Below are 288,358 nucleotides of genomic sequence, written 5' to 3' on the forward strand. Positions count from 1 at the left end.
CTGGTGACGTTACGGCATGGGATTCCACATTCTACTACACTGCGGAGCATGAAATGAAGAATATGGCATATTATACTCGTATTTTTATCTGGTTGACAGGAACGTGGCCAATACGATGCGACATCGTTTCAAATCACAAGTAGAAAATAGGAGTCGCCATATTGTATAGCGTTAAACATCGTATTTGGAGGATTTTTCTTTCTGATACAGTACATGACACGAATATAAGCTGTTTCAAGACATCGACAAATAGAGGACCTCTCGACAACGCGTTGTTTTAGTTACGATTTGCTGTAATAAAATCACAGGATACTACGTATTGGTAGGTAACGGCTTCCTGTAGTTGATGTTTTTAGTGTTATACCTCGTTTACTACGAAAGTATGCCGTTTCAATGCTACCGCCTAATCATGATATATCAAAAACGAGTCGTTATGGTGCAGTTTTAGTATTAAATAAACATTAATGACGTTTGTAGATAGAGTATTTAGGCAGTGTATATCATACATGGATACCTGGAATTTATGTCGAAACTATAGCGCGGTTGATGACCCCTTGAGCTGCGAGCCGTGGACTGAATGGTGGCGGACTCGTATCCACCTCATTCGAAAATATTTTTCCCTTTTGTTTTCAAAAATATCCTTCCTTATTCATTTAATAGAAGCATTATCTCAAAAGCCGATGTTACTTATTATAAATAATGTATTTGCTGCAAGTCTTGTTGCAAAAGCGAACGATTGGAAACGACTGGTATGGTGCCCCATGGGCCATAAATCTTAACGTGATTGCTAATCTGTGTTAAAATATAATCATAATTTACACAATGGAAGATTTTGGTGTTATATATATATAAACACTGGCCCATGTTTGTATCTTGCCAGTAAATATCTTTTTTGTCACGGTAAGCAGCCTCGGAAAAAATCTCCTCTTCCATTCGAATGAAATTACGAAACGAATCTTGATCTTGAAATCTATGTGTATTTCAGAATGTTAATGCAGCATCGAGTATAGGGATATTATACGTGCGCAAAATGACATTAGACATTATACCTTAACTACATTCAATTTAAAATCGGAAACTGGATGAAAATGCAGTTGAGTTAACGAATAGCTTCTACCAGTATGTACCTCAGATCGTTGTACAGCGTAATGAAATGTTCATATTCCAACAATTCGCTGTTAAAGCTACCTACAAGTACATAATGTTCTTCGCAATTTTCTCCGCTCTTTCTTAGACAGTCTCTAACAGAGCCGATGCAGCTGTTTTGCTCGTGTCCATTTTCGTAATGAAACTGTGTGGTTTGCGAGCCAAATAAAGCAGACAACAGCCACTCGGGTGTGCTGAGAGCGTATAAATCACGTTAACCAGCTCGCCCCGTGTGCCGATGGTGCTTTCTCACGTGAGGTACCTTCGAGTTACACGACGGCGTTAGCTGCCTCGTCCCATGGTAGGACGGCTTATAGTAGTTCACATTCGTCATGAATCATTGTTTTATCGTAACTAATCATCTGCCGTGCGCAATACTGCAATTTCGCTCATGGGGCGTCGGTACAGTGCAGGAGACGAAATATTGAGGATGCTGTTGCAACCGATTGCAACATTTTCCATACACCAAATGGAACAAAATATTCAATATTCTGTATTTTTCAATAGCTAACAGCAGTGTAAATTCAGCCTGACATTTATCACAGTGTTAGAGAAGCGAAAAATAGCTAATAATGCAGAACGTCAAGGCATAATGAAGCAGTTACTCCTTGTCAGGTACCTAAGTGTCAACTAACCATTTGTTAAGCAGTTTAATGAGTTATGTACTTTCTCCGTAAACAGGGAAAATATTTCTCTGCAAATTTATAATAACTTATGAAATAATTTAATTTTCATTAACAATGCTTCATATTAAACGATGTCATTTCATTTTATTTATTGCTTTTGCCAATAAGGGAATAGCAATGTGGTACGTATGCGACGTGCGAAGATTGTCAATTATAAATGAGTGTAGAAAGTGTGAGAACTTGTATTTGTATCGTAAGTGTGACTCATATACAATGGAGTAATAAATAATTTAATAATATGCCTGTTAACGGTATTGGAGAAACGTAAAACGTACTAAAGTAGTTCAGTTTGCAAAGAAGAGATTAATTTGCTATTACTAGTTTTTCCGAAACTAATTTTTTAATAAATCGAGATAAAGGAATGCAGACTGCAATGATGGGTCCCAGCCAATCAGAAGAGAGTCCCTTCAAGAACATATTGTACGGGGAGAGGTACTGCACTCTGGAGGCTGAGGATTCAGGGCTCAGGTACCGTGGCGGTCAGATGTGTTCAGCAAGAAGCTCAGAAAAGATGTTGTCGATATGAAAGTATTTAGGGACGAACGGTAAGGACGAATGTGAAAATTTAAGGCTCTCTGTACTGCAAAAATCGTGACCAGAAACTGATAGTTAACAGTGACCACTTTGTAATATTTTAGGCGGACATTCGATCCACAGACAAAGTGCTAGCATATCATGCAATTGCTTGTTTGTAAATGTCGTATTTTGAGCTCCATAATAGCACGGACTTCGTGTAAGAAATGTATTTAAAGAGTGATATTACATCAGAAAATTCATTCGACGACTTCCTCTCATTAGCAGTTAACCAGAATTGAAATTAAAAACGTTTTATGCACCCTGTCGTTACGCTTAGTGCGGTGACTTTATGCTACAGATTCTCTAGGCGAGTAGCTCTACCAGCAGCTTCAGGGAATATCAACCAAACTTCTTGTGCAAGGAACAGGTCGCACCGCCTCATTATATCACTGAAGCCCTACTCGAGGGCTTTTTCAATACCACAGAAAATCTAATTCGGTAATTACACTACTGGTCATTAAAATTGCTACACCAAGAAGAAAAGCAGATGATAAACGGGTATTCATTGGACAAATATATTATACTAGAACTGACACGTGATTACATTATCACGCAATTTGGGTGCATAGATCCACAGAAATCAGTACCCAGAACAACCACCTCTGGCCGTAATAACGTCCTTGATACGCCTGGGCATTGAGTCAAACAGAGCTAGGATGGCGTGTACAGGCATAGCTGCCTAAGCAGCATCAACACGATACCACAGTTCATCAAGAGTAGTGACTGGCGTATTGTGTAGAGCCAGTTGCTCGGCCACCATTGACCAGATGTTTTCAATTGGTGAGAGATCTGGAGAATGTGCTGGCCAGGGCAGCAGTCGAACATTTTCTGTATCCAGAAAGGCCCGTACAGGACCTGCAACATGCTGTCGTGCATTATCCTGCTGAAATGTAGGGTTTCGCAGGGATCGAATGAAGGGTAGAGCCACGAGTCGTAACACATCTCAAATGTAACGTCCACTGTTCAAAGTGCCGTCAATGCGAACAAGAGGTGACCGAGACGTGTAACCAATGGCACCCCATACCATCACGCCGGGTGATACGCCAGTATAGCGATGACGAATACACACTTCCAATGTGCGTTCACCGCGATGTCGCCAAACACGGATGCGACCATCATGACGCTGTAAACAGAACCTGGATTCATCTGAAAAAATTACGTTTTGCCATTCGTGCATCCAGGTTCGTCGTTGAGTACACCATCGCAGGCGCTCCTGTCTGTGATGCAGCGTCAAGGGTAACCGCAGCCATGGTCTCCGAGCTGATAGTCGATGCTGCTGCAAACGTCGTCGAACTGTTCGTGCAGATGGTTGTTGTCTTGCAAACGTCCCCATCTGTTGACTCAGGGATCGAGACGTGGCTGCACGATCCGTTACAGCCACGAGGATAAGATGCCTGTCATCTAGACTGCTAGTCATACGAGGCCATTTGGATCCAGCACGACGTTCCGTATTACCCTCCTGAACCCACCGACTCCATATTCTGCTAACAGTCATTGGCTCTTGATCATCGCGAGCAGCAATGTCACGATACTATAAACCGCAATCGCCATAGGTTACAATCCGACCTTTATCAAAGTCGGAAACGTGATGGTACCCATGTCTCCTCCTTACACGAGGCATCACAACAACGTTTCACCAGGGAACACCGGTCAACTGCTGTTTGTGTATGAGAAATCGGTTGGAAACTTTCCTCATGTCAGCACGTTGTAGGTGTCGCCACCGGCGCCAACCTTGTGTGAATGCTCTGAAAAGCTAATCATTTGCATATCACAGCTTCATCTTGTTGTTGGTGAAATTTCACGTCTGTAGCACGTCATCTTCGTGGTGTAGCAATTTTAATGGGCAGTAGTGTATAAACTTGAAAAGTTTCTTACGGATGTCACAATTCTTCAAGCGGTCCCAGACAATTTAGCGGAAACTGAATCTTGATATAGTGGGTGTTTCAAAAAGAATATACGGATTACAAAGTATTATGAAACTGTCGATCTCTGCGCCACCGATCGGATATTGGAGGAACTAATACTTTCGCTAGTTTGTTTTTATTGGTGAAAGAAGTCAGTTGTCTTCTGTTAGCTTGGTTACCGTCATTCTGCAGCAGAACTCATTTTGTGTTCTCGAGTTGGCAGTGCAAAGACGCATCAGGTTGACGTACCAAACTGGTCCTTTGAATGGACGGAATATTCGCAGTTGGTATCGACCGCTTGTGGATACAGGATCTCAATATAAAGGACAGAGTCTTGGCAGCCTTCTCGTTTCTGAGCAAAACGTCACACGAATTCAGCTTTCCGGCGAAGTCCTATAAAATCCACTCGTCATGCCTGTGAGAATTTACAACTGCCTACAACAACAGTTTGACTGGTTTTGAGACGTCGGTTAGTTGTAAAGCCATACAAGTTACAGCTGTTACAGGCTCTGGGTCATGACTTCAAACGCAATCATGTGGCATTTTTGACGAGCTTCAGATTGTTACTGACGGTGATAATACTTTCGCACAACGCATCGTGTTGAGTGATGAAGCGACTTCCCACTGCAGTGGAAAGTAAACAAGCACAATGTTCTAACTTGGGACCTACAGACCCAAGTGTACACAATGACCCACGTGCGAGATTCACCGAACGTAAATGTGTTTTGTGTGATATCCCACTCATCTGTTTACGACCAATTTCTCTTTGAGGGAAACACGGTTAATGTATAGCAGTATCTTCCTATGTTGCAGAACTGATTGTTTCCAAAACTTCACTTTTGAACAAGACAAGGCATTACCTCACTGGAGTCGCCAGGGCGTGAATATCAGAACGGAACTCTACCGAGTCGTTCAATCAGCACTTCTCAGCTGGCCTTCGCTGTCACCAGATTCGACATCCTGTGACTGCTTTCTACCAGAACATTGAAACGTACCTACAACAAATTAAGCCTATGTTCGTATGTGAAAATGGACTCGATAAGCAACCAGTAATCGGAATCTAACCTGCATAGTACTGTGTGCGTGGTGTATGAGTGTCAGTTTGACTGTCATTTAAGCCCTCAACAGATCGTTACATGAATAACTTAAAACTAACATTTGGGTAAGCTATATGACTGCTTATTTGAATAAGAATTTGCAAGTGATACAGCCGGTCGCGGTGGTCGTGCGGTTCTAGGCGATGCAGTCCGGAACCGCGGGACTGCTACGGTCGCAGGTTCGAATCATGCCTCGGGCATGGATGTGTGTGATGTCTTTAGGTTAGTTAGGTTTAAGTAGTTCTAAGTTCTAGGGGACTGATGACCTAAGATGTTAAGTCCCATAGTGCTCAGAGCCATTTGAACCATTTTTTGCAAGTGATACAGAATCTGGCTTGTGCAATGGAATTCACTGGATTAGAGTACATGACATGCTGTGGTGCGTCAATGTCACTATTTTGGCCCTAAGTTTTCCACTCTTCTCTTTAGATGACTGCCTTTTTCGAAGTGGTTTACAGCAATCCGCAGCAGCATGCAGCGGCAGCGGCTAAATCTTTTTGTTGCTAAGAATGACTTTAATAAAAAGGAGTTTCTTTGGGTTCTGTTAACTACTAAATAACTTGTAAGAAGGGATTCCATAAATTAAATCTATTTAAAAACTTCATAAATTATCATGACCAATAATAATCTGACAAGTATTAATAATGGCGAAATGCCTGACAATGACCTTATAAGTATCAATAATGGCTGAGTACAATTTTAACAAATTATTTCAATTTCAAAGTTACATTAGCATTTAATAACCATAGAATACTTATGAATTAGATGTGGAGAATAATTATTATTATTTGGAGGATAAGGGGGCTTCCTTAACTGATAAGTAAAACATGGGATTATTGCAAACTCGGACTAACGATAACAAGCCTAACCCAGAAAATGGGCTCCACGCTACGATTGCAAGTTTTACCTTGAATTCCATCTTCAAGCGTAGTTAAGCCATCTAAATTTCTCCTGGCTATATAAATGAAATCAGTCTTGAGTGTGGTAAGATCTGCCATCGTTAGCGTTACACGTCTTCTGTCTCCGAGCTCTCGACCAACACTACTGAAATTTTACTCTCGCAGACCAACCTCGTCTCACAACAGTGCTTAGAATCGCGCTCCCCTGTTTCGCCCTCTGATTGTTACTATCGATATCTGAGCCGTAAGTTGGCTATATTATTTTCGATACTCAATGTAATGCAGAATTCTGACACACTCCTTACGACATAGAAGAGTTGAGGAACCCGACGTCATACTAAACATCTGTAATCTAAGCTTGAGAGTAACGTAAAGATGAGTCCCAATGTTCATAGTTTTCTGCCTTTCAGTTTAACAAATATATGTTTGACATACGTACACTCTAAGAGAACGGAGAAATACAATTTCAAAAAAATTGGATGATTTGTTCAAGAGAAAGAGCCTCAAAACTTGAGCGAGCGAATAATGTGATGGTCCACCTCTGGCCCTTATGAAAGAAGTTACTTGGCTTGGCATAGATATAGTTGTTGGATGTCCTCCTGAGGGATTTCGTGTCAAATTCTGTCCAATTATTTCGTCAAAATCCGAGATGGCTGGAGGACGCCGCCCACAATGCTCCAAACCAGTGGTCGTCAAACTGCGGGCCGAGGGCCGCATGCGACGCGAATCAAAAATTTGTGCGGCTCACAGTTCTCAGCCGTATTTCATGATAATACGCTTGTAACAGAATCAAACCAACAGCCGAATCAAGAGACGTCAGGGAACGTTAAGAGCTTCCCAAGAGGGTATTCCTATTGCTCAGTAACAAACAAAAGTACTGAGAGGAAGTAATATTGTAAGATGTGCTCAATTTTAAATGAAGCTATGAAGCTGATGAATTCGGTCCTTACCTAGACAAAGTCTGCCCCTTACGTCAGGAGCAGAGTGGTATGCAGAGGAGCATATACAGGGTTAATAGAAATGAAGGCCAGTGCTTAGAATCGCGCTCCCCTGTTTCGCTCTCAGATTGTTACTATCGATATCTGAGCTTCCAATGCTGACAACTGAGGAGCGTACGCAGTTAGCACCGATCAGCTGCTATGGTATAAATGTTAGGCATGGATTCGTCAATGTGCATTATAAAAATGGTCATCTCTAAATGTGGTACATGTCTGTTGCAGGTAATACCAAATCAAATTAAGGCTTTTGTAAAACAGTGAGTAAAAGAAAAATGACATCCAAAACATTTAGTGTACATTTGTGATCGTGCCTTAAACTGCAGTTACTATTATTAATTATAATAGCATGCAAATTTAAGTAGGTTTTCAAGTAATAGTAAGAACGGCAGCGGAAGGTGTGGTAAAGTGCCGAGGACCGAGGACGGGAAAAGTGACCATTACATATTTTTGGGCTAAACAGAGCTGTTGCTGGCCGAGAAGTTATCATATTAGTTCTAATGTACATCGGCGTTGCTGTAAGACTGACAAAGGAAACTTGTTCCGTTACATTTTAATAAGACCTTTTTTCTGTTTTTGAGCGTTCTTATGTAAAATAAGTCATTTATATTATTACTGTTCCCTCACGTATATGTACAGTAGTAATTCTTTGTAATATCCATGTTTAAACAACGTTTCTTGGATTGCAAATGTAGCTCCTTCTAATTTTCTCCACTTTGATAGTTTCCTCTGTCAAAAATGGTTCAAATGGCTCTGAGCACTATGGGACTCAACTGCTGTGGTCATAAGTCCCCTAGAACTTAGAACTACTTAAACCTAACTAACCTAAGGACAGCACACAACACCCAGCCATCACGAGGCAGAGAAAATCCCTGACCCCGCCGGGAATCGAACCCGGGAACCCGAGCGTGGGAAGCGAGGGCGCTACCGCACGACCACGAGATGCGGGCAATTTCCTCTGTCGATGACTAATGACGGTATGGCGTCCGAACGTGAAAAGTGGCCACACTCTTCGTCGGGAAAAGCAGTCAGCGAGTTTACCCTAATAAGAGCTACTTACTTACAAAGACACGCATAACACAATAGATAAAACTAACTTCAATCCCTTTCACGTACAAAGCTATCAGCCATCATTCTATCCCTTTGTGACAATTTTGAACTAATTAACTTACATAATTCATAAGCGTCTCTATCCTGTTACATAGATTCCGTTTTTGAACTGTCTGCTGCATCCACTTATTACCCTTTCGGATACTAGGGCGTGAAGATGTCAAGAAAATGTGCCTGGAAATCTGAAAAACAAACATGTAATCCTATTGCGATGGCACCGACTATATTAGCACCTAACGTTGACAAAAGTGGAGACTACGCAAGCCTTCAGAAAAAGGCACTTAGTTCCAACATATTATTTTAAGTTTCACTTAAAATATTTTATGCATTGCCTTATAATTAAAGATGTAAAATGTGTAAGTTGTAAACTCCTATCAGTAACCGTAGTTTTGCTGAAAACTTAGTACCTGTTTGATTGGTCACTTACCCCACCACACTCCCTGCCTCCCTTCCCCTCATCTATATGGCCCGAGGTGTTGCTTTACTACGTCAATATTGTCTCTTAAGCAAAAAAGTTTGGCGACCACTGCTCCAAGCGTTCTCGGCTCGGGAGACATCCAGCGATCTTGCTGGCCAAGGTAGGGTTTTGCAAGCACAAATACTAGCTGTGGAAACACTCGCAATTTGCGGATGGGCGCTATCTTAGGAAAGTCCAGGGTGGCTTGCCATGAAGGGAAACAAACGAGGCGTAGAACATCATTGATGTATACAGTGCTGTAACGGTACCACGAATGACAACTGAAAATAGCCTGCTATGAAATGAAGCGGCATCCCACACCATTACTCCTGGTCTTAGGGCCGTATGGACGGTCGGATGGCGACAGATTGGTTTACCACTGGTGTCCGGGGCGTCTCAGGACACGTCCTCGCTGGTTATCAGGGCTCCGTTCGAAGCGGAACTCATCAATAAAGACAATTCTACTCCATTCAGTGAGATTCCGTGCCAAAGACATCTGGAGAGGTCCCAAATAGCGGTTGCATACCAGTCTCACTGTCACTCCCCATACTGGTGAGTGGTAGTTTGGGGTGTGATTTCATTTCATAGTAGGACACCTTTCATAGTCATCCACGGCACCCTTACAGCGCAGCAGTACGTTGGCAATATTCTACCCATTGTTTTGTTAACTACTATGGCAAGCCATCCTGGGCTAACATGTCAGCAAGGTTATGATCACCCGCAAATGTCGAGTGTTTCCACAGCTAGCCTTTAAGGAAGATAATGCCAGTTCGCATAGGGCGAGAGTTTCTACTGCTAATCTTCATGCGTGCGAAACCCTGCCTCGGCTAGAAATGTCGCTGAATCTCTCCACTATTGAGAAGGTCTGGAGGATTGTGGACAGAGCCCTTAAACCATCTCGCATTTTGACGATACAACGAGCAAGCTGGACGGAATTGGGCCCGATATATCTCAGGAAACATCCAACAGGTTTATCATTAAGTGCTTAGTTGAGTAACATCTTCTACAATGGCCTAAGTTAGACCAACACGTTATTGACGTGCTGAATTTTCTCTTGAGTAAATCATGCATTCTTTCTGAAATTTTAATCGTTTGTTTCTCTGTAAAGGTATTTCATATTCACCTTTTTCCGTCCCATTCGGCTAATTCCTTCGTAGTGCCTCTTTTTTTCCTTTTTTTATTTTTGTTTTTTCTTAGCACATATATTTTTTAAACACTGTGTACATACTCGTTCGTGTTATATTTTTTGTGGCTTGTCTCACATATCCCATTCTCTATTCTTCCTCCACTACATTTGACTGTAGATTCGCCCTCTCAAAATGTATTTGCTTCGTTTGCAACTTCTCTGAAATCTCAAAAACAAAACAAGAATCGCCATCAAAACAGACATGAATATATATGAAACGTGAGTCAATACGCCTCGTTTTAAATTTTGTGTGCGACATTCCTGTGAAAGGAAACGTTTTCGCATTCAGGATGAAATGTAGGTGTCGTCGTAACTGCCGTCTGCTTCACGTCTGCTGTGCAGCGAGCTACCTCAATTTAAGTATTAACTGTATTTTTCTTACTTGTCACTTCTTCTTGCGTGTGTTTTTGCTTTTAGGAAGCTTTAATTGTCGAGTGCTATTAATAGTTCCATAGATTTCGTGTTTGTTTTGAATACAGTCAGAGAGAGTCCCTTTAGTCAACCATAGTGCCAGTAGTGCTAGTGTTTGTTTTCAATACAGTCCAGAGACAGGTAGTGCTATTTTCATTGTTTTCTACAAGAAGTGGCTAGCAACCACAGTTTAGTCAATAAACAGCCGCCTTTAGTGATTTAGCAGTCTAGTTAAAGGTTGATTAACTCTCTTCAGTAAATTTATTCCTTAGGATGGATAGGATGTGTGACTGCTGTGTACGGACGCAGGAGGAGCTGGCCACTGTTCGCGAACAGCTGAGCGTGTTGATGGCCGCGGTCAGCCGTCTTCAGGCTGCTGCCTCGGAGTGTAGGTGCAGTGGGGAGTCTGGTGCGTCGCAAGGTACACCTCAGGTGTTACATGCTTCACCCACTGTCCCTGCTGTCGGGACATCCTCGCGGGTAGCGGGCGCGGTTGGGCCACCCTCCCCCCAAGGGGAGTGGCGGGTTCAGCGGCGTTCGCGGCGCACGAGGCGGAGGGTTAATGTGGAGGCTGGCCATGTGGCATCGCCCGCTCTGCCTGTGAGTGGACATGTGGCTGCTCCTTCAGCAAGGTCCGAGCAGGCACACGGGGGGAGGGGTTTATTAGTTATTGGGAGCTCCAACGTTAGGCGGCTGATGGAGCCCCTTAGGGAAATAGCGGGAAGGTCGGGGAAGAAGGCCAGTGTTCACTCTGTCTGCTTGCCGGGGGGTCTCATCCGAGATGTGGAGGAGGCCCTAGCGGCGGCGATAGAGAGCACTGGGTGCACCCGACTGCAAATTGTTGCTCATGTCGGCACCTATGACTCCTGCCGTCTGGGTTCAGAGGTCATCCTCAGTTCGTACAGGCGGTTGGCGGAATTGGTGAAGGCGGAAAGCCTCGCTCACGGGGTGGGATCATAGCTCACTATTTGTAGTATCGTTCCCAGAACCGATCGCGGTCCTCTGGTTTGGAGCGGAGTGGAAGGCTTAAACCAGAGGCTCAGACGAATCGGCGTAGATCTGGGGTGCAAATTTCTCGACCTCCGCTATCGGGTGGAGAAATGCAGGGTCCCCCTGAATAGGTCAGGCGTGCACTACACGCCGGAAGCGGCTACAAGAGTAGCGGAGTACGTGTGGAGTGCACATGGGGTTTTTTTAGGTTAGAGATTACCCTCCCTAGGCCCGACAAGACGCCTCCTGAGACGCGGCAAGGTAGAAGTAGGCAAAATGCAACAGGGAATGACAATATTAATGTGCTAATAGTAAACTGAAGGAGCGTCTATAGAAAGGTCCCAGAACTGCTCTCATTAATAAACGGTCACAACGCCCATATAGTACTAGGGACAGAAAGTTGGCTGAAACCAGACGTAAACAGTAATGAAATCCTAAACTCAGATTGGAATGTATACCGCAGAGACAGGCTGGACAGTGAAGGGGGAGGCGTGTTTATAGCGATAAGAAGTGCAATAGTATCGAAGGAAATTGACGGAGATCCGAAATGTGAAATGATTTGGGTGAAGGTCACGGTTAAAGCAGGCTCAGACATGGTAATTGGATGTCTCTATAGGCCCCCTGGCTCAGCAGCTGTTGTGGCTGAGCACCTGAAGGATAATTTGGAAAATATTTCGAGTAGATTTCCCCACCATGTTATAGTTCTGGGTGGAGATTTTAATTTGCCGGATATAGACTGGGAGACTCCAACGTTCATATCGGGTGGCAGGGACAAAGAACCCAGTGAAATTTTTTTAAGTGCTTTATCTGAAAACTACCTTGAGCAGTTAAACAGAAAAACGACTCGTGGCGATAACATATTAGACCTTCTGGTGACAAACAGACCCGAACTATTTGAAAAAGTTAACGCAGAACAGGGAATCAGCGATCATAAAGCGGTTACGGCATCGATAAATAGAAATATTAAAAAGGGTAGGAAGATTTTTCTGTTTAGAAAAAGTGACAAAAAGCAGATTTCAGAGTACCTGTTGGCTCAACACAAAAGTTTTGTCTCAAGTACAGATAGTGTTGAGGATCAGTGGACAAAGTTCAAAACCTTCGTACATTATGCGTTAGATGAGTATGTGCCAAGCAAGATCGTAAGAGATGGAAAAGAGCCACCGTGGTACAACAACCGAGTTAGAAAACTGATGCGGAAGCAAAGGGAACTTCACAGCAAACATAAACATAGCCAAAGCCTTGCAGACAAACAAAAATTACGCGAAGCGAAATGTAGTTTGAGGAGGGCTGTGCGAGAGGCGTTCAATGAATTCGAAAGTAAAGTTCTAGGTACTGACTTGGCAGAAAATCCTAAGAAATTTCGGTGTTATGTCAAAGCGGTAGGTGGATCAAAACAAAATGTCCAGACACTCTGTGACCAAAATGGTACTGAAACAGAGGATGACAGACTAAAGGCCGAAATACTAAATGTCTTTTTCCAAAGTTGTTTCACAGAGGAAGACTGCACTGTAGTTCCTTCTCTAGATTGTCGCACAGATGACAAAATGGTAGATATCGAAATAGACGAAAGAGGGATAGAGAAACGACTAAAATCGCTCAAAAGAGGAAAGGCCTCTGGACCTGATGGGATACCAGTTCGATTTTACTCAGAGTACGCGAAGGAACTTGCCCCCCTTCTTGCAGCGGTGTACCGTAGGTCTCTAGAAGAGCATAGCGTTTCAAAGGATTGGAAAAGGGCACAGGTCATCCCCGTTTTCAAGAAGGGACGTCGAACAGATGTGCAGAACTATAGACCTATATCTCTAACGTCGATCAGTTGTAGAATTTTGGAACACGTATTGTGTTCGAGTACAATGACTTTTCTGGAGACTAGAAATCTACTCTGTAGGAATCAGCATGGGTTTCGAAAAAGACCGTCATGTGAAACCCAGCTTGCGCTATTCGTCCACGAGACACAGAGGGCCATAGACACGGGTTCACAGGTAGATGCCGTGTTTCTTGACTTCCGCAAGGCGTTCGATTCAGTTCCCCACAGTCGTTTAATGAACAAAGTAAGAGCATATGGACTATCAGACCAATTGTGTTGATTGGATTGAGGAGTTCCTAGATAACAGAACGCAGCATGTCACTCTCAATGGAGAGAAGTCTTCCGAAGTAAGAGTGATTTCAGGTGTGCCGCAGGGGAGTGTCATAGGACCGTTGCTACTCACAATATACATAAATGACCTCGTGGATGACATCGGATGTTCACTGAAGCTTTTTGCAGATGATGCTGTGGTGTATCGAGAGGTTGTAACAATGGAAAATTGTACTGAAATGCAGGAGGATCTGCAGCGAATTGACGCATGGTGCAGGGAATGGCAATTGAATCTCAATGTAGACAAGTGTAATGTGCTGCGAATACTTAGAAAGATAGATCCTTTATCATTTAGCTACAAAATAGCAGGTCAGCAACTGGAAGCTGTTAATACCATAAATTATCTGGGAGTACGCATTAGGAGTGATTTAAAATGGAATGATCATATAATGTTGATCGTCGGTAAAACAGATGCCAGACTGAGATTCATTGGAAGAATCCTAAGGAAATGCAATCCGAAAAGAAAGAAAGTAGGTTACAGTACGCTTGTTCGCAACTGCTTGAATACTGCTCAGCAGTGTGGGATCCGTACCAGATAGGGTTGATAGATGATATAGAGAAGATCCAACGAAGAGCAGCGCGCTTCGTTACAGGATCATTTAGTAATCGCGAAAGCGTTACGGAGATGATAGATAAACTCCAGTGGAAGACTCTGCAGGAGAGACGCTCAGTACGGGCTTTTGTCAAAGTTTCGAGAACATACCTTCACCGAAGAGTCAAGCAGTATATTGCTCCCTCCTACGTATATCTCGCGAAGAGACCATGAGGATAAAATCAGAGAGATTAGAGCTCACACAGAGGCATACCGACAATCCTTCTTTCCACGAACAATACGAGACTGGAATAGAAGGGAGAACCGATAGAGGTACTCAAGGTACCCTCCGCCACACACCGCCAGGTGGCTTGCGGGGTATGGATGTAGATGTAGATGTAGGTGCAGGAGCCAACTTGTAAAAAATATCCTTTGAAAACAAGGAATTTAAAGAAATGAGAACGGCATGTAAGACAATTCTGATATCAACACTTGCCAATTCCTGACAGTTGGTCAGTGTAAAGCTGGTCTTGTTCTCTGTAATAAGTTTTTCAAGTTCACCGAGTAAAGTTTTGGTCTGTCATGTTAACAGAAATGATACGTCACCGAATTCTACCCCTAAATGGATGGGCGTTTCTGCTTATAGCTGATGTTCAAATGACCATCTCTGGCGCCATAACAACATCAGAAGTAAGTATTAGCTTCAACCGAAAGAACACATCACACAAAGATATTAACCAACTCAGTTTCAAAATGACAAAACAAATAAGAAAAACAAAGTGAAAAAAATTGTTCATATGCGTCTGAGCACTGTGGGACTTAAGATCTGAGGTCATCAGTCCCCTAGAACTTAGAACTACTTAAACCTAACTAACCTAAGGACACATCCGTGCCCGAGGCAGGATTCGAACCTGCGACCGTAGCGGTCGCGCGGTTCCGGACTGAAGCGCCTAGAACCGCTCGGCCACCACGGCCGGCAACAATGTAAAACTTCAACCGTTTTATCACAGGTGCATTTCTAAATGTAACATTAGCGCAACAGAAATCGACTTGCATTAACAATGAACAATTATTCAGCCAGAAAAGAATCTGTTCTTCCCTGAAGTTCAATGAGCAGACAGAGATAACGTCTATTGACTTATTCGTTCGATTTATTTTATTGTGTACGCAAGATGACATTTAAGAGACCAGAGACCCTATAATATGTAAGAAAAACCATAATCTGCATCAGACTACAGAGTTTCGTAACGAGAAACTACAGTGAAAAAGTTTCCCAGCGGAAATTTCAGTATATTATGTTCTTGTTTCAGACGGATACGTGAATCAAGCACGTCATTCTTGAAAAGAAGTTTCAGAAGCGATCCTATGGTCTCATCGTTTGCATAATAAATACAGACTGAAGACGTGACCTTCCAGTTTAAAATGGAAAAAGTTTCTAGGCACATGAATACATTGCTTCGGAGAAGTGCAAGTTCGCTGCTTCGTAAAAAAAGAAAGAAAGAAAGAAATAGAGAAAGAGAAAGAAACTTCTCCGCAAATACTCCTTTCTCCTATACAACTCTCTGCGCCCTCATTTACATTATCTGAATTCAGTAACAAAAAACATGCGCTGATTAAAGAGCGTTGTGGAAACGTTGATTATTTGGAGAGTTTTTGGGAAACTGTGAAATAGCTGGCAGTAGCTGAGCACAACAGGTATGTCCTGGAATGTAAATTTTCGTAATTCACTATGCACCAAAAACTATATTTCCCACAATTGCCCACAGAATGTGATGCAAATGGTTGAAGAATCAACGAGTAAATGGTGTTTATAAAAATCAGTGAAACGTTTAAAAATATTTGTGGATGATATAGCTACGCCTGAAATTTTATAGTTAACACAAAATTGTAAATGGTAGGCCCTGCGGAAGAGGCGTTGTGTACGATGTACAATCAGTCCTCTCCGAGTCAGAGCTCATGGCGACATTGTTTGAGCAGCCGTGAAGACAAAAACTGAGTTGAAACGAGATGAAGCAAGAAATCAAACACCGTGTGAGGGTGCAAGTGCGATGTATAGGAAGTATACAATACGTGATAGAGGGCACTCCTCGGAAACGAAACCTGCTGGGCATCATATATTGGATACCGTTGTTTCCGAGAAATTTCAATTACATACTACCTACTGTTTTTACAATGTTTCGATTGTCAGCAACTGTGTTACTTCGGAGCACCTTGGAAAGAAAGAGAAGCGGTTTAGGTCATAGAGGTCGCCTGTATTTCAGTACGAAAAACAGTCGAAATGTGTCTCGTATATCGTCAGAGGGAACACATTCTTACATTCCTGCAAAAAGAAAAAAGGAAAAATGAGAGAGAGAGAGAGAGACGAACAAGGGGCTAGAATTAAAAAGAAATCTCCCTCCACTACGAGTGAAACTGAAGAAGCATGCAGCAAAAGACACGAATTCGATCAAAACAGACTCTCTGCTATACAGTTTCATCTGGTCGAGTATGCTTGGAAAACCGTTGAATAGGAAAACAGAAATAAGGCGTACCAGCATTTGTATCAAAATGCAGTGAGCTTCACTACAGAGAATACACGCATGAAAGAGCATCTGTCCCTGGGTAATAGCTTCAGATACGACAATAAGCAGTAGTTTGTGGGTACCTTGTTTTAGAGGCAAGGAATTCTACTAACTGGACAAAGTCATGTAGTGATATACAGAAAATAGGGATCAAATAGACATACTTGAGAATATTACATGCTTGTCGCCTTGTAACATACAGCATGACCCATTTATTTTGGTCACCTAAAATAACTTTTACTGATGAGTAAAATGAAAAATGGTTTCAACCAATGTTTTTTAACATCATTTGGTAGTTCATGCTGAAGCTAGACGTTTCATGTATCCCCACAGACGTAGGAAATACTGGGAAGCGGTTAAATATTTTAAATGAAACTATGTAAATTTAATTGAAGAATTCACTTACCCTCTCCAAGAGCTGTTCAAAAACGTATTACTCTGTATCACTTTTGTCAATAGAACGTAGATGCGCAAACGATAAAGAGAACACAGGTTGCGAAGAACCCGAGCTGTTTGCTGCCTCGATTGTACATATTACGTATCCAGTATGATGTTGTAGTGGAGGTTTAGGTTTTATTTATGATCTCCGACTCATGTAAACACAGGTACTCCTCTTCCACTGCGCATCTCGTTTGTTGTTGCCTAAGCGTAGTTGTCGTGCATCAGAATAACTTAATAACTCCATGGCAGTAGCACACATTGTGAATATAATTTTTGTTGTGTAAAGTTGTATGATGTACACGCATGACGATGAAGTACAAATGCTGCTGACCTACGGAGAAAGTACGTTACAGGAAATAATTTGATAACTTGCATTTTTATGTTCGGTATTGTTGCAGAACATTATGATTATTATTTTATTACGTCTCTCTTGTACTCTGTTTCGCATACCTGTAGTGTAATATACCGTAGGCTGGCGAAATTCCATTCAGGCACAGCTACTGTACGGCAGACGGTTTTTTTTTCTGTGGGGAAAAGTCAAGAATGATTTTACCAAAATGTTCCAACAACACCACAGGACATGCAGTAGTGCACTATTGATGCCTCTACAGTCATCAAAGAGCAAGCAGTAGCACAATGCAAGACCTCTTTCATCCACAGAGTCACCCTCTGTATCAATGCCAATGGTTACCATTTTGACCGTTTCATGTAAACGCCCTGTTTTTCATGTAGTGGTAATATAACAGTAAAAGCTACTACAGAGGGCAGTGTTACTTCCACGTAGTCATATAAGTGCTGTATTATGGTACGGTACAATACCAGGACCCAGTTACTGTACAGTGCAGTACTATTGAATTACGTATTTATTGGTAATTTGTAAAATGTTCAAACGCGCCTTGAAGACATTAAATGATTTAGTCAGCGAAATCTACTGGAGTGGTATTTAAATCAGGGATGTTACGTATTATTTCTCATTTCCATAGCTATAAATTTCGTGGATAAAATAGTAGTGTGATATATTTTTAATTGCTGTAGGAGAGGGTGAGTGTATTCTTGAATACAATTTACATGGTTCCTTTCTTAAAAAATAATCTCTACCGCGTATCACCTACATCCGTGGGGATGCATAAAGAGTAATAAGTACCCAATTATGTTAAACATTGGTTGAAACAGTTTTTCATTTGACGCATCAAAAGAAGTTGTTTGGGTGAGCAACGTAAATGGGACACCCTGCATATCAGACTTTCTCGTTTCTTTCTATCATGTTGAGAGAGTGGCACATCCTAAGGGGAGCCAATATTTCTATTACTAGAGGCAGTCAAGCGACTACACTTTCACCAGTGTCACTTTTCAAGAACTGTCGGAAGACTGAGGGATCTGCTGCGGAGAACTTCCTTGCGTCGCAAGGAATCTCCCCAACTAAACGAAGTGTACGTCGTTAAATATATTTATATCACTGAAAAAAGCTGCAACCAGCTACACTTCGTTTGATCTCCTTGTAACTAGTGTCGAACCTAGAACCATGATCAAACAGCAACGACGAATGGGGCTTCAGAAAATACAGTATGTCGGTGCTTCCCAACCTGGGGGGAATTACCCCTGAGGGGTAAAACGAAATTTGCTGAGGAGTAAAAGCTTAAAGATTGGATCTTGTTTCAGTCAAGAAAATAGATTATTTTAAAAGATCATTACTATAACACAATTTCATAACACTTCAATATTGATTATGAAAGTTATCAATAAATACTTTTCCCAATTAGCAGCACTAATGCAGTGGGGGTTACAGGTTCCTCAAATGGTTCACCTGTTTTTGTTGTGGTCTTCAGTCCAGAGATTTGTTTGATGCAGCTCTCCATGTTACTCTAACCTGTGCAAGCTGCTTCATCTCCCAGTGCCTACTGCAACCTACATCCTTCTGAATCTGTTTAGTGTATTCATCTCTTGGTCTCCCCCTACGATTTTTACCCTCCACGCTGCCCTCCAATACTAAATTGGTGATCCCTTGATGCCTCAGAACATGTCCTACCAACCGATCCCATCTTCTGGTTAAGTTGTGCCACAAACTTCTCCCCAATCCTATTCAATACTTCCTCATTAGTTATGTGATCTACCCATCTAATATTCAGCATTCTTCTGTAGCACCACATTTCGAAAGCTTCTACTGTCTTCTTGCCTAAACTATTTATCGCCACGTTTCAGTTTCATACATGGCTACACTCCATACAAATACTTTCAGAAACTACTTCCTGACACTTAAATTTATATTCTATGTAAACAAATTTCTCTTCTTCAGAAACGCTTTCCTTGCCATTGCCAGTCTGCATTTTATGTCCTCTCTACTTCGATCATCATCAGTTATTTTGTTCCTCAAATAGCAAAATTCATGTACTACTTTAAGCTTCTCATTTCCTAATCTAATACCCTCAACATCACCCGACTTAATTCGACTACATTTCATTATCCTCGTCTTTGCTTTTGTTGATGTTCATCTTATTTCTTCCTTTCAAGACACTGTCCATTCCGTTGAACTGCTCTTCCAAGTCCTTTTACAATGTCATCGGCGAACCTCAAAGTTTTTATTTCTTCTCCAGGGTTTTTAATTCCTACTTTGAATTGTTCTTTTGTTTAGTTTACTACTTGCTCAGTATACAGATTGAATAACATCGGGGATAGGCTACAACCCTTCCCAACCACTGCTTTCCTTTCATGTCCTACGACTCTTATAACAGCCATCTGGTTTCTGTACAAATTGTAAATAGCCCTTCGCTCCCTGTATTTTACCCCTGCCACCTTCAGAATGTAAGAGTGTTCCACTCGACATTGTCAAAAACTTTCTCTAAGTCTACAAATGCTAGAAACATACTTTTGCCTTTCCTTAATCTATTTTGTAAGATACGTCGTAGGGTCAGTATTGCCTCGGGTGTTCCAACATTTCTACGGAATCCAAACTGATCTTCTCCGAGGTTGGCTTCTACCAGTTTTTTCCATTCGTCTGTAAAGAATTCGTGTTAGTATTTTGCAGCCGTGGCTTATTAAACTGATAGTTACGTAATTTTCACATCTGTCAACACCTGGTTTCTTTGGGATGGGAATTATTATATTCTTCTTGAAGTCTAAGGGTATTTCGCCTGTCTCACACATCTTTCTCACTGGATGATAGAGTTTTGTTAGGCCTGACTGTCCCTAGTCTGTCAGTATTTCTAATGGAATGCTGTCTACTCCCGGGGCCTTGTTTCGACTTAGCTCTTTCAGTGTTCTGTCAAACTCTTCACGCGGTATCATATCTCCTATTTCATCTTCATCTACATAATCTTCCATTTCCATAATATTGTCCACAAGAACATCGCCCTTGTATAGACTCTCTATATACTCCTTCCACCTTTCTGTTTTCCGTTCTTTGCTTAGAACTGGGTTTCCATTTGAGCTCTTGATGTTCATACAAGTGGTTCTCTTTTCGCCATAGGTCTCTTTAATTTTCCTGTAGGCAGTATCTATCTTACCCCTAGTGATATGCGCCTGTACATTCTTACATTTATCCTATAGCCATCCCTGCTTAGCCATTTTACACTTCCTGTCGATCTCATTTTTGAGACTTTTGTATTCCTTTTTGCCTGCTTCATTAACTGCATTTTTATATTTTCGCCTTTCATCAATTAAATTCAATATCTCTTCTGTTGCCTAAGGATTTCAACTAGCCCTCGTCTTTTTATCTACTTGATCCTCTGCTGCCTTCACCATTTCATCTCTAAAAGCTACCCATTCTTCTTCTACTTTATTTCTTTCCCCCATTCTTCTCGGTCGTTCCCTAATGCTCTCTCTGAAGCTCTCTACAACCTCTGGTTCTCTCCGTTTATCCAGGTCCCATCTCAAATTCCAACCTTTTGCAGTTTCTTCAGTTTTAATCTACAGTTCATAACCAATAGATTGTGGTGAGAGTCCACACCTGCCCCTGGAAATGTCTTATAATTTAAAACCTGGTTCCTGAATTTCTGTCTTACCATTATATAATCTATCTGAGACCTTCCAGTATCTCCAGGATTCTTCCATGTATACAGCCTTCTTTAATGATTCTTCAACCAAGTGTTCGCTATGATTAAGTTATTCTCTGTGCCAAATTCTACCAGGCGGCTTCCTCTGTCATTCATTACTCCCATTCCATATTCACCTACTACGTTTCCGTCTCTTCCTTTTCCTACTATCGTGTTCCAGTCACCCATGACTATTAAATTTTCGTCTCCCTTCACTATCTAAATAATTTCTTTTATCTCGTCATACATTTCATCAATCTCTTCGTGATCTGCGGAGGTAATTGGCATATAAACTTCTACTACTGTTGTAGGTGTGGGCTTCGTATCTATCTTGGCCACAACATTGCGTTCACTATGCTGTTTGTGGTAGCTTACCCACATTCCTATTTTCCTATTCATTTTAAACCTACTCCAGCATTACCCCTCTTTGATTTTGTATTTATACCCTGCATTCACGTGACCAGAAGTCTTGTTCCTCCTGCCACCGAACTTCACTAATTCCCACTATATCTAACTTTAACATACCCATTTCCCTTTTTAAATTTTCTAACCTACCTGCCCGATTAAGGGATCTGACATTCCACGCTCCGATCCGTAGAACGCCATTTTTCTTTCTCCTGATAACAACGTCCTCCTGAGTAGTCCCAACCCGGAGATCCGAATGGGGGACTATTTTACCGTCGGACTATTTTACCCAAGAGGACGCCATCGTCATTTAACCATACAGTAAAGCTGTATGCCCTCGGGAAAAATTACGGCTGTAGTTGCCCCTTGCTTTCAGCCGTTCGCAAAACTAGCACAGCAAGGCCATTTTGGTTAGGAGTACGAGGCCAGATCTGTCAGTCATTCAGACTGTTGCCCCCGCAACTACTGAAAAGTCTGCTGCTCCTCTTCAGGAACCACACGTTTGTCTGGCCTCTTAACTGATACCCCACCGTTGTGGTTGCACCTACGGTACAGTTATATGCGTCGCTGAGGCATGCAAGCCTCCCCACCAACGGGAAGGACCATGGTTCAGGGGGGGGGGGGATAGTCCACCTACAATACACATATGTTGTGCTTTGCCCCATACACAGCTGATGATAAGTTAGACATATACGAGACAAATGGTAAATGCCTGAAGGAAATGTCATCTCCAAGTTGTAGATGATGAGTTAATTGTCAGCACAACCACCAGTAACTACACAAGGGCTGCTACAGTGCCGCACACAGTATTATTATTATTGTTGTTGTTGTTGTGGTCATCAGTCCTGAGACTGGTTTGATGCAGCTCTCCATGCTACTCTATCCTGTGCAAGCTTCTTCATCTCCCAGTACCTACTGCAACCTATATCCTTCTGAATCTGTTTAGTGTATTCATCTCTTGGTCTCCCCCTACGATTTTTACCCTCCGCGCTGCCCTCCAATACTAAATTGGTGATCCCTTGATGCCTCAGAACATCTCCTACCAACCGATCCCTTCTTCTGGTCAAGTTGTGCCACAAACTTCTCTTCTCCCCAATCCTATTCAGTACCTCCTCATTAGTTATGTGATCTACCCAACTAATCTTCAGCATTCTTCTGTAGCACCACATTTCGAAAGCTTCTATTCTCTTCTTGTCCAAACTATTTACCGTCCATGTTTCACTTCCATACATGGCTACACTCCATACAAATACTTTCAGAAATGACTTCCTGACACTTAAATCTATACTCGATGTTAACAAATTTCTCTTCTTCAGAAACGCTTTCCTTGCCATTGCCAGTCTACATTTTATATCCTCTCTACTTCGACCATCATCAGTTATTGTGCTCCCCAAATAGCTAAACTCATTTACTACTTTAAGTGTCTCATTTCCTAATCTAATACCCTCAACATCACCCGACTTAATTCGACTACATTCCATTATCCTCGTTTTGTTTTTGTTGATGTTCATCTTATATCCTCCCTTCAAGACACCATCCATTCCGTTTAACTGCTCTTCCAAGTCCATTGCTGTCTCTGACAGAATTACAATGTCATCGGCGAACCTCAAAGTTTTTATTTCTTCTCCATGGATTTTTATACCTACTCCGAATTTTTCTTTTGTTTCCTTTACTGCTTGCTCAATATACAGATTGAATAACATTGGGGAGAGGCTACAACCCTGTCTTATTCCCTTCCCAACCAATGCTTCCCTTTCATGTCCCTCGACTCTTATAACTGCCATCTAGTTTCTGCACAAATTGTAAATAGCCTTTCGATCCCTGTATTTTACCCCTGCCACCTTTAGAATTTGAAAGAGAGTATTCCAGTCAACATTGTCAAAAGCTTTCTCTAAGTCTGCAAATGCTAGAAACGTAGGTTTGCATTTCCTTAATCTTTCTTCTAAGATAAGTCGTAAGGTCATTATTGCCTCACGTGTTCCAGTATTTCTACGGAATCCAAACTGATCTTCCCCGAGGTCGGCTTCTACTAGTTTTTCCATTCGTCTGTAAAGAATTCGTGTTAGTATTTTGCAGCTGTGGCTTATTAAACTGATTGTTCGGTAATTTTCACATCTGTCAACACCTGCTTTCTTTGGGATTGGAATTATTAAATTCTTCTTGAAGTCTGAGGGTATTTCGCCTCTTTCATACATCTTGCTCACCAGATGGTAGAGTTTAGTCATGACTGGCTCTCCCAAGGGCGTCAGTAGTTCCAATGGAATGTTGTCTACTCCGGGGGCCTTGTTTCGACTCAGGTCTTTCAGTGCTCTGTCAAACTCTTCACGCGGTATCGTATCTCCCATTTCATCTTCATCTACATCCTCTTCCATTTCGATAATATTGTCCTCAAGTGCATCGCCCTTGTATAGACCCTCTATATACTCCTTCCACCTTTCTGCTTTCCCTTCTTTGCTTAGAACTGGGTTTCCATCTGAGCTCTTGATGTTCATACAATTGGTTCTCTTATCTCCAAAGGTCTCTTTAATTTTTCTGTAGGCAGTATCTATCTTACCCCTCGTGAGATACGCCTCTACATCCTTACATTTGTCCTCTAGCCATTATTATTATTATTATTATTATTATTATTATTACATCGATTAGACACAAAACATTAACATCCTGAAGTAGTTCAATTTCTGACAGTTCAGAAGCAAGAAGATCAGCTATCAAGTGATTTGCAAACAGTAGGTTTAGAGCATACATCTCAGTCTCTTTCATTTTAAAGGGGGCTGTAGTCTGCATGTCAAGCAAGTGCCACGATCGAGGAAGCAATGCAACGGAAGTATGTCTATATGTCTACCCTCACTGTGGATAATTAGCTTGCTTATCTGAGCAGGACTTAGGGGTAGCTTTTGCGATGCACCACGGAATCCTTCGCGTGCGCACACACACAGCACACATACACACCTCCACATTTAACTACTCACAGCCTTCTGTATACCCACCCCATGGCCCATAGTGCTTTCCTCCAAGTTCCGAAAGCATCTCACTACATGCTAGCGCTAGATAGATATGAGACGCAGTTGTCCCGACACTCAGATCTATTACTTTAGTAGACACATGTATCCCATCAACCACGAAACGGTTAACCGTTTAATACTGAAGACAACTGAAGTTTGGGAAACATGTGTGGAACGTTTAGAAAATCGTTAGTTATATGTCATATCTGAATATGTTTAATGAGAGATAGTAGAATATACAGTAGAATCGTCGGAAATAATATATTTGTGTAATTCGAAGGGAGATGAAATTAGAAATGATGTTATCCAGAGCCAACATAACGTCTATGAACGGGCTGAGAAACTAAGCAATTACCAATACACAATATCAAAAGCAGCGCATCTTATTCAGTGAGGACCGAAAGAAACTGGTATACCTGCATAACATCGTGTAGAACCCCGCGAGCACGCAGAAGTGCCACAGCACAACGTGGCACGGACTCGACTGATGTCTGAAGTAGTGCTGGTGAAAACTGATATCATAAATCCTACAGGGCTGTCCATAAATCGGTAATAGTACGAAGGGCTGGAGATCTCTTCCGAACAGCACGATGCAAGGCGTCCCAGACATGCTCAAAAATGCTCATGTCTGAAGAGTCTGGTGGCAGCGGAAGTGCTTAATCTCAGAAAAGCATTCCCCTTGAGCCACTCTGTAGCAATTCTGGGCGTGTGGGTTGTCGCATTGTCCTGCTGGAATTGCCTAAGTCCGTCAGAATGCATAATGGACATGAATGGATGCAGGTGATCAGAGAGAATTGCTTACGGATGTGTCACCTGTCACAGTAGTATCTAAACGTATCAGGAGGCCTATATCACTCAAAATGCACACGTCCCATAACATTACAAAGTCTCCACCAGCTTGAACAGTCCCCTGCTGTCATGGTTGTTCCATTGATTCATCAGGTTAGCTTCATACCCGTAGACGTCCATCCGCTCGATACGATTTGAAACGAAATTCGACCGACCAAGCAACATGCTATCAGTCATCAAAAGTCCAATGTCGAAGTTGACGGGGCCAGGCGAGGTGTAAAGCTTTGTGTAGTGCAGTCCTCAAGGGTACACGAGTGGGCCTCCGGCTCCGAAGGCCCATATCGATTATGTTTGACACTTGTTGATGGGTCAGCACTCTGCAGCAATTTGAGGCAGGGTTGCACTTCTGTGATGTTGAACAATTCTCTTCAGTCGTCCTTGGTCGAGTTGTTTCCGAATCTTTTTCGGGCCACAGTGATATCGAAGACCTGATGTTTTACCGGATTTCTGACACTCACGGTACACTCGTGAATTGGCTGACGGGAAACTCCTCAATTCATCGCTACGTCGGACTTTCTACATCCCATCAGTCGTGCGCTGACTATAATAACACTTTCAAACTCACGTAAATCCTGATAACGTTCTATTGTAGCAGCAATAACCGATCTAACAACTGCACCAAACACTTGTTGTCTTATATAGGCGTTACCGACCGCAGCAGCGCTGTATTCTACCTGTTTACATATCACTGTATTTGAATATACATACATCAAAAAAAGTTTTGCATCACTCCAGTTCCCAGAACTCCTGAAGATAGACGTTGACTGTGGATATTGTATCACAGACACAATCGCTTTGACTGTTCAGAGATGTCACTAAGCCCTCCCAAAGATGTAAACAACCATGCATGAGCAGTGCCTATTAGACGGAGGGGGTCCGACAGCCGATCAGTTCTAGTCATTACACCAGGAAGGAGGTGTACGGCTAGTGTTGTCTCTAGTTCGACCATGCCTAGACGATCAATACCGCGGTTCGATCATTTCCGCATTGTTACTTTGTCCCAGGAAGGGCTCTTAACAAGGGAAGTGTCCAGGCATATCGGAGTGAATCAATACGATGGTGTTCGGACGTGGAGGAGATATAGAGGGACAGGAACTGTCGATGACATGCCTCACTGAGGCCACCCGAGGCCACTACTGCAGTGGATGACCGCTACCTACGGGTTATGACTCGGAGGAACCCTGACAGCAACGCCACCATGTTGAATAATGCAGCAACAGGACGATGTGTTACGCCTCAAACTGTGCGCAATAGGCTGCGTGATTCGCAACTTCAGTGGTGGTGGTGGTGGTTAGTGTTTAACGTCCCGTCGACAACGAGGTCATTAGAGACGGAGCGCAAGCTCGGCTTAGGGAAGGATTGGGAAGGAAATCGGCCGTGCCCTTTCAAAGGAACCATCCCGGCATTTGCCTGAAACGATTTAGGGAAATCACGGAAAACCTAAATCAGAATGGCCGGAGACGGGATTGAACCCTCGTCCTCCCGAATGCGAGTCCAGTGTGCTAACCACTGCGCCACCTCGCTCGGTCCGCAACTTCAGTCCCGACGTCCATGGCGAGGTCCATCTTTACAACCACGACACCATGCAGCGAGGTACAGATGGGCCCAACAACATGCCGAATAGACCGCTCAGGACTGGCATCACGTTCTCTTCACCGATGAGTGCCACATGTGCCTCCTACCAGACAATCGTCGGATACTTGTTTGGAGGCAACCTGGTCAGGCTGAACGCCTTAGACACAATGTCCAGCGAGTGCACAGAGGTGAAGGTTCCCTGCTGTTTTGGGATGGCATTAGGTGGGGCCGACGTATGCCGCTGGTGGTCATGAAGGGCGCCGTAACGGCTGTACGATAAGTGAATTCCGTCCTCCAACCGACAGTGCAACCATATTGGCAGCATACTGACTAGGCATTCGTCTTCTTGGACGACAGTTCGCGCCCCCATCGTGCACATCTTGTGAATGACTTCCTTCAGGATAACGATATCGCTCGACTAGAGTGGCCAGCATGTTCTCCAGACATGAACCGTATCGAACATTCCTCGGATAGATTGAAAAGGGCTGTTTATAGACAACGTGACCGACTAACCATTCTAAGGGATCTACGCTGAATCGCCGATGAGGAGTCGGACAATCTGGACCAACAGTACCCTTAATGAACTTGTGCGCCAAGAAGAAAACAGGCATGCATCAATGCAAGAGGACGTGCTAGTGTGAATTAGAGGTACTACTGTACTCTTATAAACAAATTGTAAATAGCCTTTCGCTCCCTGTATTTTACCCCTGTATTTTTTGTTGGCATAACGTTTAAAAAATGTCTACTAAACATACTTCTTACACCACACGTCTTCTGGATTTTGCTGTGCGGTGTGAGATACGTGTGTCATAGAATTGACGAAGGTCATCGAAATAGTTCAAAGAAAGGCAGCTCGTTTAGTATTATTGTGAAATAAGGCAGAGAGTGCTACGGATATAATACGCGAACTGTGGTGCTGGTCATTGAAACAAAAGAGTTTTTCGCTGTGGTGCGACCTTCTTATGAAACTTCAGTAACCAACAGTCTCCTTAGAGTGTGAAGATGTTCCGTTAGCACTTATTAACATAGGGAGAAGTGATCATCATAATAAGAAAAATTGCACTCACGCGCGAAGATTTAGGTGTTCCTTTTTCCCGTACACTGTTCGAGGGTAAAATGATGGAGAAGTAGCTCAAAGGTGGTTCGATGAACTCTCTGCCAGATGCCTAATTGTGAATTGCAGAGTAATCAACTAGATGTAGATTTAAATAATCGTCAAGTGGGAAGCGAAGGGACATCATGTTTAATGTGGGTTTAGAACTACCGTGCAACCCTAGAGTGTTCAACTGCCTTTACCAAGAGTGGAGAGACCCTGTTTGTGCGTGTTAAAAATGGTTGCCTGAAATGTGAAACGAATCCGCTACTTAAGCATATGTGGCTAGAATCACTTCAAGACTACTGAACTGCGAATGTAACTGGCTTATACATTTGTCGTTCTGGGGCATTCAGCGCAGTTGCTGAGAAATCTGACTCCATGCAGGTAGACTACACCTATTCAATACACAAATTTCCTTGTTCGACCACATTGCCATTCACCAGCTGCCTCAACTACCATATGAATACTTTCGACACGGTTTTGTAATCACTGGAATGACATTACGTAACGACTACCTACATGAACCTGCAACAGAGTAGGAAGTGGAATTCTTTATAGTAAGTGCTGTCTTCCGTTCGAGGTCTGCTGGTGCTGTATCTGCTCGTGATCCAGTGGTAAAAATTGGATAACGTAAAGTCATATTCAGCAACATGAATACTATTTCCTTTATTGCTTCTCTCTACTAAAAGAATCACTTTGGTGGAAGTAAACTAATAATTTACTTCGTTCTCCAAATGATCAGTTTGTCCATATGGCAATAATTCCTGCACGAGAATTTCTTCTGCATGCCAGCGTCTGCCAAGGTGATGACGATGCTCCACAAAGGCAGCGGAGGCAGCTCAAAATATTCGTGTCATGTGGGACGAGTGCCATCGAAGAAATTACCTCATAAAATGGTTTCCTCAGTTCCAATAGGGTAGACTTGATTTATCATTCAGAATGACAACTAGTATTAACGAAGGACGTCTTTATAGTTACCACCATGGTCGACATCAGTGTTTGCAACACCTGCCAAATGTGATGACTGTGATCATTTAAGTTTTATGTGAAATTTACATTCAGTGGACAACGTTAAAATGTTTGGTACAGGGGTACTACATGATTTAATTCAAAGAAAGGAAAAATTGTGTTATTCGTTGCATCGCAACTCAATCTCGTTTCGCTGTCATGAGCTGGCTTACCTCGGATGACGCAAAATAATATTCGCTGGATACGGCTCGTCAAGAATAATGGACTGTCAATTTTAAATACTAAATAAGTCAAAATTTTCAATTTCAGTTTCTCCACTGAATATTACACTTAAGTCTGCGCTCATAAGCTTGGCGCTGAAATGAAATATATCAGGGTCCCAGAAGTAGAAGAAATGGGGTAGCGCTTTACTGCTGTTCGTTGTTGAAATCAAATAGGTCCCTATTATTTCGTTCGGGTTTGATCTATCGAACGTACCGCGGTTAATATTATCGCTGTATCGCGGAGGAAAGAGAGAAGTGGCGCCCCCTCGTGGGGGAAGTCGGCGAGGCACCTGTGACAGTCGAGCTGTTGGATTTTGGAGGGCGAGCAGAAACAGTGAGATAGGCAGTAGTGCTCGAAGCGTGAAGCCGTGTCTGCCGACGCCGTGTGTGGTGGCAAGAGGGAAGTTTGCCACGTTACCTGATCGTGTTCGGACGTTTGCGGCGGTCTTGGTTGGTAGAGGCGCCGATGCTGTCGGGAACATGCTGCTTCCTTGTTTATGATGGATTTACCGTTTGCTTCTAGTTACTACATTCTCGTCTCTATGGCTCTGTGACTGATGTGATGCCATTGGGAGCACAGTTGGTTTGGATATAAGTAGCATTTTGTTCTCAGTGTCCATCGTTCTGGTAATTACTGAGTGTGCTTGCCGTTGTGGTGTATTTATTGAGTAGTGTGCTTTTGACGCTTGACCTTACTACAGGTATTAGGAGTCCGTTGCGTAAGGCGGCGTTTATCCTGTGAGGACTTGTGTTCTGCATTTAAAAACTTAGTTGTTCTCAGTAACTGAATTGCTCAAATGCATTCATACTTCTCTGCTTAAGTGCTATTGTTTTACGCCCCTCTGAATGGGAAAATGATAAAGGACCTTACTATTACTGACCTTCGTCTGTGCCACTGACTTAGTTGTGTTTTCCAGCTACGTAATTTGTGCGTTTATTGTAACGAACCGATGTCTGTTTCTAATTAATGTTTCCCTGTGACATTGAGTGTTAATCTTGTAATAAACAGTTTTAGATATTTTAATCAGTGTTGCAAGATGTACCCTATTTGTGCATCACAAGTGGAGAGCGGAGGCGGTTTATTGGCCATGATGATGTGTTGGTAGATCCATTTCACGAGTCCAGGCCAGTCACCCGGGGATTTAGAAGTTGTATGTTGTGTTAAGTTAATACTCCTTATTTTAAGCGTAGTGCGCTCATGCGGGAGGTTTATGTGGTTTTGCGCAGATTGCGCGGTATGTTTAGATGACTCTGAATTCAGTGTGTTAAGTGGTGTCCTCTGGGGTGCTGGAAGTAGTGGATAGACAGCTGTTTTGGACACGTTGTATACGCAAATAATTTATGTTCTTATTACGTTGGTGAGTTGCTTGTCATTTGTGTCACAGGTGGTGCTAATTTCATTAATTTCGCCACCGGTCTTCGCAGAGGCTGGGGAGGAACCGACCCACTGTGGCAAGCAGTTACGTAGTCGCGTCCGCCCACCGTAGCGGGCGTTGTTTACTAGCTCGACGCCTTCCTGTACTTGGTGGCGGGAGCGTGTTAACTGGTTTCTTACGGCTTGCTGTCTGGGAAACCGTGCCTTTGGTGTACACGTGGAAGACTTATGTTTTGCTTCCAGTACCTGGGGGTGGCTCTATGTGGGTAATGAGAACGACTTATGTTGTTGGTGGCTCAGGCTGAAAGTGGTTAATTTGCTAAACAGAATGTGTTTATGCATTTCTTTCCCATAATTCTGTAAACATGTTTAGGTGGTTGTGTTTTTTTTAAGTCAGTTGAATTGTTGTCCAGAGGTTACTATGTATGGCCATTAACTTATGCAGACATTTAATAGCAAGCAACTGTACTGAATTCTGGTTTCAAGTTGTGTTGATAATGTGGGGAAATTGCTTTGAACAGACATTTAATTAATTAGTAAACAACTGAATACTATTTGTGAGTTGAAGTTTATTGTGTTCCTAAACATATTAACGATTATTTTTAGTAGTTCACTTATGCAGTTAGGCGATTTACAAGGCCTGTTGTGTTGTTTCCTTTTAAAAGTATTATCAATGTTATTAATGAAGAAGTGTGTTGTAAAAAAATTAACAGTGAATGAAGAACCTGAAATCCCTTGGTCCACACCTTCAGTCATTCACCCTTGGGTGGTATTAACAAACCGTGAAAGCCCATTTCAGTTTCAACATGCGTTGGAAACTGTTTGATTGGAATACTATACATTCTTGATAAACTTACCTCTTCCTTTCTTGTGACACTAACAGTCAATGTTAGTGTTCACCGTCTTTCAGTGGAAGAGCACTTAAAATATTATATAAATCATGCGCTGTCACGTTGGAAGTCAGATCTGGAAGCCGGAGAGATCTGAAAAGATGGAATAAGAGTCCCTTATCGTTCTTTCCACCAACCTCTAGACTTCTAGAGTTGTGACTCCAGCGCAGAAGACACTTCGCCGGTCATGGGATCTTCTTCGGCGGAGGCTGTTATGCTTTCATCTCGAACTTGAACCTATGTTTGTACTTTTCTGTGGGATGCCACTTAACCAGGTTAGCCTCTGTATATACAGAGGGAAGGATCTGTAGTACTGACAATGATGGTAGGCGACACCTCTCATTAATGTATCCAATTTGTTTATATTTTAAAATATTACATTTTACACTGTCTTCTACAACACTCGACTTTGCTTCCTAAACAGTACGCTAACTTTTCTAACAACTCCCGATACAGAATACGACATGTCCGTCCGAAACCGAGATACACGTCCGGCTCTGAAGAATACCCGAATCAGAGTGCCTTCGTCTCTCAGACGCGCCAAAGCGACCCGAAGGTGTCCGAAACAGTTCGGTTGTAATATCATTACTCTTATGTTTCTCAAAACTAGTGAAATTTAATGAACAAAAATGGTAGACTGGTACGGTAACCATAAGAGATTGTCATACTGAAAACTGTGTTAAATACAGTAAAAAGTATATAAATAATTAATAAGAGAAGTTAGGCGTTTTGGCGCCTAACACCTGAATGTACCGACCAATCAGAAGCAAGTTCTGTACAATTGGCGGACTATCTCACGGGAATGGTACATACTGCACCATCTGCTGCTTGTACCTCAATCCACTTTTGTACAATATGCTACTTCATGTGTATCAAGCTGCATCAAGGCGCGCTTCTAGCAAGACAAAATACTGGCGGCCGCAGTCAGGAATATCGCACATCCCCTCCTTCCTTTGATTTCCAAAATTAGCCTGTTCTCAAACACAACTATCAGGTTTGGAAATGAGAATATTTTGCTCCAAATTTTAGAAAATATGAAGTTTCCAGTCTCTCAGTAGCTCGTCTACTCTCTCATTCATGGAAATTTTTTCTAAAAAACTAGTTGTTGTTCCTAAAATATCATCCCAATTACCCAAAACATTGACTTACTAATTCTAAGCATATACTTTCTCATCTTAATTCTATCAGAAGACCTTAACTAAAAACACTTCTCTTACTACAAAATATCATTTATGATTTGTAGCACATAGCTGTCTCCGTAGTCTTGTTATTCAACAGTAAAAATCGGCACCTGGGCCATTAAATCTCCTCATAAACACTCACTATCCTTATTGATGTTTATATATGCTACGAAATAAACAATACATGTTGTCAGCGCAATGCCGTCCATCTTCATACAACACACATTTTTCATCCAATACCAGCGAAGTGCCGTCCACTTTCACCTAATACCACTCACATTTTTTCATCTAATGTAGGCACAGTGCCGTCCACTTTTATCTAATAAGACCTACATATTTTTCATCTAACATCAGCGCAGTGCCGTCTGCTTTTACCTAATAACACTCACTTCTTTTTTCCTTATGCCTGCATTAGGCCGTCCATGTACATTGTTTACTATCACATAATTCATAAATACTCTAAATTATATCAGCATATAAGTGTTCTTACATAAAATTCATACATAGATGTTTCATAGTTTTACAATATACACAATGTTGCATTGAACATAATGCAATAATACAAAGTCTTTGTCATTGCTGCGGTGAATACAGGGCTTTCACCTGAATTGCCTCCTCATGTGGCTAATGTTTTTAACCTTGATTCATTGGTCAGTGCACTCTCGCACCACATGTTAATATTTTGCTGTTACGCATCAGGTTTGACTCATCGCAGACCGCTTTTACTTTCTTTCAAGTTAGCAACGGCGCTTGGCGCACAACTATCTTACGTCTACGTACTGAAAATGGAAATGATATGAGAATAGCTCCCATTTTATACTTCAGATTTTATTTTCATTTCATTCGATAACTTAACTAGGCATTCAAACAAGATTCACAGGTCTTTTGAGAGAACTGAAGATACCCTAGATCGTTATAACAGAAAATTAGCGAAACAAGTCCTGTTGCTTTAATTAGCTTGCAGCTCATTATGGACTTTGCTGCTAAAACAAGTAAACCCTATGAATATAACAAACATTTCTCAAGTGCTTTATGCATCTGTATCTCAGTACTTGTTATTGTCTGTGTCCTATGTGATATTTGTTTTTTGTTCATTAACTGTGTTGGTAACATTTCTGCGTCGTCATACAATTAATAATAATGTTTCGGCGGAAATACCTCGCCTAATAATCTCCAAATGTGTGGCCAACTCTCACGTCACCTATTACCTTCCTACTCCCTGTCATCATATATGAGTGGTCGACTTCTGTGGTCGATACAAAACTATTTCATCATCATTTTAACTGTGGCTGTACTCATCCTACCCTAAATATATATGTATTCCAGCGGAGACATTATCACAGCTTGTAACCTGTCGCACACCATTCATCAATTGTTGCCAATAAAGTATGGGAACGAAGTTTCTCACGACGGCACTTATGTATAAAATATTCTCTGTATTCTTGCCGCGTCAGTTCTAGATAAAATCTCGAGCTTTCGACGATTACCTCCATCGTCATCGTCAGGAGCTGACTGTCTCCACTGCTGCTATGGTAGCCTCTATATAGCCCGATGACGGCTTCTGATTGGTCGGCTTATGAGTGGTTGGCGATTACGTGCTGCTTACAGTTTAATCTAATCGTTTCAGGACCATTGCGCACTGTGTGTCCACGTACTTGGTTTGGGGCCGTCCTCTTCCTCTTCGTCAGCTGTAAGCTAGCTAGATAAAGAAATATAAAAGATTGTTATCTCTGTATATATGACTATGTAGTTTCTTTTTGTTTATAACATGTATGAAAAGTTCCTGTACGTAGTTTATAGGATGTTCTGCTGCCTGTACAGATGGTAATATTTTATGTCTTATAGCCTAGGTTCTGTACTTGTTTTGCAAACTTTATACTGCATGTTATCTTTTTTGATAGATAAGTATAGTCTGTGATCTATTGCCTTACTATTCAATAAGTACCTCTTTTGTTTCAATTGAACCCTTTTTGCCTCTTTCTTTATCTTTTGAGTAGAGGAGAAGGATAGATGACAGATTTTAGTTCAGAATGATGAAGATGGAAGACGTAACAGCGTGAAACGAAAGGAAGTAAACTGTTAGCTAACTCGGGTACCTGGGAGACGTCAGCTACCTAGCAATGCAGAGAGTACTATTGCCCCCTGAGGTTTCTCGACATGCTATTCCTGTATGAGTCATAGTGGATGCGGCGGACTGCACACGATCTGTTTTTACACTAGCATACCGGCACTTGTTTTTTGACAGAAAGCGCTTCGAGCCGTTCTAATAAACATGGGAGGTTGTTAACCTCACTCTTGCTGACATGATTTAGTTTCTCCTGTACAGGCATTGGGAACTTATGGACTATTATTTCTACTAAGTCACATTAATGTAAAGGATCAGTTAAAGACCAGTTCTTTACCCAGTAGTACTGAAAGAACTCATAACTATTGCAGCCACTGTTTTAAAAGCTCTTAGCTCCAAATATTTCTGTTTTTATACTGTTTTGTAAACTTGTGGACCAGTATTGGGTTAGGAATGCTGTAATTAATTCTGGGTATGTCTTACATGTGTTACTGACTCCTGTTCCCGATGATATTGCGTCCGCTTCAAAACGACTGGCTGAAAATTTGATTTTCTGCTGTTCTGTCATGTTGTGAGGTATGATGCCCTCAAACTGACGAATGAAAACAACAGGACGTATACTACCTTTGCTAGAAAAGTTATGAAATTTGTTAGCATTGCCATTACTGGCTACTTCATTAACATGAGCAACATCCTTACTTTTTTCCCGTTCGGTCCACCTTTAGAGTTCCTGTTTCAACGCAACTTCCAAAAAAATGTTCAAATGTGTTTGAAATCTTATGGGACTTAACTGCTAAGGTCATCAGTCCCTAAGCTTACAGTCCACAGGTCGTGGTCGTGCGGTAGCGTTCTCGCTTCCCGCGCCCGGGTTCCCGGGTTCGATTCCCGGCGGGGTCAGGGATTATCGCTGCCTCGTGACGACTGGGTGTTATGTGCTGTCCTTAGGTTAGTTAGGTTTAAGTAGTTCTAAGTTCTAGGGGACTGATGACCATAGATGTTAAGTCCCATAGTGCTCAGAGCCATTTCAATAACAAAGAGGGGATACTTTACATCCACCTCTTAAAAATATTGTAATCATCTCAGTTAATCTACATTTTAAAATTTTCAAAAAATGTTTATTACTTTAATGAACTGTTTCGTCAGACTCGATATATATTTTAAATTTTTCAATTATACTTCTCCGAAATATTTAAGTCTCTGTAGTAGATGTCACTTGCCACTGTGAAAGTTGTTAGCAATGTTTCGCATTTCAGGGCCTTACTTACACATAAATACCGTTTTAAGAACTATCTTAAGAGTAAAAGTCAACAACAATGAAATAAATTTGCAGATTTTAAAAATTTTTTGTAGTGGGCATTGAGTCGCTACTATAAGTTATTGAAAGTTAACTGATGTTGCTGAGAGTGTGATAAAAGGTATTTTCAAGCTCTGGATCCTACTTACACATCAGTAGCTCTTTAAAAAAATATGCTGTTAATATGATTAAACAATTAATGAATGTTTTTTAATTTTTTTTTGATGGGTATAAAGTATCTTTCACCCTTGGTGGGGTGGCAGGGTATTTCAAGGATTAACCGTTTCATTTCATTATCATGCTAATTGCTAATTTTATCCACTGTTTTTATTATAAATTTAGTTTCATTGCATTAGCTTCTCATGGCTCATACAGAATGTTGCGGAATTCCATTTTCATGTAGTACTAATCAGCGTTCTGTCCTGTTTAATATGCTAAACACATTGACAAAGTCGACAAAAGCTATTTGTGCTACACTTTTAAGTACTCTTGTTTTATGTCAATAAATATGTTCAAAGTGAATATATTATGCATTGTTGTTTATCGGATTCTAAATCTAATCTGGTCTTTAGTTAAAATTGTTTTGACTGTCGGTCAAATATTTTACATCCATCTTTTAACCGTTTCCACACGAACCCACTCGATCGTGTGGGTTTATTTTTTATTTTATTACGACAAACTGAATCTCTTACCTTGCTTCCAACCGACCTGCAACGATCGTGCAGGTTGTGTGCTACGCGTTTCTCATGTTGATGTTGCCATTCGGCGCCAACAGATTGCAGCACATCTTGTTTAAATTGATCGAGAAGTGAGCATTATGCCAGCGCCTGGTTAGTAGCTCATCATTAGGTTAAATTGAAATGTTTCGGCGATTTGCTGTATCTCATTATTTGTAATAGTGTGTACAATGTTGTGATATTGATAATTATTAGTAACTTCATATCTTTGCACAGTAATTGTGCGATAAATTTTTACTAGCACGATTGTGCGGGTTAGGTGTTGACTGTGTAACTTCATCCTCGAGTGGGTGTTGTTGATTGTGTCATTGGCCTCCCTATACTGCTGCTTTTCATACTGTTTTGAATGGGAAAGTTTTTATGCACATCCCCGTTATTGTATGCAGGTTTATCAGACAATCAGATCGGTTCTCTATTAGAGGATTCGGATTTGAATGGCATTTCGTCACATGAAGACGACGAGTTTGTTCCTTCAAATATTCAGCCGGCAGACGACTTGTCTGATGATGATTTGAGTGCCGAACAGTTCCTGAAGTTCCTAAAGAGCGCAGGAGTTCACACAGTGTCAGAAGGTGTCAGACCACTGCCTTTTCGGATATAAAATTTTGTTCAGAAGTTTCATCCACCAAACATTAGTCAGTGATAAAGAGGTGCGATCTGAGGTACCTATTTCGTGTATCATTCCCATTTTCTTACTAAAATATCTTCTTTTTAATTCTAGAGTCCTTCGCCAATTGGAACTCCTGCTGAATATTTCAGTGACAATTTTTTTGAAGAGGCAGCGAAATATACAAATTTGTATAGTGTTGCAAAGACAGGGAAATCCCTAGGGTTCAAAAGGTTCAAATGGCTCTAAGCACTATGGGACTTAACTTCTGAGCTCATCAGTCCCTAGAACCTAGAACTACTTAAACCTAACCAACCTAAGGACATCAAACACATCCACGCCCGAGGCAGGATTAGAACCTGCGACCATAGCGGTCGCGCGGCTCCAGACTGTAGCGCCTAGAACCGTTCGGCCACTCCGGCCGGCCGAAATCCTTAGGGACTACAGCTCATGAACTCAAGATGTTTTTTGGGATAAATTTAATGATAGGGTGCATAAGGTATCGTAGGCTACCCATGTACTGCAAGAAATCTATTTCTTTGTCAGCTACTAGTCTAGAGACAGGTTCCTTGCACTCAGGAGTAATGTGCACATTGTTGATACCATAAAACCACCTGAAGAGGCTAAAACTAATAGACTGTGGAAAGTTAAGCCTGTGATCGACACAGTAAGAAGAAGATGCCACAGTTTGCCTCGTAGCTTTAAATACTACTGTATTGATGAGCAAATGATCCCTTGTACTGGGCGTTACAAACTGAAGCAATATGTTAAAGGAAAACCAAGGCCTGTAGGTCTTAGAAACTTTATCATGACCTCAGCATCAGGTATAATGTTTGATTTTGTAATTTATCAGGGGGCTACTACACCTTTGGGTGATGAGTCGTTAGGATTAGGCCCTTCTGTTATTTTACAACAAACACAGACTCTCCCACAAGGAAGTTTTGTTTATTTTGATAGGTACTTTACCACAATTCCTTTCTTAGCAAAGCTTAAGGAGAAAGGAATTGAGGCTACTGGCACATTAATGGTAAACAGATTAAGAATGTTAATTTGAAAGAGGGAAGAATGAAAAGAGAAGGGTGTTATTCGTATGGTTCAAATGGCTCTGAGCACTATGGGACTGAACTTCTGAGGTCATTAGTCCCCTAGAACTTAGAACTAGTTAAACCTAACTAACCTAAGGACATCACACACATCCATGCCCGAGGCAGGATTCGAACCTGCGACCATAGCGGTCTCGCGGTTCCAGACTGCAGTGCCCAGAACCGCATGGCCACTTCGGCCGGCTGTTATTCGTATGTTAGAGCAGATGAAGCTGTAGTAATTACTGAGTGGCAAGACAGTCAGATGGTCGTGATGGCATCCCCTTGTGCTGGCATTGAGCCAATGTAATGCAACTGACAGTCAAGGAGAAAGTATTTTAAATACAAAGGGACAACAACTAGGTTTGTAACTTTTAATAATTTAAAGATTAGTAACACTTTAATTTTTAAATTGGTATGCACCAGGTAGTTATTATTGTCGACTCAAGGCAAAAGGTCACGAATTGATTAGAAAATAAGTAACAAAAAAGATCATCACTGATAACCAACATAAGATTATATCAGAGAAGTGACACCTATTCCAATCATTACTTAGTAATTTCATCTAACAGTGTTTCAAACTCTTCAGCTCTCCTCTTTCTGTCTGCACATGACAGAAGAGCCTCAGCTAGAGACATTCTAAATTTCAACAGATCCATAATGTTCTTTTTGGCAGTCTAGTTTTCACGACAGTGCTCTCTGTAGAGAAACCAGCAGTTGACCACTGAAAGGTATATGAAATGCAGCAAGCTCTTTTATCTTGTAATAAGTGTACTTTGAGTGTTTTTTTATTTCTTTGTATGTTATTTCTCATGCTCCGCCTTGTTAATATTTTCGGCTTAGAAATTACTAAGTAATGATTGGAATAGGTGTCACATCTTTGATACACTCTTATATTGGTTATCAGTGATGGTCGTTTTTCTTACTTATTTTCTATCAATTCGTGACTTATTGCCTTGAGCTGACAATAATAACTGGTGCATACCAATTTTTTCTTAAAAATGTGTTACTAATCTGCAGATTATTAAAAGTTACAAACCTGGTTGTTGTCCCTTTGTATTTAAAATACTTTCTCCCTCACTATCAGTTGCATTACATTGATTCCCCACTATTACAATAAAATCTGCAACTAATATGAGTGTCATCTTTGTTTTGCTTGTATATTTAATTTTTGCAAAATAGAATAAAAGTATTTCGTTTTCTCTCTCTTTCCTTCTTTTGTTACTTATATTGTCACTACCGTCAAGCAATTTCTGCTGTATTTTAATCTTACAGTTGTAAAACTATGAGTCTATTACATTACAGTTGATTTTACCTAACACTAGACTAGCTATTTGCCTCTTTCACTCTGATTTAGTCACTTCTCCAGCAACTAATATTTCTCATTGTCATGCTGCTACATTATTTCTGCTCATGTTCTGTAGGTAATTACACTATAGTCCTAGGCTTGAAGCTCGTTGAATCGCTGCTTCATAAGAAATGATTTTTCTCCCGTTCCTAATACAACTGAAAACTATCACAATGACTTACATGAACGACTTGTTTGTGCTGCATTTGTTGTAGAGTAAATTAGCAGCATGTCAGCATTATAATCCTACTGCTAGTGTCACAACGGCTAGTAATTGTTACAGTATTTGTATTTTAATTCGTTCACATGAACATATCTGTCGCTCATGATGGTGCTGGAATCATGGAAGCATTAAATGTTCGCCACTCAAAATACACGATTACAGCATGGAGTGTTAGGATCTAGTGAGATGTAAGTGAGATGGAAGTAGTGATCAATTACGATAATAATTGGGACCATAGAGACTTGCCAGTTTTGTATGTGGTGCACGTGACTTTAAGGTGGGCATCTACTGGTACTAACAGCTGACTGATAACTGTCGTTTTCAACGTGGACTGTGTGGAGACTTAGAAGAAGCTGGTGTTATTAGACGAAGGCAATGTTATCGAGAAAATAGACAGTAGTAGGAGCCCTGTTGTCAAATAAGTAGAGTTGCTGAGGCTTATTACAATTAATCCATAATGTTTCCTATGGAAATGAAGTTTCTTCGATTTCTATTACTTTCGAAGTAACTTTTCTCTTTCTTTCTGACTAGCCCCCGGGAACTATATCATAGTTGAGCTTCACTTTGAAAGTGAAGATTTCAAATAATTACGGATTATATGGAGACTGACAGCAGTGAATATTGCAGTTCAGTGGCACTAATATGAAACTTATCTGGAGATAATACCAATGAGATGAGGCTTGATGGTATAGTTGCGTCTCATTGTTAGCCGGGAAGTTGGATCAGCTGTTACTGCGATGACAACACTAGCGCGTGGGGGACACTTTCCACCGTGATCTCATGTTACCAAAATACCTGATTGAGCTGATTCGAAGAGACCTTCAGTGACATATATTTGGCGGTTTTTCGTAGTTCAGGAGTAATTTCACCACGGGAATTTTTAGAGAAAAACTCATTCCTGTTTGATTCCAAAATTTCTAATTTATTTCATCGTCTTCATGTAATCTGAACCAGTATTCGACTTGTTAACGAGCTTTTCAAATTATTCCACTGTCATGCAAAGAGTGAGACTTTTTGTCTCCTTGTCTATCTGTCGTTTTGGTTTGCTCTGTTTACGTGACCCACAGTTTCCATAATAATCGAGAGATGATAGTATCGGGAGACAAGTTTATGTCTGCAGGAGATGTCTTGAAAGTGTTAATAAGCTTTTCCAATTGTCTTCTTAAGAAAATGAAATTATAATCAGCTTTTTCCACTGTGCCGCATTCGGAAGCAATTACGTTAGTCTTCAAAGTAGCAGTCCGTTATAAAAATTACATCTCGATAATTCTCATATGAATGCTCTGATGGCACAGAGTTGTTGTTAAAGAGAGTAAACTGGAGTCCAAATTATTTACAAAATGCACAAATTCAAGGAGATGCACAACAGTTCCGTCCTTCGGTGTCCAGGATAAGCTCATCATGTTTCATTGATATCTGACTGTCTTAAACGCTCTGATAATAGAAAATCTTATACGTAAGTCTCTTTTCCCTTTTATCGACAAAGCATCAACAATAGTTAGACCGTAATTATAACGAGTAGATGATGCCGCTTTCAGTTTTTTTAGACTGAATGATAGGTTTTGACTAAGGATGGCACATTCGAGGTATTACTGGCAGCGTTTTGTATCCCTTGTTTCACATTCCAATCACAGCTGCTTCTCCTTTCATGTTTCCAGTAGCTGGAATTGCACTTGCACTGCACTCATTCACCTGTTTAATTTCCTTCAAGACTTCCTTGGTCTGGATTCTCCATCAATGCGCAGGATTTCCTCCAACAAAATGCTTTTCTGTTCTGAAATTTTATGTTATTTACAGTTTTTAAATTCATTTCATGATCTTCCTATTATTTAATCAGTGTTTGTTACCTTCTCAATTTTGTTATTATATGTTTGACATAGTGCTACTGATAGCTTTTCTAAAGAAAATGGTTTTTAATTCCGTAATTTTTAAACGATGTAATTTAATTGTAATGTTAATGGTGGCTGGTGACTCTCAAAGAGATGACTCAGTTCCAGTGAATGAATTTCAACTCTTAGCATTCTTAGAACACAAAACGTGGAAATACCTATGACTGCTGCTGAGGAGGAGGCCCACCCATATAGTTACCATTGCTCCTTATTTACGATGTTGCCGTAGTACTCAGTGCATCTGGATACTTCTTGTAACTATGCTTTAGAACCATATCACACCTAAAGAGGTGTGGATAAAACTTCTTGGCGCGCACTTTCAAGTCAGTGAACTGGAAGCCAGTGTAACCGTGTCCCGAAAGCATGAGCGTCTCAAGTGCAAAACATTTCAAGAAACACATTGGCTGCCTTCCTACCACTAGCATAATGGAGAATTGACAGTATTTTAGAATACTTTTGGCGAATATGTTTTCATCTGCTTACTTCCTGGAGTGGCTCAGAATTATCCTGCTAAATTCAGTTTACATATTCTTGTCATTTCGATTAAATAATCTGAATGATTCTCACTTAAGGTGTAACAATGTGTTATCAGTCTAATGAGTTAGTTCTACGAAGGTCATTCCACATAGAACATACATCTAATTTCATATTTTTCCTAGCCAGTTATCTGTGCTGTAACTCACTACAGTAATGAGAGTGTACTATACGGAGCACTGGCTCACTGAGAACGTGATAAAATTACCGTTTCGTGAAGCAGAAACGTTAACTCTTGGTTTCCATCTTGCTAGAGACCTGGGCACCCTGTCAGAGTTTTACCTCTTATCTTACCGAGCTGTAAGTTTCCAGGTAAAATACCAGTAAAGAAATCATATTTTCCCACTCTTAAGTCTTCTTGCAATCTAGTTTCAGTATGCCCCCTCCCCCATCAGGTCTAAAAGTGAAAAATGTAAGAATTTGTCACATTGTACCCTTGTGAAAACTTACATAGTGCAGCTTGTACATATGTAATTTTATGTATTTTCCCCTACTGGAGGTTATTGAGCACTGTGACTATTCCTTTAAAGGATAATGTTGAATGAAGTGCGCCATTAGCTCCACTTGAAGGTGGTTTATTTAAATCACTACCGTTTTTGAGTTTATGTCCACCTTCACTTGATTGTACACTGACTTTCTTGTCTCCACATTTAATTTTGCAGTTGACAATTCATCCTAAAAGGCAAGTATGTAATGAAAATGGAGACATAAGTTAAACCACTGAGAAAATGATAAGAATTGATTGTATCTAGATTAGACGGAGTATCCAAAACAAAAATGCACATTTACACCGAAGTAACTTTTTGAACCACCGTATTCTGACTTTAAAAGCATATGGCCAATGTTACCGCAAATAAAGTATTTATTATCTTTTATGTGACAGTTTCATGTAGTTCTATATGTGACAGACAGGAGGGGCCTTTACTAAAAGGTATTAGTAAAAGATGTATAATTTTCGGTGTAAAAACGTTGATTAATCCACGCTTGCAACACATCTGAATGAAAATGTCCAGCCGCACAGAGTGGCCGCGCTGTTTGAGGTGCCATGTCATGGACTGCGTGGCCTCACCCGCTGGAGGTTCGAGTCCTCCCACGGGGATGGGTGTGTGTGTTGTTCTTAGCATAAGTTAGTTTAAATTACTTTAAGCAGTCTACAAGGCTAGGGACCGATGACCTCAGCCGTTTGGTCACTTAGGAATCCACACAAATTTTGAAAATGGTCGCTCAGCTACAGGGATTAAACTCAACATTCAGATTGTGCATATTAGCATTAAAGGAAAGACAAAGAATCTCCTTCAAGAACTTAGAATTTACTTTCACAGTTGAATTACATTCAGTTCTCAGTGAACGAGCATATGTAGCAAATAAGTCACTTATACACTTCTTTCATGAATTAATTCGAAACATAAACTGTAACATATTGTCTTCTCCAAACCACCAGTCATAAAGTATTGTATTTTTAACACCTTAACACATAGAGGGATTTCATCTAAGGTATTTGATTTGTTTAAATATTGTGGCTGTCGTAACTTGTAAATATTTATTACTTTACACTCACTGCCCAATGTAGGTATACGTTCTTCATTTGCTTAATAAAGTATATTATGTAGCAAGCAATGTTCCCACTACATTAAAACAAAACAGTAACTACTTTTGTGCACCGCTGTTAGTAATAAGTAACTAACAGTAGTACCGCAAAATAGGTCACATATTATTATATGAGAATGATGGTGCAACATATTACTGTGTGGAGTAGTTATTTCCACATTATAATCTGACAGTTTGGTTGTATAGCTAAGTAATAATTTTTATACTTCAGTAATATCTTATGTGCTTCCAATTTGCAACATCTGTGTACCTCATAGTTCCAATGACTTTGACGATAAAGTAATTATTAATAAATTATGTATTCAAATGTAAACACATTAGATGCTATGAGTTCACATTTCATCTACAGCTAATAACCATTTAAGCGGTTTTAACGTGTGAAACTTGGTATTCGGTGGTTCAAATGATTACTTTGGTGCCAAATGTGCAATCATTTTTTCCTCGCGTGTGCGTCTGGATTATAGACGTTCCGAAGGGGAAGCCTCGGCTCCGAGGGATTCTAGTGCAGAGATTTTACTCGTATATAAAGTGGATAACTATCAGTTCTGCAGGATATTATAAGCTCTCCCTGTAGACTTGGCGACTGTTACTGTGTGACGATTTCTATTGGCCCATGAGAGAATACGGCAGAAGAGCAGCTCGAGTCGACGACGAAATTTCCTGCTCAAACTTCCGCTTCCTATAGTGTTGCCACTTTTCGCAGGTGACGATTATAAGATTTTATTTCATTGACTACAGAATCAAGTCGAAAATAACATTCAGTACTTGTGGCATCTGGTGAATGACGAGGCAGTCGAACAAAGAAATGAGTGTAATGAACAGGCTGTAATCGACCTGCTTGTAGTCACATTCTCATCCAACGACGCATCCTCCGTTACTACAAAATTATGAGTCATACATGTGTGGCGTTCGATGTTCTATTGCAGTGATTCTAGCTTAGTATGCTTACCATCTTGGTTCCATTCACACTTCTGTAATTTCTAACAGGCTTATACAGATACTTTTCACCTCTTCTAATACTAACAGGGTTGTACTGCGATTCCAAATCCACATTAAACGTGTTGTCCCATTGCTACCATGGAAAGAGGTTCATGTAGGATGATCCATGACAGAGACACATGTCGCGGCATGTAGAAACTCTGCCACCAGTAAGCTTCCTTAGACCAGAAATAATATTTTATTTAATGAATCAATCTTTATTTAAGGTCGCAGGGCATTTGCTTTTTATGCATGAGGACATCTTGAAACTGTTGGTGTTGGACTGGAATTCTAACTCATATCTTTAGTATCACTGGATTTGATCTCTTTTGGACAATAGAGTTCCTTCTTTCGTTGTTTCCCCATAATTCTAAACGCCTGAAATTATCCATGAAAAGCGGGAGACTAGGTTCGAATCGTGGTCTGCCACAGAAATATCCATCATGTCATTTTAAGCTGTAATATTCCCACATCCAATTATTGTTGAAAAATATGATTTTCACATCTATTCGTGCATTGTCAACATTAGCGATAGGTGCTTATTTAGACATCATGTCATACACAAAACTTTTTATCACATCATTTCAGTTTTAGTCATGCCACTCCTAGCTACTAATGAAAAGTAGTAGTTCAGAAGATAATTAATGTCTCTCGTAAATAATATATGACAATATGAGATTCGTGTCCTATGATATTTCATTATTATTTCTAGTTCAGACACGCACACATTTCGTTATTGACAGTAGCCATATGGAGCAATATTCTCTATTGGTGACTAATGGTAACGATTCTGTATAGTCAAACGAAAGAAGACTGGAAGTCCTCCATGAATATTGCAGAGATCTTTCCCCAGAAGAAGAAGTTACCAAGGACGGGGCTTACAATAAGGGAAGATCTGACACACGAACGGGTAAAAGATTTTAAACAGTGCCATATCCCATTTTGGTCTTCAGAATGTGTGGACTCACGATGGCAAAGTAATCATTAAGACAGCGGCTGGAAAGAAGACAGTCACAAACATGACAGAACTGAATAGTATTAAGTGAAGCTACTCGAGCCAAAAGTGCAAACTTAACACCATTTACAAATTGTAACAGCCCTATACTCAGATATAGTCTTGTAATTGTATTAACTTTTTAATTATACCCATATTTGTACCATCAACTAATTGTTTTTGTAACTGTATTAACTTTTCACTATTTTTTGTGTCTGTAGCTCTAACCATTACTTAATTTTAGTTACTGCTAATACTTTTTTATTTTCTCAGTTCATTCTCTTCCATTCTGTAATAGTTCTATTGCAATTATTAGTCTCTACTTTAGTTCATTAATCACCCATCTCTTTGGTTTAAATTGTTCATAACAAAAATCACCATCAGTATCACTTTAGCAAATTTCAATCTAATTGTAGCTTCCTACGATAATCACTACCAGTATCACTTAAGTAAATTTCAATTTAATTCTAGCTTCCTACGATAATCTATTAATTATTAAGCTTACTTCTCTCTGCTGGCAGCATCAGCGTCTTAAATAACTCCCCTTTCCCTTATTTCCATGCTAACCTGTTGCAAATACGCTAATTACATTTCTCATCTTACGACATAGGATACACAGTGACACACAGCCGTCACTATTTTCTCCTTGCACCGAATACCACTAATCCATTTTCTATACTCCCGCAACCTCAGGAAATCTCTTGCAGTCGCCTTTCTTTCGGCACTCGCGGAGTCACAAACAGGGCGCGCAAAATCTCGGACACCCCTGTGTTATGTCACTTGGGGGAAGTACCGGCCAGTGTCCCTCGTGGCAGGTAGTGCCTAACAAAGGGACAAAGCAGTCTGCCACCCTACTCCAGGCTGCTCAGCGGAACGCGTCAGAGCTTTTAGCAGCTCACTGCAACATCCAGTCTTTACCTGCACATTACGAAGAACTTAGCCTCCTCTTCAACCAACTAAACTACCACTTAATCCTCTTATCCGAAACGTTGTTGAAACCACACATATCCTCTGCATCTATTCATCTCCCAGGGTACACATTTCTTAGGGCAGACAGATCAAAAAAGCGAGGTGGCGGGGTCAGCGCGTATATACGAACAGATCTCAAAGCGAAAGTCTTACGTACGTCAAATCCTGCTGAAGAGGCTGAATTCATGTTCATTGAAATAAATATACAAAGTCGGAAATTCTTGACTGGCGTTGTGTACAAGCCGTCAAAAATAAACTCAATGAGTTCCTTCCAGTCGGAATTACATTCACTTCAGTGTCAATACGAACATGTCATCGTAGTGGGTGACTTGAACGTAGACCTGCTAAGAGACACTCTCTCCGCAATAAACCTAAGAAGACTGTTTAGTTGCAATAGCATGAACATTCTTCCATTACAACCTACACACCACACGGAGCACAGTCATACTCTTATAGACGTAATCGCAACGAAACAGACTGACAAAATAAGAGATGTTGGTCAAACATCGGCCCCTGGCCTCTCAGCACATGATGTAATATTCCTGGCCTACTCTGTGCAGCCCCCAAAGCTCAAATCGCGTTACATAACTTGTAGGAACATGAAACGTATTGACCTTGACGCTCTAACAGCCGTTTGCTTAGAAATCTCATGGCATCATATAATCAGAGAACCTACAATCGACGGCGAAATTAATGAACTTGGTGATAAACTCACTGCCCTGTATGACAAACATGCACCTGTGTGCACAGTCCGTGTAAGAAAATTTCCTGCTCCCTGGCTGACAGCTGAATTACGTCAAATGATGACTAATAGGGATGCTGCCCACAGGCGTTTCAAGGCAGATCCGAAACCCGAGCGTTTCGAAGAATATAGAAAGCTATGGAACAGAGTGAAACAATGCTAAAATCAGGCACGCTCGCTCCCTTGTATGCAGCGATCTGACGTCCACGACTCTATGGAAGAATCTCCGTAGCTTGGGGGTTGGAAAGGCAAAATCGGAAACTACTTTTCATGTGTCAGCTAACGAATTAAATGAATTCTTCTCTGAATACCAGCACGGCTGATAATTACCGTCCACAAGAATCCCCAAACAGGATAACTAACAACGATACCTTCCATCTAAAACATGTAACAACAAATACGGCAAGAAAAGCAATAATGAGAATCTCTTCTGATGCAATAGGCAACGACAGTATCGCTATAACCATGATTAAGAATGTTGCCGATATCTTATTACCTGTCTTAACTGACATATTTAATTTTTCCCTCGTGAACGGAATATACCCCACTGCATGGAAAAGAGGCATAATTCGACCCATCCCTAAGATCGAAACTGCCTAGTGATTACCGACCAATTAGCATACTGCATGCTGTTTCCAAAGCACTTGAATATATTGTTCATGACCAAATCACTGAACACTTGCATGAATTCAGCATATATGACAAATTTCAGTCCGGTTTCCATAAACAACACAGCGCAAACACTGCTCTAATTAAAGTAACTGATGACCTGAAATATGTCATCGACAATCGAAAGGCAACAGTACTGACGCTACTGGACTTCAGCAAAGCTTTTGACACTGTTAACTTTGACATATTGCTCAGAAAAATGCAACAGCTTAATTTCTTTGATAGTGCAATGAGATGGTTTGAAAGCTACTTAAAAGACAGACAGCAATGTGTTGTCTGCGTAAATGAAAAATCTTCCTGGAAACATGTTTCCTCAGGAGTGCCACAAGGATCAGTCTTAGGACCACTTTTGTTTTCTTTATATGTCAACGATATTTCGTCGGTTCTGTCCTCCTGTAAATATCATTTCTATGCCGACGACCTCCAGCTCTACCTAAGCGTCAGACCTGAAGATGTAAACACTGCAATCGCTCAGATGAATGATGATCTGTCTTCAGTAGTGACATGAGCGAAAAACCTGGGGCTTAAACTAAATACAAAAGAGACGCAAGTAATCTTAATAGCCCATCAGAAATTAATAAGTTCAGATTTCCGCAAACGGCTACCTCCTATTCTGCTCGACGGTACTCCAATACCATATCAGAAAACAGTGAAGAACTTGGGTGTAACTTTGGATGAGCATCTCAACTGGGCGGAGAATACAGTCGCAGTGTGCCGAAAGGCGTCTGCTTGTCTCTATGCTCTCAAAAAGTTTCGGAACATATTTCCACAGGACTTGAAACGCCAGCTCGTGCAAGCACTCGTTCTACCGAACCTCCACTATTGTGATGTGATTCAACAAGGCACGAGTAGTGAAAACAAAAGACGGCTAGAGCTAACCATGAATGCCTGTGTGCGTTACACCTGCAACATTCGCCGATATGATCATGTTAGTGCTTCATACTCCGAGCTAGGGTGGCTGCGGCCGGACAAATTGCGTGACTACCACACTCTATGTCTACTACACCGACTCCTCGTCGCGCAAGCACCCCAGTACCTTGCTTCAGAGATTAAAAACCTGTCATGCCATCATAATCGAAACACGAGGTCACTCTTATTTGGTATCCTAACTGTGCCCACTCACAAAACAAAAACTTTTGCAAACTCCTTCTCAGTTGCCGCTGTCCGCCTCTGGAACAAACTGCCCCTTACGTTGCGCAAAATTCAATCTCCTGGTGCTTTCAAGAAAAAGTTGAAGCACTTCCTAATATCATCCTCATAAAGTTTTCCACAAAATTAATGTACCAGGCCAATCCTCTCATCTGTCAAATAGCAACTCTAGCGTCTCCTACCTTGCTCCTAAGATGCCTTCCTCTTCATCTATCTCTATTAGCCACGCAATCTTCTCTTCCTTTATATTTTCTTAATTGTGTTTCATCATGTCTCTCTATTCTTCTCCTCCCTTCACCATGAGTCTCCCTCATACTCACTGCTGCCAGCACTCCTATCTAAAATTTGTCTCTTCAATAATGTCTAATTATAACAGTACTTATGATCTACGAATATAAACTCTATATGTATTTATTTTTCCAGGTGTACCTTTCTAATTGTTTATTTCACTTTTTGTACTAGATGTCTACTAAAACATATGAATGTAAAATAAGTAGAATGCCTGGTTAGATGTAAGAGAGGGCCTAATGGCCCTAGTCTTGCCAGGTTAAATAAATAAATAATGTAGGCTGCAAACGACTCAGGCTGAACGGAAGTAAGGTCGTCCAGATACTTTTGAGGAAGATAATACATTTTCACAAATTTCTTTCTCAAACTAAAGCTTTGCCTATGCTTGTCAGCTGTTTACGTCCACTTTGCTACACCTGTCACCTGGAAAGAGTGCGAGGGATGGTGATGAAGACGAGGGTTCCCTGTGGACACACTGTTGACAGTTCAGCACGACTTTTGTTGACTCCTCAGTACATGACACAGTGAGGTAGGCACACCTCTCCCCATTGCCCTTGGTTGGTGCCGATGGACGGGTGGCGTCTTTCGCCCGTAGCAGCTGCGTCGGTGCCCTGCACTGAGGCCGGCAGCCTTTGGATGTCATGGCCGTTGACGTCGACGTGGCGCTGCGTGTTGTTCTGCCGGCTTTTCGGCTCCGCACGAGTCCCTGGTGACAGTGTACGGAGTCTGCTGTGCGTGGGATTCAACCCGCTGTTCTCGGACAAGAGTCGGATGGCGGAGGCGCTGTGGCGCCGAGTACCCCCAAGAAACTCAGCATCGGCCGCGGCAGGCGTGGACAGCATGCCGGTGGGGGGCTGTGGCACCATGTCCCGAGCAGGTCTTAAAGCCTGTGGCAGGCACAGTCCGGCCTCGAAGTTATGACTGCTGCTGGTGGTGTCCAGTAATCTCGTTATATGGAATAGCTCTGGTGTGATGGTGCTGCTGGTTTCTGGTGGCTAGAAGTGCTCCCTGCCTCAAAATGCCAATTTATTTGCATCCCTCTGGCGCATGTCCCTTTGGCGCACATTTGTTTCACTAAAACTCGGCTCCTAGTCACGTCACTCATAAGAACAGGTGACAGGTGGCGTGGTGACAGGGGCCCCATGGGCTACACGGTTACTGCTGGGCGCTGCAATTTACTGCTATGCTCGGCTGTCCTGGCACCGCAATTTCACTTGCGTGTCTGTTATTGCGACTCACACGTTACCACACAAGCGGCTACGTTTCGTGGCCGTTAACGCAACGCTCTACATTAGATTCCACACTACGTCTCGTTACTTTTTTTAAAGTCTTATAATTTTAACTAAAAATTTAGATTGTGGCACTACACAGCTATTTTGCTTCCAAGGGAGCACAATTTGTGCACTCCGTCTACTTTGTGGTTTATAATTTCCGTGATGAATTTGTAGCTAATGTTATTTCTGTTGTGCCTCATTACTTCGAATCACAACTTATTGCGTGTGCGCATTAGAGTGTTCACTCCACCTTCATTGAGGATACAAACTGCATCAGCGATTCACGTCATTTATATCCTGTCACACTGAATTTTAAACTCAGTCCTTTCTTTAATTTCGGTCTTTGCTTGTTGGAAATAGAAACTGAACTGTGGGGACAGAAGAATGCAACCCTGTCTTCTACTTTTTCTAATCCTTGCTCTTCGTTCCTGGGCTTGCTTTCTCCATTTGGCTCTTGTACATTTTGTATTATACATCAGTCACGCTTCCCTATGACTTAAACCTATTTTCCTGAAAATTTAGAACATCTCAGACAGTTTCAGATTGTCGAATACCTTTTTAGATCGAAAGGCATATGAACGTGTCTTGTGTAATATTCCTGCCTGTGGCCACCAGAAGTTGCTAGAAGTTCCCCTTGATGCAGCTTGATACACGTGAAATAGCATATGGTCCAAAGGTGGGGTGAGATACAAGCGACAGATGGTACAGTATGTACCAGTCCCGTGGGAGAGTCTGCCAATTGTACTGAACGTGCTTCTGATTGGTCGGCACGTTCAGGTGCTGGGCGCAAAAACGCCTCACTTCTCTTATTAATTATTTATATACTTCTGTCAGCCTCCGTAGCGTTCCCACCTTCTCCGCAGGGGGGCCGAGTTCGATTCCCGGCAGGGGACACGGTGTTGTGTCTCTTTCATCATCATTGAACAGCAAGTCGCCGAAGTGGCGTCAACTAAAAAGGACTTGGAATACCGCGGCCGAACTCCCCCGAATGGAGCTTCCCGGCCAACAATGCCATACGATCATTTTTCATTTTATATACTTTTGATTGTATTTAACTCAGTTTTTAGTATAACAATCTCTCACTGTTACTCTGAGTCTGTCCTTTTTTTTAATTAAAGTTCGCTAGTTTTAAGAAACATAAGAAATGGTTCAAATGGCTCTGAGCACTATGGGGCTTAACGTCTGAGGTCAGCAGTCCCCTACGAAGTTAGAACTAAATAAACTTAACTAACCTAAGGAAATCACATACATCCATACCCGAGGCCGGATTCGAACCTGCGACCGTAGCAGTCGCGCGGTTCCAGACTGTACCGCCTAGAATCGCTCGGCCACTATGACCGGCGAAACATAAAAGTAACGATCTTACAACCAAAATGCTTCAGACACTTTCGGGTCGCTTTGGCGCACCTGGGAGACGAAGTACACACATCAAAAAAGGTTTGCATCACTCCGGTTCCCAGACCCCCTGAAGATAGACGTTTACTGTGGATATTGTATCACAGACACAGTCTCTTTGACTGTTCTGAGATGTCACTAAACCCGCCCAAAATGTAAACAACCATGCATAAGCAGTGCCTATTAGACAGAGGGGGTCCGACGGCCAATCAGTTCCAGTCATTCCACCAGGAAGGAGGTACACGACTCGTGTAGTCTACAGTTCAACCATGCCTAGACGGTCAATACCGCGGTTCGATCGCGTCCGCATTGTTACTTTGTGTCAGGAAGGGCTCTCAAAAAAGGGAAGTGTCCAGGCGTCTCGGAGTGAACCAAAGCGATGTTGTTCGGATATGAAGGAGATACAGACAGATAGGATCTGCATATTCATGCCTCACTTAGGCCGTCCAAGTGCACTGCAGTGGATGACCACTACCCATGTATTATGGCTAGGAGGAACGCTGACAGCAACGCCACCATGTTGAATAATGCTTTTCATGCAGCCAGAGGACGTCGTGTTAAGACTCAAACTGTGCGCAATAGGCTGCATGATGCGCAGCTTCACTCCCAACGTCCATGGCGAGGTCCATGTTTGCAACCACGACACCGTGCAACGCGGCGCAGATGGGCCCAACAACATGCCGAATGAACCGTTCAGGATTGCATCACCTTCTCTTCACCGATGAGCGTCGCATATGTCCTCAACCAGACAATCGTCGGATACGTGTTTGGAGGTAACCCAGTCAGGCCAAATGCCTTAGACGCACTGTCCAGCAAGTTCAACAAGGTGGAGGTTCTCTGCTGTTTTGGGGTGTCATTATGTGGGGCCGACTTATGCCGCTGCTGGTCATGGAAGGCGCCGTAACGGTTGTACGATACGCGAATGCTATTCTCCGACCGACAGAGCAACCTTATCGGCATCGTATTGGCCAGGCATTCGTCTTCATGGACGACAATTTGCGCCCCCATCTTGCACATCCTGTGAATCACTTCCTCCAGGATAACGATATCGCTCGACTAGAGTGACCAGCATGTTCTCTAAACATGGACCGTATCGAACATGCCTGGCATTTATTGAAAGGGCTGTTTATGGACGACGTGACCCACCAACCACTGTGAGGGATCTAGGCCGAATCGCCTTTGAGGAGTGAGACAATCTGGACCAACAGTGCCTTATGAACGTGTGGATAGTACGCTATCACGAATACAGGCACGCATCAATGCAAGCGGACTTGCTAATGATTATTAGGGGTACTGGTGTGTACAGCAATGTGGACCACCACCTCTGAAGGTCTCGCTGTGTAGTGGCGCAAAGTGCAATGTTTGGTATCTAGGAGGAATGAAAACGGCGGAAATGATGTTTATGGCGATCTCTATTTGAATTTTCTGTACAGGTTCCGAAACTCTCGGAACCGAGGTTCCGGAACTCTCGGAACCGAGGTGATGCAAAACTTTTCTTGATATGTGTAGTTCGACTGTGCTAGTTATTACTCTTTCGGACGTTGTGGAGGGCCGGAAACGTATGATATGACGTAAATATGTAATACTCACTCTGTCCAGTGTGTACGGGAGAGCCGGACATGTGTATCATATTTCAGAAATTGGATGGAAAGGTTACCATAAAATTAAGAAAGCTGTGTCGAGTGTTGTAAAAGACAGTGTAAATGTGTGAATATTTGAATAATAACCAAACAGGATACATTAATGAGAAGTGTTGCCTACCATCATTGTCAGTACTACAGATCTTGCCCTCTGTAGATAGAGAGACTAACCTGGGCTAGTGGCATTCAGCAAAAAGCACAATCACAGTTTCGAAATGACTGTACAGCAGTCTCCGCCGAAGGAGATCCTACGACCGACGAGCTGTCTTCTGCGCTGAGGACACAACTTTATAAGACGACAGGTTGATGGGAAGAACGGTCAGAGACTCTTATTCAATCTGTCCAGATCTCTCCAGCTTCTAGGTCTGACTTCCAAACCGACACATAATTTATACTTGATTTACATTAAGTTTGGCTTTATCATGCAGAATGTCAACACAACATCTCTGGTATCTTTATCTTTTCTAAGGCCAAACTGGTCGTCTAACATCCTCTATTATCATTTCCATTCTTCTTAATAATATTGTTGTCAGCAGCCGGTATGCATGCACTGGTAAACAGGTTTTGAGAGAGGACTCGATCTTATCTATCCTATCCTTGATAGTTATACACAACCATAAATAGATGCTGTTGCAGTGAATGGTCTATGACGTAGGTGAGAAGCCGACGGAGGCAGTGAGAGAACGAAAAGAATGGCGCGACGATAACCTTTGACATTGTTGGACGTACCCTCACATTGTGAGAGGTGTGAACACATAATGCACCTAGGAACGTTGTTGTGACACGATCGTCATTGCGGTAAAGGTGCTATGATGGCGGAAGGCGTAGCGTAGCATTGGCGTGCTGGCCTCTAAATCTTTCATCACGGTACACTCACTGGTCTAGTTATTGTGGCCTATACTCTTTCCCCATGTGCATCTTTTTCAGCCCTGACTTCATTTTTATGGATGACAATGCGCAACCGCATCGAACAGCACCGATGGAGGATCTCGTTGGAGGAGCGGATATTCAGTGAATGGACTGGCCTGTGACTTCTCCTGACTTACATCACATTGAGTCGGTCCGGGATGCTCTGGGGAGATGCACCTGCAGCGCGCCCACATGCACCAACAACCACGCGTGAGTTGTCAACCTTGCCGATAGAGGAGTGGAACGCCCTACCGTAGGAAATCTTTCCAACACTGCGGTCGGCAAGGAAGTATATCGCAGAGCATGCATTGTCATCCTTGGTGATTGCACACCTTATTAATAAACATGTCCCGCCTTTCGTAATGTCCAGGGCACCACCATGAATCGCTGTGACTTCAGTGTAATTCTTTGAATGAAAGTATCATATATCTTCGTCTCATCGTCTATTGTGCTCCGTTTCCTTCCTAAATACATTGCAGCAGTTCTATCTTCTATGGTCCATGTTTCATCAAGGTATGTTACTTGACAGTGATACATCACGTGGAAGCTACTTCCGCCCTCAACTATGGTACACAAGTGTGGCTCCGGACGACAGCAGCAATAACGGCGTGTTGTCAGTCGCGACTCTGGTCGCCTCCGCTGTGACCAGAGGCGCTCGCCTCCGCGACAGATATTCTCAAATAAAACCGTACATGCTCTTCCTCTGGAATTGTATTTGGGATACCGAACGACCAACGCCCGGAAGACCAAGCCAACGCACCACCTGCAAGCAGCCGTATTAACACTTCCGGTACCAGTGTCTGTGGGAGGGGGGGGGGGGGGAGGGGGGCCTAGGAGACGGGGTGGGGAGTGTACTTCATGCCCGCCTTTTAAAATCTAGTCACTTAAATTATAGTTTAAAATTTTGAAAAATAAAATATTTACTGTCTCTGATCGATTCTTCCACCAGACTCCATAAATATTTTATAATTTTCGGGCACACTTAAACCAACGATTTAAGTCCTCAGTGGTATATGCTACTTCCCCCAATTAACGTCATATTCAATATTTTCAGGTACAAGACCTTACCTACACACCAATATCTCTTTAAACAGTATGTTGTTAGTAAAAGACAACAACACTTGCCGAAACCCGCATTTTTAATTTTGAGAGTGGTCACAGAGTAACCACCACTCGCTAGTACGTGTTATTGAATTTATGTTGATGTTGCTCAGATTGCGCAAAAAGATATTTTCACATTTAGGACACTATTAACACATCTGTACGTCTTTAGAAAGCTTTCTTAAATATAAGTCAACGATCGTTAATGAATCTTATTTTTTTCCAATATTTTTAGAGTGTGTATAGAGCAGAATTCTCTTGGTAATGCATATTACAGTAAATGTGTTGGTTTTGCTAGGTTAAGGACCCGACCTCTCGCTGCCAGGCGAAGCAACACTGCGATTTTGACCTCACGGAGCTTTGGTGCCAAGACTCAGATAGTCACTGGCCTGTTACTGAGTTAGTGCTATTGGTCAGCCGTTCGAGAAACTATGGTCATCCCAGACATATGATTTTTGCCTGTGTATCATTCTGTGAACTTGTTTGGCTAAGGGAAGTCAATACACTCTTTTCTCAGGCAACGAAACAAGTAGACAAGAGAAAGTTATTGTTCCAACAGATGCTGTGGTAACCTTTTCCGGTGACTAAACTTTCTGCTGTACTATGACGTGTCTGTGGTTGCTTTTTTCCTATTCTTTGTCTGCCTGAGAGTAAGTTTCTGCTTACTGATCCCTAGTCCGGACACAACAGTGTTGATGTACAGTTCTGGACCTCCATTGTTTCCAGTGTCGTATGTACACCTGCGGTTTTCCGGACTACTAAATTAATGTTTACGATACCAACTTGTTTAACGCAGTATAGGAAATTTGACATAGATTGAGTTCGTTACTGTCAGCAAGAGACCGTCTGAACAGACCCATTTCGGTAATTCAGCTTTTGTACATAAGTAATGACAGTATTATCTTCTTGTTATCACTGTTTCTTGTATCTACTATTCACTACCATGTCAAGTGATGACAATTACTCTGGTTCTTTTATATTCTGCATAACTGTTCTCATCTACTTATTACTGCTAACAACAGACGACATAATAAATGTAATGGTGTAATTCAGTTGCTTTATATACAAAATGATGACATAATTTTTTGTAATCACCAGCACGTGCTTGCGACTTCGTAATCGTTATTTACGAAAACAATGAACATCTCGGCTGTCAGAGTTACATATTCTATATTATGTGCATGTTTCAATAGTTTTTAGCATAATCTACGTCTTTTTGAACTGGAGGTTACCTGAGGATAATCTTAGAGCCGGAGATCAGCTGTGGCTTAATCAGTGCACATTCAGTGTCACTTCAGTGACACCGGTGGTAATTTGCTTATCATCCATTGCGATCAGCTGCGGAAACACAGTCCAGCAATATCTGGTTTAATTATTTGTTGGTTGACTCAAGGTGGCTTTAGTTTCGGTTTTCCACTTAATTACCATTGCAGGCCTCCACTACTTCTAGTGCTGTTTGCTGTGAAGTAATCTTTGCTTCTGTTTTACTGCCAACAGTTAAATATTCTAGCATCACCTTTGACTGTTCTTAATTGCACATGATATTCTCGTCATAATCAGTAAGTCGTCTACAATCGGAATACATTTCCCCTGCAAAAAAAAAAGCGGTGAAAGTATGTCACCGAGACAACCTAAGTCTACGTGTAAATCGCAGAATGCATGACCAAATAATTGAAACAAGATTTAATTTTTTCTGCAACGAAGTTTACTGGAGGGCATGTAAAATTTATAAAGCACCTTCGTTCTCCCACAGTCGTCTACATACATCGGACTGCGAAAAAACAGCGCTTCTGGTTTCCGCTGAGGTCATCTTTACTTGATGGAAGCGTTTTGGCTAAATTCGGCTACGTACTAATTATAAATGTGTTATATGTATGAATACTAGTAACAGATCGTACACAGTCACAGAAAATTAAAATTCGAGAATCATCAACCCAGCAAAATTTCCTGTTTCTGACATAATGTAAATACTACGTGTTAACCGGCCTGAGGAGGACCACAGTACGTCGGTCGAAACAGTTAGTTGCGTCAGTGTTTTAAACACTGACAGGGCCTCCTATCCAAAATTATTTTGTTTAAATGGCTCTGAGCACTATGGGACTTAACTTCTAAGGTCATCAGTCCCCTAGAACTTAGAACTACTTAAACCTCACTAACCTAAGGACATCACAAACATCCATGCCCGAGGCAGGATTCGAACCTGCTACCGTAGCCGTTGCGCGGTTCCAGACTGTAGCGCCTAGAACCACTCGACCACTCCGGCCGGCATTTGTTTAAAAATTACTACATGCTGTCCATCCTACTAGAGATACCATTATCATTCAAGATATAAAGTTGCTATTTGGGGAGCAAAATAACTGATGATGGTCGAAGTAGAGAGGATATAAAATGTAGACTGGCAATGGCAAGGAAAGCGTTTCTGAAGAAGAGAAATTTGTTAACATCGAGTATAGATTTAAGTGTCAGGAAATCATTTCTGAAAGTATTTGTATGGAGTGTAGCCATCTATGGAAGTGAAACATGGACGGTAAATAGTTTGGACAAGAAGAGAATAGAAGTTTTCGAAATGTGGTGCTACAGAAGAATGCTGAAGATTAGATGGGTAGATCACATAACTAATGAGGAAGTATTGAATAGGATTGGGGAGAAGAGAAGTTTGTGGCACAACTTGACCAGAAGAAGGGATCGGTTGGTAGGACATATTCTGAGGCATCAAGGGATCACCAATTTAGTATTGGAGGGCAGCGTGGAGGGTAAAAATCGTAGGGGGGAGACGAAGAGATGAATACACTAAGCAGAGTCAGAAGCATGTAGGTTGCAGTAGGTACCGGGATATGAAGAAGCTTGCACAGGATAGAGTAGCATGAAGAGCTGCATTAAACCAGTCACAGGACTGAAGACCACAACAACAACAACATAAGGTTATGGAATGCAGACCTGCAAAGATGCTGTAATTTAATTATTAATGAAGTTAGCCCGTGTTTCCCACCAAGTGCAGCGTGTTTTCATATTGTTCTTGTTTATTATTTACAGTTCCTCTCCTCTTTGGATTTCTACACAACTCGCTGGCGTCCCCGGATGCTCGCCACGTCTGAATTGCCACCGGTGGAGACGGTGTTCGGTCGCCGCTCGGCTGGTCGCCTCTCGTGGCGTGAATGGACAGGTGGCGCCCCTGCCCGCCCCAGTGAGCGCGTCAGCTGCGCCAAATTAACACGTACCGCTCTGCGGCGCGCAGTCACGCGTAACGCACGCAGCGCCGGCCGCGGGCTGCCGTCGATATTACGCTGCAGCCAGCTGGCCCTCGGCTGCATGCGCGATCCTCATCTCTCTCTAGCGCGTCCTGCCATCGTACCTCATGGATCTGAAAGGTACCTTTGGGTGTCAACGAATACAGTGGCACATGTTGTTGGTTTTTGTACCACAGGTTACCAACAAGTTGCTTACCAATCTCTACACCACAATTATACCCTGCTGGTTATTAGAACTGCAATATCAAAAAGGTGGCATACAATAAACGTCAAATTGGTAAGAGGTGTACGAAACTCTGGGATGCGCAAATGACCGGCATTTCAGTGCAGCCACACTAAATAGCTAAGAATAACCACATTTGTACCGGGAGGCTTTACTGAAAGTGCAACTACTCACAGAGTTCCAGTGTGGGCTATAATTATCGCATGACAGCGAACCTTGGCAGATATACTAATGCGTTATTACGAAACCCATTTACGTAGGAAAAAAAATTGTTTCCAGTTATGGCCGGCCACCTGATGCGAACCTGGCGCTGTGAATGTAAGAAAGACATGCAGAAATATTTCCATATTTAATGGACGGGGCTCAGGACACGGGCAGAAAAAGTCAAACAAGTGAGAAAGACATACTGTCAGCTTTATTATTGCCCACAATTTACACTACTTGTTCAATACGTTCAGTATGTAAGTTCGCCCCGATAGCTGAGTGGTCAGTGCAGAGGGGCGTGGGTTCGATTCTCGGCTGGGTCGGAGATTTTCTCCGCTCAGGGACTGGGTGCTGTATCGTTATCATTATCATTTCATCATCAGCAGTGGAAGGCAACGAGAAACCACCACTAGAATCACTTCCCTAGACGCTCATGCGGTGGACCTCTCTGACGAGGCTTTCCCCATGACAAGACCTGCCGTAAGGCAGAACACCAAGTTTTTGCAGTATGTAAAGTGAGAGAGATATTAAATTTGTATGTTCTAAAGGACGAAGGAATAACCAAAAAGCCTGAAGAAGAGTTACGAGACAAGTGGAAAATTAGAGAAAAGACAGAGGGCATAAATGAACAGTGGAACCAGTTCAGAGACGCCCTGAAAGCAATCAGTAAAGATGTTGTTGGTCTGGTGAAGTGCAAGCGGAGAAGGAAACCATGGGTTACCAGTGATATGATCTTGAAGATGGCAGAAAGGAGAAAATGGAGAAACGCAAAAACTAATGAAGGAGAAAGGCAATACAGAAGACTGAACAATGAGCTGAAAAGAGAAACTGATCAGTTCAGGAAAAAATTGACGAGACAAATCTGCTCAGAAATTGAGACACTGGAGAAAGAGGGCAAGTACGAAAAGATGTATCAAGCAGTACATGTATTTAGAGTTAACTGTCACTTTTCGCACCATTCAGATATTTTTTCTACATCGTTTTGCAGTTTGTTTTGATCTTCTGATGATTTTATTAGTCGATAAACGACAGCGTCATCTGCAAACAACCGAAGACGGCTGCTCAGGTTGTGTCCAGATTCGTTTATATAGATAACGAACAGCAAAGGGCGTATAACACTACCTTGGGGAACGCCAGAAATCACTTTTGTTTTACTCGATGACTTTCCGTGAATTACCACGAACTGTGACCTCTCTGACAGGAAATCACAAATCCATTCACATAACTGAGACGATATTCCATAAGCACACAATTTCACTACGAGCCGCTTGTGTGGTACTCTGTCAAATGCCTTCCGGAAATCAAGACTTACGGAATCGATCTGAAATCCCTTGTCAACACTTCATGTGAGGACGACGGTTCAATCCTGCGTCCGGCCATCCTGATTTAGGTTTTCCCTGATTTCCCTAAATCACTCCAGGCAAATGCCGGGATGGTTCCTTTGAAAGGGCACGGCCGACTTCCTTCCCCGTCCTTCCCTAATCCGATGAGACCGATGGCCTCGCAGTTTGGTCTCTTCCCCCTAAACAACCAACCAACTTCATGTGAATAAAGAGCTAGTTTTGTTTCACAGGAACGATGCTTTCTAAACCCATGTTGACTGTGTGTCAATAGACCGTTTTCTTCGAGGTAATTCATAATGTTCGAACACAATATATGTTCTAGAATCCTGCTGCATATCGACGTTAACGATATGGGCCTGTAATTTAGTGGATTACTCCTACTACCTTTCTTGAATATCGGTGTGACCTGTGCAACTTTCCAGTCTTTGGGTACGGATCTATCGGCGAGCGAACGGTTGTATATGATTGTTAAGTATGGGGCTACTGCATCAGCATACTCCGAAAGGAACCTAATTGGTATACAGTCTGGACCACAAACTTGCTTTTATTATGTGATTTAAGTTGCTTCACTACTCCGAGGATATTTACTTTTACATTGCACATGTTGGCAGCTGTTCTCGATTCGAGTTCTAGAATATTTACTTCGTCTTCTTTTGTGAAGGCATTTCGGAAGGCTGTGTTTCGTAACTCAGCTTTGGCAGCACTGTCTTCGATAGTATCTCCATTGCTATCGCGCAGAGAAGGCATTGGTTGTTTCTTGCCGCTAACATACTTCACAGACGACCAGAATCTCTTTGGATTTTCTGCCAGGTTTCGAGACAAAGCTTCGTTGTGGAAAATGTTATAGGCATCTCGCATTGAAGTCCGCGCTAAATTTCGAGCTTCTGTAAAAGATCGCCAATCTTGGGGATTTTGCGTCTATTTAAATTTGGCATGTTTGTTTCGTTGTTTCAGGTACAGTGTTCTAACTCGTTTTGTGTACCAAGGAGGATCGGCTCCGTCGTTTGTTAATTTATTTGGTATAAATCTCTCAATTGCTGCCGATACTATTTCTTTGAATATAAGCCACATCTGGTCTACACTTATATTATTAATTTGAAATGAGTTGAGATTGTCTCTTAGGAAGGCTTCAAGTGAATTTTTATCTGCTTTTTGGATAGGTATATATTTTGCTTATTTTTCGAGGATTTGGGGATTGCAATGTCCAATATCGCTACGACAACTCTGTGTTCACTAATCCCTGAATCAGTTTTAATGCTCGTTGTTAACTCAGGATTATTTGTTGGTAAGAGGTCAAGTCTGTCTTCACAATCGTTTACTATTCGCGTGGGCTCATGAACTAACTGCTCGGATCTTTTCTCGGGAACATTATCGTATGCCTTCACCGAGTAATTAAATGCCATTACCAGATCTTTTCCATACACCTAATGCCTTTCCATCAACTGTCTCATACTAAATATTAGATTAATAGATGATCTGTCATGTCGAAACATACACAACTACTCTTGTCGACTGCCACTTTTTGCCTGAATTTTCTTTCCATTATCCTCTCCATTATTTGTGCTACTTGTTTCATGTGTGCGATCCATCGATAATTAACTCATATTTTTCTATCTTTCCTGTTCAGCAGTGGAGTTAATGTTTCCGTTATCCATTCTTCAGGTAAACATTTCACAGTCCGTATGTATCTTACCACTTTGTATGACCTTTACAGCACAGTAAGTCTAGCAACTCGTGTTATCTCCACATTTATTTCATGTATCCCAACTGATTTTTCTGGTTTCATTCGAACTGCTGGTTCCACTTATAATATTGTAATATCTGTCACTTTTTCCAAGTCCAGATCCCCCCTCTGTACTTCTTTCCCCTTTTCATTACTACTTATCACACTTAATAGTTTCTCAAGCACTTCACTTTCGTCGTTCACCAGTTTTGTGTAAGCACCCTGTACATCCCAAAATTAAGAACAAATTTCGGCATTTATTCTGACTGCTGTACTATATATGCACGTAAGTTAAATTTCCTTACTTGCTAATATTCCTAGTAATAAAATTTCTATGGCCAGCAGTGAGACTATATTGTGTTCTAGTCATGATGTCTGAATTCGGCGTTCACCCAAATGCACTCTTCTATCGCATCCGGAAACCACAACACAAAATACACCACCTGCTGCCCCACACGTTTATTCGGAAACGTTGTTTAGCAAAAATCAGTGTAAGAGTCTCTGGCCATTCGTCATCTGGTATGAGACATCTGACGGGTGTAAGAGGCACCTTATGCAAATAGATGTTGGTAGGCCATCATTTTGATGACGAAATGGGAGACTAAGGAATCTAGTACACCCCTATTCTTGAACCGTTGTTGCTCTGAAATTTACATACCACTTATCGTTGAGGCATTGTACTGTTTTCCCACCTTCGCAGTCAGTGGCCCACATCAAGAATACTATTTTTACTATTACACTTTTTAATACGTTTATGCACCACTCAGTCTCGCTAATGTAACCACCTATCAAAAACCTGAATAACCACCTTTTGCAGCGCGGACCGCTGCGAAACGTGCGGGAAGATAGTGAATGTGTTCTATAAGGTATCGACAGGAATGTAGAACCATATGCATTTGGCCAGTTGTGCTAGGTTTCTCGGTTGAAGATCCATGGTGCAGACTCCGCCGGATCGAGCTATTACTACAGATTCTCCATAGGGTTTAAATTTGTGGAATTTGGCGGTCGGGTAAGTATGCCAACCTCATCCGAGAGCTCTTCGAACTACACACGTACCGTACACTGTAAGCTGCGTGACTTGTTGCATTGTCGTGCTGGTAGATTCCAATCTTCTGAGGAAAAGAAAACTGCATGTATGGGTGGACATGATCCTCAAGGTATGTTGATCCACTGTGTTTTCCAGTGTGACGGTATTACCCGTGTAAAGCCACGAAAATATCCCCTTGACCGTATCGCTCCGTCCTCCGGCCTGGATCCCTCTGACCATTGTGGCAGGGTATTTGCTTTCAGACGTTTCACGCCGTACGCGAATGTTCAAATGTGTGTGAATTCCTAAGGGACCAACTGCTGAGCTCAGCGGTCCATAGACTTACAAACTGCATAAACTAACTTATGCTGAGCACAACACACGCCCCCATTGCCGAGGGAGGATTCGAAACTCCGGCGGGGGAGGCCGCGCAATCCGGACATGACGCCTCAAACTTCTCGGGCACGCCGTACACTCCAACGCCCATATGATGGAGAATAAAACGTGATTCATTTTCATAGGTTGCCTGTAGCCACTCAGTGGACGTTCGGTTGTGATTTTGGCGTACAGATTCCACCTTGATCGCCGATGAACAGCAGTCAGTATGAGTAGATACACCAGGAGCCTGCTCGGAGGCCCACCGCAACTGCTGGACTGTCGTAGGTAGCCCTTGGTCTGAAAGTCAATGACCGTGATGTTTGGTTTATGGTGCGCTCAACTGAACGGTAAATGGAAATGCCGGGTAGCTAGGGCCTGTCGTCGGGTAGACCGTTCGCCTGGTGCCAGTCTTTCGAGTTGACGCCACTTCGACGAGTTGCGTGTCGATGGGGATGAAATGACGATGATAAGGACAACACAACACACAGTCCCTGAGCGGAGAAAATCTCCGATCCAGCCGGGAATCGAACCCGGGCAGTTAAGTATGACATTCCGTGGCGCTAACCACTCAGCTGCCAGGGGCGGACAACTGCACGATTATTAGCGCCTGTACAAAGTCCCAATTTTTACACAGTCCGTTTTTTTCACAATCGAATGTGTCACTGTCACAAATGATGATGAAGATGATGAAATGGTGAGAACAACACAAACACTCAGTCCCCGGGTAGATAAAATCCCCAATCCGGCCGGGAATCGATCGTGGGACCCCGTGATCCAGAGGTAGCAACGCTAGTCACTAGAACACGAGCTGTGGACGCCAATAACCGTGTCGTTTTGGACGCCAGGAAATAGCAACGTTTTCTGTATTTCGACTACGCTGTTTCTCACGTCCCCTCGAAAAACTTAATTACCCTCGATCACTGCTAGTACTGCCACTCGCCGTCTTTTGGTGGTTATTGCACGCTGACGTCGAACATGGGTGATGGTCACATTAATGAGTCTGTTCAGTATAGGAATCTTGGCATGAGTGCCTTCGTCGTAATCTTATTTGTTCAGAACTATGAATCTAGGTGTATTTGTTAAATTATCCTAATTATTTGTAAAACGTTTTGTTATGGTTTTGCAAACTTTGTGAATGCAGAAAAAATATTTTTCCTATTAACAGGACCTATCGTTGACATTCGTGAGGTTCATACACTACTGCCATTAAAATTGCTACACCACAGAGATGACGTGCTACAGACGCAAAATTTAACCAATAGGAAGAAGATGCTGTGATATGCAAATGATTAGCTTTTCAGAGCAATCACACAAGGTTGGCACCGGTGGCGACACCTACAACGTGCTGACGTGAGGAAAGTTTCCAACCGATTTCTCACACACAAACAGCAGTTGACCGGCGTTGCCTGGTGAAATGTTGTTGTGATGCCTCGTGTAAGGAGGAGAAATGCGTACCATCACTTTTCCGACTTTGATAAAGGTCGGATTGTAGCCTATCGCGATTGCGATTTATCGTATCGCGACATTGCTGCTCGCGTTGGCCGAGATCCAATGACTGTTAGCAGAATATTGAATCGGTGGGTTCAGGAGGGTAATACGGAAAGCCGTGATGGATCCCAATGATCTCGTACCACTAGCAGTCGAGATGACAGGCATCTTATCCGCATGGATGTAACGAATCGCGCAGCCACGTCTCGATCCATGACTCAAGAGATGGGGACGTTTGCATGACAACAACCATCTGCACGAACAGTTCGACGACGTTTGCAGCAGCATGGACTATCAGCTCGGAGACCATGCCTGCGGTTAACCTTGACGCTGCATCACAGACAGGAGCGCCTGCGATGGTGTACTGGGTGCACGAATGGCAAAACTTCATTTTTTCGGATGAATCCAGGTTCTGTTTACAGCATCATGATGGTCGCATCCGTGTTTGGTGACATCGCGTTGAACACACATTGGAAGCGTGTAATCGTCATCGCCATACTGGCGTATCACCCGGCGTGATGGTATGGGACGCCGTTGGTTACACGTCTCGGTCACGTCTTGTTCGCACTGACGGCACTTTGAACAGTAGACGTTACATTTTAGATGTGTTACGACCCGTGGCTTTACCCTTCATTCGATCCCTGCGATACTCTACATTTCAGCAGGATAATGCACGACCGCATGTTGCAGGTCCTGTACGCGCCTTTCTGGATACAGAAAATGTTCGACTGCTGCCCTGGCCAGCACATTCTCCAGATCTATCACCAATTGAAAACGTCTGGTCGATGGTGGCCGAGCAACTCGTCACAATACGCCAGTCACTACAGTGATGAATTGTGGTATCGTGTTGAAGCTGCATGGCCAGCTGTAGCTGTACACGCCATCCAATCTCTGCTTGACTCAATGCCCAGGCGTATCAAGGCCGTTATTACGGTCAGACGTTGTTGTTCTGGGTACTGATTTCTCAGGATCTATGCACACAAAATGCGTGAGAATGTAATCACATGTCAGTTCTAGTATAACATATTTGTCCAATGAATACCCGTTTATCATCTGCATTTCTTCTTGCTGTGCAATCGTAATGCGCAGTAGTATAAATTGTTTAATTGTGGTCCTCAATTTATGTGTTTGTTCTTCTGTTACAGCGTTAATCTCTAGTATTCCTTCCTTCCTCGTTTGTATCCACTTATTCCACCCAGAGTCGTGAAATGACAGAGACTGGTCATTCTGTTGTCATCTCTTCAGCAGCGTAGTCGGCGAGCTGTGAGAGCCACTGTTCCCATGCGGCATCTTAGTTAACGAGGAGTTCGGCGTCCGCGGATAACTTTATCCATTAATCCCCTCTTCGCGCTGCTCCGAGCCGCACGCTGTAATATATGTGATTAATGGTGCTAATGCGTTGCAATCAGGTGCTGCTATAGGCGAAGGTCAAATGTGATTCACCTTCCGAGAAGCACCAGAATTTAGGTATCTCACCAGACACTAGAATAGTGGTTGATAAATTACGATGCTATCTACTTGAAGAAACGTGCCGCTTGAGATGAGGTGAATAACACCAGTACAACTCTACCGCATAACTATAGGACGCCTATTAAATTAGATCAATTTTATAAGACTCATGAGAGTCATTTACAAATCAGTTCTATAGATATAACAAAAAAAATTCGTTTGGGGGCAGAGATATTCTTTCCGTCACTAAGACTGAAATATCGACATTCATACTCGTTCAATACAACAGTAACAGACTGATTGGAAGGTTTCGCCCAAGTAATTACTCAGTTCTCAACATTGCAACAATACACAACCGACTATACAATCCTTCTATACTGATGTAGAACTAGCCGCGCGGGATTAGTCGAGCGGTCTGGGGCTCTACAGTCATGGACTGTGCGGCTCCTCCCTCGGGCATGGGTGTGTGTATTTGTCCTTAGGGTAATTTAGGTAAAGTAGTGTGTAAGCTTAGGGACTGATGACCTTCGCAGTTAAGTCACATAAGATTTCACACACATTTGAACATTTTTTTTGATGTAGAACTACATTAAACGTAAATAGATCCACAAACATGGAACTGTAAGTACACTAAAATTTTATTTATTAACTATATACAGGGTGATTATAATTAAAGTTAAACTTTCAAACCGCTGTAGAAATAACATCACTGGTCAAACCACGTCAAATTGCAACGGAATATTATAGGAGAAGGGGGAAAAACCTATGGCAGAAAAAAATAAATAGTTACAAAATGAACAATAGATCTTCTCAGAATGAATTCCAACAGATGAACTAAACTAATCTTTGACTTTTACCGTAACCGCAAAACGAAACCCAACTGGTTTAAAGAAACTGAGAAAGACCTAGTAGAATTAAAGATTTCAGAAAATTCACTTACTGATCGAACAGCAAAATTAATTACTAATGATGAAAACATAAGGTTCCAAGACAAATCTACACAAAAGTCCAAACCCTTCATCTCGGAAGAAGAGAGGAAAGAAGATCAGAAAGAATGAGGAAATACTGGGCCCTAAGAAAAGAACACCGCACAAAGAAATGATTGGTCCAGCGTACTCCAAAGAGGGTGAAACGAAAGAAGAAGAAGAAGAATGTAGAGCGCTATAACCATTATAATTTAATAGTGGTCGGGTACAAATGTCAGATGAAGCATACAGCAATGCCTAAGGTGTCCGTTTTACGTTAAACAAACTGTACTACTCAATGTGCATGGGCGTACAGGTGTGACGCTGTTAGGTACGTAAGCCCATCCACCACGGTAATGTCATATCACGTCGGACGAGAAAAATCAGTTTTTAATTGTCCTGAGGCCAAAAATCACATAAAAAAGCATCAGTCCAAAACTAATCGGATTATTAATTCCCGTGTGACTGGCGCAAAACATGTTCAATATGCTGTCAACCGTTTTCTGCAACAAGTTGAAATAGCGTAACAGCATGTTCCACAACTGATGGAAGTGTTTTCGGGCTCACGTTCAGAATGTGTTGCGCAATGTCTGTCTTCAAATGCAGCTAAGTTTGCAATCGGAACACTGAACGCCACATCTTTCAGACAGTCCCACAGCCAGAAGTCACACGGATTATGATCAGGTGATCAGGGCAACCAGGCTGTAGGGAAACGGCGGCTGATAATTCTAGCATTTCCGAATTGGCGTTTCAGCAGTTGCTCAACTGGATTTTCAATGTACGGAGGTGCACCATCTTGCATAAAAATAATCCCATTAACACGTCCACGCTGTTGGAGAGCTGGAATGACGTGGTTGCGCGAAAGACACTCATAGCGTTTACCAGTGACGGTACAGGTAACAGGACCGGAAACGCCTGTCTCTTAGAAAAAAATATGGCCCTATGATATATGATGCCGTAAACGCGCACCAAGCAGTGAAATTTTCAGGATGAAATGGTACTGACTGATGTTCGTGTGGATTTTCCGTAGCCCATATCCGACAATTCTGTGTGTTGACATATCCAGTCAGATGGCAGTGGGCTTCGTCTGTCCACAAAATCTTCCACGGCCAATTGTTGGCCACTTCCAAGCGAGCAAGAAAGCAGCGGTGTGGTTCTAGGCGCTTCAGTCCGGAACCGCTGGACTGCTACGGTCGCAGGTTCGAATCCAGCCTCGGGCATGGATGTGTGTGATGTCCTTAGGTTAGTTCGGTTTAAGTAGTTCTAAGTTCTAGGGGACTGATGACCTAAGATGTTAAGTTCCATAGTGCTCAGAGCCATTTGAACCATTTGGACTATAAAGCAAAGGTCTCTTTTGCTGGCAGGTCAACAGGAAACAACTAGTGCGCATGCGTAATTTTCAATGGATAGAAAAGGATGTTTTGTAGGATTTTACCAAAGTGCTTACGGGTGTGTCCATTGTTCGGGAAATTCTCCGTGCACTACACGTTTGCACACCACCACTTGTCTCCCCCTGTACTTCTGTGACCACTGCTTCCACTGACGTCGAATCAATTCGTTTCCTCCCGCTACCAGATTTCACTCCAAAAGAACCCGTCTTTTCGAATTTCCGATCATTTTCTCCATACACACCAATCATCGGACTAACGCCTTTTTTCAAACCCTTCAGTGTCCTGAACTTCTGCAGAGCGAGGTGTGCACAGTAATCATCGAACGTCGCAGACGCGAAGGAAGGAAAAGCCTTGTACCCGGCGTGTGTGTACCATCTTCAGTGGGTTGTGCGTATGATACCTGTTTTCATCTACGTATTCTGACACATACAGTGACATCTATCAATTTTCACACTTTTTTTTTTCTTCTGCCATATTTATCCCCCTTCTTCGATAATGATCCGTTGCAATTTGAAGTCCTTCTGAGCAGTGGTGTTTTTTCGACAGCTTTTTAAAAGTTTAACTTTAATTATAATCACTCTGTACATCTATCATTTATGCTGCGAACCCACAGTCACAGTGGTAGTCACAGTAGGTAATAGGAAGTTTTATCTCCTGACGATGTCAGATACAGGGCACCATCAGCTAGAAAATGGGAAGTTTTTTAACATCTATAATGAATTTAATGTTAGGACGCTTATTCGGAAGGTATTTGTCAGGAGAGGAGTCTTGCATGGAATTAAAAGGGGGACTATCAACGTTTCCGACAAGTAAAGGATAGTAGCAACTGAGATGTGGTCACACAGAAGAATGCTAAATATCAGATGGATAAATCGAATATGTAATGAGGATGTGATACAATGAATAGGGAAAGAAAGAAATTAGGGGCACAATCTGAATAAAAGAAGGAATCAGTTGAAAGAATATATCATGAAGCATCAAGCAATCGTCAATGTGGTAATGGAAGGACTTGTAGGGGATAAAAATTGCCGCGCGGTATTAGCCGAGCGGTCTAGCGCTGCAGTCATGGACTGTGCGGCTTATCCCGGCGGAAGTTGGAGTCCTTCCTCGGGCATGGGTGTGTGTGTTTGCCCTTACGATAATTAGGTTACGTAGTGTGTAAGCTTAGGGACTGATGACCTTAGCAGTTAAGTCCCATAAGATGTCAAACACATTTGAACATTTTTTTCATTTGGGATAAGAATTGTAGAGGACGACCAGGACTCGGCCACAGTACCAAGTTTCAAATGACTGCAGGTTGTAGGAGCTATGCAGAGATGAAAAGAACTAGCACATGAGAGACTTCGAGGAGACTGCTCCAGCCAGCGTTCGAATTGAACACTACAACAATTGTAACAACAACAAGATCAACAGCAGCATAATCGAATTGTGGCTCATATCTAAATCAGTTATTACATGAACCTACCTGGCAGTTTAGAACTGTGTGCCGGACTGAGACTCAAAATCGGGACCTTAGCCATTCGCGGGTAAGTGCTCTACTGGCAGAACTGAAGCTGTGAGGAGAGGTTGTGACTCGTGCTTGTTTAGCTCAGTTGGTAGAACGCATGCTTTCATGTCCATTAAAGTAATAATTTTTCGATATGGTATATTTTACTGTTTTTACATGTAATCTGCACTTCATTTACCATTTTTGCTGCAGATCTGAAGGAGGACTTTGCTTACGGAAACCGGTAGCCTATGGGTCAGACGTCTTGCGTTCATTGACGGATGTAAAAAGAATTTTATCTAAATTTCCCGGACACTGTTTTAATGCTGTACCATGATGCAGGCTGTAAAATAAATTGTATCTTTGTGTCGAGACTATCTCTTTGCGTATTATTTTTACAGAGGAGCGCTTGAAAATGGGGCTGCTGCTCCGAAACTAGAGACAGAAGCGTGCCAGGAAGTTTCATATCAGCGCACACTCCGCTGCAGAGTGAAATTCTCATTCTGCAGTTACTACATGTTAGTGACTGCAAAGATCAATCATGCATGTGAGTTTACAGCATAATCACCCGGATCGTGCTAAAGGGGTTAAATATTCACGCTGGTTGAGAAGATTGTGAGGTCATTGTAGGTAGATGATTCACGAACCTGGAAGCTCTTCTCCGCCGCAATACAATGTACATGTTGATTAACAACGGTTTTTTTTAAATTTTACAACAAGTGATTTCTTAAGTTATTTAACTGTCAAGATATGGGTATGTGATATCCTCTTAGCCACCAGGCCGATTTCAATTATTGTAGTCCTCGACGGATTACTGATCACCGTTAAAATCTAATTTTACTCTATTACTCGCTATTTTAATAAGGGTAAAACATTATTTCAGAACATTTTATCAAAATTTTTCATACTCCTATACTTTTACATTGTTTTCCACTTTCTATTTCGTTTTTAGCAGCCACTATCGGGATCACAGCAGCATACGTCCATGACATGCTCTCTGAACAAAGAATTATTCCAGTTATTTCGTTTACAGTGTTTATTCTTTCTCGGCAGTTTCATTACATTACCTATTTTATCCCTATGACGAAATAAAGCTGTTTTCATACAGATTAAGTACTTACTCTACCCTAAATCTTTATTGAGAATGGCACAAATTCATAGTGAGGTAACGCTACTATATGTATCGTCGCACATACTTAAAATATAGTGTAAACTAGGCCATAGTGCCGGCGGAGTCCTACTGCGAAAGCGCTACTGTTCATAACAAACTGAAGTACACTAGTTACAATATTTATTTGCGCCGTGAGCTCGTTAGGTGACACTACTGTAACTCAACACATATTTGATAATTATAAAATTGTACAGAATGCAATAAATGAAGAGTACAATTAAGTCCGTAGTGGGCTTGACAAACGTATAGGTTTGTAATAGTGATAAAATGTAATAATTGAAACCACGAATAAATATAAATTTAAAGTTGTTAAAAAGAAAACGAGTATACGGTACAAACAAACATTATGCCCACTATACTGCAGTTTGTTATGGACAATAGCGCTATTGACAGGGTGACTCGGCAGGCACTGTGACCTAGTTTACACTACATTTTTAAGTATGTGCGACGACACTAAGCTGGTTTCGTGTATATTTTGTGACGATGCCACTGTGACTTTCTTATACTACGACATGTGATAAAACAGGTATGTCACGTCACATTTGAAAGGTATGTTTCCATATTCATGAAAGTAATAATTTTTCGTTACGGTGTATTTTACTGTTTTAACACGTAATCTTTCCACTAGTTGCACTTCGTTCCGCATTTTTGCTGAAGATTTGAGTGAGGTCATTGGTGACGGAAAGCTGTAGTCTAAGGATCAAACGTCTTGTGATAACTGACTGAAATAAAAGAAATGTATTCTAAACTTCCCGGAGCACTGTTTTAATTCGCAGGTTGTGGAAAAATTTATATCTTTCTGATGAGACTAACTCTTTATGTACCATTTATATAGAGAGCGCTGCAGAATGGGGCTGATACTCCGAAGCTAGTCACAAGAAATTAAAAACATGCATACGAAACCAAAACACCCTAAGGAGATACTCATATTACAAAACAACTTTACTACAAACTGATGCGACAGGTCTGCATCATGATGTTAAAAAAGCTTGATGCGTGATAACAATCTGCAATGTCGATGGTTTGATACCAACCTCTGTCTAACGGACACTCATACAACTTCTCACTTGCACAAAAAGAGGTATCCAGAATGAAACTGCAGTAAATTCACTTCTCTCCAAAACGAGTTGTCACCATTTTGTTCTCCATGCTGCAGTCTACTTATTACGCTTTTAAAACACTATCAAAAGAATTTTTGACTACCCTATAACATACCTGAACACCAGCCTAAAATAGCAAAAATCGGTGTATCCACTTCTCGTTGCAAGCAGAACTGTGTGAATCCACTGCATGGTGAAGTAGCACTTGGTTTCTCTCAGCAAGTGAAATTATGGAAGAAGTTTGAAGACGCAAAACTTGCTTTGTACAAGTTAGTTTTCATCTTATGCAGGGTAGTTCCATGAATTTGTTCCAAGTTCTGGCGACCGTGAAACAAAAAGCAGTAGTACGCCGGCTGTAACCTAGCGGTATTGGTACGTTTTTCTTGACTCCGCTTGCCTGTGAGTGTCTGGAGAACATTTATGGTGTTTTTTTTTGTTGTTGTTGGAAGTAATATCCGACTGCTTTATCATTTTGTCCATAATCATGAATGTTAATGATAGAATACCGTGTGTAATCAGATCCAAAATTGAATGGCTGTAAAAGATCGGCAGATACTTCTGACTGGAGGTGCAACAAGACGGATGAGGTAAGATTCAAGGGTCATTGCTCCTATTTAGTTCTATTTTTCTGCATGCAAATAATAATAATTTTACTATCAGCGTATATATAAAAAGGAATCTACGCCGTGATGTTTTAGGTTCTTCAAGAGTTGTGCGGCCCGACTGATGCCTGGGCGTGTGGGCGCGGTTGTCTGACGGGACGGTCGGCTTTCTTCATGAGTGGGACACTGCGTTGGAGGGCTACCACGGCCTTAAAAACTGGGAGCCGCCACAGTTCTTGCACTTGTGGGGCATGTAGGGGTGGGGGTGGGGGTGGGGTGGAGGAGGGCGGAGGTGATACGTTCTGGGTACCAGGAATCTAGAGCTCGCGTGTTCGTCTGCAGTAGGCGTTCTACGTTGAGTGTCAGCCACCATATCCACTGAAACGAGCTTCTTGTTCTCCTCGTTGTTGGTGGTGATCAACAGGAGTGAAGGTGATTCTCTCTGCGTCTGGGTGGATTTGATGCGTATCACTACGTGCACACCAAATCCGAAGTCCTCCAGGGCTTCTTTTAGGACGTCAGGGTCTGAGCATTTCGGAAACCTTTGAAGACCGCCTCTATGGGACTGTCCGGGACAACAGCATAAGTTGGGAAAGCAAGAGAGAACTCTGGCTGCCTCGCTTGTGACTTTCCTCAGGTCTTCGATATTTGAGAATTGGACTCACACATTGACGCCTCCTGCATCCCTCACAGTGAAGATGGCTGTCGTCCACTGTTTGAACCATTTCATGATGAGGGGCCGCTTGGCGGGGGTGCCGGACGGAAGCCGGCCAAGTCATCTGTGATTCTGTGGGTTGCTTCTCGGCCGTTCGCACAACCTTCCTCTGTTCTGCCGTCAGTAGTGGATACCGGTTGGCGACTGGGGTGGTGGTGGCAGCTTCTGTGGCAAGAAATTTTGGCCGAACAGAAAAGGATCTCAGGTGTAAAGTTACGGTTACCGCACTGAGTAAGTACAATTAAAAGTTGAATGATCATTAAATAGTTTTCCAGTTAGGGATAGATGTTGACAATTGTTCTTGGAAGGCATGCAGTAGCTGAAGTCATTAAGCCACCTAGGCAGTGGCACTTCAGATTTGCTCCTGTAAAATGGGCTGTTTTTTCCAAAAGTAGACGTGGAAACGTACTACTAAGAGATGAAGAGCCTACGGAATGGACTCTGCTGAAGGAAGAGGGATATGTAGACGAAGCAAAGCCCATTCGTCCATGGAACCAAATGTTATCCAAACTGAAAGTGCCGTATAGAAGCAGAAGGGAGGGACATTGGTTTCCTGTTCAAAAGTCAAATAATAAATGCTGCAAACAATGCAGAGAACTCTGACATTGAAATTCGTTTAGAGGATAATCAGTTGCCAGTGTAATTTAGTTGGGGCACGAGACGGTTTCTAGGCTTGGGACTTTGTAACTGCTCTTAAGCTGCGTACTTTGTAATCACAGTCAACTGTAGTCATTAAGTTGTTTTTCTTTCCTTCTTTGTGTATTGTATTAAGGTGTCTTTTTACTGTTAAGTCAAGATAACAGATGGACATCCTTCTCTACAAAGCAAAACTCTGTAGACGCGTAGGAACAAAAGCAAAAATTGATATATCGATGATATTTTAGGCTGTAAATAATGAAATAAAAGCCGAATATTTCAGCGGTTTTCAGAAACATAGTTCTTATGTAAACATAAATCTACGATTAAAAGGAATTTTGAATATCAGCCATACGAAGGAAATAATATGTTCTTTGCGTTTCCTGGAAAAAAATCTTATGGAGCACTCACTGCATTTTGCTTCTGGGCACCTCAAATTACCTCCTAGGTTCAGTATTTGTTCCTCTTGCGGTGGTTTCCAGCCCACAGCCTGGTATGATGCAAAAGCACCCCACTGTAGTCTGTTCCGAGCACGCTTCTTCATACATGCTTAACTGGTACAATCTGTACCCATTTGAACCTGCTTACCATATTCAAGACCTGGTCTCCTGCTACAATTTTTACCTCCCACACTTCCTTCCAACGCTAAATTTGTGATCTTTTGATGTCCCAGAACGTGCCCTATCAACCGATCCACTCCTTTAGTCAAGTTGTGCTGTAACGCCGGAAATGCATATCCTCCTATTTCCATCTATTGTACTATTTTTTTTCCTTGCTTTGTTACCTCAAAATATGACATTTCTGTCTCTTTGTATATTGTAATTGTTTTACTATTTGTATATTTATGCATTTATGTCGATGTATAATTGGTTTGTTTCGTAAATATTATTTGTATTTTTACGCTGGGTCTTGCCTAGGGAAAACTGCTATCGAACGATTACGTCGATAGGTCGTGTGAAGAATCAAAGTGTGTAGGATCTTTGGTAGTGTTAACTCTGCCGCGTGGAGCGCGGGCTGAGAGAAGGTGTGTGGCGGGAGTAGCGAGTGGAGTAGGTGTGTTGTGTGACGCTCCCGCGAGTTGCCGCGCTTTCGGGGTTTGGCAGCATGTAATTGCGCTCGACTTGCGATGATAGTTTCTGACATGGTGTCGCGGACGGGAAACATTAACTAGCGCACATCAAGAGCCCCTTTCGTCTGGTGACCGTGTCGAGAAGAAGGCGCGCCAACATCCAGTTTCTGCAACAGCGACGGCCGACAATGAGTGACTGTCGCCACCTCCTCGACCACGGCTTCAAACCTTCAATCAACCGACAAGGAAGACTGGACGCACGTAAAGTTTTAGAGCTGTATGGCAGACCTCAGCTTTTAATCTTGTTCCATTTTCGTCACTATAATTACAGCAACTTAGCATGAACGTTTGTTGCTCATTGTCCCAATTGCATTACCAAGCAGAGTCCCTTCCTTTTCCGAAATGAACCCGAGTGTCGTTGAAATTTAAACGCCAGCACTAAAGTAATATAGCTAATTCTATTTCACTGCTTTAATTTCAAAGTTCAGTTAGCTGGCTACGATATTCAGATTACACAAGCACAAATTAAGAGTGCGAGTTTTGTTACCATATTTTACCTTACCTGTGACTGCAGCTCAGCTTGGTACGTACTAAATTTTACTGTTGTTAATTGTTCAGAATCATTTAATTCAGGCTCAAAGTTAAATCTCTTCTTTCTAAATTGCGTAGATTCAAGTAGCTTTTGAAATGATTGTTGAGGTAGTCCAAGACTAACCGTATTTTACTGAATTTCGATGTGCTTCAGAAAGAAAGCTCACTATTAACTTCAGTCACTAAATTAACTTTCGATTTTCCGGTTTTATTAATTCTTTTGCTAAATTAAGTCAGGGTGTAGCGAAATTTATTACTTCTGACAAACTTTCAGTTTTCACACTACGCGTGTCAACCTTCAGTTGCCACGCTTCTAGTGCTAATTATATGTGTAATAACCTTTCTTTTTCATTTACTATAGGAATTGTCCTTAGGACTGGCGACCGTGATTTCCCCCAAATCTCAAATACCTAATTACCGCTAGTTAATTGTTAACGTAACGGCTGCACATTTACTTTGTTTATTAACTTTACCCCTTTTCAAAATTAATTTCCACCAGTTTCATTAGCACATTTCCTTTCATTTAGATGTAACCCTTTCCTCCCTCTTTACCGACCGGTTAACTTCGGTGACGACTGCTTTTCCAAAACTCCCATTAGGTACACGCGGTTTCATTTTTCACTGTCATTAAGGTCGGTAAGTGAGGGGGAGGTTACAGTGCCATAAATTTCTTTTCTCCTGAATTCCTTTGAGTGTCTCCTCATCCCACTTACCTTCATCATACTTTCGTAGTACCACTATGTGAAAGCTGATATTCACTTTCAAGCTGAAATGTTTATCGTCCACGTTTAACTCTGTACGTTGTCGTATTCAGCTGGGTGTCAAGAAGCTTTGTATGATGACTGTTCAACCAAACAGGTGCATAACACTCATCACTTGAGTACACCAAACCCGGAGCTGAAGATCGCAGGGTGGTTGCTGAAGATCCCCATAATATCTGGTGCAATCACATCTACTCTACTTTATTGGCTTCCACTGTTAAACGGTATAATGCCTGCTGATCTACGCAGATGTACTGCCCTTGTAAGAGAATTCCACGAGACCTCCAGGAAATCTAACATACCCGTGCATAGCGACCTGACACTTATAAATCGTAAGAGACTGAAATCGCGCCATCCAAGTCTGTGCGATGCTGCTGACATGGTTGCTAAGGATTTCAAACCTCTCGAAGAATGGGAAGGTCGGTGGGAAGTAGGGATAGATGTGTGCCTGCATAATCTTCTCAGGTGCTAAATTTCCAAGTGGATTCGACCTACCACCCAAGACCTGGACTACTCTTAACAGCATTCGTACCAGCCATGGCCGATCTAGGGATGCTCTCTTTAAGTGGAAGAAGCTGCCTAATCCATCCTGAGATTGCAGGGCTCCATACCAGACTGTTCACCACATTGTCAGTGAATGCAGGATTCGAGCCTATCACGGCGCTGGAAAGGACTTCCTGCTACCAACTCCAGATGCAGTGCGCTGGATTGAAGGAATGGATATTCAGTTGTAAAGACAAAGTTTCTTCTGTATCAATATGTACACATGTATAAGTAATTTAATTTTATGGTAGGTCTGTATTAGCCATACGCTAAATAAACAAATAAAATAAAAAAAAGTGTGTACAAGACTGAACCAAGACAAATATCACCAGAAAGGACTTTTTTACCATTAAATTCATATTCGATGATAACGAATTTTAATTTTTCCGCAACGCTTTTCCTGCAATTGTCGCTCTATTTTAGCAGTCGTGTCATTTTCCTGCCCAAATAGTAAAGCTCATGTATTTCTTTTAGTGTCTTGTTTCCTAATATAATTCGCTAACCATTGCCTGATTTATTTCGATTAAATTCGATTACACTTGTTTTACCGTTGTTGACTGAAAACTATACATTCAGTTTAACTGCAGTTTCATAATTGTTACCGTCTCTAAAAGAAATCAAATGTCATGCCAAAGATTTTACTTTTTCTCCATGAATTTTAACTCCTAAATTTCTCCTTTGTTTCTTTCATTCCTTTCTCAATGTACAGGTTGAATAACATCGTAGATATGCTACCACTCTGCCTCACTCCGTTCTCGCAACTGTCCTTTGATGTCACACTTTTATAACTGCAGTCTGGTTTCTGTAGAAGTTGTTGCCAACCATTCGCTGTTTTTATCCAAACTACCTTCGGAAGCTTGTAAACACTATATTACAAGGAAGTCGTTCTCCAGAATGACATATGCTTTCGTAGATTACCGTGTAAATACAAAAGTTACATTAGTAAATTTGTCGAGACTTCCTTTCCTCTAGGCAGACATTGTCGCAACACAGAATTGTAATTAAGGACTGCTTTATTTTTATTTCGAGTCATCAGTCTTCTGACTGGTCTGATATGGTCCGCCATAAATTCCTCTCCTGTGTCAACCTCTTCATCTCAAAGTTGCACTTGTAAACTACATTTTCAATTACTTACTGGATTCATTCTAATCGCTGTCTTCCTCTACAGGTTTTACCCTCTACACCTCCCTCTGATAACATGGAGGTTATTCCATGATGTCTTAACTGATGTTCTATCTACAGTTGAACAAGGCCAATGTCACCCCAGTCTGCATTGTTGCCAGATGTATTCAAAATGGCGGATCCAAGATGGCGGCGATAGATATGGCGACATCGTAATGACATCATGGCGAGAAGTTAAAATTTTCTCGGAAAAATACGTCAATTGGGCTACCTCCACTAAAGTAACCCCCATCCCCTCCCCCCTCCCTTCCCGCATAAAATGGCAAGAAGTTCAATGCACCTCACCACGTCTACCTCCACTAACCTAAGAAAATGGTGGGAAAACAGATCACTAACGTCTTCCTCTTCCTAGGAATTGGCAGGTAAAGGATTCAGCCTGTGCTGGATGGGATGGACGTTTTCATTTAAACAATCTTTATTCAAACAATTCGAGGCAGTAGCTCCATCCAATGTGTTCACCATGAGGTTCGTAGTCCTACTGATCGAGTGCACAGTACTGTCACCAGAGGATTAGGGACGGATTTCTCGTAGTTTATTTATTACACTGATACAAAACACGCTCCCTGACATACTTGGGGTCACGCTACACAGCATACAGACCTGCAGACTGCTGGTAAATTACCGAAATAGTGCATTACACAGCATACAGTCCTGCAAACTACTAGTAAATTACCGAAATAATGCTGTATAATGCTCTTCCAACACTCTCACAATGCTTAAAAAGCCGAAAATAGTATAGTATACAAACACTCTGTATAATGCTCTGCCAACAGGCTCACAACGCTTAAAAAGCCGAAAATAATGTAGTATACAAACACTCAGTCCATATGAGAAAACGTTTTTGAGCTAGCGTCACCCACAATGTATCAGAGGCTCCAAGATGCGCACATGCCACTGTGAGCCAGGGTCAGACCCAAGCCAGCGCCAGGACGCGAGCTATTGCTCTCGTCCGCTGCCGATGGCAGCCAGCAGGTGAAAGTCACTTCTATAGTTAGTTCTTCGAGTGTTATACTGACATCACATGTCTATGTAAATAAGAGTCAAGTCACCCTCTGGACACACAAGTGTTCACCGTTGCTGGCACGATACCTCCCTACCTACGGATACTGACGTCACAGGTTGGGCTATAGAAGTCTGTTCCAATGCTTCCCAGAATAGCACAGGGTGCATTGTACCTGTCGATCCTTACGGAACACGTGAGCTGTGTCCAGCCATGTACACGTGTATACCTGCCCAGTGTGACTGACGGATCGCCATAAAATGTTCGAGTAGTGACTTACCATCGCAAGCACATCTGCAAGGTTCTCAGTGTTATACTGATGTCACATGGCTATGTAAATAAGAGCCAAGTCAACTTTTCGGAAATTGTGTAGTGTCCCAGAAATAGTAAATAGTCGCTTTTGTGATGTCTCAGCTTGTCTGCATGTAAATTCTTGTCGTAACAGAACCTGTTTAGGAAAATAACCCAGGATAACATCGAATTCATTCCTCCTGATGGTCTTAATGTGGCCCTGTCCATCACATATTACCATTCCTGGAAATCGTAATTCCTGCTTCCAACAAACATCTCTGAAATGCAAACGTTCTCACCACTATGTACAGACTCCTATGCCGTAGCGCAAAGGATGTCTTGTGAATGAATGGAGCATTAAGATTGGCACTTGCTAAATTTACCCTCCATATTACGGATGCCAATGTTGTGTAAGCACTGTTCCCCTTTTTTACTTTCTACAGACAATACTTTCAGCGGCAAAAAACTACTTTGTACTGCTCGTCATATTCCACTGACGATTAAACCTAGCAAAGTGGCCTACAGATCGTCAAATACAGATAGACTCTTACTCAATTACATGGCTCTGCCACAGAGGACGGAAGATTGAATATTAGAGCATGAAACCGATCTCCAACGTGACTATATATAACTGTGTACCTTGACGATGCAGTAAACACACAAATCGTATCCTGCGCCATACAAAATCACCCCTTTTGCTTCATGCATATAGCTATCGACCGCCAGACATTCGTACATATACCACGAAGACAAACAGCGTAAGCACATGCACTGCAGGTACACTCCTCGCTGCACAGGATATTTCCCACGAGGTTGAGTGGTCATCTACTCCTGACATGCGACTAGAGTGCCCTCAGCTGGCCAAAGTACAAAGCTGGGATCGGTTCCTTTCGGCACAAAGGTGTTACTGTTTCTGGCCCTGACCTGCTTGCTTCCTTGATTGTTTTCTACACCAATCTCCAGACTCTGGGATTACAAGAACACACGTATTTTCACATGGTTTGCCCAAATATTATACCATTTACCCAATACTTCTCGATATCAAGCTCATAACAATATCGCTTGCATAGCAGTATCACTCGCACAACGTAATTCTGAAGAGGAAACTGATATTTGTACTTGCGAATACTGATGTCGGTGATGTAGCAAATTCCAAATCATCATTATAATTATGAAGTCAACTAATGTATTTCTCATATATAGAGAACCAGCAAACATGTCTTCCACCTCTCTTTCACCTGCTAGATACACACACCACAATCGATGCTCCCTTTAACTAAAGATAGGCGCGAAATGTGCAGAAGCAGTCAACCAGACAATTTACATGGGTGGCAATAATGGTCCAGCACAAACACACAGCCACACTGAATCTTCTCAAATTTCCACGCTATCACGAAAGCTATCCAAACCATAAAACATATTTGATTGCTTTACTTACAGTTAAATGTTACAATCGTGGTCTCAAGTGGATGACATTCTACAATGAGCGAAGTATTGGAAATACACCCTGCTGATGGCTGTGGCTCTGAGAATAGAAATATCTGTACCATTTCTATTACTTGATATACTTTCCGCTTTGCTATCACAGTATTCCGCATTAAATCCATACCTTCCTTACAACTGGACATAGTCATTTCCTTTGCACATTTTGGAACACGCACGCATACTTTATAAGCCTGATGCTCAAGGCGAACTTACCATGCATCCCGTACTACGAGGTATGATACTCTGCCAATAATGGATTGCTGGCGATACATGACACGACCATATTACTATACAGTATAGCTATTACAATCGGTCTTGGTTCTACAGGTGTACATAAGTATTCATGTTAATAGCTATATCCGCTTTGTAAATCAACTTATGGCGTTACCTCTGAATAAATTGGTCTTTCCAGTCAAATACCGCGACGCTCAATATAAACAGTGATCACTGGAGTGTATATTATCAGACCAACACAGCAGTTACACGTAACCATGATGGAATCTCCTGATAAAATCACGGACTTTGAAAGTGATTCAGCTAAGGAACGTGGTATGAAACTGGTATTTGCAACTCCCTCATGCCGCAGCTAGAAATTGCTCCAATATTTGTTATGTGTTTTGTCTCGATGCCATGTCAGAGGTTTTGCAATATATCTCATCGGCGAAGGTTGATTGAGAAGGATCACAAACTATAGAAATGTATACAGGCTTTTCAGATCTCTAGTGTTACTCACCAGTAGAAATGTTCTCTGGGTTTAGGAATCAAGTGTTTCCATTCAACTGCAACCCTGCATTGGATCCTATGGAGAAGTCCTTTAATGATTACTGTCACTAGTGAATCATGTTTCTGGCACTCTCATATCTCAAAACGAGTCACCTTTTTCGAACCTATCAGCTAAAGTAAAATTTTAGATAGTCCCTATGCCTCCTACAACTGCTGCCATTTCTGCAGCTTTGCGAATATGATAGTTCCAGTAAGTCAGAACTGAGCACAAGTCGGAGAAAGCTATATCTACCACTTTCTGCAACTGATGTAGAAACAGAATGACCTGAGTTAGTGCAACAGGACCATACTTTGACCATTCAGTTGAAATGGGAACATGTTGTCGTAGCTCTGTAGCTCTGCCAATTGTGTACGATGTGTAAGGTCATCACCAAACGAAGCCTGCTTCTGCAACATGAGGTAGTATAAAAGACAGTACAGGAACTGGGCAAAGGACGAGGATTTTGCTACTGTATGGTGGTGCTCCCCCGAACTACATACCAGTACTGCTGTCCAAAACAGATCTGCGTCACTAAAGGCCCATTAATGTCTATCAGCCCAACATGCAATCTTCGTTATTCTGTAGCATCCAACAGAGAAAAATTAGGAACTATAAAAGCTCGACTAACTTCATCTGATAGAGAACTTGATAAGATTTTTAACGCATCTCCCTCCTCCCTTATATCCAAAACAAATACCAGACCCTCCCTGTGAACCTGTGTCATTGTTTGAAACATTGTTTTCTTTTTTCAGCTGTAACACGCTTTGTACACTGCCATATCTTTTAGTTTCTCCGCCACGACTTTGGGATCTGTGTCAGGTCCTAAACTGACATTAACGCGTTCTGATCCATTGCTTCTCACAGAAAACTAGACGTCGCACGGTGTAAGTCAGGTTGTTACTGCTGCGAAGATAACACACCACACACAATGGATGATTCTAAATAAAATATAGTTACCATGTAAGGAAACTGGAAGGGTTTGGCGGCGTTGTGCAGAGTTTCCAAGCTGCTGTCCGAAGGTGATTGATTACCTCTACATTTAAACTCATCTTTCACAATGATGGAATAGCCAATGGCTTTGATTTCTGTTTCGACTGATTCCTCATATTGCAGTCATGAACGTGATCACTGTTTCGGTGCTAGCCATCCCCAGAAGGTGTTGCATCTCCACCAAAACTTTTTCTCCAACTCAAACAAGTGATGTGAGTTAATCCTTATGTGGTAGCGAACAGTGTACCAATGTGCAGCTGAAATGGAAAAGACACCATCCATGTATTGTAATAATAAGCATAACAGTTGATGTTGGGAACAATTTCAGCAATTTTACAGTAATGATGCGACAGCATGTTTCCCAATTTCAGCATCATAGATGAACCACCCCTTCTCTAATTTGCGAGTATCATTGTGAATATAGATAGATGACTGTACAGTATGTCCATCCGTTATTAAATCTCAAATACATACATCATCAAAGTATACCAGACAGTGCTCTACATATTTGTAGCACTTCGAGCATAGTGCTTAATTTACGATCTCTCTCTATACAGATGGAAGTCACAGAGCATTCTCACAGTCTTCGGATAAAATCAGAGACTGAACGGGCCCCTTACACTGTCTTGGACCAACCTGGCCTGCAGCATCATTACCGATTTCATCTGCAGCCGATCAGAAGTAGACCACTACAGTCCATGTCTCGTGAAAGAGTGGAGCTTGTCGTGTCCTCGCCCATCCAGGTGCACAAGATTTCTCCAGATGCACCCATGTCGAGGAGGTTAGCACTCCTCATCGATGTATAGTAACAGATTTGAAAGTATTTTAATAGCAGACAGTTAAGAAGAACAGCAAATGGGTGATTTTTACGTATGATGGAGCTCCAGACGGATGGAGTTCGAAGCATTTTATTTGAATCAACTATGCTATCAATTTTGAAATATTGTTCTAGTGTCTGGGATCAGTACCAGGAGGGTACTGGTAAGAGAGAACATAAACACATGCACTGCTAAGGCTACACGGTTCTGCACTTAAAACGCGCTGTAATGTCAGATCCCTTGAGTTTGCGACCTATCCGTCATGTGGAATGCAGCGCTGTTAATATTCCAATGTAAGAAATATATTTCCAGCACATGTCGTATATCCTTCTTGCAGGTTTCTCTACGATAAACTATGGTAACAAACTGTAAAACGAAAAAACTACTTCCTTAAAACAACAGCTCTGTGTGATACATGCACAATATAACTCTCCAGAGATGTGTAGCATTCCAGTTCAGAAATTATACTATTCCCACACCAGTCCCATATAAAATGATCATTAGAAAAGGAGAATATTTCTTACAAGGAAACAGATAAACGTATAGCAGCAGTGTCCGACATGTGAAATTACAAGTCACGCCGCCACTAACTCTGTAAACAGCACACCTGTCAAGCATATGTATACATGGGAATTGCATCGTCTCACAAACACCTATCGCTAACTTAGTCATGAAACTGAAGTATTAATTTTACACCCAAGTTGCGACAGGAAAATGGAGTACATCGCATAAAACTTCGTTTAGAGGAATATGTCACATTTAATCACACACGAAATGGAAGTCCTCTGATGACTGAGAGGTTTACTGATAACATTAGCTAATAGACACTGCTCTAAGACCCACTCAGACCACACATCCTGACAGAACATCAGGAAAAAATGGTCAAATGACCTGCAACAACTTCTCCCCCCCTCTCTCTTGAATGCATCATCAGTCTAGCATTAAGTCATATCTTGTTACAACTCCATCTCAACCGACCATTCCATGCTTTAACGCAGATGCAAGTAAGATTAGAGGCAGATGGTCCTTAGTCTTTCTGAAAAGCGTCAGATACAGTAGTCAACCCGCATGTATCACTGACTTACAGACATATAGAAATACAATATACTGTTGCCTTGACGGAAAAAAAGTGTTTGCCTGGTTTCCTTCGCTTCCATGTCGACGTTTCCTCGATAGCATACTTGTTCCCATGTACACATTGTTCTGCGCCAACCATAAGACACGCAAGTACTTCCTCAGTATCCCTGCATTTCGATGTATATTCCCTCAATTTATACGTATTTTTCGCTATTCTATCGATTTTATGTCAGTTCTACCCTTGCGATTATGACATAACCGTTCGTTCCGTGTTCTTAAATCGCTTTTAAATGTAGTACACCTGGCAACACCTAGTGCAAATGCACTGTTCGGGAGGCATAGTGTAGCACTGTACTCCAGTCGCCTCCACCCCACATATTCCACATTTGCAGAGCGTCTCCTCTGTTTTCTATATGTCTGTGTATGTGCATGTGTCGCAGATGGCTCTCAGGACCCACAGTAGACCCGAGCTACGCTTCAAGTGTGGATTCACTGCGTGATATATCTGGAGCGTTGTTGAGATGCAGATCCACAGTGTTGCACGTCCAGGATAGCGTCTGAAGCTGGATCTGCCATGCACAATGTACGAAGTGATGTTTGGATGCTGAGCCACCATGTACCACATCCGAGTTGAGATTAGAGTGTGGATCTGCTGCGCACTATATATCCAGACCGATGTTCAGAGTTGGATTCACCACAAATCACATCTGCGATAGGGCCAGAAGGTGGACCAACCACGCATTACATCTGAAGATGTGTTCTATGTTGGAAGTTTGGTCCACCAACTGGAGTACTTGGTCCTGGGAGCCATCTGCAACACATGCACGTACACAGAGGGACAGGGAGGGGGGACAGGAGGGGGTTAGGTTAGGGAGGTAGCCCAGTTGACCTATTTTCCCGCAAAAATTGAACTTCCCGCCTTGATATCATTGCGAAATCCCCATATTTACCGCTGCCAACTTGGATCCACAATCTTGAATACATTTGGCAACAATGCAGAGTGGGATGACGCCGGCATTGTTCCATTACTGCTGTCATCCTGTGTTTTCCATATATTTCATTCCTCCTTCATTCTTTTCAGAACTGCATTATCCCTAACCTTATCAGTATACCTAATTTTCAATAGTCTTCTGTAGCATCACATCTCAAAAGCTTCGATTTCCTTCTGTGCCGGTTTTCCCACAGTCCATGTTTGACTACCATACGATGCTGTGCTCCAAAAGGTCATTCTCAGAAACTTCTTCCTCAAATTATGGCCTATGTTATGTACTAATAGAGTTCTCTTGGCCAGAAATAGCCTTTTTGCCAGTGCTAATCTTCTTTTGATGTGCTCCTTGGTTGGTCTGTCGTGGGTTCCATGCAGCTACAGAATCATCGTACAACGTTGATACAATGGCTTACGATGGACAGCTCGTGACCTAATACAGTCAGATTGTAACTGGTCGGTTCCAGTCGTGAGTCTATCGAATGTTATTATGGACGCTATCTTGTGTCCAAACACACCAGTCATAATTTTTATGGTGTGTCGTTAACTCACAGTCTGCCAGCACTGAAGAACGACGATGGGCTGTTTAATCTCTTGGCTTCGTGTTGCCATATCTACATCTACATCTACATTTATACTCCGCAAGCCACCCAACGGTGTGTGGCGGAGGGCACTTTACGTGCCACTGTCATTACCTCCCTTTCCTGTTCCAGTCGCGTATGGTTCGCGGGAAGAACGACTGTCTGAAAGCCTCTGTGCGCGCTCTAATCTCTCTAATTTTACATTCGTGATCTCCTCGGTAGGTATAAGTAGGGGGAAGTAATATATTCGATACCTCATCCAGAAACGCACCCTCTCGAAACCTGGCGAGCAAGCTACACCGCGATGCAGAGCGCCTCTCTTGCAGAGTCCGCCACTTGAGTTTGTTAAACATCTCCGTAACGCTATCACGGTTACCAAATAACCCTGTGACGAAACGCGCCGCTCTTCTTTGAATCTTCTCTATCTCCTCCGTCAATCCGATCTGGTACGGATCCCACACTGATGAGCAATACTCAAGTATAGGTCGAACGAGTGTTTTGTAAGCCACCTCCTTTGTTGAAGGACTACATTTTCTAAGGACTCTCCCAATGAATCTCAACCTGGTACCCGTCTTACCAACAATTAATTTTATATGATCATTCCACTTCAAATCGTTCCGCACGCATACTCCCAGATATTTTACAGAAGTAACTGCTACCAGTGTTTGTTCCGTTATCATATAATCATACAATAAAGGATCCTTCTTTCTATGTATTCGCAATACATTACATTTGTCTATGTTAAGGGTCAGTTGCCACTCCCTGCACCAAGTGCCTATCCGCTGCAGATCTTCCTGCATTTCGCTACAATTTTCTAATGCTGCAACTTCTCTGTATACTACAGCATCATCCGCGAAAAGCCGCATGGAACTTCCGACACTATCTACTAGGTCATTTATATATATTGTGAAAAGCAATGGTCCCATAATACTCCCCTGTGGTACACCAGAGGTTACTTTAACGTCTGTAGACGTCTCTCCGTTGATAACAACATGCTGTGTTCTGTTTGCTAAAAACTCTTCAATCCAGCCACACAGCTGGTCTGATATTCCGTAGGCTCTTACTTTGTTTATCAGGCGACAGTGCGGAAATGTATCGAACGCCTTCCGGAAGTCAAGAAAAATAGCATCTACCTGGGAGCCTGTATCTAATATTTTCTGGGTCTCATGAAGAAATAAAGCGAGTTGGGTCTCACACGATCACTGTTTCCGGAATCCATGTTGATTCCTACATAGTAGATTCTGAGTTTCCATAAACGACATGATATTCGAGCAAGAAACATGTTCTAAAATTCTACAACAGATCGACGTCAGAGATATAGGTCTATAGTTTTGCGCATCTGCTCGACGACCCTTCTTGAAGACTGGGACTACCTGTGCTCTTTTCCAATCATTTGGAACCTTCCGTTCCTCTAGAGACTTGCGGTACACAGCTGTTAGAAGGGGGGCAAGTTCTTTCGCGTACTCTGTGTAGAATCGAATTGAAATCCTGTCAGGTCCAGTGGACTTTCCTCTGTTGAGTGATTCCAGTTGCTTTTCTATTCCTTGGACACTTATTTCGATGTCTGCCATTTTTTCGTTTGTGCGAGGATTTAGAGAAGGAACTGCAGTGCGGTCTTCCTCTGTGAAACAGCTTTGGAAAAAGGTGTTTAGTATTTCAGCTTTACGCTTGTCATCCTCTGTTTCAATGCCATCATCATCCCGGAGTGTCTGGATATGCTGTTTCGAGCCACTTACTGATTTAACGTAAGCCCAGAACTTCCTAGGATTTTCTGTCAAGTCGGTACATAGAATTTTACTTTCGAATTCACTGAACGCTTCACGCATAGCCCTCCTTACGCTAACTTTGACATCGTTTAGCTTCTGTTTGTCTGAGAGGTTTTGGCTGCGTTTAAACTTGCAGTGAAGCTCTCTTTGCTTTCGCAGTAGTTTCCTAACTTTGTTGATGTACCACGGTGGGTTTTTCCCGTCCCTCACAGTTTTACTCGGCACGTACCTGTCTAAAACGCATTTTACGATTGCCTTGAACTTTTTCCATAAACACTCAACATTGTCAGTGTCGGAACAGAAATTTTCGTTTTGATCTGTTAGGTAGTCTGAAATCTGCCTTCTATTACTCTTGCTAAACAGATAAACCTTCCGCCCTTTTTTTATATTCCTATTAACTTCCAAATTCAGGGATGCTGCAACGGCCTTATGATCACTGATTCCCTGTTCTGCACTTACAGAGTCGAAAAGTTCGGGTCTGTTTGTTACCAGTAGGTCCAAGATGTTATCTCCACGAGTCGGTTCTCTGTTTAATTGCTCGAGGTAATTTTCGGATAGTGCACTCAGTATAATGTCACTCCATGCTCTGTCCCTACCACCCGTCCTAAACATCTGAGTGTCCCAGTCTATATCTGGTAAATTGAAATCTCCACCTAAGACTATAACATGCTGAGAAAATTTATGTGAAATGTATTCCAAATTTTCTCTTAGTTGTTCTGCCACTAATGCTGCTGAGTCGGGGGGTCGGTAAAAGGAGCCAATTATTAACCTAGCTCGGTTGTTGAGTGTAACCTCCCCCCATAATAATTCACAGGAACTAACCACTTCTACTTCACTATAGGATAAACTACTACTAACAGCGACGAACACTCCACCACCGGTTGCATGCAATCTATCCTTTCTAAACACCGTCTGTACCTTTGTAAAAATTTCGGCAGAATTTATCTCTGGCTTCAGCCAGCTTTCTGTACCTATAACGATAATGTTATGTATTGCCATTTTATCGTAGCCATTGGCTCTATAAGCAGACTGCAGTTTTTTCAGTTTTGTCTTCGGCGTCTAACGTCGCTATTCGGGTTTTCCCCCCATTGTTAAAGTATGCTGGGCGAGACTCTTCTGTTATGGTTGATAACGGGAAGTGAGGAGCATGTCTAGGCATACAAATTATTCATACCAATAAATGTAGAATTTTTAAAAATTTTAACCATCTGAGATCGCTTATAGGAGACCAGAAAACTATTTTCAACCGTTTCCAGTATTCTTTAGTTCATAATATAAAGAGCGGTGTTGAAGATAAGAGGACAATTCGTCAAATGGCTTTCAACAACACAAGGGAATATCAGCAACGAACTATCTTGCATTGTTAATAACCTACTGATGACGTGTCCCCGTATCTTATACACTGATTTTATACCATGATCTCAAATGAGTGGAAACGATCGAAACTAGTTATCTTACCTCTTACATGCAATATTCGTTTACAAAGATTTTACAAAAATGAATATTCACAGGAATAGCAAATCGCCATTTTTATATTGCTGACTTGCATTCATGCTTGTATAGTTTAATCGTTTTTTAGACGGTACTATGATAATCTAAGTGAATAATTAATACTAGCTCACTAAGAAATACATAATGTAAAACCTACTTCTAGGCGTGCAGTCCGGAACCGTGGGACTGCTACGGTCGCAGGTCCGAATCCTGCCTCGGGCATGGATGTGTGTGATGTCCTTAGGTTAGTTGGGTTTAAGTAGTTCTAAGTTCTAGGAGACTGATGACCACAGATGTTAAGTCCCATAGTGCTCAGAGCCATTTGAACCAAAACCTACTTTATCCGATGGTCAGCCAAATTTAGAAGCATTGGGATATCTTCCAAATGTTGGTGGGCAGAGTACTCTGACATATATCTTTGCAATGTCTAGAGACTCCAGCACAAGCTCTCTGATCAATTTCTATGAGAGAATATTGCTGGAACAAGAGTGTTTGATGTCTGCATGACATGACTGTTACACACGGTAAGTTTTTGTAACAACAACTAAAACATGTGAAGAATAATGTTTTTATAAGGCACAGTCATGGGAGACCGGAATGAAGTTACAGGGGAAGGAGTAGAAGAAAAGGTTACAGGAGAATATGGGCTTGGGACAAGGATTGAGAGAGGAAGAAGACTAATGGAGTTCTGTAAAAAGTTTCAGCTAGTAATAGCGAATAGTCAAGAGGGAGGTATACTTGGATAAGGCCAGGTTATATGGGAAGATTTCAGATTACATCATGGTCAGACTGAGATTCCGAAATCACATACCGAATTGAGAGGCTTACCCAGGAGCATTATAGACTCAGATCACAATACAGTAGTGATGAACAGTAGGCTGAAGTTTAATACATTACTCAGGAAGAATCAATACGCAAAGAAGTGGGATACAGAAGCGCTAAGGAATGATGAGATACCCTTGAAGTTCTCTAAGGCTATAGATACAGAAATATGGAATAGCTCAGTAGCAGTACAGTTGAAGAGGAATGGTGATCTCTAAAACGGCCATCCCAGCAGTTGGAAAGACAAACATAGGTACAAAGAATGTAACTGTGAACAATCCTTGGGTAACAGAAGAAATACTTGATTTGATTTATGGAAGGAGGAAGTATAAAAGTGTTCCGGGAAACTTGGGAATACAGAAATACAATTCTCTGAGGAATAAAATAAATAGGAAGTACAGAGAAGCTAAGACGAAATGGCTGCATGAAAAATGTGAAGAAATCGAAAAATAAATGAATGTCGGAAGCATACCGGCAAGTCAAAACAACTTTGCGTGACATTAAAAGCAAGGGGGGTAACATTAAGGGTGCAATGGGGATTCCACTGTTAAATGCAGAGCAGAGAGCGGATAGGTGGCTAGAGTACATTGAAAGCCTCTAAGAGAGGGAAGAGTTGCATAATATGATAGAAGAGGAAACAGGAGTCGATTGAGAAGAGATAGAGGATCCAGTATTAGAATCAGAATTTAAAAAAAGCTTAGGAAGACTTAAGATCAAATAACACAAAAGGGGTGGATAATAGAATTTCTAAAATCACTGGGGACAGTGGTAACAAAACGACTATTCACGTTGGTGTGTAGAATGTATGAGTCAGGCGACATAACATCTGACTTTCGGAAAAATATCGTCCACACAATTCCGAAGACTGCAAGAGCTGACAAGTGCGAAAATTACCACACAGTCAGCTTAATAGATCAAGCATTCAAGTTGCTGACAAGAATAATATACAGAAGAATTGAAAAGAAAATTCAGGATGTGCCAGATGACGATCGGTTTGGCTTCAGATAAGGTAACGGCACGAGAGAGGCAATTCTGAAGTTGCAGTTCATAATGGAAGCAAGACTAAAGAAAATCGAGGCACGTTCGTAGGATTTGTCGACCTGGAAAAAAGCATTCGACAATGTAATGTATTGCAACACGTTCGGAATTCTGAGAAAATTTAGGGGTGAGCTACAGAGAGAGACAGGTAATATTTTCAGGTGTGGAATTAAAATTCATGGTGAAAGGATATCAATGATATGATTCGCTGATGACATTGCTATCCAGAGTGAAAGTGAACAATAATTACATGATCTGCTGCATGGAATGAACAATCTAAAGAATACAGAATATGAATTGAAAGTTAATCCGAGAAGGACAAAGGTAATGAGAAGTAGCAGCAATGAGAACAGCGAGAAACTTAGCATTAGGGTTGATGGTCACGAAGTAGATGAAGGAATTCAGCTGCCTAGGCAGTAAAATAACCAATGACGGACGGAGCAAGGAGGATATCAAAAGCGAATAGCAATGCAAAATGGCCATTCTCCTTCTAATATCTCTCCGCATCCTGTTTCCGAAACATGAAAGGCTCCAGCTTCGCTGCTCTCGTTAAAAGGATATGGCATAAATACACAAATGAGTGAACTATTGTCTCTTGAATGATGAATGGGTGGCATATGATGAATCCTTTTATGAGAAATAATTAATTAAAAATAGCTTATCCGCGGAGTATCAAACATCGATGGCCCAATCAAACACAGAAACTGTAAGTCGCAAGAATGGTAATCACTTCAAGAATGGCAATCACTTCACCTTCATTGTCCCACAATTGTACGTTCATACCATTACACTGGCGTGACAGAAGTCATGCGATATCTCGTAGTTTCGTATGAACCTCCTTTTGCCTAGGATAGTGCACCAACTCGACGTGGCATGGACTCTACAAGTCGTTGCGAGTCCTCTCCAGAAATACTGACCCATGTTGACTCTGTATCCATAATTGCGAAAATGTTACCGCTTTTTTGCACGAACCGACCCCTCGATCATGACTCATAAATGTTCGATGGGATTCATGTCAAGTGAAGTAGGTCGCCAGATCATTCGCTCGAGTTGTACAAAATGTTCTTCAAATCAATCACGAACAACAAGAGGCACGCATAAAAATTACATCGTGGTGTGGGAACATGAAGTCCATGAGTGGCTGCAATTGGTGGCTGCAGGTAGCCAAACATAACCATCGTTTCTCATGGACTAGAGGACCCAGTCCATTCCGAGTAAACACAGCACATACTGTTAATGAGCCACCACCTGATTACCGACTGTTGCACTGTTGACAACTTGCGTCCATTGCTTTTTGGCATGTGCGACATACTCGCACCCTACCATCAGTTCATATGAACTGAAATCCGAACTCGTCTGACCAGCCCATGGCTCTCCTGTCGTCTATGAGACAAGAAGTGGGATATGGGAGTACTAAGGAATGAAGAGATTTGCTTGAAGTTCTCTAATGCTATAGATACCGCAAAAAGGAATAGCTCAGTAGGCAGTACAGCAGAAGAGGATTTGATATCTCTAAAAAGGGCCATCACAGAAGTTAAAAAGAACAACATAGATACAAATAATGTATCTGTGCAGAAACTAAAAGAAGAAATACTTCATGTTATAGATGAAAGAAGGAAATATAAAAATGTCTAGTGAAATTCGGGAATACATAATACAAGCCATTAAGGAATGAAATACGTCGGACGTGTAGGGAAGGTAAGACGTAATGGCTGCATCAAAAATGTGAAGAAATCAAAAAAATTTCTGATTTCTGATGGACTGACTCAGCATATAGGAAAGTCAAATCAACATTCGGTGAAATTAAAAGGAGGGATGGTAGCATTAAGAGCACAACGAGAATTCCAAAGTTAAATGCAGAGGAGAAAGAGCAGATAGGTGGAAACAATACGTTGGAGGCCTCCGTGAGGGAACAGATTGGTCTGATGTCATAGAAGAAGATGTAGGGCTCGATTTAGAAGAGTGTCCAGTATTAGAATGAGCATGTAAAAGAGCGTTGAGAGACTTAACAAGAAATATGGCAGAAAGGATAGATAAAATTTCATCAGAATATCTCAAATCATTAATATCTAAAACCATTCTGAGTAGTGGGAACAAAACAATTATTCACATTCGTGTACAGAACGTGTGAGATTGGCGATACCATCTATCTTTCGGAGACATATAATCCGCAAGATTCCGACGACTGCAAGAGCTGACAAGCATGTGAATTACCACATGATAAGCTTAACAGGTCATGCATCCATGTTATTGACAAGAATAATATACAATAAAAAAGAAAGAAAATTGGGGATACGTTACATAATTATCAGTTTGGCTTGAGGAAAGATAATGCACCACAGACGCCATTCTGACAATGAAAGCAAGAGTAAAGAAAACTCAAGAGACATTCATATGATTTGTCGACCTGGGAAAAGCATTCGACAGTGTCAAATGGCAGAAGACGTTCGAAATTCTCGGGAAAATAGAGGTAAGCTAAAGCGAGAGACGCGTAAATCACAACGGCACATGACCCAAGAGGGAACAACAAGAGTGGAAGACCAAGAACGAAGTGCTAGGAATAAAAAAGGGTATAAGACAGGATGTAGTGTGGTTCTCGTACTGTTCATTCAGTATATCGAAGAAGCGTTGAGGAAATAAAATAAATATTCAGGAGTTGAAGTAAAATTCAAGGTGAAAGGATATCAAGATACCTTCCAGTGGACACACCATCGTTAAATGTAATATTGAGGTTACAAATAAAACAATTTTGATTCGTGAGCTATTTTCAACTTACCCCAGTCATGCCAACCTAAAGTCATGAAAGTATAAAACCCCTTCTACAGTGAAGAGCCAAAGAAACGTGAACATACTTAATTACGTGTAGAACACTGCGAGCACGCAGAAGTGCCGCAAAACGACGTGGCATGGACTCGACTAATATCTGAAGTAGCGCTGGAAGGAACTGACACCATGAAACCTGCACGGCTGTCCATAAATCCGTAAGAGACCGAGGGGGTGGTGATCTCTTCTGAGCACCAAGTTACAAGGCATCTCAGATATGCTCAATAATATTCGTGTGTAGGGAGTTTGGTGGCCAGCGAAAGTGTTTGGAGTGTTCCTGGAGCCAATCTGTAGCAATTCTGGACGTATGGGATGTCGTCTTGTCATGCTGGAACTGATATGAATGGATGCAGGTGATCAGACAGCAAGCTTACATACGCCTCTGAACAAAGTTCATTGATCCTGTATTACTTTCTGAAAGTTATACACGTTATAAAATCGTTTCTCGAACGGTTTCACAGTGTTGTTATAGTTATATGAACCACGAATAATTTTTATAAGTGCACTGAACAGTTAAAAATCGCTCCTTGACGAGCGATATCCTGTCCGGCCAGTCGAAGTTTCTAACCCCTCACTTTAAAGCCACATTCATGACATTGTGTGTTACAGATGAACACATAGCGAAAGCAGTTGCAGCAAGTGTTGTCATAGTTCACAGCGTTATCAGTGTTATGGTTGGCAAGAGAGCCAACACCGTTTTACTAAAGGAGGCCGAAATGCAGGCGTTTTAGCTCACGCAGGCTGGCGTGAGGTCTAGAACAGGACAAGGAAATTAGAATTTAGAAAAACGGACGTAGCTGGTGAAATACTTAACTTTAATCCATTAATGATGAAAGTCGCTCTTGATGGTACATGATTCACAATATCAATAGTAACTGAATATGGCGCCTTGCTATGTCGTAGCAAAATGACGTAGCTGAAGGCTATGCTAAACTATCGTCTCGGCAAATGAGAGCGTAAGTAGGCAGTGAACCATAGCTAGCAAAGTCTGCTGTACAACTGGGGCGAGTGCTAGGAAGTCTCTCTAGACCTGCCGTGTGGCGGCGCTCGGTCTGCAATCACTGATAGTAGCGACACGCGGTCCGACGTATACTAACGGACCGCGGCCGATTTAAAGGCAACCACCTAGCAAGTGTGGTGTCTGGCGGTGACACCACAATCAGTAACAAGTTCAAGTTTAAAAAACAAGTGCAAGATGGGCACCAAAGTAGTTAACCCAAAAACATAAGGAAACAAGACTCAAAGTTTGTACGTGCTTGACACAACGTGTAACGTTACGAGTATATGGGAGAGTTATGTCCACCAAGGCCTGGTGTTAAGGAGAAATGAATTTTTAGCACGGATGAACGTTACCAGGCCCAGGGCACATGGCACGCCACGTCCAGCCTGGTTTATTGACGGTTTCTGGCCAGCCACGTGCAGAGATGAGCAATATCACCAGACACGGGTATCCCAACGCTGGGAGGTTGGTCGGCTGTCACTTGCATAGTCTCTGTGCAGCAGATAATGCTCCAGGAAATGTCGGAGTGTCAGAGAATCTTAAGGATGGCTAGATTACAGCTGTCTAAACTTCGAAATTAAGTCATAGTTACATATCAAAAACAATATGAATACATCTGCGATCCCAGTTAAATGAGGCACATCAAATGCACAACAACATTTCAATATGTTTGAAATTAAGGAAGTTAATATTTCACACCAAATAAACATTTAAACAATGAACCTCTGAATTAAGAGCTTTTAATCGGTTTATGCGACTAGAAAACGGTATCTCAAATGATAGCATTACTCTATATGTATCATCCCTGACAGCTATGTATCTGTCACTGTTTTATTTATTGATTTACAACGACTTTTACATATTTTTCACTATGCAGCTGTTCGTCCGGACATCGTATTCACTACATTTACATAGTAAATGAACACAGCGTCAATAGCTCATATTTTGTAATACTTGTGCTTTATTTAGTGAACAGTTTACTATTTTGTCAGTAACTTTATATAAGCGGTGATAGCAAGTGCTATTTTAATAGTGTCCAGTCGTGTGAGGTAACGTACGCCACAACCCAAAAGAGAACCAAAAGACACTCCTGTGAAGAAGGCATACGCCTTTGTTTAAATAATATTTAATGACCATGCGTTGTCATTTAACACGAGCGCACTTGGGAAAGAATACTAGCTTATTTATTAACGAACAATCCTTTATTTGTAATTATTGTGAATGTTCGAGGTGTGATCGATCATTTATAACATTACTTTTGTTTATTTATTGCTGTAATATATAAGTTTAGTGCGGGGAAGTGGTCAAGATGAGTCAGTCCTGTCTGTAGTATGTGAGAACGATGTATTTTGGTGGCGATGGCTTTCAGGTAGTGAAAAAGCATACAGCAGTGGAACACTACAGGAGTCAAGCGGAGAATAGGACTATTCTAGTGAAGAGATCAAGGGAGCGATTCCAGACTTTATGTGGAGGTCTTGAAGCAGGCTGACCTGCCTGCAGTATCTTGTATGAACAGCTTCTATCATACTTCTGAAGGGACTTTCTAATTGGAGAGGTCTGAATGTGCTCCGGAGTAATACTCTTTTTCCGCTTGTAATACGGATCCGTGCATAGACAGAGTATGAGTTACTGGTCTTTGTATCGTGTGTGTTAATTTGTGAGTCATAATGTTGAGCTCTCAAGCATTTTGAGCTGGTGAATAGTTTGTGTACTGTGATCACGGAAGGAACTCAGTTTTCGCATATCTTTGGTGACTATTTAGTTTGCAGATTTTTCTGCCCTTCTTGTAACGCTCTCAACGTAACTTCACCACATTTGATCAGGGTATTTTCTGTCTGTATTTTAACTGAATTTTGTAGGACCACTTCCCATGTATTTGAGATGCCCTACATTACTCAACATAATTCTCTGTTGTCTAAATCAGTTACAGACTTTAGAACTGAACCCTTGCTATTACGTTAATTATGTATCTTTCATTTTATATTAATGTGCAACTTATTAATCATTATAATAAACTTGATATTTTAAAATTCCTACACAGAAAGAGTTAGTGGACTTTTTAAAATTATTTTAACGAAATGTTTGTTGGCTTTTATTATTGTAATAAACAGATGTTGTCTTAAATGAATGTCACACCCACTTCATCCTAACCCTTACACTCACTGAAACTATATCACATTGGAAGCAATTAGCGTGGTGTGGCTTTAGTGATGCGAGTTTGATATTATTACTATTTTTTGACTTACATATGTACGCTCAGTTCAGCAGCTATGACTTGTTGTGGTTCTGTTTCAGCATGGCTGCCAGGTAGGTGTTCGGGGTGCCGAAACTGCGAAAGGCAGATTAGATTATGAATCAAATATTCGTTGGGCCCATACATCGGGCCGAGTGGCCGAGTTAGCATAGAGTCTGCAAGAGGTTGCCGTTCGTTCAGTGGCCCCGCTGGACTAGAAGGAAGCACAGGTGAGTGACGCCGTTTCCAGATTTAAACTTGCGTTAGCAAAATTTGAATCAATAGTTTCCTTTTCTGAGGTTAGCGAAACGTCTCGCTCACAAGTGTTACGCGTTATGTTGGGAGAGCGCAGGACCTGTTTAGCGTGAAACCCTCCGGTTCGGTGTGGAAACCATGGTATGACCAAATGAATGAATTGGCAGTTCAGACCCAGGATGTTTTAGCCCGTGTGCGGGAGGCTGCGGGAGGGGAGCTGTGGAAACGAACGGGAGAGCAAAGCACTCACTTCTGTGGTGATATATGACTTGTATGTTAAGTCACCCAGTCTGTTAGAGGAATTCTTTCGGAGAGCTGGGGCATTGTCATTAAATTTCAGCGATGAGATACCGTGACCATTAAAGCTCATCTTCGAAATGCTACAGAGAGTACAATGTTTTGGATTAAGTACGGAACAAAGTTACAAGTTACTGAGTCCTATAGTTAGTGGGCGATTGGAGCAGGCATTGATAGACAGAACGCGCCGTAGACTGTCGTTCTTTGCATTGCGTAAGTTAATCTGTCGTTATTGTTTGAGAACCAGTACTCGACAGGAGCTTGTCGGCAAAGATTATTTCGCGGTGCAGCATTCTGATGAACCATTAGAGAGATACGTCAGCAGGTTAAAAGACAGTGCTAGAAGCTTGTGTTTGAATAATAACGAAGGAGAAATAGTTGAAAACCTTTTGCAAGGAATGTGACCCAGTGATCGCTCTACTGTTTTGTGGACGGCCACAGAATTTTTCACCAATTAGAAGAGTTGAACTTCAAATAATTTACGGGTTTGCTGCCGGGTGACGTCGTTGACCACCGCCAGTATTTCGGCAGGAGCACACCCTGCCATTCACAAGGCACAACTGCAAGGAGGAAGCAATGTGCAAGGGAATTTAATACCTCGGTTCACAGAGGAGGAAGATACCACACACAGAACAAGTAACCGCAAAGTCAACACACAACCAAAGATAACCAACATCAGCAATATCGATAGTGACTATTAATCAACAGGTGAGGTAGCCCTAATTCTGTCCCTCTGTTTTTGATGAGAGACAGAGCCGAATTCCAAGCAGCATTTAGACAAAATCCACCATCTCTGTTTATAAGGTTGTTTGATAGTTTGATTTCAACAGCTTCCTTAATGACACTATTCCAATAGCTGGACGTGCAAGCCAGAAGCTCCGTGTTGTTGTATTCCATAGGATGACCGGTGTCAAGGCAATGTTCTGCAATAGCGGATTCGCTCGGCTGTTGTAAGCGTGTGTGATGCTTATGTTCAATACACCGGTCTTCCACAGTCCTGATTGTCTGACTAATGCCACAACTGTAAGGAATTCGATGGACGCCACCCTTACGCTAACCGAGATCATCTTTTACGGACGCCAACAGGGCCTTAATCTTAGAAGGTGGTTGAAAAACCCATTTCACATCATATTTCTGCAAAATACGGCCAATCCTGTTAGAAATGCTTCCTGCGTAAGGCAAAAAGGCTGTAGACTTAGGTGCCACTTCGTTGCTATCGTCACCCACCGGTTGCACAGAAGGCTGATAGCGCAACGCACGTTTGATCTGACTCTCACTATAACCATTCTGACGAAAGGTGACTTCGAGATGAGATAGCTCGGCTGCCAAACTTTCAGGGTCTGAGATAACGTGGGCCCTGTGAACCAAGTTACGAAGCACTCCTTCACGCTGAGCTGGATGATGACAACTATCAGCTCGCAGATATAAGTCAGTGTGGGTAGGCTTCCTATTAACAGAATGTCCCAATGTACCATCAGTCTTCCTTCTGACCAACACATCAAGGAAGGGAAGGCGTCCATTCTTTTCCGCCTCCATAGTGAGCGAATATTTGGGTAGATTGAATTCAGGTGTTCCAAAAACCGATTTAAATTCTACCATGAGGCCAGACAACAAAAGAATCGTCTACATGTCTGAAAAAACACGCAGGTTTCAAGGTCGCTGACTCCAATGCACGTTCCTCAAAGTCCTCCATAAACAAATTGGCCACAATAGGGAGAACGGGCTTCCTATTCAAACTCCATTAGTCTGTTCGTAGCCCTGACAATTGAATAAAAAGTAAGTGGAAGTCAGCACATGTCGAAACAAATTTGTTAAATCGACACCAAACCTAACCTCAATTAGCTGCAACGAATCAGAGAGAGGAACGCGAGTGAAAAGAGAAACCACATCAAAACTGACTAAAATATCAGTCTCTCAAACGCATTTCCTGCAATCGACGTAAGAAATCTGCAGCGTTCTTAACGAGGTGTTCACACCTACCTACTAGTGGGCCCAACAAACTAACTAGATCTTTAGTTACACGATATGTCTGTCGTTGCACCAATATTACAAACAATAGGCCTCAACGGGACAGCCTATTTATGGACCTTAGGGAGGCCATATAATCTAGTTGGTACAGCACAGTAAGAACTAAGACTCTTGAAAGTCTCCTTTTCGCGGGGAAAAGTTAAGAAGAAGAGATGAACTGTGTGAAAGCTGTAGCCTACGCTGAGAAGGGGCGGCAAATGAGATTTACCCATGGGTAAGTTGATTTAAGTGCAAGAAGAACTGTATAAGGCAGTCAAGCTTTAAAGACTGCTGACCGTGTCTTAGGTGGGGATCAAAAAGAAGGGCCTTTTGTAGAAGAATTAAGGTGAGCCCCGGGGTCGAGCTCCTTTTGTGTGTATGTCTATAAACAAGGAGCCTATTAATGCACTTCTCGTTGCTGGTACCTCTGTCTCCCTAATTAAAGATGACAGGGTGTTAACTCATCGAGAGCACTGCAAGTTACCCGAATTGCCTCGTGGAAATTAGTCCTGTCAGCTATCCAATTCCAAACAATAATGGGGTCAATTAAGTTTAAGATTCGCACTGGTAATTGTAATGGAAATTCGTCGTCAGGGTGGCCCGTAATCAATCTATGTCGGCTACACTGGGTGCAGAATTTGTCTGTAAGGTTGGGTTAGTTCCCCAGTGGAGAAAGAGAAAGTCTTATTTTGACTCTGCCCGCCGGAAAGTTTTAAAGTTTTCTAAGCTTATACTAACTGGCAGTCTAGACCGCCGGAAGCATATAATTAACTCATAGACACTAATTTCACCATCTGTGATTTCACGCATTTACCGTCTGAACAGGGGGGTCGGGGGGGGGGTGGGGGGGGGGGGGTGGGAGATTGTCAAGTTATATCAAGAATTTAGTGATGTACTTACTGACAGCTTAGGCGAGATTAAGGAAACCGAGTATTAAACTGAGTAAACGGATAACGGCCCTGTAAGGCGTCCACCATACAAGACGTCACCACCTCATGAAAGCGCTACGTCCCACTATTGATGAAATGCTGAGGGAGAGATTTGTTAGGTCATCCAAATCACCGTACTCCTCTCCATACTTCTGATGTCCCCACAGGGGGGGGGGGGGGGGGAGTGCGCCCTGTTGTTGATCACCAGGTCCTTAACAAAATAGCAGTTCTTCAATTCATACATCTTCCAGATTTGCATTCATACTTCCCATGTTCCAAATGGCACAGGTTTTTGCGACATTCGGTCTGAGAGCCTATTACCTCTCTTGCTGAGAGATCCAAGCCCATCGCGGCGTTTGCTACTGACTAGGCACTTTATGAGTATGATAACTCTCGGACTGTCGACAGGGATAGCAGTGGTATCCGGTATCGTGGATAGGATGTTCTCTGATCTTAAATTTGAGTGTATGTATCATTATCTTAATGATTTAGTCATTTTAGTGAAAATTTCCTAGAGCACGTCGGCCACGTTAGGGAGGTGCTCCAACGATTGCGAAGGGCATCTTTAACCGTTAAATCATCGAAAGTGAACTCTGCTCAGCGTGAAATTCCCTTTTTAGATGACATTCTTTCATCGATCAGAACCGCACTGAGGCGATTCATTAGAGTCCCACTCCTAAGAAAGTTAAATCAGTGGCTCGTTTTACTGGACTCGTACATTAATTCCAAAAGCCCAGTTAACAGTGCCACTAAATGATCTTCGGAAAAAAGAAAAAAATGAGAGGGGTTCCTTCACAGCAACGTTTTTTGAGGCCTCAAAGAAGGTTTTGGCCACTGCCCCTGCTTTGGCTGTGGCTGATTTCGGTAACGAGTTTAGCCAGACAGACGAATCCATGTCAGGTACTGCGGCGGTCCTTTTGCAGGAAGGAGAGTCAGGAAGACAGCTATCGCTTATGTTTAGCATTGCCTTTCGCCATTGGAAGCCAGTTATTCTGTATACCTGCTGGATGCCTTGGCAGTCGTGTCTACTTATGAAAATTTTAAGTTGTATTTCGAATACCAACTCTTTTTGTCAGAGATCGAAAATCAGGCTCTGTTGAGCGTTGGCGGGATCAAAGAAGGTGGGGTTAATTGCTAGACGGGCCGTAATTGTTTCAGATTTTCAGTTTAGGGTCATATAGATCCGTGGTCAAGAAAATGTGGCTGATGGCCTGAGCCAAATGTTTGATCGGGCTCGGAGGAACAGCTGGATTATGAACCCTCATGGGTGACTGCTCCGGCGTTGTTAGCCTTTCAGAGTAGTGCCATTCGTAGTCGGTTCCCGCATTTCTTTCACGATATTGCGGTCAACAGGATTGAAACCCTGTGTTAAGTAGTATTAAGGAAAGGATAAAGAAAGGAGAGAGAGTCGGTCCTCATTGCTTAAAGGAAAACGTAATGTGTTTCAATGGGGCCCGCATCTCGTGGTCGTGCGGTAGCGTTCTCGCTTCCCACGCCCGGATTCCCGGGTTCGATTCCCGGCGGGGTCAGGGATTTTCTCTGCCTCGTGATGGCTGGGTGTTGTGTGCTGTCCTTAGGTTAGTTAGGTTTAAGTAGTTCTAAGTTCTAGGGGACTTATGACCACAGCAGTTGAGTCCCGTAGTGCTCAGAGCCATTTTGTTTCAATGGGCATGGGAAATGAGGCGAGAAAGAGGTGCTGCCGGGAGACCTGGTTCTCCTCGTGTTCAAGTATTATCACGAAGCCGTGGTCGTAGGGTTCAAAATGCGCATAAAATTAAAGAAATTTTTTGTTGAATGGCATAGATAAACAAATCAAGATGGTACTAGGTTGGAAAATTTGCGGGATCGGTAGATCCGCATTGAATACGCGACAAGGATTTTTATCTTCCGATCGTTGCAGCTGAATCTATGCAAGCTGATTATGTGGGACCGCTCCCACGACCAAGAGAGGGTAACCGGTGTGTTCAAATGGTTCAAATGGCTCTGAGCACTATGGGACTTAACTACTGAGGTCATCAGTCCCCTAGAACTTAGAACTACTTAAACCTAACTAACCTAAGGACATCACACACATCCATGCCCGAGGCAGGATTCGAACCTGCGACCGTAGCGGTCACGCGGTTCCAAACTGACGCGCTTAGAACCGCACGGCCACACCGGCCGGCTAACCGGTGTGTCTACGTTTATGTAGATGCGTTCACGCGCTTCTGCTAGTTACTTCCTACCCGTAACATTACCACTCAAACATATGTCAGGTGTCTGCAGGGAATATTCAGTACCTTTGGACATTGCGTGTGTTGTGTCCAATAATGACACATCCTTTAAATCGGGAGCATTACGTAATTTCTGCTCATAGTACTCCCACGGCCCATTACCCGAACCCTACCACTGAGGAAAGCGTCAACCGTAATTGAAGGGTAGCCTTGATCGCTTTCCATCATAGCGATCATATTCTGTTGAATAGTTTTGGATAGGGTTCGCTTTCAGTGCGGTCATGGACGAAGCTCACGAGGCTACATAAGCTAGCGTGAACTTTGCATTTCATTCTAACTTACCACTCACGAATTTGTAGTCACTTACTGATTTGCATCCAGAGGAGGTGGACGCTGCTAAAAATCTGCGCTAATTGGGGACGTGCCAGTAATAACTTAAAGGAAGCCCATGAAAAAAATTAAAAAAAAAACGTTATACAGCTGGAAGACAGTCGATCTCGCTGAGGCAAGGGATAAAGTTTGGGTAAAAAACTTTTGCACCGCAAATCGTGGGGCACATAAAATTACGGGAGAACTTTTGCCCAGGTTTGTGTGACGTGCCTTTCATCCCCGTCACCTTGTTGGTGAGGAACCCCCAAAACGGAAAGACTTTAAGGACACATACATCTCAAGTTAAACTTATGTATAAGTGGATGCACCCAAATAAGAATGTACAGTTGAATTAATGGACCTTGCCATATGAACTATATGGTGTTATTTGCCGTCGGTGTCGTAACTGATGATGTGTCCATATGTTCAGCTCACAATTATTTTCTTTCTAGAGTTGAACTGTTGTTCTCTAAAGAGTGATGTATGGAACTGTGATATTACTACCTTTTACTGTAAGTAAAGTGGTGATTTGTGACTAATGCGCAAGTGCGAATTTTCAGACACAGTCCGCTCCCCTTGGGCTGGAGTTTGGCGGGGGAGGATGTACCAGATGTAGTCGTCACCAGTTGCAGCGACTTCAATTCGCGCTCCCGCCCCTTCTGGACACGCCGTAGTGCGGCGCCGCGAGCTGCACCGAGCCTGTGGTCGTCGTCCAGTTACAGCCGCGGCTTACAGGGCACATCGCGGGAGCTGCTGTCTGGGTGGTGTCAGCAACCTGGAAGAGTCAACTGCGCCTCGCTGTCCCTGCAGCGCGCCGTTCGCCACGCCGACGCAGCTGGTCGACTTGGCCGGTATCAGTGGCGGTAGCGCTCTACATCAAACTTGTCACTGATGTAAAACTTGGTGCCTACGATCAAGAAAGTTTGTTACTGAGTTTTAAATTCGTTTGGTGCCGCTAAAGACGTGGCTGATATGTCTGTGCGGTCGCCGTGCTGGTTATGGCACGTAAAGAGAGGCCGATGTTACCATGATGCACATAATGTTGCCTGGGTCGTAGATACCAGAAGTTATTGCAAAAGAACAAATTTTGGTAACTATGAATTGTGTTGAGTTAGCAGGCCGTGGTGGCCGAGCGGTTCTAGGCGCTACAGTCTGGAACCACGCGACAGCTACGGTCGCAGGTTCGAATCCTGCCTCGGGCATGGATGTGTGTGATGTCCTTAGGTTAGCTAGGTTTAAGTAGTTCTAAGTTCTAGGGGACTGATGACCTCAGATGTTAAGTCCCATAGTGCTCAGAGCCATTTGAACCATTTGTGTCGAGTTGTTTTCTCATTTAGTAAATTAGACAGGTAGTGTTACCTGTTGCCTTATAGAATCGGCAATGGAGGGTGAAGCTTTGACAATGCCAGCCACTCGTGCTGGCGAAACGTCAGTAGAATCATTAGATGAACGTCGGCCGAAGAACCCCACACAGAAGCCTATAGGCAGTTTGTCATGTATGTTATGTGCTAGCCTTCAACATAACTCATAAATTTATGCAGGGTTTCGTTTGGTTGGAAGTAATTGTTTGTAATTCTGCTTTGTTATAATTGGGTGAGAAAGTATTGGTAATTTAAGCATGCTGAAACTCTACCTTGTTATTGATATTATTGTGTCAGAAATTGTCTGTAGTATCTTCCAATTCATTATTACTGTCATTACTATTCTTATTGCTTAGTTCTAGGGGACTGCCTAAGATGTTAAGTCCCATAGTGCTCAGAGCTATTTGAGCCAAACTGTAACATTTCTCCATTCTCATTCCTACCACCAAGCCCATATTCTCCCGTAACTTTTTCATCTACGCCTTCCCCTACCACCGCATTCCAGTCCCTCATGACTATTAGACATTCATCTTCTGCAGTACAATCATATACTTTCTTTATCTCTTTATCTTCTGTTTGCAATATCAGAATATATTCCTGAACTATTGTCGTCGATTTTGGTTTTTTGTCGAATTCGATGAGAATTGCTCTGTCATTGAAGTGTTCACGGTACGCCGGCCGAAGTGGCCGCGCGGTTCTGGCGCTGCAGTCTGGAACCGCGAGACCGCTACGGTCTCAGGTTTGAATCCTGCCTCGGGCATGGATGTGTGTGATGTCCTTGGGTTAGGTAGGTTTAACTAGTTCTAAGTTCTAGGGGACTAATGACCTCAGTAGTTGAGTCCCATAGTGCTCAGAGCTATTTGAACCATTTTTTTGTTCACGGTACCTCACTATCTGTCCTACGTTCCTATTCATAACGACTCCTACTCCTGTTATGCCATTTTCAGGTGCTATTGTCACTCCATATTCATTTGATCAGATATCCGACTTCTTTCCATTTTATTACTTATTACTTAACATTGTGTTTTCCCGGAAGTCAAGAGTGATGTTTCATTCACTTGTATATCGTTCCCATTAATACACTACTGGCCATTAAAATTGCTACACCACGAAGATGACGTGCTACAGACGAAAAATTTAACCGACAGGAAGAAGATGCTGTGATATGCAAATGCTTTTCAGAGCATTCACACAAGATTAGTGCCGGTGGCAACACCTACAACATTCTGACATGTGGTTCTGACATGTGGAAAGTTTCCAACCGATTTCTCATACACAAACAGCAATTGACCAGCGTTGCCTGGTGAAACGTTGTTGTGATGCCTCGTGTAAGGAGGGGATATGCGTACCATCACGTTTCCCACTTTGATAATGGTCGGATTGTAGTCTATCGCGATTGCGGTTTATCGTATCACGACATTGCTGCTCGCGTTGGTCGAGATCCAATGACTGTTAGCAGAATATGAAATCGGTGGGTTCAGGAGGGAATACGGAACGCCGTACTGGATCCCAACGGCCTTGTATCACTAGCAGTCGAGATGACAGGCATCTTATCCGCATGGCTGTAACGGATCGTGCAGCCACGTCTCGATCCCTGAGTCAAGAGATGGGGACGTTTGCAAGACAACAACCATCTGCACGAACAGCTCGACGACGTTTGCAGGAGCATGGACTATCAGCTCGGAGACCATGGATGCGGTTACACTTGACGCTGCATCATAGACAGGAGCGCCTGCGGTGGTGTACTCAACGACGAACCTGGGTGCACTAATGGCAAAACGTCATTTTGTCGGATGAATCCAGGTTCTGTTCACAGCATCATGATGGTCGCATCCGTGTTTGGCGACATCGTGGTGAACGCACATTGGAAGCGTGTATTCGTCATCGCCACACTGGCGTATCACCCAGCGTGATGGTATGTCGTGCCATTAGTTACTCGTCTCGGCCACCTCTTGTTCACACTGACAGCACTTTGAACAGTGGACGTTACATTTCATATGTGTTACGACCCGTGGCTCTACTCTTCATTCGATCCCTGCGAAACCCCACATTTCAGTAGGATAATGCACGACCGCATGTTGCAGGTCCTGTAGGGGCTTTTCTGGATACAGAAAATGTTCGACTGCTGCTCTGACCAGCACATTCTCCAGATCTCTCACCAATTGAAAGCGTCTGGTCAATGGTGGCCGAGCAGTTGGCTCGTCACTACTCTCAATGAACTGTGGTATCGTGTTGAAGCTCCATTGGCAGCTGTACCTGTACACACCATCGAAGCTCCGTTTGACTCAATGTTCAAAACGTTCAAATGTGTGTGAAATCTTATGGGATTTAACTGCTAAGGTCATCAGTCCCTAAGCTTACACACTACTTAACCTAAATTATCTTAAGGACAAACACACACACTCATGCCCGAGGGAGGCCTCGAACCTCCGCCGAGACCAGCCGCTTGACTCAGTGCCCAGACACTGGGTACTGATTTCTCAGGATCTATGGACCCAAATTGCGTGACATTGTAATCACATGTCAGTTCTAGTATAATATATTAGTCCAATGAATACCCGTTCATCATCTGCATTTCTTCTTGGTGTAGCAATTTTAATGGCCCTTATTGTATATCCTCTAGAAAATTACCAATCATCCTGTGGCAAGTGGACAAAATCGAAAATAAATTATTACGGAAATTACACTGTAAAATGTCCCATGTCTAATGGTAAGTGTGTTTTGTAAATAACTCATGAACGTGTTGTAGACATTCAAATCACTTTTCTTACTTCCTCGATAACACTGTGTAACCGAACTTCTCAATCATTTTGTCATGCATGTACAATGTAAGAATTTGATTGTTTCGAGTTGCTTACACAACCTACGTTTGTATACTGGAACAGTGACGTCATGAAGCACTGAGTAACAAAGTGTTTAACAACCGACATTGCGCTATTGGTGGCCACACCATTACGCGGGTAATCCGTCGTAAGCGATAAGCGACAGAGACAGCGATAGACCTTGCACCGAGTGTGTCTTGATCGATCGTAGGATAACAGTAAATCCGCTATAAGGTCTGTGGAATCGCAGGATGCAGTAAAACTTAACGAGCCAGCCCATGCCGATCTTTTACAGTCCTGTTGGAAAGGCGTAAAGACAGCTACATTTACGAAGCAGCAGAAATTGAGTCAATTTCGCTCCGTTACTGTTGTGCCATTCCTTTCTGTAAGTACCCGTGACACCATTAATGTTTTGATGATAAATACATTTCCCTCTAAATATGAAATAATTAATTAATGCTTGCATATATCCTGAACTGGATGTTAAGGACGTCAGAGAAGACGATAAAGTGCAGTTTAGTGGCTCAGAGGCAGTCAGCACTGTCTAAGACATGTAAATTAGTAAGTCCTGACAGAGAAAATAATTGTGTAACTAAAAATAGCGAAACCAAAATCACAGCACAAATGCTTGTCAGCGACGCGAGGTGCTCTCTGTGAGCTGGTTTACGTGCTTAACTGACAGTCTATCGTATTCCTGTGACAGAGCCGTTGGGAGGCATTGACAGATGTGTTTTCAACAGTCCGTAATGTAAATTACATCCCCACTGCGAGTACATGTCAGAAAGCGTCACGTCTCTTTTTTTTCCCGAAACCTTATTACTTCCATAACGAGATTTTCACTCTGTAGCGGAGTGTGCGCTGATATGAAACTTCCTGGCAGATTAAAACTGTGTACCGGACCGAGACTCGAACTTGGGACCTTTGCCTTTCGCGGGCAAGTACTCAGCACTTATTACTTGTTGCGCGCGAGACAGTGAAACCGTGTGATATTATCCGCCTGAAAACTGGTATTTATCGAAGGGATGGGATGATTCTCGACAGCGTAAACTGCGACAGAGTCAACCTTTCTTGTTTGCTCCTTCTCTGAGCCTGATATGCACTCCTTCAAGTTTCGGGCCAGTCGGCGATTAGACATTGAAAATTTCACGTGAATGAAGTTCTTGGCTGTACACAAGAGGTTCCACTGCATATTTCATTGCATGGTTCCAAAATTGACATAGCTGACTGGACTACCAGTGGCAACCTGATTTCGTCTTTTTATTTCTTCTTCTAACACAGCATGAGGCCGTAGGTGATTGAAGCAGCCGATGTACGCTAAGCACACCAACATATTACCTCGCCCAAACTACCGGCTCACCACTTTCGTGCTCCGTTTTCCTCCACATAAATGGAAGTGTGAAACAGCCATCTCGTGAATCAGACTCGCACAACTGTTTCGCAATGCAAGTCTAACATGGTGCTCGTTAATAAGACTGAATCACCAGGAACGTAGCAAATAACGAAATTTTACTTGTTGTTCGTATTCATTATATTATAAATAATACAGTATTACATTTGTAGGTGATTTGGGGGTATACATGGTAAGAAAATTAACAGACAGGTGTGTTTCCTATGACAGCAACAACGGCTCTGATAACACTGGGTGTCAAGTCGAACGGAGTTTGGTTGGGAAATATACACGGATCAGTCATACTAATGTGACCACCGCTAGTGTTCGACGCCTACGTGCAGGCAGCCTTGCAGACTGCAGCTGGCAGCACTTGAAGTGGAGGGATAAAGAGCGTCGGGGAAGCGTGGAAAACCGTGCAGTCGTTGCCATCATGGAGAAAAGTAGCGATTTACCTGACGTCCAAAAGGCTTTGGGGCCAAGGGTGGAAGCATTTTCGAAACGGCTAAGTTTGTAAACTGTACTCTTGGTTAAGACTATTACGCATGGCTAAACGATGCTATCGAAAACAGCGCCGAGGCAACTGCGATGCACCACAAGCCATAGATGTCAGGGGTGAACGACGGGTGCGGAGGTGGGTAGGTAGGTTTGCCATATCTGGCTGGCACCTCATCGAGACTTTGAGATAGGGGGTGTAGAAGTGAATTTAAAAATCTCTTTAATGTAACTAATTTTCATTTAAAAGACAATTACATGGATCTTGTTGGAGCAGAAGTAGTTGGCACACCATATTTTTCTGTAGATTTCAACTTTTCCAGCAAGTCTTTTCCCCTTTGGTGTATTTATAAGACTCCATGCAAGTTAAGTCGTAGCTAAACTGCTACTGTAAGTTTGATTCCAGAGTCCCTGAAAACAGTCAGTTTCTTTCATCAGTCCACTGGAACTACATCAGCGACAATATTCTTTGTACAGTGGCGTTGCATGCAGGAATAGAAAGCAAATACATAATTTTAGCAGTTGGCATTTGCGTTCAGGATTTTCGGATTCCTTAATAAAGTAAATCCACCTTCCTTCCATGAAGTGTTTAGATTTCTATTCTTCCGAGTCACGCTAAGTTTCCAGAAAGGTCTTCATAAGGATACGAACATGCGGCGCCATCTTGAGTTGACATTGTCAACATAAACTTGTAGGCATAAATAAACTAACTGAGGGTGAATTTGCATATTGCGCTAACAGATGGCGTTACTTCAGTATTTGAGATAAGATAGTATCAGCATCTTGTAAAATCGGACAAAATTGGGACTTGTCGGGAGGTCGGGACAAGAAGGTCCATAACGGTGACGGTCCCGATATATCTGGATGGATGGCCACCCTACGTGTACGCGCGAATACACTGGAAACTGTTGAGCAGCTGATTACCCAAATGAGACAAGGAGCTACCAACAGTGTCTCCTCAACCGCCGTTCAGGAAACACTGCAGCCTGTGGGTCTTCGTAGCAGGTATCTGATTCAAATGTTCAAATGTGTGTGAAATCTTAAGGGACTTAACTGCTAAGATCATCAGTCCCTAAGCTTACAGACTACTTAACCTAAATCATCCTAAGGACCAATACATACACACATGCCCGAGGGAGGACTCGAACCTCCGCCGGGACCAGCCGCACTGTCCATGACTGCAGCGCCCTAGACCGCTCGGCTGATCCCGCGCGGCCTGTTATCTGGTTCAAGCACCATTGTTCATGTGTTCAACACCGAGAAAGGCTGAAATTTTCTCCGCACGTCCACTGAGTGGGGAAAAGTGGGCTTTTGAGAAAGTGTGTCTTTTCGTTATCCGTCGCACAGATGGCAGTTGGTGTGTAAGGAGTGAATCGTCTGAAAGGAACCGCTCTACAACAGTCGTAGGAGGAGTCCAGAGTGCAGAAGGAAGGGAGCGTTATGGTCTCGGGATGTTCTCGTCGTTCTGGAAGGCACAGTGGATCAACAGAAGTATGCATCTATCCTTTCGGACCACGTCCACCCCTATACTTACTTTGCCTCCCCTCGATATGATGGGATCCACTACCAGGGTGATGCAAAGTGTCACACAGCTCGCAGTGTACGTGCGTGGTTCGAAGAGCACCAGAACGAGTTTATCGTACTCCTATGGTCACCAAACTCCTCCGATTTAAACCCGGTCGAGAATCAGTGGAGCCATCTCAGTCGGGCTGTTCGCGAAACAGATTCTCAGCCGAGAAACTGCCGCAGGTGTCCATGGCATTGGAGTCGTCATTACTCCATATCCCACAGCAGTCCGTGCTCAAAAGGGCGTTAATCAAGCTTTTGGCAGGTGGTTACATTATCCCCTACAGATTCGATAGATAAGTTTTATCTTTGACAAACGACAGTTCCGTAGTTGAGTTTTATTTCTGACAAAGATTATTTCTAACAATCTTTCCACGCATCTCTTTTCGGGGTACTGTCACTCTCCGCCGTCTGACCAGTCAGTCAGCAAAACTCAGTGAGACGAGGAAGATGTGCTTCGAAAAGGTAGGGAAGAAAGATTGCTATTCACTCCGATTGGCAAGAAGGCAGATAACTGGATTACTCTTACGAAGTAAATGTGCGCTCTACAGCGTCCTCAAAGAGACAATAAGATATTACGCACTGGGAGAAGAATCGTCCTGTTACTTGAGGATTTGTTAGGACAGAAACAGTTACATACTCTGAAGAACGCTGCGTCACAGAAAATTGGGAGGAATAGAGATGAAGATTATGTGAAGGTAGGACATTTAACAATAATGACAAGGATTCTGGTCGGTAATTATACACTTCTGCAGACTTCATTCACCGTAACACAATGGTACACGTCGTGATGATGGGGAGGGGGAGGTGTATTCGGGGTATGAGCTCCAGCTAGCTGACGCGGTATTTCGACATACCAACATCTTCCTCGATAAGTATCCTGTTCTCCGAATCACATGTCAGTTCTAGTATAATATATTTGTCCAATGGCCGGGCGGAGTGGCCGAGCGGTTCTAGGCGCTACAGTCTGGAACCGCGCTACAACTACGGTCGCAAGTTCGAATCCTGCCTCGAGCATGGATGTGTGTGATGTCCTTAGGTTAGTTAGACTTAAGTAGATCTAAGTTCTAGGTGACTGATGACCTCAGCAGTTAAGTCCCATAGTGTTCAGAGCCATTTTTGAACCATTTGTCCAATGAATACCCGTATATCATCTGCATTTCTTCTTGGTGTAGCAATTTTAATGGCTAGTAGCGTATTATGCAACCGAAGTTTCAATCACGTCACCTTCAGGCCTGTTGGACGAATGACACTAAGTATCACTTGTGCGTGCATAAGACAAGGCTACAATACTCGTATGTGGTATCGTAGATATCCGAACTTCATCAGGATGTGTCTCTTCATACATATGAACAATCATATGTATGAAGAGACACATCCTGATGATACTCTTTCCATCAAACTGGTCTCTTTTCTGTTGTTGACAGTGGAACTGCGTTCACTCTCTGTCTATTGTTGGCTTCTCTTTCAAATTCTTAAAGCTATTTTGACTTTTCTCGCATTGGGGAGATATCGGTCTCGATTTATTGACATATTTCCTGCAGCCATTTACATTAACTTCCTTGAAATACCTACCATTTCAAGTGGTTCAAATGGCTCTGTGAACTACGAGACTTAATATCAGAGGTCATCAGTCCCCTACAACTTAGAACTACTTAAACGTAACTAACCTAAGGACATCACACATAGCCATGCCCGATGCTGGATTCGAACTTGCGACCATAGTGGTAGCGCGGTTCCAGACTGTAGCGCCTAGAACCGCTCGGCCACCCCGGCCGGCGCAGCCTCTGTCTATGGAACAATACATGCTGCAAAAACAGGCAGAATGTCCTGCAATTGTTTTGTGAACCGATTCATATTATTTTTATGAAATCTACGCTTTGTATATATGTGTGTGGTCTTTGGATTCGAGGGTGGTGCATGGCGGTACCACGGAACAAGGTGAATCAGTATTATCAAAAATGTCACCGACACGGATATTTGCCGCAAATATCGCTTCCTGCCACAAAACAAGCATACGAAATTTTCCTATGAGCTGCATTTGAGCCGTAATACTAAAGACAATATCTCTATATGCCTCCAGTTGGTTCGTGGTAATTGTCTTCTATTTATTGGCTATTGTCCATGTTGTCAAGGGTATAAGTGACTGTACTATAATCTAATCTTATGAGCCTTGCGAGAGATATGCGATGGTACGGGTATTATGATCTCACAGACTTCTTCGAAAATATGTTCACGAAACTATGTCGCACATCGACATGGATGTTATACCCGCATCTAAATTGTCTGTATTATTTTGCGAAAAACTCGTCTTATTTCAGCGAAACCCATATCAGAGTTATACACACACTGTAGTAACTCCATGCTGAGGTAAAAGAAAAATTCGCTTGGAGTACAAACCATTTGTTGCCTTCTGCTGATAATGCTCTTGCACAGTGAAGACTACTTGACAGTTCGCCACATTATACCAAACTGAAGAAAAACGTCCCATACAGTCTCAGTTACTAAATCACAAATAGTATTCCCGGTTACAGATAAGCATCGAACAAAATTGTAACACATTTCTCCACACACCATATTACAACAAAATTATAGTACAATAGCATACATTATGAGGCCCTGATGCTACGATATGTTTCAAAGTAAGCAGTTATTTGGCATTTTCTACTTGGCAGTTCTGTACTGTTGCTTGGGTGGAACGTAATGTCCCCTTCGGAGTGACACCTGGCATATAAAAAGATGCATACTGCTAATTGATATATTAGAGAGGATTTTTTCCATGGTATCCATCACGTCGAGCCTGCTCCCTCACGTAGTTTTATCACTGATGTTATGTTAGTGGAGTGTGATTAGTCAGGTACAAATTGGCTCCTCAGGTATGCTTCGATTAGGTTCTGAATACTGTAGTATTCCTTTATCCATATCAGCGAAATTCCACTAATTGGTATTTGGAATATCTCACATCACGAGGCACTTGTTTGGAGATAATATTTAACTGTGTGCTGCTACCTTGACGCCATAAATCTGCAGGGAATGAAAATGCAGAAGTATCATGTTTTTTAACCTTGTGAAAATCTGTCTACATCTATAAATTGTCGAAAATCAGTGGTACTGTCTTGACGTTTGTCATTTGTCTGACAATTCTCATACGTTTGCCAGTAATATCTTGGTTCTAAAATCATAGGATTTTATTGTAGAATACTGTAACATTGGGAAATTACGGTTGTGTCATTGTACGTTGAAAGGAAACTAAACAGCAATGGTAACTGCAAGATTTTTTTAAAAAATAAGTCATTATCACCTCCTTCCTTATAAATGAAGTCATCACTATTTTACAAGCGAAGGAATTAGTGCAATATGGCAACGGTACATTAATAATACGTAATGTTGGAGTGGTTGACTTCGACTATTGTAATTACTTTTTTAAATGTGATACCCTCTATAACACGGATTTGTGACCCAAAACTGGACACAGCCCACGTTTTGGAATGACTACATCATCCGGAGGTACTTACTACTGACAGCAGTCAACGATTTCTGTACAGAATAGATTCGTTTTGTATCACTATCATTAAATGTGAAATTGCTAATCATTAACCGTGGTTCTCGTATTATTATCGGCATTCGTTTCTCAGTTATTCAGCCTCTGTATTTATATCGACTGAATGTTGATGAGCGCATGTGTGCTGTGTTTATTGAACTGTGATTGGAAATCTTCTATGACTGTTGACTTTGTAGATAGTTTTAGCACTTTATTTTCTCTTTGAGTTAGTGGCTTACATAATCAGTGAAAGGTTGAGGCCGAGACAGTTTTACATCTAATGGAATGGTACTGCCGCATCGTGACTGGATTACAAGAAAATCATTAAGGATATTACATTACACTTCTTCGAAACAAAACACTTGAGAGGTACAGAACATCATTTAGAATCTAACTTCGACATGCCGGTTCAGTGAAATATCCACTACACTATGTTCTAGCCACAAGATGTTAAAATGAACTAAGCGAACGAATTACAACAAATGTTATCGATACTACGTATAAAAAGACTGTATCGTGTAAAAATCACGATAATTATTTCATTATTTCTGTAATAATTTAATTTCCATGTGAATTAAAACAATTATCAGAGAACTACATTCATGGACAACGACAGTTATAATCTTTTTTCGTTATCTGTGATAATTGTGGTTCAGTTGTTCTTCCTGTGCTAACCGATGAACTAACTGTTCGGACGTGAGACGTGTGAGGTCTGTAAAGAGAAAACCCCTAATTATATATATATATATATATATATATATATATATATATATATATATATATATATATTATTTGAAAAATAGAGTCGCTATTGTCTAGACGCGGATTCGTATTTATTTCAATTGTTATCCAATCTAATTAATGTTTTTAAGTGTTAATTTTCAGCCAATTCGGAGTGCAGCCGTTAGCGTTAGTAACTTACAGCGGAGTTCACTAGTAGCGCGTATAAAAAATATGTCAGTATTTAACATTGAAAGTGATTTTAAATGCTAAAGAATAGAGATAAAAGGCTTAAAGAGTTTTACCTAAATATATTACCTTCATAACATAAATGGAGAATAACAATAGACAAATCAACTATCGTCTGTCTGCCGCCATCTCAGCAAAAATATCTCCGCGGCAATTTTTAATCGAGAATTTTAACAAACATAAATGTTGCTAGAAATAAATGAATGGAAATAAACGTGCACCGGTGGTCCCGAATCTACTTTAAAAGACAGAATTCAACTCAGATTGAATATTTATAAATAGTACTCACAGCACGTTACGTAATATCAATTTCTTATTTGCTGATGTATGAAGCCTAGGTATTTCTGACGTTTTACATGAAGTATTTTAATACGAGACATACGTCAGTGTTGTGCGTGGGTAGTATTTTGTGATTAACTGTTCCTTTTGCTAGAGAAAAGTGTTTCCATGTTAAGTAATAGTTGTGTACAATCTGGTAAATGATATGCAATTTAATGCTACTCACACGACTTTACTACCAACATTTCTACACAACGCCAAGTGGAGATTACTTTAGCAGAGTGACAAATATTAACCGGGATAATCATTTTTGAGATCAAACGAATTTTTACGCTGACAATAGGTAACTGGTTTTATATTTCCAGAATGAGATTTTCACTCTGCAGCGGAGTGTGCGCTGATATGAAACTTCCTGGCAGATTAAAACTGTGTGCCCGATCGAGACTCGAACTCGGGACCTTTGCCTTCCGCGAGCAAGTGCTCTACCATCTGAGCTACCGAAGCGCGACTCACGCCCGGTCCTCACAGCTTTAGTTCGAGTCTCGGTCGGGCACACAGTTTTAATCTGCCAGGAAGTTTCAAGTTTCATGGTTTTATATTTGTTTGATCTACCTGAAATATCCTTTATAAGTAATTAAAGTCACGAAATACTATAAACCGGTTCCACCACACCAGGATTTACATATGTGGGCGTCACAAAACCTTCAAACCAACGCTCATGCTGACCTTTGTACCAGAAAAAAAACTGTCACATATCTTTTGTGCACGTCATCTTTTTGTCGCAAAACATGACACGCTTGATGTTAAGCTACCTGAGCTAGTAAATGGGGCTGGAAAGAAATCGAGCATATACGATTTGCCAGGTATTTGCATCTTCTCAGCTCCATGTCTGGCAGTTGCCTTGATTTTAGAAGTAATTGTACAACCATGAAACTTTAGTTTCTGCAGTATCTCTTTTCAGTAAGTTACCACATGACTGTTGGATGATACTAAGTAATGTGTAGTGTGTAATTATTGCTAACTTAGACGAGGAAGTTACTATACACTCACCGTTGATGACAAGACAATCTCTTATATGAACAGAAGGTTCCTGTGATACCATCTGTCGGTGTCAGCTGATGGAAACAATAAAAGTTCTAACATTATTATAGCTAAAATGTCTGCCCATATTTGTTAAAACAAAAAGAAAAAAAGAGGTTAATCTGATGCTGTGAGAATTCTATTTTTAATACCTAAGCTTTTGTGGCAACTACTATAGACCGTACTGTATTCGTATAAAGTGTAGACACTAAATCCTTCGTTTGATGTGTTTGGCGGCATGTGTAAGTGTGCAGTGCAACTGTCTGAAGTTAGTCCCTCCATACAGTGGTCGAGCCAGATGCTGCGTCGTAACGATGGCGCGATGGATCACAGACACTATCTGTTCCTTCACTAGCCAGTGTATGCCGTGAGCAGTACACTACAGCAAAACTGCATAAAAACCCTTTAATAAATCCTCCTACGAGTGCTGTTGTGACTGTAAGAACTCCTGCGAACTGTAGTGTCTGTGGTGTCTCGATAATCAATACTGATACACACATAGCCTTAAAAGGTGCAATGGGTTACAAACGTTCCTGAATGTATAAACAAGTAGTCTATGCTATATGTAACTGTTTAAAAAAAAGCTCTCTCACTTTTATTTCCCACCATTTTTACATTGGCGTGACGTAATGACCGACTTTTGCAACAGTTCAATGAGGTAACCATCCTGGGCAGCCATCTTTGATTGTGACCTCATGGAGACAGCCATCTTGACCTTGAGAGAACCAGTAGGATAGCTGCCCTTGAATAGGGTAGAGGGGTCTGGAAGGGGGAAGGAGGAGGGGCAGCAGGGGGGGGGGCGGGCTCTTAAATCAGTGATAACGGTAATTGGTTAGGAACTTAGGGGTGACAGGTCATAACCCAAACTGTGATTATATGTCTGAAACAATAGGATAGGTGTTCTTGAACTTCATTTCAATAGGAAAGCTGGCCTAAGCGGTTCGAGAGGAGGAAGGGGAGGGTAGAGTGTATCCTCTGACACATGGATGGTCAAATCTCTGCTTATATGCTAAAATCACCATACCTGCTCTTTCCAACCCTTTCTACTGAAAACGAATCTTAATGAGACTATTGATATTACTGGCTATGCGTATTTATGTGTTTACTTTTCACTTCAGTAATCCCTAAATTATCTAGTTTCAATCTTTTCATTTTTCTTCTAAGGTTTTACAGCTTTTCGATCAGATCCAGACTGATGATATTCACATAGAATGTAACTTTAACGGATTCTCAATTTTTTCAACGATTTCCATAGCTCATGGATGTTGATAATCATGGCAGACTTAGGTGGTAATACTGCCTAAATTAACCACCACAAATGTATGATTAAGAGCTACCCACATACATTTATTTGTCTCGCAATGAATGCATTGATATATCCCATAACTGATTATTACGTTAAGTATTTCCTTGCGGTAGTACTTTAAAATCACTTTACAGTTCTCGAGAAATCTTGACATACTTACAGCTCCATGTGTCATAAAAATGGTCGAGTATGTGTATCTGTGCGTGTGGAGTTTCTTTTGGGGTGTGTATACGGCTTTGAGTGTGGATTGCTTTGCACTTACCCACAGGAGTAATTTCTTGAATGGTGAAACTTATTTAAAAATTTGTCGAAGGTCTTCTAATATGGACAAGGAAGTGAGCCGATTTTGAAAGTCATTTCATGATACTGTATTAAAGAAAGAATGAATCTTTCACTTTGCAGTGGAGTACACTGCTCTGAAACTTCATGACGGATCAAAAGTGTGTGTTGGATACGGGTAAGAGCGAATCGTGGATCATGGTTAGGTACACAAAGACTTCACACACAGTTGCAAGATTCGTATTTGGCGTCTGGAGTACATAAAACAAACAAGACACAGTAATTCATAGGTTTCTATGTAACGAGATGGAACTAAATATGGAAATGAGGCTGCAAAAATACTGTTTTGATGTCCATAAGAGCAGAAAATTCTGATAAAGCCGGAAGAAAAATACTGTTCTGAGAAGAAAAAAGAACACTTATACCATGTGGTTGATGGGGAAATGCTTATCCGATATTGTCAATAAAAAGCGTGTGATGGCCCAAATTATTTTATTATATACACGGTTAGCCAGTACACGACAACTACAAGAAAAACACGTACAAAACAACCACAAAGAAGCATGTTATACACAACTTCTCAGAAACAGGAATTAGTAGGAAGGGATAAAGGGCTGGGGCACTGCATGAAGGAAATGTACTCCGAAAAGACACCTCTCATAGAAATTGAACCTTGAATCTTAAGCTGTAGGCCTAAGAAGACATGATATTAGTTAGTTCGAATAAACCGTTTCAAAAGAAAGATTTAGGTTTAATTTTCTTTAAAAATATATGTATATTAAGAAGAGGAAAGGTAACACGCTAGTTCAGTAGTTCTTTTTTGTGTTTGATTCACTACACTATTAAATTATTCATTAAGTTTTATGTCGTTCATTAAGGCGTATGAGTGACAACATGAACAGGTCACACTAATTCAGAGCTACAACCGAGGGTCCTTAGAGAAGAGACATATGAAGGTGAGAAGAAAATGAGGAAAAGTTATAGCAAAGAAATGATGAAGAAACACCAACCAGAGAGAGCAAAACTGGCAAGACACTTAGGGCTATAAGGAACGAAGTATAACACTCCGTCTTCAGGCCACAAGTGGCCCATCGGGACCATCCGACCGCCGTGTCATCCTCAGTTGAGGATGTGGGTAGGAGGGGTGTGTGGTCAGCACACCGCTCTCCTGGTCGTTATGGCGGTTTTCTGTGACCGGAGCCGCTACTATTCGATCGAGTAGTTCCTCAATTGGCATCACGAGGCTGAGTGCACCCAGGCTGAGTGCACCCCGAGAAATGGAAACAGCACGTGGCGGCCCGGATGGTCACCCATCCAAGTGCTGGCCACGCCCGACAGCGCTTACCTTCGGTGATCTCACGGAAACCGGTGTATCCACTGCGGCAAGGTCGTTGCCATATGGAACGAAGGAGGCCATTAAAAACAGATTAGTCAGGAAGAGAGTAGCCTACGGATGCACCGTTCCACCTTTGCGTCCTGATCTGGCACACAATTTCGCGCTACCGGTTACAAACAATTATCATTGAACAAAATTGTTCTATCATTTGTATCGTGCAAATGGATAGGTGTTTGAAAAATATTTCGTCGGCAGATGTCTTGAACATAAAGGGATGTAGGATGATGTTCGTGTGGGAAAGGACCCCAGACGATACAAAGATGGACATTCATGAACGTCTTGGTATGGCAAAACCATTTTTTATTATTAACTGATTTATTGGAAGTTCTCCGAGAACAAATTTAATAAACATCACTCTGTATTCACATAAGGTTATTTCCTCTTTGGCAGCAAAGTATCACTGAAGTCTCATTCCACTAGCGACCACAATACAAAGTGTTCCGGAAGTACCTCACTTCCTGGCGTGTGACGGCTGCGGGTAAGGAGGTGTCCTGCCAGACAGAGAGTAGAGGCTGGGGGACGGCGCCTAGCGGTGCATCACCAGCGAGGTGGGGGCGACGGAGGCGAGCGTGGTGGTGGCCGTGGCGGAGGAGGGGGTGGCCCAGGTGACGCGCAGGCGGCCGGGGGCGGCGCAGCAGGAGGAGCGCTCGGCGGCCGCCCGGTGCGCGGGTCAGGGCCCGGGGCCGCGCCGGTACAGCGAGCGCATCTCGTGGCCGGCAGATGACGCGGCGCCGCCGCCCCCAGGCCTCTGGCGCGCGCCGCCGTGGCGGGCCACCATAGCAGCCGAGGGAGCCGCGCCGGGCGCCGGCGAGTAGCGGTTGCTGCCGTACGCGCACGTCCAGAACAGCCGCCGGAACTCTGCGCGGAACTTCCCTGCCGGCACAAGACGTCGCCATTTCTCTTGTATACAAACTCCTCTCTAAAACTCAAAGGCGAGTCAGACAAAGCAACATAACTAGAGTTCCTAGACTACCGTAGGCTACCGAAGATCATCATAATTAAGCGTACGCTTCGGTTGATTTCCTAGTAGCCTTGATCAGTTAAGTTCGCATCCATGTTAATCGTACTTTAGAAGTGTTGTGCATCTGTCGGGTGCTACCTCATTTCGATTGCCTTCTTTTTGTGTGCGACCAGTGTCTTAGCATATTCTTCCAGGACCGGTAAGCGGTGTCCCTTCTGTGTAACGTAGTAAGTGTGTATGAGGGGCCACGTAACATGAGGATCATTTTTGTTCTACAGAGTTATACCCCTGTCTGTTACTATAAAATACACAGTATTTACAATAAAATACAAATTAACGGTGTTTAATTCTGTTTATTCGCACGTTATCATATACTGAAGCCCCAAAGAAACTTATACAGCCATGTGCATACAAAGGTAGAGACATGAAAACAGGCAGAATACGTCGCTGCGGTCGGCAACGTCTGTCTAAAACAACTGTGTGGCACAGTTATTACATTTGTTACTGCTGCTACAGTGGCAGGTTATCAAGATTTTTGGAAAATTTGGAAATTTGTGGTAAGGTTCTATGGGACCAAACTGCTGAGGTCATCGGTCCTTAGGCTTACACACTAATTAATCTAACTGAAACTGTCATAAGCTAAGGATAACACACACACCCATGCCCGAAGGAGGATTCGCACCTACGACGGGGGGAGCCACGGCAAGGCACCTTAAACCGCGCGGCTACCCCACAATGCTATCAAGATTTACGTGAGTTTGAACGTGGTGTTATAGTCGGCGCACGAGCAATGCCACAGGGCATCTTCGAGGTAGCGATGAAGTGGGGATTTTACCGCACCACCTATTCACGAGTGTACCGTAAACATCAGGAATCCGGAGAAAAACATCAAATCTCGAGATCGCTGCTGCGGGAAAAGATACTGGAAGAACTGGACCAACGATGACTGAAGAGAATCGTTCAAAGTGACAGAAGTGCAGCCCTTCTAAATATTGCTGCAGATTTCGACGCTAGGCTATCACCAAGTCCCAGCGTGCGAACCATTCAACGAAACATCATCGATATGGGCTTTCGGACCCGAAGTGTGCACTTAGATGATGTGGGACCCTGATACGTCTAGATACGTCTCTGACAGGTGACACGTACGTAAGCATCCTGTATGATCTCCTGAACCCATTCATGTCCATTGTGGATTCCGACGGACTTGGGCAATTCCAGCAGGACACGCCACATGTCCAGAATTGCTACAGAGCGTCTCCAGGAACACTATTCTGTATTAAAACACTTCAGCTGGTCAAGAAACTCCCCAGACTTTAACATTATTGAGCATATCTGGGATGCCTTGCAACGAACTGTTCAGGAGAGATCTCCACCCCCTCGTACTCTTACGGATTTATGGACAGCCCTAAGGATTCATGATGTCAGTTCCTTCCAGCACTATTTCAGACATTACGAGGTGCATTCAAGTTCTAAGGCCTCTGATTTTTTTTCTCCAGACTGGAAAGAGATAGGAACATGCGCATTGTTTTAAAATGAGGCCGCATTCATTGTCAATATGTCCCAGAGATGGCAGCACCGTACGACAGATGGAATTTTACCGCCAGCGGTGAGAATGAGAACTGTTTTAAATACTTAAAATGGCGACGTTTTCCTTACTTGAACAGCGTGCAATCATTCGTTTTCTGAATTTTCGTGGTGTGAAACCAATTGAAATTCATCGACAGTTGAAGGAGACATGTGGTGATGGAGTTATGGATGTGTCGAAAGTGCGTTCGTGGGTGCGACAGTTTAATGAATGCAGAACATCGTGTGACAACAAACCGAAACAACCTCGGCCTCGCACAAGCCGGTCTGACGACATGATCGAGAAAGTGGAGAGAATTGTTTTGGGGGATCGCCGAATGACTGTTGAACAGATCGCCTCCAGAGTTGGCATTGCTGTGGGTTCTGTGCACACAATATTGCATGACGACCTGAAAATGCGAAAAGTGTCATCCAGGTGGGTGCCACGAATGCTGACGGTCGACCACATGGCTGCCCGTGTGGCATGTTGCCAAGCAATGTTGACGCGCAACGACAGCATGAATGGGACTTTCTTTTCGTCGGTTGTGACAATGGATGTGACGTGGATGCCATTTTTCAATCCAGAAACAAAGCGTTAGTCAGCTCAATGGAAGCACACAGATTCACCGCCACCAAAAAAATTTCGGGTAACCGCCAGTGCTGCAAAAATGATGGTGTCCATGTTCTGGGACAGCTAGGGCGTAATCCTTATCCATTGCGTTCCAAAAGGCACTACGGTAACAGGTGCATCCAACGAAAATGTTATGAAGAACAAATTCCTTCCTGCACTGCAACAAAAACGTCTGGGAAGGGCTGCGCGTGTTCTGTTTCACCAAGACAACGCACTCGTACATCGAGCTAACGTTACGCAACACTTTCTTCGTGATAACAACTTTGAAGCGATTCATCGTGCTCCCTACTCACCTGACCTGGCTCCTAGTGACTTTTGGCTTTTTCCAACAATGAACGACACTCTCCGTGGCCGCACATTCACCAGCCGTGCTGTTATTGCCTCAGCGATTTTCCAGTGGTCAAAACAGACTCCTAAAGGAGCCTTCGCCGCTGCCATGGAATCATGGCGTCAGCGTTGTGAAAAATGTGTACGTCTGCAGGGCGATTACGTCGAGAAGTAACGCCAGTTTCATCGATTTCGGGTGAGTAGTTAACTATAAAAAAATTCGAAGGCCTTAGAACTGAATGCACCTCTTAGTCGGGTCCGTGCCACGTCGTGTTGCCGCACATGCGCGAGCTCGCGTGAGGCCTGCACGATACTAGGCAGGTATACTAGTTTCTGTGGCTCTCCAATGTATAACGTTAGTGAACGCGATTTGCGCAGAAAAGTTTATAACAAAAATCTCAAAACAAAGGAATAACAAACATTTAGAAATATTTCGCAGATGAACTTCCGGATGTCACTTCTCAACAGGCAGAATATTTCGGCAAACGACCAGGCTCCTGATGATGGTAACGTGGTCGTTTGTCACAATATTGTTCCAGTTGGACACTGACATCTCGCAGCTCAGCCGTAAACTTCTTCGGCATGACGTACGCCAGGAGAAGAATCACATATCAAACATTGCTTCAATAGTTCATTTTCACTCATAAGTAACAACATCAAAGCCTGTGGTCATGATGAAGAACGTACTATTCAGTACAAAATAACAACAATAATAGCATAGGGTTTTATTGTTTTTGCAAGTAAACTATACTTGCATGAAAAGTAATTGTTGTGGCTTCGCGAAAGCGCAGAAGATACGCGATCAACTAGTTTTTATTACTTATAAAATTGAATTTATATTTTGTATCGATATAAAGTACACACTGGACTAAAACTGAAGTATGTGTGGTTCTAATTATGTGCCGGCCTGTGTGGCCGAGCGGTTCTAGGCGCTTCAGTCTGGAACCGCGTGACCGCTACGGTCGCAGGTTCGAATCCTGCCTCGGGCATGGATGTGTGTGATGTCCTTAGTTTAGTTAGGTTTAAGTAGTTCTAAGTTCTAGGGGACTGACGACCACAGATGTTAAGTCACATAGTGCTCAGAGCCATTTGAACCATGTTTCTAATTATGTGCGTAACAAACAAACAAAGAAAAGTTTTTGGCTCCCAGTTTCTCTCTCACATTGTCATTTAGGTTTCTTTAACTATCAATGCTGCCGGTATTGCCGATAACCCCGCCATTTACTACGCCATTTACGTCTGTACCAAAACTGCCGGACAGTATCTCTGGTAGAGCTTAACTCTAAACAAAACGCATTAACTACTCGATGGAGATGAATCAAACTGGGGGAGCATGTCAGATTTCTCCCAGTTCTGCAGAGAAAGTTGCACGTCACATGGCATGAGCTCAACTTGGCTAAAACACAAAATTTGGCTGGCCGCTCACCACGAGGCAATTGAAGAAACGAGGTAGTACCATGTGTATCAATCAGCGAGCAGTTACGTTGTACTACGGTGGTGTTCTTCATTACCGCGTAGCCCGTAGATAACGTTTGAATGAATAAACTGGTTGTTTGAGCCACTTCACACCCGGAGCAATCATCGAGTAAGTGCTTCATGCGCTTGTAGTGCGATCCGAAAGTACAGGCACTGCTGCCAAGTGGAGAGGAGAAGAGGTGGTCGACCACTGTCAACTATAATATGACCGCTACATTGTGCCACGGGCAAGAAGATATCCACGTCAAACAGCTGGTGCAATTGCTATCACTATTAACAAGACTGAAAGGCTCCCTATCTCACGCTCCACAGTGACACGGTGACTGCATTGGGACGGCCTCCTTGCCCAGGATCCCGTACTTCGTGTTCTGTTAACACCCGCACATCGACAGCAGCATTTGTGATTGTGGCAACAGCATAGGGATTGCACCACCAGTGAGTGCTCTTCTCGGGTGAGAGCAGATTCAGTTTGTGAGTCTGGGAGTATCGTAATATGGTGAGAAGTGGGGGACGCGTAATGCACCTAGGAAAGCTGTCGAACATAATCGTTCTGCTGGTCCAGGTGTTGTAGTGTGGGAAGGCATAATGTTGCATTGATGCACTGAGCTCCGAATCTTAAAAACGTTTCAGTCACCGGTCAACGTTATTGTAACGCTCTGCTCCCTCCTCATATGCGTCTTTTCAGGGGTGCATTCGCTTCTGAATTCATTTTTATGGATGACAGTGTGCGACAGAATGGAACTGTGCAAGTGGAGTAGCTCCTTGAAAGACAGGCTTTTGCCCCGTGGACTGGCCTGCCCGTACCGCCGACTTAAATCCCATCGAGTATGTGTGAGACACAATGGGGACTCGTGTTGTATCACGTCCACATGCCCCAACGACCATCCACGAGTTGCCACTCGAGCCGGTGGAGGAATAGAACTTCTTACCAGAAGAGATCTTCTACAATCTACATCCATACTCCGCAAGCCACCTGACGGTGTGTGGCGGAGGGTACCTTGAGTACCTCTATCGGTTCTCCCTTCTATTCCAGTCTCGTATTGTTCGTGGAAAGAAGGATTGTCGGTATGCTTCTGTGTGGGCTCTGATCTCTCTGATTTTATCCTCATGGTCTCTTCGCGAGATATAGTGGGAGGGAGCAATATACTGCTTGAGAAAAGCCCGTACTGAGCTACTGAGCGTCTCTCCTGGAGAGTCTTCCACTGGAGTTTATCTATCATCTCCGTAACGCTTTCGCGATTACTAAATGATCCTGTAACGAAGCGCGCTGCTCTCCTTTGGATCTTCTCTATCTCATCTATGAGCCCTATCTGGTACGGATCCCACACTGCTGAGCAGCATTCAAGCAGTGGGCGAAAAAGCGTACTGTAACCTACTTCCTTTGTTTTGGGATTGCATTTCCTTAGGATTCTTCCAATGAATCTCAGTCTGGCATCTGCTTTACCAACGATCAACTTTATATGATCATTCCATTTTAAATCGCTCATAATTCGCACTCCCAGATAATTTAAGGAATTAACTGCTTCCAGTTGCTGACCTGCTATTTTGTAGCTAAATGATAAGGGATCTATCTTTATATGTATTCGCAGCACATTACACTCGTCTACATTGAGATTCAATTGCTATTTCCTGCACCATGCGTCAATTCGTTGCAGATCCTCCTGCATTTCAGTACAATTTTCCGTTGTTACAACCTCTCGATATACCACAGCATCATCCGCAAAATCTTTATCAACCTTGTGGCCAGCTTTGGAGCATGTTGCAGAGCAAGTGTTGCTGTCCGTGGTGATTGATGATGATGAGTCCCATACTTCCTTACAGAGCGTAGGAGAGCGATGCGGGAGACCCGCGCCGCCTTACTATGAATGACGATGATGAAGACGACACAACAACACCCAGTCATCTCGAGGCTGGGAAAATCCCTGACCCCGCCGGGAATCGAACCCGGGACCCCGTGCTTGGGAAGCGAGAAAGCTACCGCGAGACCAAGAGCTGCGGACCCGTGGTGATTACACACCCTATTAATAACTATGTCTCGCCTTTTGTATGGTCCAGGGTACCATCGCAGATAGCCGTGACTTCAATGTAATTATTGTTTCGAATAAAAACATCATTTCAGTTCGTCTCATTGCATGTTTCTTTCAATTACGTTCTGTACTATGCTGTAGCATTTTGCCGCCTATGGTCCAAGTTCCATTGAGCTATGTTAATTGACAGTGACATCATACGTAAGTAGCTTTCGACCTTGAGTTCTGCATACAAGATTATATTAAGAACGTAAAGGGGAGATGATAATCTAATAATCTTGGAGTACTGAAAGGATTATACAGGGTAAGGAATAAAAATAGGAGGTACAGCGAGATGTTAGGAATGACAGAGGAGAAGGATTTAGTTCTACAGTAATTTGAGGCTGGGCCCAGAGACACAGAAAGATTCCAGCATAATTACATCATGGTGAGGTAGAAATTTCGAAATCAAACATTGGATTACAAGGCGTACCGCGGACCAGACGAGGACTATTAGGAAAGTAAGTTGCGATCGGTCGGGAAGCGGAAACCACTGTTAAAACCAAAAATGTTTTATTTGCAACATTTAGCTGTACCTTCCTGCCACCTCTTTACATAGTCACCTCATTTTTCGTAGCTTTGTAGCACTTTCCAGACAGTCGCCATAGCACGCAGCCGCCTGTTCCTTCCACCAATTATCTATGCTGATCTACAGCATGTTGTCTGTTCCAAAACGTTTATTCACGACTAGACGTTCGTGTGAGGAGAGATGGGACTCAGCGAGAGCCAGTTACGGGCTCTACTGTGGGTGATAAAACGCTTCCAATCTTCATTACCACTGCAGAGTACGACCGTGAGTTTTCACGAAGAAGTAACCGTATGACATTTATGTTACGTGGGCTGCTTGACATCAGGCGAAATCTCTCACAATACCCCTACACTTGACGGGCGGCGTTATTTTCTAGGCCTCTTTACTAGCTCACCGAGTGCTCAGAACTGAAAAGAGCAACGTTAGGTGATCGCAGAGCATACCAGAGACTCTGTCCAACACATGTGAGCAAAGCTTCATCGGATTTGCGCAGTGGTTTCCATTTCGTGGAAACAAGCGGGATACTGACGTGTTGATGAGATGCGTTTGAGTTTCTCCAGCACTGTAGATAATGCTTTCCAGATTCCCAAAGTAGGCGGTTCAGTTTGAGAGGAATATACACAAATAAAACGGGAAACCACACAGGCAGATAAGTCAAACATACAAACAAAGAAAGTAACTGTGAAGAACGTTGGGTAACTGAAGATATGCATCACAAGATCGATGAATCGACGAAAGAAGGAATTACTACACAGCTTAGGGAAATTTAGGAATAAAGAAATAAGTAACTTAGGAATGACATAAATGGGAAGTACACAGAGGCTAAGTCGAATCGACTTCAGGAAAAATGTTAACAAATCGAAAAAGAATGGTCGTTGGAAGGAGTAATTCACCAGTCAAAAAGGTCGAAACAGCAATTGATGAAATTAAAACCTAGGGCGGCTACATTAGGAATAGAGTAGGATGCACTGTTAGAAGCGGAGGAAAGAGTGGATAGCAGGAAAAAATCGCTGAAGACTTCCACGGAGGAGAGGACTGCGTGACGACTTCATAGAGAAAGTGGAATGTAATAGGCAATACAAAGGCTTCTGATGTAAGAGTCAGTGTTTAAGAAAGGTTTTGAAAACTTGTGATAAAACAATGAAAAAGGGGTGGATAACGTTCCCTCCGAATTTCTGAAATCATGTGCGAGAACAAGAGAGAAGAATACGAGTGGGAGCTGAGAAAGAAGTGCTCAGATTAAAAAGGGTGTAAGGCAGCCATCTGATCATACTGTTAAATCCTTACGTCAGATTCGCATTCGAGAGGACGACCGTCCAAACCTGCTTCCGGCCATCCTGATCTAGCTTTTCCGTGATCTCCCTATATCACTTCAAACAAATGCCGGAATGGCTTCTTTGGAAGGGCATGGCCGACTTCCTTTCCATTCTTCCCCTAATCGGAATGGACCGAAGACCTCACTCATTGGTCCCCTCCCCCAAATCAATCAACCAACTTTACATCGGAGAAGCAATGGCGCAAATAAATGAAAGGTTTAAGAGTAGAACTGATATTCAGGGTGAAAGATTTAACGATAGGATTAGTTGATGACATTAATGTGCTCAGTAAAAGTTAAGATTTACAGGACCCGCTGAACGAAAAAATGTTAAAATGTGTGTGAATTCCTAAGGGACCAAACTACTGAGGTCATCGGTCCCTAGACTTACACACTAGTTAAATTACTTTATGCTAAGAACAACACACACATCCACGCTCGAGGGAGGCCTCGAGCCTTTGGCGGGAGAGGACCCGCAATCCGTGACATGACGCCTCAAACCGCTCGGCCATGCTGAATGAGTACAGGATATGGATTGAGAGTAAGACGAATGTAACATAGAGTAGCAGAAATGAGAGAAAGAATAAACTTAACACCAAAATTGGTGACCAATATGTACACGAAGTTTAGGAGTCCTGCTGCCTTGTATCTGACGAACGAAGCAAAAAGGATATAATAATTAGGTTATCTCACGCAGAGAGGGCATTCGTGGTCAACATCAGTCTGCTAGTATCAAATATATGGCTTACTTGAAAAAGAAATTTCTGAGAATGTACGTCGTTTCGGGCACAGGATTAATGGCAGTGAATAATCGACAGTGGGAAAATCGGAGAAGATGAGAATCGAAGTGTTTGTAATGTGGGGATATAGAAGGATGTAGAAAATGTGGTGGACTGATAAGATAATGAGTGAAGAGTTTCGCAGCAGAATTGGTGAAGAAATGAACATGTGGAGAACACAGACAAGAAGACGGGCAGTATGATGGGACATTTATTAACACATCATGGAATAATTGCCATGGTGTAACTTTGCCAGGTTGACGACAATTACTGAGCCGTCATTTTTCCAGCACGCAAGCAAGTACCATTTTGATTTACGTCCTTTGGAGGTTTTTGGGTGCCGTATTGAGCATGCCCGAAAGATACTTTCAGTTGTCGGCTATTCACAAACGCCATAGCGATGTCTTTCGCTCGTATGAACGTTTATTTAAAAGAATTTAAAACAAGTCAGCTGACTGAAAATACAAACGATTACGAAATACGCGATGTTCTTCATTTTATAACTGCAAGAGACAAGGAAGCTGAAGTAATTAATCGGCAGATTATGTGTGTGGAGAAAACGCTTGGCGCACTGTAATAGTAAGAATATTTTTGAAAACTGGCCACCAAAATCTGCAGGACGAGGAACGAACCTGGCGATCGTTTGTCATAGCTGGTGACCTCTCGCAGAAAGTGCACGAAAATATTTGAGAAGACAGACGCAACATGATTTGATCATTATCTCATGTCTTTCCTCACAAGAAATATTTTGTATTAAATTCCTGTAGAACGAATACAGTATCTGAAGTTGTGCGCAGGCTGGATTCCAGCAATTCTGACTGACTTGTGCAAAACGAATCTTTTAGACTGTGCAGTGACTTTTCCCCAGATCCACCGTGTCGAAAGCCACGAATTCTTAAGCCAAATTGTCAATGGGGACGGATCATGGGTAGCTCACGTTACAACAGAAAAACTTGGAATGCAAATATTCAGTATCCCCATGAAACTGAAGTTTCAGCTCGTACAGTCGCTGTAGACGGTTGTGAGATCCAAAACTCCGCAGAGCAGTCGAAAACAAAAAGCATGACGTGCTAGGAGAGGCATCATTTTGCTTCTCGATGCCTGTCCCAATGTGGCTTGTCGCACTTGAAATCTCACCGCATCCTATGGTTGGGAACAATTTGATAATGCTCCATGTAACCGTGATCTAGCACCTAGTGACCATCATTTGTTCCTGCACTTAATGATACACTTTACTATTCATAGCTGCCGTGAAGATTAAGTTATCAAAACGTCAATGCAGGACTGGTTAAAAAGTCTGTCGGCAGATTTTTAGGAGGATAGGTTTCAGAGGACGGTTATACCGGATATTATGCGAGTTAATGTAGGTGAGAGATTATGGTGGGCCGGCCGCGGTGGTCTAGCGGTTCTAGGCGCTCAGTTCGGAACCGCGCGACTGCTACGGTCGCAGGTTCGAATCCTGCCTCGGGCATGGATGTGTGTGATGTCCTTAGGTTAGTTAGGTTTAAGTAGTTCTAAGTTCTAGGGGACTGACGACCACAGATGGTAAGTCCCATAGTGCTCAGAGCCATTTGAACCAGATTATGGTGGAAAGAAGATTAAAGCCTGGGCTTTCCTTTAAAAACAAAGTTGTAATATCGTCTCTGCTCTTTATTTTATTTTAAAACGATGCTTATTTCCAAAACGCTATTTATATTACAATTTAAAAATATATTTCGTTATAGAGTATTCAACCCATTAACTAGGGAATAAAATGGGCACTAAGTTACAACACAATAGTCAAGTTGTAACTTTCTACTGTATTGCTTGATGCTTATCTAAAGCGAATAAAGTTGAAACTGAGAACGCCCTATTCTTCCAATAATCTCTCCATCCTCTCGTGAATAAAGTTGAACTTGAGAGCGCCCTACGCTTCCCATAATCTCTCCGTCGTTTTGTATCACCTCCTGCCGTGGGTGCCACATCTAGGTTTAACACGTGATCAACATTTTTAGACGGATTTATGTACAAAGCTTCAACTGATGCGTAAAAGAGAGAACATTTATTCTACATAACTTCATAAACTGATACTTAGGCATATGAATAATAAAGCCCAGAGCTCTCAAGTAGGGGAGTGCATTACGTTTCCTGTCACGCATGAATGATGGAACTGGTGCTACTGCTACCGGAACTGGTGCTACTGCTACCGAATGGATCTTTTGTGCAACTACGGCTCAGCAATCAATCATTGTTATACGTGCATTCGGCTGAGATCTGCCGCTGGCTTCTGGCGTGTGGCCATTAAGCACCGGAGACGGCTGTCTGCTGATCCTGATGTCACACACCCCAGGCGGCTCCCTCTGCCTAAGCTGAAAGACTCGTCCACTACGCGACTTATCGTATAATCTCGTAAAATCTCACTTTCCCTGTACGTTAAAGACCTTCGTTTCTCATTCCATTCTTTAATGGATTAAGATCGCCATGACAGCTGAGTTAACGGTTTCTGCCCACTAACTCCAGCCATTCTAGCGAGAGCATCTCGCCTTCCCCTTTCTCTTTTTTTCCATTGCCAATTTTATTCTTGGTTTTCTATATAAGCTCCCAGTTTCATTGGCTGTATTACTTAGCAGTGGCACATCATACAAAAGTCACTTTCATTCTTACGTTTTTCACAACCGTGTATAATTTTGTTATTCTAGCTACAATTTGATATGTAAAAGCAGAGATCAGGGGAAACCCTGACAATTATCTTCATTACCTCTTGTTGGGTCGTCTTCAGTCTGGTTTGACGTGGCCCGCCACTACAGACTCTCCTATGCCTACCTTGAACTATTTTTAGGATTTTTCCAGTCTGTGCTTTCCTCTAGATGTTTTGCTCTCTACAGCTCCTCTACTAACATAAAAGTTATTTCCTAAATTCTTAATACATATTACATCATTATGTTCCTTCATCTAGTCAGTTATTTCCGCATATTCATTTCCTCAGTAATACCGTGAAGTAGCTCGTAACTTCTTATCTATCAGTTTACTTAATTCTAAGCACTCATATGTGACGCTACATTTCAAACGTTTAGATTCTCTTCTTTTCTGGTTACCCCACAGTTCATTACTCACTTCCATACAATTCTGTGCTTTAGAGGTTCATTATCAACCACATATTCCCCAAATTGATGCTTATGTTTCATAAAGGCGTCCTTCTTTTAGGGATGAATGCCCTCTTTGTTTGTTCTAGTCTGGCTCGTATATCTTCCTTGTTTCGTCAATCACGCATTACTTTGTTACTTTGCTTCAGTTCAGTTATTACGAGGCCCCATTTTGATGTTATTTTTAGTTCTTGCATCTTTTCTGCTTTTAGTCTATATTCTCTACTTATTAGGCTGTTCATTAACAAACTCACGTTAGTACAGATTACAAGAATCATGCAGCCGACCTGGAAGAACGGTCCACCGGAAAACTGCACAAACACAAAGTACCTAGGCGTCATGTAAGGAACACATCGTATGAACATTACACAGGGGGTTGCAGCATGATGAAATATTAACCACGTGCTAGCAGGAACTACATGAAGTGCACAACTCTAGGTAGTAGCAACTACAGTTATCCTATACAGGAGTAGTTGGTGGTAGCTAGTTCTCCATTAAGCGCCTCGCCTAGTGATGGATATAGGAGTGCCTCCCAAACATCGGTGGTATGGAGAAAATCAGGTACTCGTAGTGGGCCAAAATTAATTATAGAAGGGCAGATTGAACTCCAAGGGCTAGGAAGACAGTCAGTCTAAAGGAAGAAATTTCTGAAAATTTCATCTGCCCCTCTTGAAAGTGGTGTTGGAGTGATGGGCCTGCACACTAGACTCCGGAAATAAATGTGCTTGCATTCAGTCTCGAACACGGAAAATAACGATGGAGAGTGTGAAAGTAGCGCTGTCTAAAGCAAAAGTAAGTAAAGCCCCAGCCCCAGCAAATAAACTAATGGAACTTCTAAGGTATGTAGAAGTGATGAGATATGTACAGAAAAGTTTTGTGAAAATGGTGGCGGGAGGACATTCAACCTTTGGAACTGAATTTGTCACACATTTGTCGATATAGAAAAAGGTATGAAAAGCCTACACAGATTATAGGGAAATGTTGTTGTTGTTGTGGTTTTCAGTCCTGAGACTGGTTTGATGGAGCTCTCCATAGAGGAATAAGTCCAATAATGTCACAGCAGCTGGTAGATTTTCCTCCACAGAGGAAGGAGAAATAAAATCCAGCAGAAGCTACAGATGTCTGGGAACAATGGTACATAACTCCTGTACATGCGTCAAGGATATTTGTTGCAGCATAGCAAAGGGGAAGCTTTGCATGGGAAAGTATGGAATAATAACATTCGACAAGACACCAACAAAAGAATATTTTAACAATGTGGTGGAGAGTAAAGTTCAATATGGAGCCGCAAATAAGGAAAGTTAAGGTAAAAGTTAGAACAGTGGAACTGGAGCATATGAGATGTCCGTGGTTACGTGGTTACGAAGCAATGTAGGATACGAAATGAGGATGTTTGGAGGCAAATGAGGACAACATGATACTTAACAAAAGTTTTGGAGAACAGAGCGCTTTATTAGTTCGGGAACATGCAGAGAATGTCCGAATATAGTTCCCAAGGAAGATTTTAAAATGGGAGCCCCTGGAAGAGGAAGGAGAGCAAGGCCAGAGCTAAGATGGAGAAAATACATACAGGAAGAAATGGAAGACAGAAATACCGGGCTGATGGCTGGAATGAAAGAGAGCCGTGGAGGTCGAAAACGGCTACTCCTTTGGTGAAACGCCAACTACCTAGAGAAGAAGGGGGAACATTTTGTTGTCCGATATTAATGACACATATGTAGATTAAAACTGAAGAAACTGCAAAAAGGTGGGAATTTAAGGAGATGGGACCTGGATAAACTGAAAGAACCAGAGGTTGCACAGAGTTTCAGGGGGAGCATAAGGGAACAATTGACAGGAATGGGGGAAAGAAATACAGTAGAAGAGGAATGGGTAGCTTTGAGGGATGAGGTAGTGAAGGCAGCAGACGATCAAGTAGGTAAAAAGACGAGGGCTAGTAGAAATCCTTGGGTAACAGAAGAAATATTGAATTTAATTGATGAAAGGAGAAAATATAAAAATGCAATAAATGAAGCAGGCAAAAAGGAATACAAACGTCTCAAAAATGAGATCGACAGGAAGTGCAAAATGGCTAAGCAGGGATGGCTAGAGGACAAATGTAAGGATGTAGAGGCTTATCTCACTAGGGGTAAGATAGATACTGCCTAGAGGAAAATTAAAGAGACCTTTGGAGATAAGAGAACCACTTGTTTGAACATCAAGAGCTCAGATGGAAACTCAGTTGTAAGCAAAGAAGGGAAAGCAGAAAGGTGGAAGGAGTATATAGAGGGTCTATACAAGGGCGATGTACTTGAGGACAATATTATGGAAATGGAAGAGGATGTAGACGAAGATGAAATGGGAGATACGATACTGCGTGAAGAGTTTGACAGAGCACTGAAAGACCTGAGTCGAAACAAGGCCCCCGGAGTAGACAACATACCTTTGGAACTACTGACGGCTTTGGGAGAGCCAGTCCTGACAAAACTCTACCATCTGGTGAGCAAGATGTATGAGACAGGTGAAATACCCTCAGACTTCAAGAAGAATATAATAATTCCAATCCCAAAGAAAGCAGGTGTTGTCAGATGTGAAAATTACCGAACAATCAGTTTAATAAGCCACAGCTGCAAAATACTAACACGAATTCTTTACAGACGAATGGAAAAACTAGTAGAAGCCAATCTCGGGGAAGATCAGTTTGGATTCCGTAGAAATACTGGAACACGTTAGGCAATACTGATCTTACGACTTATCTTAGAAGAAAGATTAAGGAAAGGCAAACCTACGTTTCTAGCATTTGTAGACTTAGAGAAAGCTTTTGACAATGTTGACTGGAATACTCTCTTTCAAATTCTGAAGTTGGCAGGGGTAAAATACAGGGAGCGAAAGGCTATTTACAATTTGTACAGAAAGCAGAAACCAGATGGCTGTTATAAGAGTCGAGGGACATGAAGAGGAAGCAGCGGTGGGGAAGGGAGTAAGACAGGGTTGTAGCCTCTCCCCGATGTTATTCAATCTGTATATTGAGCAAGCAGTAAAGGAAACAAAAGAAAATTTCGGATTAGGTATTAAAATCCATGGAGAAGAAATAAAAACTTTGAGGTTCGCCGATGACATTGTAATTCTGTCAGAGACAGCAAAGGACTTGGAAGAGCAGTTGAACGGAATGGATGGTATCTTGAAGGGAGGATATAAGATGAACATCAACAAAAGCAAAACGAGGATAATGGAATGTAGTGGAATTAAGTCGGGTGATGCTGAGGGAATTAGATTAGGAAATGAGACACTTAAAGTAGTAAAGGAGTTTTGCTATTTGGGGAGCAAAATAACTGATGATGGTCGAAGTAGAGAGGATATAAAATGTAGACTGTTAATGGCAAGGAAAGCGTTTCTGAAGAAGAGAAATTTGTTAACATCGAGTATAGATTTAAGTGTCAGGAAGTCATTTTTGAAAGTATTTGTATGGAGTGTAGCCATGTATGGAAGTGAAACATGGACGGTAAATAGTTTGGACAAGAAGAGAATAGAAGCTTTCGAAATGTGGTGCTACAGAAGAATGCTGAAGATTAGATGGGTAGATCACATAACTAATGAGGAAGTATTGAATAGGATTGGGGAGAAAAGAAGTTCGTGGCACAACTTGACCAGAAGAAGGGATCGGTTGGTAGGACATGTTCTGAGGCATCAAGGTATCACCAATTTAGTATTGGAGAGCAGCGTGGAGGGTAAAAATCGTAGGGGGAGACCAAGAGATGAATACACTAAGCAGATTCTGAAGGATGTAGGTTGCAGAAGGTACTGGGAGATGAAGAAGCTTGCACAGGATAGAGTAGCATGGAGAGCTGCATCAAACCAGTCTCTGGACTGAAGACCACAAAAACAACATGAAGGGTTTATTTCAGTAGTGGTACTAGTACTTTTTGGTTCATTCTGAGATACAGAGTCCTAAAGTTAAATGAGCGCTGAAAATTCTGCAATTGAGATACCAGGAATATTCAAGTATATATACTTTCAGAAATATTGTATAATACGCATTCGAAACAAATACGTGTTACGGAAAGTTGCGAGGAATGGGAAAGACTTGTCTATGTTCGATATCCGTGTTTGGAAGGTACTTCGAAAACCAAGAGATAATCAGTGCAAATTTAAACGTAGCCAAAGCCTCGCAAAGGAAACCATGAAACTACCGACTTGACACAAAACCCATAGGAAGATTTATTTACGTTAATTCAGTAATAAACAGATCGAAGACATATACTCTGTCACCTTCATGTCATCGACACGAAGGATGACAGAGAGAAGGCCTAAATACCAAACGACTTTTTTTCATTCAGGAAGAGCGTAGCGTGATTCCACTTGTGAATTGTTGTACGAACTTCAAAATGACAGCTATCGAAATAGGCACTCATGGTATAGAAAAGCACGGGAACTGATTGGATTTCAGTACGATTCTTCATAATGTGAAAGAACTCACTACTTTTCCACCAGTAGTGAACCGTAGGTCACTGGAGGATGGTAGCGCTCCTATTGATAGGAAAAGAGCACAAGTTACTCCTGCATTCAAGAATGGTCGTCAAACAGACAGAACTATACGCCTGCATCTGTGACCTGGGTGGTATCAACGTGGACTTCGAAAACAATGACCGTGTGGAAAACAGCTCGAACTATTGGTCAACATGATCCACAAACCAGTAGATACAATTCAGCATTGCTGCCTAATGAACTAAATAAGAATGTATGGAATATCAAGCCAACTATGTCACTGGACTGAGGAGATTCTGATAAATGGCACATGAGAGAAGTTCGCGGCAGGCCGCATCGAACCAGTCAGAAGACTGATGACTAAAAAAGAAATGCTAATACACAAATATGGCAAATAAATATCAAAGTTAATACCCCAGCAACAAGCCAATGACACCAGCTCAAAGCTGACAAACTTCTAGCCCAAAATAATAAATAACACTTGTGGTAGTGACGGATGAAGGATATATGTAAAAATGTGAACGATTTATTTTTGATACCACAGTTATTTTAGCGTATTGTAATATGAGTATCGGCCGGTAAAGAGTGTGTGATATTAATATAATAAAGGGAGCACTTTCCGATGTTCTGTGATATTATATTTATTTGAACACGAACCTGCTTTCGGCCATCTTCAGGTGATAAATGAATGTCGGGACAGAGATGATATGTGTTTGATTACATGAATATTATTGACACAGAAGATACGAAAATCTATGAATTTCTTTGACATCAATGTTGATATTAGCACAAAGAGATATTTATTTATCGTTAACAGATGAACCACAGCTACAGATACAGTAAACCCTGAAAGCTCCTAGAAGCACTCTCACAGACACAACAATGCAGCATTCCATTCAATGGTACATCGCCTCTTTTCTGTTCCATTATCTGAGCCCGCTTTTCAAACAGACCGTCAAACATATCACTTCGAGTAATGGCTAAAGTTATGCCCTGATTCATAATATACTACGAAAAAAGAAAGTGCATGAAATTACACCACTTCTGCATGCAGGGCTCAGGAATGAGCCAGTAGACACAAAAATTGGTGCATCATTCAATTTACTGCCAAAATTTCAGATAACCTCAGTAAAAATTGACGTCTCACAACTGCAGATCTGCATTTTTAATACCAACCGCATATCAAAAATTTTATTCAGCAGTAAAGACAAACTGCAAACTGGGCACTGAGTGGCGTATGAGGTGTGGATATATAAATACATTGCTATTACTGTAAAACATTTTAGTTCAAAAACATACAATTTAGTTGTTGCCACCCTCAATATACTCTCCTCCTCTGTCCCTACAACGCTCCACGCGAATTTTCCGTTCATAGAAGCACTAGTGGAAATCTTTCTCTGTGAACTCCTTGATGACGCGTGCCGATATCTCTGTCACTCTTTCGATGACTAAAATCTTGTTTCTTTTAATACAGAGTTGATTTTGGGAATACATAAAACTCACACGGTTGTAGGTCATGCGAATGCTGTGGGTGTCTAACACTGGGATGCTGTATTTCACTATATATCTCTGAACATATAATGCGGTATGAGCCGCTGTATTGATGTAGAACCCATGACTTGTTCTTCCATAATTCACATCTTGTTTTCTTTAATTAATTTGTCACGGTGGTGAGGAAGAACCTCAAGCTTTCTAATGTTGATTAATAGCTTGACCTTCAGAAACATTACATGAATATCGGAAGAAACGATCATCATTGCTTTGAATTTCGATTTGCTCACTCGAGCTCTTTCGCTCTTGGTGGACCTGGACCGTCGCAGTGCATGGATTGGCGCTTGGTTTGTGGTTAATAATTGAAAAACCATGATTCGTCACATGTTATCGATCTTTTCAAAAAATCAGGCGCATTGTTACGTGCCGCTACAAACATTTTCACATTCTCCTTCGTGTTCGATAGTGAGAATTTTCGACTCCAGTTTCGCACATACTTTCCTCATGTTAAAATGATAAGTAAAATTTGCCTTGCACAATATTTGTGAATTCCTAAAGTTTCAGCAGACGCTAGAATACTCAACCGAAGAGTAGATCGAATCACATTACTTACTTTTTAAATATTTTCATTTGTTATTTTTGATGTTGAAAGACGACCCGGGCGTGATATCTTCAACGTCTTCACGGCCTCTCTCTCCTGAATCGCTCAAAAAGTCGTGTAGATAATAAACAGCTTTCGCCATACGCTTCTTTTAGTGAAATGTAGGTTTCAGTAGCAATTTTTCTAAGTTTAATGTGACACGTTATGACAGTTATCCCCCTGTTATTACGCTTATCATTTTTCCGCCAAAACAAAATAACTGCTCTTACACAAATGAAGGCTACGGCCACAGTGATTTGCCTACAGACACCTGAGATGAGACATACGACTGAGAAGACTTCGCACTTCACAGCTATTGGTCGTTCATCTTCGGCGCATGCATACTTACTCTCTAACAGCGTCAGTTCCATTATTTTATAACCAAAACTCGTATGTAAAATCACATACAAGCACTGTGAGGAAGCACACATTCCTCAGTCAGGCAGAGCTGTGATAATTAGGTTATCTGAATGTGTAAGAAGATGGATATTAAGAAGGAAAGATTCAAATTTTGCTGATCATTTTTTAACAGAAAACCACTCATATGATGTGGAATGGGAATTTTTAATTGTGTAACGAAAGGTAGACTCTGTCGAAAATATTAGAAATCAGCAAACATTTGACACAGAATGGCCCCTTGCCTGAACTGAATGATCAGATTTTATTTCCTTTTTCCCCTCTTTAAAATTAAGTTTTAGTTACAAACAATAGATTTAAATTGTAAATTCAGAACTGTTTTTACTCGACTGTCGAAAGTTCAAATGGTTCAAATGGCTCTGAACACTATGGGACTTATCGTCTGAGGTCATCAGTCCCCTAGAACTTAGAACTACTTAAACCTAACTAACCTAAGGACATCACACACATCCATGCCCGAGGCAGGATTCGAACCTGCGACCGTAACGGTAGTGCGGTTCCAGACTGTCGTGCCTAGAACTGCTCGGCCACCCGGGCCGAGTACTGTTGAAAGTACCTCCGCAAAAACTTTGTTTCCCTGTACAGTTCACGTAATCATTTCTGCATAATAAATAATGCAATCCCCTTCTATGTAAACGCTGTACAAGTCATAATTTTTATATCGTTTGTGTAAATGGTATCTGCATAAGTCACACGTCATTGTATCATTGTTTGCGACAGTCAGTTGTCACCTGAAGATGGTATAGGAAGGAAAATGCCAGTTTGTGACCAAACAAATATAATAATTGTGTTCTCCCAAACACCGATGAAAAATTCATCTAATGTTGTGTGATACGCGTAGATTTACAGTTGTATTAAAAATATGTCCAGTTAAAGTATTTTTGGGACTTGTACAATGTTATACTAACGGGTATAGACGGTCATTCAGAATTCGTATTACACTTTGATACTGTAAGTGATGAAAAGATGTCTCAGGACAGCAATATTAAGTAATAACACCATGTCTGGAAATGTGAATTTAGGTAGATTGAACGTTGGAAGGCAATACTCGTTGGCATAGTTCGTTACTTATTTATTTATTTACAACATGCTCCGTTACATTATGTGTATGTGTGTGTGTGTGTGTGTGTGTGTGTGAAGTAGGGTAATGTTGATGTTGCGTGGTGATGATGGTGATGATGATGATGATGATGATGATGATGATGATGATGGCGATGATGACGCTGATGATGAGAGAAGGGAAAGGGTGAAAATCGCTGCCAGTACATAGCCTACTCCTGCGAATAGCGCCAGGAAGGCCTTCAAGTTCAGAGTCCCCATACGACGGACGGATCACCAGCAACGGTATTACATGCCCTCGCTTCATGAGACACTGCGAAGAGATTTGTTACTTAAAACAGGGCATTGAAGCAAAGTCTAGGCGATCAGGAACTTCATGCCACCAATTTCCCTCCCACGCCAGCCGGATACGGTTAGTGAAAATTTTTTGGAGCATCAGCATTTGAACCGACTTAGCCAAGGGTCGAGCGCCACTGCACAAGCGTGCATTAGTGACCTATTTTTTCTTAAAAAATGGGTGTCATTAATTAATTATCTGAATGAGAGCGAGAAGTAACTCAAGGTCAGGACAGGCTAAGAATAAGCAGATAGTCGATATGGAGAAAATTATCTGGTAATTATGTCTGTTCTTTCGGATATGAATGTTCGAATGAGCAGACGTAATTCATTTGATCAGCAGCTGTATTCAGTACGTGATGAACAAAATCTCAGACATTTAGCTGCAGTGAGCACTGAACGAACTATGGCACAGATGAAAGTCTGAACCAGACCGAGAGCTGAACCCAGCATTCCCGCTTTATGCTAGGGGTCACCAAAGGCTTGTCAAGGATAAAAATCCGAGGCCTGACCACGATGCCTCCCACTTCTTGTCCCTGAACCGCATTCCTCCATTTTTTTTGGAGGAGGGTGGGCTGGGGAACAGGAATCAGATTAAAGAAAACATCTTTATTTGTACAAGCATAAATATAAAGTCTGTCCTTTTAGTGGAACTAACATTAGACATTACGCTCGAAGAAGGCATGCAAAAATCGTCATTTTGAAAAGATAAACACTGAAAGTAAGCTAAGAGGTGTGATGTCTCCTCAGCAGATGGGGCGTGGGGCTCATGGGGCTGAGGTCAAATTGTAAGGCCTGGCCACGGTGTTCCAGAGAAGCTCGCGAAAAGAGGATGGAAGCCAAGGAGGTGGGGACAGTAGATTTAGTGAAATAACCACCTTGGTCTGGTACAGTGCATAAAAGAAAAGGGAGCATGTCCATGCAGTGACCCCATTGTAGAGTACGAGATAGAAATATAGTGCAGGGAGTCTCAGACGTGGGAAAGGGAGGAGGGTGGGGAGAGCAGGAGTATCGTCCACTTGTGGCACCATTCAGCTGAGCGGGTGTGACGTGAAGATTGCTCGAAAGTCATTGGAGAAGAAGGTGGGGTGGTGCTCGATTTCGTTGAGGGCAGCTTGTAAATACTGCCATAACTAAAGATGTGACTGATCGCCATAAGTGTAAAAATAAGTGATCGTCCATTCCTTGACCCATACAATCGCATGATGTTTGGTAGTGTGGAAATGATTACCCTCAGGATAGACAAAAGAACATGGGTCAATGGAGTCTGTTAGCAAGCATCGAACTGTCAACCAAATGACCAGACACATTTCAGATGAGGGAAACCCAAATGCTATACGTCCCCTTGGATGTCAGTATCGTTTCGGTATTAATATATGGGCTGATATTACTCATGGTCATCTGATTGGTCCGTGTACACTACTACCCTGTCTAATGGGGCACAGCTACTTGCCCTTCATGCAATACGCACTGGTGCAGCATTTCCAGCAAGTGCCACTGTATATCCGTCAATGTTGTACCAGCATGATGATGCACTGGCCCATTTTCCATGCGGCATCCGTCAGAACCATCACCAAGTATTCGCAGACAATATAAAATGCATGACACATAAATGACGGTTTCGATCGAAAACCACGTTCGCGGTCGTAGAACAATTAAATCAGAGACACGTGGATATGTCGCAATGTGGGGGAGGAGACGAGACAGCGAGGTCATCGGTCTCATCGGATTAGGGAAGGACGGGAAAGCAAGTCGGCCGTGCCCGTTCAAAGGAACCACACCGGCATTTGCCTGGAGCGATTTAGGGAAATCACGGAAAATCTGAATCAGGATGGTCGGACGCGGGATTGAACCATTATCCTCTCGTATGCGAGTCCACACTGCCTTGGGTCAGTCTGTTGTATGCGGTGGAAGAAGTAAGAGGAGTAATACAGTGGCATCATGCAGGTGTACAACGTTCAGTAGCTTCTAACAGTGTTCAAAATTTACGTGCACCAGCTCTAGGAACTCAAATCCTGAACTGTCTTGTGGTGTTGAAAACTTAATTCTTCCATAGTGAGAATAATGAATATTTGGTTATTTCATGGAACACTATGAGTGGAAAGAACAATGGGTTATTTTCGAGATGTATTGCTCATGTATCTCGAAGGATGTACTGTAGATAAAACGGGAAGCAAAACAATCACTTGTTGCCATCATAACGGTTATGAACGTGTGAAATATTAAATGTAATAAATATAGCAATTCATTTGTAGAACTGTAGGCAAACTGTTTTAAGGATATTTACTTTCCACCAGTCATATCGTGCCGGCAGTTTAATCAAATTCCAAAAAACGGGCTATGCGACCAGTGTGGGGACAGTCCACCGGCGCAACCGAAGGCCATGAACTTATATACAACGTTGAATGTTTTATTATTATACAGTTGCAACCTAAATTAATGCCGTACTTACACTTTTCTTTCATTTACTTCACTGTTAATACGATTCACTTCTTGAAGACTGAACCAATTTGGATTATTCAGACAGGGGTTTTTTCGGGAAATTATTTCCTGAGTTCTATTTTTGCTTTATTATATCCTGAACTTGTTACACAATTACAATAAAAGTTTAGACTTTTTTTACTGTACTACTGTAGACAACTCACCGCTCATGAAGTTGTAGATGACTGGGTTGACGGCGGAATTGGCGTAGCACAACCAGTGCGACAGCATCGAGATGGCGCTCGTGGTGTCATTCTGCGGGATGTCGACGGTATACCTGTTGGAGAGGCAAGAAAAATGCTTACACGGTAAGGTTTGCTTCCACTTGCACCAAAGTTGCTGTGTCCTAATGATTGATGACGTGTCAGAAGCAGCCAGGGGAACAATTACACTGTCATAATTTGAAATTCAATTTACATCCGTTTATTTACATGGCTTCTACAGTGTTGTGTCGTTTACCGTGACGGTCCCCAAGGACTTATTGGACCACATTAGACTCTTGCAATGTGAGGCTCTACTGGAATAGAAATAGTAATATGCATATTCATACACAGCTGTGGATTGACGTCTACAATTCGGTTTATTTCACATGTGGCATGCATTGACGCGCTATAGCTACCAACAGAATACGGGGTGGTTATAATCAAACTTTCTCTACTTGAGCCAATACAGAACGAAAAACTATTTGCTGTACAGGTAACCAACTTAACAGGAATGATGTTCAGACTATGCGCTGCAGGATTTGCATCGTTAGTAGTGTTAGTGCCATGACTCACCACGGTCTGTACTGATATGGTGAATACGGTGATATAAGTGGTGGGACATTTACATATACATCTATATAGATACTCCGCAAGCCACCGTACGGTGCGTGGTCGAGGGTACCGTGTACCACTACTTGTCATTTACTATCATGTTCCACTCGCAAATCGAGCGAAGGAAAAACGACTATCTGTATACCTCCATATGTGCCCTAATTCTCGTATCTTCGTGCTCCTTACGCGCAATGTAAGTTGGTGGCAGTAGAACCCTTCATCAGTCAACTTCAAATGGCGGTTCTCTACATTTTCTCAGTAGTCGAAATATCCACGGGTGCACTGCCGGTCTACAGTGTCCAACGGGCACTGGTACAGACGTCGAGACACTGGGACAGCGTTGTTAGAGAGGCCATCGAAATTCGCACCAATGACGACATCATAAACCGTGACTGTGGCTATAATCTTAGCAAGGCTTGGGAACCAGCGATTGGTTTAATCAAGAGGAAATCGAGCAAACGTATAGTTGTGACGACCACGGCGGACGGAGCCATCACTCCGACGTCATCTCAGACGCCGTCGCAATCTGTTCCACCGCGCGACCGTGGCGCGGGACGCGGACAGCGGAGGGAGCGCGCCGCGGGCGGAGGGTATTTAAATCGGCCGCCGCCGCGTCCGAATCCAGTTCCCTCTGAGCAGTCATAGCGTACGGATCTCCGTGCCGGCACGTTCACAGGAGCTCAGTCCGTCAGTTCACCTGATGATGGCGACTCCAGAATTTCTCAGTAGTGTTTCTCAAAAAGAATGTCGCCTCCTCTCAAGGGATTCCCATTTGAGTTCCCGAAGCATCTCCGTAACACTCGAGTGTTGTTCGCCCACCTTCTCTGACCATGCGTGTGTATATGTGTGTGTGTGTGTGTGTGTGTGTTTCTGTGTGTGTGTGTGTGTGTGTGTGTGTGTGTGTGTGTGTGTGTGCGTGAGAGAGAGAGAGAGAGAGAGAGAGAGAGAGAGAGAGAGAGAGAGAGAGAAGAGAGAGAGAGTGTTTACTGTACAGCTAGAAGACTGAGTGCAATAGTCCACAACACATCCACCAGAGGGTGCTCAAAACTGTCCGCCAAAAAATCTCCCCGGGAGAGAGTGGCGCTACGGTCGCAGGCTCGAATCCTGCCTCGGGCATGGATGTGTGTGGTATCCTTAGGTTAGTTAGCTTTAAGTAGTTCTAAGTTCTAGGGGACTGATGACCTCAAATGTTAAGTCCCATAGCGCTCAGAGCCATTTGAAACATTTGAGAGAGTGGCAGCAGTTGTGCGGATACTGACTGACCAGCTTAGAACCAGTCTTAACTCCTAACCTGCCCCCGCCCCCTCTGTGTCTCCTCCTCCCACGTGTAGGCATACCGATTTTCCAGACCTGTTCTACCCTGTAGGTGATGGTATGTAAAGAGATTTGGGTGACTTTTTTTATAAATACTTAAGGCTTGATTACACAAGCACTCTCGTCCACTTGCTGCACCAACTATGCGATCGCAGCAACTGTGACATCAAAAATGGTAGGAAATAGTCCATTCACTTAATGTGGCCAATATTTCTGGCCATCTCTAAGAATGTGAACCATATTCACGGTCTGGCAACACTGTAGGATGCAGAGGTGTATGGAGGAAGTTGTGTCAGTCTTCTCAAGCTGTCAAGCTGTTCTGGAGACGTATCGGCTCGTGATCTGGAGGTAAGCTTCATGTTTTATTAACAATCATTTTCTTATTTGGAGTTCCCTTATTTAGCTCGCAGTAACGATTTGGATTTTGCATACCTAAAACTTATGCACGTTGTTCAAGTGTGATAAAATACAGCCTCAAGTGGAAAAAGGTATAACATTTCCGACATATTGTCCGCTTTGGGTTTATCAGAGGTGTGAATATAGCAGAGGCCATTCTCGACCTTTGTACTATGTGTGTGGGTAGTGCCTTTGGACAAAACACGTCTGGAAAAGATGTGTTGCTTCGAAAAAGATCGTTCAGGCACAAGTGATCTTGCACATTCGGGAAGCCCTGAAGTATGTGAAACAAGTGTGACCATTTAAGTGTCGTGCGACATTTGCATTCAACAAACAAGTTTCAGAAGTTGGGAGCAATACTACCGGATGCACTATTAAAAAAAACAATAACCAAAAGGGTGATTATTAATGCATTTTTGTTTGATCATAAGCAGTTGGCTCGATGAGAATTACAACGCAGTGTCGTATTGTTATGGCACAGAATAGTAAGGGGTTGAAAATCAGAAAATACTGTTAAGACTCATTCACATTACTACGAGCAAAGTGCCATCACGCCAGAGGCACAGACAGAACCAGGAAATAAACGGTACGTCGCAAGTGGCTCAGGCCTTACATTACAACACCGCGCCGAAGAGAGAGAGGACTAGCTCAGCAGAAAATAGAATGGGACAGAAAACTAACGTAAACGTGACATGCATATTCATTAGCTCTTAGGTTATGTAGAAAGAAACTGTACCTATTTCATAAGAACCAGTATCACGGAACCTACACAGCAGTTACAAGCCTGTTGCGCGAATATAGAAGAATAAGGACACATGCGGTCTTTACAATCCGAGCATCGTGTCATAGCCTCTTTTTACCTCTTTCAGATCATTGGGATCAATGGCGTTCACAAAAATAACACTCACTTACATGATTACGAAGCCGGCCGCGGTGGCCGTGCGGTTCTAGGCGCTTCAGTCCGGAACCGTGGGACTGCTGCGGTCGCAGGTTCGAATCCTGCCTCGGGCATGGATGTGTGTGATGTCCTTAGGTTAGTTAGGTTTAAGTAGTTCTAAGTTCTAGGGGACTGATGACCTAAGATGTTAAGTCCCATAGTGCCCAGAGCCATTTGAACCATGATTACGATACTGTAGCGAATCTACGTCTTATGTACTCCAGAAAGGTCTATAACCAAACCAGATGTACCTGACCAGACGATCTTCGCCTGATGAACTTCATATTGTTCGCCGTCTACCACTGCTGACGGAGAAGTTGACTGTCTTCCGACAACGCCACATCGCGGCGTGCTCGCAGCACCGAACTTCAGCGAGGAAACCGGCAGCTGGACCATATGGGCTCCACGTTCCTGCTGGAACTGGCGCTTTTGGGTGCCGAAACCTTCCTGGCCAGTAGGAGGGAGATCGACTGGCCACACGTCCCCACAACACCTCATCGCGGATGATTAATGGAGGCTCAACATAGAATTTGCAGGGGGATCGAGCATACTCCAGCAGCTAGTACGAGACATTCGTGCTAGATCACAGTCGCGCCGGCAGCGTACTGTTTCGCGAGGTCACTCACTCTTTGCCCGGGGCCTGTGGACGAGGAGCTGACACGGCAGCCGTCAGCGATAATCCAACACGCAGCTACAGGACGGTGTGGAACAAGGCACCTGTAAAAATGGTTAATAAGTAATTGAACTTTTATAATGTTTTACTAGAGTGAGACTCATTCCCACTGGTCTCCAACTGCTATCCTGACTTCATGCAGAATATCTCCGTTTGGTCCCAATGTAAATTGTTCCATCAGCGGGAACAGCAATATGCTGAGCAAAAAAAAAAAAAAAAAAAAAACTTTCTTTGCGATATGGCAGAATTTAGGCGTATTGATGGATGTTTTATGTCAAAAGTATTTTAAGCAACTGAGCCTGCTGATTTATCAGACTTCAGAGGCAATTGTAAAGGAACTTATTCGGTACCTGCAATTTACCTGGCTATAGTGAACCGTGCACTAAATTTGCACCGGTAGTTTGTTCTACTTGTAAACGTTATGGTCATGCAGCACAGGTCTGCACTGAGTGTCACTGGGCGATAATCAGGCAAAAGAAGTAACAGAGTCGCGTTTCGTGCTTTTTCTCGCCGGTATATGTAGGCACAGATATTTTTGGTATAGATATAACATAGTGGTAAACTGCACAGATATTCTAGGCATAAGGTGAGTTACTACCAGTGATAAAATAGCACCTTTAACGGATCAAGTGTTACCGTAGCATTCATTAATGAAGTATTGGCTACTCTCAGAATCTGTAATTGGTCACTTGAAATTGCTCTGCGAATGGCCAGTTCACGCCTTATGGGTGAAGCCAAGACATACGTGATGTATCATGAGATACTGAGGAAGGAAAATATATTGGAGCAGTTAACGAAATGTTTGCGTCAGAGATACCATAAGCAAAATAGTGCGCAATTTTTAGGGAAAAGTTGTGAGGTTGACATAGAAGCAGTAATTTTATTCTAATCACCACAAGTAGATCTTAGTGACAACTGTATGATCTGAATGGTATGGACAGTCAGAGAATGTGGTGGTGGTACGCGGTCCATCTATTTTGAATGCCATTAGTGGCTCTGCACTTAATCTAACGCTGCCTACCTAAGTATAGATGGTGGGTTGCTTCTTATGACCAACTCTGATTAAGTTCTACCTATATCATCCTGCTCCGCAAGTTAGCACACACTGTGCACTGATGTGTGACGAAGAACATCTACCCTGATATGTCGCTTCATACTACTCTCAAGGAGAAGCAATTAATGAAAGCCAAATCTGCTAACAAGCAACTGGAATGACAGCCACTTCACAGATTCTGTTTGTTTTAGTTAATTTGTCAGCTTGCTGTAATGTTGCTTCTGTTGTTCTAAAATATACTGACCATTATTAACATGGATAAATAGGAGCTTAGCCGTGGTAAAAATTGCTGTTTTGAAGAGCGCGCCGCAGCGCGTAGTGTGAAGCAGTTGCTCTCCGTTTCTGGCGGTGGCGCCGCTGTGGCAATCGCAGCTTTGGCGTCTCCTTCTGGTGGGAAACGGGAAAGATAGCCTGTTCACGTGCATTTAAGGGGCGCTATGAGCTCGCCAGTCGACCAATTGGAGTCAGTCTGAGCGGGGTCAGTCTGGAGTCAGTCTAGGGCCAGTCTCTCGTCCCCAGCTTGCTCGTCTGTCAGTCGTCCGCATTTGTTAGGCAGTTTGTGTCTGTCTGTCGTTCGGAGCTGCCTCTGTCATGTTTGTCGGTTTTAGTGTGTTAACGAATTTACTGCTTGGAGTGTAACAGCCTAATTCCTGAAATATGTTTTGATCTTGCCTATCATCTTGAGAGGCGGTATCGGTGTACTGTAGAGCATCTTAACTTGTTTGTCCAACATTGTACAATTTTATATAAGATTGCATTTTTTGGGCTATTATTTAAACGATCATTTTAGTATAGAGAGTTGCCACGCTTTCATCGTAAGACTTTTCTTAGAAGTTAAAATCAAGTTGCACCTTCGGTAGCAAAGTTAATATTTTAATTTTTAGTGTTTTGTACCATTTCGATCCCGCCTACGGGGGTGCATAGTTTGTGTGCTTGTGTTAAAACTTTTAGTTTAAAGTAATCTGGTGTGTGTTGCAGATTTGCACCAGTGTAGGCTTTCTGAGGCTGTTGTGAGCGGTCGTAACTAAAGCTGTGTCAAAAGGGAGCGGCAAGGTTCTCTGCCCGAAAGCTCATACAGTCAAAACCTGTTTCTTTCTGCCTCTGAATAAATTGTAACTTGATATTTAGAGGGTGCTTCCTGATTATAATTTTAAATCTGTTTCTTTTAAAAAATGCTTTTAGGCACTTTAAAGTGAGTAAAATTACCATTTGTTAAAAAGGAATTTGCTCATGATTTCATCAGTTACTCCCTGGCAACTACTTCCACGCTCACATAGTGTGATTAAATGTGTTAATGTTCTTGATGAATCGCTAGTAAATTAATTCTTACGAATATTTTTTTAAAATAAGTCACGGTTCAGGCGCTATAACCTCGATCACACATATTGAACATTTTTAGCGCCATTACAAAACAGTGACTAAGAAACGGATGCCGTTACAGCCTCATTACAAAGACGGCAAAACAAATGTTCACAAATAATTTGTGTTTTCTCAGAAAACAGTTGCATATAAAATCCCATTGGAGAAATATTTGGCCACTCAGTGAAGGTCAACGGACTTTCAGGACTGGTACTAAATTATACTAATCAGTTCACTAAATATTTACTTGTAATTTTGATGAGATTTTCTGAACAATTCGTGCGCAATATATAACATGGGTGGAAACTTTAAGTTTTGGACTGAAAGGAGGTTATTTAAGTGGAAAATTACAATGTCTGTCGTAAGTTACTTTGTGGGAAACCTGATTCTTTCTTCATTAACTTCTGCCACACTTAGTAAGTTTAGGAACCAGGATTCTGTGGAATAATTATGTAATGTTCAAATACAGTTCCTCTAGAGTTCCAAAAAAGCAAATAAAGTTTTGTAAATCTAAATCGTAAGTGAACATCTGTAGTGGACTGACAAGACAGCCAGTCCACAGTGACGGGTAACCGAAAGGCACGCGTTTACACACGCCGGCTGGCGTTATGTCTGAAACAGGATACGTAATGAATGCTATAAAGAAAAGTAGGTAGCTGCTAGAATACTTAACTTTAATCCATCATTTGTATACAGCATTCTTGATGATACAAGTGAGACTCTCTCTAGAAATGGTTAATGGCGCCTTGCTAGGCCGTAGCCATGGACTTAGCTGAAGGCTATCTCTCGGCAACTGAGAGAAAGGCTTCGTCAGTGTAGTCGCTAGCAAAGTCGTCGTAAAACTGGGGCGAGTGCTAGTACGTCTCTCTAGACCTGCCGTGTGGTGGCGCTCGGTCTGCAATTACTGACAGTGGCGACACGCGGGTCCGACATGTACTAATGGACCGCGGCCGATTTAAAGCTACCACCTAGCAAGTGTGGTGTCTGGCGGTGACACCACAACATCTGACATATGAAAAATGGATCACACGATACCGCAGCACGATAACTGTTGCAAAACTATGAGGGTCGTTCAATAAGTAGTTCCCCACATTTTTTTTAAAAAGCCGGTAACATACATACACAGACGTCCTTCTTGGTGCATCACGTTTGATGTTTGTCCTGTGCGCCGGTGAAGTTTCGAACCGTTCTGGCAGATAGCAGAGCCGTAGTACAGCGTCAAAATGGCGTCTTCATACGACTCACGTTAGAAGCAGCGTGCTGCTATTGAATTGTTGTGTGTAGAAAAAGAAACCGTGGTGAACACCCACAAACGTTTGTGTGCAGTATATGGCGATGCTGCAGTTGATACGAGTATAGTTGGGCGATGGGCAAAGAAAGTTACAGCCTCAGGAAATGCAGAAACAGAGCTCCATGGTCAACCACGCTCGGGACGACCTGTCACAGCCACTGCTCCAGACATTCTGAGTCTTCCCAGACCTGGCACCCCCGGACTTCCATCTCTTTGGGCCACTTAAAGATTCTCTACGGGGTACGCACTTTGAAGATAACGGGATTGTCAGTCATGCAGTCAAAACATGGCTACTCCTACAGGACAAGAGCTTTTACCAGCAGGGAAAACATGCTCTTCCACAACGTTGACGTACAGCCAAAGGACGTAATGGAGACTACGTAGAGAAATAGGACATGGGCAAGATATGTTGATGTATTTTGTCACCAAATTCTCCTTTGGTAACAGCTCAATAAGTAATGCCCCACATTTTTTCTCAGACTATATTTACTGTTAAGAGTCAGAATTTGGTGGCGAAATACAACATATCTTGTCCATGTCCTATTATTCCACGTAGTCTCTATCAAGTCAGCTCTTTAGTTTCAGTAACCTTAAGACAGAAGAAAAAAATAACTGTGAGAGTTAATGATTTGAGTTGTTCAGTTTGCAGTCGGAGCATCTGACAATTATTACTGACGCCCTGCAGGTCCTAAACTCAATACGGAAAATCAATAAGGCCCATTGATACATTGGGTACTTCGGTGCTCGGCACCTCGTCTTTGGGGCACGATCTGTTGTCACTTCCTAGACCGCTCAAGGCTGGAATTCTTCCTGCTAGATGTATAACTGAACCTTGTCCGCAACATAGAATATGTTGCATAGGATATAACGCAGCATGTGAAGGTTGCTGTGTGTGGACGGGTTACTCCTGTAACCGAAACTGAAGATCGGAAGATGGTTCTAGAGGAACCGAAACCGGTCATGTGAATAAACATTTTTGCAATCAAGGCGGATTATAACTAACATTGGTAATATTCTGGTGATGAGAATATCTTCCTTTATTCTATTTGAAACGAAACATCGGAAGGAGTGATTAGTTATAAAAATACAGTGTGCCTATAAACAGAAAGATCGCGGGATCGAATCCGAGGCGAACTGCTAACATTAGTCAGATCGAAAGTCAATAGGGAAACTCAATTTATTTTATTTGTGAAATTCGTTTTGACACACAATGATAAACAGCAGAAAGAAATTAATCAACAACAGTATTTTCTCTCGCATTATCTAAACCAGTCAGACAATTCTCAGGCATTATACCTATTCCACGCCTGCAGGGACCTATTTTTTCTTAGTTAAAGGTATCGTCAAATCAGGTTTGAAGTGCATTTTTGTTTAGAGAGGAATTTTCTTTACTGTTTTTCGATAAGGAGATTGAAATATAAATATTCGAGGGCATAAGAGCGGAAGAAGAAGTGCGTGAGGAATGACTTTCGAAACTGCTGGATAGACTTGTTCATGAAATTAGCAGAGTGAATTATCGTGTAGTATCAACATGTGATGAATTTTTGTAGGTTGTTTTACTTACATTGCAACTGCTACATGTCTTAGTCGATTGTAAAAGTTAACTGTTGCGGTATACTCCCCATTGGGAGGTCTTCGTAATGCACAACACCCTTTTCAAGCCAGCAGAGGTAAAATATTATGTTAGCACTGCCATTTGCATGAGTTTATGTCTTTTATTCCGGCTCGGCCAATAGTTTTTCTTACGAAGTTAATTTAGTTAATTTAAAGACATGATAACTAGTTATCAGTTGAAATGATGCATTGTAATTCTCAGTGAGACAGCTGAGGACGATCGAGCAAAAATGAATTGATAGTCACCCCTTTGATTTTTGTTGATTTAAGTTAGGGTATTCCCTATTACCGCTTCCGACTTCTGAACCTTGTATATTGAATGCAAATTTCGCACGATGCTTCAGTGGGCACAATTCATCACATATTTCAGTTATCGAGGTTTCTTCAATGTCAAAAATTGATCATGCAACAACGATATTTCTCGATGGTAAGAAATCTTTTTCTGACATGTTTTGCCCAAAAGCATTCGCTCCACACACAATACCAAGGTTCAGAGCTACCTCTGCCAGATTAACCCCTCTACTAAACCGAACAATATGTCGCAAATGTCAGATCTTTTTCTATCTGTGACTATACGTTATCACACTTGAACATCATGCCTAAGTTTCAGGCGTGCAAAATCCAAATTGTAACTGGGAGCTAAATACAAGAAATGCAAATAGGAAAATGACTGTTGATAAAGCACGAAGCTTACCTTGAGATCACAAGCAGATACTTCTCCAGAACAGCTCGAGAAGACTGACAGAACTTCCTTCATACACTTCCTCATCCTACATTGTTGCCAGATAGTGCATATGGCTTCACATTCTGTGCGGTGGTAAGAAATATTGGCCGCCTTAAGAGAACGACTCGGAACATCATTGCTGTGGCCAGTTGTCGGCCAGATCTTACGTCTAATACCGTACTTTCTTGTCGTATCTATAAAATATTTAAAATGGCTTTCATCCAAGATATGACATTAAGTAAAATGTGTTGTTTGAACTCAGTTTTGACATTTGTCACCTAAACTATGATTGCTCTCCAATGTCACGTTCTGAGTAATTTACATTGGGTTCAGATGGTTCAAATGGCTCTGAGCACTATGGGACTTAACATCTGAGGTCATCAGTCCCCTAGAACTTAGAACTACTTAAACCTAGCTAACCTAAGGACATCACACACATCCATGCCCGAGGCAGGATTCGAACCTGCGACCGTAGCGGTCGCGCGGTTTCAGACTGTAGCGCCTACAACCGCTCAGCCACCTCGGGCGGCAATTTACATTGGGAAACATGAACGTAATGAAAAAAGGTATAGTGAAGTATTGCCGTATTGGTTTAGCGGTAATATGCCCGATTTCCAATGCGCTGGTTGGTGTGAAAGACAGTTCAGATATTGCTAATCGCCCTCTTTATTTGATCTGCAAAAGGCGAGAATGAAATTCAGTGAAAGAATCAAAGACAAGCAATGCATCATAAGCCGCTCACAACTTCTATTCCATACATTTTAGAAGCAAGCAGAAGTGTCAGTTTTGGAAATACTGAGTTACTTCACAAGAAACGCTCAGAAAAGGCTCCAAGGGACCATTAAAAAAAGGTTATTTCTGTGTTGTTTGTCGTTTAAGGAATCATCAGTCGAGACAAACGTTAAGAAAGCGGTGAACATACCCGAGATAAATCTAGAGGTAGAGAACGTATTGAATAGCAGAACTGCTAAGTTTTACGTGCCTTGCTTTTTGTATCAGCATCGAGAGAGATACATTTTCCTTGTAAATACATACATTGAAGAGCCAAAGAAAGTGGTACATCTGCCTAATATCGTATTGGGCCCCCGCGAACAAGCAAAAGGGAAGCAACACGACGTGGCATGGATTCTACTAATGTCTGAAGCAGTGCTGGAGGGAACTGACACCATGAATCCTGCAGGGCTGTCCATAAATCCGGAAGAGTACGAGGGGGTCGAGCTCTCTTCTGAACAGCACATTGCAAACCATCCCAGATATGGCCTTTAATGTTCACGTCTGGGAAGTTTGATGGCTAGCGGAAGCGTTTAAACTCAGAAGTCACTCTGGAGTCACTCTGTAGTGACTTCTGGAGTCACTCCATAGCAACCGTGGACGAGTGAGGTGTCGTCCTGCTGGAATTGCCCAAGTGTGTCGGAAAGCACAATGGACATGATGGGGGCAGACGATCAGACAGGATGCGTATGTACGTGACACCTGTCAGAGTCGTATGTAGACGTAACAGGGGTCCATATCACTCCAACTGGACACGCTTCACACCACTACAGAGCCTCCACCAGCTTGAACAGTCCCCTGTCGACATGCAGGGTCCATGGATTCATGAGGTTGTCTCCACACCCGTACACGTCAATCCGCTCGATACTATGAATGCTTTAATTATGACTGCAGTTATCTGTCACCTTATTTATGTCATATCGTTGTAAGCTAGTTATTTTGTCTGCTGCTTTGTAGCATAAAAAAAAACTGAAACGAGAGTCGTCCGACCAGGCAACATGTTTCCATTGATCAACAATCCAGCGTCGGTGTAGGTGGGCCCAGGCGAGGCGTAAAGCTTTGTGTCGTGCAGTCAGCAAGGGTACACTAGTGGTCCTTCGGCTCCGAAAGCCCATAACGGTGATGTTTCGTTGAATGCACGGTGACACTTGGTGTGGCCCAGCAATGAGACCTGCAGCAATTTTAAAAGGATTGCAGTTCTGTCATGTTAACGATTCTCTTCAGTCATCGTTGGTCCAGTTCTTGCAGGATCTTTATCCAGCGGCAGCGATGTCTGAGATTTGATGTATTAATGGCTTTCCTGATATTCACGGTACATTCGTGAAGTCGTCGTATGGGAAACATCCCACTCCATCGCTCGTGCGCCGACTATAATGCCGTGTTCAAACTCAGTTAAAGCTTGACAACCTGCCGTTTAGCAGCAGTAACCGATCTAACATCTGCGCCAGACACTTGTTATCCTATCTATGCGTTGTCGACCGCGGAGCCGTATTCTGCCTGTTTACATATCTTTATTTGAATACGCATGCCTGTACCAGTTTCTGTGGCGCTTTATTGTATTTTGATTATTGTGTGATATACTTGAATCATTTCACAACTGTGACTGAAACAAACAATTTTGATTCATTACATCTGACCTTCGTCATCAGACTGATGTGATAAGTGTATAATTCAACTGCGTTTTCTGATACATTTCAATATTGTAGTCAGAATATGCTTCACAAAATATTTCAAGCCATTTCCTGGATGAGAAATTGCCACGTGAGTAACTTCGCTAATACTGTGTCGAAATTCTAAGTCAAATTCTATGTCACGTTAGAAAATCTTAAGTTCTCATACCCTCCCACAGACAGCATCGCCAACACAAGCAGGTTTGATAAAACCTAATAGAATACCTACAGCGCCACTTTCAATTCGATTATGTTCTTCATAACTCCGGTAATGAAATTCAAAGTCAGATGGACCGTCCCAATTTCCTCCGACCGAGCAGTGTGCCGCTTTCACTCGGTGTATCATTACTTTTTCGTGGAAAAAATGTGACATTACAAACAATATCACACGATTTCGTAAGTATAGCGTATGCGGTTGGTAGAATGGTGTAGTGGTTAAGTTTAATGTGGGATTAACGGAAGAATGTGTAGCACTTTACGGCTCATGGATCCCCTGACTTACCTAGGGATTGTTTACACCAGCGACATCCGTCGCATAGCAGGAACTGTAAGAGATTACTACAGTCAGTCTGGACGGGCTTCAAAGGGAACATCACACGGGCATTAGATATGATCCAGCGGGTCACATACGTTAACAACTACCTGGCTTCACCAATTTCGAAGTTGCTCAAGTACGCCTCATGCTGGTGATGATAGCACGGGGCATATTGGCGGCGTTTGGCACCTTCGTGAGTGCCATTTATGGTAGAGCACGATGTCCTCTTGGTACGAGTGGACTGGGTCTTGCGCCCTTGCGCATATGCATCGACGATGGCGCTATTTATCTGCACCATTTGGAAACTGTGGAGCCAGCACCACATGTGTTCGATGGCAATCTTAATAGAAGAACTAGCCCAAGACCGGCAAGGTTGTCTGTGATGTTCTCCTACATCTAATAATGTTCTCCATCTCTGCCCATACTTGCTCTATGGGACTGAAGTCAGCGCCTTCTGGAGGCCAGTCCAACAACTCAAGATCTCCGTTCATTTGAAACCAGTATACCGCACTATTCACGAAGACCTCTGACGAACAGAAGGAAGAGCTACACTAACAATAGTAATGACTAAAAAACGGACGGTCTACTTGCCACGGAAAACCGCAACCATTTGTTGATATCATACCCAGATTGTCACAGCGTTTGGCCACACCTTTGCCGCTGACTGACATATTTACTATCGAATCTCGCTCTGCTTGGTCGATATGCATGGCCTGAAGTATTTGGTGCAGTAGAAAATACCTCCTTTTCTGTAAATATAACTTTGTCCCAGTACGAAATCAGTTTCCTTTTGCAACCCTGTGCGAAGGTTAATATGGCAGACTGAAGCTGCTCTTTCAGCATCTCGTTAGTCACTATTTTATTACATGCCTTCCTTTCTCTTTGATGTGACGAAGAATGGTCGACCTGCTTACACTTAACTGGTTGATGTTCCTAATTTCTGTGCTAGTCTGGAACGATCCTTCATCGCCGCAGTGGCGGTGGCCTTCTTCCATTCTCTTTACCCAAAACTGCGTTGTAGGTTTGCTGCATCTCAGAGATATGACGCTGATATAGTATCCATCTTTATAAAGCGCAAGAATGTGATCTTTAGCAATTTCTGACACTCCACACGTAAGAACATCTGACAAGGAAGCAGGAAACGAAGTGCAATACAAGGTGGAGAGCACTTCCTCCGCCTCAGCAGCCAAATTCATTCCCGATTACATGCTTTGAAAAAAGATTTAATAAATTAGTTCTTTGTGAGGATTGTGCAGAGAATCGTGAAAATGTAATTTATTTTTAAAAGTCATTCAAATTAATAATAATGACACCACTTTCAGAGATTAAACGTAAAATTTAGATTCACGTTGTGATGCAGGTTACGTTGTTCGGGCTATTCTGCTATATTAAACTGTGTTACGCCACATATTACACAACAGAAGTCTGTAATAGCACTTCACACAGTAATCGAGTTTTTACGAGTTACTGCTTAACTTCTGGTGTATGATTTTATGGTGAGGGGTGCTGTCTTGGAAAGGAATTGACATTAAGAGATATGCGCTCCCGTGTAAAAAAAAAATTACAATTGGTGGTATAGTGGATTAGGTGAAGCGGTGAGTTAGTGATTTCTTGTTACCAGGTTCAATAAATTTTAATTCGTTGTAAGCAAGAATTGTTAGTTTAGGAGAATAATGTTAATTGTAACATTCAAAGTACTTGTAGTATTGTAAACATTTGTGTGTATGACTTCCAATGCTCGTTGGAATAAGGCAAGGACAAATGGTTTCCCCTGGTCTCCCTGTTATAAATACTCCTCCTTTTGAGGATGAATACATCTTTCGTTTGTTAATAGTTTTGTGTTTTCAGCAGTAACATACCCCTACATGTTAAATTCGATTTCAACTAATGATTTTCACAGCTATAGGAACACAACGTGTGATACCTCTTCGGAAAACTACAACGCAGTGTTGTCAGACGTAAAGATCGAGCTGGCCCATCCTGCGCAGAATTTATATTTAAACCTTTTCCTACCTAGACAAAAGGGTTTCTTTATTCGATAAATTTGTGAACGCAGCTGCTCAAGATGTTTTAAGATTAAAGTAAATTACTTCATCTATGACAATGTTAAAAGAAATACTTTTAACAGCACTGGCAGAAGCGATTACCGGCAGAAGCGATTACAAGCAGAAGTAAAATGAACAATAAACTGACAGTACGAGACAGTTTAGGTTGGGAACACACAGAACTGGAAGCCATGGCACTTATAAACTCTGCACTTTGTATGCATTGCTTGCATTAGAAATTACTGTTACAGTATACTTACACAGCTCGATAAGTCAGCTCGTATTTTGCGCCTAAAAAGAGCGGTGGTACACTGCGTTCGCTACATTAGTTTACTGAAACTCGTGCTCCACAGAGGTATAGTTTCTTATTGGCGACTGAGTCGGATGAGAGTTTTGTGGCTTTGAAATATTTTTCTCCATCGTTGAAGTGGATACTACAGTTAGCGTAATTCTGAAAAAAATGTGAACTTGGTGCACACAGAATGAGTTTATTGCAACGGAAAACAGTTGATATTCAGTAATATTTTCTCCCTTGTACTGCTTGAAACAGGTGCCATCGATTAATTCAACTGGAGAGAACGATCGTTACTTTTAACAAAAGACATTGACATCTTCTGGCATTGAAAGTGGCATTTACTGCCATTTTAGCATTTTACAAACTTCGTTGCTAAGCCAAAGCGAATGAAGTAATGCAACGCAATTTCTGCGCCTTATTCATCTCTTAAAAACGCAATATCCTTCAATAATGAATACGGCCCAAAGGACGCCCTATACCCTTGATGGCGCTGTTTTGTCATTTGTTATTTTTTAAATAATTGCAACTCATGAACTGGCCGAGTCAATTATCTACAGAATGCTTTCATTGGATGATTTTTTTTTTATTCTCGTAAAACCCTAACTAAACAACAATGTTTCGGTTCGCCTTTATACAAATTTTAGTAAACAAGTTCTTTCTGACAAGACTGTTTACAGCTGGTTCGCAAAACTTCGTAGCGTTCTTGATTCCGTCAGCGATGAATTTCCTGAAATTTCCAGAATGAAATTTTCACTCTGCATCGGAGTGCGCTAATATGAAACTTTCTGGCAGATTGAAACTGTGTGCCGGACCGAGACTCGAAATCGGAAGTTTGGAAGGTAGGAGACGAGGTACTGGCGGAAGTAAAGCTGTGAGGAAGGTGCGCGAGTCGTGCTTGGGTAGCTCAGACGATACAGCACTTGCCCTTGAAAGGCAAAGGGGCCGAGTTCGGGTCTCGGTCCGGCACACAGCACACAGTTTTAATCTGCCACGAAGTTTCAATTTTCTGAAGGTCCATCAAAATCGATTGATGTTCCTAAAACCATTGGTGACGGAAAAGGATCGTTAAGTTACTCACCTCGAAATAGAGGCAACGTTATGCAATCGAAGACCACAGTGCATTTGCTATTGCTTGAAAACTTATTAAGGATTCTTGACAATTTAAGCTATCCCAGAGAAGGACTGTTATCAGTTCTTGGTTAGATATTCGAGAGGAGAAAATGAGACGCGCTAGAAATTTCGCAGTGGGTTGTTGTCTGAACTTTCTTAGCTAGGAAGCAATCGGGGTAATTAAGAAAAGCTTAATAACGGGTTTGAGAGAAAATCAATATAAGTCAAGAACAGCTGCTTCTAGCTGTGAAAATGAAATTTCAAAAGTTCATCTCCAAGACCAGCTATTTCGTGCATAAAAAGTTACAGTGAAGTGATATTTAACTGTCAGAAATTGCTTTCTTCGAATCTAGTACTAAATTCAGCACATTTGCAGAACAGAAGACTCTGTGAAAGCAATTGAGGTGTCAAAACGATCATTCTTTCTGAAGAAAACTTGAAAATAGGGATAAATAAGTCGCGTCAAATGTTTTGTGAAATGCTTTGTCTAAAGGTATGAAATTTGATAGATTAAAAAACATTTGAAATGCCTTTGAATCATGAGGTGGTGATATAGAATTTAATGCCCAACGTCTAACGTAGAATATTAGAATTTAAAAAAAGTCTAGAGAATATTTGTGGATTATGTAGACCGTGGAGTTGCAAAATGTTCCAATAATTTTGCAATCTATAAATTTTGCAATAGAGAATTTTTCAGATATCAAGAAACAGAATGTACGTTCTCAGTCAGCGCGCCATTTTGTTCACAGGATCTCGAGCACCATTCAAAATCACATCGCTGTTCCTGTAATCTGTTTGATTTCTTGCTCTCAATCTTATCATTTCATAGAAGATTTGACTATAGTTTTTTGTGTGTTTGTAAGGAAGCAAAGTAAGGGGAGCAAAGTAACTGATGATGGTCGAAGTAGAGAGGATATAAAATGTAGACTGGCAATGGGAAGGAAATCGTTTCTGAAGAAGAGAAATTTGTTAACATCGAGTATAGATTTAAGTTTCAGGAAGTCATTTCTGAAAGTATTTGTATGGAGTGTAGCCATGTATGGAAGTGAAACATTGACGATAAATGGTTTGGACAAGAAGAGAATAGAAGCTTTCGAAATGTGGTGCTACAGAAGAATGCTGAAGATTAGATGGGTAGATCACATAACTAATGAGGAGGTATTGAATAGAATTGGGGAGAAGAGAAGTTTGTGGCACAACTTGACCAGAAGAAGGGATCGGTTGGTAGGACATGTTCTGAGGCATCAAGGGATCACCAATTTAGTATTGGAGGGCAGCGTGGAGGGTAAAAATCGTAGAGGGAGACCAAGAGATGAATACACTAAGCAGATTCAGAAGGATGTAGGTTGCAGTAGGTACTGGGAGATGAAGAAGCTTGCACAGGATAGAGTAGCATGGAGAGCTGCATCAAACCAGTCTCAGGACTGAAGACCACAACAACAACAAGGAAATGGTCAAAAGTTAGCCTATGTTCTGTAAACCTGTATACAGCACGCAACAAGAGATGAAATTTGGATGTTTTTGTAAGAGCAGGAAACTAAACAGTTGCCAAATGTCTCTTTGTAAGATAGAGAATACAAAATGATTCAAATGGCTCTAAGCACTATGGGACTTAACATCTGAGGTTATCAGTCTCCTAGACTTAGAACTACTTAAAGCCAACTAACCTAAAGACGTCACACACATCCATGCCCGAGGCAGGATTCGAAGCTCCGACCGTAGCAGCAGCGCAGTCCCAGACTGAAGCGCCTAGAACCGCTCGGCCACAGCGGCCAGCTAGAAAGACGAAAGGTGGACTTTGGTTTGTTGGGAAAATTGTAGGGAGGTAAGGTTCATCTGTAAGAGAGACCGTGTAAAGAGCACTAGGGCTCCCCATTTTTGAATACGACTGTTAGGGACACCCACCAGATGGGATTAAAGCAGGCCGAGGACGACGTCGAAGCAGTTCAGAGGTGGCCTGCTAGATTTCTTACAGGTTCCTTCGATCAACATGCAAGTCTCACAGAGATTCTACGTGAGCTCAAATGGGAATGCCTGGAGAGTAAACGACGACCTTTTGGAGAACCACTAATGACAAACTCCAGAGCACCGGCGTTTGAAGTTTACTGCGAACTACTAGGTCATTATATAAATGACCTAGTAGATAGTGTCGGAAGTTCCATGCGGCTTTTCGCGGATGATGCTGTAGTATACAGAGAAGCTGCAGCATTAGAAAATTGTAGCGAAATGCAGGAAGATCTGCAGCGGATAGGCACTTGGTGCAGGGAGTGGCAACTGATCCTTAACATAGACAAATGTAATGTATTGCGAATACATAGAAAGAAGGATCCTTTATTGTATGATTATATGATAGCGGAACAAACACTGGTAGCAGTTACTTCCTTAAAATATCTGGGAGTATGCGTGCGGAACGATTTGAAGTGGAATGATCATATAAAATTAATTGTTGGTAAGGCGGGTACCAGGCTGAGATTCATTGGGAGAGTCCTTAGAAAATGTAGTCCACCAACAAAGGAGGTGGCTTACAAAACACTCGTTCGACCTATACTTGAGTATTGCTCATCAGTGTGGGATCCGTACCAGATCGGGTTGACGGAGGAGATAGAGATTCAAAGAAGAGCGGCGCGTTTCGTCACAGGGTTATTTGGTAACCGTGATAGCGTTACGGAGAAGTTTAACAAACTCAAGTGGCGGACTCTGCAAGAGAGGCGCTCTGCATCGCGGTGTAGCTTGCTCGCCAGGTTTCGAGAGGGTGCGTTTCTGGATGAGGTATCGAATATATTGCTTCCCCCTACTTATACCTCCCGAGGAGATCACGAATGTAAAATTAGAGAGATTAGAGCGCGCACAGAGGCTTTCAGACAGTCGTTCTTCCCGCGAACCATACGCGACTGGAACAAGAAAGGGAGGTAATGACAGTGGCACGTAAAGTGCCCACCGCCACACACCGTTGGGTGGCTTGCGGAGTATAAATGTAGATGTAGATGTAGATGTAGACTATTCTACTGACGAAAACATACATTTGACGTGTGGACCACAAAAGCACTGTAAGAGAAATTGAAGCACGTGAGGAGCTATGTAGACAGTCGATTTGCCTAGCTCCATTTGCGAGTGGAAAAGGAAATGGGCAATAGTGGTATAACTTACCCTCCGCCATGTACTACACGGTGGCCTACGGAATGTGTATGTAGATACAAATGTAGATGAACCGAAACAATGAAAACAGTTCGTCTGCTACGCACTACCAGACCAGCCGCTGAGGCCGAGCTGTTCTTGGCGTTGCTGCTAGGGTCGCAGGTTCGAATCCTGCCTCAGGCATGGATGTGTGTGATGTCTTTTGGTTAGTTAGCTTTAAGTAGTTCTAAGTCTATGGGACTGATGACCTTAGATGTTAAGTCCCATAATGCTTAGAGCCATTTTTAGAGCCAAGCACTTCCAAGAAAGTGAATATTTAGTTACTCTGGACCCGATGCGATTGTTGCTCAAGAGAAGCTAAGAACAACTAATAGTGAGTGGTATTCAACAGTTTCTTGCCCACAAGTCAATGACAGAATCATGAAACTCTACTGGAAACATCGCATCATATACCATCATGACAAAACCGGCTGTTACGCAGCACGTCAAGCAATTAATTATTTCAAGACTTTGACATCAGTCGTATCAGCCGTATAAGACCATTTAGTTCAAAAATGTTCAAATGTGTGTGAAATCTTATGGGACTTAACTGCTAAGGTCATCAGTCCCTAAGCTTACACACTACTTAACCAAAATTATCCTAAGGACAAACACACACACTCATGCCCGAGGGAGGACTCGAACCTCCGCCGGGACCAGCCGCACTGGCGCACAGTCTATGACTGCAGCGCCTTAGAAAAACCTTTTAGTGGCACATGGGAATCCGTCCCGAACCTTGACTCGAACCCGGTTTTTTTGATTATCTAGGGCGGTTGCCTTAATCACCTCGGCTATCCATGTAAGCTCCCAGAAACGATCCCGACCCCCATATCCCACAACGACTACTTCTCTCAATGTTCACAACATTACTTTCCCGCAGTAGGTCAAACGAACAATGCGTAGTCATCGACTTTTATTATCTCGAGAGTCAGGTACCAACATAACAACGCAAAATTTTTTCTAGAACTGGAAGGAACACAAGTAAGGAGGTATAAATTTCCGAGACTAATGATCCTTTCTCGTCTTTTTTCCTGTAAATTCTTAGAAGGCACCAACTGAACGCACTGAGAACATTCTGCGATAGTCTGATAAATGTATGCGAGGAACCACATTCTGTTGTGGTTCGCGCCTTGCACCCACCTGAGTATGTTGAGCAGGTGGACGGGCAGGTAGCAGATGGCAAACATGGCGACGACGGCGACCAGCATCTTGGCGGCCTTGCGCCGCGACCGCAGCTGCGCCTCCGTGGTCGAGTTGCCGGCCATCGGCACCCGACGGCTGCCGACGCTACCCGACGGCGCTGGCGGCACAACAGCGTAATTGGTAAGCTCGCGTAAATTTCAATCAATTTGCAGCATTACGCTGTCGTGCATAAACTGCAATTAAACAGCTAGAGAGGAGGTACATGGCAGAATCTCTGAAACGCCAAAGACACTAGTACTCGTCGTTTACAACTGAGTGCCGGGTCGAGACTTGAATCCGGAACCTCCCTTTTCCTAGTCCAGCATGGAGCGCAAGAGAGCTTCTGTGAAGCTAGGATGTTAGAGGAGAGGTTACTGGCAGAAATTAAGCTCTGTGGGTGGGTTACGGGTTTTGCTTACTTAACTAAAACTAACAGCCATTTGATTTTGTAATTCCTTTAAACAAAAGGCATTATTTAGGTTCATTGTGAGCAACCTATTCGCGAATCTGTTCTCATTTGGAGTTAAAAAGGAGTTGCAATGGAAACAAGGACGATTCTTAAACAGACTGGTATCACGACCTTGTTACGACCATGTGGGATGTTATTCTCTAGCGCAGTGGTTCCGAACAGGTGGTCCGCGGATCCCCAGGGATCCGCGAGCTGTGCCAGAGGGGTCCGCAAGATGCTACTAGAATAAAAAATATATTAAATATATTTCGTATGATAACAGATTTTTTATTTTGGCCGCTTCCTGCAGGAGCAGAGCTTTAGCGAACGCTAACTCCTGCGTCTAGCGTCTTCCTAGAGCCCACTGTCACTAGCACACTCTAGCGCAAAACTAGAATTAGATAGAAGCAAATAGTTCTGCTGTATGCCGTTAGACTGCGCGCGCTGCCTCTTTGCAGCTCAGTCACTTTACACTGAATCTCGCATTTCAGACGACAATCGGCCATTGTTAATTCCTTGCCAGTGCTTTCACAGATCATGTGATTTACATATTCAATATTCTGTATTAAAACAGTAGTGTCTGTAAAGCGTTGTCTTTTGCGGAAGCCAGAGTTCGCGTAGTTAAAAATGGACCATTGGCTAAAAAGTGGTTCGTTAAAACGAGAAAGGGCTACAGATGAAGCGGAAGATAATGCCTTTGATATTCAAGCAAGTAAGTCAGTGACTCTCGAACCGAAGTTGTCAAGTGTTCATTGAACCTAAATCGTCCGCGTCCCTTGAAACTAACCCTTCCGAGATCAGTGTTAATCTTACTGGAAAAATTAGAAAATATAACTCTGATTACTTGGAAATCGGTTTTACGTTCACTGGACATGAGCAACAGCCTAAACCTTAATGTGTAATTTGCTATGAAATCCTTTCGAATGAATGTATGAAACCAGCAAAACTCCGGCGCCACCTTGAAACAAAGCACCCAGAGTACAAAGTAAGTCATTAGATTTTTTTCAAAAATAAATTAGGAGAGTTGAAAACATACTGTAAAGGAATTACCAAACACTGTGGTGCAAATGTAAATGAAAATGCAACCCTTACGACTTACGAGGTGGCTCAGCTTGTTGCTAAATGTGGGAAAAACCACACAATTGCTGAGGAACTTATCAGCAATCATACTTTGCAAGAGAATGTTAGGTGATGCAGCTGCTAAGGTAATAGGAACTGTCCCGCTCCCAAATAATACTGTTGAAAGACGAATTACTGATATGGCACTTAACATCGAAGAAACGTTGCTGGTTAGACTTTGCATGAGTGACCTGTACGCCCTACTATTGGATGAAAGCACGGGCATATAAAAAAAAGCTGTAATGTTGGTTTTCGCACGATTCTTATAGGAGGACCAAGTGTTCGAAGGTTTTCGTTTTTCATGCGAACCACTGCAGACAACAACAGACGATATTTTTACTGCATTAAATAATTATCTCAATGAACACGAGGTCACCTGGAAAAAATGTGTAGGCTTGTCGACGGATGGAGCAAAGTCAATGACTGGCAAAAAAATTGGACTTCTAGCTCGTATCAAAGCAGTAGCCCGTGAGGTGAAATGGACTCACTGTTGTATCCATCGTGAAGCCTTAGAAGCCAATAGATTGCCTGAACCTTTGCAAAAGATACTTATCGAAGTAGTTCAAATGATCAACTACATTAAAACTCGACATCTGCAATCCGGCAGTGAGCATGAGCAACTTCTTATTCATACGGAAGTAAGATGACTTTCTCGAGGTAGGATCTTGTCAATATTTTTTTAACTTAGAGAAGAGGTTCGTGTCTTCTTTCTTGATACAGTGTACGCGGATTTTCTCACTGACTTCTCTTGGCTTTGCTCAGTTGCGTACTTAACTGATGTGTTTGATCACTTGAATGTGTTAAACTTGAGTTTACAAAGAAAAAAATGGTTCAAATGGCTCTGAGCACTATGCGACTTAACTTCTGAGGTCATCAGTCGCCTAGCACTTAGAACTAATTAAACCTAACTAACCTAAGGACATCACACACATCCATGCCCGAGGCAGGATTTGAACCTGCGACCGTAGTGGTCGCTCGGCTCCAGACTGCAGCGCCTAGAACCGCACGGCCACTCCCGCCGGCTACAAGGAAAAAAATGTAGACATGTACAAAGAAGAGGATAAGATTAGTGCTATGGTCAAAAAGTGTCAGATCTGGACGACAAGGGTAGAAAACGAGTCACTAACTAACTTTTCTACTTTAAAAAAATTTTCGTAGTCATCAGAGGAGCTCTTGCCTGACCAGATTAAGATCAATGCAGCCGTGCATCTACGCAGCCTAGCCACCACTTTTAGAGAGTATGTCCCTGAACCTGACCCTGACGACAGATGGATTCGAAATTCCTTCAGCTGTGAAGAAATAGACAAAATCCAAGGCCTCATTGAAGAAGAGCAAGATCAACTTGTGGATCTGTCCAGCTGTGGTACGATGATAAACATTTTCATCGGTGATAAAGTTACAGACTTCTTGGCATCAGCACGCAAGGACTACAAGAAACTTGGAGATAAGGCAATGAAAAAGATCCTTCCATTTGCAACAACATATCGGTGTGAATAAGCATTTTCTTCCATGTGTTTAATGAAAAACAGATATAGGAATCGGCTCGACATGCGGTCCGCTTTCAGAGTGGACGTTTCATGTTTGGAACCTAGTATTTCAGAAATAATGCACTCAAAGGTCAGATTGAACTCATCTCATTAAGAACCGAAAACTAAAACTAACTCTATACTGATGGAGTACTCTGTTGTAACTGTATTTTTTCAAGTAAATAATACCTTGTATGAAATTAGTGTTTTCTTATTTTCCACACATGTCTACTCAATGCCATCTCAAATGTAGTACACTTGAAAGACCAATACACTCAGTTTTAATTTTTTCCTGTCATTTTCAGTTCATACTCAATTTTTATTTTTTAAGGAGTTTGCTATAGTAAAGACCTAGATTTGAAGACAAAGATTTTGAGTAATAATCAAAAATTTAACAATAACAACGATGGCAAATTGAAAAAGTTTCAAGTTCAATATTTTTTCAGTAATGAACATGTCAATGTTTTTTCTAAGTCCAAAAATAGAAAACGTATAAAAAGACTCTTATTTAGGCTTTTTAGCTACTTGATACTGTGATATGACAAGGTACCAATCATGCTCGTTGAGTGGGTCCTCGAGAAAATTTTGTTGGGAACCCCTACTTTAGCACAAAACGTCACAGCTACATCTGTCTCGCTGGCCAGTGTGTTGCGACGTAAAGTCATACGCCGGCACGCCAGTCGGGAACGACTGAGCAGAGGGGGCAGCGAGAAGAGGTCAGCTAATTGCAGGACGACAACACGATTGCAGCGGCCTCTGTGCGAAGAGGACATAAGCGCCACACCCGACTGGTGTCGGCCCAGTCGAGGAGAAGAGTCAAGAGCAGCAGCCTGGATAGAAGCATTACTTCATTTGTGTTAGGAATTGTATATACTGAAGAGGCTTGTTTATTCTGCATGTCGCGCTTTGCTTGCGATACATCTATGTATTTCTAAAAGTTAAGTATTGTAATTTACTTTTCGTAATAAAACTCATTAGTACGATTTGTTTGCGTTGTTGTCTAGCGATCCGAGAAAGCAGATTTCCTAGAGACCCCCTATTCGATGACTAGGCAGGATTCAGCGCTGTGCGTTCAGTATATGCAGTAAACCTCGTATAGAGGACCACACCCTTTAGCAACATTGGATAAGGAAACGAAAATTTCATAAGAAATATAGTGATTTCCGTGTCTTGAGGAACAATTCTATGATAGTAGCCCGTGTCCAGAAGCCTCATGTAACGACGCTACATAACATCGAAGTTACAGCAGCCGGCGCCCGTCACTGGGCCACACCTTCGTCAGCAAACGTGACTTCGTACTCTGACGGACAGTGATCGCGACTGAAAGCCACGATCGCGATTGGAGAGGATGGAGCTAACCGCTGCGTGGGAAGTCCTTGTCTCCTGCGAATGCGATCCTCTGTTGCCGCGGTGTATGATGGTTTCTATCTGCAGTTCATGTTCTTCATGGCAACCTCTAAAATCTCCTATGTTTTTCGCTATAATATCGACCTTCTGTGGCGTCTTGAATGACGTTTCCGGACAAAGGTTCCTATCTTAGATTTGTTCTTCAGGACACCCTGTACAACCCTTCGCAGTTTCTCGCAACATTAGTGGGACAACTCGTATAATGTCACCTTCCATAACCATCTGCGAATAGTGTTGACAGATGATGATAAAGACTTCATATTGAACACCGTATTAGTTTCTCAACGTCCCAAAAAAAGATAAATAAGAATTTTACTTTTTATGTTTATTTACCCTTCCCTTATTTAGATCTCGTCCAGGGCCCTTATTTTCTCTGATTTAGGTGTTCCCATATATTACTTATTCTTACATCAATCTATCCACTGACGAAGAAGGGGACGTAGAGGAAAATCCAGCAGTGCGTGTTTTATGTGTACTGTATAATAACCGCTGACTTACAAGAACGGAACCTTAGATGTCACAAGATAAAAGTTCCTAGAAAAGGTAGTTTGTTTCTGGATCGAGAAGAATGCCGAAGGTGGCGATAATGGCTAGCAAAAGGCAGCGCAGTAACGTCGGAAGAGGACCATAGAAAATTAAAAACAATTAGAAAAGTAAAATGTCAAACGAAGAGAAAATCACACAGTCAGTTAGAGCATTGCCCATGAAAAACAGCGTTCTAGGTTCGAGTCCCAGCGTCTCACGGAATTCTGCAACTTTGTCATGTCTAATGGAAGCGATAGTACTGAAGTTTAGATTCTTTAGTGTACTAAATGGGATTGAACAAATACCTTAATTCTCAGCGGATATGGTACAGCTTGCTCAGTACCCATGAAATACAAGAACAGAGGTAGTCAACATCCATTTCCCAACTACATTGTTTCGTTCATTATTTTCTTTATGCTTGGTGATCCTCCTTCCCCATGAACAATAGATCTGGCCGTGGGTGGGGCGGCTTGCGTGCCTCAGCGATACAGATAGCCGTACCGTAGGTGCAACCACAACCGAGGGGTATCTGTTGAGAGGCCAGACAAACGTGTGGTTCCTGAAGAGGGGCAGCAGCCTTTTCAGTAGTTGTAGGGGCAACAGTCTGCATGATTGACTGATTTGGCATTGCGACACTAACCAAAACGGCCTTGCTGTGCTGGTACTGAGAACAGCTGAAAGCAAGGGGAAACTACAACCGTAATTTTTCGCGAGGGGGTAAAATATTCCGCAGGTAAAATAGTCCCCCATTCGAATCTCCGGGCGGGGACTACTCAAGAGGACGTCGTTATCAGGAGAAAGAAAACTGGCGTTCTACGGATCGGAGCGTGGAATGTCAGATCCCTTAATCGGGCAGGTAGGCTAGAAAATTTAAAAAGGGAAATGGATAGGTTAAAGTTAGATATAGTGGGAATTAGTGAAGTTCGCTGGCAGGAGGAACAAGACATTTGGTCAGGTGAATGCAAGGTTATAAATACAAAATCAAATAGGTATAATGCAGGAGTAGGTTTAATAATAAATAAAAAAATAGGAGTGCGGGTAAGCTACTACAAACAGCACAGTGAATGCATTATTGTGGCCAAGATAGACACGAAGCCAATGCCTGCTACAGTAGTACAAGTTTATATGCCAACTAGCTCTGCAGATGATGAAGAAATTGATGAAATGTATGATGAGATATTAGAAATTATTCAGGTAGTGAAGGTAGATGAAAATTTAATAGTCATGGGTGACTGGAATTCAAGAGTAGGAAAAGGGAGAGAAGGAAACATAGTAGGCGAATATGGATTGGGGGTAAGAAATGAAAGAGGAAGCCGTCTGGTAGAATTTTGCACAGAGCATAACTTACTCATAGCTAACACTTGGTTCAAGAATCATAAAATAAGAATCCTGGAGATACTGGAAGGTATCAGATAGATTATATAATGGTAAGACAGAGATTTAGGAAGCAGGTTTTAAATTGTAAGACATTTCCAGGGGCTGATATGGACTCTGTCCACAATCTATTGGTTATGAACTGTAGATTAAAACCGAAGAAACTGCAAAAAGGTGGGAATTTAAGAAAATGGTACCTGGATAAACTGACTAAAGAATAGGTTGTACAGAGTTTCAGGGAGAGCTCAAGGGAACAATTGACAGGAATGCGGGAAAGAAATACAGTGGAAGAAGAATGGGTAGCTATGAGGGATCAAGTAGTGAAGGCAGCCGAGGATCAAGTAGGTAAAAAGACGAGGGCTATTAGAAATCCTTGGGTAACAGAAGAAATATTGAATTTGATTGATGAAAGGAGAAAATATAAAAATGCAGTAAATGAAGCAGGCAAAATGGAATACAAACGTCTCAAAAATGAGATCGACAGGAAGTGCAAAATGGCTAAGCAGGGATGGCTAGAGGACAAATGTAAGGATGTAGAGGCTTATCTCACTAGGGGTAAGATAGATTCTGCCTACAGGAAAGTTAAAGAGACCTTTGGAGAAAAGAGAACCACTTGTACGAATATCAAGAGCTCAGATGGAAACTTAGTTCTAAGCAAAGAAGGGAAAGCTGAAAGGTGGAAGGAGTATATAGAGGGTCCATACAAAGGTGATATATTTGAGGACAATATTATTAAAATGGAGGAGGATGTAGATGAAGATGGAATGCGAGATACAATACTACGTGAAGATTTTGACAGAGCACTGAAAGACCTGAGTTGAAACAAGACCCCAGGAATAGACAACATTCCATTAGAACTACTGACGGCCTTTGGAGAGCAGTCCGGACTAAATTTAACCATCTGGTGAGCAAGATGTATGAGACAAGCGAAATACCCTCAGACTTTAAGAAGAATATAATAATTCCAATCCCAAAGAGAGCAGGTGTTGACAGATGTGAAAATTACCGAACTATCAGTTTAATAAGTCACAGCTGCAAAATACTAACACGAATTCTTTACAGACGAATGGAAAAACTGGTAGAAGCCGACCTCGGGGTAAATCAATTTGGATTCCGTAGAAATGTTGGAACATGCGAGGCAATACTGACCCGACGACTTATCGTAGAAGAAACATTAAGGAAAGACAAACCTACGTTTCTAGCATTTGTAGACTTAGAGAAATCTTTTGACAATGTTGACTGGAATACTCTCTTTCAAATTCTAAAGGTGGCAGGGGTAAAATACAGGGAGCGAAAGGCTATTTACAATTTGTACAGAAACCAGATGGCAGTTATAAGAGTCGAGAGGCATGTATTGGAAGCAGTGGTTGGGAAGGGATTGAGACATGGTTGTAGCCTCTTCCGATGTTATTCAGTCTGTATATTGAGCAAGCACTAAAGGAAACAAGAGAAAAATTCGGACTAGGAATTAAAATCCATGGAGAAGAAATAAAAACTTCGACGTTCGCCGATGACATTGTAATTCTGTCAGAGACATCTAAGGACGTGGAAGAGCAGTTGAACGGAATGGACAGTGTCTTCAAAGGAGGATACAAGATGAATATCAACAAAAGCAAAACGAGGATAATGGGATGTAGTCGAATTAAGTCGGGTGATGCTTAGGGAATTAGATTAGGAAATGAGACACTTAAAGTAGTAAAGGAGTTTTGCTATTTGGGGAGCAAAATAACTGACGATGGTCGAAGTAGAGAGGATATAAAATGTAGATTGGCAATAGCAAGGAAATCGTTTCTGAAGAAGAGAAATTTGTTAACATCGAGTATAGATTTAAATGTCAGCAAGTCGTTGCTGAAAGTATTTGTATGGAGTGTAGCCATGTATGGAAGTGAAACATGGAGGATAAATAGTTTGGACAAGAAGAGAATAGAAGCTTTCGAAATGTGATGCTACATAAGAATGCTGAAGATTAGATGGGTAGATCACATAACTAATGAGGAGGTATTAAATAGAATTAGGGAGAAGAGGAGTTTGTGGCACAACTTGACAAGAAGAAGGGACTGGTTGGTAGGACATGTTCTGAGGCATCAAGGGATCACAAATTTAGCAGTGGAGGGTAGCGTGGAGGGTAAAAATCGTAGAGGGAGACCAAGAGATGAATGCACTAAGCAGATTCAGAAGGATGTAGGTTGCAGGAGGTACTGAGAGATGAAGAAGCTTGCACAGGATAGAGTAGCATGGAGAGCTGCATCAAACCAGTCCCAGGACTGAAGACCACAACAACAACAACATGGTGATCCTTCCAGAGCCTCACTGACCTCTTCTTGCATGTGAAGTAAAGGTAGCACTGTAAAAGGTGGTTATGCGATTTGTCGAGAGGTGGTCACATTAATGTGGCTGAAAAGTGTATCGGGTGCTTATAATTGAACTTTCCCTATTTAACGCGATTAACATGGAAACTAACTACTGTAGGTGTATCAAACTTGGTAGCATTAATGTCCAGAGTACGGGGTGCATGATTTCCATGGGGTACTGCGCCACCGACAAGTTCCAACTGTGGCCACCAGGTGCCGTCATCAGTCATGGTGATACACAGTCTCACCACCTGACCAGTCGCCGTGCACTTATTGACGTGTCAACCGAGCTTGGACCAAAGGAGCAGGGTTTTATTGGTGAAACTCTGTTATCAAAACAACAACACTCCTGCAGCTGCACTTCGAGAATATCGCCGGCTGAAAGGATTACGGAAGGGTACATATTCGCCACCTACTGTGCGGAGAAAGATGAAGAAGTTCGAATGAACTGGAGAACTGGGCGTCGCTCTGGGAAGAGGCCGACGGCCGGTCGCACCACAGCTGCTGCGAGCAATGCTCGATCGTCATGCAGTGCGCGTGCTGTTTCACGACTGTTGAACATCCCGTGGTTCACTATACGGAAGGGGCTTCGAGGCATTCTCAGATGGTATGCGTATAGGATCCACATCGTACGGTATCTTACCTCACAGGATTGGATTGGATTGTTTTGGGGAAGATACCAAACAGCAAGATCATCGGTCTCATCAGATTACGGAAGGACAGGGAGGGAACTTGGCTTTGCCCATTCAAAGGAACCACCCCGTAATTTGACTTGAGCGATTTAGGGGAATCAAGGAAAACCTAAATTAGGACGGCTGGACGCAGGTTTGAACCCTCGTCCTCCCGAATGCGAGTCCAGTGCGCTAACCACTTCGCCACCTCGCTCGGTACCTTACAGGACGCTGAATGACGTGTTGACGATCTCCATTTTCTTACAAGGACTGACGAGGGCTGGCCCTGGACCATCTGATGGACAGACGAAGCTCACTTTCCTCTGATGGGTGAGGTGAACACACAGAATTACTGAGTGTGGGGATCTTCGCTTCCAGTCACTGTGCATGAAGTTCCTCTGCATTGTGAACGTGTCGCTGTATGGTGTGGCCTCATGGCTCCGTTCATCATTGGCCCATTCTTTTTTGAGCAGGATGGCACTCAAGGGCCAAAGACGTGCAGTGTGATAGGCCAGCGTTACTGCGATATGCTTCGCCAGCAGGCCATACCCGCCCTACAGGAGAGAGATGCACCGTTTGCAGAGTTTTCATGCAAGATGGGGCCCCACAGCACATCGCCCGTGAAGTTCACCTGCTTCTCCAAAACACATTTGGAAACGATCGAATTATCAGCTGGTCGTTTCCATTAAGAGAGGAACATTCACACATGTGCTGGTCTGAAGCGGAGCATATCAAGACAGATAGCCAGCATACCTATGGACATGCTTCGTTCTGCTCTGCAGAATGCAATCCTGCGCTTTTAGTCTCTTTGGGTCACTGATGGGCGCCGTATCGAGCCTCTTTTGTAGCAATAATGGTATGATGTACCGTAGCTTCACATTAAAAGTGTGCCGGCCGCGGTGTTCTTGCGGTTCTGGCGCTGCAGTCCGGAACCGCGGGACTGCTATGGTCGCAGGTTCGAATCCTGCCTCGGGCATGGGTGTGTGTGATGTCCTTAGGTTAGTTAGGTTTAAGTAGTTCTAAGGTCTAGGGGACTTATGACCTAAGATGTTGAGTCCCATAGTGCTCAGAGCCATTTGAACCATTTTTTGAACATTAAAAGTGTTTCAGTTGAATTCATTCTGCATTATATCTGTTCCCTAGTCCTTGACATTAAAGCTACCAAGTTTCGTCGCCGTACAGTAATTATTTCCGTGTTATAACGTGTTTAATAGGGAAAGCTGAATTATAACCACCTGATATATGATCTAGCGGATAGCGTCGGAAGCTCCATGAACCTGTTCACAGATTATGCATTTGTCTGTGAGAAGGTAGCGAAGCTGAAAGACTGTAGCGAATTGTAGGAAAACCTGCACAGGATAGGTGCTTTGTGCAGTGACTGGTGGCTGACCTGAGTATAAATAAACGTAACGCTTTTTACATACGAGAAGAAACCTGATACTGTACACTCACACTATCCGTAACAGATCACAGGAAACTTCAGCTTTAGTAAAACACCTCGGAATAACCATCTGAATCGCAGCCTGGTCGTCTAGCGGCATAGAAACAGTTGCGTAATCGCTGCCTGGTCAGATCAGTGAAATTTTCGGTGACGTTTTGTTCTAACGTTCACCTTTAAACAGTCTTAAGTCGCAAGGAACGCTACATGGTTCGGACTCCACTTTAAAGTGTAGGTTCCCTTTTCCCAGTTGGATAACAGAGATGTATTAGGGACCCCTGAGCCGTCGACGGGGCGTCCAATTGAATGATTTGCATTCGGCCATTGAGACATACAAAACTATTATTGTTACAGCCTGGAGGGACCTAAAGTAGAATAACCACATAAAACAAACTGAACAAATATCAGATCACAGAACGAGTTTCATCAGAAGGATTTCAAGGGATTGCACTACATCCATGAAAGAAGCGGCTATGAAAACACTTGCCTAACCAGTTATTGAGTGTTGTACATCAGAGTGGGACCTTTACCAAGCAGGGTTAATAGGAGCGATAGAGAATATCCAGCGAAGAGCAGTGTGTTTCGTCACAGAATCATTTGGTCGGTGCGAGAACTTTATCGAGATGCTCAACAAACTGTAGCGAAAACATACTATTTTGTCAAGAACTGACATTATGAGAACGTGGCTGTGTAAAAAATATAGGTTGACTCTTACAAAGAAGGAAAAAGCAAACCAGCCACTTTTTACAACGCTAATTATTTATTTAAATAGCACTGTTACTGGTTTCATAGCGGAAGGTTCGTCTTCAAACGACTAGTTCAAGTTAAGATACATTTTACATAACTTTCACTTGTTGTTTTCCGAAATGAAACACCACCACCCCAACGAAATTTCATCATTTGAGAAAACAAAGAGTGAAAACTAATGTAAAATCTATGTTAAAGTGAACCTATTGGTTCGAAGTCTGAATTGGCGCTATTTAAATAAATAAATAGCGTTATAAAAAGTGGCTCGTTGCTGTTGTTTTCTTCATAATAGTCAAACTATAAATGTAGTTGAAAAATCTACGAGAGAGTCGTTATGTGTAATTGGCTGATTTAGCACTGAAATTCTGCATATGTCCCTGGAAGAGTAGGGCAAGATTTTATTTCCTTGCACTTGCATCTCACCAAGTGACGTCAACGAGAAATCATAGACATTAGAGCTAATTCGGTAGTGTGCAAACAGTTGTAAGGTGGCAGAATGAATGGTCAGATTCACATCTTACATGAGACCTACACGAATTGCACTGAGAAGGTAAATCGACAGTTATGAGAACATTTGCCTATCAATATGTAATGCAAAAAGGGATGACAGTCAATCGATGGTAATTAACACACCATTCCTATACAATGCATGTCTTTGAGCGGAAGGTAAAGCAGGGAACACGAGTCCAGTCGCTTTTAGTTTTGAGAATCCTGCTCCACAATGGCGTAGCGAAGCCATGCTGTGGGAGTCACAGCGGAAACCACTAAAAGGGGCAGCAGAAAAGAGGACAGCGACCCCTGGCCAGGTGAGTCAAGCCGGAGGACCGCCTGTAGCGGGGACATCGGTACAAGGGCAGAGAAGAAGCTTTAGAAAACTGTGTTTCGAAATTCCAGCGGGATACAAACAAAAGCAAGTGACACATTTTCGTCCAGCGAGTGCGAGAGACGGAAAGGTCAATGTACTTTAGGCATCTACACTCCGGGAAATGGAAAAAAGAACACATTGACACCGGTGTGTCAGACCCACCATACTTGCTCCGGACACTGCGAGAGGGCCGTACAAGCAATGATCACACGCACGGCACAGCGGACACACCAGGAACCGCGGTGTTGGCCGTCGAATGGCGCTAGCTGCGCAGCATTTGTGCACCGCCGCCGTCAGTGTCAGCCAGTTTGCCGTGGCATACGGAGCTCCATCGCAGTCTTTAACACTGGTAGCATGCCGCGACAGCGTGGACGTGAACCGTATGTGCAGTTGACGGACTTTGATCGAGGGCGTATAGTCGGCATGCGGGAGGCCGGGTGGACGTACCGCCGAATTGCTCAACACGTGGGGCGTGAGGTCTCCACAGTACATCGATGTTGTCGCCAGTGGTCGGCGGAAGGTGCACGTGCCCGTCGACCTGGGACCGGACCGCAGCGACGCATGGATGCACGCCAAGACCGTAGGATCCTACACAGTGCCGTAGGGGACCGCACCGCCACTTCCCAGCAAATTAGGGACACTGTTGCTCCTGGGGTATCGGCGAGGACCATTTGCAACCGTCTCCATGAAGCTGGGCTACGGTCCCGCACACCGTTAGGCCGTCTTCCGCTCACGCCCCAACATCGTGCAGCCCGCCTCCAGAGGTGTCGCGACAGGCGTGAATGGAGGGACGAATGGAGACGTGTCGTCTTCAGCGATGAGAGTCGCTTCTGCCTTGGTGCCAATGATGGTCGTATGCGTGTTTGGCGCCGTGCAGGTGGGCGCCACAATCAGGACTGCATACGACCGAGGCACACAGGGCCAACACCCGGCATCATGGTGTGGGGAGCGATCTCCTACACTGGCCGTACACCACTGGTTATCGTCGAGGGGACACTGAATAGTGCACGGTACATCCAAACCGTCATCGAACCCATCGTTCTACCATTCCTAGACCGGCAAGGGAACTTGCTGTTCCAACAGGACAATGCACGTCCGCATGTATCCCGTGCCACCCAACGTGCTCTAGAAGGTGTAAGTCAACTACCCTGGCCAGCAAGATCTCCGGATCTGTCCCCCATTGAGCATGTTTGGGACTGGATGAAGCGTCGTCTCACGCGGTCTGCACGTCCAGCACGAACGCTGGTCCAACTGAGGCGCCAGGTGGAAATGGCATGGCAAGCCGTTCCACAGGACTACATCCAGCATCTCTACGATCGTCTCCATGGGAGAATAGCAGCCTGCATTGCTGCGAAAGGTGGATATACACTGTACTAGTGCCGACATTGTGCATGCTCTGTTGCCTGTGTCTATGTGCCTGTGGTTCTGTCAGTGTGATCATGTGATGTATCTGACCCCAGGAATGTGTCAATAAAGTTTCCCCTTCCTGGGACAATGAATTCACGGCGTTCTTATTTCAATTTCCAGGAGTGTAGAATGGGCACAAAACGTCTGATTGGCGGATACGCAGTATGAAGGAGAAAAATACTGGTTTCGACGCAGTTTTCTAGAAGGGACGTTGCAATTGGTAGAGGGTGTTTCTACAAAATAAGAGGAACGCTCCTATTGGTCGAAAAAGCTGTGAAGTGAAAACGGAACCCAAGTGGAGGGAGGCAGTTCTGCCATGAGTGGGACAAGAGAGAAATTTTCATGGACTCTTCTCTGAACTGGCGTCAAGTGCAGAACAGAGCGCTTAACGCTCTGTACAACGCAGAAAAGAAATTTGTGTAGACACTGCGTTCACAGCGGATGCACTCCAGCTAAGAAACTAGCTGTAGCAACGTTTAGCTCCAACACTGGTGAAACGAACCAGCCGAGTTAGTTAATTGTTCTTGCAAGACCTGAGAGGGCACTATAATATGCACACTGCTCTAACCATGTGCGTGTATATCACCACATAATAAGACTGGGGCGGAGTACACGTTTTCTTGCATAACGAGAAACATAGGGAAAGTTTCTGCTGGAAAGTTCAACAAAGGCCAGATTAGTTTTGTAGGAATTTCAGTGGGAGAGAGCGGCCTTGCAGACAGCAGCACGTCACAACTTAAGGAACCACCGCGAGCAGAGGTGTAAACTTTGTTGGTTCACCAGCTTGCGTCCACTGTAAACTCGAGCGGCCTTGGGTAATCTTGCGCTCATATTTGTCACTTGACTAACCATCCACCGTAGACTTGATTGTCATCCTAAATAGTACCGAACTTTGAACAGAAAATCGGACGATTTTCGTAGTACTGACCAACGTTATAACTTATGTGTAGGAGCAGTTTTGTAAAGAAAAGTTCAATTAAACTTTCACATTATTGGTCATAGGATTAATGTAAAGAAACTTCCAATTAAACTTTCATAATATTGTGTTTAGGATTAATGTGCTTTCAGAGAGTTAATATTTAACAGTGTTGTGTATAAACTTATTTCACTTTTTGATGTTAGCAAGATGCGTTATCCATTGCGCTGTTTTCATGTTGGTGAGTTGAAAACTGTGTGAAAAGCTGTCATTTGATAAGAAATAGTGCGACATTAAACTTGTCATTTCACCTCACACAGTTGTTCTAAATTCAAGAAAAAGAAGAAAACAAACCACACCCTTACACAGTCATTCTTCCACTGTGCCATTGGCGCATTGAACACGGATGGGTCGAAAAAATTGTGTTACCACCTCTGGCATACACCATAAAACAGCAAAGATGTTGATGTAGTTATCTACCAGTACTATTTGTGAAGTTTCCTTAACCGTTACACCAGCAAAGAGATGTGCTTGGTAACAGCGAAGTGGCCGCGTACCGAAAGTGGCGTGGTGTCCCGCCTCCTTGGAGCTGATGACGTCGCCGTTGTGGTCGTCGTGGCCCGGGATGTTGTCGGAGCGCCAGAGCACGCGCACGATCTGGAAGTAGGCGACCGACATGAAGAGCAGCGGCAGCGTGTACAGCAGCAGGCTCTTGGCGCCGTGGAACACCATCTCCGAGTCGTAGCTCCAGCTGCCCTCGCACTGCGTCAGCAGCACCGAGTCCCAGTCGCGGCCCCGGGCGCGCAGCACCACCAGCTCGGGGATGTCTGCAACAGGGACACTCCCACCAGCACTCTCGAGGCACTCGAGCCACCATCCCGAGGTTTCACACCACCCAAAGCAGTGGACGGCAACGTGCCAAGTTACCAGACTGGACAAAAGTCACGAGAAGGAAGTGGATATAGCAACAATCGGCTTCTGCTGAAGCATATGTGGTACGCTAGAATCAAAACGTCTATATTCATATTATTCGACTATGGTATAACTTAATTTTATTACGTGGCTGACGTTTATACATCACAACCTACCAGGAATTCTGTCACCCGCCACAGCAACGATTGCGATCAAGAAGACCAGCAAGTGTTACTGCAGGACCACTCACCGCGGAAGGTTTTCATCTAAATGAAAGCTGGAAGCATGAGTGATCAACAAAAACATTGGGAACAAGAGCCCATCATCTAGATCCCGCAAAGAAGCCAACAGGTTTTGATCTACCGAGGAAACTTTGGTGCCGCCTCAGTAAGTTAAGGACTGGACATGGTTGTTGTAACTACTTCAGGTACAAATGAGGCTGCATCACTTCACCAATGTGTGAATGTAATAGAGAAGAGCAGACAATTGAACATTTAGTCCAACGCTGTCTACTTCATTCATACCCTCGAATTCCCGATGACTTGTTCACTCTCACACCCAGCTTAATTAACTGGTTGAAAAACACGGACTTTAAGGTTTATTCTTGTTTTATATCATAGGTATATTGTATAAAATCATTTGCCTCATATCAACTGTATATTATATAAAATCACCAAACGATTAAATAAAGCAAGTTAAGTGTGTAATGGGGCACGATGTGTTACCGTGACTATGCTCACATATGAGTATTTTTGTTATGAGGAGTTATGGTGAGTAAATAATCTATTCTAGATGTAATAATATCAGCTGCCCCCTTGTTTCTGCCTGTTCAAGTAAACATAGCTCGTGATGATGTACGTGTGCCTCCCCCCAATTCACCCTCTGCTCGACTTCGTGACATGCACAGCGTCACTGGTGAGCGCTGTGTGCAAGACATGGGCAGAAGCACGTGTCTTTGCATTGTGCTGTCGAAGTAGCCGTACACTGTAAAACACGTACATTACGTAACATGCTTTACAATTTTTCAACATAGTTTACGTTCATCGACGTAAAAATGTATGTTCTAGTGTCTACTTCAACATCTTAGGGGACGATTTTGTTCTTTTTTTAAGTTCTAGAATAGCCTACCATCTTCTGCAGTGTCCCTGCTATTTTTAAAACCAAATTTCAAAGAAACAGGTTCAGCGGTTTAGTCGTGAAAAAGAAATACACAGAATTTCTTCCGCGTTTATAGTGTTAATAGGGAAAAATGGACTAGACAAATTGCGGACTGCTTAGGCCTTGTATTAATTGTGCTGATATCACGTAGATCATATTATCAATGACAATATTTTCACAAATTCGATAAAGTTGAAAAGTCCAAGAGTAAGTAGCTTTCTCGAAGAATACATTTTTTGCTTATTTCATGTAATATTCTTCACATCACTAAATATATTGTACCGCACACTTTCTAAAGCAGGCTATGGTCTTTCTAAGGGTTCAGTAATATTCTTCACATCACTAAATAACTTGTACCGCACACTTTCTAAAGCAGGCTATGGTCTCTCTAAGGGTTCAAACTACCTCCATACCAAATTTAATCGAAATTGCTTCAGTAGTTTATTCGTACAAATTGACAGATTTACTTCCACAATTATAATACAGAGTGACGAACAAAAATCCGGTTTCGAATACAGATTGCTAGCGAATTACGCACAAATGATTGCCCCCATGAACAGATATTACAGCAAATAGTTAATCAAGTCATAAATATATAGTAAAAAAAATAACAAACAGGCTATCGCGAAGCTCTGTATGTACTGAATTGATCTTGTCTTTTACATTACACTACTTCAGGTACTGAAAATGACCTCCTTGTGCTGCGAAAGCGACGGCCACAATCCTTTGCTGGCAGTACTTTCTTCTGTGAGTTTTTCGTGAATTCGTGAGCATGGCCAGCGTAAAGTGTGACAGGTCGCCCCACCCTATTGAAACACACGGGGTGGTGTCAATTATGACTAAAATTCTTCAAAGGTTCACATATATACAGCAGTGGTAGCTGTTGTTAAAAAAAAATATATGGGACTCACAATTCAAGTTGCTGGCAGGACACATAACATTCCGATTTTTTCACCGCGAAGAGGTTCCTCCTGAATCGGATAGGGACTGTTGGTTGACCTGTATCTCGTGTTTGAGAGTTCACATATCCGGTCAGATGGAACAAACTTCATCACTCATTAAATACAGCAGCTGATGTATCATTCCACTGTCAAATTTTGACTTTTACACGGAAGACCTGCGCGAAACGTTCAGTTATTGTGACTACGTGTCGACGTCTTTGGACTCTGGATCATCCGTGCTCGAATATCCGTGATCACAGCTGACGTACGAATGGATGGGGCTCGATTCCTTTTTGCTATTGCAGCTGACACTGAAGTACGTCACTTTGTTACCAAATCCTGTGTACTGGTCTTTGCTAGCAGGGAAACGCCATGAAACGTCGTAATAATTAATTGCAATGCAAGAAATGGGACGGAATCTGCCGATATTAATCAAGAAGTTATACAAGGCAGTCCAGTTTCTCCCATCATTATCTATCTTTACACTGACGATATCATTCATAAATGGTTGACTGTATTCAATAACACATGAAGAAATGATTTTTTTAATATCATGAAGTGACCATGTCTTTATGAGTAGTTTACTATAGGAGAATCTGAAGAAAAGTTTCAAATTGCAGTACATAAACTGAGTCACATCGTCACTAGAACGGAATGTGGATATCGATACATGAAACTAAAGCGATTGCATTTCAAGAATTGGAAACCATAAGAGGCAAAATTTTTATAAAATAATCAAACAAGTAGGAGAGTTTGTATGCCTAGAGTGTAATTTTAAATTTTTGAAGTCAGGTGATGCAGAGCTAAAATTGGTCAGATTAAGACATTTCTGTGAAATCGCACAACGTTCATTAGAATGTAACATACAGAAACAAGTATCAACGAAACTTTATAAAGTAATAACTTGCCTTTGCTGCTGTATGGTAGCAAAGTTTGGATCCTAACACCTGACAAATTACGACGAATGGAATCACCAGGAAAGAAGTTACCCACCTTCATTGCGGGATATTCATTACTGGACCACAAAATAAACAACGATATTAGAAATGAACCAGACGTTGAAGCCACTACATCTATAACTGAAAAATACAGAATAAGCATTAAATACCGTGTCCAACATATGACTGATAATAATATACTGCCATACTACGCAAATCAGTGGGTAATAGAAAAGTAGGACATCCCATACACTGATTATGTGATCAACTCTGAGTTTGGAACAGTTCAAAAGGCCTAATATTTGAATACAATGATGACGATGATGATGATGATGATTCTTGTCTGGCCAATGAAACATGAGAACACGCCCAGGACGAATTTAGGAGAACACCTGGGTAGAGAAAAGATTGCACTGCTAAGTTCAGTATCTACACTCCTGGAAATTGAAATAAGAACACCGTGAATTCATTGTCCCAGGAAGGGGAAACTTTATTGACACATTCCTGGGGTCAGATACATCACATGATCACACTGACAGAACCACAGGCACATAGACACAGGCAACAGAGCATGCACAATGTCGGCACTAGTACAGTGTATATCCACCTTTCGCAGCAATGCAGGCTGCTATTCTCCCATGGAGACGATGGTAGAGATGCTGGATGTAGTCCTGTGGAACGGCTTGCCATGCCATTTCCACCTGGCGCCTCAGTTGGACCAGCGTTCGTGCTGGACGTGCAGACCGCGTGAGACGACGCTTCATCCAGTCCCAAACATGCTCAATGGGGGACAGATCCGGAGATCTTGCTGGCCAGGGTAGTTGACTTACACCTTCTACAGCACGTTGGGTGGCACGGGACACATGCGGACGTGCATTGTCCTGTTGGAACAGCAAGTTCCTTTGCCGGTCTAGGAATGGTAGAACGATGGGTTCGATGACGGTTTGGATGTACCGTGCACTATTCAGTGTCCCCTCGACGATCACCAGTGGTGTACGGCCAGTGTAGGAGATCGCTCCCCACACCATGATGCCGGGTGTTGGCCCTGTGTGCCTCGGTCGTATGCAGTCCTGATTGTGGCGCTCACCTGCACGGCGCCAAACACGCATACGACCATCATTGGCACCAAGGCAGAAGCGATTCTCATCGCTGAAGACGACACGTCTCCATTCGTCCCTCCATTCACGCCTGTCGCGACACCACTGGAGCCGGGCTGCACGATGTTGGGGCGTGAGCGGAAGACGGCCTAACGGTGTGCGGGACCGTAGCCCAGCTTCATGGAGACGGTTGCGAATGGTCCTCGCCGATACCCCAGGAGCAACAGTGTCCCTAATTTGCTGGGAAGTGGCGGTGCGGTCCCCTACGGCACTGCGTAGGATCCTACGGTCTTGGCGTGCATCCGTGCGTCGCTGCGGTCCGGTCTCAGGTCGACGGGCACGTGCACCTTCCGCCGACCACTGGCGACAACATCGATGTACTGTGGAGAACTCACGCCCCACGTGTTGAGCAATTCGGCGGTACGTCCACCCGGCCTCCCGCATGCCCACTATACGCCCTCGCTCAAAGTCCGTCAACTGCACATACGGTTCACGTCCACGCTGTCGCGGCATGCTACCAGTGTTAACGACTGCGATGGAGCTCCGTATGCCACGGCAAACTGGCTGACACTGACGGCGGCGGTGCACAAATGCTGCGCAGCTAGCGCCATTCGACGGCCAACACCGCGGTTCCTGGTGTGTCCGCTGTGCCGTGCGTGTGATCATTGCTTGTACAGCCCTCTCGCAGTGTCCGGAGCAAGTATGGTGGGTCTGACACACCGGTGTCAATGTGTTCTTTTTTCCATTTCCAGGAGTGTATTTGAAGATTGCTCAAGACTTTGGCCTTTGCTAAGCGACGAGAAATATCCAGGTTCATTAATTATATCGAATGCCTGCTGTTTCATGTGTCGTGAAGTCTCAGCACCAGCTTGCTGTGTATTCATTGCTGTGTAAAGTTGTTGGTCAAGAACAGAAGAACAGATAGAGCTGTGAAACGACGTCAGCCAATAGTACGTTGACAGACCCCTCTCTAGGACGACCCAGACAGGAGTGGCCTCCACATGAAGACAAAATAAACGCCACGCCGCCTAGTCGCGGCCCAGTTGAACTCCAGGCAGTCTATGAGTTCGGCAGCAGCGACTTAGGAAATGTATTTCTTCTTTTGTGTTACGAATGGTATATACTGATGAGATTGCTTGTAACATCCCATTGCAAATTCCCAAAGTTAAATATTGTCAATTTTCTTACTATAATAAAAATCTATTAATACTATTTGCTTGAATTGTTCTCTAGCGATCCGAGAAGGCAGGCTCCCTAGGCACTCTATATTAGATGAGTGGGCAGAATACAACATTGGTGACTAAGTGTCACATGAACCAAGGTACGACAGCCAACACTTCTTCCCTGTGTTGACTTTTCATGGGCCATTGTTATGCTGGCACTTTAGTTCTCTCTTTTCTTGTCTTTGTAGGGGTGTTTACTTGCTTTAACAGTGTCTTATAGTGATTTTGCTAATCAGTATTTTCGGTTGGGCTTGCAGATATTTTCTTTGGTTTTGTACATATTTTGATTGCTTGCCTTGTCTGTTTCTCGCATTTGTCTCTTCCAGTATGCCAAGCCCACCTATCCCACCCGCTTCTCATGCGCCACAGCTGCAAGCGATAGATGCAGTGCAGCTAACACAGATATTTCAGTTTCAAGACGCAACAGATTGCGTCTCTACTCAAAACAGTACTGGAAAATCAAGGAAATGTAGAACAGCAGCCACCTACAGCAGCTCCAAGTGCTATACCGCCTTTTCGCCCATTTAATGAACAAGATGAGGAATGACTCGAGTGGTTGCAACAGTTTGAAGCCCACATAATTGTACACAACGTGCCTGGTACTGTGAAAAGCCATTTATTTTTATCTTCAGTAGGAATTACAGTGTTTCAACGTAATCAGAAACTCTTTCCTAATGTCAGTCTGAGTGAACTTCTTGTATGATCAGGTTGTATAAGTAGATTCTCTAACTAACTATTATGACCAACAACTGAATGTGGTTGCAGCTAGGTATCAATTCTTTAAATGCAAGAAACGGTCAGAACAAACTTATTGCGAGCGGGTAACAGATTTGCAGGATATCACAAGGAAATTCAAATTCAAATGTGCTTGTGGTGCTTTATATTCTGATGCAATGTTATGTGATGCGATCGTGTACAATGTATCTAATGTGAGTCTTAGAGAATAGATTTTGAAACAGTTCACTTCTTCATTTCAAGTTGTAGTGCAAATGCTAGATCAGTATGATTCAGGTTTGCCAATAAATTTGAGGAGAGCAATTTGTCGGGTTGAGTCCCTTGCTCGCAACCAGCTCATTAGGCAACGGCAGCTTGCGTGCGCCTCCTGGCGTAAACAACACTCCACGCCCATAAACAGCTTTCTACACAGGCAAACAGAATTAAGTCTCGCCCACAGTCATATTCATGGCACAAACTCCAAGACGGCCTATCCAGGCAAGCACAGTGTTACGCCTGTTGCAACGGAACAAACAACAGAATATTTCCCACTCACGAAAATCTAGTCACAAGGCCCATGTCCTAAATGCAATGTATTCAACACCTGCAATAGGCACTAGTAAAACTAGCAAGCGAACAATTTCTTCACTGCTACGCTAGTCCAACAAACTTATTTTTTCATTTGCTTCTATGAGGAAAACGTGTGAAATTTCAGTTGGACATGGGTGCCTCTATTACGTTTCTGAATCATAACACATATGAACTGTTAGGCTCACCATACCTGTTTAAAACTAGCATGCACCTGATGGCTTATAATGGACAAGACATTCCCGTTCTCGGAAAATATACTTTGCCTGCCATGTATCAAATGGTTCAAATGGCTCTAAGCTCTATGGAACTTAACATCTGAGGTCATCAGTCCCCTACAATTTAGAACTACTTAAACCTAACTAACCTAAGCATAGCACACACATCCATGCCCGAGGCAGGATTCGTACCTGCGACCGCAGCAGCAGTGCGGTTCCGGGCTGGAAGGCATAGAACCACTCGGCCACAGCGGCCGGCCGGCCTGCCATGTATCGCTCGCATACGTGAATTGCAACTTTCGCTGTGCTACTATCGGGTCATTGTAAGAATATATTTGGCCTTAATTCTTTTGATTTGTTTGGATTTCGAATTCAGAACAATGTGCTGCCAGTGTCTGCAGCCGACCGTGGTGGACACGCGGTTTAGGCGCTGCAGTCCGGAACCGCGCGACTGCTACGGTCGCAGGTTCGAATCCTGCCTCGGGCATGGATGTGTGTGATGTCCTTAGGTTGGTTAGGTTTAAGTAGTTCTAAGTTCTAAGGGACTGATGACCTCAGATGTTAAGTCCCATAATGCTCAGAGCCATTTGAACCAGTGTCTGCATACAATGCAAAAGACAGATTGCTGGAAGAATTCCCTGAACTTTTTTCTGGAGGTTTAGGCAAGAATAAAAATTTTGTTGCACGTATTACTTTGAATGACAATGGTCAGCCGAAATTGTGGTGGACCAGAACTGTTCCCATCATCTTATGGGAACGTCGCTCCTGAATTTAAAGAATCGCAAGATAGCGGAGCTATTGCACCCATAGAAGCTAGTCAAAGGGCAAGTCCACTCGTTTTGCTCCCCAAATCTACAGGTCGCATTCGCCCCTTTGTTGAGTGTAAGTCTACAGTCAACCAACAAACTGTAATTGATACTTAACCACTGCCACGCCCAGAAGATCTCATGGACAGATTAGGCGCTCGTCGCTATTTTTCAAAAATTGATTTGCGCGACGCATATCTTCAAATACCGATCGATGACGAATCTCAAATAGTGTGTATCGTGCATACTCATTTGGGCTTGTTTAAATATTTGCCTTTGACTTTCGGCAGTCTTTCTGCACCCGCCATTTTCCAACGGTATTTTGAACAGCTGAATACTCAAGTGCAAAACTGTTCAAACTATTTGGACGATACTGTCATAGCAGATCGTAGACCTGCAGATCATATTGCAAATCTGCATGCTTTGTTTCGTGTGTTACCTGCTGCCAGACTGAAGTGTAGACTGGACAAGTACGATTTTTTTAAACCGGAGTTGCAGTATTTCGGTCATGTCCTAAACAGTCAAGGTTCACATCCTCTTCAGTCGCATTTGTTAGCCATACGAGATTTGCCAGTTCCTCGCAATGTCTTAGAATTGCAGTCGGTTTTAGGGAAAATGAACTATTATATTCTGTTCACTCGGAATGCTCCCCAAATCGCAGCTCCATTGCATCGGTTGCGTCGCAAAAATGTTCCCTTTGTTCGGACAGATGAGCGCCAAGAAGCTTTTCGAAATCTGAAAGATACATTGCTCAGTGATCGATTCTTGGTTCACTTTGTTCCTAACAAACCAGTTGTGTTGAGAGTTGACGCTTCCTCTTACGGAATAGGTGCAGTGCTTTCGCACAGAATTGGTGATAAAGACAGGGCTATTGCGTTCGCATCAAAAATGTTGTCCAAAGCTCAGTGTAACTATCCACAAATAGAGAAAGAGGCATTGGCTGTTGTGTATGGTGTCAAAACTTCCACCACTATTTGTAGGGTAGAAAATTCTACGTAATAACGGACCACAAACTTTTGCAGTCCTTGTTTCTTCCAGCGAACCCGTTCCTGTACGAAATGCCCAGAAATTGCAACGATGGGCTATGTTGTTGTGTCAACACCTGTACGAGATTGTGTATCTTCCGACAGCTCTAAATGGTAATGCGGACGGACTTTCACGTCTTCCAATTAACCGTGACACAGACTTTAACGCTGCTGCTGCATCTTGCTGTCACATCGAATCTCAGCATTCAAAATTGATTCAATTCTTTCCACTGAACTATAGGAAAATTGCACAGGCCACGGAAGCTGACTCTGATCTGAACATTTTGCTAAAATACATTCGCTCGTCTTGGCCTCGTTCACTGAATGGCATAAGTAACTTTGTAGTGCGCAGATACTTTACACGTCGGAATTGCCTCGCTAAACAGCAAGGTGTGATTCTTGTTCAAAATAACAGTGGACAGAACGTGTGTTGATCCCTTCAGCTCTGCAAAACGAAGTGTTGCAGTTACTTAACCAAAGACACTGGGGGATTGTTCATACGAAGCAGTTAGTGCGTCGCCAGTGTACTTGGCAGGGTATGGACGCCCAAATAAAACAGATGGCGTCACAGTGTCACGCATGTGTGTAAAATCAGTTCGCTCCGCCACAAAACTACCTCTGCTTGTCCTAAGTCGCAATCACTATGGCAACGTGGACGTTACGAGGCGTTTTTGAAACACTTGTTGGTTGATTGTGGTTGACATGTATAGCAAGTTTCCTTTTGCTGTGACAATGAACTCGACAACATTACGAAGCACAATTCAGGTGTTGTCCTGTATTTTTTGCTTCGAAGGTTTACCAGAAGTCACAATGTGGAAAATGGCCCTGAGTTCACGTCAAATGAATTTGAAACATTCTGTGAGCGCGTATGTAACTAGTGCACCATTCAACCCACAGTCAAACAGCGAAGCGCAACGTTTTCTCAGAACCTTCAAGCAGCAGATGGCCAAACTTCGCACCGCATACAACAAGGATCAAGCATTGCCACTGTTTCTCGACGCCTATAGTTTGCATCCACTAGATGGACCATCGCCGGTGGAACTGATTCACAGCCGCCGCCATCGAACACTGCTCCACCTGCTCCATCCTCCTCAGCATCCGGCACCGAAGGAAGGTCACATGTATAGCTTCAAGCCGCGTGATATTGTGTTTTTCAGGGATTTTATCGGCAGCAGACGGTGGAGCGAGGCGTTATCTTTCGTCGACTTGGCGTTTTCATGTATCTCATTTCAGGCCCGGACGGATTTCAGCGACGACATCGCAATCCAATTCGCCATTGTCATGTACATGGTGATCCTTCTGTGTCTCTCCCCTCCCCCCCCCCCCCAATCACGGATCCCGAGGACAGCGCGGCAACAGCCGCCGCCAGGGGCTCTCATCACGACAACGCGAGACGACCCCGTGGAGACGGAGCCTCCACCTCCTCAACTTCCTCTCGTCCTACCGATGGAGCTGGACCCGCCCACGCCGCATTAGCGTACGCCTTCGACATCTTGCTATGGGCCTCAGGAGTTGGACGTGTACCCTTCTTTCTGGTCGTTTTCCGAGGGACGTTTCCGGCAGACCGAAAGCCGGATGGCGGAGTACGACCGGAAGCGTGACATCCCTTGCCGCCACAGATTCTGGTCCAGCGTAGCATCCACAGACCTGCCTCCCCGCCGATGTCGCGCTCCCTGCACAAAGACGGTCCCAGGGAGGGGGGGGGGGGGGGGGGGGGGAAGCGAGGAACGTCCTGGCGTAACGTGAAGCGCCTGCACGACGGTCAAGACCGGAAGAGCAGAGAGGGCTGTGAGACGACGAGACATCCAATAGTACGCTGATCGACCGCTCTCTAGGACGACCCAGAGAGAGGAGCGGCCGCTATACGAAGAGAACATACGCACCGCGCCGCCTTGCCGCAGCCCAGTTTAAGTCAAGTCAGTCAGCGATGACTTAGGAAGTGTATTCCTTCTCTTGTGTTACGAATTGTATGTACTGAAGAGACTGCTTATTTTCTACGTCGCCCTTTGCTTGCGACATCCCACTGTAAATTCCCAAAGTTAAGTATTCTCAATTACCTTACTGTAGTAAAAATCTGTTAATACTATTTGTCCCTAGGCACCCTAAATTAGACGAGTGGGCAGAACACAAAAAAAGTAATACAAAACTCTGAGTGGCAATGTCGTCTGAAATTACTAACTTACAGTAAAATAACGATGGGATAATTGCTAGTACATTAGGTATGTAATGGTTACGTTTCAACCGCAATGCGTGATGGGAAGTTCTGATTCATAATACGTTCCATGAACGGTAACTACAAATTGTAAGTAGGCTGTTTATGTTTTCTTTATGTAAGTAGGCTGTTTATGTTTTCTTTATGTAAGTAGGCTGTTTATGTTTTCTTTATGTAAGTAGGCTGTTTATGTTACCTTATTGGCAACGTTACGTAGCGCTCTATATGAAAATCACTGGCTGTGCTGTGTGCAGTCTGTGGCTAGTTTGCATTGTTGTCTGCCATTGTAGTGTTGGGCAGCGGCAGCTGGATGTGAACAGCGCGTAGCGTTGCGCAGTTGGAGGTGAGCCGCCAGCAGTGGTGGATTTGGGGAGAGAGATGGCGGAGTTTTGAAATTTGTTAGACTGGATGGTATGAACTCCTATATATATTATGACTATTAAGGTAAATACAATGTTTGTTCGCTATTAAAATCTTTCATTTGCTAACTATGCCTACTAGTAGTTAGTGCCTTCCGTTGTTTGAATCTGTTATTTAGCTGGCAGTAGTGGCGCTCGCTGTATTGCAGTAGTTCGAGTAGCGGTGATTTTTGGTGAGGTAAGTGATTTGTGAAAGGTATAGATTAATGTTAGTCAGGGCCATTCTTTTGTAGGGATTTTTGAAAGTCAGATTGCGTTGCGCTAAAAATATTGTGTGTCAGTTTAAGCACAGTCATGTATATAAATTTTTCTAAGGGGACGTTTCAAAATAATTGAGCCATAATCAAAATATTGTGCAAATTATGGCAGTTATGGTCCACATCAATTCCTCTCTTCCAGCTAAAGTACTTTATACTTCACTGAAAATGCATTGTCCATAATTAATAAATATAATTAACTTCACTTATCTTCTTAAGATGGATAACATAACAGATCCAACAGCATAGAAATTTTCTTCTCGAGATACTACATAAATTGCTCACAACGGCTCAAGTTATTAACAAAATAAATCCAATTCTCATAGGTCATTTTTCCTCGCAAAGTTTTTTTTAATAGATGTATTTTGTAAGGTCCCTTTAAATGACTAAGTCAGTATACATTGCAATGATAAAACTATTTTATGTTTTATCTCCAAAGGAAACTCATGAAAACCTGGTGATGGTTTACAAGACGTTACTATAATCGTTATAAACAATTAACGCATTGGTAATCGATTTCAAACAGGGCTGAACCCCCGAATCTGATCAAGGATATCTCAAAATTGCAACCACTGCGATTGCATCAAGAGATTGAGCAATATGATATTGGACGATCGAAAGTTAAAAGTTCCATTATGGTATGTAACTTTAGTAGTCTGGTAATTTCACCTTTCCTAAAGATAACTAACGGCACGTGGAAGATCTTCAATTTTCCATTCCATTCATCTGTAATTAAGTCTACCTTTCACAGAGGACAGCAATGTCAAGAAGAAATCTGATCAACGATATCATTTAACTCCGAAATTTAAACGAACTTCTGATACTTTCTGTGGTGTCACCGCCAGACACCACACTTGCTAGGTGGTAGCTTTAAATCGGCCGCGGTCCATTAGTACATGTCGGACCCGCGTGTCGCCACTGTCAGTAACTGCAGACCGAGCGCCACCACACGGCAGGTCTAGAGAGACGTACTAGGACTCGTCCCCAGTTGTACGACGACTTTGCTAGCGACTACACTGACGAAGCCTTTCTCTCATTTGCCGAGAGATAGTTAGAATAGCCTTCAGCTAAGTCCATGGCTACGACCTAGCAAGGCGCCATTAACCATTTCTATAGAGAGTCTCACTTGTATCATCAAGAATGCTGTATACAAATGATGGATTAAAGTTAAGTATAACCGCAGCTACGTACTTTTCTTTATAGCATTCATTACGTATCCTGTTCCAGACTTCACGCCAGTCGGCGTGAGTTGACGCGTGCCCTTTCGGTTTCCTCGCCTTGTGTCTAGACTGTCTTGTCTAGACACAACACTTTCATTTATGCCCTTCATTATTGCTTCGATAAAGAGTGACATGAAGTTAAATTGTAGTAATTCACAGTTTGTTTAGTATGTTACCAATTGTCGCATCTCTGAATGAAAATACAATGAAGATTATCAGTTAAGTCGGAATGTTATAAGTTTACACATTTTTGCATGCTGAACACATCAGCGATGTCAGTCTCTCGTTTCCAGACGGTGTGCTGTTGAGTAAAGCACGGGAAAGCACATAGGTAACACTCGAATTGAGGAGAGACGCAGTCTTGTGCATTAGTAGTTGATGAGTGCAGGGGTAGCGTCTCTGACTAATAATCAAAATGTTGTCTATTCCAGGTCAGAAAACCGCCACTGCATAAATTTCCATTGATAATCATCATTGGCGGGCGAAGACTTCCGGTATAAGCAGTCACCCTCAACCTGGTAACGGCCTTGTCAAAGAGGGCGGAGGAGCGGACAGCGGTTCAGGGCACACTCTTGTCCTTGGGATGGGAAACTGCCCATAAAGGTGTAAGCAGCAACAATGAACAACGGCATGAGGACACAGAAGGCAATGGAAACCACTGCATTGAAGACACGTAACGCGTATCGGTAGGACATGTGGCCTGTGATTGAAAAAGAGTTATAATGATCTCTCCGCTGGCAAATGATTCCGGAATAGTCCCGCATTCGGATCTCCGGGAGGGGACAAGTAAGGGGGAGATAAACATAAGAAAAGACTGAATAAAAACAAGGAAAGCACAAAGTTTTACGAGTCGGGCCGTGATATGTTAGAAGCTTGAACGAGATAAGGAAGTCTTCTTTTATGCGAACCGCCATGAACTCCTCTCCTGTGCCAACCTCTTAACCTAAGAGTAGCACTAGCATCCAGACATTTCTTCTTCTAATTAGGGCCTATTTTGGATACTAGTAGACTTTTCTTGGCCGGGAATGGCCTTTTCGCCATTGACAGTCAGCTTTTGATGTCCATCTTGCTCCGTCCATTATTGGTTACTTTTACTTTCTAGGATGCAAAATTCCTTACTTAATGTACCAGTGTATCGATATAAAGTACACAATGGACTAACTCTGAAGTATGTGTGGTTCTAATTATGTGCCTGCCTGTGTGGCCGAGCCGTTTTAGAGGCTACAGACTGGAACCGCGCGACCGCTACGGTCGCAGGTTCGAATCCTGCCTCGGGCATGAATATGTGTGATGTCCTTAGGTTAGTTAGATTTAAGCAGTTCTAGGGGACTGATGACCTCCGAAGTTAAGTGCCATAGTGCTCAGAGCCATTTCTGCTACTTCTCATTACTTACGTCTTTCTTCGATTTACTTTAAATCCATATTCTCTACTCATTAGACTGTTCATACCATCAGGAAATCATATAATTCTTCTTCACTTTCACTCGGAATAGCAATGTCATCAGCGAGTCGTATCACTGATATCCTTTCACCTTGAATTTTAAATCAATTTCTGAAACTGTATGGACCTCTTTAAAAAGGGCCATCACACAAGCTGGAAAGAAAAAAATAGGTACATAAAAGGTAACTACGAAGAAACCATGGGTATCAGAAGAAATAATTCAGTTGATCGTCAAAAGGAGAAAGTACAACAATGTTCCGGGAAACTCAAGAATAGAGAAATAAAAAACGCTAAAGTTTAAAGTAAATAGGAAGTGCAGGGAAGCTAACACGTAATGGCTGCATGAAAAATGTGAAGATATTGAAAAAGAAATGATTATCGGAAGGACAGACTCAGCGTACAGGGAAGTCAAGAAATTAAAAGCAAGGGTGGTAACATTAAGAGTGCAACGGTAATTCCGCTGTTAAATGCAGAGGAGAGAGCGGATAGGTGGAAAGAATACACTGAAAGCCTCTATGAGTGGGAATATTTGTCTCATGTGATAGGAGAAGAAACAGGAGTCGATTTAGAAGAGATAGGTGTCCAGTATTAGAGTCAGAAGTTAAAAGTGCTTTGGAGGACTTAAGATCAAATAAGGCACAAGGGATAGATAACATTCCATCACAATTTCTTAAATAATTGGGGAAAGTGGCAACAAAACGACTGTTCATGTTGGTGTGTAGAAAGTATGAGTCTGGCGACATACCATCTGACTTTCGGAAAAACATCATCCGCACAATTCCGAAGACTGCAAGAACTGACAAGTGCAAGATTTATTACACGATCAGGTCAACAACTCATGCATGCAAGTTGCTCACGAGAACAATATACAGAAGAATAGGAAAGGAAACTGAGGATGTGCTAGATGACGATCGGTTTGTCTTTAGAAAAGGTAAAGGGACGAGAGAGGCAATTCTGACGTTGCGGTTGATAATGGAAGCAAGACTAAAGGAAAATCAAAACATCTTCATGTGATTTGTCGACCTAAAAAAAGCGTTCGGAGACTTAAATGGGGCAAATTGCTCGAAATTCTGAGAAAAGTAGGGTTAAGCTGAAGGGAGAGACGGGTAATATACAATATGTACAAGCTTGAAGAGGGTGTAATAAGAGTGGGCGACCAAGACCGGAGTGCTCGGATTGAAAAGGTTGTAAGACACGGATTTAGTCTTTCGCCCCTACTGTTCAGCCTGTACATTGAAGAAGCAATGATGGAAATACAAGAAAGTTTCAGGAGTGGAATTAAAATTCAAGGTGAAAGGATAGTAATGATGCGATTCGCTGATGACATTGCTATTCTGAATGAAAGTGAAGAAGAATTACATGATCTCCTGGCGGTATGAACAGTCTAATGAGTTCAGAATATGGATGAAAGTAAATCGAAGAAAGACGAAAGTAATGAGAAGTAGCAGAAATGAGAACAGTCAGAAACTTAACATCAACATTGATGGCCACTAAGTTCGTGAAGTTAAAGAATTGTCCATCCTAGCCAATAAAGTAACCAACGGCGGACGGAGCAAGGAGGACAGACTAGCAATGGCGAAAAGGGCATTCCTTGCCAAGAGAAGTCAACCAGTATCAAACATAGGCTTTAATTTTAGGAAAACATTTCTCAGAATGTACTTCTGGAATACAGCATTGTATGGTAGTAAAACATGGACCTGTGGGAAAACCAGAACAGAAGAGAGTCGAAGCACTTGAGATTTGGTGCTACAGACGAATGTTGAAAATTAAGAGGACTGGTAAGATAAGGAATGAGAAGATTCTGCTCAGGATCGGAGACGGATGAAATATGTGAAAAATAATAAGGAGAAGGGAGAAGATGATAGGACATCTGTTAATACATGAGGGAATGACTCCCGTGGTACTAGAGGGAGTTGTAGAGGGCAAGAACTGTAGAGGAAGACAGAAATTGGAATACATCCAGCAGGTAATTGAGGACGTTGGTTGCAAGTCCTACTGTGAGATGAAGAGATTGGCACAGGGGAGGAATTCTTGGTGGTCCGCATCAAACCAGTAAAAAAAACTGTTATTGTGTCCGATAATAGCTACGGGTTGGCAATCAGGGAGGATTATGAGTCACAGTAATTAGTTTTCTCCCATTTACATACGTTAAATAACATTGCATTAGTAATCCAAGGAAACAAATTATGTAATACAAATGTAGAAGCTGAAATAATGGTTAATGACGATTCGCAGAAAGACAATGCCAGTTTTCGTAGTAGTTTCGAATTTGCTAATGCACCATTAAAAGAAGTGAATACAATTTGGGAGTACGTTCATTTGCCATTTACAAATATTTCCGAAACCATTTCACCACTGTTAAAGAAAATATGTTTGGTAAAATTTGCATTGTCGCGCCTTACACATTTTCGTGAACAATAATTTGTAATTCTGAGGAGAGAATCAAAAACTAGTTCGCTAAAACAACTTAAAACAGATAAGAATAATGAGGCAAACTGCATCCCAATGATTTATTTTACCTTTTCATTCTGTGGGTGCTGCCTGTATCAGGTTATCTGTTGCGTGGTAAGAATTTGTTGTAAATTAAACAATCATTTTCGACAGAATATGGGAACATTTTTCAATTAGTGAAATTTCATGTAAATTCAACACATGCATTTTTGTAATATGACACATTTAAATTGAGTAACAGTTAGCCATTCTGAATATTCTTGTGACTGATTTTTTAATGGAATCTTGTTGACACACAGGCAGATGATTTTAGTCAGCCATAGTCAGTGTCAGTGTCGTCGTAACTGCCGCCTGCTTCACGTCTGCTGTGCAGCGAGCTACCTTAATTTAAGTATTAACTGTATTTTTCTTACTTGTCACTTCTTCTTCCGTGTGTATTTGCTTTTAGGAAGCTTTAATTTTCGAGTGCTCTTAATAGTGTTCCATAGATTTCGTGTTTGTTTTGAATACAGTCAGAGAGAGTCCCTGTAGTCAACCATAGTGCCAGTAGTGCTAGAGTTTGTTTTCAATACAGTCCAGAGACAGGTAGTGCTATTTTCATTGTTTTCTACAAGAAGTGGCTAGCAACCACAGTTTAGTGAATAAGCAGCCGCCTTTAGTGAATTAGCAGTCTAGTTAAAGGTTGATTAACTCTCTTCAGTAAATTGTTTCCTTAGGATGGATAGGATGTGTGACTGCTGTGTACGGACGCAGGAGGAGCTGGCCACTGTTCGCGAACAGCTGAGCGTGTTGATGGCCGCGGTCAGCCGTCTTCAGGCTGCTGCCTCGGAGTGTAGCGGCAGTGGGGAGTCTGGTGCGTCGCAAGGTACACCCCAGGTGTTACATGCTTCACCCACTGTCCCTGCTGTCGAGACATCTTCGCGGGTACCGGGCGCGGTTGAGCCACCCTCTCCCCAAGGGGAGTGGCGGGTTCAGCGGCGTTCGCGGCGCACGAGGCGGAAGGTCAATGTGGAGGCTGGCCGTGTGGCATCGCCCGCTCTGCCTGTGAGGGGACATGTGGCTGCTCCTTCAGCAAGGTCCGAGCAGGCACACGGGGGGAGGGGTTTATTAGTTATTGGGAGCTCCAACGTTAGGCGGGTGATGGAGCCCCTTAGGGAAATAGCGAGAAGGTCGGGGAAGAAGGCCAGTGTTCACTCTGTCTGCTTGCCGGGGGGGTCTCATCCGAGATGTGGAGGAGGCCCTACCGGCGGCGATAGAGAGCACTGGGTGCACCCGACTGCAAATTGTTGCTCATGTCGGCACCAATGACTCCTGCCGTCTGGGTTCAGAGGTCATCCTCAGTTCGTACAGGCGGTTGGCGGAATTGGTGAAGGCGGAAAGCCTCGCTCGCGGGGTGGAATCAGAGCTAACTATTTGTAGTATCGTTCCCAGAACCGATCGCGGTCCTCTGGTTTGGAGCCGAGTGGAAGGCTTAAACCAGAGGCTCAGACGATTCTGCGGAGATCTGGGGTGCAAATTTCTCGACCTCCGCTATCGGGTGGAGAAATGTAGGGTCCCCCTGAATAGGTCAGGCGTGCACTACACGCCGGAAGCGGCTACAAGGGTAGCGGATTACGTGTGGAGTGCACATGGGGGTTTTTTAGGTTAGAGAATCCCCTCCCTAGGCCCGACAAGACGCCTCCTGAGACGCGGCAAGATAGGAGTAGGCAAAATGCAACAGGGAATAACAATATTAATGTGCTAATAGTAAACTGCAGGAGCGTCTATAGAAAGGTCCCAGAACTGCTCTCATTAATAAACGATCACAACGCCCATATAGTACTAGGGACAGAAAGTTGGCTGAAACCAGACGTAAACAGTAACGAAATCCTAAACTCAGATTGGAATGTATACCGCAGAGACAGGCTGAACAGTGAAGGGGGAGGCGTGTTTATAGCGGTAAGAAGTGCAATAGTATCGAAGGAAATTGACGGAGATCCGAAATGTGAAATGATTTGGGTGAAGGTCGCGGTTAAAGCAGGCTCAGACATGGTAATTGGATGTCTCTATAGGCCCCCTGGCTCAGCAGCTGTTGTGGCTGAGCACCTGAAGGATAATTTGGAAAATATTTCGAGTAGATTTCCCCACCATGTTATAGTTCTGGGTGGAGATTTTAATTTGCCGGATATAGACTGGGAGACTCAGACGTTCATAACGGGTGGCAGGGACAAAGAATCCAGTGAAATTTTTTTAAGTGCTTTATCTGAAAACTACCTTGAGCAGTTAAACAGAGAACCGACTCGTGGCGATAACATATTAGACCTTCTGGTGACAAACAGACCCGAACTATTTGAAAAAGTTAACGCAGAACAGGGAATCAGTGATCATAAAGCGGTTACGGCATCGATGATTTCAGCCGTAAATAGGAATATTAAAAAGGGTAGGAAGATTTTTCTGTTTAGAAAAAGTGACAAAAAACAGATTTCAGAGTACCTGTTGGCTCAACACAAAAGTTTTGTCTCAAGTACTGATAGTGTTGAGGAACAGTGGACAAAGTTCAAAACCATCGTACAATATGCGTTAGATGAGTATGTGCCAAGCAAGATCGTAAGAGATGGAAAAGAGCCACCGTGGTTCAACAACCGAGTTAGAAAACTGCTGCGGAAGCAAAGGGAACTTCACAGCAAACATAAACATAGCCAAAGCCTTGCAGACAAACAAAAATTACGCGAAGCGAAATATAGTGTGAAGAGAGCTATGCGAGAGGCGTTCAATGAATTCGAAAGTAAAGTTCTATGTACTGACTTGGCAGAAAATCCTAAGAAATTTTGGTCTTATGTCAAAGCGGTAGGTGGATCAAAACAAAATGTCCAGACACTCTGTGACCAAAATGGTACTGAAACAGAGGATGACAGACTAAAGGCCGAAATACTAAATGTCTTTTTCCAAAGTTGTTTCACAGAGGAAGATTGCACTGTAGTTCCTTCTCTAGATTGTCGCACAGATGACAAAATGGTAGATATCGAAATAGACAACAGAGGGATAGAGAAACAATTAAAATCGCTCAAAAGAGGAAAGGCCTCTGGACCTGATGGGATACCAGTTCAATTTTACACAGAGTACGCGAAGGAACTTGCCCCCCTTCTTGCAGCGGTGTACCGTAGGTTTCTAGAAGAGCGTAGCGTTCCAAAGGATTGGAAAAGGGCACAGGTCATCCCCGTTTTCAAGAAGGGACGTCGAACAGATGTGCAGAACTATAGACCTATATCTCTAACGTCGATCAGTTGTAGAATTTTGGAACACGTATTGTGTTCGAGTATAATGACTTTTCTGGAGACTAGAAATCTACTCTATAGGAATCAGCATGGGTTTCGAAAAAGACGGTCATGTGAAACCCAGCTCGCGCTATTCGTCCACGAGACTCAGAGGGCCATAGACACGGGTTCACAGGTAGATGCCGTGTTTCTTGACTTCCGCAAGGCGTTCGATACAGTTCCCCACAGTCGTTTATTGAACAAAGTAAGAGCATATGGACTATCAGACCAATTGTGTGATTGGATTGAGGAGTTCCTAGATAACAGGACGCAGCATGTTATTCTCAATGGAGAGAAGTCTTCCGAAGTAAGAGTAATTTCAGGTGTGCCGCAGGGGAGTGTCATAGGACCGTTGCTATTCACAATATACATAAATGACCTGGTGGATGACATCGGAAGTTCACTGAGGCTTTTTGCAGATGATGCTGTGGTGTATCGAGAGGTTGTAACAATGGAAAATTGTACTGAAATGCAGGAGGATCTGCAGCGAATTGACGCATGGTGCAGGGAATGGCAACTGAATCTCAATGTAGACAAGTGTAATGTGCTGCGAATACACAGAAAGATAGATCCTTTATCATTTAGCTACAAAATAGCAGGTCAGCAACTGGAAGCAGTTAATACCATAAATTATCTGGGAGTACGCATTAGGAGTGATTTAAAATGGAATGATCATATAATGTTGATTGTCGGTAAAGCAGATGCCAGACTGAGATTCATTGGAAGAATCCTAAGGAAATGCAATCCGAAAACAAAGGAAGTTGTTGCTTGTTCGCCCACTGCTTGAATACTGCTCAGCAGTGTGGGATCCGTACCAGATAGGGTTGATACAAGACATAGAGAAGATCCAACGGAGAGCAGCGCGCTTCGTTACAGGATCATTTAGTAATCGCGAAAGCGTTACGGAGATGATAGATAAACTCCAGTGGAAGACTCTGCAAGAGAGACGCTCAGTAGCTCGGTACGGGCTTTTGTCAAAGTTTCGAGAACATACCTTCACCGAAGAGTCAAGCAGTATATTGCTCCCTCCTACGTATATCTCGCGAAGAGACCATGAGGATAAAATCAGAGAGATTAGAGCCCACACAGAGGCATACCGACAATCCTTCTTTCCACGAACAATACGAGACTGGAATAGAAGGGAGAACCGATAGAGGTACTGAAGGTACCCTCCGCCACACACCGTTAGGTGGCTTGCGGAGTATGAATGTAGATGTAGATGTAGATGTAGATGATTTTCGTATTAATTATAACAATATTCCTATTAGGTAATTTGCAGAAATAATTTCATGTTAAAAAGTATGTTAACTATAATGATTCTAGATCTTTACCTGTAATCGGAATTTAAAAGTCAGACAGTTTTCAGATTATTACCGAGAATTTCAGTTATACACAGTTTCATCGTAAAACTTACAGACAACTTTCAACAGGTTGAACTTTACACTCTTTTTCATTCAAGGCACATTCCTCTTTGCCTTATTATTGTTACTTATTGTTTCTTGTACAAATTGTGTATTACCCTCCTATCCTGTGTCAAATTTTCTGTCGATTTCAGGTATCTTTAACAAGTTTTTAAAATCGACCGCTGCCTCTAGGGCAACAAATCCTTTGACAGTGTCTTGATTTTTTCTGTATTTATTTCATTATCATGGGTAACATAGATGTCCGGTGCTTTCTTCTTTCCTAAAGCCTACTAATTGATCGTCACGTGAAAGATCCTCAGTTTCTTGTTCCATTCATACGTATCTTGTTCTGATTAGCAAATTGCACTCATGAACTGTGAGGCTCAGTCTGCGAAGTTCTTTCATGTATCTGGCCGCACAATCTTTGGGATCGAGTATACGATAATTTTTTCTGAAGTCCAATGACATGACTCCTTTCTTCTACGTCATACTTTAATTCAATAATTACTTTGTTGGCACTTCCCTGAGTGATTTTAAAAATTTTATGCATTTCGTCTACTCTGTCAAACAGTGGATCTCCTATGCTTTCAAATCAACATTCATTTCTTCTTCTTTTAAGTCTTCGAACAGGCACTAATTCTACGCTTTCCCTCAATCGTCTTCCTCCTGTAACTCAACAGTCGAATTTCTTTCCCATTCGACACCTATACTGCTACTTTACCTGTAAGGTTACGATGGGTCGAATCCATCCACGTTTCAATAAATTGGCTTTCGATTTCTTCGCGTTTTTCCTACAGGTATTTCGCTTCATCCTCCCTGCACTTCTTACTGATTTCACTAATAAGTAACTAATACTGCTGTATTCTTTTTTATTATTTTTGTATTTATTTCTATCGTTGATCAATTGAATTCTTCCAATAAAAGATTACTGGTCAGAGGGCAGCGAGTTGGACTAATAAATCATAGTACTGTGGAAGTGGGTTCGACCCCAGCCACTTCTAAACGCAAATCGTCACTTTTGGTTGGGATCACACTCTGAAAAATTACTGTCAGTATGCAAACGAACGTGTCAAAAGAGCTTAGGTGAGCTGATATGGGACCAGGGCAACGTCTCGCTCTAGGTCAGGAAACAGGCCGTAAAAGCGTACACGCCAGCAATGATCAACATAAAGAACATGCAGAAGACAATGGAAACCCATGGAGGTATGCAATAAGTAGTCGACATTCAAATGCCTAGCGGTGATTATATTCGAACCACTATGGGAATCTGCAGATATTTGGTGCAATATATTATTATATTAATGACAATTGACTTTTCTTCTTTTGCGAGAACTGAAGGGTGATCTGTTTAAGAGTTAAAACGATGCAACAGCAAGAACCGCATAAAATATTTTTTTTATTGAGGGCACCCGGTTTCAACAGACTATGCTGTCATCTTCAGGTCTTAAAATCTTTTGTTGTAAAACACGATCATTTTACGCTGACCTCACGTACAAGATGTTGAGTGATTAAAAATAGCACATTATAAAAGGTTTGTCATAAGTAAAATATTTAAAAAAATAAGCCACCTTGTGCAATAGGCTGTTCCCATACACATATTTCTCACAGTTGTTTGTTGCATTCTACAAACACGATACACAATAGTATAACTGTTTACATACGCTGGGAATATTCTAAATAGAGCAAATCCACTTTAAAGTTGGCTGCTGAATGGTCTTTAAATATTAATGATTAATCGTCTGAACAATGTTTGAAGTCTACATATCAAATTTTATTGTTCAGTTCGTGTTTTAAACGATATTTAGAGTGAGGCGGAATGCCATGTTTATATCTACAAATATACTGTAAGTCAGAAACGTCAGCCGGCCGCGGTGGTCTAGCGGTTCTAGGCACTCAGTCCGGAACCGCGCGGCTGCTACGTCGCAGGTTCGAATCCTGCCTCGGGCATGGATATGTGTGATGTCCCTAGGTTAGTTAGGTTTAAGTAGTTCTAAGTTCTAGGGGACTAATGACCACAGATGTTAAGTCCCACAGTGCTCAGAGCCATTTGAACCATTTTGAATCTGAAACGTCATGTGCCTGATGATGATTTGTAAAATACGAAACTGATAGCAATAAAAAGATAAGCTGCTGATAGTGTGTAACCTTATTTTCGACATGAAATGAGCGTCTGGCATCGTTGGTCGGGAGGCCCATCCGGGGAAGTTCGGCTGCCAAGTGCAAGTCGACGCCACACTGGGCGATATGCGCACGGGCGATGAGGATGAAATGATGACGAGGACAACACACCCCGAGAAAATCTCCAACCCAACCGGGAACAGAACCCGGGCCGCTTGCATGGGAGGCGAGCACGTTACCACCCAGCCAAGGAGGCGGACATTCCCGACATAAAGAGTTTTCACAGGAATGTGGCGTGTAATTGAGAAAATGGGTGTGTCGAATACCAGAGGTGTAAAAACCATGGAGAGCTCGCAGCTTGTGCTCTAGTGGCTAGAGCTGTTGCCTCAGAATTAGGGGGTTCTGGATTCGATTCCCGGACGGGTTGGGGAATTTCTCCCCCCTGGGACTTGGTTTTTGTGTTGTCCTCATCATTTCATCATCATTCAGGGAAGTAGCGTGACTGGACAGCGAAAAGATTGGCAATTTGTACGGGCGCTGATAACCACGCAGTTGAACGCCTCACAAAGCAAAATCGTCATCACCATCATTATATGGGATGCAGAAAAATGAGAAAAAGGAAATAAGAGTACTAAATCTCGACGTAGGGGGTGGGGGTTGGGGGGTCGAGTACATTAAACAGGAAGAAGATAAAGATATTTGGGCAGAGGAATGTAGGGTACAGGATTAGTCAAAAATGGTTCAAATGGCTCTGAGCACTAAGGGACTTACCATCTATGGTCATCAGTCCCCTAGAACTTAGAACTACTTAAACCTAACTAACCAAAGACGTCACACACATCCATGCCCGAGGCAGGATTCTAACCTGCGACTGTAGCGGTCGCGCGGTTCCATACTGAAGCGCCTAGAACCACTCGGTCACAACGGCCGGTTGGTCAACATCTATACTGTTTATTTCTTTTATTTTAGTGGCTAGGGTGGTACTCATTACACAGGCTTGAAGCCATTCCACATATCCAGCGACCTTATAATGAAACGAATTATTGAAAAACAACGTCATTTTTCTCTTTAAATATGTAGTCTCCTCGTGGCCACTCTCGAACGACATGATTTTTGTTATGTGACCAAGTACTGAGCACCGTTGTTGTGAATAAATCAAGTTAAAGTGTTGCTTATTACCGTATTTACCAAAGAATAAGATAAATTCAGTTTTATTTATTATGGATTTCTCGTTACCTGGTTGATACCCTTTCACCCTGAGTTTTAATGCTGCTACTAAACCTTTCTTTTCCGAGGGTGATTTGAAAAGTTCTGGGAATCACTACGAGAGGTCAGCCCTAGCGCAACGAGTTGTTCACGTGATGTTCATTGGACTGTTGGCTGTAATCACGTGCCACGACAGAGCTCTTGGAAGAGAGCTGTGGCGGTGACATGGCTCCGTTGTTGTTCCCGCGTAGTGATTCGCGAAGATGGAAAAAATCGAGATTTGAGCAGTGAGTGAGTACTTTGTAAAGAAAGAAACGAAAGTAAAGGAAATTCGATTTCCAGAATACACTGGGGGACTCTGCTCCTTCATATTCAATTGTTGTCAAGTGGACAAATGAATTTAATTTTGGTCGGGAGAGCTTAGATGATGATCCGCGCAGTGGTCGGCCAAGATGTATCTCTACTCCAGAAATCATTGCAAAAGTGCACAAAATATCCTGGAGGTTCGCCGATTGAAACTGCTTGAAACTGCTCACGCCTGCCAGATGTCATCTGAAAGGGTATATCACATTTTAACTTAAGAATTAGAAAATAAAAAATTATTTGCAAGATAGGTGCCGCGACTCTTGACGCTGGATAAAAACGCATGAGGATAGACGTATCGAAACAAATTTTGGTCCGTTTTACGAGAAACGAACAAGATTTTTTGCACCAGTTTGTGACAGCAGATGAAACTTGTGTGCACTACTATACCCCACAGAGAAAACAACAGTCAAAGCAGTGGAAAAATGCTGATTCTCCTCCAGAAAAGAAAGCAAAGACAATTCCTTCGGCGGGAAAGGTCATGGCATCAGTGTTCTGGGATGCGAAAGGGATTCTGTTTGTAGATTATCTCCCTACTGGGTACACAATTACTGGAGAAAACTATGCAGGTCTCCTGCACAAATTGCAACAAAAGATACGCGAAGAAAGGCCAGGTTCAGCAAGGAAGAAAGTCATCTTCCAACAAGACAATACGCGCCCGCAAACACTTGCCGTCGATCTGGCAAAATTAGACGAACTAAGGTATGAATTATTGTCACATCCGCCTTATTCACCTGATATGGCTCCTTCGGGCTTCTATCTCCTCCCAAAACTTAAAAATTTTCTTGGTGGACGAAGATTCACTGCAAAAGAATATTTGATACCCGAAATTGACAACTATTTTGCAGGCCTGGAAGAAGTTCATTTTGGAGATGGAATCAAGGCACTGGAACATCGTTTTACCAAATGCATTAATCTACAAAGAGACTAAATTAAAAAATAAAACAAGTTTCAGTGATGTAAGTACCTTTTTATATTCCATTCCGAGAAATTTTAAAACCACCCTCGTAGTTCCGTCCTTCTTTCTTCCATGTTTGGATTGAAATATGGGGTCGAAAGACTACAGTCCTTTATTACAATTCTTCTAATCTGTAAACGTCGCTCTTGATAAAATTCTTATTTTTCCTTCTTGATTTTCGTACGTATTTATATTAGACGTCTTTCCCTATTAGTACACTTCTATCAAACCGTCAGCCCCGATACCTGAATGGGCAGTCTGCTTTCTGCAGCGCTCCGGCGAGGACGTCTTGTTTACGTCCCGTCCGCGAGGTCGGGAGTGCCCGTAGTTGCTTACTACTTCGTCGTCGCTAGTTTAGAGTCCATCACTACCGACGCAACATGGCACATTCATATGACAAACCACCTTCAAGATCAGTTTTCAACCCGATCATGCACGACCGCGAGCTTTTGAAGTGGAACGTTTTCTACGTGACGACGTTAAAATTGAACTGCGGGACATAATTGGCATCCATCTCTCTATCGCGAGCAGTGTTGCCTACGTCAAGTTAGTAAGTGACGAAGTGTGCAACAGAATCGTGCGCGCACATGCTAACGATCTTAAATTCAAACATTCTGATGGCCATATTGGGGCGGTCTCTATCGATCACGCGGGGCTTGGCCTCCGTACGACACACGTCTTCGAACTTCCGTTCGAAGTACTAACGGACGTCGTCACAGCGGCTTTCTAGCCTTACGGCAGAGTGGTCAGCCATATGGCCGAAAAATGGACCACCGTTCTTAACGGGGTACGACAGATCAAAACTGAACTGATCAACATGTACCATTATATCTTGTCATCGGCGGATGTAGGGCGATCATTTTGTGTTACGGTCAGCCACGCACTTGCTCCGGTTGTGGCCATGAAGGGCACGTCCTGTCGGATTGACTCCAACGACGGTTTACTCAAATCCCAACAGGTTAATTTATGCCTCCTTCTACGGTGACGACCCGTCCTCTCAATTATGCCAAGGTTGCACGGGCAGCAACCCTTTCCGATGCTGACCACATTCGACCGATAGCCGCCCGCGATTGCGAGACAATGATGGATTCTACAGACCGGATCCGGCCCCTACAACGGCGCCCCCACCTGAAGATAATCACAGACCGACCTTGCAAGAAGGCATGGATGCCAGGATGGACATTGACCCACGCTTTGTGCCGACAGCGGCTTCTCTTCCAGACACCGGAGGAGCTGAAGAAATCCACCCACATTCGGATACTGAAACACACGTCCGTAAACAACGTTCCCAGCGGTAACACAAGAGACGGCGGCGTGCTCCATCGGACGAGTGTTTGCAGCGATCGTCTGACATGAACTTTGGACCCTCCGACGACGGTACCGGCAGTACAGAGGCCGCTGTAACATCAAACTCAACAGATCGCCATGGTGACGGCTTCAGTCCCTCCGACCCCACAGAAGAGCAGGAAGACTAGCAGACAATCGCTGACGATTCCCAGCCAGTAGAGCCGACGGAGTCAGCGTCGAGTACCGCAGCAGCCACTAACAGCCACCAACGGGCCGATGGTATTTCATGGCGACTGGGCTGACGACAGTGAGGAAAACTCCTTTCCAATCGTGTCGGACGATACGCGGAGAACTTACCTTCCAGTGTTGATCCTTTCCTGCCATCAGATACAGTTACGAGACAGCCTTACAAGGGTATTGGTGGCCAACACGGGTGCTATGGATAGACTTCAAACTTATCGCTTTGCGACTATAAACATTATCACTACACGGACATGCGCTAAGTTATCCTTGCTTCAGGATTTGTTGAATTCTGCTTCCATCGATATAGCCCTTCTCCAGGAAGTGTACGTCGACGACTTCCCAGGCATATAGGTTACGATGCTTGCGTCTCTCCAGCTTCCCACACAGACAGCGGTGTCGCTGCACTTCTTCGGGAAGGGATAGTCGCGGACGATATCCTCTTACTGCCTGGGGCTAGAGGAATGCCACGCACAGTACTAGGTGTCCGCCTTATCAATATCTACGCACCTTCCGGGACGGACAAACGTCACGAACGTGCACGCATCTTTGCGGAAGACTTAGCCCAGCTCTTCCAAGGCCGCCACGACCATCTGGTGTTTGGAGGTGATTACAACTGCATACTGGCGCCCAGAGACCAACTCCCACGACATAATCAGAGCCCGGAACTCGAGACGCTAATTCGAGAAGTGCAGATAGTGGACACTTGGGAACATCTTCACGGCCACCGACCGGGATTCACACGCGAGTCACTCTTCAAGTCGCATCGACCGGATTTATGTCTTACGCTCTCTCACCGATGGAACACATGATGCGGAACTGTGGCCTGCAGCTTTCTCGGACCACTCATCTTACATTCGTGCTGTCACCCTGCGGCGGCAACAAGTGTGGAGAAGCCGCAGCCCATGAAAATGAAACATCGCTCACCTGTCGTACCCGGATTTCCGCCAAGCCGCTGAGGATACGTGGCATTCGTATGAAAATCGCCTCCGTGCATATCCCACAACGATCCGCTGGTGGTTGGACTGCGCCAAACCGGCACTGAGGCGAACGTTGATAACCTACGGTCGCGACCACGCTGCTTGGCGTAGACATACACTCGATTTTTACTTCAGGGTACTGTGCGACTGCGATGCTATGGCGCCGTCTCCGGAACGACAAACGGCGGTCCACCGTGCTAAGGCTCAGATCATCAGTAATATGCGACGTCACCTAGAGGGGCTGGCCATCCGCTCGAGGACGCAGTATCGGATACCGAGCGAACGCCCATCGATGTTCCACGTTCTTCGTGTACGTAAACGACGCCAGCGCTACGGTCGCAGGTTCGAATCCTGCCTCGGGCATGGATGTGTGTGATGTCCTTAGGTTAGTTAGGTTTAAGTAGTTCTAAGTTCTAGGGGACTTATGACCACAGCAGTTGAGTCCCATAGTGCTCAGAGCCAATAAACGACGCCAACGAGCGTTGATACGCTTCATCGACACGGAGGACGGTCGTCTCCTCACCACGCAACAAGACATAAAAACAGCTTGCTAAGATCATTATTCCCTTGCTCTATTCCCCTCAGACCCCTGATCTGACAGCACTTGAGGACGTCTCTCAGACGATTTACGGCACCTTCACCCAGGCAATGGAAGCAGCCTTGATGGAAGAAATTAAGGAAGAAGAAGTGATCGACGCCATTAGAGAAGGAGCTGTCAACAAGTCCCCGGGTCCTGATGGCCTCCCCTTGGAATTTTGCCGGACTTTTCAGCATTTATTAGCCACTCGATGGACGGACATCTGTCGCGAACTACTATCCCCGGAAGTTCCGCTTCCTGCGGCCCTTGTGGAAGGGATGATTATTCCTATTCAAAAACCGTCTGGTGGCTCACGACTGCAGGACTACCGCCCGTTGACGCTATTGCAATGCGACTTTAAGATCTTTTCTCGACCGTTGGCGGCGCGGATACACCAGACCTTACGAAACATCATCTCACCCGATCAAACGTCATTAGAAGGCTACAATAATATTCAAACAGCACTCACTGAATATCGTGACTTGATCTCACTGTCGAGGCCATGTCGTCTGAAGGGTGAACTGGCGGCAATCGATTTCAGTCAAGTTTTCGACCGAGTGGGCCACGACTATTTGGAAGCCGTCCTCCAACACATGCGGTGCCGACAGCCATACGTCACTGTCGTCATGCGACTACTCCGTGGGACGACATCCAATGTGATCGTCAACGGCCGATCTACGCAGCCCCTCACCATTTCTCGGTCGATACGCCAAGGCTGCCCTCTGTCCACTTTACTTTACGCTGTGGCCATGGAACCACTCCTATGCGGCCTGCGCCAACGACTAACGGATATAACGTTTCGAGGCCATACTTTCCGATGTAAAGGGTACGCTGACGACCTGGTGATTGTCATCCGCTACGGCGACGACATCGCTAGCGCACTGAATTGGATAGCGACATATAGCACGGTCACTGGTTGTCGTATCAACGTAGCAAATTTGATGGCGATGAACATCGGGGTCGGATTGTCTGAGGACAGCGTCACCCCCTTAAAGCTCAGAGATACTTTGAAATGTCTCGGCATTGATTTTACAGACGATATACGACGAACCACTGCTCACAACTTTCGACGGCTTTTACGAAATATTCGGACTAGGATTGCCAACAACCGCCTATGAGCCCTGGGCATCGTTCAACGGACCCAGTATGTCAACACACATTTAGCGTCACGCATTCCCGCATCGCCCAGATATTACCCATACCGGAGAAGTTAGCTCGCCGTATACTTGCAGCTTTTGGGTTCTTCGTGAGTTCAGGAATGCTTTTCAATATCAAATATGAGACTCTCACCCTTCCCCCGGATCGGGGAGGGTTTGGTCTTTATCACGTTCATGACAGAGCATATTAGTCAAACTATGGCACCGTAATGGAAGCAGTAGCACCGCCCTCCCTGTTGCCGCCTGTGCCGATAAACCACGTCCCCTCCTCGCTCTTCTACATCGGTGTCTTTTACCTCGAACTCAGTTACGTTCGACTTGCCTTACCAGCGACTCAACTGGCGACGGCAAAGACGGTTTATCGGGTCCTGCAACGTGGACGACCTGATAGCGTCGTGGAGAGGAAGCACCCGAACGTCAACGGGCGAGTGGTGTGGAGGACGATTGACCACGTAACACTGGACACTGATGTCACTGCGATGTGGTATATCACTTTTAACGGTAATCAGGTGACCAGATCAAGGCTATAGGCGATCCATTTGGTAGACTCACCTACGTGCACGAGCTGTGGCGTTCAAGACAACGATGAACACCGTCATAGCTGTGACGAGTCTACGGCAGTGTGGCACTTAGTGAAGCAAATGTCAGCATACTTCCTTCTCGTACGCCGAATCATATCGACTCCTACACAATCTTATTCCCGGATGAGACTTATTACCAACTCGCAAAAACTAATGCCATGACGTGGCTTTGTGGACATGCAGTGCATTATTTGTTTCAAGACGGCACTAAGGACACTTCAAACTTTTGGAACTCTTTGGAGGAACGACACTGCAAGATCCTCCGTAACCCAAAGTATCGACAATATTTTTCCAGTTATTTGTGGAGTGCGTTCCACGACCCTCCACGTAGTTGGAACATCACGGGTAAGAGAAGCTAAAATTACAAGACGATGATAGAACACTACACGGTACAACATGGGATCTACCTTGGTCATTACGAGAAGTCATACCTGGATGATACAGCAGATGGAGAGTTTCGTCGTGACCCCCCGCACTCTGTAGCAGTATTTGCGCCATTTCCTCTTTTTGTCCCCGGTGTGAAAAGGTCTTAACAGTTTTTTCTTCCCATTCGGTACAAGATGCAGCACCGGTTAATTGTGGTATGGATTCCAACCTTAGGTTTTGCTTCATGGCTTCCTTCGCCCCGCTCTTTGCTCTCTTTCTTTATACCCTTCGCTACAACTATAAACATGTTTTTAGCTATGTGCGTCCCCAACTCGACGCAACGAGTGTACTTACTAGTTTTCAGTTACTTACTGTTAAAAAAATTTAAAAAATTTAAAAAATTAAAAATAAATAAATAAAGTAACAAAAGAACATTCACAATAATACACCAATTGCGTCCTTTATACCACATCCCCAGGATGGTAGGGAGGAGACAACGTGGCCAGGCATCGGGTTGCGTCCCCTTCCCACCTTGCCTCCGCCACCCCACTACATGATCCATTTCCCACAAAAAAAGCTTTAAAGAAATATAATAAAAATATTTTAAAAAATGGTCAGCGCGACGAACTGCCGTCCTCAGGGGCCCGGGTTCGTTTCCCGGCTGGTTCGGGGATTTCCTCCGCTCAGGGACTGGGTGTTCTGTTGTCTTCATCATTATTCCATCCCCATCCGGCGCGCAGGTCGCCCAATGTGCTGTCGAATGTATTAACGCGCCCAGACGTGCCCCGAAAGGGGCCTCCCGGCCAATGACACCAAACGCTCATTTCCATTTTTTTCTATCAAACTTTTAGAAGTTCTAAAGGAGGAACTAAATGAAAGAGTTAACAGTGATGAATAGTAATAAATGCAAAAACTGCGTTGAAAATAAGTCATCGGCAACTCCCGCAGTTAAATCACAAACCAGGTCTATTAGAAGCTGTATAGAAGCTTTTAATTTGAGTATTTATATATACAGAGCTTTTAAGAATATGTACACACAATTATTGCAGGATATTACGTAGCTGCTATCTTTTCCGCCACCACATCTCTTCACGCATACAGCGTCTCGCTTCCGTGATTCTTCCGATAAACGTGTCATACCTTATACTGCTGACACACCACCCCTTCCTGCCCTGGGAGCAGCTTGCACCAGAAGGGCACGTCGTATAACCAATAACTGCACCCTGCTCGCAAAGCAGGCAGCTACACGTTGTTAGCGCAGGTAGGGGCGGGGGTGGTGGGAGCGAGGGAGGGGTAAGTCTTCTTCCGACAAAAGCGATGTGGATATCTATTCCTGTAGCGCGCCTCGTTTGACGTTAATTAGCCGGCGCCTGTCATGGGTCCATAGTAGTTAATTTGCACGTGTCCACGACAACGGTGGTGCTTGACACATGGCAGTCAGTTAATTTCATAGACAGCAAGCAAGGAGAATTACATAATGTGGAAATATTTGCTCTCTCTCTCTCTCTTTCTCTCTCTCTCTCTCTCTCTCTCTCTCTCTCTCTCCTTCTCTCTTTTCGTTCTTACTCTTCGAAAACTACAAGCGAGATCCTAATCTTCCTCATTTCCTCAAGTATTCATTCATCATTTTAGCATGTCCCCTTTCCTTTCTTCACACCACGTAACACATGTCATATTATTCACTAGATTCGAGCCCGCTGCTTCGCTCGCGTTTGCGTAGTAATTACAACAAAAGCAATTTTATAAACATATATGAGGCCTACAGAAAAACGAATAGGAGGGACAGGTTGGAATATCAACAATACTGTGGAAAGAACAATCTGCTACGCACCGTAATTAAGACACAGTCGAGCAGCTGATAGGCACGACGAAAAGAATGTTCATCACATACGATTTCTACCCAACCATTTTACATGAAGGAAAGAACACACAAAAACACATTCACACAATCATACACACAAAAGCCACGCGTGCATTATCGCTGTTTAATATTGCTGTAGCCAGAATCGCCGAATATTGATCATATTCCAACCTTGATATCCCATTGTTTGAGTTTGCCTAACGACTTTTGTCCTATCCCACAAACCAGTGATGTTTTCTTTCGTTACTATCCTCTAAGATGTTATTTCCCTCGGTGTCCGTTCTTTCTCTTATTTCCTGTGTTTTTCATTTCCTTCCAAATCGCGGATACTGCGACATCCGAGCAACATTGTGTCAACGGTCTCGCACCGCAAAACACTCGTCTAAGTGACCTGGTTGATTATTCGTACAATATCTCATGCCGTAAATTCCAATAATTATTCGTTGTTCATATATCCTCCCTCTTTAAAAAAGTTTCTGGCTAGAACAGCCGGAGACAGCGTACAGCAGACAGTGTGTGTGTTTTGTGTGTGTGATTGTATTTATGTGTGTATGTGCTCCGCATTCTTCTGAAGAAGACTTTGGCCGGAAACGTACGTGAACACTCTTTTCGACATGCCCGCTCCCTGCTCGGTGAGTGAGAAGCATTCTCTCTGCTTCAGAGTATAGTTATTCCCTCATGAATTTTGTAGTAAACAATCCGCTGCACTTCAACAGGAACAATGATGTACATAATTACAAAAGCGGAAGAAAAAATACATCAATACGCCATATTAAGGTTGTCTGCAGCACAAACAGGAGTTCACAATGCCTCAACGAAAAGCTTTGATGACTTACCCGATGACATAAAATGTCTGTCAGGGAGCAAAGTAAAATTTGAAACTAATCAGGAAGCGTTTCTCTTTGACAACTGCTCCCGTTATTGTAATATGTAAATGGTTATGGGTAGGAAATATTAACGTCTATATTTAATTAAAAACCATGATCACCAAGGAGGCATATTAAACGAATGTCGTTAACGTAGAATGACTCATTCCACATCATCACGATTTATCATGCAAATGACACATGGAACATGAAACTGACTGACTATTGGTGCATCGCAAACCATGGTATAGCTTTATATGCTTTGAAAACCTCAAAATGAAATTCAGAACTAAAATCAAGCAGATGATCAAAGTAGACGAACATTCCAGTTGAGATTTCCTAAGTTATTGCTGAACAACTAGTGGAATACTGGCGAGAGATATTCCAGGAAAAGAAGCAGATACGCTGCTGTTGGAAATGTAGGCCTACGTATTACACAGGTTATGTCACCATTACTAAAAATGAGACACATACTTGTTAAAGCAAATTTCAGTTTACGGGATCTAAGAATTTGAAAACGTTCCCCTAGTTACATTTAATGCATTTATTGCATTGTACAATGTTGAAATACGTTTTAAAATGTTACAACATCGACTTACGCTGTAAATTGCTATAATTGGCTACACTGAATGATGCATCATAGGTATCATTTCAGAGTGAGAAGATGTTTATCTACAGTAACACTAATACAGTGACAATATAATGAAACAAGAATTCTATTTTGCATGGAAGTATACCTCTATGCAGTTCTGTTTCTTTGACATTTCAATAATCGATCACTTTCATGACATGCACAAGATACGATAGCACCTTGCTTCTTTCCTCGTTGCACACGTTTATGGGGTAACAGAGAAGATGTAGGTAAGTTTTTTGCTAATGAGAATATTAAGAAGCTTGGGCATACGATTAGACAGCTGAAACCGTAATGAACAAGTAGCAGTCCCAGTAAGGAAACGAGCATTTGTTGTCAGTACGAATACAGTAAAACTGGAACTGAATGTATTACGAAAGCAACCTTTTCATATCAAATACTTCACTTCTTCATTATTCGAACAACAAAATACATGTTATCTATATTAACGAGGCCACATGTGTCGTATTACGGTAGTGAGGTCACATTCGAGAACAGAAAACTGTTCGAAATTGCATTCCTGACACTATGTTATTCATGTAAGTACTGTATTTTTTAGTTTTTAAAGCAGCTGTTCCGCACACACAATGAACAAGAATCAATGGCAAACAAGAGTCTGCTAATATTGGGAGCTGTTTAAGATGGCGACAGGCCCTGCCCACTAAGGCTTCAAACAACGTAAATCGTAAGTCTACAGCGCCATCTCCCTCCTTTCTTACATCGATGTTTATTAACGTAGAACAATTATACCTATGATTAAAGTTATATTTTACTTACACGTTCTGAAAGCACCATTCCTAGATTAAACTTCTGCAAGACTAAAGAACTCTCAATGCGTAACATGAAGTGCTGAATGCTTATATGGTCATACAACAAGTGTAGCAGTTATTGAACTATGTTGACTATTATATAAAATATAATAAATTTTATATAAAAGAATATTACGTATTTTACTCACTGGTAAAGTGACATTTACAAACAATAAAGGCAAACAACTGACACACTTGAAGTGGAACTATTATGTGCAATCGATGGGCTGATAGTGCATTATGATTTTTCACGACTGTACTTAGCGTATGGATGTATAAGTAAATCATGGAAATTCCTCAGAAAAATTTTGTTGGATAGTTCTGTTTGGTTATTTTGGATGTCTTTAGGGGATACACATTTGCGAAAATGAATTTCGGTTTCTTGGGGTATGTTCATTTTACTTCCTTTCTAAGCTGTGACTTACGTCTTTCCCTTGATGTCCATCTTCAGCGTTGTGAAGGGCAAATTTAGATTTGATTAAAGTTTTTAAACGAACAGCATCCATTTGTTTTCGGAAACATATATTGAATTTATTCTTGTTTGTCCAGTGTGTATCTTCTAACACGTCTTTCAAGTAAGTCTGTGCATTTCTGCTGCTGTTATTTTTAATACTAAGCATGGTTATGTAATTTGTTTTGTTATTTAAGTAAAACCTGATTCTGAAACTTCTTCCTCCTAAAGGTTTTCTACTTCATGTGACAGTCTTCCTAAATATGACATGTTCACATATTTTTCTGTTAGCTGTGACGCGGTGTTATTTAATGTTGGGGTGCCTCTGTGGTTGGTCATGTGGAAATTCAATTTGCTATTTAGCCCAACTATTAATTCTGGGTCGTGCTCCTGTTGCAAGCAGTTGTTTTAATTGTGTTTATTACATCAGTCTGGGCAGCTGTTTCTAATGGAATGTTTTGCATTTTGTTGCTCATTGTTCTGTGTGAAGGCATTATGTGCTTATTGGGGTGACATGAGGTTTTACTGATTGTGCCATCTGCGTATGTTGGTTTCTCCCTGTAAACTTGGGAATTATGTCTGTTGTTGAAGTTACTTATGGAGAGATCCAGGCAATTTAAACCTTTGACTATCAGGTGTTTAACAGCAAATTTGATATTCAGATGTATTTTGTTCATTTCTTTTGCCAGGTTCTCAGTTTCTTATGACGCAGCATCAAACAAGAGTGGTACACCACCGACAAATACTTTATAATATATTTCTTTGTGAACCATATAGAATGTTTAAAAGTGACTAATAGTAAATATCTACATTTATGTTTAACAAATACACAAAATGCCAAAAATCAAGGACATTTATTGCAAGAAAGCGTATGATTCTATTGCTCGAGAACCAGAAATGATAGAAAGAGACAAACTGGATTTGGATAGGAAAACAACTAAAATAATAAAATCCACTATTACAAATAAATTTTCAAAAGTTAAATTCCTGGGTGAAGTATCAGACACATAGGAAATGATAATAGCAGTAAGACAAGGATGAGGTTTCCCCATTATTGTTGGATTTGAGATGGGAATCAGGGAATGGAACAGAAATATAAAGAGATAAATAACAATGGGTTGCAAAAAGAAGAATATCAGAATAAACTGTACTACTTTTGATGATGATATGCTCCTATTTGCTGAAACAATTAAGAAGCAAAGGAACAATTTCTTGAACTAGAGAAAAAAGGAGCTAAATTAGGTCTCCATATTTCCGCTACAAAATAACAATTATGACAAACAACGTAAATCACAATAAATTCCAGAAGTCCAACAGCAGAAATCAGAAATAGTGAAAGAATTTAAATATATGGGGGAATGGATTAGCTGGAATATAACAGAAAGCAAAGCAATAGATTCCAGGAGACACAAACTTGAATTAGCCTTTCTATTGACGAAAGAGATATAAAACGAGAAATCCCTTTCGTGGGAGTCCAAAATTAATCATTACAAAACACTGATCAAGCCATAAGCATTTCATGCGCCAGAAATCATAACCATTAATCATATAGGCCAGACAGAACAATTAGGACTAAATGTAATTTAAAAAAATTAAGAAGAATCACAAAAACAAAATTTCAGCATAATAAAATAGTACACATCAGTAATGAAACTGAAGAACTCTCAGATACTATGCGAAAAGGCTGACTAAATTTTTATGGACGTCTTTTCAGAATGAACTCTAATAGGATAGCGAAACGGGTACTTGATCTATAACCACATAAAGAAATTAAGCGAATTAAAAATTACGGAAAAGTCATCACTCGATAGAACAGCTGACATAAGTGCTAAAGCCGAAAAAATAATGTTCCAAGCCACATTTAAAAAAAGGAAGACCCCCATAACCTCGGAAGAGGAGAGAAGACGGACAGAGAGAATGAAGAAATACTGGCCTCAAAGGAAGGAACAATATGCAAAGAAAAAACTGATTCCTCGTACTCCAAACAGGGTGAAACGGAAGAAGAAGAAGAAAAACAAGAAGAAGAATACACAATAAGATGTTATCAGTATCCATAACGAATAAGCTTAAATAAAATGTAATTGCGATTGCAAGTGTCTTATTGGAAGTGACTTGCGGAAGAAGGTTTATTCTTATTCTGACTGTCTTAAATAAACAAAAATTAAATTTATAATGTCTTCAGAAATACGTCAGTAGGGATTAAGGACGAACAGAACGAGAAATTGGTAACTACATCCGCAAAAAATGGAACAAAGGAGGAAGAGGGAGGGCAGATAACGAGCAGACACCCCTAAGATGGATATCTGTGGTTTCCGTGGAACGCTACTCACCGAACGCCAGAGCCAGCAGCCAGATAATGGCGATGGCCGTCTTGGCGCGGCCCGTCGTGGAGTTGAAGCGCAGCGGGAAGCAGATGGCGTACCAGCGGTCCACGCTGATGAACGTCAGCGTCAGCACCGACACCGCCACCGACACCGTCTGCAACAGCAGGCGCAGCGCCGGACGTACGTCACTCAGGGCCGACATTCCAGGGGGACTGAAGTCATTTGTATCAATTTAGTCACGGGGAGGGGCGGTTCGGGGCTGTGCAGTCTGCGAACTTGGCAGTATACCTCGGGTATTGACCTTCCACATATGTCTCAACATCTATACTTCACAAGCATACTTAAGGGGCTCCGGAAAGGCTCAAAATCATGAAAAGTTCAATTTTTACTTTTTTGCGTTTCCTGAATCTGCAGACTATTACCTTTTAATAGATATATAATTTATTCAATTCCGAAGACTACAACTATTTTTAAATTTTTTTTGAAATGTGTTCTACATGGGCGTGACCCACTGTGGCGCTGTTAAACTGCTGTCAAATGGTGTTATTATTAACGTCCGTGTTCATCAGGTACATTTTAGTTATGTGAGATAAAGTATGTGTTGTGGCTAACCTGTGATGGTTCAATATATATGCCGGCCGCGGTGGTCTAGCGGTTCTAGGCGCTCAGTCCGGAGCCGCGCGACTGCTACGGTCGCAGGTTCGAATCCTGCCTCGGGCATGGATGTGTGTGATGTCCTTAGGTTAGTTAGGTTTAATTAGTTCTAAGTTCTAGGGGACTGGTGACCACAGATGTTAAGTCCCATAGTGCTCAGAGCCATTTGAACCATTTTTTTTCAATATATATCGCTGGTGTGATTGTCGATTGTTTCATGTTTATTTACTCTGTCGTTATCTCGAAAATATTCGTAATTAATTCTGTTTCTTGAGTCTCTGTTTTGTTGAAGTATAATAATGAGTAAAAGTAAAGTTATTAGAAATCCTCTGAAGGACGGCAACATTGTAAGGTGCAAGGTATTTAGAGATATGGGAATGAAGATAGGTTCTAACATGGTACGAGCGAGGCTTGCTTTAGACAAGGAACGCCTTCGGGCTGCAGACAGGGCTGTAAAGAGTCTAGAAATACAAGCAAGAGTAAACAGGAGGAGGAACAAGAGGAAGCTGGAGGAGGAGTTTGCAGAGGATGAAGATAATCCATCCTATGGACCTGGAATGCACTAAAACGTTAATCCAATCTTTGTCGCTCGATTCCCAAAACTTTTATTTTCTCATACTAATTACATGTTTTCTAAGGATATTCCAAACATATTTGTTTCAAACTTTCAGTAAATGTTACACAGTACCTTCTGCATAATTTAACACAGACTTTTTCCAAAAAACTGTATATTTTTGAATATATAAATAAAAAATTGCAAAAAAATGTTGTGAATTTTCATTACAATTGAAAAAAAAATCATCTTTAATAACTCAACTAAAATTTTGTAAAATCCCTGTGTTAAGTTGTAGCCCATATTCCAATAAATAATCTGTAAAAAGTTCAACTTCCTACCTCAAATACTTTGTGAGGAAAGATGTAATTTATAAGCGTTATTTTAACATTGCAAGTATAGGGCGTTCCGGAGCCCCTTAAGGTGTGCGGCCGAGGGTAATTGATGATGCGCGGGAATGATGCGCGGGAATACCGATTATTGGTAAACTTTCATGTAAACTTATGCTCTCTAATTTTGCCCGCATGTATTTTCGTGGTTGTTAAGCAGAAGAAATGACAAGACTGGAAGGCCAACAACGAAGTGCTTGAATTAAAAAGGCCGTAATTCAGGGATTTAGTCCGTTGCCCAGCACTGTTCTCTACATCGAAGAAGGAATGACAGAAAAAAAAGAAAGGTTCAAGAGCGGGATTGAAAGTCATGATGAAAGGATATCAGTTATAAGTATTACCTAATGTCATTGCTACCCTCAGTGAAAGTGAAGAAGAATTACAGAATCTATTGACTGGAATCAACAGTGTAATGAGTGCAGATAGATAGACTGACAGTAAATCGAAGAAATACGAAACTAAAGAGAAGTAGCAGAAATGAGAACAGTGAGGACCTTAACGCCAAATTAGTCATCACAACGTAGACAAAGCACTAGGAAAATAGGTATTACTGGCCAAGAGAAATCTACTAGTATCAAACTTAGGCCTTAGTTTGAGGAAGAATTTTCTGAGAATGTATATCTGGAGCACATCATCGTAGTGAAACATGGATTGTGGGATAGAAGAGAATCGAAGCAGTTGAGATGTGGTGCTACAGAAGAATGTTGAAAGTTAGGTAGCTGATAAGGTAAGGTATGAGGAGGTTCTCCGCAGGATCGGCACGGAAAGAAATATAAGGAAAACACTGACAAGAAGAAGGGACAGGATGATAGAGCGTCTGTTGAGACATCAGGGAATAGCTTTAGTGATACTATAGGAAGTTGTAGAGAGTAAAAGCTGTAGGGAAAACAGATCTAAATACATCCATCGAATAACTGTGCACGTAGGTTGAAATTGCAACTGTGAGAAGAGCAGGTTGACACAGAAGAGGAATTGGTGACGGGCACATAGACTGATGCTCCCGTAAAGAAAATGAAAAACAAATAAACACTCTACTGCTGTTCGATGAGCATCTCCATGAAGCTTACGCGGTTACTAATATATACTACTGGCGGTGGTGCATTTAACTACTAATAACTTCCATTTTCAGCGTTATCAATTTAGTAGCACTTCAGGGTGATTCCATGAAAAATTAATTATCACATCGACATTCGAATGAGCTTTCTTGCCGCGCTAATTAACTTATGTGAAATCTTATGTCTTTCACATTATTTTATAACATCACTTATTGAGAAGCATTTCATTAAAATACCTCAGAATACCAAAAATGTACGTTTGAACCTCCTTGGACCTACCCCACTGCGCGAATGCATGCAATGGAATACTAGCCTGTGGAGCAGTACTAGTGAAAAACCAGATAACCTCAAACGGAAAAGGATGATTTAGGATTGAATATAAATTGGATATATCTCACCAGACATCTTGCACGTACAGAAGGCTGTTTAATAACATGGCTCTCCATCAGACAAAGTTACTTCGTCAGAACAGCATGCAACGTCCAAAAATAGCTCCCAACCCAGATCAAGAAACACTCCAATCAATTGTCTTGCGATGCATTGTTTCACTTACTTTGCCGACTGCCAACGAATGCTGTGGGCTAAGAGCCAGCTGACTACCAAGATTTAATATGAATGCAGTGACTGAATAGACAGTTTCCGGTAATGCTGTAAGTAGTGTGTCAGAACTCTCCATTACATTGAAAACATTGTAAACCTAACGCCATTCTTTGCATTGTGTAAGACTGGAAATAAATAAGGACTCAGATATCGATAGTAACAATCTCACAGCGAAACATGGGAGCGCGATTCTAAGCATTGTTGTGAGACCAGTAACAATCTGAGGGTGAAGTGTCGGTCGAGAGATGGGAGACAAAAGATGTGTCACGCTGCCCTCACGTCGGTGACAACATATCTTACAACACTCAAGGCCTGATTTGATTTATATAGCCAGGAGAGATTTAGATTGCCTAACTACGCTTGAAGAGGGAATTCAACGTAAAATTCGTAACCATAGCGTAAAAGTAAAAGCAGTGTTACGCTCGTGATTGTTAGTCCAAGTTTACAATAATACCATGTTTTGGTCGTCAGTTAAAGAAGCCTCCTTATCTTCCAAATAATAATTATTATTCTCCATATTCCATTCATAAATATGTTGAGGTTATTACATGGTAATACAACTATGAAATTGAAATAATTTTTTAATCTAGCACTCAGCCGTTATTGATACTTATACAGTCATTGTGAGGCATCTCGTCATTATTAATACTTGGTCGTAATGATTTCTGAAGTATTTAAGAAGACTTAATTTATGAAGTCCCTTGTTACAAGTCATTTAGTAGTTAACAAATGGTTCATATGGCTCTGAGCACTATGGGACTGAACTAAGCTCATCAGTCTTCTAGAACTTAGGACTACTCAAACCTAACTACCCTAAGGACAGGCCGAGGCAGGATTCGAACCTGCGACCTTAACGGTCGCGCGGTTCCAGACTGTAGCCCCTAGAACCGCTCGGCCACCCCGGCCGGCTAGTAGTTAACAGAACCCAAGCAAACTCTTTGTTAAATTCATTCTTAGTAACAATAACTTTAGCCACTGCTGCTGCATGCTGTTGCGAATTGCTGTAAACCACATGGAAAAAGGCAGTCATCTATAGAGTGAGTGCAAAACTTAGGGCCAAAACGGGGACAGTGACACACCACGGGACCGATAACTTCAGCAGTTTGGTCCCGTAATACCTTACCACATAAAAGTGCAGGCGGCTGCCTTCAGTGACGAAGATGTTGGAAAGCTGGTACAACGCTACGACATATGTCACGTACTCTAATTCAGTAAATTCCGTTGCAAAAATCAGTTTCTGTATCACTTGTAAGTTATTGTTCCAAAACGCAGTTAGATAGCTTATCCAAATGTTAGTTTCAAGTTTTTCATGTAACGGTAGGTTGAGGGCTTAAATGACAGTGAAACTCACATTCACACAACATGCTCCCAGTATTGTGCCGGTTAGTTTCCGATTACTAATAGCTCAGGTTGCTTATCGAGTCTATTTTCAGAGACGAACTCAGGCGTATTTGTTGAAGCTACGTTACATTCGTTACATATTTGTTGTAGGTAAGTTACAATGTCTGTATCGATAAATATCGGAACTGGTTAAAGCAAGACCTCAAAGATAGTACAAAATAGAAAATAAATTAGATACTATTTTTGTATACAGGACAGCCACAGTTACGGAAGCACGTTGGTAATACTTAAAAATTTTCAAACCGGCAATGGAAAACACAGTGAAAATCAAAAGTGTTTTATTTTTAATAGTTAGCCAAACGTTCCAGCAACGTCTCTACATAGCCGCCGCTTCGTCTGAGACATATGTCGTAGCGTTGTACCAGCTTTCCAAGACCTTCGTCACTGAAGGCAGCCGCCTGCACTTTTTTGTGGTAAGGTACTACGGGACCAAACTGCTGAAGTTATCGGTCCCTAGGCTTACGCACAACGTATTATTACTTTAACTTTCGCTAAGGATACCAATGTCCGAGGGAGGACTCGAACGTCCGACAGGGGAAGCCGAGCGAACCGTTTCAAGGCGCCTAAGACCACGTCGCTACCTCGCGCGGCGCCTGTACTTTTCACCGATTCTCTACGCTAATGTGTAGTTCATTGTCTGTGCCAAAACGTTGACTTCACAGCCGGCGGTTCATGTTAGGCGAGATGAAAATCAGATGGAAGGAAGTCCGGACTGTATGGGGGGCGATCTAACACTTCCCACCGAAAACGCTGCAGAGGAGTCTTCATTGCTTCTGCAGAGTGCGGCCGAGAACTGCTATGAAGAAGGAAGTGCATGACAGATGTGTTGTGCGGGCTGCATCACATCACGCGATATCTCTCACTCATACACTCCTGGAAGTTGAAATAAGAACACCGTGAATTCATTGTCCCAGGAAGGGGAAACTTTATTGACACATTCCTGGGGTCAGATACATCACATGATCACACTGACAGAACCACAGGCACATAGACACAGGCAACAGAGCATGCACAATGTCGGTACTAGTACAGTGTATATCCACCTTTCGCAGCAATGCAGGCTGCTGTTCTCCCATGGAGACGATCGTAGAGATGCTGGATGTAGTCCTGTGGAACGGCTTGCCATGCCGTTTCCACCTGGCGCCTCAGTTGGACCAGCGTTCGTGCTGGACGTGCAGACCGCGTGAGACGACGCTTCATCCAGTCCCAAACATGCTCAATGGGGGACAGATCCGGAGATCTTGCTGGCGAGGGTAGTTGACTTACACCTTCTAGAGCACGTTGGGTGGCACGGGATACATGCGGACGTGCATTGTCCTGTTGGAACAGCAAGTTCCCTTGCCGGTCTAGGAATGGTAGAACGATGGGTTCGATGACGGTTTGGATGTACCGTGCACTATTCAGTGTCCCCTCGACGATCACCAGTGGTGTACGGCCAGTGTAGGAGATCGCTCCCCACACCATGATGCCGGGTGTTGGCCCTGTGTGCCTCGGTCGTATGCAGTCCTGATTGTGGCGCTCACCTGCACGGCGCCAAACACGCATACGACCATCATTGGCACAAAGGCAGAAGCGACTCTCATCGCTGAAGACGACACGTCTCCATTCGTCCCTCCATTCACGCCTGTCGCGACACCACTGGAGGCGGGCTGCACGATGTTGGGGCGTGAGCGGAAGACGGCCTAACGGTGTGCGGGACCGTAGCCCAGCTTCATGGAGACGGTTGCGAATGGTCCTCGCCGATACCCCAGGAGCAACAGTGTCCCTAATTTGCTGGGAAGTGGCGGTGCGGTCCCCTACGGCACTGCGTAGGATCCTACGGTCTTGGCGTGCATCCGTGCGTCGCTGCGGTCCGGTCCCAGGTCGACGGGCACGTGCACCTTCCGCCGACCACTGGCGACAACATCGATGTACTGTGGAGACCTCACGCCCCACGTGTTGAGCAATTCGGCGGTACGTCCACCCGGCCTCCCGCATGCCCACTATACGCCCTCGCTCAAAGTCCATCAACTGCACATACAGTTCACGTCCACGCTGTCGCGGCATGCTACCAGTGTTAAAGACTGCGATGGAGCTCCGTATGCCACGGCAAACTGGCTGACACTGACGGCGGCGGTGCACAAATGCTGCGCAGCTAGCGCCATTCGACGGCCAACACCGCGGTTCCTGGTGTGTCCGCTGTGCCGTGCGTGTGATCATTGCTTGTACAGCCCTCTCGCAGTGTCCGGAGCAAGTATGGTGGGTCTGACACACCGGTGTCAATGTGTTCTTTTTTCCATTTCCAGGAGTGTACTTGGCGGGAGACACTGTTTTCTAGGCATCTTTACGTGGTTACTTTGCGCACAGAACTGAAAACACAGACGCGACGCGATCAACAGGTATACTAGAGACTCTGACTAACAAACCTATGCAAAGCTTTATCGGATTTTCACTGTGTTTTCCACTTCGTGACCAATAGGACCTTACTTCTGGAATACGCCTCGTATATTCTGTGCTAGGAAAAACCGATTTATTAAGTTTGCTTTGTGATTTGGGTGCCTAATCATTACATTTTCGTTTCCTTTTTGTTTATGAAATAAAATGCCTAGAAAATGGCCGAGTCTTCCTGAATACATTAGAATGACTGAATGATTGAGGACTATGCGGCTCAAAGAAACCAATGAACATTGTGAGGGCTGACTTGCTGCAGCTCGAGATCATGAGACTTATACTCTCTCTCTGAAAATTCCTTCCGATAACGAGGTGCAACATACCTCTAATCGAGAGAGTCATGCGTTGTCTCGCTCCTCAGTACCATTCATTCACAGAGGTGTAAGGTTATTTCTCTCTCGAATCCTGCTTATTCGTAACAAGTTACCATTCCGCACTAAATGTGTAAAATTCGCAATGAGCTTATGTCGTGCCATCACCATCAACACGAGGTACATTGCCAGACACCGCATTTGATGAGTGTTGACCTTTGTGTCGATTCCTTTTCGCACGGCCAGCTATAAATGTCTCTCTCCCATGTTAGTGAAGCAAACAAGCTCTTACTTAATGTCCCACATCATACAAGTTCAAATGTTGTATACAAAGAAAATTAATGACTCAAAAATAATTCCATGCGTACCAAGTCTGGAGAACAACTACAAATAAATACCTAGGTAACGCTTGTGTCTCAGTTACTTCTTTGATGATTTTATAACGTCAGTTTTATGTAACGTAAGTCACACAACTGCACATGTTGGTATAATATTTAATCTGAAAATAAAATTGACCTCTTCATTAGTTTCATAACTTCTGTATTATAATGTTTTTCAAAATTATTTTAATTTCAAAAACGTCGGTAAGGTTAAAAAGAGGATTAATTGAGGAGTACAATTAGATAATTGTAAAATGAATTATACACATGCTTCACATAACAGTTGCTCATTCGAGCCCCTTCCTTAAAATCAACTGGCTTATAAAACGACGTGTCGTTGTGACAGATTTTGTAAAGCCTTATTGTCATACCTTATTCCTCGAACGAGAATAATATTTCGTTTGGTGTATTTAGTGTTGTATTCTCCAACAGTTTATTGAACGTAACTTCTTCTACAATACAATAGCTGGCTGTACAATAATGTAGACGTCCATCGATCTAGCCGGAGATGTGGTTCCTCTCGGTCGGCTGGTACTTCGACCGGCGGTGCAGTACAGCGGCTTCGGTGATATCTTCTCGGAGACTCTGCTATAGCGGTTGCCATTACAAGCGGACGAAGACTGGTCTGCCTTCGACCGACCGGGCCTATATAGTCAGCTGGAGCCAACAGAAACCGGCGTAGAATCCGTGGCCGGATATGTCGTGGCGACCTCTGCAAGGAAAGGTTCCTATTAATCGACTGGAATCTTAGGCGTGTTTACCTGATGTCTTCGCCTGTTTGGCTGTTGGTTTGTTTCTCTCATAGCGTGACTGTTATGCGGTGCTGCCAGCAATGTAGGGGAACCCGATGGCAGACAGTACATTTAGAAAACTTCCTCAAGCGGTCACGGAAGTCTTGCAGAAAATATTTCTTGGGCTACAACTACGTGAGTTTCTTCATAAAAGACTTCGGATGAGCAAAGTGCAGCTATAGTTCCCGGGGAAGGAAAGTAGTACGGCCCCGTAATGACGCAGCTGCAACAGCACATTTTCCAGGGGACCATGTCCCTGCTGCTTACAGAAGAAATAACTCCGACAGTAAGGAATTTGAAGTAATAGATCGAGTGAAATGTACGCGAAAAACATTTTGAAAAATATTAAAAAATACAACTTCATTTCGTACTTGATGTGAGCGTCACTCGGTGCAGCGATATTTTATAACAAATGTTTGAAGTGATGGAAAACTTTCCATAATATGGTCGGACATACGTACCACAGAAAATCAATAGTTTTGCATTCTTTGTTAAATGAACTGCTCCAAAATTTAGCGACGGGAGAAACCATCAAACAGAGGTTTAAAGAAGACATGTATGTATTTCAGGGGCATGCTGCTAGATTTTGTTACCGGTAGGATCGATCAACATGCAAGTGGTTCGGGAATGCTCCACGATCTCTAATGTGAATCCATAAAGGCAAGAAGATCATTCTTGCGCTAAACGTTGCTCAGAAAGTTTAGAGACCCAACATTCGAGACGGAATTCAGAACAATTCTGTTCTCACAAACATGCATTTCTCGTAAGAACCGCCAAGACAAGAGAAGGGAAATTAAGGATCCTACGCGAACTATATAGACAGTTGTTTTTTCCTCAGCCCATTTGCGATAGGAACAGGAAAGGGTATAATTATCAGGGGTACAAGATACCGTCCGCCATTCACTGCACACTGTACGGTGACTTGCGACGAACTGCAAAGACCGATTCCTTGTTGGAAATGGGAAAAAAGTCCTATGAGCATCTCTCCGGAAATGGGTGGTGCGCGTGCAACGACAAAAAATCGTCCCGGAACACGGTACAGAGCTGCATCACACATGTGCCACAGTAGATGTTCAAAACGGTGTCCACGGGATGCAATGAAACCGTTTGCGCATTCCGGTCTGTCTCAGAATAACGTCACAGACGTTGTGAACACGCTATTGGAGGGTCTGCTCATTAGGAACTGGTACAGCATACATAACGCTTTTCAGATGCCCCAAAAGGTAAAATTCCAGGGGTTGAAGTCTGGTCATCTAGCAGGAAACGTTACAGGGCCTCCGCGTCCAATCCAACTTCCGGGGAAGATGTTGCTGAGATGGTGGCGAAATGTAATTCAGAAGTTGGGTTGCACTCCAATTTGCAGATAACACATAACCTGTCATGTTGCCATAGGCAAATTCTCAAGCAGCCCAGGCAGAGAATTCCGCAGGACGTCCAGGTACATTCCTCTGTAGAGGCGCTGTAAAACAACAATCGGTCCAAGTATGTGGTCGAAAAGAATCCCTGCCCGCACATCGATGCTGAACTGATGCTGATGAGACATCTCAACTATTCCCCGAGGATTGTCTGTAACCCAAAGAGGACGATTATGTAGAGTGATAATGTCAGTTTTGTTAAAGGTTGCTACGTCGGTAGAGAGGACTGACGGCAGTATTGCCATAATGGTGATGGTCTGGTGCACGAACCATCGACAGAATCTTTTCCGTAGAGGGAAATTCGCTGCTGTTAAGACTTGCACTCGTTGCAGGTAATAGGGATAGAAGCTGTTGTCATGCAGGATACACAAATCGTACTTTGGGTTACACCATGTTGGCGGGCCCCTTGCCTGGAGATTGTACTAGGGTTCGTCTCAATATCCTGTAAAAACTGTCCCTCCCAATCTGGTGTACGCACAATCCCCCGCCTCCTGCTCATTCACCTTTCTGAAAGGACACATGATCACACAAACATCCGAAAAGGACTTCAAATGTTGTTTGATGTGGTTGGTGTGTGTGAAGATACTTGTTTTGGTATAGCCGTGCTGTCTCTCGACCTTTTGTATCTGCTTGGCCGTACACAAACACAATCTCGTCTTGTTTCCGACATACATACCGGACCATTCTGCTCCTTATGGCACGCAGCGTCAGTCACGTAGCTTGCAACACACAAAGAACACACAGCACGTGGTCAGAGAACTTTCATTCGTCCGCGCTGTCTACCTTAGCTACGGTACACAAGTACACAGGACCATTTTTCCTCCATTTCCAGTCAGGAATCCGTCCCTGCAGTTTGTCGGTTTTATTGATATTCATACTGTATGGAAATGACAGTACGTAGTTCTGATTATAATTACTGTGATGGACTTAAATGCTCTAGGTAATATCGTCGACCAAAGAGTTGTTTTCCTGACATTTCTGATAGAAAGACTGCGGTCTAGACGATGTTAGGTCAGTTATTACGTGAAATTACAATGTTGCAGCGCCAAGTATTTGTGTGCTAATACCTGTATTTTATTCGCTCCAATTTCAAAAAGCAGCGGTGGAATATAATTCATTTCAGTAGATGTTAATAACTTAGTTGTAACGTGGCTCTCAAATCAAATTTTCTGAATACCAACAATCTGCCGCACTGATTGTAGCCTCAAAATTCCTATTACGCTTTTATTCGTTGTGCAGGCTTTATACGGAGGTTATATTTGCATTTCTCTTAGAATAAAAGTAAATGATAGTGTCGTAACTTCATGTTTTAACCATAATAATGAAATGCGGAAACATTTTTGAGAAAATTATACTCTACATAACAAAACCAGATCGATGTGCAGCTTCCAGTCGTCATTTTAGGAGCGGTGGTAATGAGGGAACATCTGGATGAAATGATAAACAATAATAAATATATATATACTAAGATGGTATCTGTTCTTTCGGACATGTCCGAAAGAACAGATATCATCGGTGACCATGCAGCTCGTTAGAATGAAATTACAATGAAATGAACACCCTTAGCTACTTACAGGCGTTGAAATATGTCAACGGGGACAGATGAAAATGTAAGCAGGAGATACCGGGTTCGTGTCCCGGTCGGGGCACACATTTTCATCTGTCCCTGTTGACGTATGTCAACGCCTGTAAGCAGCTAAGGGTGTTCATTTCATTGTAATTTCATAATAATAAATATGTGTGGCAGGATTATAACTTTCATTATTTTAGATCGTAACCTATAACGGATAGAGGACAAGTCTGCATGCAGTCTCCGATATTCCTCTTAAATAATAGCGACCATGAAAGAACCTCTGGATAAAAATACGAAAACGTAAAAAGATAAAAGCATTTGGGCACTTACACGAATCAGACACATTTTCATTTGCACATAACCATGGATTTAAAATCATAACATAACGGTCTAATTAAATGCCAGTCAATTATAATGAAATGAAATGCAGCACGCACGTAAATTTCTTTCTCCTTAATAACAGTAGAAAAGAGAGAATATCCTGTTACTCGATTAAGATGTAAACAGTGTCCTATACACTAGCACAGATCAGGATTGTAATTACCTGTTCATTTTAACAGATGGATCAGTTACGGTCTCATTAACATATATAGGCTATAAGAAAATTACTATCGAAAAGACAAAAAACCTACACACGAAAGCAGCAAACAAGCAAGCGCCTGCATGAAGAACCTGAAATAAAAGGATACTGTAATCCAGAAGAGCCAGTTCGGTATATCATTGTCATTTATTTAACAGGTTTGCCTGTCATTTTGCAACTGTCGGTCTCAGTCACACGGGAGTTAAATTTGCAAAGACAACGTTACCTTAAGAAATTCTAGCGAAATAGGTAATAACACAAACGTTAAATCATTCTAAATAAGTTTTCGCTTTGCAACTTTCTGGTGGACAAAAACTGAATGCATGCTGCTCACGAGCGTCCTCAGAACTTTATTCGTACTTCCGGCAGTACCTCGCATTGCAAACTAGACAGAAGATTTCGAGCGTAACTTTCGAGACTAGCACTCCTAGAAGAAAGGATAGTTCGGAAACAGCGTGATTACGGGTTGTGACTCATGCTTGGGTAGCTCAGTTGGTAGAGCAGTTGCCCGCGAAAAGAAACGTCCTGGTTAGGAGTCCCGTCCGGGTCAAGCACACTGCTTTTATCCGCCAGGAAGTTTCATACCAGTGCACGCTCTGCTACAGAGTGGAAATTCGTTCTGCGTTTGCACTTTTCTTGGAGTAATCTTGAATAGTTAACTGTTACACTTCTAACCGTTGCTCTTGTAGATCAAAGGGCTGTGCTAAAAATAAAAATTAATTTAGTCTTGGACGAAAGAGACATGGTGAGTGTTATGATACAAATTCAATATATATGTTTCTGGATGAACATATATATAATTTAAAAAAATAGAATGCAAAAATGTTTATTGGTAACAGACACAGTAATGTCTCATATAATCACAAGCACAATTAGGACACCTGTGATAACATGAGATCGACTTCTATATTCCTGTGTCGTCCAAGTCTTCCTCCTTGGAGTGCATCCAGTGTGTGATAATCGTCTTTACGTCTTCGTCGTTCTGGGAATGCTGACTGGAGGTCGGGAGTTTACTGAGGTGCAAGAGAAGATATACATCGAGGAGCAAGGTCGGGGTTGTAAAAAAAAAATGGCTCTGAGCACTATGGGACACAACATCTTAGGTCATAAGTCCCCTAGAACGTAGAACTACTTAAACCTAACTAACCTAAGGACATCACACACACCCATGCCCGAGGCAGGATTCGAACCTGCGACCGTAGCAGTCCCGCGGTTCCGGACTGCAGCGCCAGAACCGCTAGACCACCGCGGCCGGCCCAGGGTTGTACGGCGGATGATCAAACAGCACGCGGATGAAATGCTTTGGAACAGTTCTTGTGCACCGAGCCGTATGTGGGAGAGTATTGACAAGGATAGGCACTACTCCTGCACTGACCATACCACGCATCTTGTATTGAATGACATATCGCAGTTTCAACTGTGTTTCACAGTAACGGTTAGGGGTTCACTATTTCACTTCTGGACAGGAAGTCTATGTGCAGAATACCCTTTCTGTCCCGGAACATTTTGCACATCACTTTCCACACCAACACAACATGAGCTTCGTCTTTACAGGAGGTCAACTGTGCCACCAAAGCAACTACAGCTGCTTGGGTTCAGGAATAATATGAGCAGCCCATGTCTTATTGCACGTGAGAATCCTATCGAAGAAGCCGTGTTCGTCAACACAGTATCGCTGTAGAAATGTCAGTGACGCTCCTGAACGATTAATTTTGTGTGCAGTTGTCTGATTTTTCAGCACCCATGTAGCACGCACTTTCTTGAACGGTGATGTAATTTTACAGTTGGCTATCCATTATTAAGCAAAGTCGATCACTACCACTAGCAAGAGAGTCTTTGACCCTAACCCATAGTGATAATACGTAATTTAAACAATTTTATACATAAGATGTGATTGTAATAACAACAATACATTTCTAACTCTTGCTGATTCCACAGATACCGTGTAACATTTCTGATACTGTATTTTAGTGTTCATGTAAGAAGTCCATATTTCGTATGTTAAAACCAGTTAAATATGGAATCCCATATTTTGTAACCAAAAGCTAATGATCCGTAACGACTAAACATCGTAACAAGGTAATAGGTTTATGAGGGCCCGTTTATTTGGCTGATCCGTAACTTGTGTCAAGTATCAACTAAAGAATTCATGATGCAATACCAAAATTAAATTAAACGACCCGTTTTGAAAATTAATCTTCATGCAACCAGTGTTACACAACAAAAGAACATGTTTCACACAAACAACTGCAACCGGAACGCATCAGGTGAATTATTATTAGTAAAATATTGATCATGATATTAAATACTCCAATACTTTGGAAATATTAGAAAATCGCAAAATGTAAGAGGAGTTTTCTAATCAGAAATTCCTTCAAGATGAGCCGTCTTCACATCATTCCAACGTCAGTTTGAATTTCGTAAAAATTACATTTATTTTGTTTCACTAAGATGGCAGAACGATTTGTGGAAAGAACAGGTGACTCTAATATTGCTGGTACCGTATTAACATACATTACGATTTCTGCAATATGCAAACGACGGACTCTTTTATTGGAAGAATGGTCTAAATTAAAATAATACTAGCCAACAGCAGGTTACTTCTACTATGAAGTACATAATCATACTTCATTTCTGTGACCTCGTTTACCCTAAACTGCTCTGGAGAGGAATGCCTATAAACAGATTTTTCCAGTTCAGAATGAGTTAACACTGAAGCAGGTCGTGTGAACAACAATACATGTATTTTTGTAATAGCCTACCAGAGTAAACCACGGCCGATGCTGCTTACTGTGATAGTGAAAGTGAACCATGCTTACATAATAAATCTTATTTACAGAAACTTGTTTTCACTTATTACTTGGTAAGCTCACCAGACCAAAAAAATCAGTCCCTTCTAGAGAAATCATTACAAGCATCATTTAATAGCGCGTAATTCCGTCCATGGGCTTGATAACTGCCTGTATTCAGTTAGGAAGTGAGTCGACAAGGTTGTGCAGCTAAGTCACGTCGCCGGCCGGGGTGGCCGAGCGGTTCTAGGCGCTACAGTCTGGAACCGTGCGACCGCTACGGTAACAGGTTCGAATCCTGCCTCGCACATAGATGTGTGTGATGTCCTTGGGTTAGTTAGGTTTAAGTAGTTGTAAGTTCTAGGGGACTGATGACCTCAGACGTTAAGTCCCATAGTGCTCAGAGCCATTTGAACCATTTTAAGTCGCATCCAGGTTAAGACGCTCGCTGACGATTTGATCGCGCAGTTCCACAAAATTGTGTGGATCTCATATTGGCGGTCTACCCCACAGATTTTATACGTGGTGCAAGTCAAATGAATTTGCAGACCAGTCGAGATGTAATAGGGTGGGTGAGTGTTCAAGAAACAAGTCACATATACTTTCAGCCTGAAGGTCTTTGCTGTTGTCGTGTGCCTGTGTTAGCAAAAACCTCTTGCTAGACGACCAATTCCAAATGTTCATTGCATGTAATTCCAGTCGCAATGTTCTTGTGCTAAGAGGTGCGGATGGACCTTCTTGCCTGCAGCAATTCTTTTCGGGTTTGGAAACGATTTTAAGTCACAAGGTACTGTCAGTCAGGATGATTTTCCGACCAGAATTCTTCCGTCGTGTTTCGTGGCCATGTATTTTACACCACTGCTGGTAGATACATTGAAATGTTCGCCGCGAAATACCAAAAAATCCAGCAACTTCAGACGCCATATGGGCGCGACTAAAGACGACGGCCCCTTTTTGCCACTCCGTTACGTCCTCGCATTTACCCATGTATATGAACAATATCCACCTGGAACATAAATGTCTCATTGGTAGCTATTATCTTATGCTCACGAAGAGGCAGTGCACGCGCGGATGAGCACGTGACTTGATCGGTCCGCTATCTGTAAAGGCTTAACCATTCATCTGCGCGTGCACACTGGAGTGACTAATTCGGCGGGCTTAAAATGAACACAGCACAGCAGAACCCTGCGAGTAAAGTCATAGGCAGAACTGCAGCCAGGTTAATTAATTCCTGATATGAAATTCAAAGGCTAGAACCGTGGCGTATTCTGTGAGGTCTCAGTATAATTGTTTACGGACCTCGAATTTAAGAGGCACCACAAGAGCAGGTGCATAGTGACAATTTCATTCAAGAAAGATTATCCGCGAAAAATGGTAGCTAAGATCTATAATTGTGCAACGAGGGCTCCCCATGACGCGCTCACGCACCAACTCCACAAGGTCGCAATTGATGAGGGTTTGGTCGTCCGTGGCCATATTCAATATAGATACTTTGACGACCTTGGGAAAGTTGCCTATACCATTGACGCATCATCAGTTTCCTCATGGCCTTTAGGCCGATCTGACGATTCAGATCGGTGCTACGTCTGGTGATTTTTTTTAAAGGATAAAGAATAGAAAATTACAGAGGGAAGCTCGCAGTCGGCTGGAGATTGAATATGAGACACCATTTTACGTCTCTGCTGCAGCGATACTGACGACAGTAGAGACTAATCCGGTAGTGACATGATTGTTACACAATAAGACTTCCATGAATTAAAGCGATCGTGTAAGATTTCGGTCAATAAAAGCATTTTACAACTGTAGCGCATTTGTTGCTATGAACATGTCGCAGAACAGTTCTGGATGTTCCATAAATAAAAATTTATAAATATGTTTGTACTGTATTGTATGGAACTGGGGACCTAGAAACGACGCAAAGGCTTCGTCACCGCTGTAGCCCTCAGTGGTCCACAACCCAACAACAGGCTACAGCAGTCCACTCACCCCACCGCCGCCCCACATCGAACCCAGGGTTACTGTGCGGTTCGGCCCCCAGTGGACCCCTCCAGGAACGTCTCACACCAGACGAGTGTAGCCCCAAATGTTAGCGTGGTAGAGTAATTATGGTGTACGCGTACGTGGAGAAAGTGTTTGCGCAGCAATCGCCGACATAGTCTAACTGAGGAGGGATAAGTGGAACCAGCCCGCATTCGCCGAGGCAGATTGAAAACCGCACTGAAAACCATCCACAGACTGGCCGGCACACCATACATCGACACCAATCCGCCGGGCGGATTCGTGCCGGGGACCGGCACGCCTTCCTACCCGGAAAGCAATGCGATAGACCGCACTGCTAACCGGGCGGGCTTAAATATGTTTGCTTAGACCAAAAATAAACTTAATTTCAGGTTGACTCTCTTACTTCCCGTTACTTGCAGCTGCTGTGTTTCATCGTGTTTGTTCACTGAACTACTGTTGCTTCATTCAAAAGTACTGTTGAATAATTCTCGGGATAAATTAAGCGTTCTTGTGTTATTTTCCATTGCAAATTGTTAACCATATATCCTAGATGTGGAGCTGTATCCACCATAGCGCCCTGGTAACAGCAGAGCGCTTAGCTCTGCTGCTAAAGTTCTGAAACTGGTGACCGACGGGACGTGACCCGCAGCGTAATACACAGCAGGGCACGGCGATGCAGCTTGGAGGCGGCCCGTGGGCCCGAGGGTCCTCCAGCTGAGCACATAATGGCCACGGGGCTCTGCGTGGGCAGCCGCAGATGCTCGAGCGCAAAGTGTTCGCTGGCGGCGTGGCGCGGCGCGACAACGGCGCGCCTGTCATTCATCGCTTCATGGCGTCACATAACAATCTCGCTTATTTTTGGTATCATACTGAACGGACACACTCATCCATTCGGCATGCCGTTTCGCTACATTAGGCTGCGGTAAGGAAGTGTATGAGCTATAATATTACACACCGACGAAAAAAAGTATTTGCTATAAAGTTGTGAAATTTCGGGAACACATTTGTCTGTGTAACATATTTAACACTCAGAGATCGCAGGTTAATGTGAGCGCCAGGTAAACTATTGTAAATGTGAAACGCTGGTTCATTAATAACCGGTGTAACCGCCAATATGTTGAATGCAAGTATGCAAATGTGTATTCAATGCGTTGTACAGGTGCCGGATGTCAGTTTGTCGGATGGAGGTCATGCCTATTGCACTTGCTCGGTCAGTACAGGGACGTTTAATGTTATTTGTGGATTACACTGAAGCTGTCGTACAATGATGTCCCATTTGGGCTCGATTGGAGACAGATCTGGTGATCGAGCAGGACGAGGTAACGTGTCGATACTCGGTAGAGGACGCTGGGTTATAACAGCGGTATGTGACAGAGCGTTATCCTGTTGGAAAACATCACCTGGAATGCTGTTTATGAATTAGAGCACAACATGTCGCATCGCCAGATTGTTGTACAACTTTGTAATCAGGTGCGTGGGAAAACCACAGGAGTGCTCCTGCAGTCATATGAAATCGTATACTGTAGAGCATTACTCAAGATGTAGGTCTAATGTATCTAGCACGCAGACAGGATGGTTACAGGTTCTCAACTGGCCTCCTCCTAAACAACACACGGCCATCGTTGGGACCGAGACAGAACCAGGTTTCATCAGAAAACACAACAGACCTCCATACTGCCCTCCAATGAGCTCTCTCTTCGCACCACTGAAGTCAAAAGTGACGGTGGTTTGGGGTTAGTGGAATGCACGCTATAGCCTGCCTTTCAAGTAACCGACCTGCAACAGTTCGTTGTGTCAGTGTGGGGCCAACTGCTGCTCAGATTGCTGCTGCAGATACAGTGCAATGCGCCGGAGCAGTAAGCTCAACACGGCAGTTCGAGATGGCCGTCTAGCGCCCGGTCGTCTTGCCAGTATTCATTCTCGTGATCACCACTCACAGCGTCGTGTACGGCGACTAAATACCTGCCAAGTCTTTCAGCAATATCGCAGAAGTAATATCCCTCTTCTCATAGCCCATTACGCAACATTGTATAAACTAATTCAGACGTTGATGATGGCTCTGAGCACTATGGGACTCAACTGCTGTGGTCATAAGTCCCCTAGAACTTAGAACTACTTAAACCTAACTAACCTAAGGACATCACACACATCCATGCCCGAGGCAGGATTCGAACCTGCGACCGTAATGGTCGTGCGGTTCCAGACTGTAGCGCCTTTAACCGCTTGGCCACTCCGGCCGGCAGACGTTGATGATGGTTTCTGTGTTGTCTTAAAGGCATTCTTCACTAACGTTAAGTCACCACGTAAAGGTCAACTAACGCTCATGACACCTACAGCGAGGACTATGCGAGAGGCGTTCAATGAATTCGAAAGTAAAGTTCTATGTACTGAATTGGCAGAAAATCCTAAGAAATTTTGGTCTTATGTCAAAGCGGTAGGTGGATCAAAACAAAATGTCCAGACACTCTGTGACCAAAATGGTACTGAATCAGAGGATGACAGACTAAAGGCCGAACTACTAAATGTCTTTTTCCAAAGCTGTTTCACTTCGGAAGACTGCACTGTAGGTCCTCCTTTAGATTGTCGCACAAATGACAAAATGGTAGATATCGAAATAGATGACAGAGGTATAAGAAAGCAATTGAAATCGCTCAAAAGAGGAAAGGCCGCTGGACCTGATGGGATAGCAGTTCGATTTTACACAGAGTACGCGAAGGAACTTGCCCCCCTTCTTGCAGCGGTGTACTGTATGTCTCTAGAAGAGCGTAGCGTTCCAAAGGATTGGAAAAGGGCGCAGGTCATCCCCGTTTTCAAGAAGGGACGTCGAACAGATGTGCAGAACTATAGACCTATATCTCTAACGTCGATCAGCTGTAGAATTTTGGAACACGTATTATGTTCGAGAATAATGACTTTTCTGGAGACTAGAAATCTACTCTGTAAGAATCATCATGGGTTTCGAAAAAGACTTTCGTGTGAAACCCAGCTCGCGCTATTCGTCCACGAGACTCAGAGGGCCGTAGACACGGGTTCCCAGGTAGATGCCGCTTTTCTTGACTTCCGCAAGGCGTTTGATACAGTTCCCCACAGTCATTTAATGAACAAAGTAAGAGCATACAGACTATCAGACCAATTGTGTGATTGGATTGAAGAGTTCCTAGATAACAGAACGCAGCATGCCATTCTCAATGGAGAGAAGTCTTCCGAAGTAAGGGTGATTGCAGGTGCGCCGCAGGGGAGTGTCGTAGGACCGTTGCTATTCACAATATACATAAATGACCTTGTGGATAACATCGGCAGTTCACTGAGGCTTTTTGCGGATGATGCTGTCGTATATAGAGAGGTTGTAACAATGGAAAATTGTACTGAAATGCAGGAGGATCTGCAACGAATTGACACATGGTACAGGGAATAGCAATTGAATCTCAATGTAGACAAGTGTAATGTGCTGCGAATACATAGAAAGAAAGATCCTTCATCATTTAGCTACAATATAGCAGGTCAGCAACTGGAAACAGTTAATTCCATTAATTATCTGTGAGTAGGCATTAGGAGTGATTTAAAATGGAATGATCATATAAAGTTGATCGTCGGTAAAGCAGATGCCAGACTGAGATTCATTGAAAGAATCCTAAGGAAATGCAATCCGAAAACAAAGGAAGTAGGTTACAGTACACTTGTTCGCCCACTGCTTAAATATTGCTCCCAGTATGAGATCTCCAACGAAGAGTAGCGCGCTTCTTTACAGGCTCATTTAGTAATCGCGAAAGCGTTACGGAGATGATAGATAAACTCCAGTGGAAGACTCTGCAGGAGAGACGCTCAGTAGCTCGTTACGGGCTTTTGTTGAAGTTTCGAGAACATACCTTCACCGAGGAGTCAAGCAGTATATTGCTCCCTCCTACGTATATCTCGCGAAGAGACCACGAGAATAGAATCAGAGAGATTAGAGCCCATACAGAGGCATACCGACAATCTTTGTTTCCACGAACAATACATCTACATCTACATCTACATGATTACTCTGCAATTCACATTTAAGTGCTTGGCAGAGGGTTCATCGAACCACGATCATACTATCTCTCTACCATTCCACTCCCGAAGAGCACGCGGGAAAAACGAACACCTAAACATTTCTGTCCGAGCTCTAATTTCTCTTATTTTATTTTGATGATCATTCCTACCTATGTAGGTTGGGCTCAACAAAATATTTTCGCATTCGGAAGAGAAAGTTGGTGACTGAAATTTCGTAAATAGATCTCGCCGCGACGAAAAACGTCTTTGTTTTAATGACTTCCATCCCAACTCGCGTATCATATCTGCCACACTCTCTCCCCTATTACGTGATAATACAAAACGAGCTGCCCTTTTTTGCACCCTTTCGATGTCCTCCATCAATCCCACCTGGTAAGGATCCCACACCGCGCAGCAATATTCTAACAGAGGACGAACGAGTGTAGTGTGTCTTTAGTGGACTTGTTGCGTCTTATAAGTGTCCTGCCAATGAAACGCAACCTTTGGCTCGCCTTCCCCACAATATTATCTACGAGACTGGAATAGAAGGGAGAACCGATAGATCCCCCGCCACACACCGTCAGGTGGCTTGCGGAGTATGGATGTAGATGTAGATGTAGATATTTAAGGCAAACGTGATTTTCGTCCTCATAGTGGCGCCATTAGTGCCATCTTAGGCGACTGGTGCGAAATTTGAATAGATATTATTTTTCAGATGAAGAGACACGCCTATAAACTTTTGTTTACGATGCTCAGCTCCTTATGGTGCTGTGATTTTATTTACATCATTGTAAATGAATGCTTCAGTTTAAGTGGACTTCAAGTAAAAATTATGGAGGTTCTCCGCCGAACTGTGAACGAGGGCAATACGTAGAAAACACTATTAAAAGAGATAAGTTGGTAGGACATGTTTTAAGACAGGAAAGAATACCTTCCAGGGTTAAAGAGGTAAATAATTTAAGATTTACTGTGCAAGTACTAGCTTGAGATGGAAGATCAGCACAGAAGAGGAAATCATGGTCATGAGACTGATGGATAAGGGGTTCAATAAGTAATGCAACACTTTTTTCTGAAAAAAGGGTTAGTTTCGTTTGGGATTCCTAATACATCGTATTATTCCGCTCTGCTTTGGCTACAAAACGCCGTTTTTCAACATAATCTCCGTTCGGTGCGACAGCCTTGAACTCATCATTTGGACAGGGTCGAAAACTGATCGTAGCTGATCTCGTTTCTACTGCTCACGATGTTGCAATCGAACAGTGGAGGTATACGATTCTTACTGCTCCCGACTTTCCGCCTAACTCTCGCAACACAGTCCTGAAATTATTGTTACCAAGTCGGCAGTGTTCGCAGTGCAACATAAAAGACGTCGTACGCAGGTTGATAATGAGTCTGATACGCCTACTTTTCACTCACCCCTCCGTGAAGTAACTTTGTATGTTTATGTATCTTATAGTGCTGCGTCCTGCAGTCCTGATGACGTTGATAGTGAGAAAATAGCTGATGAGATCTCTGGTGTTTCTTTTAATATGTGTCCCGCGGTTGTTGTAACTACTCCGGAAGTACCCATGGGGTGACTAAACAGTAGAAAACTGAGACGCCCCACAATTAGCTGTTGACTTGACGTCACCCTTTCTGCTGACGTCAGAAAGTCCCATTGTTGTTATTCCAGTGGAGGCAATCAGTGGACGTGAAATCCCACCTGACGACGCAGATGTCGTGATGACTGAACCCTCTCTTGTGTATCAATCTGAACTGCAAGTATGCCATCCTACGGAGTGAGTACCTGCGGCTCCTTGTTTGTCATTTAATTTGGTTGGTGTTCAAGAACAGTCTACGTCCCCGACTGCCGATGTTGTATTGCCTCGTAGTCGTTGTAGACAACACGTCCAACCTAAGTAGACGGTGTCTCGTAAATAGAAGTAACATAAAGGTTGCACAGAGGGAGGGGATGGGGGTGCGGGGTTGAAGCCACTCTCTGACACATCAATGGAGTCAGCAACAGATCTTTATACACACTGAGAACGTAATTCAGTTTGTCAGCAGTTCGAATTTCGAATCTTGTTGTTAAAGTATGTAGGCTCATACGTTTATTTCTTTGAATGTTAACAGGGTGTAATGAAGCCTGCGGCATCGCTTCGTTGCGTCATTTTATCTATGATTCCTGTGCAGATGTATTCCTACAAGACATACAGCTTGCTGGCTTTTATCTCTCTGGTTTTTTAATGTGTTTATGTGGCTCCCGAATGATCCAGAAGGACTGCCTTGTTTTTTAGGGAGGGTATTCCCACTGGAGGGACTAAAGTTCTTAGTAATGGTAGAGGAATAAGACGACTTTTATTCATGTGACCTTGATTTTCTTTCATGCACCATCCGATACCGGACGCACCGTTCCCGATTATGTAAGGAAGTGGTGCTTTATTTGTTACTGAAAAGTCCGCAGAATACTATGATGGGTGGTGATTTTAGCTGTGTGTTGCGTCCTGTAGTTCGGATTCTGGGTGCCTACGTCTTCCCCTGACGATGGCTAGGAAACTAAAACACCTTTCTAGTCGTTTTTTGTTATGAAAGTACCACATTTTACGATTACAATACGAGGTGGTTGCCCACACGCATTCTTTCAGGGGTTTGGGGCTTTCGATATTGAAACCAAAGCGTCTGTGTTATTTGTTCGACGCACCATGCTGACTACCTCTCACGCAACGTACACATTAACGCGTCGGTTATTTTACTGTTTGCAGCCTGGCAGTCTTCATCCGCCTTCCGACGTTGGCTTAATTTCCTGTTAAAACATGTACGTGCATTTTATAGTGCCGTCAGTCACTTGGAGACTGATACTCTACAGATGCAGCATCTCACTAGCACATTTTGTTAAAGCACTGGAGAAGAATTCACTGTACGGCGCCTGTCAAACGGGATTTACTACAAACTTCTTAGAAGACAGTGTGGTATCGTCTTAGCATTCACCGATGAGATCCTATATCATATTGGACTTAGTGTCGCGGATCAGTGTAGTCACTGTCCCGCCATGGACAGGCTGCAACACATATCTACCCTGTGATGATCACGAATTGAACTGACACTGAGACTGTCTTTTCGGCTGATACCCTACTGCGTCCAGACTCCTCATGCTTTCAGAGACCAAGACAAATACCACTGCATATTTGTTAGGCTACTATGTTCAGTACATTGCAGATGGAGGGGGCGATGGAGACCCATTCACCTTCCATCAATATATGTTCACCGCGTATTGGAAGTGTTCGCGCCTGTCATGGTATCGCGACTTATTCAAAATTATGTTGAACCGTGTATTTCATTGTCAACGTGTCGGTTGAGTTAAGCGATTCTCGTGGTCATGGCCCCTTTTCAAGAATATTGTTATACAGTTTACTTCGTTTCTGTGGCACTGTTTCTCTTATTTTAATTAATAAAAAATAAACAAAAAATTGTTGCGGGCAACGACCAAAAGCGAATTTCTTGTTTTCTTTTGTAAGTAGTGGAAGCCACGTAGGATTAACTTCGATTTTGTTTCATTCGTTTTTTAATAATAAGGTGTAAGGTTTCAAAATAAAATAAATAAAAACAAAAAATGAAAAGCAGGCCAGCAACATGTGTGCGATAAACACAGTGACAGGCGCGGGGGTGGGGGAGAGGGAGGGGGGAAGTGGGCGAGGGGGGAGGGCATCGTGGCTAGGCCTCGGGATTCGACTCCCGTTCACCTTGTCTCCACTCAACCTGAAGCCGAATGTGTCCGTTCTTTCCTGCCAGTATCAGCATAAGTGCGTAAGTGTTTAGTTTCACAGTCACCAGGTCGCTGGACTTAATCCCGCTGTCGGTATTATATCTTCATTCACACGCAGTTTTAACCACAGATATATTATGACTGTAAGAATTATCAGTATTTAATTATTCATTTATTATTTTCATAATATTTACCTGAAAAAATAAGAAAACAGTTTTCGATAGGAGCCTGGAAATAAAAGGAAGGTTACACAAAAGCTTTAAATCAAATCGGTATAGACAGGTTACTTATTTTATGATATTTACATTTGGAACAAGTACTGGCTGGTTGTAATTGAAAAAAAGGGAGTAGTGTAATTGACTAGTACTAAAAACGTCCTTGACCAGCATTTGTATACAGTCTCTGCTTAAATTTTTATAAAATTCATAAGTAAAGACGGACGTACATTTGCGGCATATGAAGTTGCTCTCGTTTTGGCAAGGGCTTTGTCAGACAGGAAGGTGGTGTATTCAGAGGATCAGAGCACTGTCTTATGCTTGGGATGGGAAACTGCCCCTAAAAGGCGGAAGAATCAATTTTGTTCAATGGCATCATGCAAAAGGCAATGGAAATCATTGCATTAAATACGAACAGTTTGTATCTACAGGAAATGTGGCCTATAATTGGAAATGTGTCATGATTATCTCTCCACTGGCAAAAAATTCCCCATTTGTTCCCATTAGGATCTCAGGCAGGAGACTGCCAAACGGTACGTGACCATGAGAAAAAGAAGGAATAACAAATGACGGTATAACATTCCGAGAGTCGGAGCGTGGAATGTAGGAAATCAGAACGTTCCGCGAACCCTAGATAACCTTAAAATGGAAACGCAAAGACTCGGTGTGGACATAGTGAGGTTAGTAAAGTTAAACATATTTTTTAATGGAATATTACCATCTTGAGCTGCTGAATTCTTTATTTCCACACAACAAGATTCAGTCTTCTGATCGTAATCCGATTCATGAAAGTATTCACAGCACCACGGTAGGCACAATATAAAATCATTATCTTCAGGTTATAAAAATATCAGTTATACACTGTTATCATATCCTAATGTAAATTATATCGTCAGTCTAGAAAAAGAAACGGTGCTACGCAAAGTACTTAGTTAAGGATGTCTGATCAGATGAGTATAGAGTAACATCAACAACAGCAGAAAACGGTATAACGGAAGTAGGTCTCGTTATGAAAGGAAGGTTTAGTGGACAGCGAATTACGTAGAACAGTTCAGTGACAGGGTTATTCCCATCGTAATCGACAGCAAACCTATGCCAACAATTTTTGTACTTTCAACATTGCAACACAGTCAGCAATCGTGATAAGCTAATATGTAAGAAACTATCACCTTCGATTAGTCCTACCTAGTTTCACGTAAGCCCCCGAGGCTCACCGCACGGCGTTCACGAAGACGAGGCGCACGTCAGAGCTTAAGTCTTGGTGTTGACTTAGTACTTATGTACCGCATTTTTAAAATGTAACTACGCCTATGCAGGCTGTTTTAGTTTTATTTCTAGACCAAGCCCTCTTAAACAAATCATAGATTCAGGTATATCTTCTGAAGAAGGCTCAATTATTTGTGCTCAAACCTAGGTAAAGGTTGGTTTCATTACCGCAATCGAGGCTGATAGTTTCTTATATACTATGCCAACAATGGTGTTTCAAGTATATGTTCCGAAGTCACAAGTAAAAGATGAAGAGACAGAAAAACTATATGATGATATTGAACGGGCAATTCGACATGTAAAGGTGGATGAAAAAATAATAACAATGATGGACCGGAAGGCTAACAGGGGAAGGAATATAAGAGAGCGTGAAGATAGAACATGGGCTCGTTAATAGGAATGAGGGAGGAGAAAGACTAATTGAGATCTTCAGTAAATTTCAGCTGTTAATGGCAAATACACTGTTAAACACTTACAAAAGGAGGAGGTGCATTTGGAAACGGCCTGGCGACACGGATGAATCGACCTTAATAAGGTGACGGTAGTACAGAGATTCCGAAACCAGTTATTGGATTTTAAGGTGAACCAGGAGGATAGACTCCGGTCACAATTTAGTAATGATGAGGACTAATCTGAAGTTTAAGAGAATAGCCAAGAAGGATCAACGCGGAAAGAAGGAAGTCCAAAGAAGCCAAGGCGAAGTAGCTGCAGGAAAAATGCGGTGACACGAAGAATGACTTGGTCGTCGATAGAAATGATTTGGCATACAGAAAAGTCAAAAAATCTTAAATAAAATTCGGCGCACAGCTGTGAGCTTTAAAGAGAGCAAGAGGAATTCGTAGGTTAAACGTACAGGAGGGAGCAGACAGGTGGAAAGAATACACTGAAGACCACCACAAGGTAGAGAAACTGTCTGGGGGCGTGACAGAAGAATTACGAGTCGACGAGGAAGACATGTGGAATCCAGGTACAAATGGTTCAAATGGCTCTGAGCACATCAGTCTCCTAGACCTTAGAACTAATTAAACCTAACTAACCTGAGGACATCACACACATCCATGCCTGAGGCAGGATTCGAACCCGCGACCGTAGCGGTCGCTCGGTTCCAGACTGTAGCGCCTACACCCGCACCGCCACTCCGGCCGACGTGGAGTCCAGTATTATGGTTGAAATGTAACAGAGCTTTCCATAAAATAAGGCAGAAGGGATGATTTAAAAACCCTTCAAAATTTCTAAAATCGTTGGGGAAGTGGCAACAGTACAACTATTGTAGTTGGTTTGTAGAATTTGGGTCAAGAGGTGCATCATCAGACGTTCAGGAAAATGTCATCCACATTGTCCCGAAGACAGCAAGGACAGATAATGTGAGAACTATTGCACAGTCAGATTAATAGACTCCTGGAAATTGAAATAAGAACACCGTGAATTCATTGTCCCAGGAAGGGGAAACTTTATTGACACATTTCTGGGGTCAGATACATCACATGATAACACTGACAGAACCACAGGCACATAGACACAGGCAACAGAGCATGCACAATGTCGGCACTAGTACAGTGTATATCCACCTTTCGCAGCAATGCAGGCTGCTATTCTCCCATGGAGACGATCGTAGAGATGCTGGATGTAGTCCTGTGGAACGGCTTGCCATGCTATTTCCACCTGGCGCCTCAGTTGGACCAGCGTTCCTGCTGGACGTGCAGACCGCGTGAGACGACGCTTCATCCAGTCCCAAACATGCTCAATGGGGGACAGATCCGGAGATCTTGCTGGCCAGGGTAGTTGACTTACACCTTCTAGAGCGCGTTGGGTGGCACGGGATACATGCGGACGTGCATTGTCCTGTTGGAACAGCAAGTTCCCTTGCCGGTCTAGGAATGGTAGAACGATGGGTTCGATGACGGTTTGGATGTACCGTGCACTATTCAGTGTCCCCTCGACGATCACCAGTGGTGTACGGCCAGTGTAGGAGATCGCTCCCCACACCATGATGCCGGGTGTTGGCCCTGTGTGCCTCGGTCATATGCAGTCCTGATTGTGGCGCTCACCTGCACGGTGCCAAACACGCATACGACCATCATTGGCACCAAGGCAGAAGCGACTCTCATCGCTGAAGACGACACGTCTCCATTCGTTCCTCCATTCACGCCTGTCGCGACACCACTGGAGGCGGGCTGCACGATGTTGGGGCGTGAGCGGAAGACGGCCTAACGGTGTGCGGGACCGTAGCCCAGCTTCATGGAGACGGTTGCGAATGGTCCTCCCCGATACCCCAGGAGCAACAGTGTCCCTAATTTGCTGGGAAGTGGCGGTGCGGTCCCCTACGGCACTGCGTAGGATCCTACGGTCTTGGCGTGCATCCGAGCGTCGCTGCGGTCCGGTCCCAGGTCGACGGGCACGTGCACCTTCCGCCGACCACTGGCGACAACATCGATGTACTGTGGAGACCTCACGCCCCACGTGTTGAGCAATTCGGCGGTACGTCCACCCGGCCTCCCGCATGCCCACTATACGCCCTCGCTCAAAGTCCGTCAACTGCACATACAGTTCACGTCCACGCTGTCGCGGCATGCTACCAGTGTTAAAGACTGCGATGGAGCTCCGTATGCCACGGCAAACTGGCTGACACTGACGGCGGCGGTGCGCAAATGCTGCGCAGCCGGCGCCATTCGACGGCCAACACCGCGGTTCCTGGTGTGTCCACTGTGCCGTGCGTGTGATCATTGCTTGTACAGCCCTCTCGCAGTGTCCGGAGCAAGTATGGTGGGTCTGACACACCGGTGTCAATGTGTTCTTTTTTCCATTTCCAGGAGTGTAGCTTACGCATCCAAGCTGCTGTCAAAAAAAAAAAAAAAAAATGCAGAAGCACACAAAAATATAGGAACTGTTGGATGACGCTCACTTTGGCTTTAGGAAAAGTAAAGGCACCGGAGGAGCAGTTCTGACATTGCCGCTGATAGTGAAAAGACAGGTAATATACAATTTGTACAAGAACGAAGACAGAAAAATAAGAATGGAAAACGAAGAACGAAGTGCCAGGGTTAAAAAGCGTATTAGACCGGTGTGCAGTCTTCCCCGTACTGCTAAATCTATACAACGACGAAGAAATGACAGAAATAAAATAGAGGTTCCTGGCTGGTATTAAAATTCATGGGGGAAGGATACCAGTGATACGATTCGCTGATGACAGTAGTGTAAACTGAAAGTAAGAAAGAATAGTAGGACTTGTTGAATGGAATGTACAGTAAAATGAGCACAGTCTATGAATTAAGAGTAAATTGACGAAAGACGGAAGTAATGACGTGGTGGAAATATATGATTACTGATAGACTTAACATGAAAACTAAGGCAGACGAAGCGAAGGAGTTTTATTACCTTGGATGCAAGTAGGACATCAATAGCAAACTAGCACAGGCAAGGACCACATTCCTGCCCAGAAGTAGTCAACTAGTATCAAACATCGGTCATATTCTAAGGAATAAGTTGATCGGGATATACGTCTCTAGCCCAGCAATGTATGGCAGTGAATCGTGAACGGTAGGAAAACCGGAAAAGAAGAGAATCGAAGCGTATGAGACGTGGTGCTATAGAAGGCTACGGAAAATTAGGTTGACTGATAAGACATGAGGAGGTTCTCCGCAGAATAGGCGAGGTGAGAAACTTGTCGAAGATTTTCAGAACAAGAAGGAACATTTGTTAAGACATTAAGGAATAACTTACATGGTGCTTGAGGAAACTTTAGAGGGTAGAAACTGTAGGGGAAGGCACAGAATGGCTTACATCCAATGAACTATTAAGGACGCTGGGGGCAGTAAAAGAATTTGTGGCGGGCCGCATCAAACCACTCGGAAGACTGATGCCAGAAAAATAAGGTTCTGCGTAAATTATGATGGCAAACAAAACAAAAAAATATACTGTGTAATATTCTGAAGTGTCTGTTTAAAGTGCACCATCCTGTGTCCCTAAGGAATGAATGACCTCTTGTGGTAAAGGGGAAAACCGATAAATTGAACTTAGTTTGGATGATCTCGTAGACTCGCGCCTAAACTAAAAGATTTCTAACAAGTGCGTTGTGTGTCTACCGGTAACACTAATTCTAGCCATGTTTTTCCTATGTCGGTGATATCCCCTGCTGTTGTATTGATGCAGTCATCGTCTACGTCAGGGTTTGAGCATCTTTGCTCATTCAGTCTCCTGGCAACATCTATCATTAACGCCTATAACGTCCTGAGAAGAATGGCATTTTTATGGTCTGTGATTGACTTACGGATTCAGTTTTCTCATATTTGTCATATATCAGCCATTGTGTCTTATTACACTCTTTATCCACATAACGAAACAAGCCTCGAAGAGAATTCAAGCAACTGAATCTCTAGAAAAGCTAACGACGCTAAACTGTAAGAGCTAAGAATATCAGCCACGAAAGTCTTCGACTTAGCGAGCTGCTTACTAATTGTTGTTGGTAGAAACCAGAACTTATAAATAATAAAACACATGCATGTTAGAATAAGCTTATACAACAAGTGACGTTGTATTGATGAAATATATATATATATATCGCAGGAACACAGAGAGTTACATTCTTGTTTTCGCAGTGCGTTGTTAGATCTAGCTTGAGGCTGTAAGAGCCATATTTTATTGTTATCCCCATGACAGTTTCTGCTTTCATTGCCACAAAATTAATCACCATTCTCGAGAAACACTGTCACAATAAATCATTTGCTGCACAAAATAAAAGTACTCTATGTCCCATCTGTATATTAGCCCATCTTTCGAAGTTTTTAACGCTCATCTACATATAGTTTTGAAAACTATTTTATGGCAGGAAACACATATTAATACTCAAGACACACGTTAAGCAGTGGTAATTGTAACTTCTGGGGATGCACCATAAAGAATGAGAGTGTCGTCTATGTACCTTTTATAATACATTACTTTTCTATTTGCACCAGGATTGGTTTTAAAAATGGTGTTTCTGTATAACTAACAAATATATCTGGAACTATGCCTGCCGAGGAGTTACCCGTAGGAAGGCCCTCATTCTGAATCTAAATTTTCCCAGTAAATAAAAACAATTGAAGGCGAAGGTATTCTCGAGTAACTTAGTGAATTCAGAATTTTCTTCTACGTTTATGTGCTTATGTTTGATGAGATTATCTTTAATAATCGCAATAGTTTCTGTGATAAATATTAGTGTAAGGCTTAGTAATAGCCCCTGATGCAAACCTTGCATTCTCCGCCACAATAACTTTGTAATTTTATTCAAGTAATTGAAACGTGCTCATGACGCTGAAATTCTCTTCAAGAACATAAAAAGTATTCAAGATACTATTTAGTTTGCTATTTAATTTATATGAATGGCAGTTTTTATTGTTAACTATAGGATAGATGGCAAATTTGTTTTATGTAACTTTGAGAGAAAACTTTTCTTTTGGCAAGAATAAGAAACTCTTGTCCACAGTCAGTATTTTGAAACTTATCTGTTGGATCTTTCATTACCTCTACAATATTGTTTTCGACAAAGAACCCTAAGATCTCAGTAATGTAAGTCTGTTCATGACTGTAACTGAGATATTCCCTTTATCTCATTTTATAATTATGGATCTGTTAGCTAATAATTTATGATTAATTCCTTCAATTATTTTCTGCTCCTGTTTTATTTTATATTGGTTGTTGTTCTTCTCATTGAGAATAAAGTCGTTGGTTTTTACGTGCTATTGACAAGCTTCAGATTTACTACATTAAACCAGTTTGGTGGCGATCGTAATAAGGCAACAATCCATGTCTGTGATCATGCTCAGAGCTGTCACGTCAGAATATGGGCTTCAGAAAATCCTCGTGCTAGCATTGACTACGCACATAACACCACTAGGGTGAATGTGTGGTGTGCCCTGACGCAAGCTAAAGTTACAGGCCATTTTTCTTTGCGAAACTGACTGTGGCGTCAAATAACTGCCCTGACAGTTGTATGCAGTATCACAATTTCTAGACGGTGTCATCTTTCAACAAGACGGCGCACGCCTACAATGTACGGGTATTTCTGGATTCAAAATTTCCCCAGCGGTGTGAGGAAGCGTTTGTTTTAAGTAATGGCGACCACAGTCCTAGGACCTAACGTCATTAAACTATAAACTTTCGCGTTATGTGATGCAACATGTGTACAGTGAACCTATCAACGACATTAATCATTTAAAACGGAGACTCACAGACGCTATTCACTCTGTTACATCAGATGTCTTTACGAGTGTGCGGCAAGAACTAGAATATTGTTTACGCATGCCTGGAGCACCAAATGGAATTGACATAGAACTGCGCTGAACAAGTATACACACCTGGACAGTTTCTCTTTCATTTCTAACTTAATTCACATTTCTGTCTTGTGTCATTGTTTTTCTGTGATCGATTAAAACTTCCATATAGTTTTGCGGGCACATTGTAATAATAAAAACATCCGTCAACTCCGCCATAGCCGGTCCCAAGCCCGGTTGATGAAGGAGGATGGGGAGGAGTAACACAGTGTTAAAATCCTTGGTTCACCTGGCCTGGGTGACAGTAGTTCGTAAGCGCCCCTTGCCAGGGATAAGGTGAAGATCTCAACGGCAGCGAAGGTGGAGAAGATGGATCTCGGTACGGCGGAGCTGGTGGAAGAGGCATCCTATTGCCCAAGGACAAAATAGACAGAGGGCACGACAGTTCTACATGTTAGTGGCGGCAACCCGACAATGTCTGTTCCACATGTTAGTGGCTGCTGAATAAGAAATGCCTGGTCTTACTTCGGGAATTCAGGGATGACTTTGGATTCCCTACTCTTTGCAATTTACAGCTTCAAGTTGCAAAATGAAAAGTTCGCACAATGGATGCTCTACCCATGCTGGTAACTCTGATCAGGAATCCACCATTACATCATGTAATTCAATGGGACCTAGGATTCTGGGGATTCCCAAAATTTGCGGTGAAGAAGAGATGGAATATATTGAAAAGCCTTCCAAGTTTCAGTTCAAGAAGAAGTTCTACTTTGGAACATTAAATGTGAATTCTCTTCTGAAAATTGGTAAACAAAAGGAATTATAATTATTTCTGCAGAAGAACGATATACAAATTATGGGAGTCCAGGAAACACGATTCTTAGATGAGAATGTAGTTAATATACAACATTATAGAATTTATAAAGGGAAACTGGCAGTGACAGTAATGGAAAACGTGCCGATGTTTGGAACAGCACTTAATGTAAACAAAAAAACCATAGACGGTGCAACAGAATTTAGATCGAATTCAGAAAGAATATTCATGTTAAAAATAAAGTGCAAGAATGAAAGTTACACACTCATAATCTGTCAAGCATCTATAAATGCTGACAACAGAAGAAATATAGAGAAAGTAAATCAATTCTGGGATCTTCTAGACTCTGAAATTTCTATCATACCCTAAAAGAACGTTAAAATATTTCTTGGTAACTTCAATGCTCAAATTGGGAGGGAAAAGAAATTTAGGACTATTGTAGGTGAATATCCAGCACACTGAAGAATAAACAGAAATGGTGAAAGACTGATTAAATGTGTAAAATATTCCAGTTAAAACTCATGCCCATACTTTTCCGCAAACTACCAAGGAAAGCCAAAACTTGAAGACATCCAAATCCAACGTAGGAGAATTTCAACTGGATCATGTAGCCACATCTAAAAGGTATATCACAGACATTATTAATGCTAAAATAGCCATAAATTGGAAATTCGACTCAAATCATTATCTCTCTAACACTGAAATAAAATTTCTCCCATCTAAAATAAAAAAAAGGCAACCATGAAAGTGATCAGGTATAACACCACAACAGCTAATATTACAAAAGAAAATATAGAGAAATTTAGAGAGAAATTGAGACAAGTAAAGAAAGTGATTGGCGTGAACTCCAGATGCAAATAACTCAAACAACAGAGAAAACCTTAGGATTGGCCAAGAACAAAAAGAAGACATGGTAGAATGAGGAGTGTGAGGAAGCACTAATACAAAGAGCTCAAAAATGGAGAAAATGGAAATGCTTGAAAAAAGAAGAAGACCTTGAATAATTCACACAACAAAAAATATCAAAAATAATCCAGAAAATCAAAAGAAACTTCGATAATTCTTAGCTTATTGAAATAGAAGAAAATTTCACCAAAAATAATATTATAAATTTTTACCAAACTTTTAAACACACATGTAAAGCACATTAGACACCAAGTATTTCTTTCAAAGATTAAAATGACCAAATGGGCTTAAATAACAAAGATAATTGTGAAATTTTAGCAACATTTTTGAAAACCTGTTAAACTGTCCAGTTCCAACAGGTAGATTAGAATTTCCAGTGAACCTCAAAATCTAGAGGAAGATTTGCCACCAGCCGAATTAGAAACTCATGAAGCCATCAAAACACTCAAAAGCAATAAATAAAATGGTGAAGACTCTATTACAGCAGAATTATTGAAGTGGTCAGCACAAAAAATCATAAAGGATCTACAGCCGATTTTTGAGAACATTTGAAAAACTGAAAAGGTTCCTGTTGAATGGAAAAAAGCATTAATCCAGCTGCAACAAAAAAAGGGAGCAAACAAAATTTCAATAACGAAGGAAGAGTGTCACTTCTGCCAGTGGCATACAAAATATTGTCAAAAATTCTCCTGAACAGAGTGATAGATACTTTATACAAACAATTGTGAGAATATCAGGGTGGTTTTTGAAAGTGAGGATTCTATGCAGAAAAAAATTTTATCTTTAAGTCAATAATTCGCCATAGAATTTTAACTAAAAAACCGGTAATAGTGCAATTTATTGATTTCAAGAAAGCATTTGTAAAGATAGAGAAACAATAGATAAGGTCATTAGAGAATTCGGTGTTAAATCAAAACTAGCAAATATAATTCGTGAAACACTAACCGGTACAATATCTAAAATCACATTTATAGGAGAAGTATCTCAAACATTTGAAATAAAAACTGGTGTTAGACAATGTGATGGTTTATCGCCTTTAGTGTTTAACTGTGTTCTAGAAAAAATCGTAAGGATCTGGCATTTGGAGCTAAAAAATCACAAAATTGAACCAATAACTCAGGGAAGGAAAAGTTATGGAATTAAGATAACCTGCTTGGATTTTATGGATGATTTTGCAAGACTTTCAGAAAACCTGATGGAAGCAGTTATTCAAATAAACCTTCTGGATAAAATAGGAAACTGAACTGGTCTCAAAATTTCAGCTGAAAAAACAAAATTCGCTACAAATACATAAAATGCGCCAAAATTCACAGATACAAAAATAAGTAAAATAGGGCAAGTAAATAAATTTAAATATCTTGGAAAAACAATACAACAGAATGGAGTAGAAAAATCTGCAATTGATGTAAGAATTATCCAAATGGAAAGAGCATATGGTTTGACCAAAAATATCTACAAAAGAAATGAATATCTAGAAACGCAAAACTAAAACACCACATCACAGTGGTACGACCAAAACGTTTATATGAATCTGAATGCGTAACTTTGAACTATAAGATGGACAAACTAGAGGTACTGGAAAGAAGGATTATTAGAAAAATAATGGGTACAATAAAAACTGCAGATGGTTGGAAAATATGAAGTAATGAGATCTACAAAAGTATAGAGAAAATATCTGGAGTAAGGGCCAAACGAAGATTAACCTTTTTGGGACACCTTTACCGAATGGATGGAAATAGACTAACAAAAAATATACTCCTATATTTCTCGAAGAAGAAATCGGCAATAACATGGATTTCAGAAGCAAGGAAACATCTAGAAAGAAAAGTCAAAGAATCAAAAATAGCAGAAATAAACCGTTTTAAAATAAAATACTAAATTTGGAAGGCTTTCAAAGCAGAAGAAATAAAAAATTGAGAACAACATGGACAGAAGAAAGGAATAGACTTACCAATCCACCCCGTTAACTGTCGCCATGTAATTAAAGTATCTTGTGTTCTACAGTCCTTCCAACATACTGTTCAGGAAATAGGCGCAGTGTCGTCCTTATACGTAATTTGCTGGTACTAGTGCATAAACAATCAACGTCAGGACAGCCCGTCTAGAAGCAAATACATCGTGGCCTTCACCCGTGTTAAGTTTTATAATTTTCCATTTCGGCGTTAATGATAACATTGCAAGCACTTAACTGTAGGGTGGAGTATTATGCTCCACGCTACGCTACGCGACAGTTACGATCCGCGCCAGCTCCTTATGTGAAATATGCACCGAATAAGCGTAAAACGCGTGGCTTAAAGAGACCTGCCATGCTGCTCTGATTTATTAGATACGGAATACTCGAGACGCGACGGGTGTGGCAGGTCCGGAGAATTTGCATGCAGAACACTTTTTAGTAGCGGCTCGGCCGAGCGGCGCAATTTACATGATAAGAGAAGCCTTTCGGCACGTGTGAGCGCGTGGGCTGTGACGCCATGCGAGAGCGAAGGACCCAACTCCCCGAGGAAGATGCGGAGGCGGTGCCGGCCCTTGAATAAACATGCAGCCATAATTTGATAAAGAAATTCGGTATTTCTAGAGCTTTCGGTTAGTTCTGCCATTGTACTGCTGCTCCACTTATTGTTTGAAAGCGTAGCGTTCTAATAATGCTTTCACTGCTCTTACTATGTTACTACCACTCAAGTTTGGAAGAACCTCCCCTATAAGATCAGAAGAATTACATATTTCCTAAGCTTGAGTTAGTCGTACCTCTATTCTTTATTGACTCTACGTACACCACAACAGGCAGTACCAAATTGTTCTGACTTGTTTGCGACCTGCTGAACTTTACGCAACTATTTTATTCATTTTCTCCATATATACGAGGCGCGTTCAATGAGTAATGCAATACGTTTTTTTTCTAAAATCTGATTGAATTTATTCAGGATTCCAGTACATAATTTAATTCCCCACTCTTTTGGCGAAAAACACGTGTTTTTTTCAAAATAACCTACGTTCAATGCGACGGCTCTACGACACCTTAATGTGAAGGCCTACATGCTCACACGCTACTACTCTACTGGTCGGCGTCGGAGCCAATATATTCCTCCATCAATAATCTTTCCAACATGCACGTACTGCTTCCCGCGGGGTGCAACCTTCATTGGTCCTAACAGATGGAAACAGGAAGGGGCTAGATCTGGGCTGTAGGAAGGGTAGGAGAGAGCCGTCTAACGAAGTGTTCTGAGCTCCTCTCGGGTACGTAGACATGTGTGAGGCTTTAGGTTGTCTTGGAACAGGAGAAGTTTGTTTGCATTTTTGTGGTAACGAATACTCTTAAGTCGTTTCTACGATTGTCTGAGAGTACCATAAAACGTCTCTTTGGAGTCGTTTCACAGACCCTTGTCTCGCTGGATTCTGTGAATCCTATTCTGTCCACCGCCTGATTGCGTTATTAATTTATTAACTCTCCCAGAAAGACTGAGCAATCAAAGCAAAGCCTATTAAATGATACACTACGGGCCATTAAAATTGCTACACCTCGAAAATGACGTGCTTAAGACGTGAAATTTAACCGACAGGAAGAAGATTCTGTGATATGCAAATGATCAGCTTTTCAGAGCATTCACACAAGGTTGGCGCCAGTGGCGACACCTACAACGTGCTGACATGAGGAAAGTTTCCAACCGATTTCTCATACACAAACAGCAGTTGACCTGCGTTGCCTGGTGAAACGTTGTTGTGATTCCTAGTGTAAGGAGGAGAAATGCGTACCATCACGTTTCCGACTTTGATAAAGGTCGGATTGTACCCTATCGCGATTGCGGTTTATCGTATCACGACATTGCTGCTCGCGTTGGTCGAGATCCAATGACTGTTAGCATAATATGGAATCGGTGGGTTCAGGAGGATAATAAGGAGCGCCGTGCTGGGTCCCAACGGCCTCGTATCACTAGCAGTCGATATGACAGGCATCTTATCCGCATATCTGTAATGGATCGTGCAGCCACGTCTCGATCCCTGAGTCAACAACAGATAGGGACGTTTGCAAGACAACAACCATCTGCACGAACAGTTAGACGACGTTTGCAGCAGCATGAACTTTCAGCTCGGAGACCATGGCTGCGGTTACCCTTGACGCTGCATCACAGACAGGAGCGCCTGCGATTGTGTACTCAACGACGAACATGGGTGCACGAATGGCAAAACGTCATTTTTTTCGGATGAATCCACGTTCCGTTTACAGCTTCATGTTGGTCGCATCTATGTTTGGCGACATCGCGGTGAACGCACTTTGAAAGCGTGTACTCGTCATCGCCATACTGGCGTATCACCCGGCGTAATGGTATGTGGTGCCATTGGTTACACGTCTCGGTCACCTCGCATTGACGGCACTTTGAACAGTGGACGTTACATTTCAGATGTGTTACGACCCGTGGCTCTATTCTTCATTCGATCCCTGCGAAACCCTACATTTCAGCAGGATAATGCACGACCGCATGTTGCACGTCCTGTACGGGACTTTCTGGTTACAGAAAATGTTTGACTGCTGCCCTGGCCAGCACATTGTCCAGATCTCTCACCAACTGAAAACGTCTGGTCAATGGTGGCCGAGCAACTAGTTCGTCACAATATGCCAGTCACGACTGTTGATGAACTGTGGTATCGTGTTGAAGCTGCATGGGCAGCTGTACCTGTTCACGCCATCCAAGCTCTGTTTGACTCAATGCCCAGGCGTATCAAGGCCGTTATTACGGCCAAAGGTGGTTGTTCTAGGTACTGATTTTTCAGGATCTATGCATCCAAATTGCGTGAAAATGTAATCACATGTCAGTTCTAGTATAATATATTTGTCCAATGAATACCCGTTTATCATCTGCAATTCTTCTTGGTGTAGCAATTTAAATGGCCAGTAGCGTATTATGTTCGATTTTTTTGTGATCCATAGGGAATCAGACCTCTATTTATTACGTTTTTCCCTTCACCTTATGTAGTGTTGGCAGAAGAGCCAACACTGTGTTGCAAGAAAAGGCCGAAATGCACGCGTCAAAAAAATGGTTCAAATGGCTCTGAGCACTATGGGACTCAACATCTTAGGTCATAAGTCCCCTAGAACTTCGAACTACTTAAACCTAACTAATCTAAGGACATCACACACACCCATGCCCGAGGCAGGATTCGAACCTGCGACCGTAGCAGTCCCGCGGTTCCGGACTGCAGCGCCAGAACCGCTAGACCACCGCGGCCGACATGCACGCGTCAACTCACGCAGGTGGGCGGTAGGTCTGAAACAGGATACGTAATGAATGCTATAAAGAAAAGTAGTTAACTGCTGAAATACTTAACTTTAATCCATCATTTGTATACAGCATTCTTGATGATACAAGTGAGACTCTCTCTAGAAATGGTTAATGGCGCCTTGCTAGGTCGTAGCCATGAACTTAGCTGAAGGCTATTCTAACTATCTCTCGGCAAATGAGAGAAAGGCTTCGTCAGTGTAGTCGCTAGCAAAGTCGCCGTACAACTGGGGCGAGTCCTAGTCCTTCTCTCTAGACCTGCCGTGTGGTGGCGCTCGGTCTGCAATTACTGACAGTGGCGACACGCGGGTCCGACATGTACTAATGGACCGCGGCCGATTTAAAGCTACCACCTAGCAAGTGTGGTGTCTGGCGGTGACACCACACCTTACACTACGTGTGCGTAAATGTGACTGAATGAGTGTTTTTACGAGTGGTTTCGGGTTCATTTTGTGGGGGACGCTGAGTTGGTTGTCGTCTGCTAGGAGCAGGTGATGTTTGCTTCTCGTTTGGAGGGTAGCACAGGATGACCAACTTAGGACCCCAGTACCTGGACAGGGAGGTTTACCCCTTTTAGTCTGAGGTTGGTTTGTCTGTCAGGTTGGTGGCGGAAGCCTACCCCTCTGGTAGCTTCCGTTGCACCGGTAGTTAGGCGAAGCTCGATGGAGAAAGGACACACTGCAGCTAGCGGTTGGTGAATACAGTTCGTACCTCCTGAAGAGGGTTTCTGCCTTGCCGAGTTAATTTTATCTGCTACTGCACAATTAAAATTTCGTACATTTGTGCCTCGTTTAATGTCTAATTTCTGAACAGTTAACTCGTAATCAAGTTTACCACGTGCTGAGGTTTGGGCGTTCGTAGGCGGCAGGCGCGGATTCCGTGTCGTGTATCTACTACACAAACCTTGCGAATCGGATAAACCTCTTTCCAAGCTAGTGCATGAGCATAATGGAGATAGGTATCTCTCTGAACTATTTCTGTCGTCGGTATGTAGATGGAATGGTTGAATTATTGTGTTCCACTTCCATTTTGTGTGTTTTCCTTTTTTAATTGCGCTATCCTACCATTTTTGGCGAATTATTTAGTTAAATTTTTCATTGAGGCACCAGTCATGTGTATTCATAGGATGTGCATCAAATTCAGTAATGAAATAAATGTGCTACGTAAAAGATAAACTCTGCGCCCTTTATGTTACTCATTGATGCCAGATTTCAAATTAAATTTCTATTCCCTGATTTTTTTTTAAGTTAATCTGCTTGCTTGTGATCAACAAAAAACGGGAGGAAAAATCAGTTTAATTAAACAAGCTCATTGATATACGACATACAATGCTGTTCATCTTGTTAGTGTCTTTAGTAAAAATTCCATTCATATAATTAAATTCTTAATTTAATTCAACTGATAATTTCCAGTTCGGCCTTTTCGTAATTGTTAGGAAGGGCTTGGGCTGGTGGTGACCCTGTAACTTTTAAATTTATAATTGTCCTTATGAGGTGGCTTAACCATCAATTGCGCACAAGGGTTACATCTCCATTAATCTCGGTACGTAACGTATGTCGAGCCTTGACTAGGATGCGTTTTCAGTTCTACATACATACTTTACAACCACAACACACATCAGAGACGATAGTTGCAAATTGGCACAGTATGGGAGAAGATAAACAGAACTGTGCTTCAGAATTCCAGAAGACTCTCGCCGTGACCTTATTGCAGAGGGCCCCTCACTGAAGTTTACCTTCGGAGGAGAGATGGTGCGGTGCCACTCCATGGATTGCCGTTTCGTTTCCGGTTCGCAGTGACGAATTCATGTTTCACCGCCTGTGATGAGGTTCGAAAAAAAATTGTCACGATCAGCTAAGTAGCTAAGGAATCAGCATGGGTTTCGAAAAAGACGGTCATGTCAAACCCAGCTCGCGCTATTCGTCCACGAGACTCAGAGGGCCATAGACACGGGTTCACAGGTAGATGCCGTGTTTCTTGACTTCCGCAAGGCGTTCGATACAGTTCCCCACAGTCGTTTATTGAACAAAGTAAGAGCATATGGACTATCAGACCAATTGTGTGATTGGATTGAGGAGTTCCTAGATAACAGGACGCAGCATGTTATTCTCAATGGAGAGAAGTCTTCCGAAGTAAGAGTAATTTCAGGTGTGCCGCAGGGGAGTGTCATAGGACCGTTGCTGTTCACAATATACATAAATGACCTGGTGGATGACATCGGAAGTTCACTGAGGCTTTTTGCAGATGATGCCGTGGTGTATCGAGAGGTTGTAACAATGGAAAATTGTACTGAAATGCAGGAGGATCTGCAGCGAATTGACGCATGGTGCAGGGAATGGCAAGTGAATCTCAATGTAGACAAGTGTAATGTGCTGCGGATACACAGAAAGATAGATCCTTTATCATTTAGCTACAAAATAGCAGGTCAGCAACTGCAAGCAGTTAATACCATAAACTATCTGGGAGTACGCATTAGGAGTGATTTAAAATGGAATGATCATATAATGTTGATTGTCGGTAAAGCAGATGCCAGACTGAGATTCATTGGAAGAATCCTAAGGAAATGCAATCCGAAAACAAAGGAAGTAGGTTACAGTACGCTTGTTCGCCCACTGCTTGAATACTGCTCAGCAGTGTGGGATCCGTACCAGATAGGGTTGATACAAGACATAGAGAAGATCCAACGGAGAGCAGCGCGCTTCGTTACAGGATCATTTAGTAATCGCGAAAGCGTTACGGAGATGATAGATAAACTCCAGTGGAAGCCTCTGCAGGAGAGACGCTCAGTAGCTCGGTACGGGCTTTTGTCAAAGTTTCGAGAACATACCTTCACAGAAGAGTCAAGCAGTATATTGCTCCCTCCTACGTATATCTCGCGAAGAGACCATGAGGATAAAATCAGAGAGATTAGAGCCCACACAGAGGCATACCGACAAACCTTCTTTACACGATCAATACGAGACTGGAATAGAAGGGAGAATCGATAGAGGTACTGAAGGTACCCTCCGCCACACACCGTCAGGTGGCTTGCGGAGTATGGATGTAGATGTAGATGTAAGTAACGCGCAAGCAATTCCGCACAAACGGTCCTTTATTGCTCTTCATGGTCTTCTGTTAGCTGGCGAAGAACACAGCGGGCACATACCTCTGAGCAACCCAACTGCTGCACGAGTGTGTCAGCACTCTCAGTAGCGACGTCCGTTTGAGCATCGAGGTGTTTGATTGTGACGCTGTCATCTCGAATGAGAGTGTCCACTGGTTCCAACAGTGCAAGAGTCACGGCTATGTACGGCCGGCCGACACGGGGGAGACCGGGCAGGTTTGCGCGACCGCGTTGCTATGACTGCAGACGCCTCGCTCAACGACTCACCGTGCTTTTCTTCACTTCCATGTCCCCGTAGACATTCTGCAAGCACGTATGAATATCTGTGATGCTCTGGTTTTCCACCGAAATAAACTCAGCTCTCTGCTTGGAACGGATCTTCGTTACCGACAGCGTTTGAAAGTAATGCGTAGGGTTGCTGCCTATCGGAACTTCATGAAACTATTGGGGCTGCAGCGGGAACATTCCACGATGTCGCACAACACATTCCACATATTTCGAATCGAAACTGGTGAAGAAAAATATGTATTGTATTACTTAGTGAACGCCCTCCGGAGGTGGTGAAACGAAAACGGCTTAAGGGATTTTAATGCAAATGCCTGCAGAAGTAGGTTGTCTCTGTAAGAGCGCTGAGGTCCAACACCTGCCGCTACAGGGACATGAAGGCATGCCATCGCTACGACGGAAAGAGCACCTGAACACGTCGATCGTCCACTGCACTCAGTAATTGTAAAGACAGAGGAACGGAGGCTTCAGAAGAACAGCAAAATGTGTAGCGCGTTTCCTTATTGTGGGAGGACTGAGAACGGATATTAATAAAAGAGTGGCACAAGAGTACGGAGAGCCCAACACGTCCGCTGCAAGGATCAACGCCTGACACAAGAAATTAAACTGACGACGGATGTCATTGGCCGATGACCCACGATTTAGAGCGTCACACGCATTGTCGATACCAGCAGGTGCAGCACTGCCACACAGATCGGATTGTACATTGGTATTGGAAGACTACACCTCTGAAACATTACAGGAAAGGCAACAGCATGGGCTTCGAAAGGAGAGACAGACATATTTTCGTAATTCTTGATAGAAGGCATGTCTCACGTCGGATGTTGCTAAGGTACATACTTTCAATCTCTCACAAAGCTATGTTTCAACAACTTTCCGCTCCAGAAGAGTTTCAACGGTCACATGTTATCCTGCTTCCTCGCAGATTTTGTTTTGCTTATACTTCATATATTTAAGCATTTCATTAACAAGTCCCATGTTGCTCTAGCGTGGATACGGGACAGTTACCAGTCAGAGTCAGATATGTACAGAAAAACTCATCAAGTCATTATTTTATTCACAGGACCAATTACGGCATCTCATTAATGCCATCTTCAGGCCCCTATTCGTCTGATTCTCTATACATGGAGCACACAAAGGCGTGAAGGTGGTCTTAATGAGATGCGAAAACTGGTCGTGTAAATCAATTAATAACTTTTAAAAACATACGGCTGTTTGGTAATTTTTCTTTGATAAACATCATTATTAAGATGTTCATCATTTCATAAGATAGCCACGAGAAATTTTATAGTTTCGAATGAGGAACGACATACAAACAAATAGATTGTCAAGAGATGCAAAATCGTAAAAGTCAAGACATGAATATATTTATATCTATAACTAATACGTGTAGAATGACACAGTATTTCAGAACATTCTCTCATGTTGCCTTTCATGTAAGAAGCAACACGATTCTAGTACTCTACATATCGAGATCGAAAGACGTCAGAGTCGCTTTTTTATTCACGAATATTTATACACTCATGTTCAGAGAAAACAGAACACCTTGAACAACTAGAAATAGGACATTCATATCCACAGGACATGTACATAAGCATATCCTACAGAAATGATTGGCATTCGAAACACGTCGGCAAACGGGTCCAAGGTCAACACCGATATCACGGCGCAATACCACCTACCATGACATGCGTCTGCGACTCCTGTTGTCGCTATACAGAACGTAATGAACTAGTGTGATTTGAGCAGACGTGCAGGATGCCTCACAGACGTGTGCGCCAACTGTACCGTCGAATCAGTGAGTTTGACAGGGTGTAACCTCCCTCTCACTAATCGGCCTATCCTGCTTGAGATATAAAATATGACAGTGTATCGCGTGTATGCGCAATGGATTTTTTCTTGTAGTATAAGGCTCTTTCTCGAAGAAGTGATACCGATAAGTAGGAGGAAAGTGTACAACCGTCCCTTCTGATGAAAAGTCACTAAAAATAAAAGTATAAAAGTAATTAAACCGAACAAGGGCATAGGAAATGAAAGTTATATTGGTGAATTCACTCACGAACAACAATGGACAAAAAGGGGTACCACTGATCATGAATCCAAAAGTTACACTAATGAACGAAAAGGAAGTAATTAACGTTCGCCAGCCCACTAGGGCAATATACACCTAAAATTCTGTACAAGACGGTGGGAAAGAATAACATGTATTATTAAACACTGACGTGGCAACTGAAGGTTGCCACGTTTTTTTTTTTAAGCTAATTTTAAATGAGTGTATGTAATGATAAAGAAAACTGATAAGTCACACTTACGTTATGTTTGGCATTAAATTTTGAGAAAGGAAATCGAGTAATGGTTTGAAAATATTCAATGAAACTGTATGTTCGTACTGAACTTCATTACGTGAACAATGACTTTCAGGGACCTCAGCACAACATCAAAGAAATTTAGAAGAAAAGCATGCACTTTTTACTTTGCCGTTACTTATTTTGCAAATTGGGTTCCATATTGCTGTCTGAACAACTGAGCCTTTTTTACTGACTTGAACAGAATTAAGTACTAGAATACGTACCAAACCAAACAGCCCTGTGCTCCAAGCTATATGTAAAATAAATAAAACTTACGCACTCTTAATTAGTGCATTTCTTTTCATTTGGATTTTTTCCAGTGAATGATTCTCAAACTTGAAAAATGAAATTGCTTTACTTTAGTCATGTACTGAAGCCTCTGTTCTACAACAGTTGATTGAAAGTAGACTGAGGCTAAAATTCTTAAAAGAGAAATTATTCATCAATAGACTGGCTGTTGAATTCAGTTTGTTTCTTATGACACTCAGTTAGCACACTAGGTAAAAAAGGAACAAGGATCCTGCTTGGTAACAATGTCTGGGGGCAATGAGAGCACAATCGCCCTGAGTTGAACTGATTTTTATTTAAATTAATCTTTTTAATCGAATCACAACCAGTTGTGCTGCTGGATTAGTCGTTAGTACTTTCTACCGATGAACAGTCTTACTTCAGTGCTGTGCATGAGACGAAACTCGAAGCCGACGACGAAACTGTGTTGCTGGAACTGCTGCTGTTGTGGAAGACGCTAGCATCTTGTGGAACCATAGCTAATTACAGTAAAGGGCAATCGTAATTAATACAGCCTCTTCCGCCCGTTCACTGTCCTTACTCCTGCTATTACACATCTGGCTGGCGCGCGTACATGACGTCGCCGAAAATGGTACTCTTTACTGCGAGTGCGTTAACACCACACTTCCGCACACCACACGCGCTGGAACCCGTCTCTCCTCTCTCCGAGCGCTTGCGCAACACCTCCCTACCCAAAGATTTTACAAAGCACAAGCAATGCTATTATCGTTGCTAGTCGATGCAAATAACAATTCCTTTGTCTTTTTCCCAGAGCTTATAAGTTTCACAGTAAAACAAAGATAAGTACAATGAAACGTCAACAGACTTCTACCTAAATCTGCACATACAATGAAGTAATGTCCTTCCAGAATGAGATTTTCACTCTGCAGCGGAGTGTGCGCTGATATGAAACTTCCTGGCAGATTAAAACTGTGTGCCCGACCGAGACTCGAACTCGGGACCTTTGCCTTTCGCGGGCAAAGGTCCCGAGTTCGAGTCTCAGTCGGGCACACAGTTTTAATCTGCCAGGAAGTTTCCAGTAATGTCCTTACTTATTAAGATTTAAATCGTAATTAAAAAAAAAGTTATATATCGGTAGCAGGTGCCATGCATCCTGCATTTTCGGTGTTACAAGAGGACGCATCATTGATATGAGAGAATGTGATGCATCCACATGCTAAATTGCTGCTTGTGTGGAATGAAGTGTTTCGGCAGTGCAACTGCTGTGTGCAGCATGGTTCACGGAAGGTCACAGAACACGACGAGATGGGTCAGATAGCTCCACCCAGATCTCCCCCCCCCCCCTTCGCGAGAAGATCAACACTTCATCCAAACAGCACTGCAGCACTGGTCGACGTACTCCTCTGCTCTGGCGTAACACTGACTCGAACAGTGTAACACATCGTACAGAATCAGGGGTGACAGCCCGTCGCCGCTTATTGCCGCATGGGATACGTGTGCGTCGTCCATATCTTCGCCTGCGTTTGACGAATGTGCAGAAAAATGCTAGACATTAATGGTGTATGGAACGACATCACTGTGGACAGGAATGGCATCTGATAGTTTTTTCGGGCGAGTACAGGGTCTATTTGTTTGAAAACAATGGCCGCATTTTGGTTCGCTGCAGCCAGCGGCAGCGTTATCACAATGACTATATTCGCACAAGATATACAGCGCCAAATCAAGGCCTTATGGTGTGAGCTGCTATTGGGTACAACCACAAATCACAGCTGGTGCGTGTCCAGGGCACTCTGACCAGTGTGACCCACGTGAATAACATCCTGCGACCCGTAGCCACACCCTTTCTGCACAACACCCCAGACGCCATTTTTCAGCAAGACAGTGCAACGACACATGCTGCTGCACGAACACGAGCCTTCTTGGTGCCACAGGATGTCAGCCTTTTGTCCTGGCCCGTCAGATCACCAGACTAATCGCCAACCGAAAATATGTGGAATATGGTGAAAAGACAGGTGCCGTACTGTGACCCAGTGCCAACCAGCGCAGATGAACTTTGGAACAAGCTGAAGGCAGCCTGGATAGCCATACCACAGGACGCCTTTCCCACTTTATACGTGTCGATGCCATGACGCACGGAATAAGTTGTCAGGGCCCATGGCGGACCCTGTGCCTACCAGATAACAGGACATGCGCTGAACCGAGGGTCTGAAATACTAATAATTTCTGCAGAATACGGTAATGTACATCTCCTGTGAATATGAACGTCGTACATCTAGTCGTTCAAGGTGTTCTATTTTTTCTGAACATGAGTACATAAATACCCATAAGTCCATCTTTGTACAAGATGGTTGAGCGACCGCTGCTGTTCAGCATACAATGAAAAATTAAAGACCGTCCTCATCCGTCTGTATTATGAATGTAATGTATTTACGCCACCAATTTCGTCGTTCTACTGCACCATCTTCAAGCCCTTATGTAAAGACAATAACAATAATGACTGTGTGAAGTACATAGGGGAGCCGTGAAATTTAAGAGATCAGTTACATACTGTGGTAATGGATCTCTTAAATTTTGCACCGTCCCTTTATTATGTTGTTCACTTTGTCTTTACTGTTGTTGTGTTTAAACAGTGGTCTGAAGATGTCGTAATGTAACGCCGAAACTGGTCGTGTGAGTAAATTACATTCAGAATATAGACGGCCGAAGGCATTTTTAATTTTACTTTGTACTTACAGAAACACTGCGGAAAATGGGCACCCCCAGCAACATCGCATTTGCTTTATCATTGCAGAAAATGGACACTCTAACCACTTGACCAATATGCACTAGTATGTTTGATAATATCACCTAACATTTCTTGTAAATAGGAAGGGTTACTTTATTTAACTTTTTTGTACGTGTACACATCGTCTCGAATCTCAGCTGGTGCACAGTGAAACAGAAATGGATCTACTCTAAGGAGACAGTAGTTCTTGATGATAGAAACAACAAGTTCTAGCTTCCGACTAGCGTGTGTACATTTATTTACAATCTACTCTCCTCGTCTGTGGAATCTAAATCGTTTTGTGCTTACACACGCTAGTACTGTGTCTAAGCGAGATTTTAAGGTGTCAGAATGTAAAACCGTTCCTTGCGCAAAAGGGATTCACCGCCCGCCCTCTTCTGTGAATGCCTGTTGATTAACACTGTGGTAATCAAGGGCCTGGTTCACACCCCTTGTAATTAGCACATTCAGTCGGAGACAGAGACGCTGATTTCCAGTTCAAACAATCTCAAGGGCTATTATGGAACGCTTAATGACGTGCTTTACTAGAATTAAGTGGATAGCTAATTATTCAGCAAATGCGTGTGGTAATGGCTATGGATTCAGAAAGACTGTTACTACTGCCAGCTCACTAATCAGTAATTTACATATGTATGTCGAATAGCGATTAGAAATAACAAAAGTAGGTACTGTATTTTGTAACTTAACTAATATTACGTATAATCTTAGAGTTCATGTTTTATTGAATTGCAGCACGGAGTTTACATCAAGATTAACTTCTGTGAATAGCTTTGCGTTGTGAGGTAATCTGAGCTGTAGTTTAAGAAATATTTATTTAAAGTGCTGTAATTTATCAGCAACCTTCCTCGTAACTCAAGTGGTGTATGCTAAATTTATTTGTACATACACACATCAACAAAAGTTTTGCATCACCTCGGTTCCGAGAGTTTCGGAACCTGTACAGAAAACTGGAATAGAGATCAAACATAAACATCATTTCCGCCCTTTTTACTGCTCATGAAAACCACACGTTGCATGTTGTACTACCATACAGCGAGACCTTGAGAGGTGGTTGTCTACATGGCTGTACACTCCGCTACCTCTAATACCTAGTAGCACGCCTCTTGCATTGATGCATGCCTGTATTCGTCGTGGAATACTATCCACAAGTTCATCAAGGCACTACTGGTCCAGATTGTCCCACTCCACAATGGCGATTCGGCGTAAATACGTCGTCCATAAACAGCCCTTTTCAATCTATCCCAGGCATGTTCGATAGGGTCCATGTCTGGAGAACATGCTGCCCACTCTAGTCGAGCGATGTCGCAATCCTGAAGGAAGTCATTCAAAAGACGTGCACGATGGGGGCGCGAATTGTCGTCCATGAAGACGGATGCCTCGCCAATATGCTACCGATATGTTGCACTATCGGTCGGAGGATGACATTCACGTATCGTACAGCAGTTACGGCGCGTCGGTCGCCATAATGCGATCCCAAAAAAGCACGGAACCTCCACCTTGCTGCATTCGCTGGACAGCGTGTCTAAGGCGTTCAGCTTGACCGGGTTGCCTCCAAACCCGTTTCCGACGATTCTCTGGTTGAAGGCATATGCGACACTCATCGGTGAAGAGCACGTGATGCCAATCCTGAGCGGTCCATTCGGCATGTTTTTGAGCCCATCTGTACCGCGCTGCATGGTGTTGCGGTTGCAAAGATGGACCTCGCCATGGACGTCGGGAGTAAAGTTGCCCATCATGCAGACTACTGCGCACTGTTTGCGTTGTAACACGACGTCCTGTGGCTGCACGAAAAGCATTATTTATTCAACATGGTCTCGTTGCTGTCAGGGTTCCTTCGAGCCATAATCGGTAGGTAGGGTCATCCACTGCAGTAGTAGTCCTTGGGCGGCCTGACGGAGGCATGTTATCAACACTTCCTGTCTATATCTTCTCCATGTCCGAAAAACGTCGCTTTGGTTCACTCCAAGACGCCTGGACCCTTCCCTTCTTGAGAGCCCTTCCTGGCGCAAAGTAACAATGCGGACGAGATCCCTCCGCGGTATCGACCGTCTAGGTATGATGGAAATGCAGACAAAACGAGCTGTGTACCTCCTTCCTGGTGGAATGCCTGGAACTAGTCGGCTGTCGGACCCCCTCCGTCTCATAGGCGCTACTCATGCATTTGTACGCGTGTTTAGTAACATCTCTGAACAGTTAATTGGGCTGTGTCTGTGATACAATATCCACAGTCAACGTCTATCTTCAGGAGTTCTGGGGTGATACAGAGAGTTTTTTGATGTGTGTGTGTGAATGTCTAAGTTAAAGTGTGATAATGTGGATGAGAGACAAACGCTGTTTATTCGAATCTTATACTCCTGATGCAGCATCCTGTCGTAGTCCGTATTCGTCCATAAATAATAAATGGAACGACTATTATACGCATATGCACCAGGACAACGAATCGACGCGTATATGGCGTCCACAGAAGTGAAACAATTTCGATTGGACCCGTCACTGTCGAGACTAAATTTTGTTGTTGTTTCTGGAATAGTAATTTTTCCCATCTATCTGAGGCACAAATAAATGATGATTCAGCTCGATGTTGACCTCAAGTATTTCTAGAACCGATTGAGATATCACAGTTATGTTTTCACTCTGCTGAATAATAATAAAGTCCTCGCTAAACGACGTACAGCCTCTTGCCAGAACTATAATATTTGTAGAAGTACTGGTATCACATATACTTTTCGGGTGGAAGAATATGAACTTTTTCCATTAGTTTCGTAGATTACAAAGAGACCAGTACACTACGTTTCACTCTCTGGAATCGTACTAGAAACTTTGTAGTATTTCACCTTACGGAAGACTCATATGGCTCTCGTCTCGGCTATGTAGGCCCACCGGATGCCTACCGGCCGTCATACCATCCTCTGACTTGTACTGCCATGCAGAAGCTGTATGGAGGGACACGATGTCAGCACACCGGTCCCACGGCCCTCTTGCCAGCTTCCCAGATCTTGGAGCCGCCACTCTTCAATCAAGCAGCTCCTCAGTCGGCATCAGAAGGCTGAGTGCGCCCCGCAACAGTCCTCCCACCAAGGAAACATTCTTGTCATTACCGGAAATCGATCGCGGGTTCTCCACATGGGAGCCATCTACGCTGACCACTCAGATACCTAGGAGGACCAAACTAATTTAGGGACTTTTCTCGTATGAACGTGCACCTTCGTCAAATTTGCAGTCCTTTCTGCTATTTCGAAAGAATGCTAGAACATACAAAGCTTCATGTCACTAAACATTTGAGCATATTTTGCAAGCCATCTGATATGAGATAGCTACATGCCATGTTTGTTTAGTGACGGTGTAATTTAGCTCCGCCTGAAAGGTCTACAGTCTCTTATGCCTTTATCAAATTACTGGAGAAATGAAATGTCTGTGAAACTAAGTCGGTCGCGGTCGCCGAGCGGTTCTAGGTGCTTCAGTCCGGAACCGCGCGACTGCTACGGTCGCAGGTTCGAATCCTGCCTCGGGCATGGATGTGCGTGATGTCCTTCGGTTACTTAGGTTTAAGTAGTTCTAAGTTCTAGGGGACTGATGACCTCAGATGTTAAGTCCCATAGTGCTCAGAGCCATTTGAACCATTTTGTGAAACCAACAGTATAATTAAGGTACTGGCAAGCAGATCTCAGCCCGCATTTTTTAATTCCGTTCATCGGCAATTGCGACTAACTCATGTTCAGGCGATTATAAAACACGTTATCTTGCGTCCTAGAGTTCATGTCAAAAGTAAGTGTTAAGTCGAAATCCATCACTTAATTTTGTGCTTATGTAATTTGCGTGTTCTATTACAAGTATCACCTGTGGGTTTAATAAAAAGGCTTAAGGACTTAGGAAAGTATACAAGTCTATCGTTTTGGCTTCAAAATGGCTCTGAGCACTATGGGACTTAACATCTATGGTCATCAGTCCCCTAGAACTTAGAACGACTTAAACCTAACTAACCTAAGGACAGCACACAACACCCAGCCATCACGAGGCAGAGAAAATCCCTGACCCCGCCAGGAATCGAACCCGGGAACCCGGGAGTGGGGTCTATCGTTTTGTCTAAGTTGTTGTTGTTGTTGTTGTGGTCTTCAGTCCAGAGACTGGTTTCAAGCAGCTCTCCATGCTACTCTATCCTGTGCAAACTACTTCATCTCCCAGTACCTACGTATGCAACTTACATCCTTCTTAATCTGTGTAGTGTATTCATCTTTTGGTCTTCCTCTACAATTTTTTGACTTCTACGCCCCCTCCACTACTAAACTGGTGATCCCTTGATGCCTCCGTATATGTACTACCAAGCGATCCCTCCTTCAAGTTAAGTTGTGCCACAAATTTCTCTTTTCCCCAATTCTATTCAATACCTCCTCATTAGTTATGTGATCTACCCATCTAATCTTCAGCATTCTTCTGTAGCACCACATTTCGAAAACTTATGTACTCTTGTTGTCTAAACTATTTATCGTCCACGTTTCACTTGCATACATGGCTACACTCCATACAAATACTTTCAGAAACGACTTCCTGGCACTTAAATCTATACTCGATGTTAACAAATTTCTCTTCTTCAGAAATGCTTACCTTGTCACTGCCAATCTACATTGTACGTCCTATCTACTTGAATCATCATCAGTTATTTTGCTCCCCAATTAGCAAAACTCATTTACTACTTTAAATGTCTCATTTCCTAATCTAATTCCCGCAGCATCACCCGATTTAATTCGGCTACATTCCATTATACTCGTTTAGCTTTTGTTGATGTTCATCTTATATCGTCCTTTCAAGACGCTGTCCATTCCGTTCAGCTCCTTTTCCAGGTCCTTTGCTGTCTCTGACAGAATGACAATGTCATCGGCGAACCTCAAAGTTTTTATTTATTCTTCATGGATTTAAATTCCTATTCCGAATTTTTCTTTTGTTTCCCGTACCGCTCGCTCAAAATACAGATTGAATAACATCGGGGATAGGCTACAACACTGTCTCACATCCTTTCCAACCAATGCTTACCTTTCATGCCCCTCGACTTTTATAGCTGGCATCTAGTTTGTGTACAAATTGTAAATAGCCTTTCGCTCCCTGTGTTTTACCCCTGCCATCATCAGAATTTTAAAGAGAATATTCCAGTCAACATTGCCGAAAGTTTTCTCTAAGTCTACGAATGCTAGAAATGTAGGTTTGCCGTTGCTTAATCTATTTTATAAGATAAGTCGTAGGGTCAGCATTGCCTCATGTGTTGCAACATTTCTATGGAATCCAAACTGATCTTCCCCGAGGTCGGCTTCTACCAATTTTTCCATTCGTCTGTAAAGAATTCGTGTTAGTATTTTGCATCTGTGACTTATTAAACTGATCGTTCGGTATTTGTCACATCTGTCAACACCTGCTTTCTTTGGGATTGGAAATTATTATATTCTTCTTGAAGTCTGAGGGTATTACGCCTGTCTCATACATCTTGCTCACCAGATATTAGAGTTTTGTCAGGCTCCCAAGGCTATCAGTAGTTCTAATGAAATTTTGTCTAATCCCGGGGCCTTGTTTCGACTTAGGTCTTTCAGTGATGTCAAACTCTTCACTCAGTATCATATCTCCCGTTTCATTTTCAACTACATCCTCTTCCATTTCTATAATATTGTCCTCAAGAACATCGCCCTTTTATAGACCCTCTATATACTCCTTCCATCTTTCTGCTATCCCTTCTTTGCTTAGAACTGGGTTTCCATCTGAGGTCTTGATATTCATGCAAGTGGATCTCTTTTCTCCAAAGGCCTCTTTAATTTTCCTGTAGTCAGTATCTATCTTACCCCTAGTGCTATAGGTCTCTACATCTTTACATTTGTCCTCTAGCCATCCCTGCTTAGCCATTTTGCACTTCCCGTCATTCTCATTTTTGAGACCTTTGTATTCCTTTTTGCCTGCTTCATTTACTGTACTTTGTATTTTCTCCTTTATTCAATTAAATTCAGTATCTCTTCTGCTACCCAAGGATTTCTACTAGCCCTCATCTCTTTACCTTCTTGATCCTCTGCTGCGTTCACTATTTCATCTCTCGAAGCTACCCATTCTTCTTCTACTGTATTTCTTTCCCCCATTCTAGTCAATCGTTCCCTAATGCTCCCCCTGAAACTCTCTACAACCTTTGGTTCTGTCAGTTTATCCAGGTTCAATCTCCTTTAATACCCACCTTTTTCAGTTTTTCAGTATTAATCTACAGTTCATAATCAATAAAATGTGGTCAGAGTCCACAAATGCCCCTGGAAATGTCTTACAATTTAAGACCTGATTCCTAAATCTCTGTCTTACCATTATAAAATCTTTCTGAAACCTGTCAGTATCTCCAGCCTTCTTCCATGTATACAACCTTCTTTTATGATTCTTGAACCAAGTGTTAGCTATGATTAAGTTATGCTATATGCTATATACTATATGCTATATGCTATATAAGTTATGCTATATTCTACCAGGCGGCTTCCTCTTTCATTTCTTACCCCCAATCCATATTCACCCACTACATTTCCTTCTCTCTTTCTTCCTACTACCGAATTCATGTCACCCATGACTATTAAATTTTCGTCTCCCTTCACTATCTGAATAACTTCTTTTATTTCATTATACATTTCTTCAATTTCTTCGTCATCTGCAGAGCTAGTTGACATGTAAGCTTGTACTACTGTAGTAGGCGTGGGCTTCGTGTCTGTCTTGGCCACAATAATGCGTTCACTATGCTGTTTGTAGTAGCTTACCCGCACTCCTATATTTTTATTCGTTATTAAACCTACTCCAGCATTACCCCTATTTTATTTTGTATTTATAACCCTGTATTCGCCTGACCAAAAGTCTTGTTCCTCCTGCCACCGAACTTCACTAATTCCCACTATATCTAACTTTAACCTATCCATTTCCCTTTTCCAGTTTTCTAACCTCCCTTCCCGATTAAGGGATCTGACATTCCATGCTCCGACCCGTAGAACGCCAGTCTTCTTTGTCCTGTTAGCAATGTCCTACTGAGTAGTCCCCACCCGGAAATCTGAATGGGGGACTATTTTACCTCCGGAATATTTTACCTAAGAGGACACCATCATCATTTAACCTTTCAGTAAAGGTGCATGCCCTCGGGAAAAATTACGGTTGTAGTTTCCCCCTTGCTTTCAGCCGTTTTTGTCTAAGTATTCTAACTTTTTTACAGTTAACACGCGTACACGTTTATAGCAGCTGTTCTGTCTGTTTACATGTACATTTTTTATTTCCTGCAAGGAACTAAGGAGTACGAGCCTAATTACCAGGAAGTCATGATGCAGGTTTTGTGTAGCTGACATGTCCGTAAGGGGCTCTGTTGTATCGTATACATTGCGCAATGACAGATCGGGCTATGTATCAACGACAGACCCATTCATTACTCAGTGCTGTTCAAAGGGAACAGGGAGGGAATTGGAGGTCCTATCCTATGGTCTGCGAGGTCACCTGACCTGAATCACCTCGATTATTTCCTATGGGGATATCAAAAGTCACTTGTGTATGAGACCCCAGTGGATACGGAGATGGAACTAGTTGCCAGAATTATAGCTGCCTGTGATGTGATCTGAAACACACCAGGGTTATTTGTAAGGGTGAATCGGAATCTTGTTCGCCAGTGTCTTGCTCGCATAGAGGTTAATGGCCGTCAGTTTCAGCACATTTTGTAAAATACAGTAGAAATGTTACGTTCATTGTGTCGATGATGAAATTTGCATATATCAGATGTAAATAAAAAAGTACACAGTAATGTGATTTTATTCCTATTATCTACTTAAGCTGGCTTCTCCGACCTCAGGTTCCCTACCTCAAATTGTTCAGTGGAGCATCCTCTATGTCCTGTTAAATTTTTGCACGCTCTTACGGAAACACCTTGTATATGCCACCGTAAGGAGTGTAGGTTATGTATCTAGTATTACAGACTAATCTGAAGTGGGAATCAGACAGAGACTGACACTAGCTACCTACGCATACCCAAGTCTTGTCACAAATCATGCAATAATCCTTCAACATACCGCACCCATCCGATAAGCCGATAAGATTCACCACGGTCAACATTCAATCAAAGTGGCTGGGCTACCTCGCAGACACAGGAAGGGGTCTTCTTCCGGTTACCATAATATCCTCGTATTGCTACTGTAACGGAACATATTAAAGGCTTTACTTTACCGAAGTATGCGATACCCTCCAAATTCAACCAGTTTAACGAGTATTTATGATTATAGAAAAGTTATTGTGTATGTTAACAATGATTGCATAACATGTCTGCATAAACAGTCAACCCATTAAATAATACTGAATAACTGACCCACAGAAAAGTTTGTATCACTTGATCACTGATACAGCAAATGTCATCATGTAAAAACACTAAGTTCATCTTAAATAATTAATATGAAGTACGAAAAATAGTGGCCAACTTAGGTATTTTGGATCTCCTTAAATAAAAATCACCCAGTGAAACCTATTTGTTCACTAGGAGCGTTTTCACTCAGTATTCACGAAATCAATCCTATTTTAGACGAAAACCAATGTAATTCTTAATAATTCATGTTATTTACTTATTTATGCAAATTAGAGAAGTCAATTGACAAACTTCTAAAAAATGGCCTTTTTGTAACAAAGAATTACTCTGTCAAGTCAACAAATCTGTCTGTCATTTTAATAACATGTTAAATTATGTCACTCGATGCAAATTAATAACTTTTCTGCACAAATTATGATAACAGATGTACATGTGACTTATAAACTATATCTCTTTTTAGTAGTTCTTTGACAATGTTATAAATACAAGCAGCAAGAACGGTCGAGAGGCAGTCGGAATGTCACTTTGGTAAAGTGTGTTTGTGTGTTATTGTTTGAGGTGGATAAACAATGCAAAGAACATGTAAAGGAAGTACTACTTTGTATTGTGTCATGGTCTTTGGTGGACAGTGGAATTAAGATGGCCACCAGAGTAATAAATATTTGAAGTTTACATATTTGTTGGTTTCGCTCGTTCTTTATCATCAAAAGCACATAAAAAACACGGGACCTCTTGTTTTTAACCCTAGACGACCAGATTTAGAGCCAGCATCAGCATCGAGACACGGCAGCGATCCAGCAAGTAGCAGCGATTACCACAACACAATGCAGTTTAATGGCGCCAACCTAACATCAAGTGCTAACAAGCTCCGTAAATGAGAGTGAAATAGTGCGATTATAGCAATTAGCAATATCTACGACCAGGCGACCATTACACTAGTCTCCAACGATTTATTTATTCTACCTTCTGAAGCGCATTGCGGACTATACACGTGCCACCAAGTTCTGGTTGTTGACGTCTTCTTCCTTCTGTCTATAACATTCAGTCCGTACCGTTTTCTCCTCTCCGTTGATGTATCCTCAAATCTTAAAAATCTTGTAACGCTATAACGAGAACTTGGGAGAAAACATTTATTTATTCGGGAATCGTATTAACAGTACACAGAGTAGTTACAATTCTTTAATTACTGTGTCCATCTTTCGTAACCTAACATTGCGAGAAAAACCTTCTAAATCTTGAGTCGAAATTGGGCTTTCCTTGCTATGAAAGTAATTGAACCATAACAAGTGTAACAAGTAAGGTGCATGCGAAGAACAAATGACTCCAGACAGCTGTTGCCATTTAGAATACGTTGTAGGATTAACCGGAATATTTTGTAACCTGTTTAGAATATGGAAACGATGATATATGGTACGTAAAGCAGGGAGTCATGGTGGGACTAATTGATACAATTCTGAAGCTGCATTTTTAATTAAATGATTCTCATTGTTAACGGCATTCAATTTCATTTGAGTTCGCGCGACCTTCTAACAAATATATTTTATCCAGTTACGGCTCAGAAAGTCTCAGAGAATTATAAATACGACAACCAAACTAAAAGGACGCGCACAGCAGTCGGAACAGCTGTGCCTGGAAAATACTAAGGTTGGTACTACCCTGACTGGCACGCACCTCGGAGCGCCTGGCACGGCCCGAACCGATGACGGAGCGCCTGGCCTCACATAGGCACAAATACTGCACCCATTCCACACTGAATTAATCCCCAGGGAGCACTTGATGGAGATTGCTAGTTACGCAATCGAAATATCGTGCAAGTACGACGCAGATTACCGTCAGAAAACCCGATTTTTCAAAATGACAATGTCTTAGTGGGAAATCCAGAATTCCTACAAAATAATGCCGGTCAGTTCGTCGAAGGTTCACATCTTTGCACATCTGTGATATTAAAATCTTTTGCTGTATAAGAGTCAATACCGAACTGCTCCCGTAAGCATTGTAACATGGCGTGCTGTGAACATGGCTCTCAAGTGTTGCCGCAGTGTTACTGCCACATCCTGTTCCACTTTTCGACGGTTGGTCATCTACAGTAATCCAGTGTGTGAGGATTGCACCTGAGATGATGGACTTCCAGTAGATCTCAGGCATGCTCTATAGGGTCCATGTGACCAGAACACGAGAGTACATACCGTGGATCATTCCATTCGGTTGCTTTCTGCCTCCTGGAAGAAGGTGTGACTATGTGGGCGCCATATACTCGGGTATTATCATCTTGAAAAACGATCCCATCGCCAAAAGACTGAGCTTACCCATCATGGTCTATGGCAGCAGCGCCTTTGAATGTTAATCAAAACTCACTGGTACCCGGGTTCCATATCAGTCACTGTCTACATTTTTTTTTAAATCATCAGCAATAGCGGCCGAAGATTCTTGCGTAAGGAGCCAACCTCGTTTCGCCAACTAGCTCGTAAGTTGTGAAATTGTGCCTTAAATGCGGAATAATCATCAGTGATCAACTGCATGAGGAAGCAGACGGCAATGGAAATCACTGTATTAAACACATATGATGTGTATCCACAAGACATGTGGCCTGTAACTGAAGAGTCATCACAATGTCTCCATTGTTAAAAGATGCCGGATTAATCTTCAGTTCGGATCATAGGGAAGGGACTGTCAAGGGGCAGGTGATCATGAGGAAAAGATGGAATAACATACAAAGGGATAACATTCTACGAATCGGAACTTGGAATAACAAGAAGTCTGAACGTAGTAGGAAAGTTAGAAAACTTGTAAAGGAAAATATAAAGGCTCAATGTAGATATAGTAGGAACCAGTGAGGTGAAATGAAAAGAAGATTTCTGGGCAAACGAATACAGGGTAATACCAGCAACAGCAGAAAGTGGTATACCAGCAGTAGGATTTGTTAGGAATAGAAAAGCAGTGAGTGAGCTACTGTGAACAGTTCAGTGATAGGTTGCTTTCATGAAATTAGACATCAAGTCAACAGCTAGATCGATAGTTTAGGTATAAAGCCTACGTCACAAGCAGAAGATAAAGAGACAGAGGAAGTATTTTGAACGAGTAATTCAGTTCGTAAAGGGAGAGGAATGTCTAATAATCAGTGGAGGACTGGAACGCGGTTGTGGGGGAATGACTATCAGAAATATTTGCTGGAGAATGTAGGCTTGGTAATAGGAGTGAGGGAGGAGAAAGAGTAAATCAGTTCTACAAAAAAATTCAGATAGCAGTAGTCAATATGCTATTTAAGAAAAACAAGAGGAGGAAGTACACATGAGAAAAGCCTGGACACACGGACAGGTATTATCTGGGTTATATCGTGGTGGACGCAGACTTCGAATCAGATGTGATATTGTAAATCGTATCCTGCAGCAGATGTAGATTCAGACCACGTCGATAGGAAGAATCAATGTGGAAAGAAGTGGGATGCAGAAGTACTCATGAATGATCATCCTCCTTTGGAATTCTCTAAGGCTGTAGACATTGCGATAGTGAATAAAAAACGAACGAAGTTCTGTTAAAGAGAGCTGGTCATCTCTAAAAAGGGCAATGACAGACGTTGGACAGACAGACGTAAGTACAAGGAACGGAACTGCTAATAAATCTTAGGCAACAGAAGAAATACTTCAGTTGATCGACAAAAGGAGGGACTTCAAAATTTCCCAGGAAAAGAAAGGAATACAGCAATGTAAATAATTTGGGACTAAAATAAACAGGAAGTTCAAAGAATCTTAGGTGAAATTGTTACAGGAAAAGAATAAGAAAATCGAAAAAATGTGGTCATCAGTAGGTCACATTCAGTATACAGAAATGTCAAAACAACTTTCGGCGAAATTAAAAGCGAAACGGCAAATATTTACACTGATATGCCAAAATATCTTGACCACTGTCCACCGCGACGTTGGATGCCGCCTGGTGACGTTGCGGGCACGTGACGCAATAACAAAACTAGGCAAGCGAAGCAGACAGGGAGGGGGGATCACCCTAGCAAAGATGTGGGCAGCAAATGGGAAAATCCATTGAGATGAGGGACTCTGACAAAGGCCAGGTTACTATTACGAAGTGCCTGTGAGGGAGTATCTCGAAAACGGCGAAAGTGATTGAATGAACACGTGTTACTGTCGTGACCATACACAAAGAGGTAAGAACGGTGAAACTACGACAAGGCGCTAAACGGATGGATGTCCACCATTCTTCACAGAACATGGCGTTCGGAGGCTAGTCTGCTCTGTAAAGTAGGGTAGATGGTGAGCTGTGGCGTCTCTGCCGAAAGAGCTCGATTCTGGTGTATGTACGTTTCGAAGCACACCGTTCATCGTACATACACTCCTGGAAATGGAAAAAAGAACACATAGACACCGGTGTGTCAGACCCACCATACTTGCTCCGGACACTGCGAGAGGGCTGTACAAGCAATGATCACACGCACGGCACAGCGGACACACCAGGAACCGCGGTGTTGGCCGTCGAATGGCGCTAGCTGCGCAGCATTTGTGCACCGCCACCGTCAGTGTCAGCCAGTTTGCCGTGGCATACGGAGCTCCATCGCAGTCTTTAACACTGGTAGCATGCCGCGACAGCGTGGACGTGAACCGTATGTGCAGTTGACGGACTTTGAGCGAGAGCGTATAGTGGGCATGCGGGAGGCCGGGTGGACGTACCGCCGAATTGCTCAACACGTGGGGCGTGAGATCTCCACATTACATCGATGTTGTCGCCAGTGGTCGGCGGAAGATGCACGTGCCCGTCGACCTGGGACCGGACCGCAGCGACGCACGGATGCACGCCAAGACCGTAGGATCCTACGCAGTGCCGTAGGGGACCGCACCGCCACTTCCCAGCAAATTTGGGACACTGTTGCTCCTGGGGTATCGGCGAGGACAATTCGCAACCGTCTCCATGAAGCTGGGCTACGGTCCCGCACACCGTTAAGCCGTCTTCCGCTCACGCCCCAACATCGTGCAGCCCGCCTCCAGTGGTGTCGCGACAGGCGTGAATGGAGGGACGAATGGAGACGTGTCGTCTTCAGCGATGAGAGTCGCTTCTGCCTTGGTGCCAATGATGGTCGTATGCGTGTTTGGCGCCGTGCAGGTGAGCGCCACAATCAGGACTGCATACGACCGAGGCACACAGGGCCAACACCCGGCATCATGGTGTGGGGAGCGATCTCCTACACTGGCCGTACACCACTGGTGATCGTCGAGGGGACACTGAATAGTGCACGATACATCCAAACCGTCATCGAACCCATCGTTCTACCGTTCCTAGACCGGCAAGGGAACTTGCTGTTCCAACAGGACAATGCACGTCCGCATGTATCCCGTGCCACCCAACGTGCTCTAGAAGGTGTAAGTCAACTACCCTGGCCAGCAAGATCTCCGGATCTGTCCCCCATTGAGCAAGTTTGGGACTGGATGAAGCGTCGTCTCACGCGGTCTGCAAGTCCAGCACGAATGCTGGTCCAACTGAGGCGCCAGGTGGCAATGGCATGGCAAGCCGTTCCACAGGACTACATCCACTATCTCTACGATCGTCTCCATGGGAGAATAGCAGCCTGCATTGCTGCGAAAGGTGGATATACACTGTACTAGTGCCGACATCGTGCATGCTCTGTTGCCTGTGTCTATGTGCCTGTGGTTCTGTCAGTGTGATCATGTGATGTATCTGACCCCAGGAATGTGTCAATAAAGTTTCCCCTTCCTGGGACAATGAATTCACGGTGTTCTTATTTCAATTTCCAGGAGTGTAGTTGAACACGGAGCTCTGCAGCAGTCACCCCTGCGTGTTCCCCTGTTGACCAACGAGGTTGTCACTTATGATTGCAGTGGGCACGGGACCATACGAATTGGACCTTTGACCAATGGAAACGTGTCGGCTCTTGGGTGAATCACGTTTGTGCTACACTAGGTCGATGGCAATCCCCACATCGGGGTGAACGGCGACTCGAAACGTGCAGTGTGCTAAGGACGCAGGCTGGTGGCAGCAGTGTTACGCTATGGGAGACATTCTCCTGCATTTGCATGGGACCTGTGGCAATAATCGGAGACACACTGAAAGCTGTGAACCACCTGAATCCCTTCATGGCTCTGAGCACTATGCGACTTAACATCTTAGGTCATCAGTCCCCTAGAACTTAAAACTACTTCAACCTAACTAACCTAAGGACATCACACACATCCATGCCCGAGGCAAGATTCGAACCTGCGACCGTAGCAGTCCTGCGGTTCCTGGCTGAAGCGCCTAGAACCGCACGGCCACCGCGGCCGACTGAATCCATTCATGCTTGATGTCTTTGCCGACGGCGATGTCATCTTTCAACAGTATAATTGTCCGCATCTCGGAGCCAGAACAGTGCTACAGTGGTTTGAGGAGCATTGTAGTGAACTCACATTGATGTCTCAGGGACCAGATTAGCCTGATGTAAGTCCGATGGAACCTATATGTGTCGCTATCAGGCGCCATCACAACGCACGAAAATCAGTGGCTCGTTATTACGCGAATTACACGATCTTTCCGTAGTCATCTAACGCCAAATACCTCCAAACAAAACTACCAACAAACTGTCGGTTTGCTGATAAGCTCCAAAGACGGACAAACAAGATATTACGCAGGTACTCATAACGTTTTGACTCATCAGTGTGGTTTGCAGGAGGGACTCAATTTTTGAATGTAGAATTGATAGTGATTAGGATGAAAGAGTTCATTAGAGGCCTCTACGAGGTTGCTGAAACGGTAAATGACGTGACAGAAGAAGATATAGAAGTCGATTCGGAAGACATAGGAGTCCAGTATTATCGATTTTAATTGAGGTTTGGCAACTTTTAGGCAAATATGGCAGAAGGCATAGACAACATTCCTTCGGATTTTGAAAACTCTTTGAGGGGAATGGCAATAAAAAATCTAATGAAATCAGTCTTTACAATCTATGAAACTGGAGACATACTGTCAGCCTCACAATTCTGAGCAGAGCACAGACATCTTAAGAGCTCGTGTATCTAACTGATTGACGGAATTGATATTATAGAAAAGAGAAAATCTCTTAGGTGTCTATTAGTTCGGCCTTAGAAAAGGTAAAGCCTCTAGAACAGTGTTTCCTAACCTTTCTGAGACCATTACATACTAGTGCCATCAGACCTTAGCTAAAAATCCCTTCCCCCTCCCTCCTGCACACCAACCACCACCACTATCAACAATCAACACAAGCGACTAAATAATTTTTCTTTGAACAGTTCTATTCCTAAATGATGGAAGGTAAATGATATTTAGTGTTTGTAGCTCTTTGATTAAACCATAAAGTAATGAGTCAATTAGACAATTGGTACTTCTTATTTCTAACACTGCTTTTTCTTATAGAACGATTAAGCAAGTTTCAGTGCATCGCGATTGCTACCTACAACTCCAGCTCGAAAAAAAGATAACTATCCATATTGAGAGTAGACACTTGTTATGAAACTTGGCTACTGTACACTACCCCCCCCCCCCTAGCGACACTTGCTTCATCCTCACCCTACAGTTTCATCCTCACCCTGCAGCCCCACTTAAAAGAAACCCAATTGAGATACGAACACTAAACTTGATGCTCGAAAATCATGTGGCTGCTGGTCTCCTTACCTCTGAATTGGCAACTTCAGACTGTAAGTGATTTGTGTATGAAGCTGACGCTAATAATAATAATAATAATATAGTGTAGGCCCTAAAGCAGTGGGGCAGCCATTAAATAGTTACTGTTGTATTGCGCTGTCAGTTAGTTCGTTTACTGTGGCGAATTGAATAATGAAGAAATTTCTGGTCTATTGTGGGAACAATCTACAACTCACAAAAGGAATTTTAATGAGATATTTAAGTATACGTGATATATAAGTCTCCATTTTACTGTCGCAGATGTGTATATTAGCTATGTATGTAGTTGATGGACTATGTGAGGAAAATTTTGTTCATAAATATTAAAAAAAAAAAGATGTATTTTCGTAACTTCAGTAATCAGTATTACAGTCTCACAAATTAGCTATAACAGAAATGGATTTTAAAGAATACTTAGTTTCGTGACCGAAACTCTACTGAAAACTTCTGTTTTTATGCCTCAAAAATTTTCGTTTTACACCTCGGGGAGGCTACTACCCCCAGGTTGGAAACTACTGCTCTAGAAAGGCATTTCTAACATTTTGCTTGATAATGGAGGCCAGACGTAACAAAATTAAGATACGTACATAGCATTTGTAGACCTAGAATAGGCTTTCGATAGCGGAAAATGGAGCAACATGGTCCATTTTCCCACAAAAACCCATACGGAAAAACAGATATTATAGAACATGCATAAGAAAGAACAATAAGAATGAAGACCAAGAACGATCTGATACAGATGGGCTAGTAGAATTGTAACAGGTTTTTACTGCTGCCGTGAGAGGGACAGACAAAGACTGTATAATTTTAACTGGAAAGCGCTTTAAGAAAGACCTCGTGCATCTCCAAAATACACTATGTGATCAAAAGTATCCGGACACCCCCAAAAACATACGTTTTTCATATTAGGTGCATTGTACTGCAACCTACTGCCAGGTACTCCAAATCAGCGACCTTAGTAGTCATTAGACATCGTGAGAGAGCAGATGGGGCGCTCCGCGGAACTCACGAACTACGAACGTTGTTGGGTGATTGTCCCTTGTGTCACTAGTCTGTACGCCAAATTTCCACACTCCTAAACATACCTAGGTCCACTGTTGCCGATGTGATAGTGAAGTGAAAACGTGAAGAGACACGTGCAGCACAAAAGCGTATATGCAGACCTCGTCTGTTGACTGAAGGAGACCGCCGACAGTTGAAGAGGGTCGTAATGTGCAGTAGGCAGACATCTACCTATACCACCACACAGGAATTCCAAACTGCGTCAGCATCCAGTGCAAGTTCTGTGATAGGAGGTGAGAAAACTTGTATTTCATATTCGAGCGGCTGCTCATAAGCCACGCATCACGCCTGTAAATGCCAGACGACGCCTCGCTTGGTGCAAGGAGCGTAAACATTGGACGATTCAACAGTGGAAAAACGTTGTATGGGGTGACGAATTACGGTACACAATGTGGCGATCCGATGGCAGGGTGTGCGTACGGCAAATTCCCGATGAGCGCCATCTGCCAGCGTGTGTAGTGCCAACAGTAAAATTAAGAGGTGGTGGTATTATGGTGTGATCGTGTTTTTCAACGAGGGGGCTTGCACCCTTTGTTCGTTTGCGTAGCACTATCAGAGCACAGGCTTACATTGATGTTTTAAGTACCTTCCTGCTTTCCACTGTTGAAGAGCAATTCGGGGATGGCGACTGCATCTTTCATCACGATCGAACACCTGTTAATAATGCACGGCCTATGGCGGAGTGGTTACACCACACCACAATAACATTCCTGTAATGGACTGGCTGCATAGAGGCCTGACCTGAATCCTATAGAACACCTTTGGGATATTTTGGAACGTCGACTTAATGCCAGGCCTCACCGACCGACATCGATACCTCTCGTCAGTGCAGCACTCCGTGAAGAGTGGGCTGCCATTCCCCAAAAAACCTTCCAGCATCTGATTGAACGTATGCCTGCGAGGGTGGAAGCTGTCATCAGGTCTAAGTGTGGACCAACACCATATTGAATTCCAGAATTACCGATGGAGGGCGCCACGAACTTGTAAGTCATTTTCATCCAGGTGTACGGATACATTTGATAGGGTATGTGCTTAGAAAAAATTTTCAGATTGTTGGTATGAAAATAAAATTTTATAACTGTTCAGAAACTATGTTTCCGGATATTAACTAAAAATATTTCTCAACCACTGACATACAGAAGGAGATTTACAATAGAGCATTCTTCCCAAGACCTAACAGATAAATGGATAAGAGATACGTTATTAATTTTAGTGACTATGAATGAATGATAGCGTGTGGCTGAGTCATACGTCAAAAAGACACAGATAACTCCCTTTTTGTTGTTATTGTGGTTGTTACTGCTGGGGAAATCTTTCTCAAAAGACGAGTGATGGACTGGGTGGAGGTGCTGATGACTTACAATTTGCCACTGGAGAGATCTTACCATGAAAGATTTGGTTATTGATAGAAGGCCCACGCCACTAGCTTAGCACATTTCAAGTTCGTGACAACTGGATCTCAGGAGAACGTAAGGCGTTCTGCACTGGAAATGCAAATCTTTTCGCTAAGTCAGCACGTACTTGAGAAACGTGACAATCCACTACTTCCTGCAGGTGTTCAACCACGATGTGGGCACTCAAGACCATTGAAGTGTTTCAACTCGTCAGAGACAGGCCTCCATTAATCAACCTGTGGTTGAATAAGAGCTGTTTAGGAATGAGACACTTATGTGGCAGGAGGACGTGAGCTACCACAACAATTGACAACAAATTCTAGATTTTAGGTACTTTTAAAACAACCTAGCAGGAAGGTGAGACCCTGGAATGAAGAAAGAAGAGGACGAGAATTGCGGAGAACGGACCGCCTACTGGTTGGCACTAATACGAGGTGGTTATGATTGGCTGGCTCTGAGCACTATGGGACTTAACTACTGTGGTCATCAGTCCCCTAGAACTTAGAACTACTTAAACCTAACTAACCTAAGGACATCACACACATCCATGCCAGAGGCAGGATTCGAACCTGCGACCGCAGCAGTCGCGCGGTTCCGGACTGCGCGCCTAGAACCGATAGACCACCGCGGCCGGCGTGGTTATGATTAAAGTGCAGCTGCTCACACACGGAGATCCAGCGCGGGCTGTAATTATCGAATGGCAGCAACAATTTATAGATTTGCTAATATGTTAATGCTGAAATGATTTAGCTGGAAAACAAATTAGTTCCAACTGTGGCCACCAGGTGCATATCTTACTCTGTAGACTATTCGTATGACGGCGTGACATCCACACTGTCATTTGGAGAGATGTAACGTGAGCGAGCAGTATGGCTATCGAGAAAAAGAGACCGTCGCACTGTTAGTGAAACTATTTTATGTGAATGGGGGAAATTAAGTGCTGCACTGAGAGAGTATCGCCGACTTAAAGGTCTGATGAGAGAGGTCCGGTGTCATTAAATGGTTTAAAGATGACGATGATTTAATTCTGTAACACTAGTGAGCTTGGTGTAGCGCCTGGGAGAGGAAGGCGTCCTACCCGAGTGGAAGCTACTGACGAAGTTGCTGTTGCTGGAACTCAATATGCAACACGTCCCCCGGGTAGCGCTAGGGCTCGTGCAGTGTTATGGGGATTGTCCATGCCATGGTCAGCAGTACGCAAAGTTTCTCCATCTATTTTGCTCTGGTAACCGTACAAAATCCAGACGGCGCAGCAACTGAACGTCGTGATGCACAGCAACTTTGTAATTTGCTCTTCGATTTTTGCATGAGACAGCGTTGATGACATGTGGCCGGGCAATATTCTGTGGAGTGAAAAGACATACACTCCTGGAAATTGAAATAAGAACACTGTGAATTCATTGTCCCAGGAAGGGGAAACTTTATTGACACATTCCTGGGGTCAGATACATCACATGATCACACTGACAGAACCACAGGCACATAGACACAGGCAACAGAGCATGCACAATGTCGGCACTAGTACAGTGTATATCCACCTTTCGCAGCAATGCAGGCTGCTATTCTTCCATGAAGACGATCGTAGAGATGCTGGATGTACTCCTGTGGAATGGCTTGCCATGCCATTTCCACCTGGCGCCTCAGTTGGACCAGCGTTCGTGCTGGACGTGCAGACCGCGTGAGACGACGCTTCATCCAGTCCCAAACATGCTCAATGGGTGACAGATCCGGAGATCTTGCTGGCCAGGGTAGTTGACTTACACCTTCTAGAGCACGTTGGGTGGCACGGGATACATGCGGACGTGCATTGTTCTGTTGAAACAGCAAGCTCCCTTGCCGGTCTAGGAATGGTAGAACGATGGGTTCGATGACGGTTTGGATGTACCGTGCACTATTCAGTGTCCCCTCGACGATCACCAGTGGTGTACGGCCAGTGTAGGAGATCGCTTCCCACACCATGATGCCGGGTGTTGGCCCTGTGTGCCTCGCTCGTATGCAGTCC

General features: G+C 42.8%; 1 protein-coding gene and 1 pseudogene across 1 annotated transcript; both read right to left on the reverse strand.

The window, feature by feature from the left end:
* Nucleotides 1–121,147: 121,147 nt before the first annotated feature.
* On the reverse strand, nt 121,148–121,265 carry LOC126093194 (5S ribosomal RNA; annotated as a pseudogene).
* A 670-nt stretch (nt 121,266–121,935) lies between these two features.
* On the reverse strand, nt 121,936–219,968 carry LOC126092671 (orexin receptor type 2-like). The gene is made up of 5 exons (XM_049908392.1): nt 219,773–219,968; nt 181,233–181,502; nt 165,840–165,999; nt 145,087–145,199; nt 121,936–122,138 (listed from the first exon to the last, which is right to left on the reverse strand). The coding sequence occupies exons 1-5, from the start codon at nt 219,966–219,968 to the stop codon at nt 121,936–121,938; spliced, it is 942 nt and encodes a 313-aa protein (XP_049764349.1).
* Nucleotides 219,969–288,358: the final 68,390 nt, after the last annotated feature.

The sequence above is a fragment of the Schistocerca cancellata genome, chromosome 7 (genome assembly GCF_023864275.1).
Source record: "Schistocerca cancellata isolate TAMUIC-IGC-003103 chromosome 7, iqSchCanc2.1, whole genome shotgun sequence".
Classification (NCBI taxonomy): Eukaryota; Metazoa; Arthropoda; class Insecta; order Orthoptera; family Acrididae; genus Schistocerca; species Schistocerca cancellata.

Coding starts and splice junctions, on each gene's coding strand:
- LOC126092671 (XM_049908392.1), bottom strand. CDS start 219,968: ATGTCGGCCCTGAGTGACGTACGTCCGGCGCTGCGCCTGCTGTTGCAG. Junction 181,503..219,772: donor GCTGCTGGCTCTGGCGTTCG/GTGAGTAGCGTT, acceptor TCCCTGTTGCAG/ACATCCCCGAGCTGGTGGTG. Junction 122,139..145,086: donor CATCTACAACTTCATGAGCG/GTGAGTTGTCTA, acceptor TTGTGCCGGCAG/GGAAGTTCCGCGCAGAGTTC.